Source organism: Sparus aurata, chromosome 15 (genome assembly GCF_900880675.1).
Source record: "Sparus aurata chromosome 15, fSpaAur1.1, whole genome shotgun sequence".
In the NCBI taxonomy this organism is placed as follows: Eukaryota; Metazoa; Chordata; class Actinopteri; order Spariformes; family Sparidae; genus Sparus; species Sparus aurata.
The window spans coordinates 7604994-7858005 of NC_044201.1; the positions used below are offsets into that span (position 1 = coordinate 7604994).

The 253012-nt window shown below is 42.9% G+C and overlaps 4 protein-coding genes and 2 long non-coding RNA genes across 7 annotated transcripts; 2 read left to right on the forward strand and 4 right to left on the reverse strand.

The window, feature by feature from the left end:
- Positions 1-1285: 1285 nt before the first annotated feature.
- Positions 1286-125934, forward strand: LOC115596740 (uncharacterized). 2 transcript variants are annotated; one of them, XR_003986956.1, is made up of 3 exons: positions 1286-1563; positions 1663-1766; positions 125819-125934. It is a non-coding gene; the product is annotated as an uncharacterized LOC115596740 (long non-coding RNA). The 2 variants fall into 2 exon arrangements; XR_003986957.1 differs by lacking the exon at positions 125819-125934 and adding an exon at positions 9151-9280.
- Positions 44859-103330, reverse strand: LOC115596738 (zinc finger matrin-type protein 4). The gene is made up of 7 exons (XM_030442128.1): positions 102593-103330; positions 85354-85470; positions 81695-81787; positions 75010-75187; positions 71679-71936; positions 62618-62714; positions 44859-47440 (listed from the first exon to the last, which is right to left on the reverse strand). The coding sequence occupies exons 2-7, from the start codon at positions 85462-85464 to the stop codon at positions 47419-47421; spliced, it is 759 nt and encodes a 252-aa protein (XP_030297988.1). The 5' UTR covers positions 85465-85470; positions 102593-103330; the 3' UTR covers positions 44859-47418.
- A 12815-nt stretch (positions 125935-138749) lies between the features above and the next one.
- On the reverse strand, positions 138750-152714 carry sfrp5 (secreted frizzled-related protein 5). Its single transcript, XM_030442127.1, has 3 exons — positions 151652-152714; positions 144696-144773; positions 138750-140359 (listed from the first exon to the last, which is right to left on the reverse strand). The coding sequence occupies exons 1-3, from the start codon at positions 152208-152210 to the stop codon at positions 140031-140033; spliced, it is 966 nt and encodes a 321-aa protein (XP_030297987.1). The 5' UTR covers positions 152211-152714; the 3' UTR covers positions 138750-140030.
- Positions 152715-165788: 13074 nt separating this feature from the next.
- On the reverse strand, positions 165789-172333 carry LOC115596739 (uncharacterized). The gene is made up of 3 exons (XR_003986955.1): positions 171976-172333; positions 171750-171863; positions 165789-166034 (listed from the first exon to the last, which is right to left on the reverse strand). It is a non-coding gene; the product is annotated as an uncharacterized LOC115596739 (long non-coding RNA).
- Positions 172334-180173: 7840 nt separating this feature from the next.
- On the forward strand, positions 180174-200017 carry golga7bb (golgin A7 family, member Bb). Its single transcript, XM_030442284.1, has 5 exons — positions 180174-180321; positions 186157-186282; positions 187550-187702; positions 193495-193596; positions 195229-200017. The coding sequence occupies exons 1-5, from the start codon at positions 180310-180312 to the stop codon at positions 195313-195315; spliced, it is 480 nt and encodes a 159-aa protein (XP_030298144.1). The 5' UTR covers positions 180174-180309; the 3' UTR covers positions 195316-200017.
- Positions 200018-208022: 8005 nt separating this feature from the next.
- Positions 208023-238931, reverse strand: crtac1b (cartilage acidic protein 1b). The gene is made up of 15 exons (XM_030441038.1): positions 238756-238931; positions 235454-235644; positions 233237-233433; positions 232705-232841; positions 227021-227177; positions 224792-224926; positions 224554-224696; positions 217508-217644; positions 215189-215271; positions 214828-214928; positions 214558-214726; positions 213478-213623; positions 212626-212686; positions 212378-212521; positions 208023-212093 (listed from the first exon to the last, which is right to left on the reverse strand). Exons 2-15 carry the CDS (start codon positions 235636-235638, stop codon positions 211966-211968), a joined length of 1923 nt encoding a protein of 640 aa, XP_030296898.1. The 5' UTR covers positions 235639-235644; positions 238756-238931; the 3' UTR covers positions 208023-211965.
- Between the last annotated feature and the right edge of the window lie 14081 nt (positions 238932-253012).

The following is a 253012-nucleotide window of genomic DNA, read 5'->3' on the forward strand; positions in this document are numbered from 1 at the left end:
CCGTTGCTCGGCTCTCTCTGGGGACCGCGATGTTAAAATGAGAAAGTGGGAACTAACAGGGAGCCTGCAAATCTGTCTGAAGTTTAATGAATACTAAAATGTGTTTGCGCTGTTCAGGGAGCACAGATAAGAGTTTGGTTTTTAAAATGAGCTGAGGGTGTTTGTTGTTTGTGTATGTTTCTCTTGAAAAATATATTCAAATATTCTATATTTCAATGCACTGACACACCTCCGCCTTTGAAATATGCCGTGGATGTGCTTTACTTTACTTTACGACGGTATTTGATTACTTTTGAGTGCTTCTTCTTGCCTTTTAAAGGGATTAGACTGTCAAAACAGTTTGGCATCAGCTGCAAAGTTCACACTTATTATTCCATTGCCCCATAGATTATAAAAAGAACAAATGATGATTGCATGTTTGAAAACTGTTCTATGCAGAAGTGGTAACCACCGACTTTCTCAATGAAAGGGTCAATATTTAGATGTAATTGAAGTTTTGAAGTTGAGTTATTTTGAAAAGCCAGTTTTAATTGAAGAAAATGTGACTGATGTCTTTAAGCTCTGTCTGAGGCTGATTTGCATGATTTCTCAATTACTTTAAAATCCTGTGCGAGCTCATTGAAGTTAATGTATTGACTGAATGGGGGGCTTTTTTTCAGACCGCATTATGGTACTTCAAACTAATTATCTTTAATTCCCATCATAATGAGCGCATTCAAAATTAAACTGGTGTTACAGCTCCCCCGCCCCCCCCCCCACTGCAGACATTGTCAGTCGTCACAGCAGGAAAAAAGGCCCAGGTGTTACTATAATAACATGAATCCGTTGAAGTGTGAGTAGGAGCCTTGTCAGTGAGGCAGCATGCACAGTACCTGGGCCCTGAAACATCACTTCTGTCACTCGCGACACCTGTGCTTGATAAATACGTGCACGCGATCATAATCGTGACGTGTGCTGTGTAAAAGGTGCTGCGCTATAAATAAAACGAGACTCAGTGCGCCTCCATTGACTGCAATGCATCACATACCTCACAATAACTCCCAAGCTGCTGCACGTTACAGAATGAATGGAGGCAGATAGTAAAGAGCACAGGGTGTGTTCAAATCCCTCTTAACTTGTCATAGGAAGAAAAGCACAGGTGCTGCTGATAGCATGTACAATGGGCACGGGAAGGCATCCAACCAAGAGATTTAGACCGTATCTTAATTATTAATTCAATTATTTACACCTGTGTTTTACTGTGACGCACCAGAGGAGGAATGATTGATATCTGTCTGTGGGCTAACGAAATACAGGTACATGCTAGCTGCAAAATGAACTTGTTTAATGTAATAAAAAAAAAGAAAAGGAAAAAAAGAAGCCAACAAAATGTGGAGTATACCGACGGTAAAAGGTTTTGAAGACAAGTCGAAGAAAGGGAGCTGTAAGGAGCAACTTTAAGAGCAACAGACTCCAGAGCTAACAGGGATGCTAGCGAATGTCACGTTAGCCCTTCTGGTGAGCATGGCTGCCTCGTCACAGACACAACTGACCAAACTGCAACATCCAAACACCTTGTTACAGGTAAGACTGCTGATTCTACTATTGTATGGTAACTTTTTTCCTTTTTCTTTTTTTTTCTTTCCTTTTCGATGACACTGACGCTAACATTATCTTTGCTAGTGATTCCCGCTTGTGCTGACAAAAAACAGGCAGCCATCACCGTGTTTGTTCAGTTTGGACAGAAATAACTGACACAAACTGAACTTGTAAACACCTTGTTCCAGGTAAGACAGCTCTGCTTCTGCTACAGTCTGTTAATGTGTTTTATTCTATGAGTGCTGCAAAAGTTTGTTTGTCAGGTCAGTGCTTTGCTAATTGGCAGTCTGTGTAACATTATGGCTGGTAAGTGTCAGTGTAGTTCAGGTTTGACAGAGGTGAGGGATTTAGAAGGTAAACAGAGCATTTTGTTATCTAACATATTTAAAATGGTTGAATCACAAGGATTTTTTCCTCCATGTTCCCACTGATGACTTCATTTGTCTACTTAAATCTATTCAAGTGTGTCAGTGAAGGCTGGTCTGTAATGTAAAGTGCATTACCACGGCACCATTGGGTGTGTTTCCGCAGCACTCTTCTGGTGTGTGTGTGTTTTTTTCTTGGCAAAAAGCATGAATTTCAATCCAGTCACAATCAGGGGTTGAGTTGTTAACGTGTGTGGGTCCCTCATCCTTTTGTGTACTCATGTCTTATATTCAACTCTGTTAATTAACATAGTGATGATAACAATACCAGCAGCAGGGAGTCTGCAACCTTGACTCTACAAAAAAGCAAAATTATTCAGATATTCCCAATGAATTCTTCCTTTTATGGCTACGAGCATGAAAGTGTGTTACTATGACATATGACACTATGACACAGAGATAACGGAAAAAAATCAGAAACACCTATTTTGTATCAGGTACACTTACAGTTGTATCATTTGTATATTGTAAACATAAATCCATTTTTAAGTATCACAATTGCTGTTAATATTGGTTTATCCTAACACTCCCAAATGAACATTAGAGAAGCTGGAGTTTGTGTGTTTTTTTTGTGTGCATGTGAAGATGTATGCATCTGTAGTTTTTAACTAGCTGCAGATGCCGCTCCAAATGTGAAGGATAACCTTTTCCTGTTGTTTTATGGCTTACTTAGAGGATCGTTTCAAGGGAAGGATGGATATGTATATGTAAGGTGTGTGACTGTATGTATGTATGTATGTATGTATGTATGTATGTATTTATTTATTTATTTATTTGATCTCTGCAGGTTTTATGAAATTAAGTAGGCCTTAATGTTTTTAAAAATGTATAGTACTTAGCAGGTCACGGAAGGTTATTTTATTAAACTGATCATGAACATCTACAGAAAAGCTGTGCACTAGCTTAACATTTAAAGGAATATTCCGGTGTAAATTTAGTTTAATCCATGGTCTAACACAATGGTTCTCAACCGGTGGGGCCTGCCCCCTGGGGGGGGCGCGGACACTCTTCCCGGGAGGCGCGAGTAGGGTACAGGATGGGTGGGAAAAAAAAAAATCTGAAAAAAAAAAAAGAATCACGAAAATTCCCCCCATGTCGAAATGCAAGTGGTTGGACTACACAAACAAATCATCCTTCTGGCGACTTTTTTTGTCAAAAGCGACTACCAACAAATCTAGCGACTTTTACTGCTGTTATTGGAGACTTTTGTGGTGTTTGGAGACTTTGACTTGAAAGCACGTATCACTCTGCAGTTACTGTGCTCAACGAGCAGCAGGTGCTGCCGTGAGTCCCTCCCCCGTCCGAAAGCACTCACAGGCGGTCAGTCTCTCAGTACCTCGCGCAGCAGTCCAGCCTGCAGTCAGAGCAGAGAGGAGACACACACTCCGCGTCCAGGCTGCAAATGAATCGCGGATGCGTATGACCGCCGCCGTTCCCGCCATGGCGTACAGAGAGGGGTGTAAATGTACCATATATTGCCAAATAATAGCCGGGTTTCAATTAACCGCAGGGTCCCCTTTAAACGCAGGGTGCAGGTGTATATTTTGATAAATGCTAAATAAATACCGGGTCTAATTCATTTTTATTTTTTTTTAAATCAAGGAAGAAGACGTGACCACTGACACTGCACGTTTTTCTTCTTCGCCTTTTTCACGTGTTGTGCTTGCTTTCTGTCAGTCAATATCACATTGATGATCGCCATGGCTCCGGTGCAGCAAAAAAATAAAAAGTACGACTCGAAATTCAAACTTTCTGTCGTAAAACATGCAGAGGAAAACTCAGGAGAAGCAGCCGCTAGACGTTTCTCTGTCGACCCCAAGAGAGTGAGAGATGGGCGAAAAAAATCAAACAGAGCTTCAGCGTCTGTCCGAGGAGGACAGCAACAGGGCCAGGCTGCCTGCTGGAGGGAGGAAGAAGGCCAGCGAGGAGCTTGAGATAAACATGCGGGGATGGGTTATCAGCAAACGGGCACGCCATGAGAGAGTGTCCTGCAAAATGATCAGGGCGAAACAACTAACCAACTGCAATGAACCAGCTTTGGGGGGGCCCAGCTTGCAAAAGGTTGAGAACCCCTGGTCTAACACACCGTGAAACTGTGTTTAGACTCCCTCTCGAGAGATCAAGTTTGCAGACCACTAGTTAACGTAGTTTTAGCATCCTCAGAAACGACCGCACGACAACAGTACATTGCAGTAAATGGGTCCAAATATAAAACCGTCATCAAAAAGCCACAAATAATGCTCAGAACAGCACCAACCTTCAGCAACATTAGAAATAGGGTCCCAGCACATATTTCGAGGCATCAAACATTTGATATCATTGCCGGATTTGTCGGAAAAGATATTCCGGTGTAAATTTACGACAACAATATATCAATAATATATATCCGGAATATATGCCATTCTTCCTTCCAGTTGAAATACTGGCTTTACGTGTAAGAGTGCCATTTTTTATTTATTCATTCAGATGCAGCAGTGACAGAATGAATAGGTGTCATTAGTGTTATCTTTTTGTTTATGTACAGTACGGGCCTCAGGCTGCTCCTCCACTTCAGTCAAAACACAAAAACAAAACAAAATCAAAACAGAGCTGCACTGCACGAACCAAACGTTCAAAGCTTTTCAGTCTTTTTCTCAGAAACAAAAACTTTCCCTATCGTGTCATCAGTGACTGCAGCTGATAGTGATAGTCAAGGAGCACACTGAGGTTTAAATCTCTTGGAAATCAGTGTTTCAAATGCCGGAATGGATGAAATATGACAGAATAGTTAGACTTTGCTGGTGGGAATGAATGCTGTATGTAAGGATATCTTGATCTGCTGTGTCATTGTCACACCAGAGGGGATTTTTATTTCTTGTACAGTAGACGACAGAAGATCCATTATGTGCGTTTCCTGTCGGTGGCTTGAGGAGGGCACTGAATAAAACTGTCCTCATGTATATATTGCGGTGGTTCACCTAACTGGCAATGTTCAGTTTCAAAAGAGGCAGTAATGGGAATTTTTTAATATACATTTTAAATTTAAGAGTTGTGTTTATGGCTGGCAGTTTTATTATTCAACCATGACAGCGGTCCTTCTCTCACCTAAGCAAAGTTCGTCCTTCATTAGACATAACCAACTGAAATGTTTGCAGTTAAAGTTTGATGGATTATGATCATGATATCCTGAGGAAAACATGATCCACGCAGAACTGCATTTCTCCCCATTTTGCTACGTTAAGCTAAGGTTGTTGCATACTCTGCATCTCTGTTTTATTCTCATTTTTTTTTGTACTACCCCTGCAATTTCTAGCTGTGTATACTGTAAAGTAGTAAAGCACAAATTCCATAAAAACTATATTTAAAACTATAAACTCCACCCAGTAGAGATCCTGAGAAATCTCCTTCAGTGCTTCCAAGCGGGAGCTAAAAGAGTCCAGGAAATAATTTATTTCTCTGCAAGTGGGTCACTAAGCAGCAGCGGAAGGTGAAATATTGAGATGCATTAAATCATTGGTAGCTTAAAGGTGGGATGTTGTGAGCTTAAAGGAACTGTGTGAGTACATCGGCCTTGCTGTGTGTGTTTGTGTGTGTCTAAGTGTGTGTGTGCATGTGCGTGTGTGTGGGTGTTACATGGTCTTTAATAAGTTAGGGCCACTGGAGCCCAGGGTTTAATTAAGAGTTAGAGACAGATTTAGGCCTCCGCAGCACCATGCTGGTCCTCTCCTTGGACACGCACACGCACACGCACGCATGCAGGCACGCACACACACACGCACGCACACACACACACAAACACACACACTCTGCAGGAATGTCCTTGGATGTTTAATGAATCACACTCTTAATACCTCAGAAATAAGGACCCATTGCAAGAATACAGAGAAAGGAGGTAGATCCTAAAGATCAAAAGATTAGAAGTAAAACAAAAGGACATTGTTTAATGACTTGCAGTAGAGAAATTAGGGATATTGGCAGATGTGAAATCCCATCAGCAATCTCAAACATACAAAGATTTACACAATAGACTGTTCAGTTTATGAAAGCATAGTGAGGAGAGGTGAGCACAGGCTCAGTGAGCGTCTACTAGATTTGGGATAATAAGTTCAGCTGTAACAACGAGTCATATTTGATTTAGTGTCAACTTTTTGAAATATTCATTAATCATTTTGAGTAATTTTTTAAGAATCAAGTGTCTAAATTCTCTGATGTCAGCTCTCAAAAGTGAATACTTTCTGGTTTCTCTACTCCTCTTTGATAGTCAAATGAATATCTTTAGGGCCAAAAGAAGACATTTGAGTATGTCATCTAAGGGCTCTGGAAAATTGATCAACATTTTTTAGCATTTCAAGATGTTTTATGGACTGAACAACTGCTCAATGTCATTAACTGAGAAGATGATAAGAGATGCATTTTTAATGAATAATGAGACAGCCCTTAAAATGATGAAAGTTAAAGTGTTTTTCTGTGTAAATGGAAAAATACCACTCTGTTGCCTCGTTTCAGAAGAAATGTACATTGCTTTTGCACCTCTGTTTTTCTAAAGCAATAAATATGAGGTAAAAAGGTAGAGATCAAAGAACACAGACTAAATTGTGCAGCAGAGGAATAAAGCTGAACTTGCTGAGCTGCTCCTTTAATACTGTGGATTTGAAACCCTTTATTCTTTCATGTAATTGAAATTCAGGTGTTTAGCATATTTTGGGGCTGGTTTTTCAAAAATGTAATCAAACATTCAAAGGCCAAGGCTTTACATTTAAATACTCATTCGTCGTATGATCTGTTTCTTTCTTACCCGTCGTTTCCTCACTCCTGAGCAGGACTGAGTTTGACTAAAGCCGGGAGCTTGATTTCTGTTGCCTCATCCAGAGTGGAAATGTTCAGATTGCATTTAAAGTAGTACAGCAAGTCAGAGCAACTCTTTCTTCCTCTTTCCTCGGTTACACACACACACAGACACCCACACACACACACACACACACACACACACACTCACACTCATCAATGCACAATGAGCTATGTGTTGTCGAAACATCCAGAGAGCTGCAGCAGTTTTGGCTGCATCAGTGACACAGTGCTACATAACCATAACAAATCATTTCTGCACTAAAAGCAAATCTTCACGTCACATCTTTATGGCTTGTGACAGAGACTGTGGCTGAGCGCAGATGTATCTTTAGGGCTTCTAAAGTCGGCGCAGAGATCAATCTTAGCGTCTTCTTCAGGCAAACTGGCGAAAGAGAGAAATATATTTAAAGTGAAAAAGGAATTTAGTACCACTCGACTTTCTGTCTGCAAAAAACAAAACTTAAAGCTGACTGATATTTTGTTGCAAAACAAGAGTCAGCATGTGCAGGTTGTTGTGCCGAACAATTAGTTAAATAGATGTGAGGGTTTGGCTGATTTTCACTGATTCCCTTTTGGACTGTTGGTTTGGCAGAACAATCAATTTGATGACCTTTTTGGGCTGTGAGAAATTGTTACTGGCATTGTGTCAGAATTTTTGTGATAACTGTAATTAAAAAAACAACTGACATGTTAATTAGTACTGGAAATACTGATTAGTCCTGGCCTTAGTCAGTTGTGTCTTATCTGTTCATGTACTGTATAAACTTTTGTTTTGTGTGCTTTTGTCAGCATATTCACATCTGTTTCAGTCGAGAACAAAACAGGGATACACAGCGGGGCCTGAGGACCATTGTGAAGGATTGACTTTGACTCAGACAAGAAGGTCAATCTGGGCTGTGCTGAGTTTTGTGTTGTAAGACTGACAGAGTCTACAGGATATTAAAGCCACAGTCATCCTGACATCAACATGTCCACATACCTAAATGACCAAAATTGTTCCCAAAACAACATACATGACAAGATTTAGGCCAAACAACATTTCTAGGTTGGCTTTAGGAATGGTTTGTGTCTAAATAAGTAAGCAACCTTTGTCGCATTAAAGACATGATGTAGTTTAAGTACGTAATGTCAGTTAAAAGAACGCACAGCAAATTTTGATTTCACTTGGCATCCTAAGAGCAAGTTCTGCCCGTTTTATGTAAACACAAACCCGATCCTTCTCCCTTGTGCAGACTTTGTCGCTCTCATACTACGTTACCCCATATCCTCCTACAGATATTGGTATGTCGTCCCATATCCTCAAATTCCCTCAAATGTAGTTAACAGACACTTGTGACAAAGCTATGTAATTGAGGCAAGACGTTTTTAAACATCAACATTTAAGTGTCTTGTCTAAAATGACACCAATACACTAAAATAGTAAACCTGTTATATCAGTCAGGCTGTACTCTTGAGGTCACCCTGAAACAATAAACATAAATATGGGTTGTACTTAGCCGCCTGCATGAACGACCTCTGCAGCCTTTTGGACGTACAGTTGATGGAAGAACAAAATGTTTCGGGTGGGAACTTTTGGATTAGTTTTAAAGTTGAAACTGTCCTTGAATTTTCATTGAGCATTGTGTTCAGATGAAAGTAGCTAAAAAAAGGGATAGCTCAGTGTCCTTGTGCATGACACAGACAGGGCCTGACCCCAATTGAAGCCAAGTAGACTCCTCTTCGCTGAGGAGATTTTATAATGTGAGTTTTCATCTCAAACTTTCTAACCCTGGTAAGCAGTGGAGGCCTTCATTCAGGGCTACCTAAACTATAAAGTGAGATTAATGCTGTAAAGTTGTTCAATCAGTGGTACAGGAGTGCAAATTTGATTTCTCTGATGAGGCTCCCCTGCCTTCTCTCTCTTACTCCATCCCTCATCCTCATTCCTCATCACATCTATTTACTTCACAGGATGATTTTTTTCCCCCCCAAAACGGGAAGAGCTTCTCGTTAGTATTCAGAGCAGCGGAAGTACAAACGGCACACTTCTGTATGAAATATTCATGACTATACAGAGCTATTTTTGAGTGAGCGAGAGAGAGGGAGTGAGATGAGGATGGAGAACAGTTGTCATTTTGACACAAACTGCCATCCAAATTTCCATGGTGACCGCGCCCTCTTTCAGGGCAGCTGCACTCTTCATGCACCTGTTGGCTCTTTGAACCTGAGGAACAGACAGCGGAAAAATGGCTCATCTCACACCTCCTTCGCTTTCAAACTGTCTGTATTTTGCAATTTCTCTCCTCCTCCTCCCCTGAACACTCTTTGCTTTCTTCCTTAGGCGCCCGTTACTCGAACACTGCTGGTAATGTCTCTGTGGCAGCAAGTTAAAAAGACTTGGCTCTATCCCAACTGACAAACTTTGGGTGAATGAAATGCAAAATAGCTTTGAAGTTGTGGAGCTGCTGCATTACAAGGTGACGCTACATGAAGGACTTTAAGTGCTTTTTGAGTGGTTCTCCTGGTGGATCAGTTGTGTAAGTGTGTGTTTCAGAGACAAAACGAGAAGATGTTTCAAAAACCATGAAGGGAAGATTAATTATCCTCAAGAAGACAGATTTTTTTTCAGGTTCCTGAACATATGGCAATCATATGAAAGTGTGAATAATATTTCTTTTAATTATAGCTTTTTTTTGTACCATAGTCAAGGGCAATTCTTACTGTAAATGCACTTTTTGTGGTCACAGTATTTTTGAAGATTTGTAATGGCAAATCTTTCAGATAGTAGAGGGCGAATCTGTTTTAAATCTGTGTATTTACATGCACTTTCAAAAATCGTATAATATGAATAACACAATGTATCTAATGTTCAAACTGACATGTAAACAGCCAGGGTATATTTTAGTAATTAACAGTTAAATGTCAATAAACAACCAACCATAACTAGATTCAGTCTGTAACTGGATTACTTTTCAGCTGTTTGAATGTTTACGCCTCTGTCTGTGTTATTTTCGTGTTTTATTTTGGAAATCCTGCCTGTGGCTCTTGTCAAACAGGCTGTTTTCATGGAAGACATTTTGACATGCCATGGAAGGAAAAGCACAGATGCAAATAATAAAAATGAATGATGGTTGACTTCCATTTAGCTGCTCAGTTTCACACATATTGTGCATGCTGGCTTGCACTGCCATGATGACTAACTGCGTCACTTGGGATGGGAATGTTTGGGTTTCAGAACAGCTGATCAGAGCTAGATATTCAATCTTTGTTAAGCACATGCTTAGTGAGCAATCATCAATGGAGCTAAGATGCTAAGACTCACCATGGTATTTAGTAAATAAAGAGGAGCCTCCATTTTAATCCAGTGTATTTAGAAATAATTGAAACTAATAAAATTAGATTCATCTTGAATCATCCCACCCTTATCAGTTTATTTATTTATTTAATCATTCAGTCATTATCTGCTCACCCCCCTTCAGATGGAAAGCCAGCTGTTTCATAGTCCATAGAGTTTTATAGCAAAACAATGTTGCAGCACTCTCTAAAAAACTGAAGTAAACAGGGACAAAACAAAACAAAACAAAAAATGGCCCCATACCAAAAGCAAAAATGAGTCCAACATTGTTCTTAGAGTATTTAATTTTATTTGTTGTATTTTTTATTTTTATTTTTTTATCTAAACACACCATAAACATACAAAGGCTTGTAGAGGAAAATACAATACAACAGTCTCATCTCTCAAGAGTGCAATAATAAAACAGGGAACTGCTTTTTAAATCATGGCTCCTTCATTACCCACAATGCAACTTAGTTACTGAGCTACATCTGGAAGCAATTTGATCAGATTATATGCAGCTAAACAGGGAATAAGGGCATAAGGGAACAAGGTAGGGATTTCAAGCACAGCCCAGATCTAATCATCCTAAATGATTGAAATCACCTTGTGTGGGTAACAACTCATGTAAACCTTTTTATAAAGGCTTTAACTGAACATGAACAGTTAAATTATTTGTGTCAGAGTGCAGTTTAATCTATTTTTAATACATTTCAGCTCTGATTATTGGAGCCTTTATTGTTCAGGCACCTACACAGTTTGATTAGAATCTAAATTATCTCAAGAAAAGCATTCACTGTGTGAAAAATAGCTCCACTTGCGCAGTGTTCAATCATGTGATGACACCTGTCTTTTCTGTCAGGATTTCGGTGTTATAAAAACACTTTGAATTTGCCTGCTCTCATGAGTATGAATGTTGATACACAGAGTGTATATGGGTGTGTTGTGTGTTTTTCTTAGATGATTGTGTAGCTTCAGTACTCTTCACAGAGGGTGGATGACTTATTGATTAAAAGGACTCATTTATTCAGATGAGGCATCTGGAGAGGCCCGAGGGCTTGTTTTAGTCATGATATCAACCCCCTCCTCTAAACGCAACCCCCTCTCTGAGAAACACCTCACACACCGTGCTGTAAACCCCGTAGCTCATAATCTGGAAAAAAATCAGAGAAAAGAAGTTTTAGAAAACTTTTCTTTGTCATTTGGTTCTTTGAGATTCTGTATGATATGCCAGCTTGGCAGGCTCTTAACCTTGATTTCAGTCCTCCTTGTAATCAGATCATTCTGCTAATTACCCTAACATGCACAGCGAATATCACTTCTGGGCTTTTACAAATAATAAATTAGTTTTCTTTTCACATCTCTGGTGAGTTGAATTATAAGAATCAAAACAGGATTTACTTTTGTCTATTGACTTTTATTTTATTATGCAACCATCTTTAACAGTTAATGGAAAAAATAAATGTCTACAGCTCAGCCTTTTATCCATGCTATGGCTGCTTGGCTTTCTGACTGTCTGTCATCCTGGGTGTTACCACTACATGCAATGAATGTTAGACTACTTGCCAACGTGATGCCCTTAAATGAGTCTTTTAACAGCAGTTCCTGATGTTTGGAGGCTCAGGGTGTCTCTCGGTGAATCACATTGTATTCCCCATTTTTATTTATTTCTTTCCAAAGATTCTGTAAATTTTTACTCTTCTACATAAATACACTGAATTTTGTGTGGTCTTCAGTCTCTTACCTATGCTAACCTATCCTGTACTCTTCTGATGAGCTTGAAGCATCATGAGGGAGGGAAACTAGCTCTGTCAGTAGTCCCAGTCATTGTTGCTTGTTGTGATGCCTGGCCATGATTCACTCATGACTGATGGACTAAATCTTGTGCTAGGCTGACGCCAATATAACGGAATGACATGCCCAAGCTGGGTGGTGAATGCCTCAGATTTACTGCGCCTTTCTGCCAAAGTGCCAATGTCGCCCTGACTGATCTGCCCCAGATTCTAGGATTTGCCCCATGCTTTCACAGGGTTTTGCTCACACAACCTCCTAAGGTTAGTGATTAAGAGGTGGACTGTTGGAAATAAAGGTGTCAATACTTATTTATGAAGTAAGACCACAGCATTTAGGCCAGTTAAAGTTATGCCACAGGTTAGAGGCTAGTTTTGACGCCTTGATTGAACTCTGCAGCTCCAAGATAAGAATCCATGTTATCTCGTTCTCTGTAGTACAAAGCTTTTAATCTTAGCCTCTCGTCTTTTGTTGTGCTACCCCGTATCTTGGTTGAGTAAGTATGCCGTGGCCTTCAGACACCTCCTGTGTGTGTGATTTCGAGTGGAGGTTCTCACAAGTGCATGTGAAATCTCCTCTTTTGACAGGTGCTTGAATCAGGGATTAGAATAGGGATGAGAGGTGCATTAATCAGAGGATTCATCCTCTGCTGCTTCTCTCATCCCTCTGACTAAATATACTGCACCAAGCTCTGTGTGCCAGAGAGCGATGGAGAGAGGTGGAGAGAGACTGAGATGGTGTAAATGTGCTTTCCGAGCTGTCAAATAGAGGCTTATTACTCAAGGGCTGGACATGCTTTCATAGATCTGTGTGTGTGTGTGTGTGTGTGTGTGTGTGTGTGTGTGTGTGTGTCTGTGTACATGTGTGCGCTAGTGTTTGTGTGGACAGAGGGCTCAGTTGAGAGTTGTTTTATCTTCAAGCGCTGCTCTCTTGGAGCCAGTCTGCAGCTTCTAATACACTAATGTAAGAGGCAGATGGCCCTCTATGTCTCTCTCGCTCTCTCTCTCTCTCTCTTAATGTTTTCATCCATCCCTCCAGCTCCGGTCACCTCTATTTCTTACAACACACCATTCAGTGGGTGTGTGCGCGTGCGTGCAAGGTGCTGAGTTCATCTCACAGTCTAATTGAGATGACATTTCTGCTCTCCAAATTAAATTATTCAGCTCCTCTATTCATTTGTTATCCTGTTCTTTTGTTCCTCGTCCACCGACCAACTCTCTCTTTCTCTGGGCCAAAAACCTGTGCTCGTAAAAGCACTGACCCCAGAAATAGAGAAACCGTAACTTTTGTCTTTATTTGGGGTCTTTGTGAGGTGGCTGAAACTCATTCTGAATGGTGTGACCTTCAGTCAAAGTCAGGCAGTGATGGCATAAGTACAGCTGTGAAGAAACCTCCATTTGTTACTACATGTTGAAAGCATTTGTGAGGCTTTGCTCTCTACAGTGCTATCTGTTGTAAAGGTGCAAAATCAAAGGCATACGAGAACCTTGGGAAGTAAAGTCTATGAGTTTTTGTCCTGCCCTCTAATCAAAGATTCTGTTTGAGTCTCTAATACAGAAGGTTTTCTCACCTCTTATGTAGCACTTGAGCCGTTCAACAGAAAACGATTACATTTTCAAAACTATTATCAAGCTGCAGTTACACTGACCTTGAAGACAAAGTGAAAATGAATTTGTACTGTCTGTTTTTAAAATTGGCTGTAGTGTTGAGGGGAGGCAGTTTTTTTCTCTTCTTCTTTTGTTTGTCTTGGCTCTCCCTATGCGCTCATGCCTTTATTCTCCTTGGCTCGTCTTTGACGCGTGAAGGTGTGGGACCAGAAGCCAGCGTGATTCTCCTGTGTTAAAGGAAACTTCTCAGCTCTGGTTACATCCTGCTTGCATCACATACACACTCGCACACACGCACACACGCACACACACACACACACACACACACACACACACACACACACACACACACACACACACACACTCTTAACTTGCTCACTCTCACATTGTGATCCAAGTCTTTGGCAGAGTGTCAGTGCATACCTTTTTTTCTCAGTTAAGTTTGTGCTCACAAAGATAATGCTTGAAATGCCATCCCTTTATGTTGGCCTGAAAGTTCAACTGATCTGTTTTTTTATTCTATCATCCGGTTATCCTGTTTGGAGCCGTTAATGTTATGCTGCATTTGCGTGCTGGGAAAAAGTTTGACATGAGAGCATTTCTAGTCTGCTGCTACGCGGCGCTTCACTCCAATGTTTTGTCAGAAAGTTAAACAATAATCACATACGAATTGTTATGGCATGCTGTGTTGGAGAACTGTTTAGCGTTGGTGGAGGTTCGCGCTCTACCTCCTGCCTTCTAATTTAGATTTGAATGCGTGGGCAGAGTGTACAACACGTAGGCGTTGATATTTGCATGTGTGAGGAGCACAGAATTGGAAAGAAGAAAGAGGTTGTAACAGTACAGTGCAAAAAGTGGCATATCTTATCTAATTATACGGTTATACTTAATTTGTAGGTAGTGTAGGACAGATTTTGTTTGGTTTTTACATTGTACAATAGGGCCATTGGAATAATAAATGACATTGTATTAATTTTATTTTGTGCGATACATATCGCAATAGGAATGGATACAGGAAATGTAAGATTCTTATATTTTCTGAAATAGAAACAAAATAACAAGATAACTGTCAAACCTCACAAAACAATAAAGCAAATGGCAAGCAGCAATGAAATAAAACTAGCAATGCAACAACTAGACCACAACTCAATTTAACATTATAGTGTGTGTGAAAGAGCTCAACCCACTTGGTAAATGGTAAATTTTGTTTTCCGCACAACCTCAAAAGAGTTCAGTTCGAATCTGTTTCACAAGCACAAGCAGGAAACTCAGAAGTCGGCTCCGGGTTTTAGAAAACAGTTCCGCTAAGTCTGCAACTCCCGCAGAGAAACTCTGACTGTGAAAAACACACGTCCATGACATGAAGTGGGCTGGCACTCAGCCATACCCACTATCGCATAGTTACATTTTACTCTTTGGCGTACTGTGACTTCTTCAAGCAAATCTGACAAGCTGCTGGAACTCTTTTCTGCCCTCTTCACTTCAGGTTCACTTAGAGATTTATAATGACGTTAAATAAACTGCATTACCAGGACACGTTTCTGCTCCTGCCTGCCTGCTCTTTTCTGTCGGTCTGTCTGTCGCTTCGTTTGTGTATACACACTAAAAGTAGAGACAGTGTCCAAGGACACACGCATGCCAACAAAGTGGTACTCAGCAATGGGCATGGCCCTAACAGCAACCACTTTTAATTTTCTCGCTTCAAGCACATCCATCAAATTATTCCACCTCTTGAGACAGACAGAGGAGTGAAGTATTGTGTTTGCACATCACAGATATCATATATTGTAAAGCCCTACTGTACAACAATACCTTGAGGAAGAAAATGCATGTGCAACGTGTTACTCATGTATCTCTGAATTAACCTTCTGGTAACAGTTGATATCAGAAAGGATTTTACAAATAATCATGTTGTTTCTCCAGGAGGTTTAGTGGTTCAGTCTGTTTAAATATTAGGTGAAACAGATGCTGCATTGCTAAATTACTCATATATAGGTCAGGGACACGAGTTAGTGTTTATGTGGAGATGGTGTGTGTGCCTCTCTCTTTCTGTGTGTGTGTGACTGACAGAGTTTTATGGGGTGAATCTCTTGAACGCAGTAAACAAACTTCAGTGCACAGTGAAGGCATGCAGCATCCTAGCTGAGAATCTGTCGGAAGCCTCTGAAATTGGTTTTTGATTATTAAAATGCAAACAATTTCCTCTGATCGAATCAGCGAGGGGACACATGACTGGCGCTGTCTTCTTAGGCAAAAGAACATTATGAACAAACACAGATGGAATTTTTAAAATGTGCAAATAAACAAGTCGAGCTGGTAGTCTAACAGATAACACAAGTTTCTAAATGTTTCAAGATTTTCATGCGTAGACTCGTAAATATTGATTAGTTTCTATGTATTGGAATTTTTTATAAGTTGATGTCAATTTGATGTCACTGCATAATATACTGCATATCAGTTGAGTTTTTAATTCAAGTTCAGGCTTTAAGAGTGGCTTGAGCCCATCTGTAACCACATCTGTAGCTTGACTTATTTATTAATAGTGTATGGCTTTGACATTTCAAGTTCAAGACTCAGATGTGACAGCTAGAGCTCAATGAAAAGCTTTTATTTGAAGTAGAAAAAGTGACATAATGTTACTTTAAAGGTCCAGAATTATGGCTACAGTGTTTGATAGTAATCTAATGAATGTTTTATTAATAGATTAATGGATCTATGAAATGTCAGAAAGTCCCATTGTGATTTTTCACAGACTGTCTTCATCTTTTCATATGTCTTGTTTTCTCTGAGCAACAGTCTTCAGCTCAGAGATATTCAGTTTTATATCATAAAATGAGAAAAAGAGAAAACTTTCCAATTTTTCAAGACTGTTGCTTCTAAATTGACTCGGAATATTATCAGTTATTAAATAAGTTGCAGAATAGTTTTACTAATCAGGTAACTGTTTCAGCTCTACATATTCTAAAACTTTTTCATGTGAACTGGGTCAAATTTAAAGCCTTGAATTAAAATGTGGTATTATAATTCGACTGGTGAGGAGAACTGTAATTTGAAAACCAATAAAGAAAGTAAAACAAATGAAGGTGCATTTTCACCTTCTTCATCTCCTACATGGTGTAGAAAGTAATTACTGAAAATCTTTCCAATATCTATCTGTAACCCAAAAAATCCAATCGTCCTTTTATCTCTCACAGTGTCTGTCGTATGTGCCTCTGTGCTTGGTGCTGAGTGGGTCATTTCAGGGGTCAGCATTTTTTAATTGGATAATCCAGTCACGAGCTAGCTGAGATTAGCAGCTACTCAAACCCAGGGAATTGGTATGATAGTGTTTGACCTGTGTGACCACACTGGGCTAAGCTTCCTCATACAGGAGCACATAGCGCTGCCGCAGGGAAACACAGAAATCTTGAGAAATGATGGCAGAAACTTAAACTTAACAGCCCCCAAACCAAACACGAAGTGCCTATCACAAGGCGACCTTCTTCAAGTGTCAATAGTATGTCATGGCCTTCAAAGTGTCTGACTCCCTGTATTAAACTGTCTTTGCCTTAACACCTGATCCTGTAGTGGAGCCTTCCACAAAAGTTGTTGAATGTGCTCATCATTTCTGCAGCCGTGTGCCTGTGTGCTCAGTTTTTTTCACACCCCCCCAATTGTGAGTGTGCCTCTGAGCCTGGCACCGCATTAAGCCCGAGAATGTGCATGTGTTGGAGCTGTCCTCTTAATCCTTATAGCAAATAAAGGGAGGCTTACTCAGTCTGGTGCGCACACACACTAGAGCAGGCTAGCGAGCACAGATGCACACACTTCACATGCACTGTAACGTGCATGTTTGCTCTCTCTTCCTGTTCATTTCTTTTTCTGCTTTCTCCCATCCATCTGCCCGGTGCTTCATCCTCCCATTATTCCTGTCTAAGATTCTCTCTCTCTCTCTCTCTCTCTCTCTCTCTCTCTCTCTCTCTCTCTCTCTCTCTCTTTCTTCTGCAGCCTATGCTTCATCCTTCTTCCATCCCTCTGTCTCTCTTCCTCCCTGTTCTCTCCTTCTCGCCTTCACCTACAGACTCGTACACAATCCCTGCGGCTCACAGCGTCTCTATCTCTATGCCAAGCCAATCAGGGTTTTTGGAAAATGTCTCAAAAGCACAAGGATTACCCCCACACCAACAACAATTACCCCAACCTTCCTTCGCAGGGCACGACAATCGCTAGTGTCCCATAATGTGACAGTTGCTGAGCTTCTGAGGTGAGATTTACGATTAGCTATGCTGTACTCTGCCTCTCGGGGCAGCACAGCCAACCACTGCTAGTGCTGTGAGTTTTGCTGCGGTCACAATTAAGCTCAGGAAGAGGACTCTTTGGTCGTACTCTCAGTCGGGACATAAACATGCACTCTGTGTCTTTGTATTCTAGTCTTCTCTGAAGTCACTCATCAACCACATTCATTTCCACGACACCCCTCTGGGCTGGGCAGTTATTTATACTTTCAGATCATCTTATTGTGATTGTGTTTGATGGCTGACAGCCGATATGTTCGACCAGTGTGTGGGCTCAGCTGTCTCATTAGCCAGACACAGCTGTGCAGTGCTGTGCTCGTACAGTGTATATATAGGCACAGAGATGGACAAGAAATAACAAGAGCGGTGTGACTGACCACAATGCAGCCTGCAGAAGACAGAGAGGTCTCAGTTGGAGTAAAGTAAACTTTTACAATTACAAAACAACATTTTTTTTAATGTCTTGGGGAGTACCACTGCCTCCAGCGATGTCTCTCAGTGGCTAAGTTGCATTATGGCAATTGTAGGCTCCATGTTTTGAAAAAGTTGAAGGATGCAGGGAATAATGAAAGCGACATAGTTGGTTATGCTTTATCAACTTTGTTTTTAAACTGTGATTATGGGTTCAGCAGTGTTTTAGGAACAGCAGTGGACTGCTTTTCAAACCCTGGAGCCTACGTTACCCTGGTGCTGGGCAGTATACGCGTTTGGTTAGGCCTCCATTGCTGCATTGCTGCAAAAGAATTGCTTTAATGAATAGATTCTTTCTAGTCAGTTTTGAAAGGCTGAGCTCAATGTTTTGTTTTGTTAAATCTATAAACTGTCAATGTGGGTTTCTTCACTAGGTGACACTAATATTTTTCTGAACTTAATCAAGTGTTTTAGTTGTTTAAATCTAACAAATGGTAACCACTGGGCTAAGAGCCTATTTTACTTATTTAAGGAGTCACACTGCATTACACTATCTGCAATGGGTGTATTATATTACCACAAAAAAATATGATTTTTAAACCCTTCTGCTCTGCCTTATTTCCATTTGCTGACTTTGCACTTTTAATGATGACATTGTAAAGACTTGTGCTACCTTGCGTGAAGCCAAAAGGAGAGAGTGATGAGGTGTGCTATGAGTTTGACGTTGCGCTAGTGAGAGCATATGGAACTTGTCATTACCTGCTGAGATACTGAGAAATCCAAATGGTCATTATTTCCGTTTTTTACTAAATGTTTTTCTTCTCCAGGGTATGTTTGAAGGCAAGTAGGAAGGAATCACAGCAACTTCCAATTTTTCATCAACTTTCAATTCCATAATTTTTTTGGTGCCACTAAAAGAATGTTTTTTTGGACAAAGCACTGAAAGATTCTCCTCATTGAGTATGTAATTGTATTGCAGGATAAAAAGGCTTTGAATTAGTTATTTATCATGGGAAAGCAGGCTATATTATATTGCTGGCTATATTGTTGTGTATTCAGAACTTTTGTAAACCAACAATTTATTGTAACATACAAAATATGAAAATAAAATAAAAAAAAAATAGAATACTCTTGTAAAGTGCTGCCTGGTTATAAATTATTCTCAAATAAACAAAAAATATATAAAATAAGCTTTCCAATGAATGAAATATTCTCAAACAAAAAATATATGAAATATTATAAAAATAAATTCCTCACAGCTTGTAAAAGGCTTTTAACAAAAAACTGTTCCACAAGTAAAGTGCAGCACTAACAGTTCCAGCATGTAGCCCTGTTCAGTTTTACTCAACCTTCATATTTTTTGCCAGAAAGATGAACTTGTCCACATTGACTCCACCCATGAGTTATTTGTGAGTACAGGCTTTCATTAGGAAGATATAAGGACGACAATATGCACGTTTGGAAGATTTATTGATAGTCGCGTTTTTTTGGACAGGCATCGACACAGTCACCTACACTTACACTGTGTGCTCTGTCGCGCTCGTCTAACAGTGGTTTGCAGGTCGCAGACCCCGGCGTGTCCGTGTGGAATAGTAGTGTTCAAGCCACGTCAAAATTAACATGACTTGGATCGATGAGCAGGGTGATCGTAATGTTTTTTCCTGGTTAGCGGACATGGCCGAGGAGCCCTCTCAAGACGGGATTCTCAAACCACACTTCCAGCACATCTGGGACCCTCACCAGTTAAAATGAACACCAGTTAAACTGTCACACCCGAAACATGTCTTACTCCGTTGCAATATTTAACGAGGAAGCTGCAGGGATCCCAAGCAGGACACTTTAGCGACAAGGGAGGGTCTTCAAGCTCTGTTTTCTCGCTAGCGTTAGCCATGACGTAAACGGGTTGCACGTGTAGCTGCAGGCGGAAAATGGACATACGCAACTTTCGTTCCGGGAACTCACCCGTGCACAGCCCTGTACCAAACTGAATGTCCTGTACCAAAACGGTTCAGTATAAATACATGTATTGTGACACCCCTAAAAATGACTATCGGTTATTGGAAAGAAAATAGTTATTAAACCTCGGCATTGGCCCAGAATTTCCATATTTGTTCATGCCTAATTATGCTGATTTTAATAACAAAACCACAGGGGTCACGTGTATGCTCCCAGTTTAAAATGTTGTGGCTGTCTACAGTCTTGAGCCCTTATTCAACATTATAAGCCAACCTTAACAGGTGTTGTGTAATGTTACCTCTAAACCACAAACCTTTACTCTGAATCATCAATTATCTAAACCACCAGGACAAGATAACTGTTCTCAGTGTCCTTGAAATGTCAAGACACACAGTGAGCACTCACGCACTCACTCACGCACGCACGCACACAAAAAATAAGAGAGGTGTGCAAGTGACTGTATAATGTGTATGTGGTAAGGTGCCGGTGTTAATGAAGCATAAGGAACTGACATGCTGGAAAGTCCCGTGAAGTCAGTGTTCCTGGGTTGTCCCTCTAATTTAAGTCTGTCAGATTTTTGCATGCATGATTAGGCTGTCAGAAGGTTATCTGTAAAGCCTTTGCCTGCAGGAATGTGCACACAAAGACTGCTACTGTTAGTAAGAAAGAGAGACTATGGGATGAAAATGTGTTTGTGAGGAAAAGGGGACAAAAAGAGAGTTTGGATGCTCTGCCTTTATCTGTAGCATGCTTGTAAATATACTGAAAACAAAACAATAAGTCTCTGTCACTTGAGGAGAAATTCTATATCTGCATTGTGTTTGAAATAGTGTGATTTATCTGTGTGAATGGGTGTGTGAATTCCATCTGAATTAGGGCTGCACGATTCTGGAAAAAATGTGAATCACGATTTTTTTTGCTTAGAATTGAGATCACGATTCTCTGGCACGATTTTTTTCACAAAATGTTTATTGCACTGATGAACTTGAACAAAACAAAAAAAAAACATTGTAGTATGGCAGAGGCATACTACTATGCCTCTGCCAAAGCAATGTTTTTTTTGTTTTGTTAGTTCTATCATTGGATAATAAATGATTTTTACAAAAGTAAAAAAAAATTAGTCTCCAAGATGAGAGGACATCCTCTAATACCTCATGTTGTACAGTGTTTATTGGGGGCCGTAGCTTTGGCTAGGTGATATGTGATGGCTGCTGTGATTGGCTTTCTAAAACGGAGGCATAATATTCTTCCTTTTCCAAAAGCCGCCTCAGAGGTGACGTGACGTGAAGCCCGAAGTTGGGCTGCAAACAGTTGACAACATATTTGTCTTCAAAATAAGAGCTTTACATTACACCCCATTGGAGTTTAGAACTGGGTTCTTAGCGGGGGGCTTTTAATTTGAAAGTAGCGACCGTTCCTAGTTTGTCGCTACAACAACAAGCTAGCAGTCGAGGTGGAAATAAGTGTACCGTCCGAGGCAGCAAATCGGCGGACCAAAACAGACCCCCAATTTGCCGCCCTCTGTCTAAAACCACGGACCTAGCCGTCAATAGGACGGGCAGATTGGCGGCTTGCTGCCTTGTCTAAACGGCCTCTCACTCACTCCTTCCAAACACTCAACTGCAGGCGGGCTTCCGCCACTGAATCCCGTGTTGTAAAGACGCTTTACCACAGGTTGAGGGAGGAGGCAGCGGCCGTGCTGCGTTTGGGGGCGCTTCAAAAAATCCGGGAGGAAAATAGGAGCATTTGTTTGTGATTCGGCTCGAGATATAAAATGCTTCAGAATCGCTATGTGTAGAAATGAGATCACGTGTATGTGTGTATCGAGATCGCGATTTTTTAACGATTTTTTGTGCAGCCCTAATCTGAATGCAGATGTTTTATGTCTTGACAATTGCTGCCACTTACTCAAATGTTGTACAAGTGTGTACCTGCCATCAGCATTTGAGTGTGTGTATGGGTTTGCAGCAAAAAGTGTGTGTTTGCGTGCTATAATACAGTCGGTGTTTGAGTAATGCGACTTGAATGAGTAGAACCTCGAGGACAAAGTTGTATTCGTCACTCATCTTCATCCTCCCTCCTCCCACAGAAGCTCCTCAGTGTTAGGTGGCATGATGTGACATATCCAGCTGTGTTCTCATTTCCCATGTAGATCTGTGCCTTTAAATCCCTGCGCCTTGGTGCTCCAACAGCACTGTTGTGATGAGCTGAATACATACACAGGACCAAGCTCTTCAGTAGATTGCCACTGCTGTATTTACACCTCTGAGACCAGAGTTAATCCTGTTGTTCAGTTCCCAAAGGATTGGGTGAAAAGTTCAAAAGAAATTAAGAATATTAATATTGTCTTTCTCTTATTTCGCTTTGTTGGAACTTCGCTCTGAATGTATGAGAACAAAGAAACAAAAAGATTTATCCCCTGAACTGAAACCACTTTCTGAACTGGAGCCATGGCTACATAAAAAACACCAGTCCGAGGAACGCTAAGGACGCTGTTGAGGGTGAGTTGTTTAGTCCACCCATGTCACGTTTGTTTTCCCCATTGGTATATTTTGTTTGGGTGGATCTGAACATGGCACTTGCACTTCAGACCTAAAAGAATGCACCAAAAGCCATCCTGCTGAGCAGGTATGTCATGCAGTTCAATAGACCAAGCACTGCCAACCTTGAAGGGTTTTGAGAGAGTGATAAACCCAACATCTCCCACAATGTTGAAGTCACCTCCTTACAAGTAGTCAGGAAATGTCTGGAAGTACAGCTGTAGGACTGGAAAACTAGCTTAGTCGTCATTTAAAGGAGAACTTCGGACGATTTAAACATGCAGCTTCATTGCTCAAGCTACCCTTGACTTGCCAGTACCGAAGACGCGAACAAATTTGGTCCAACGATTACAGAGCTCCGTGAATGGAGACTTAGCATTGAACGCTAACAGCATGGGGTCAGAACTTTACACTGTGTTTTAAGCGTCTTAACATGCTCCACATCTCACACCAAAAGGTATGCAACATCAGCAGACACCCTAGCACACAGCACTGTAGCGTGTATGACTCAAACTGAATAAAAAAGTAGTTAAAACAGTGTGTTTGTGCAAGCAGCTACTTACCTGTTTGTTGACATCCGTGTCTTCCGGTAGCTAGACCAAACTAGTCAATCCGTCGAGCGTGCGCTTACTCCCTCACTGGCGGAGACGGAAACGTAATCCAGCATTTTCGTGTCTATGTTCATAATGTACATGTCCATGTTACAGCCTGTCATGAGTCATGAGCCTTACAATAGCCTGTTAAGCCTGTTAAGTTCACACTCGGTGGATATGCTAGTTTGGTCTAGCTACCGGAACACACGGATGTCAACACACAGGTAAGTAGCTCCTTGCACAAACACACTGTTTTAACTACTTTTTTATTCATTTTGAGTCATACACGCTACAGTGCTGTGTGCTAAGGTGTCTGCTGATGTTGCATAACTTTTGGTGTGAGATGTGGAGCATGTTAAGACGCTTAAAACACAGTGTAAAGTTCTGACCCCATGCCGTTAGCGTTCAATGCTAAGTCTCCGTTCACGGAGCTCTGTAATGGTTGGACCAAATTTGTTCACGTCTTCGGTACTGGCAAGTCAAGGGTAGCTTGAGCAATGAAGCTGCATGTTTAAATCGACCGAAGTTCTCCTTTAAGTGAGATGTTATAGAGCAAAGCTACATTCAGTGGGCTTATGTACTTCAGTGGAGTTCTAATTTACACTTGGGGAGTAGATAATAGACATGTGACTACATTTTATTTTTGATTAGAGGTAATATTTATTCTGTTAGCATAACTCCTGTAGATGTATGCAGACAGCATCCGAGCTCTTGGTGGTTTAAATAACTTATTCAAATGAAAGCGAAAGCTCTCTCCTCTGCGTCGCTCCTAATTTTTCTCTTGTTTGTTTTTGTCCTTGTGCTCAGCGACGCTGCTGCCCCCTCTGATTATGTGTAAAAGGACATACATGGCCTGTGAAAGTAAATGCATATTCACTGTAATTAACATCAAGAAGAGGGATGTTGTGTTGCTCCCATTTTTAGCACTAGAGTGAATACTGCACATGCTTTAGTAAGGAGCAGTTTATAAATATAAAAAAATACAAGAAATGGGCTTTTTGTCAAATCGTCCTTAGTGATGCATCTCAGCGTGCTCATTGCTCTGTGCACAGAGGAGCACGACATCAGAGAGGCACAGAAGGAGCAAAGACTGAGGCAGAAATGCAACAGTCTGTTTCTTTGTATCTGAATCCCCTTGACATTTTACATCTACTGACTAAAAGGGCTGGTCAGACTTTGGTCATCTGTCTTGAACACTGAAAGATCAAGAGGCTTTAAAGAGAAGGCAGCTTCACAGTGATTCACTCATCTGTTCTTCTCCAAATGCTCACATCTATTTTGTATCACTAGCTTTGCCAGCTTTAGTTATGAGTAACTGCCTTTCTAAGACATTGTAATCTGCAGCCTGAACTCGGACTCAAAATAAATATCTAAGCAATGTTTGATTGAGCGAGGGTACACATGCATTTGATGAAGATTTCCCCCCTTTCATTTGTCTGGTCGACTCTGGACTTTTCTTGTAAGAATATATTTTTTCAAGCAATTTCTTCTTGATAATAGTATGTGTTATTAAATGATTTATTTTCATACATACAAGAGAAGCATGAACACTGAAACTGCTACCCAAACTTTTTTTTTAACATTTAAACATTTTTATAGAACCAACAAGAAAGAGGTTATATTGCAAATAAGAGCTGCTTAAAATTCTCCATGAATTGATTCTCTGAGGGGTTGTTTAAGATTCAATGAATAGGCTTTTCTTATTACAGACCGTTTCTCAGGAGGAAAATCACAGGTGTAAATAATAACAATGATTTCTGAATTTCATTCAGCTGCTTTAGTTGCAGGGTCCTGATGCTGGAGCAGCTTCTTTCCTCAGGCTGTGAGACTCATCAACACATCATCTGCATTTCAGTCTAGAAAATAGTTTTGTTTTTCTTTCTCTTATATAGCATGAAGGAACGTAAGCTCAGTTTTGTTTGACAACCCTGTTAAATATAAAATGCCAAATAAATTAATCTTTAACCTTGTACACTGTCCCACTGTCATGGCTAACTGAATACAACAGAGACATCGTTAATGTTATCAGTAACATCTTTTCCACTTTGTCGAGTCAAAATTTCTGCTACAAGAAAAGGCCATTTAACATAAATAATCAAATCCTAGAACGCGGAACTTAAATTGGCAATTTTCATTGTGATGGTCCGCTCTTGTATGATAAGTCAATCTGTAAGCACAATCCACTATATACAGTATGTCTGAATATATCAAAACTATCAGAATTATTTCAAAATATGGTTGTGCCTATCTGAAGCCTCATATTTCAGCTATACGTGACAGCAAAACGCAGTGGAGTCTCACACTGAGCTGAAAAGGAGTGCACATAAATTCAGAAAAAAACCCCATAAAATATTTAGTTCCTCTCTTTCAGTTTGAGCAGTCATGCCTAAAATCGGCCAATTCCGGTTCCTGGCCAGTCGATCGGTGCATCTCTAGATAAAATGTATTCAATCATTGAGTCTATAATAGAAATGGATCTCCAGTCAACATTTCTTTTCCCAAGTGACTGCATGCAGACAAAACTGAATAGTGATAGTAAGGTGTATAGAAATCCATTTTAACGCTGATGGTTTCATTATTCTATATCCTTTACACTGTGCAATTAATATTTACTTCATGATAATATGTTGAAGCAGAAAACTTGTCTATTGCCAGTCAACAAATATGAAAAATAATTTGTGTATCCACTCTGTGATTCGGCTTTGATCCAAAATGTAATGTGTTCTTCCTTGGTCCATACTACGCCCTTCCATCAATTTTCATGCACAAAATCATAACCTCCTTGGCAGAGGCATATTGAATTATAAGTTGCATGAATATAAATAAGCAGAGTAATAAATCATGTGCTCAATGGCACATAACTAATAGCTAGTCATTGCTTGCTTATTTAATCCTCACATTTTATGTCTGCTCAAGTAAATTGGGTATCATACCAAATAGAGCCACACATACTTTAGCTTTAGTGCTTGATTTCCCCATTAGTGGATGAGTAACACAAGTAAGATTGTGATTTTCTTCAACGAAGAACAAAAAAGAAGAAAAACCTGTTGATGATAATGTGTTCCACATGAGTTTACAGAAATTAAATGAAATGAGTGTGAGGCAGCAGCGCCAGAATCTCCACAAGGACTTACATATATGCTGGAATTGTAAACACAACACCTGGAAAACCACTGCATGGAGCAGGAGTCAACCTCGAATTTGCTCCACATCTTTGCAGTTTTTCTGTTTCTCTCTCTCTCTGTCTCTCTCTCTCTCTCTCTCTGTCTCTGTTTCTCTCTCTCTCTCTCTCTCTCTCTGTCTCTCTCTCTCTCTCTCTCTCTCTCTCTCTCTCGGCCTGTCAGATTAATCTCGGTCTGTTTAAGCTGTGTAGCATCATTAATGATAGGTGGTACTGTGTGAGATGCTCTGAGATGAATGAGGGTGTTTGGCTTGGCCATTACTCCCTCTGTTAGAGCGAAGCAGCACGAGCACCTCACAGCTCATCTAGATCAGTCTAAATTTGCCTTGGGCTGGCGGGACCAAGGTCACTGAAGCTTTGCCATCACATTCACCTACTGTGAGGTCTACTACATATAAAAGCTAAGGTCATATGTGTTGGAGCGCTGCAGTTTAAATGTGACTTTGTGGGTTGATAAAGGGATCCTTTACTAAGGTGTCAATGACAGAGTACTCTGTTTTTGCATGCATGTGCGATGAGCATGGATTTGTCCATGTATTTAGGAGTTGCTGTATCTGTGTCTCTGATATCTAAGCCTGGTGTCAGTGCCTATTTATTCCTTGTATTGATCTACTCCTTTCTTTTGCACACACGCTCCCACACAACGCACTTCCCTGAGGGGGTTTGTTGCTTCTTCCCTGACCTTCATAGAGCTCCCAAGTCTCTCTTCCCTCCTCTCTCACTCTCACTATATGTGTGCCGGCATTGAGGCAGAGAGAGCAGTTCACTAATAGAAAGTCTATTGACTGGGCCAGTCACTCATTGCTGCTATAATAGCTGCCGGGACCCTCTGGACGCCAGTCGATAAAAACGGCTTGTCTTGGCGAGAGGCCTTTGTCAGCAAGGAAGAAAATTAAATGTTTGATCGACCACTTTTAAGATGCAGTTTGTAGTGCATGTGTGTGCATGAGCATTTATGAGAGCCACGTGTGTCCATGTGTGAGTGTTTAGAAAGATCAGAAAAAGGGAAATGGAAAGAGCAGGTTTGACACTGCAACACAAAATCCTCTTTGATTGTCTGTCTCAGATTTTGCTGCAAGGGTAAGGTGTGCGTGTGTGTGTGTGTGTGTGTGTGTGTGTGTGTTTGTGTGTGTCAAGAATACCAGTGTGACCACTAATTCCCAGGAAGCTTGTTCTTCTGCCTGGACTGCGAACAGCTGGCACTGCTGTCTCACTGTTTGTTCCCACTGATCCACAAACACAAACTCATGCCAAGTCTCCCAAACCAACTTTTGGCAGAGGAAATTGAGTCTTAAAGGAGACAAAGTGACAACAAATTAAACTTTGCATAGTTGAAAATAGACAGCTGAGATAAATGTTTACCTGCCGTGTGCAGGGCTGGATACCGATGGATGACCGAATTGTATGTGTAGCATCGAGTACAGCGTTGCCAACTGTCAGCTACAGAGAGCAGATAGTTCCATATTAAAATCATATTATTCTTGTACATCTACCGCTGTTCAGAAAAATGGGCACCCTGGCACAAACTGGACGGTTCCTAAATTCAGATCACTGTAGTAATATACCATTCAGGTTATTCATAGCACCACTCTCGGAGCACCAGAGTGCACTCTGGACACGCTGTCTGAGGAGACAGAGCAACAGAGTGCCAAGAACAGGCAGTGTATCATGAACAGTTGAAATGGCAGTCCTCGCCTAAATGTAGCACCGGTGGACTGGTGAGTAAATTAACTGAAATAATTAAACACACAGGAGCAGAGATGAGTTAGCTATTTATGTGTGCAATGTCAGCTAACTGCTGGCTAGTATTATTAATAACCAGTATTGTATTTTCACAGACATCGTTACAGCAGTATGTCTCATCATCTCTTACATTGTCATCGTTACTGCCGATAAGCTCTTACAGAAGAGCTGCTACATTTTGTACCGTAAGGACAGGAAAGTTTTTCTTTCCTCCACTTCTCTCACAGTTGACCCTTTTTCCTAATTCATACAGAAAGCTAACGCTCCACTACTTTGAACAGCCACACAATCATTTTAGTGCAGGGCGTCAGACTGGATTTAAAACAAAGGTGTAGGTGCCATATCCAACCTTTGCATCACTTGCTGTGTTGCACTGCCACAGGAAAAAACAGTATTTTTAAGCTTATCTGACAAACAGCTGGACTAAACTTGACATCACTGTCTCTTTTTTCTCCCTCTCTCCACACACACACATGCACACGCGCGCACACACACACACACACACACACACACACACACACACACACACACACACACACACACACACACACACATTGTAATGACTTCTCTTGTATAAAACAGTCTCAAGGCAGCCTTTTGTCCCATAATGCCAACATGCACCTCATTAGAATAGTCCCTAAGGTGGCGCTGAGGGGAGGCGAGCAGGCTGTTTGATTGACAGCACTGGCATTCAGACTTAGGGAGGTGGAGACAGCACAGCAAGGTCACTGTCAGGGAGGAATAAAAATGGAGAGACCTGCTAGTGCTTAGAAAATCTGTGTCACATAGTGAACTGCCTCAGTAATGTCCACATTCAGTCCCACAGCTGGGACCTATCCCACAGGGTGAAGGACCATGGGGAGACAATGGTACGCAGTGTGGATGTCTAGGTGACTTGTGAGCGACTGAAATATGTATCACCCTTTTTCTCTGGGCCACATGATCCTCAGGGGAGGGAGGTGCCTCATTGCAAAGCATGGCAGTATGGATGAGCTAATTCCACTGTCTCGCCACTAACCTCTGACACCTGCATCATGCCATTACTGGGCAGCTAGGGTGACAATCCAACATAAGGCCTTCACATCTGAGACGCCAAATGTTCTGAGTGGCATTAAATTCAAGTGTCAGTGTCTCCGTCAGCGACCTTTAAGAGTGGTCTTTGTCAACACTCGAGCTGCTGTCCTTGTCAGGAGAGTTGATCACAGGAGTGAGATAACTGGGAAGGAGACTTGCTTCTAATTCTGTCCCACATTTGTGCTCGCGGCAGATGTGGAGGGAGAGCGGCTAATATGATTATGGCTCATTTCTGCCAAACTGCTGGTAATGCGGCTCAGGGAGAAGAACCAGTCCAAACGCATAAACACAAACAAACACTTGCACGCACACCCACACCCCATGCACATTTTCACACACACCACACACACACACACACACACACACACACACACACACACACACACACACACACACACACACACACACACAATGCTGGAAGACAGGCAACTGCTGATTGAATTAAGGTAAAATTAACTGGGAACTTTGTGAAAGTTGTGCTGCTTCCCCACAGGCGACAATCCGATTAACTTAATTAACATACCTGGCTAGAGCTTCAATGCTGGAGAGGAAGACACGCTGACAGAGAAATAGACAATGTATGGATGTATGTGGAAGGGGGTAGTGGTGGTGGGCGGGGGGTAAAATTGGGATGAGGCAGTAGCCAGATGGAGAGGTGAGGGAGAGGGGAGGGAGGAGGAGTGAGGGGCTGGTGCTGAGTGATATCTGCAGTGTGCAGGGTGTGAAGCGTGTCATCTGTCATCTAATAGAAAACCTGTGTGTGGCCGCAGCTGAAATACAAAAAACATACTTTCCTTTCCCTTCTCACGCTCGCTCTCTGCTGCTGTTCGCGCCCATGGGGTAACCGGTCCAATCAGTAACAGTTACACCAGCGTCCCCGTCCATCCGGCCTGCCTCGGTGTCTCTCAGCCGCACTGTCACCTGTCACATATGCGGGTGTGATGCAATTTCCCACAACTCTGTGTTCAGAATCTTAAGTAAGCCGTGACTGAGGAGTTGATTGGAGGCTGCGTTAGTGACGGAGTTGTTTGATGCAGATTTCCAGACGGAGCTGCATTTACGGAGCCGGGGTAACGAGCCTCTCATTTTTGCTTTCAGATGAATGCATCTGTTTACTGCTTGTTTGCAAACAGTTTTCTTTAAATGAAACGCTTGATTGGCAAAAGATGCTCGCAATTAGTCGTTTGTGTGCAGGAAAGTGGATGTAATCAGATAAACACACTGTCACTGATGAGCTGTTTTGCCGTTGTTATCCTATAAATGATAGAACGAAATTGCATTAATACTCTATTGTCATACAAGAGAGGTTAAAATCTGTCACACGTGAGAATCAGTTCAACTTTGATGTCACTGCAGCTGTTGTTTAAGGTGAGCGTGACCTTGGTACAGCTTTGTACAGTGAGGTAGCTGTAATGCCTGTGAGCTGACATGTTCAGATTTAGTCTCTGAGGATCTTTTTACCCAGAAAGATGGCACCTGTCATGGAGTGTGGTGTGTGTGTGTGTGTGTGTGTGTGTGTGTGTGGGGCCCTTTATCTGATGACAGCAGGTTTTCATACTGGATAAACTCGTTTTCATTTTGATTAGTACGCAATCACAATCAATCCTTGTTTTGGTGTGTTGACATGCAAGACGTGACGACTTGCATGTGTAAAGTGTCAGCTGCTTCTGCACGGACGTCAAAACAGCCACAGATTTTAGGAATGACATCATTCACCCGAGGGATCTGAGATATATTAGCAGTCTATTCAAACCCGTGCAGTGTTTCTCATCCCACAGCGATCATGATGACAGCCGCCCTCTGGTTTGTGACCTAAAAGATTATACATCTCCGCTCGTGGGGAGCTCAGCCCAGTTAACTCCCCGGCCTTTTACATTTACAGGCACAAAAGATGAGCCTGCTTGCCGTGCAGTCACTTCATACTCTTCCCTCCTCTAATGAAGGCTAAGTGCGTTTTAGTGTTCTAATGGTTCTGCATTACACTCTGTCTCATCCACTGCACTTACACAACATTGGCTGATTAAGGCCAAGACCCCTTGATATTCTGTTTTCAAGAGGAAGGGTTGTGTATCGTTAGAGGGTAAGTAATGTTCATCCATTTCAATGTTTAATTAATCACTTCATGAAATTTTTAAGGCCTTAAACACATGGACCATATATTAAAGGGCTTTACACTGAGTCACTGCAGTGATTTGTTTCATTGAATTTGTGATAGTGTGTTCCATAGAATGATTTGATCGTAGCTCCAGGAGCAGGGGCCATAGGGACAGTAGGGATGCTGCGATAAAAGATTTAATGTGGAACAGGTATGAAACCAGTGTTGTTTTCGTCGAGGATGATAATGACATTATTTCGTTGACGCCCCTTTTTTACATGACGATAACGTGACGGTGACGAGATAAACATGGCTCTTTCATGACTAAAACATGACGACGTGTGTGAGTTTTCGTTGACGAGAATGGACGTAAATGTTAGTGGGTGGTCTGTCAGACGTTTAAAATGCATGACATCTCTGCTTAATGTTCGTGTAGTACCTGGACAGCCGCTGAGACCCGGGAGATGCTAGCGTCTCCTCGGTCTCTGTCTTCGTTGTTCACTGCTGTTGTAGCAGCAAGCTAGTAACGGTCGCTACTTTCAAATTAAAAGCCCCCTGCTACGACCCCAGTTCTAAACTCAAATAGGGTGCAATGTAAAGCTCTTATTTTGAAGACAAATTTGTTGTCACTTTTTAAAAAAACATTTTTATTGAACAATTTAAGTGTACAAAACCACAAGGTATAGAATAACAATCAGCACATATCAGCACATTTCAACTGTTTTTTTCATGAATTGATGCCCTACTTCATCATACAAGTGTCACACATAAGTTGTGAAAATAGCAGATCTCCAAGTTCAACACATTGCAACACATTGTGAGCTTGTAGATCTTTTGATTGACCTAAATTAATTTGATAAAAGACTATACTTCTTTTGTTTAGTTTTTTACTTAAACTGACTAAAACTAGATTAAACCCTGTTTGAGTTTTCGTCGACTAGAACTGGACTAAAACTATCACATATAGAAGTGACTAAAATTTGACTAAAACTAAAAAGCATTTTAGTCCAAAAGACTAGGACTAAGACTAAATCTCAAATGGCTGCCAAAAACAACACTGTATGAAACATGTAGTGATTTTTTATTATCTGGATAGTTCTGAATCAAGATAATCGTGAATACCCATCTGTTACTATGTCTGAAGGCATGGCTTGCACATTGTATCCCCCATAAGATCAAGTAAAATGTGTGTAAATACGGATAACAAACCAAAAACAGCAGGGAGATGATTTATTTATCCTTAATTTGTGGAGGGGGAGCTTATTATAAATCATAAGCTCCCCCTCCACTATCTATCTATCTATCTATCTATCTGTCTATCTGTCTGTCTATCTGTCTCTCTGTCTGTCTTGGGGCTGGGCGATATACCGAATATACTCGATGTATCGCGGCTTGTTCTCTGTGGGATGTAGAAAATTACTATATTGTGAATATTTGAGTATACATTCAATTGTCACGCAGTTGCTTTTGGTCGCGGGCATTCAACTACAGGTTTTTCTCACTCTTTCTCATCTCTCCGCACAGAGAGTTAAAACAAGCGCACCTAAGTTACATACATCACATTCCCTCGTGCGTTCAATGTCATACGCCCGGCAGCATGTAGCAGCAGAGACCTCAGGTAGCGGCAGCAGCAGGTGCTATGAAAAATAGAGGGAGAATTCATACCCAAGAAAAACAACGCAGGATCCACCGTCTGGCGGTGGTTTGGGTACAAGAGGGAGGACGTTGAACAAATAACCGTAATATGTAAAGTATGCCGCAAAAGCGTTGCCACAAAAGGTGGTAGTGCAACAAATTTATATCACCATTTGAGAACCCACCCGCTACAAAACGAAGAGTGCTTGAAACTCTTCACGAGCGCATCTGTGTCCTATCAAAGAAAGTGCCGAAGCAACCAGCACTGACGCAGTTGAGTCTGGCGTCTTCTTTTTCCAGAACAACAAAGTCTGACAAATAGTCAAAAACAGAAGGAGATAACGTCCGCAGTAACCCACCACATAGTGAAAGACACGGCCCCAGTGAGTGTGGTTGAAAAGCCCAGATTCAGAAAGCTCATCAACACACTTGACCCAAGATATAATCTACCTAGTCGCAGATATTTTGCAGAGACAGCTCTACCTGAGTTGTACATTAAAGTGAGAGAAGAGCTGGCCAATCAACTTACCAACCACTTCTCCACAACTTTCATTCAGAAGAAACCAAAACTAAAGCTGTGAACTTTTCATTTTCACCATTTGATTTCCTATTATGCAGCAAATTTTTATTTTACTGTTTTTTTGAATGAGCTGTGTGACATCCTGCACAAAAGTGCATGTATTTCTTTTGAAATATGCTAGTGGCATTATGCACAAAATATGCACTTTTATTTAGTGCTGTTTGAAATGTTATTAGTAACATCATGCACAAAAAGGTACTTTATTTTATTTATTTGTTTAAATATTGTACTGGCATTATGCACAAAATGCGCACTTTAATTTAGTGTGATTTTGATACTTTATATTAGTTACATCATGCATAAAAGGCACTTTATTTGTTTTGAAATCACATGTTTGTGCCACTGCTTAATAACGGTTTAATAAATACAGTTTTGATATATTTGTTTAGTTGTGATTTTACCCTTTTGGCATGAATGTTTAAAATCAGCATATATTAATGCAGTATGAACAATGTTTTAATGTAGACACGTAGAAGCATTATACTGGCATGATTGTACGCATCAAAGTGTTAATTCAAAGCTAAGGGAAAATATCGAGATATATATTGTGTATCGCAACATGGCCTAAAAATATCTGTCTGTCTGTCACATATATGGGGCGCCTATTATAAATCACAAGCTCCCCCTACACAAATAAAGGATGAATAGATATGTTTTTATATATATTATTTGATTGATTTTCACTAAAAAATGCTGTGTCTCCTTTCTGTGATTCATTGAAAATATTTGTTTCTTATATAATATTGTATTTCAGAAGATTAAGGTCCCCAGTTATTGGTTTTGCGCACAGTGAGCTGGAGAAAAGACTGAAAATAAAACTGACTGCCCCCTTTTCTATTCATTCAATCGATAACCAATTTTGAATTTAGAATTGTTTAGAATTGAAAATTGATTCTGAATCAAATCGGACACCTAAGAATCGAAATCAAATCAAATCAAATCAAATCAAATCAAATCATGAGATTACCAAAGATTCACACCCCCATATTTTGTTTGTTTGTTTTTAAGTCACTACTGTCAAAGGGCAGAAAGTTCACTGCACATGCTCAGAATGCTCTTCTTTGGTATTTGATGTATTAGTGATGTAGACTTTTGGCCCTGCATGCCTATGTCAGTTTTTGTTAATTGTTTTTGTGTTTTTGTTCACTGAGATCTATTGCTAAATGAAGTTCGTGTGGAAAGGATTCTTTTTCTTCTTTACAAAAGTGGAGAAAATATCTGCTTAGAAAAAGTTTCCGTGTTAGTGTGTTCAAGCCTTAAACTATTATCCCGTCATGGTCATGTCGGACCTTAAAAACAAACTCATGACACATATAGGCACCAAGCCTCACACAGGTCTCAAGAAACAAATGGCCCCTTTGTGGTGGTAATTCCCCAATGGGAATCTTATACCTGAACCTGGGGGTTCCTCCAGTTTTAGAGCAACACTTTGAATTGGATTGGTTGCAAATCCTATACAGTGAATAATAAAGTCTTCAATACAAGGACACCAGCAGACGTGTTAGCTTGTGTGATGCTCTGCCAGGCCTGGGGTGCATCCAACTTTGCTTTTTCAGGGTGCTTTTCTGCTGTTTGGTCTGAAACACATGCTCAGTTGGTCTGAGGCCAAGGGACTGATTGGCTCAGTTCAGCCATAAAAGCTCAGGATCACTGTCCTGCTTCATTAAAATTGAAATGAATAGAAAATGACAGATTCAATTTGACAGAAAATGTATAAAAATGGCTGCAATTTGTGCACCGTTCACCAAGGTAGGATGTCAGCACCCTTTTTAAGCTGATAGTCAGCGCTTTACCTCAAAGTTTTTCTTTTAATTTAAATCTCATATGCTGGAGGACAAAAGACAAAACAATATAAAATGTGTCACTGTTCTACAATCCACTGACTGCACTGTATTTTACATGTATTCCATTACAATTAAGCCTTCTCTTTCTCTACCAGGCCATCCCCCTTTTCTCTCTTCCTCTCACACACACATAATGCTGATGCATTCAAAAATCTGGTGCCTTGTTCTGTTACTGTGCACACCTTTAATTTGTCTGTGTTAATGATTTTAAGCTAATTTTCTGCTTAGCTGAAACTCTGAATTGAAACTAGAGTTTCTTAGTGTTTCTGCACAGGAATCAGTTTTTGTCTGACTTGTTTGACATTTTACATGATTTGCAGAAAGGTCATCACGCCATGCTGGCACTAATCTAAGGTAGCAGGTGTAGAAATTGCACTTAGTTTATAAAAAATAGACGTAATATATTAAAGATCACCCGTATGTTTTTTTTTAAAGGGATGATTTACAGTTGGAGCTGTATCCCAGTTAAATGGTGAAACCTAATTCTAATTTTTTCTTTAGAATGTAGTGTGATAATACAAAATTAAGTGTACTTAAATATGTCAGTGTGCATATTCACTTTTGACTGACTCTTAACTGTGCAGTTGATTGACACTATTCTCCCATTTTGCAATTAACACTGGAAATGGAGCAGCAGTTTATAGCTTGATTAAGATGAACTGTTGGTGGGAAAGCTTCAGAAAGATCAGAGACCAATTGAAAGGCACATTCTGTGTTTGGATAATGCATTTGCTCAGAGATTTAGGCATTTAGGCATTTGATTGGACCCTTCTATTTGTGTAAATTAGGAAGATACAAATATTTCCTCTAAACTAACTGCTTAAAAATCTGAAAAGATTAGTATGTGGTGTTTACTGAATTGCATAGTCTAGATTTAATGCATAGCCTTGTCAGGAAGATAAAGACAGAAAGTCTAGGTAACGATGTGTAAACTAAGTGGAGCTGAAGAGCGGAGCGTAAACAAGCACCTGTCATTCAAAGCAAAAATGCCCCCACACATAGTTCTTGTAAAGCTTCAGTATCTCCTTGATGGAAAAATAACTTTAGAAACAAAAAGTAAATGTGAATAAATGTTGACTTTCTATCTTATGAGATTTTGCAGTTTACATTCATAGATACATTCAGGCCATTGCACAGTGGTTTCAGCAGTGGTGGTTATTGATTCTTCTTGGTTCACAGAGAGACAAAGCACCTGACTAGCAGCCTGTTAGCGTTGACAACCTAATTTCAGATGCAGACAGGCAGTCTGTGCATGTATGTGTGTGTATGTCTGCATGCTGGTTACAGATTTAGATCCCTGGTTTGGGGTGCGCTCTGCAGGCTGAGAGCAGGATGTTGAGATGACAGAAGTCACAGGGGGGAAACCATCAGATGTAGCTGTCAGCTGACAGACAGACTTATTACACCCCCTGCCCCCCCCCCCCCCCTCCTGAGCGGAGGCCCAGATACATACAGTATTAGGCCAAATGCTGCCTTCACTGGCCCAGTTATTCATAGCCTAGTTTGGAAGAGTGTAGGTATTGTGGGACATCCCTCTAATATTTCAACACGTTAAATCCCTTTTGTCAAGTGTAAGCCAGAACGTGAAAACAACAACATCAAGTACAGGAGCAGCTCTATCAGGTAAATAGGTTTTTGGTGAGCCGTACATTTCAGCATTAGCTTCAAACATTAAGTCGTCTGCAGTTCGCAAAGCGTCTCTGTTTTATTTAAATGAAATGACTTTTCCTTTAAACGAACAAGATTGATTCGTCATGAAAGTCTCCAGATGGTGAAATAGATTTTAGATGGAGCGTGCTTCTTGTAATGAATTTTTTAGGCTGCACGCACATTGCAGATGCTGTTTGCCAAAACACTCTCATATATCTCAACACAAATATACAAATATATGGGCACACACATTTACGTTTATACATAAATATGCAGAAAACACCTGTAAGTGTATACACACACACATGCCCACAGACATCTATCTATCATCTAATCAGACACAAAAAACACAAACACACACACTCCTCTAAATGGTGCAGTCAGGGGCTGAACCAGTGAATATGTCAGATCAGAGTTTTAATTAAAGCTTCTCTGGCCAGCCACGGAGCGGGAACAGCAAAAAGCTTTTTACTGGAGGAGCGTTTGGCACTTGGCAAAGCTTCCTCATTTGAAAAACAGCAAGCGACAGATTTGGATTATAGCAGAAGCCAAAACAATGTCTCTGCTTGACTGGAGCTGCAGCCTTGTTGTCTTTAGCTGAAAACAAGGTTAAAAATACTGGCGTAATCTGTCAGGGTTACTCATGCCATAATTTAATTATTATGTAACTTTGGGCCTTTGTCACAAAGGCATTATGACACACATTTACAACAAGGGCATCTGCATACACATAGTATTTTAGTGTTGGTATTTTAACATTGAACATGTTTGATTTGACCTTGAACACAGCTGCACTGTAAAATTGCTGCATGAAAAACTCTTAGACCTACTGTGATTCTTGAATCTTATTTTCTTAAAAAGTCAAGGTCAATCGTTTGCCTTTGTAGCTCCAACTAGTTTAAGTTTGGGGCAAGTTGGGGGTGGACAGACAATTTTTATTCTTGCTGGCTGCACAGCTCCAAGGACAGCACTGTTGGTCTGTTGGTACGCTTGTATGAAGCATAGCGCAAATTCATGCAGGACACGGAAGTCATAAGCCTCAGCTGTAGTCAGCTGACAGCCAGCTGATCAGATCAGTATCAGTCACTGACCAACCGTATCCACCCTTCCGAATTAGGCAGTCTATTTAAACCCAAGCCGTCATTCACTGATCTCTCCTTCAACACTGCTGCACGCACTTCGCTGCTGCCAGCAAGCTTGCCACCACCAACCCAGCCTCCACCTGCTTAGTCTGAGTCTAAAATGGCTTAAATTTATTTAGTTGCTTCGACCCTGCTCCTGTGGGGGGTATGCGTCGCGCTCCCTTGAGTGACATAGCATGCTGCTTGTCAAATCTGGGGAGCTTTTCGAGCGGAGCCTTCAGCGCCAAGCCTAACTGTATATCATTTGTTGCAATAAATGGTTTAATCAATGACAAGAGTGTTCCGGAATTAATTGGTCTGAACAGCTTTCAGATCATTTGTCGTGAAATTTTAAGTGAAAAAAGCTTTCCCTACATTTTGGAACTCAGCTGATGAGACTTTTCCTACCAAAATAAGCTATTGACAACCCTGCTAACAACTGATGCACAAGCTTTTTACTAGAAGGAGGTCACTATCTGTTGAGCACTGTTAATTTACTGCTAATGCAAACTGAACATTTCCTACTGCTGCAGCTTCACATTAAAAGTATTAACTGGTGAAACATGTGTTTACTTTCATTTTAAAGTAGGCCACTTACAGGAAATGCAATGTGTTCAGTGAGTCATTTTCAGCATTGTAGACTGTTTAGCTTTACTCTGTCTGTGGAAGTAGTTAAAGAGACCTCTAACTTCCTACCTTTTCTCCCTTTCCTCTTAAATTAGGTGCTAAGACTCTGCTAATGCAAGGAGGAGACTCCTTCGGCAGTGTTTAATTGTAGTGTATTGCTTTTTTCCTAAAACAACGGTGGGGACAGTGGAAAAGTAATGTACTGGTATTTGCCAAACCACCCTTGTTACACCTGGAACACTGACTACCACAGCAAGCCTAATCATTTCTTAATTAACGGGAGATTTCAAAGGATGTTGTAAATAAGATCAGACATATTCCTCAACCCAACAACGGCAACAAATATTCAGTTAGATAAGATCTTGTTTGTGATTCATTGCTTTGCATTTTGCTCTCTCCTTACCTGGTCTAGGCTGCCTTGACCTTTAAAAGAACATTCAATGTGTGTCAGGTCAGGTTAGCCTGCAGACCTGCAAAAATAAATCAACCTGGACAGGTCATGTATCTCTGCAGACATGTTAGATAGCTGCTCGCTAACATCCCGCCTCCGCCTTAAGGAATTAGCACCACTTGTACTTGGTGTTGATGCAGCTGCATTCAGGGCTGTGTGCTGCATATGTGTCTGGCTGCGTCACCAACCAGCCTCTGATCCACTGTCTGAAATGGCAGCAGGGGCTGTGGGGCTGAATATTGTTATGGTGACAATGATTTTTGACAGGGAAGCTCTGACAGGCTCGACAATGAACAGCCTGCTGCACGGAGCAGAGCCGCGAAGTGGAAATCTGTTGCTGCTGGGCTGTCTGGGGTCGCATCACCACTCTGACGGTAAAAGGCAGTTAGAGGCATGCAGACACAATATGAGACAGGTGAAGTTAGAGAAGCTTAAACTATAAATCTGCGGTCTCTGATATGTGAAATGGTGTTTTTAAAAAAGGTTAAATGGCACTAATGTTTGCGTATTTATGCAAAGAGACAAACAGAAAAGCTCTCCTGTGCGTGTTGTCTGTCCTTGCTCTTTGTTATTATTGTAAGAGGTTTTTATAAATTATGATCACATATCTCTACACCTACACCATCAATGTAACCTTTTCCATTGGGCAGGCACTGTTATTAGTACAATTAAATCAAAGAGAAGTTCAGAAATTTTCACAGTGAGCATTTTTTCTCCCATGAGAGCCATTCACCAGTTTTCAGAGGTGAGTCAGTGTTTACAATTTTTCCACATTCATGGAGAGACAGTGAGTGCCTCACAGTAATGCAATCGTTACTCCGCTGCCTTCTCTGGAGAAAGATTTTGCTTTGTGCGACCCCTTTGCCTCACATGTCCTCTAAAATGTCAACTGAAGACGAATCTCCGTCTTGACATTTTCAACAAATGCTTCTAATAATGATTCAGCTCTACAGGATTGCACGGAATAAACTGTAACTCCCAATCTACTGGGTACCATTAGTGTGACTCACTGATCTTTCATACGGTATGGAGCGATTACACAATCAATTACCACCGCTAATTCAGTGTAAACTCTGCGGCGAGGCAGAGCAACACTAGCGCTGAAGAAGCGGAGCTATGAGCTGCACCTACAGTAGTGAGATTACCTTTGCAGAAACATCCCAGCACAATGTGGGGTTACAGTGATAGGGTCATGAATATGGATGAGCTAAGATAACATGCCCTACTGTGGGCTAAGTGGAGTGGTGGCTTATTATTCTCACACCCACTGACTTATGGTACATAGAGGTTGGATGGCGCAGTGGAAATGACATAATACCAGCTTTAATGTTTTATTTAGCTCATCTCCTGTTTACTACACTGGCCCATTAAGAGCGCACAGAATCTCCAATTCGCACTGATTTCCTCTCCCTCATGTCATATTCTCTTCCCTCGCTTACTTGCAGATGTTTTTCATGCATTTACTGCACTGTTCTATCGTAACTAACAAGAGATATCTTGCAGCTGAGTGTAACTGCACTCAGGTTGAAAGTTGGAGGGTTATTATGCACATTTATTTCAACAACAGTTTAGGGAAGGCGCGTGTGTGTGTGTGATGGTGCTCTAAGCGTACTCCAAACTTTCTGCTTCTCTCTTTCCACATGGAGCAGGTAGGGCCGCGTTACTGTGGAAACTTTGTAGAGAGAACGAAGCTTTGAAGCTAATTGCTAGATCAGAACAAATGTTCTGTTTTCTACTTTTTCTTTTTATCTTCTGCCAATCTTCCTCTGCTTTCTAATTTAGCACAAGTTCACAGAAGAACACACACACACACACACACACACACACACACACACACACACACACACACACACACTTTAGATCATTCCTCTATGCTTTTCACATTTAATGTGCATCCTGTTTTTCTATATGAATTAATAACGAGCCGTCTCCATGGTGAGAGTCTATACAGTATGTTGTGTGTGTGTGTGTATAAGATACTCTAGTGCTCTCATATGAACAAAAAACATCTCATTATCCTCTGCTAAGGATATATGAGGTGTGAACCTGTGCTGTAGGTTTATAAACATGATCGGGAGTGCCTGCAGTAGTGGCCATAAAGAAGCATCAGTTATGCTTGGTGTGATATACATTAGAGCATGAATGATGCATTAGCATTCTCAGTAATGACCCTGTCCTGCCCATTTTCGCTCAGTGGTCCTTTCTTTCCTGCTTCCTGTTAAAGTGTGTCCTATATGTGCTATGTGTTAAAAGAAAAACAAGGTGACAAGATGGTTGAATGATGTTGCTGGGGGACTTGACCCTGTGCAAGGGTTTATTTTGTAAACCATTAAAGACACCGAAGTTTGTTCAAAAGTAACTTTATGATGTAAATTCTCATTTTGGACTGGTGCACCACCCTTGTTACTGTCAAGCCTGTCCTACTTAGCAACAGTTTTGGGGGGGGGTCTGTATGGAGCCAGAACGGTGACTTTAAAATTTGGCATCCAAAAAAGAAAATTGGCATTGAAAACAAAACCAGTACTGAAAAAGGAAACATTGTCATTGAAACATTTGTATTGAAAACAGTTGTATTGGCATTGAAACAAGTTTTGGCACTGAAAAAACAAACTAATTCAAATAATTCAAATCCGAAAATCTTATCATTTTATTTTATTGGGATTTTTCTTCATGTCACTTTTTTTTCAGTGACAGATTTTTTCACAATGTCAGTTTTTTTTTCAGTGTCACTGATTTTCAGTTTCAACTTTCTGTCACTGTTTTGGTGTCGAGAGGGAGGGGCCTGAGGGGAGGGGCAAGTAGAGCGTGCTTTGCATATCATTTGAAAAAGTAATGGCAGCAGCCTGCGGGAAGGTGGGGCTGGACGGTCCAGCCACAATACATCATTTAGGACCCGTGTGCCGGCCGTCTCTGGGCAACAGAGTCCAAGTACCTTGCGGACTTTTCTTCAAGCTCTCTCCTGATGCCACAGCCACAGTTAGCACAACAGTACAACAGCAGGCTGTTGTCGCTTGTTGTGTTGCTCCGAGCCGGGGCTGCAGCGCCGACAGCAGCGCTCTGGTCTGCTCCCCGAGCTCTGTGCTCAGGGAGCAGACCAGAGCGCTGCTGTCGGCGCTGCAGCTACACAGATACACAGAGACTTGTGCACATCAGGAGAGAGCTTGGAGAAAAGTCTGCGAGGTACTTGGACTCTGTTGCCCAGAGACGGCCGGCACACAGGTCCTAAATGATGTATTGTGGCTGGACCGTCCAGCCCCACCTTCCCGCAGGCTGCTGCCATTACTTTTTCAAATGATATGCAAAGCACGCTCTACTTGCCCCTCCCCTCAGGCCCCTCCCTCTCGACGCCAAAACAGTGACAGAAAGTTGAAACTGAAAATCAGTGACACTGAAAAAAAAAATTGACATTGTAAAAAAATCTGTCACTGACAATGTTTCCTTTTTCAGTACTGGTTTTGTTTTCAATGCCAATTTTTTTTTTGGATGCCAAATTTTAAAGTCACCGTTCTGGCTCCATAGGTCTGTCAGTTGTCAGACTTTAACTTTTTACAGATATTCTGATGCAAACTGTTCCTCAGATTTAGGACTGATTGAAATGCAAAAAAATCCTATTGCGATGATTTGATTATTTATTAAAGAACTGCAGCTTCTTTGATTTGGATATTGCACAATAGGCCATGCTGTGATTTTTATAGTATTTTGATTAATTCTTTTGCCTTATTTAAATTTCAAATGTGCTTGAGGTCATTTGGAATCCGTGTCGCCATTACATAGCAGTGTTTCCCACGGAATAGCCGTGTACCTGTGATGAGGGGCCTAGTATCTGTAAATGACGACCTGAGAATGAGACTCCAAAATCCAGTCCCTTTTTCAGAATCGCCTAAAAAATGTGCCTACATAGTGTTGCTTTAATTATTCACCTTACAGTAAGGTAACACACACCGGCGAGCCTCGCCTTTCTGTTTCTCCCTGTAAGTGTCTGCTGCTCTGTTGACTGTTTTTTGTCAGCAGTATGTTTTATTAAGTCGGCCAAAAAAACACTGCCTGCATTTTATAGTTTTTCACCCCTGAAGCTTATTGTAAATGACGCATCCTATCAGAACCTGTTAATATACCAGGACAGCCCGCCAAAGAGGAATATACGTGTGGGAAACACCTTGTAGTTTGTCCAGAAATGACAAGTAAAATCAGCACTTCTCCGTTATCTATAATTAAATGCAAATAATTAAAGTTTATCACTGGAAACGTGTTGTCTCTCCTTCTTACTTGCAAGAATTTTATTTTTTTAACCTCTTAAGATTCATGTGCTGCCCAGATTAATCACTGTGAAGCAAATTTATCTTGCGATTGATCAATCATTGGCTCCTGCTGAGCTGTTTCAGACAGATCCTGTTGCATCTTCTCAGTATTTTTCATAATGTAATTCCTTTATAAAGACAGCTGTTTGCAAACAGATTAGGCTTATTGTGACTTTTGTAGCTTTTACAGGCTGCAGGAAACCTTAAAAATGGGTAAATAGCCAAATTCATCAAAAATCTCTGACTCCAATTTTCATTCAGATTTGGAAACATTAAAGGAGCTCTGTGGAACCTCTGTTGTGTTGGAAGCTGGTGGTAAGTTAGTGTTAGTGGACTCCATTTCTAAACTAACATTAGCTACTTTGCTCTCTGTTAGCAGAGCTGAGAGAGGCACTCTGGGCACTACAAAAAGAGATTCACTGTCCAGCAGAATTAAACAACTTACTGAGAGAGATGAGGAAGTCTCTTTTTTATGTCGAATGGTTCACTTTTTCATAAAAACATGAAACTTGGTACAGTTTGGCCCTGTATTAGCTGTTCACTTGAACAGTTCATGATGTAGTATATGGTATCATTGTAATCCTTGACCATTAAAACATAGGGGTAGACCTTTTCTGTGTTGTCATGTTTGACCAAGGAGCTATGATGCAAAATACATCATTCAGATATGTCGGAAGGTAAAATGGTCGCCATGGGTGTTGTTGTGATGGCTCCATCTCTTAAAGTGTTCAGGGCCACAAACTGTACAAGAGAACCAATTTTCAAGCTTTTATGAAAAAGTGAAAAAAATATTTGCATATTTTCCAGACTATTTACATGAATCTGCTTACATATGACCGTTAAGAAAGGGATTAATACACGTCAGCTGCTATATATTGTTCCATAGTGTCCTCTTTAATAGTTTACATTTTGTATTGGATCTTATTACCCTTCTGCCTGAATCAGAAGTAGAAATATTCATTTGTATCACTGGATTTCTATATCTCATATTCTGCATTCATATCTCTTGGTCATGTTGTGTATATAACTGCACAGTATATTTGGCTGAGAGGAAAGGAGAGAGCGATAAGAGACATTAAAAATAAAAGGAGATAAATTAATCAAATAAATCCGTTCAAATATTTTTGTGTGGGTGATGGTGTAATCTCGAGGTTGTGCGTGTGTGGCAACATCGTCGCTGCCAGTAAAAGCAAATTTCACACACTGACATGCCATTGCCAACAAACAGAAAAAGAAAGCGGGTCTGGATTTTGCAAGAGAAAATAGATGTAGTTATCATCTTCATTGTATTGATCATCAGGTGTGTTTTACAAATGTGCTCACGGTACACAGCTCAGAGAGTCTCCCACTGCCAGTGCAGTTGACAGCATCACATAGACACCCGGCCGCAAGCATCATATCACAGATATCCTACCCATAGATACATCTCTGTCATATATTATGTAACATCTGCTAAAATATGTGACTCATGGAACAGTCATCCTCTGCACAAAGTGTGATGTCGGCAAACGCAGACACCGCTTCTACTGTGATAACACCAGTGCCGGAGAGAAAGGAGCCAGTGTAAATAGTCATCAGAACAGTCATGATGCACGACAGAAATGCCAAACGACTTCTTGTTGTTGTGTTTTTCTTACGGCACCGTCGACAACAGATGCGTTGGTCACTTTAGACTTCATGTTAAAATCCAACAGTTTGTAGTCCTGCGTCGCCTTTTTGACCGTTTCGTTGATCCACAGCAAAACAGTCACATGAGTTTCCTGGTGGTTGTCCTCATGAAAACGTTGGACTTTGGTCCAACATCACAGACTCCTCAGCTCCGGATGACTTTATTTTCACATGACCCACCAAAAAACAGTTTATATTTATTTCAGTGCCAACATATTTCAATAATATCCTTAAAAACACATTTCCTTTTCACCCTGTAGCTCAGTGCAGATAAACACTATAAATACAAAAACTCTTGTACTTCTTAAAACACAAACTTCACTTATTTACACAAACCACTTTTTTTTTTGCTTCGTTAGACTGTTTCACTTCAAACCCACATTGTCTGCTTGCTAATATTACAGTGTGATTGCATAAAACCATTACTCATCCATATGACTGCAGAAGAAAAACACTTTTAATCAGGTCATCTGTAGTTCGCTCTCCTCACCATGAAATGAACAGAGCACAAAATAATTTTATTAAACGTGTTAACACACAAAGAAACAGAGCTCGAACCAACCAGAACTAACAGAGGATAGCTTAGTGCTGAGTGCTGTGCTTTTCAGTCCTTTCCCCAGCTTACAGAGAAATGCTGCTCACTGCCTGCACAGCAAAGTGGTGCGTGTCTTCTCTTTGCTCATCTTATGATGCTACAATACGTTGTTGAAACTCACTTTACAGACACTCTGAAGACACTACAGATGAGGGGTGTTATACAGCGGTGACTGGTCTAATTTCTAGGTATAAAAAGGTTGTCCCTTTTTGATGAATAAATTAGATGTTGAAAAGAAGCCAGTTCAGTACTAAAAGGTGACCTCTTTCAGGTACAAGCATGTGCCGTAATGCATTACGAAGCTATCACTAGAAAGCAGCGCTATTGCCAAAAAAGGCGCAAGCAATAGGTTTCAAAAAGGCAAGTGAATGCAACGCTTTACATTTTGCATGCATTGACTTACATCCCAGTTGTTTTGTACATTGGCTGCTACATAGACTGGGATGTGTTTTTTTTTACTCTGGTCATAGCAACAGAAAAATAAAAAATTATTATCTACATGTCGCCTGTCTCAACAGAGAAGAGAATTTTTGTCACCTCTGGACTGCAGCTGACATCAGTATTCAGTGCTGTGGGAATGTTTTCAACAGTTAATGATTGACAAAATTGCACAGAACCTCACTTCAGAGCAGGAGTTTAGTTAGTTTTACTGTAAAAGTCTTTGTGCTGCTTTTCTCCACTACCTTCTGTCCCGTAGCCACATCTCAACATTTTGATTATACGGAATATATGAAAAGATGGGTTTTAAAATGACACATCCACCGTTTGAAAATAAGTGACACCAATCCACTACATTTACAGACAACACAGGATTCAAACCAAAAATACCTTTGTTTGTTATGGAAATTCATGCAGTCTGTAATGGCTGAGGTCGTTGGGAGTTTTCTTGTCCTTGGGTTTGAACATCTGGGCCTGAGTAGGTCTCAAGTGGTCGGAAAGTGAGCCATGCATGTGCCACCATAAGCATCAATGTTGAAAACAAACCCCTGTGTTCACACATGGATCACTGTCAGAGCGCTTGGGTACGGCTAGATACAGAGTTATTATTACGTCTGCTCTATGACTATCATTGTAATGGTTATTACCACTCTGGGCAACGCACTGACATCAGTTCAACTTTAGGATTGTGGTTCACACAGGAGTTATATGGCAATATGCAGCCGCAAGTCCTCTGCCGGCTGTTGGTTTGGAGATCTTATCAAACACTTCAGTGCTGAATAAGTCTCAGAGATACATTTTTAGATAAAAGATAAGAGCAAACACTCACAATGACCCACACGTGCATACTGCAGATGCGTACATGGATGCCAGTGACACCCAGACACACGCGTGCACACACATACGCACGCACACACTCGCACACACACACACGCACACACACACACACACACACACACACACACACACACACACAAAGACACACGGACACTGAAGTTACTCTGCACTACTTTCTCATACTCTTAGTGTCTGACACAAGTCCTCTTTTCTGAAGTTGTTTATTCCAATTTCCTCTTCTTTCCAGAGTGGCCTGTCTCCGTGGCTTACTGCTGGTGTTGCTTCAGGCTGAAAACAAAACACAGGAAAGAATTTGTTAGCCTTCTTTGTCTCTGACACAGGCAGATACGACAAGACAGGGCTCTTTAACCACAGGGAACATCAAGCCTACTGGGGAAAGATATTCTGCTTCTGCCATACTCAGTCCCTGGGAAGTAATCCCATTTACCTGTAAATCTGTGTCTCCTGAAATTCTTAATATAGTGTAGATAGCAAAAGAAACAGTCCTCACTGGTGATGTATCAAGACAAATGTGCAGAAATGTAATAATGTATCCCTGCTATGCTTTCAGAGCTCTGCTGCATAGAAAAGGCTTTCCTTATACCGGGAATGGCAGCTCTACTGTATGTGAAGCATTAACCAATAATCCTATTTCACAATCTTCTCATAATTACAGTCGTCTATTATGCCTTCTATCTGGCTGTTCCCCATATTAAAACAAAGGAGAACGATAGGAGCATAAACCCTCATGTTTAAGGTGCAATAATTACTGCGGATTTAGTCTTTATCTGGAGCTGCAGATTGTTTTTCACGATGACAGGCGCTGTGGCTGCATTCTGTAGCTTTATCACCATGAAACAAAGCAACTCTAGAGGCAAACGCGCCAAATTTAATTAAAACAAAGAGATAAGTAAGGTTGGAGCTCATGCAAACCAAGATCCTGCTAATTGAGACAGCATTTTTCAGTGAAATATATTTCATGGTGGCTGCAGGTCCTTAAAGACTTCAGAAATGTCTTAAATTAAAAAAAATATTGTTTAAATAAAGTACAAGGTAATTCACTGGTCATTATGCAACACAGGCTTGCATAACAAAATGAAAGTTCATGAAATTCCTTCATGTTACACAAAACATGGATTAGCAATTTTTTAATCAATATACATAAACATGCATCTTTTGATTTTAGTGTTGGGGTGTATCCCAACAACAGCAACAAGATGGTGATGATAACGTTGTCTGCATCGAGTGCAACAGCTTGATCCGTGATGATGTGGTGGAGACAGACCTCTCCTAAAATCACCTGATTAGAAAGGCTACTATCCCAACTTTCGTCCTTCCTGTGGCGGTCTGGCTGGTCGGGTTTGATGGTCAAAAGATGCTTTGGGCAGTGATTGTCTCAAAATCTTAGACTGCTCTCAATCCAAAACATCCACTTTCTTAACCAGTGCTAATGAAAAGTATTTTTTCTTTCAATAGTAAAGTCGAACAGTAACAGCTAAAAAAACTCAAATGAAGCAACATTTTGAGGAGCAATCGGCCTCTGCATCTTCATGCAGCACGTTGCCTTGAATATCTTCAAAATTATCAAACTGTCTCAAATTATGTTTAGGCATGTGTTAAATATTTTTTATTGAATGCTGTGTGCAGAAAGTGTGGTCTACCATTCACTCCAAGCACTAAATACCTGGAGGCCTACATTTAATTGGCTAAAGCGACAAGAGTTGAATTCGAATGCCTCTGTTATCCTGTCAGTCTTGTAGTTTTTTTAAACTTCTGTTTGCAATTTCTTCCCCTGGTAACCACCGTAGTGTCCGTCTGGATGGCCTGAAAGAGCTAGTTACTGTAACCTCCAATTGCTTTTCTTTCACTTTCTACCTAATTCAAACCTTTTCATGGTGCTTCCATTAATCTCCAGGATTTCAGGGAGAGTTTCATTCATGTAATTGCACCAGTGAGCTTGAACAGGTGATTCACAGCTTGTAGTTCCCCCCATGTTTCCCCATTCAGAATACACAAGGAACGATATTAGCTAAACAATGTACTGGTAACATTACCAGGACAATGATTGTCCACCTGAATTTGGGTAAAGGTCATAAATCATCAGCCCAGTATGCGTGAGGAAGTGGACTACATTTCTAACGATAAGAGACTGTAGGCTGAATTAGACAGGATAACTTGTACCTGTTTATTTAAAATCCCCACATAAACTATAAAACAGAACCATAATAAAAACCTATTTATATCTATCAGTATAGCAATTATCATTCTACTCGCTAGCCACCCTGTTTTTGGAGACCTCCACATGACAGCGGAGTGGGGGCTTGAGGAGTTGGGGGCGGTGCAAAGGCAGTAAAGTCCTCAGTAATTGGAAAGCTGGTCTTTGCAAAGTATGACTGAAATTATAGTATTAAATTCTTATTCAGAGTTCAGTTTCAGTTATTCAATTGCGAAAGTGTCACAACAGAAAGCAATACAATACCTCTTTCTGTCTGCAGCTTTTTGGGTAATTGTTCCTCTTGTCAGTTTGAGGAGCGTTCAAAGTTTTTTTCATGGTGCAGTTATGAAATTTCTGTTGTTCAGAGACAAATACAACTATAGACCCACACAAAGTGAGATTTAGATGTTTGTCCCTGTATGTGGCTGTCGCTCCAAGCCTAAAATGAAAACACGTCCCACCCAAACAGTGCACAAATTCCACCGTTTCCATCACAGCCCATGTTAAAATGCCAATTGGAGCGTTGCCCCACACACACACACTTTCAATGCTGAGATGGAGGGAGAGATGGAGAGAGGGATGCACAGGCACCCTAGCTGTCAGCACCTATCCCGGTAATGGCTGTTAAAACAGTGGCCTCTACACCCTGTCTGCTCTGTCAGGACTCATCTAGTACTTTGGACTCTCCGTGGAGAGGGAGGCCACGACTCTGGCTGCATGTATTGTTCCCTGGGAGGGGACAGGTAGCGACGAGGAGGTAGGGAGAGGGCATCAAGAAGAGAATGGCCAGAGAGAGAACAGCACGGGGCAAAAAGAGGGGCTGAACAGACAAGTATATTCTGGGTTGAGTGGGGAGTTGCATGGCTTATAGACAGAAAGAAGTTGTGTATGACGTAATACATAAACTACTGTTCAAAAGTTTGGTATCACCTGCTGCGTAATATGGCCTGAAAATAATATTGCAATATTTTTAAGCTACATCACGATATATATATCTTGAATTTTTTAAATCTCTTCAAACTATCTTCATAATGGCTACGACTGTGTGATAAAATCAAATATTCTAACATTTTTGACCAAATATATCAATATTCATATTGGAACAATATTGTGATACTGTTGTGATATTGTTGTTGTTGATACTTTCACAAAATATTAACACAATCAGATTTTTTCATAATCAATCCTCAGTAATGTGGATATACGGGTAAAGGTAAATATTTGAAAAAAAAATAGAAAAGACAACATTTATGCATTATGTCTACCATATAACAATATCCAAAATCTTAGAGTTAAAACAGTATAAAAGTAAGAACGCTAATGTGTTATATTAGGGTTAGACTATACTTGTCTTTCTAGTCTTAGCGACCACTCACACTTTCCAACACAAGTCAGCATTCACGCACTGTTGGCATGGTGCCACTTGCTCATCAGAATTATTAACCATTAATATGCACACAGAGCCACCAGGAGCATTTACATATGCTCCCACTTCAGCATTCTGCCCCAAGATTCTTCAGTATGTAGACTGCAGGGCTGGGAATTCAACCACTGACGTTCGAATTGGTGGACGACAGCTCTACCTCCTGAGCCACGCCTGTTAATTCCAGATCACAGCCTTGCATTGCACCTGTTCCTTTTTAAATCTGCAGAGACTTTGATGTTAAACATCATATTTCTTTTTCCCAATGACTTGGGATTTCTTTTACCCTCATTAAACTCAAATTAATATTTGTCTTGTTCTGCCTTTTCAAATTGCTATTTCATCTGCTTTTTGAAGCATTTGGGAGCAATTTTCTCTCCACATTCAAACCATTTGTAAAGAGTGTATAGAGTGGACTTCTGACTGTACTGAATCCAGCTTTTGTGGCAGGATATCACAAACTTTTGAATGGTTGTGTGCAACTGGCACAGAACCAAAGTGCGGCCTTCATGAAGCCAGGGGAATAAATCTGTTGCCTTTAGATTATGCTCTATAGAACGGTACAATGACAAAACACCTCCTCATGAGCTAGAATTAATTTTTTTCTTGACTTTTATTTCAGCGTGATTGAATCTCATTCATCTAAAGTGCATGTTTGACGCTTACACATTTATAATAGTGGGTAATACCAGGACAAGGGCTGGAAAGGGGACAGAGCCAAAGAACGTAGAGGCTGAGACAGGAGGGGGTCAAAAACAGGTCACGATCTGAGCGGAGCAGTTTGTTAATAGACTAATCCAATATTCTCTCCCATGGCCACACATGTTGGATGTGATATATACAAGGATGAGGACGTGTGTGTGTGAGAGAGAGAGAGCAGAGAGAATGAACAGCCTCTGTGTCCGAGGGAAGTGTTTGTGAGGATGCGAAGGTCACCTTGGCACGCTGTGTGTGAGCTTGCGTTTGAGTGTGCCAGGTAAACGCAGTCCGACAGTGGCAGTTGCTAAGGGAGCGGAGCTGTGAGTCATGATTCAGGCATGACTCCCCTCCTTACCGCCTTCACCTTATTAACATGACAGACAGCGATGCTCAGGGCAGGCAGGCTATGTGTGTGTGTGTGTGAATGAGTGTAAACAGTTTGTGTGTTTGCGCAATTTTTGGGGGGCAGAAGGTGTGAGCAGGACAAGTGCAAGTAGTGCCTTTGGGGGAGATGAGGAGAGCCTAAGGCGTTGGCCTGCATGTGTGTGTTCAAGTGTGACAGAGCGGAGCTCACCAGTGTCAGTCCTGAATTAACCTTTGACTTTGCCTCAAGCAGGGAGGGCGCACACACATACTCAAACCATGACACACACACATGCATGCAGCAAGCCTATTAGCAGGTCGATAACTCAACCATTTTGCATTTGGAGTTACTTTACTTACTTACACCAAGCAATGTCATCTCTCGGCCTCTCGGTCTCTGTCTCCCTCTTGAATGTGCATTAGTTTGTTTTGCAGTTTGTGTGTATGTGTCCCCTGTGATACTGATGCTGAATAATTACTAGGGTGAGTAGGCTAAATGGATTGTCCCCGACCTCACCATAATAGCCTTGGGGCATCAGCATCAGCATTAGCATCAACATCACACACACACTCATACACAAGCACTCGCTATGCACATAAACGCACATAAAGGCAGGCCAGAGGTCAGAATTGTGTAACGAAAAAGCACCCAGAAAGCAAAGGCCATACAGTCCAAGTGAGCGATTGTGAACATGATAATATTACACGGGTAGTTAAAGCAATGCAGTGTCATTGGTCAGAGCTACAACCCTGCTGACACGTCTCATCAAGTACACTGGCCTTACTGGTTGCCTTGTTTGCTCTTATGGACTCTAGGGGGCTAATTAGTGCCCATCCTTGTTTTTATTCTGGTGTTTCTATTTGTATTTCTTTAATGCTTCCTTGGACTTCAACTTTGGAGGCCGTATAAACCCATTGTAGCCTTGAGGATGTTCTGGACTGTGATTATGAGGTCTCTTAGCACTTTTTGTGGTTCAGAATACTGGGTGTTGTTAATAGAGCAACACTGTACCAGACAGAGAAAGATCTATATAGTGGAGCCTGACTGATGAATCAGCATGCCAATAAGCAGATCTTATCGGCATAATGTTGGCAGATTTACAGAAAAGCATTTGCGGCACATAGATGTTTTATAGACACAGTGAGGTGTATATTTTGTTTTTATATTATTATGCTGCCTTAATAATTACTGCCACTGTAATTTTTTGATAATGAATATTCTATTGAACCTTTTAACAAGTGTTTAATATAGTATTTGCATATTTATATAACACATAATCAAGGATTAGAAACATGTTAACTCATAGGAGCCTTTTATCGTATCAGTGCTTCTACAGCACAAAAGAAAACATCAAGTTGTTGGTCTGTTGTACTGTTAAAAAAATACCTCATAACCTGCTGCATCCACTAGCACATCTGAATTGTTCTCCTCCAAAGAGAGAACAAAGATACAACTTTTGAAACCTGATTAGAAATTACCTACTGTACTGTGTATTGGTGCAGGCATACAAGAAGCAGTCTTCCATCGTCAAAAAATTTCCCATCAACATATGGGCACAGCTATTGTCTGCTGATTGCAGGGTTCAAAATTAGTGGCGATTTCTGTCAAGTCAATTTTATTTGTGTTGTGTTATTAGTGTGCGTATGTTCTTCTGCACTGTAAGGTGTCCTTAGGTGTCTTGAAAGGCGCCTCCAAATAAAATGTATTATTATTATTATTATTATTAGTAGTAGTAGTATTATTTATTTAGCCCAAAATCACAACCACATTTCCTCAGTCTCTTTGCAATCTGTACATGACTCGATTTGTTTAGGAAAAACTACCAAGGGTAAAAACTCTTTAGCCGGGGAAAAAAAATATTATTTTGTATGTTTTGTATGGGCGCCAACTATATAGTGCTGTCAATGCCTGGCTACTCAATTTAAAACCTACAAAAAATGACACATAATATCAGAAAAGATGCAGTACAACAAATCCGTGTTGAAATTGTCAGTAGGTGAGCTTGCGTGCAGCCAGATTCCTGAGGTGTGTTTGCTCAAGGGAGCTGATAGCAAATAGTGCATATAGCTAATTGATAGTGTTGTGACGTTCACGAACAAACCGATTCTATTGAACGGCTCGTTAACATGAAAGATTGGAACCGAGTCGCAGCTGGGAACTGTTATTTTTTTAATTTTTTTTTTTTAATCTATCTATTTTTTTTTATATCACTGTGTGCTCCTCCTTTGCTCCTCCCCTGAGTGGGACAGAGAAGTTAAATGAGGAGGAGCGCAGCCCAGCTGCACGGTGCTTATTAGATATGCAAATGTAGCATGAGTTGTGCATGCTGCCTTTGCGTAAAAAAACAAAAACAAAAACAAAAAAAACAAAAAACAGAAATACATGACTGCCCTTGCATCGGAGAGCAGCTGCAGCGGTCTTAATTAGGAGGAGGACAGTCACTGTCGTGTGTCATGACGTCGTCGTTTGGACAAATTTAGCCAAAGGAAACGGAGCAGCATTTGGATGCACTTTTCTCTTGTGGAAGACAGTAACGCAAAATGCAATATTTGTCATAAAAATATTTCTTTTAAGTCCGGTTCAACAAATAATTTGCATAGACACTTCAAAACACAACACCTAACAGTAAAAGTGGCAGAGGTGGGAAGAGAGCCAACTGATTCAGGCAATAGTGACAATGAAGTCTCCATTGACACTGAAAATGCTAGTGCTTCCCTTGCCTCCACATCAGGTAGCGCTTTGTTTTTTAATGTTTATTTGTAAGTGTTAAGGTCACGGTGTTGCATGAATAACAAGTCATGGTAGCTTTACACACATACAAACAATTTGTACAAAGGGTAAATCGAAAATAGTGATGTCACTGTCAAAGCAGAGTGATATGGCGCAACCTTGTGTAATATTTACTATGAATCCAGATCAGACTTTAAAATCTAGTCCACACATGTCAAATGAGGTTATAATCAATATTTCGGAATAATTCAAACTCAGATATTGGTGGGTATCTAATTTTGTATTATTTTGTTCCAAATCTCACCCCATCATACCTCCCAGTGATTATTTTCAAGATAATATGAGTTACCACCAGGCTGGCTTCTTAAAACTTAATAAATGTAAAAATCAGTCAAATGGGCCAGTTTTTTGAATGGATCCGGCTCCCCTCAAAGAGCCATAAATCCCATCTCTACTAATTGAGCTAACAGCTAAACACACCTCAGGACTGAAAGGTTCACTTCAGAGGAACATGAAGCATTAACTGTGTACTATGGTTTAATGTGACAACACAACGTTTACAGTAAATAAATGTGTTGAATTATGAGTACAATTTGGAGGTGAAAGTACTTTTAAACTTTTAACTTGATGATAATAACAGATGATAATAACAAAGTAAAGAAACATTTTGACTTTGACAGTTTATCTTCCCTTGGCGTGGTTAAGGTTGTTCTTGGATGGTGGCCTTATGCTCCTTCTTTAAATATCACTTTTTTAGAGTACTGCACTCTGGAACCAACATGGCAATTTAAAGTTAATCTATTTGGTTCAGCTCTGTCTGCTGCCCACTTGTGTCCCTGTCTGCTAGCCAGCAAAGTGCCTTGGCTTAATTGCAACATACTGTAAACTGTGAGAATGTTCTGCCAAGTTTATCTAGTTTTATCTCCGCTGTTATCTTCCTGTACAGGTCCAATTACAGCAGCCAGTCTGGAGCAACTGTGTGGAGTCTGCTGGGTTTCAAATGACCTGCAGCTGACTGTGTATAAAGCAGATGCATGATACAGATAGGGAGAGCTGGCAGATAGATGCATCCAGCTGTTTAAAGAACAGAGAAATCTGTTGTTGTTTTATGATGACACATTCCTAATGCCAAACATCACACACACACACACACACACACACACACACACACACACACACACACACACACACACATACAAACACACAAATATATGTAGAAACGCATACACAGTTTTCATGGATGTTTCTTCGGTGAGAGCTAATCCCCTGCCGTTGTCAGCTGTGCTTTCGTCTCCTCCGAAAGCTCCTTACACAAGCCAAAGCTCATCCTGAAGAACACACACACACACGACCCACAAGAAATACATATACACACTCACTCAAAGTTTCGGTAGAAGATCTCACGTCACTTTGGCAAAGCCCTGTCCACCCTGTAAATAACCCAGAGATATGAACAACAATCTCAATAGCCTCTTATCCATAAGGACTCACACAAGCTGCTACATTAACACATATTTGTGCACACATACACATTCTACACACAAATATATAAAGACCATTTGAGCAGCGCAACAATCCATAATCAGACAGCTTGTTCTTAGAAAAAGTAGAGTTTGTAAAAGGCACACGAACACACACACACACACACACACACACACACACACAGGGTCTGAAATGAGCTTTTTGACTCACCAGCCAAGTGGACTGGTAGATGAAAAAATCCACCAGCCAAGCATATTTTTTACTGGCCAAAATAATAATTGTTTTTGTGTTACATATACATTTATTTCCATACATTTTATTGAGATATTACGTTGACTACAAACTTCGAGAAGAGGCCAGAACATAGTTAAATTGTTAAATTGTATTATTATTTATTTATTATTTCCTCTCCACCTCTGCAATATGATGTATGAACTTTTTGGCCTGCTTTTCATTTTTATGTTGAGCCCACAGTTAGTCCTTTCTTTTCATCCAAACTGCAAAAGTAAAAAAACAAAGTTATTTAATAAAAAATTAACTTACAATCATGTTATTCAATATAGCTGTTACTTCTCAAATTTTCTGTATGGAACATTACTATACACAGCAGAAAATCAGTGAATGTTCTGAGTGAATGATACTTAAGTGGAAAATGTAAACGCTATTGTGGGATTGCATTTTCATTTTAAAACAAACATACATCAAACATGTGCTTCCTAACAGGTTACATATGACAGTGACACTAATTTCAGAGAAGCAAAGTTTTCACTAAGGACTTCTATATCTGGCGGATGCCGGAGCACGACGCAGCAATTCAGCTGAATTTAGCACCACGCAGACAGGAAGTCAAGCACGGAAATAACAAAATAACATCCGGTTGCTTTTCAAAATGAAAGACTCCGTGTTGATACCCGCACACAAATGTAAAAAAAGAGACAAACACAAGCTCTTCTGCTAATCCTTCGATCGGGAACGCTTCCTGCTGTTGTTTTTATAACCCATGTCTTCTTGTGAATTTGGTGCGCCTTACAGGTTGCCTAGTCTTATATCTGTGCTGCAACCAGTGTGTGTGTGTGTGTGTACACTCCCATGTCAGCAGAAAAGCGACACTTTGAACAATATGCTGCACAATACGATGTGACAGGGGCATTATTTGCTATCATGCCCACATACTAGTCTGTTACCAAGGCTAAAATATAACTGCAAGTTGATGCAGGGAAGGGTTTGTGTATGTGAGTGAGAGAGATGTAGCCTGAAGCACTTACTATCACACATTCATACACCCATATTGTGTTTCACCTGAGTGACTTGGTGAAGGCAGAGGAAGTGAGGTCGATGAGGTGGAACCTTCGGTCTTGTTTCCCAGAGGATCGATGGAGCAGTGCAACAGAGCTGGCAAGACTTATTTCCACTACCAGTGTTCACTCTGACTAAACAGAATTCAGCAGGCGTTTGCAATAAGTCTGGGAGGGCTCAGGGCTGTTGCACTGTATAATCGCTTGTGCATTGAGGGCTTTCTTATGGTCTTTTTCCCAATTAATGCACGCTGTCTGCAATCCTGCAGATGCTGCTTATTGGCCCCCTGCGATGTATTTTGGTATTTTTATAAAATTTCCTGAGTATTTTCCTGGCAATGTTGATGAGCCACTCTGTTTGCCAATTAACCTAATTTTGTGCTCATGGAATAATGACGTATGACTAAAGTAGAGTCTGATATGTCATCCTCCAATAATGGAAAAGGTGTACACCTATAGGTTCACACCAATTTGCTCTTTTATTAAAATGGGGTGAACATCTGTTGACAATAACCCTTAGACATTTAAGTAAAGAGCTGTTGACAAAATCTGAGACTTCAGTTCTATGTACTGTATCGTAGGCAGCTGGACTTGTTTCAGTGTCTTGAAGACGTTTCACCTCTCATCCAAGAGGTTTCTTCAGTTATAACTAACTGGATGGGAGCTGCAGGCTTTTAAATTCTGTGTGGGTGTGTCCTTAAAGAGTTGTTAATGCCACGTGTCTTCATTATTGGGGCAACTTTTGGGTTGTTGGTCCAACCGGGCTTCATGTGGGTTGCTAGGGCTAGGTCAGCCCAGGTGTGAATGGTTGTCAAGCTGTCTGGGGAGGGAACTCAGTACTGCATTGTAGGTGGGTGATAAGTAATATTGTTAGTATGTAGTTAGAACTGAAGAAGCCTCTTGGATGAGAGGTGAAACGTCCAGTTGCCTATGCTACATTGCTTAACCTGGCTCACTGAAAACCTCCATCAACATGGAACATCAGTGTTTTGAGTTTAGGGCAGACGCCGAGCATGGACTGTAAAACTCTAACAATCCTGCTCTCCTCTCTCTGACCAAAGAATTTGATAATTATCTGCTACCGACAGAGTCCTCATAAGGTCCTTTACATAACAGTCCATTACCTTACCTAAAGTGAAAAGGTCAATAAACGGTCATCTTACTACAGAATGTCAGTAGAGTATCCTTTCCTTCTGTTGACAGCCCCGTAAACAGTCCTGGGAAAATCCACTGCTCTGAATCCCAGCTCTTCACACTTCTAGACCAAACTTCCTCCACTTCTGACCACTTCCTGTAAGCCTGTCTGATAACTTGGATGAGGTCCATCTTCCCCTTCTATCCAGTGACCTTTTGGTACCAGCCCTGTAAATGCCCCTCTCAGTACCTCCCTCTCAGTGTGTCTCTTACTGCCCTCTGTCCGTTGATGCCCTGTCATCCCACTCTGTCTATCTGAAGCAGTACTGCCCGGCAGCTATCAGCAAGACTACGTTCTTCTCAGTGTACACTCCAGATCTGCGCTTTATATCTCTTGCTCCGACATTTCAGCTCAGTTTAGGGAGATTTTTCCTGCAATTGTGTTTTCTATCCTGCTCTATGCACCTTTCTGTCTCCAGTAAATCCTGTTTCTGTCTTTTTTACTACATTTCTCCATGTCCCTCTGTCTCTCCTGATCAACTTTGTCCTCAGCTTTTTCTCTCTCTTTGCCCTTTTTTTAAAAATGTGTTTTGCCTGTCTTTCAAACATGATTTGTCTTTCTGTCTCACTGCATCTCACTTCCCATCTGTCCCTCGGTGTCTGTGGTGCATACCGTCCCTCCTGTGTCTATCAGTCTTGCTTACACTCTCATAAAGATGACTCTTTCAGTGTGTCTGCCCTCTTTTCCGCTTTATGACAGTAAATCTGACAGACGGAGAGAATTATGAGCTGCCATTTTAAATGATATACAGCCTCTGTGCTGAGACATTACACATCTCAACAATCACACTCTTTAGGGGTTTAGCTGATGTTCCTATCTCTGCCGACTCAGACGGAGGGAAGAGCTGTTTTTAGGCATTCAGTGTCTTGCTTAGTGGCATGTAGTAGTTAATGGCCTTCTTGTCGCACCCAAAAACACAATAAAACGAATGTCCCTCCTACTCAACAACATCTCTTTCCAAATGTAGTCATGCACTCATTTATGGTAATTACCAAACCTTGTCATGAAGTTTTGCTGAGAACTTTATATCAAAGTACACCTGCCAAATGTCTCTCTCTGCTAACAAAGAAAAATTAATCACACCAGCTTCAGTGTAGTACATCGAGTAACCTTTCAATTCTGTTTGAAATTTTTGAATGTCAGTTTTTGGTGCATTGATCTCCATAAACCAAATACCAGTCCTGAGCAGCTATCTCCGCACCTCAGCCAACCTCTCTGAATGGACTGATAGCACGCTGGGGAGGAGAAAAATAAGTTTGCGTTTGGGTTTTGAGTCAAACTTTCCCTGAAATGTCTTCGGCTGCACCCTTTTCAGCACATCTACAATTTTACCTCCGTGCCTCCTCTTCAACTTTGGTGTCACTCAAATATACACAAATCTTGTTTGGTTTTTTTCCTTTATGTTAACTCCTATATCAAGAATTGTCTCTGAACAAACCATGTTAAATAGCACTGTATGTCAAAATGTATCCTGTAGGGACAGTTTACCCTATAATCAAAGATATATTTTATTTTCTCCTACATGTAGTGCTATACACGCATCTTGATTGTGTTGGTTTTGCAGCTCAGCTCAAAGCAATTACAAAAAATTCATTCAAATTCATCAAAAACTGAACAGCAATATCTCCCTAACAGAAATTATGACCTGATTACTCAAGATACTCCATGACCTTGATGTGAGCAATTTCATGTAGGAACCTTCTTTCTATGTAACTCAAGTGTCTATATAGTCAACAGAGCATGCATGATGTTTCCCATAATCATAATAGAAATCATCTTCTCTATTCTGACAAGTGGATATCAGCATTTGGAACTTGGCCACAAGAAAATAATTTCTTTTATTTGCTTTCTGTGTCCTCCTTCTTCCCTCTCTGCCTTTTCTCATGCTTGTTATTGCCGCTGTTTTTCTCACTCCACCCACCACTCTCTGTCTCAGCATTTACTTGTTTGCAGAAGTTTGGTGTATGTAGCCCGGACAAGTTAGGCTCTAGGGTGGATAAATACAGACATTTCAGCAGCGTCTCCACTCTCGGAATAAGAAAGAAGAAACGGCCCCAACAACAAAGTTATATCCTCAAGCAGACTTTTATCTGGCAAACACTCAATTTAGAACACACCGAATTTCCATTATGTTGCTTTAAATTCAAAGAGATGCATAGATGGACACACACACACACACACACACACACACACACACACACACACACACACAGCACACACACACACACACACACACACACACACACACACACACACACACACACAGCACACACACACACACACACAGCACACACACACACACACAGCACACAAGCATCACAGAACAGCCTACGGCAATGCTTTGAGCCATTTCATGACAAATGCATGAAATGTAAGTGTTCCATATCGCGCTCTCTTCCTGCCGGTGGATATAATTTCCCTGACATCGGCTGTGATTACGTTTTCTGAAATCAATGATGAAAATGACCAAACCTCATCGTGCAATTGTCATTCTTCATTATAAATAACCCTGTTTCCATTACGCTGCGCACAGTCTGCTCCACATCTCTTTGCATGGCTTACATGTAAATGATGAATGAATTTCAGCCAGTGAATGTCGACTGTGCCCTTCCCCTCATCAGATATTAAAAAATTTAAAGCCCCATCATCATCAAAACATTTCAAATACAAACAGAAATGTGCTGTAATTTGCAAGAAGGGCTGACTGGAATGACTTTCAGTTTCTCTATTTTTTCCCTCTGCCATCGTCATCGCAAACAATGCATTTCTTTTCTTGGCTGCATCAACACGAAATGTGCCCAAAAAAAACACTACATTTGAATCCATCTGAATCTTCCCAATAACCAACCATGCCGACCATGCCTTTTCTCTTCAGCCCTCAGCAGTTGGTACTGAACTTTTTGCTTGAATCATTACTCAACCTGTTTGTGCAGTTGAACAGGGCACAGTTTTAGCATCCGATACCAGGCACATGCTGATGAAACATACAAGGTCCTGAAAGATTTTCTTCACTTAACAGCCAAAAAACCCCCAAAAGTAATCTACTGAGCAGCTGAGAAAATTTTTTTAAATTCCAGTAGCTACTTGGCCATGACCCTGCATGTGCATGATCCCCGGTGGCAACATCTGCATAGTGTGACATCATATGCACTTCTATGGGGCAGGACAGGAGAAGGATTGTGGAAATGTTAATACATGTTTCAAATGGACACACACGCAGGCGGGAAGCCGGCTGTCCCAGCCTCACGCTGCCTCCCTTATCTCTCTCGCTGTGAGGGCTTTTCTCTTTGTGTCTTCTTCATAGTCTCAGTGCAATGAATTGTAGTGGGGATAAGCTCTCACACATTCAGATGGTTTTTCATTTGTTGCACTCATTTGTATACATGAAAAAAGATTGAACTGGAAAAAGACAACTTTTCAACCTCGCAGTTTCCCTATGGTATAACTTGGCGCCACTATTGCAAACACAGTATTAGCAACATGGCTACCGCTAGCTGCCTGGCTACTGTCCAAATCAGAAAAAAACCCAATCCCAATTTGATGTAGAAACCCTGATCTCAGTGAAATACAAAGGAAGAATAAAACACTTGGTTTTGTTAAGAAGTAGACAGGTTTTGTTACTTACTGACCTAGTAGAATGATTGCCAGTTTTGAACTGTCTGAAGTCCTGCTACTCAGGGAAAACACATATCCAAAGGCAACCAGACCCTTGACAAAACACCGGTACTCTCCACCTGTCTGTTCACTCTTGTGTCCCTCTTCGCTCTCTTCGCCTCCTCCATCAGCAGGGTTCTTTTTCTTTAAAGTGTGCTGTTTCCTCTCTTCTTGTTTTGGTTGCGTAATGTGACTGTCATTTTTGGGAAGGCCGAATAGCTTATTAAAAGCGAGGTTGATAGTGAACCGATATGTGGATGGTGTAATTTGTCTGCAGCCATTATACTGTGCAACCAGTATTTACTTCAGAATGACAAGTACAGGTGGATTTACTGTTTTGGAAGATTATGCACTGTCACCCTTTTTATGGATTTGATTGACTATCAATCTATCCATGTATGTACTCACTTGTTCTGATGCTTGGAGCCCTGGAGGTGTGCATGGTACTGCTCAATGGAGTTGAGGACCACACTGCAGACACTGCAGGAATAACTACTACGCAGCCCTGGAGGGACACAGACACACAAGGAAAGAGGTTACTGTGAGGGCACTTTCCAAAAAATCCTTAAAAGTCGTCGCTGTCATCATCATTAACCGTAGTAGCAGTGAGGCCGACATGAGCAACAATACAAATCTGAACCGACTCTAAATAAAAGCCTTATTTTTATTCTCTGCAGTGCAGGGTAATTTTCCTAATTAGAGTGCATCTGGAAAAAAGATTTGATTAGACTAATCATTAGGCGAAAGCCAGTTACATTTTTAGATCCTTAGATCACTGCCTTCTTCTTCTTTCTCATGCCCGTGTGTGAATGTGTGTGTGAGGACATTTGTGAAACTTGAACTTGAAGACACAGAATGAGAACACTGGGGGTAAGAGGAAAACGGCGCAGAAGGTTGTGTACATGAGCATCACTGTCTATGGCTCTGCACGCGCACACATTTGTATTGTATTGGTGAATGCATGCTTGAGATGGTGGGGCACAGATGTGATCTAATTAGAGGGTTTGCAGGTGGTCGAGATTAACACCCAAAAATAGATGGATGAGGATGGAGATCCTGACAGAGTGGGGTGAAGAGGGTTGGGCGGAGGATTAGGTAGACGGAGCGGGTAAGAAGAGGGGGAAAATAAGATTTGCATCAAGAGATGAAGGAGATGGAGACATGGTAAGGATAATGCGTTGTCACAGAGAAAACATGACGCGTGTTTCCGCGCCCCCCCCCAAAAAAAACCTCCCTCTTCCACATGTGGTGACGACAGAGCGGCAGCACTGATATTGATTTCAAAATCTCCCTTTCACAAGGGCAGAGGAAGATTCTCTCTGATTCGACAAGGATGGGGCAATCAGCAGCATGACATAATTGGCTGGGTGTTCTTTGTCAGAGACGCGATGAAGTGCTATTTTTGTTTCCGCACACTGCAGAGCCGTCACTGCAGAACTTTGCTCAGATCACAGATGAACAACTCTGACGCTTCAAGGTTGTGTGACAGGACAGGCAGCCTGTCCATGTTCAACCCCTCCTCGTCCGCGCCTTTCTTTTCCATGAACATGTTTTGACACTGAATGCATAATTCTGGGAGTGGCGACTGAAATCGGCTGATGTTTGCTTGCGTGTGGGTGCCCTTTTCCCTGCTGTCATTACTGTCCTTGAGATTTATGAGTTGTCTTGTGTATTCCATCACCTTTTGACCCTCTGTGGCGGTAATTGGTGAAGTATGCTGGGAGATGAAGTTGTAATATTGTTAGGGAGTGGTGGGAGGTCATTTATACTGGGCTGGAGCTGCATAATGTGGCATATCTACTCCCTGTTGTCTCCGAGTCGCTCTGTCTGTTTCAGAGGTGATTAAGGACAAGCAGTCATTTACAAGAAAGCCACGACTGAATAAGTTGCCTGGAGTAAGCACAGTCTTGGCTTAAATGTTGATATTTTGCATCTGTTAGGAGCTAATAACGAAGTCTGGTGTGTGTAGGAGAGAAAAAAAAGAGAGATAGTACATCCTCCTCTGCCAAAATGTCATTGCTGTTCTCTCTTAATGAAAAGGCTATTAATTGGAGAGGAGATAATTTGGAAAAGAAAGGAATGATAAGTCTCTCATTCTCCTTCCGTTTCTCTTCCACGTAATTCTATACTGCCGCAAGGATTACACAAAGAGGTCTTTTGTCGTATACACGATTAAGTGTGTTTTATGTGCCTGTCTGTGTATGTGCGCACACACAAAGGCAGCATCCCTGCTTTTAGCCTGATTGATGTCACCTCCCCACCGGCTGACCGAGTAACACTGATGCACAGTACGCTGCAGTTTGCGTCTGTGCCAGAAAATGTGCTTTCGAACACACATTTCATGCACACACGTGCGTACACACACGCGCGCGCACGCACACACACGCACACACACGCACACACACACTCTGTGTTTCGGTTAATAAAGCAGTTCTGGCATAAGACAACACTGTGCCCTAATCCATGTTAATTACATGCAGGGAGAGTGTGTGTGCAAGTGACAGCATGCAGCACAGGGTTGTGAATGTGGGGTTTTTTTTGTGAGCACGAGCAGTATTTGTGAGGGTGCTCTAAGCCTTGTTAATTACACAAGAAGATATGCCAGGAAGAGAGAGAAGTGGGGTGAGATGAGCTCAGGCGGTGGGTGTGGAGCTGTTTGTGGCTGTCGTTTAATGCACAGTCTTCTGGCATCGCTGGCACCCCTGGTATGGAGACGCCTAAATGTGTGTCAAAAATGTAATAAAAGACAAAATGATGTTCTTTTCAAGTGCCTTGTTGCAAGAAATTTAACATCTTCCCGCAGTTTTAGAGTCAGATATATTTTATCTTTGCCTTGGCTCCAATAGCTCCAAAGCTACAATAATGACCCATTTGGAGTGTAATGTTCACGGCTCTTTTCATTAGGACGCTCTGCCAAGCCTCATACCTGTAATTTGTGAGTCTCAGAGGGTTTACAGGGAGTGGTCAGCTCCGACGTTTGTGAAGTCTAGTGTTACATGAGCACTGTTGGTTAAATCGAGGGATGGTTTTCAGCTGCTCAGGGAGGAATTGAGCTGTGTGTACTGAACATCAATGTACATATGGATCGTTTCATGGTAGATTTTCCTCTGTTTTCCACTTCCTTCCTGTGAGATGACTGCAACTGGGAATCTCACTGTAAGGTACTCATCTATAATTTCATTCACCATGGAGCCAGGATAATAGTTTACAGCGCTCTTACTACCCCGGAGCCCTTGTGCTGTGGCACACCATTAGTTTACCATGCGCTTTGCAAGATTAAAAAGGAACTGGATCCAAAAAGAAGCCCACTGAGATGCAATCAAACCAGCAGTCTGCAGCAAAAGGCTTGACAGTTTGTCTCACAGGAATATATCACAAATACCACAGCAGAGAGGGGTTGAGCATTGGGTGAGAATCATTTTGAGTCCGAGTGGAATTTTACCAAGAAACAAACTTTGAAGGACTTATAGGGAGACTAATTAGTTTTGCAGTAGATGTGACAGTAATTGGCGAGACCATCTGTTTTAGACAATGAATTATCATAGACACGAAACAGACTTGATGAACTATTGCTTTTCAAGAAAAAGACCAGATACTTTTGTATTTTTCATCTCAGTTTATTAATTTATATTTGTTTCCAAGTCTCTGATTGATAACACTTAGATTTAGTTCATAAGAATATATTTACATTCAGGATGGGTAATGTTTGAGCCTATTCGATATCTGTGGCAAAATGATACCTGGATTTGATATCAAATCCTGTCAACAAAACTTTTCAACACCTTTGTTTAGAAACTTGCTTTAACATCATGCTTTAAAAGTTTCTCATTCAAATATGCATACTCCTCATTTCATCATTGTTAAAGCAGTAATAATTGTCTTTATTGCTACTTGGGGGGCCACTTATACAAGGTGCAAACATAAAAATATGGCGAAGGACATCAATATGGCGAACACATGTAGCAAACCAGCTGCTACACCCATCACACACACACATGCTAACTGTCCCTTTCATGAATATTTGATAGTCATTAGTATTAAAAGTCAAGTACTCAGTAATTATGGCGGTGTGGTTGTACTTGAGATCGGGCTTCTTTTTGAGACCGATTTTTGGAGATCGAGGTCTTCTCTTGAAATCGACTGGATATTTACCCGGTGTTGTCTCGTTCTCAGGAGATTCTTTTTAATCATTTTTAAGACCAGTCAAGACCACAGCTGCAGGGATATGAATGTACTGAATATTTTTTTAGACATTCTGCACTTAATGAAGGTTTGTACTGGAAAACAAGGGCGGATCGCACAGGTATCCTAATAAGCACGTGTCCGATGGAAAGCAGGGGTGAGACTTGCACTGGTCTTCGTCATGACTTAGTCTCAGTTTAGATGGTCTTGACAACAATACTGTGGGGATTTATAGGATTTGTTGGATTCAGTTTTTAGCTCAGCAACACATCTGTAAAGTTTTCAACTGCATCTTGCACTGTTGTGGAGCTTTCACTTAAACAGAGTCTGCTGACAGACAGACATAGGTGTCTTCAATAGGTGTCTCCAGGACAACCATTTTGCAATGATGAGACACACATACGCATGCACGCATGCACACTTGCTCACAAAACAAATGTACACACACACACACACACACGCACACACACACACACATACACACACACACACACACACACACACACTACGATGGTAATTAGCATTCATTTGGAGATGTGTTTCTGCCCACCTGACAAGTATGTGTTCAACACTCCCAATTACGGAGGGAATATCTGATTCTTTGCTCCACCAGCTAGTGGTTTATTTTGTCTGCCATTTGGTGCTGAGCAGGTGGCATTCAGTGGCTGAAAACAGCTGCCTCCTGCTACTGGAAACAACACTGATGAGAGCAGTGAAACACAAAAGTTAGGCTGTTAAACCGAAACAATGAGCTGAAAGATGCTAAAAATGCTCCGTAGAGCTGAGTGGAGCCAGGAAGCTGTCGATTTTTCACTACGAGTCGCCCCTTTCACATTACACGTAGTCATTGGAACTGGTGTCAAAGGTAAAGGCCAAGTTCATCATCATGTTAGCAATCATACATGGTACAGTGTTTAGTCAAATTTAGTTTCTACACATCCTGAGTATTAGGAGAAGTTGGTAGTCATCATGTACCCAGAGACCAAGGGGTTTATAGTTATTAGTACCAATTCAAATACAATTATTTTGTTTAGTTAGGAAGGAATTTTGTCCTAAATCAGGAAATGAGTTAACAATGTAATTTTCTTGACATTTTATGGTCCTTGTTATAGCTATATTTAAGTCTGTACTCAAGAAGGATTTGTATGTGGGTCTACCCTGCCTGCAATGTATCTTGTTTATGTGTGCATGTATGTCCACTTGCCTGTGCGACTGTATCACAGCGTGCGCTGTCTCATGGGAGGGGAGGTCAGCTCTGTCTCCCAACTCAGGCACAGTCATCAATTACACACAATTTTCTCTGCTTTGGTACCTCACCCTCTCCTGGGGTCCTCACAGACACACACACACACACACACCCACATACACAGACACACTCTACAGTCCTAGACACTTATCTCACTGCCTCTAATTCTCTACAGAGTCTCCGGAGAGAAGACAAAGTGCGCTGGCTCTGTCTTGAGGGGCTTCTACCCCTGTCGTGATTTATGTAAAGACACAGCTGAGTCAGGCGGGCTTCGCCCCTCGCCAGTACCCACCCCCACTGAAACTCTGTCTACCTCCATAATCCTTTTTCCAAGGGTTTTGTCTGGCACCTAGTCGTAGAAAATAACGACAATCTCCCCTGTGCCCTGTCTGCACAATTACACCAGAAAAATTCAAGACAAAGAAATAATGTCGATAAAAATGTCATGGGGATTTTGTGATACGTTTCGGTCTTTGAGAGAAAGGGGGGTGGGAGAGAGGTAGCAAATACAGAATATGCAGTACAGTGAAGTACAAGCAAAGGTCAGTATCATCAATAGGACACAACCAGATAATACAGCAAAGGGAGACTGTCGGGAGAAAGAAGGAATATTGGTGTGTTAATAATTCACCTGTGCCTTGTGGGGAGCTAATGAGGAAGACAGATGAGACATGACAAGAGATCAGAGCCCCTAGTGGTGCACACGCACACATTTACACACTAAACAGACGCAGCAACAACAAACAAGGACACAAGACAGAGTACAGCAGCAGGAAGGTTGTGTGAAAAAGATAAAAAGGATGTAAAAAGAAAACAGTTCCACAAAAGGAGAGGAAGGACAAAAAGGCAGAGATAAATCTGCACTTGGCTGAGACCAAATTTCTCATATAAATGAGCTGCCGCTTCGTTCGACCCTCCCTCTGAGATTACACCAGGCACACCTGTGACTTCACACCTGAAGTGGTGATAAAAGCCAATCAGACGTGAGAAAGTTGCACCGATGGAAATGTGTCGAACTGAAGAGCAAGGCGACCACTAGTGATGGAGACGTATTTTGATGAACAAAGTGTTTCAGACTAAAGGCGCCAGAACAAACACTTGATTGATGGCACATATAATAGATCCCGTCAGGAGCGAGCTCACTTAGAAATCTTAGACCAGTTGCCCTTGAAAGGAAGACGGGTAATAGATTATGCCATGGAGTGTCAATCTCCGCTGAGCGTGACTATCTCTGATGTAAGTAAAGGAAAAACTCGACTTTTAAAAATGTGCATTATATATTTGAATTTTAAATGTGCTCTGTTGTTATATGCTGAGATTTTGAGTCCAAATAACCCAAAAAACAGCTGAGGTTGTGGGATCTGGGTCACAGTGTGTGGATGGAGGACGATATCCAACATGACACCTCTTAAAGCCTCTGAGCCAGTGTAGGCGGCAACATGACTCATGCTTTTAATATGATTGGCTTCTTGAGATGATGGTTTGTGTCATGGCACCTGGAGCACAAAGCAAACGGCACGGCTTCGGCTCACAGAGGATCTGCATGTGTGTGTGGTGGCGTCAAACTTGTGTGTGTGTATGTGTGTGTGTGTGTGCGCTGTAGAGGTGTTGTGTGGCGCTCGTGTGCATGCTGGGCTGCGTGCTGCAGTGGGATGATGTTGGACGATACCACTCATAGGAACCAGAAAAGGAAAAGGCACTTTCTGTGCCAGACACTATTAATAATTTCATTAGAATACCCTTCTGGCAGTAATGTGTGTGTAAGCATGTGAATCAGTGTCCTCTTACTGCTACATTTGTATGTGGAAGTGTTTGCGTGGGAGAAGGGAGGAATAAAAGGAGAGAAACACAGTAATTAATACCCAGGACTCGCTATCGAAACTGTAGTTTGAACTCAGTTTAAACAAATAATAATGTACAGTAGAACCTTTTTCCTAGCTTCCTTATTAATCCTTCAGTCTAAGTGGGACTCATGTTGAAACCATCAGCAGATGTACAGGCGTGTAATGTGTGGTTATTTAGCTGCCTGAGCTCCAGCACTATGTATGTATGCTATATGCAACATGCCAACAGAGGCCCCATGGCTGTTTTTGACAGTTTGACACAGTGCAATGCTAGCTAACAAGTGTGACAGCTATGCCGTTACATGAGGAGGCTGTGAACCCAGACAACCGACATGGGAAGGTCAGACTGCGACGAACAGATGATGAATTAGATGTGTCAAGTTTTCACTTGGGAGAGACAAATATTTACTTGGGATGATGGATGAGCTAACTCGTTATTTTTCTGGCTTCGAGTCCAACCATAGCATTCCAAAGAGAACTCCAGTGATTAATTGTACATATCTATAAAGTTGGGGAATTATTCAAAAAGCAATGGTCAGAGTTGATTCAGCAGAGATATCCAGATTTAGTCCCCGATGTGGGTCAAGGTCCAAACATGTTGCCGTCTGCAGTTATGATATGCAACTTGATAGGTTTTTCTTTTTTCTTTTTTTTGTTGTTGGACCTAAACCACCAGATCCATGTCTGTCAAACTGCAAGCCAGGCATCCAACTGTGATATCCGGATATCCGTGTCACCTCATTCATTTCTCATACTTCCTCCTTCAGAGCCACAAATTAAATTAAAGCTGCTGTAAGCGTTATTGTTTTATTAGAATACGTATTAAATAGCTCTGTATTTAGTTTTTGGTCAGTAACCCATGTCTTTCCTCCCTGCGCTCACGTTGTAAGAGAATAAAGAAACGTTCTGGTATCCCTGCACGCTTTATGCAATCGGGACAAATGATTCCGCAAAGCAGTGGAATGAGAAATGAAAGGGGGCGTAAAAAACTGCCTCTGAAAAAGAGTCATGCATATGTGGTGATGCAGAGAGAGGGGAGTGGATTCCTGACTGCATAACAGACAGGAAGTTCGCTTAAACGCCCAAAATGGTTGCTTTAAACTTGAAACAACCATCGCCAGAGGGTGACCTCTAGGGCTGCTTGATTATGACAAAAATGAAAATTATTTTGGTCAATATTGAGATCCTGATTATTTTCATCACTCACTTGAAAAGAAAAAACTGTTTTTCCTTGAGCTACAAACATAGTTCAACTAAAAATGATTATATGATAAATATAATGACGTGTACAAAGTGGTTTATACTGTCATTTATTTGCTTAAAAAAAATGGGAGAAAGAACTGCTGAAATGCGACTCTCATCCTTTTTGCCCGCTCGTCACCAGTATCATAGCAGCGGGGATAGAAACGCATCAAAATCCAAGCAATGGCTGACTTGGCCAAGTTTTTACATCAATGACTACCTTAACTGCAGTAAGCTCAACTAAACATGCCACAACCTGGCCAAGAGTGAGTTTGGCTTTATAGGGAGGGTCGAAAAAGCACCGCTGTAAAGAAAAGCGGTGTGCTGGATTTATAACAGCACAAGACAAAATGCGGCATAATAATCGTTTTATCTCTTTTGACTTATTTTAATGATCAATGGAAGCCAAAATTGAAAATAAAATGTGATTATTTGCTCAGCCCCGATGCACCCACAGACTTTCAACCATAAAAGTGGTTTAGTGTCTCTTTAATTCAGGAAAGTCTCATTATGGCCCTCCTGCAGAACTATAAAACTTTATAATTCTGCATCTAAATTTTAATTTTAAGAAGGTATTCCAACCATCTGTATCACATTAATTGTATACTGGATGAACACTCTGACTGCAGAGGAGGTTGATCAAAGGAAAGGACACAGAAGACATGTAGTCAGCTGTAGAGGCCATGTTTGTGTCCACATAAATGGTGGATGTGAATCTTTACAGTAACTGGCTGATGTTGCTAATTTTATCTGTGAGTTAGTGGTGTGGCTTACTTCTATATTACATCTGTGAAATGTACACCACAATAAAAGGCATATGGACATTCAGTCCACCGTCACCGCCACAGATCTCGAATGTGATCTCCCCCCTGATCGCCTTTCAACATACAAAGTCGCAACAACCCCAGTACCCGCCTTTTGACACTTGTGTTGGGCTCGGGCCCAAGAGGCTGACCTGTGCTCTCCGTGGCATCCAGACTGCCTGCTAGCTGCTCCAGGAGGCGTGCTCTGGCTGCGTTCCGGCGGTGTTTCTTGCCCTCGTAGTGCTGCTGGGCCATCAGCGGGTTGTTGAACCAGGCTCCGCACAAGCAGCAGTACTTCCCTGCCTCTCTGCCGCCGTTTCCACCGACTACCGCCGTGGGCCAGGGCAAGGCGGGGGGAGGAGGGGGACACGCCGTGGGGTCTGCAGGAACCGGAGTGGAAGGGGAGGAATCTGGGGGGAGAGGTGAACAGATCGGCGCAGAGTGAGTGATTACAGAGGGAGGAAGAGAGTGAGGGAGCGTATTAACGTTCATTCAAATGCAAATTGAGTTTTAAGGCAAAAATGACATGAAATAAAATATTTTCATGGATTACATTAACATTGAAATGTCAGACATACATATTCAGATGCATACACACACAGACGGATGAAACCTCAAATACATCCTTACACACACACGTATGTATTCATTTAAAAGCTCTAGATTTAGATAGTACTGATCGAAAGTGAGAGCAAAGAGTAATAGACTGCTGTAAGCCACATCTGTGCAGCTTAGATGAGGGTCAGGAGGAAGCTGTCAGCGCTCCAGGGACCAGTCTGCAAGTGCTAGAAACTGGTTTTCTACTCACATCTACTGTACTCGCAAAACCTTCCTGCTTTACCTTTTTTTTTTTTACCTACATCCCCTCCTTTCATCTTTCCTCCCCTTTCATCCTTTCCTCTCCTTTCCTCTCCTCTCCTCTCCTCTCCTCTCCTCTCCTCTCCTCTGTGAGCAAAAAAGATTTGGCAGACTTCCAGGTGACCTGCTACTCATGACATGACACCGGTTACCATGGCGATTGCCCATTAATAGCCAACAGGCAGGGACATGTCCACAGGACGCGGTCACGGCTCACGCAGCGAAGACTGAGATTGTGCGTATGTGGCTACATGTGTGTTTGTGTGTGCATGTGGGTGTGGATGGAATGTATAGACCACGCTTTTAAAAACTGTGTGATTGCTGAAGTGTGTGTGTGTTTGTGTTTGTGTGCATGAATGAAGCTCCAGAATAGGATGCTCGGGTGTGTGTAAGGTACAGTATGCGTATCAAAGAAATCCTCTCCGCTCAAACTGTTTATTTGAACACAGGGAGGGGGTGTTAGGTCCACGGCCAGATCGTGTGAGAAAGCTTCAGATGCCAGATGGCATGTCCAAATGTGCCGGCACGCCATCTACAATGTGTCAATGAGATCCACCGACTATGACTACACGGCCTCAATACTGCATGTTTAAACATTTCATATCACGAACAAAAGCCTACTTGCACGTACTTTTCAAGCCAAAATGACTCACATCACCTCCTCTCACTGATAACAAATGAAGTGCAGGCATGAATTGACCATGAGCGTGAGGTGCATTAGTTTGTGTGTGATTTTTTTTCTTTTTTTTTTTCTGTGTTGACTTGACTCTAGCCCCTGCGAGCTGATTGGTTGCTCATACCTTGATGTGTCTTGGGGCTCTGTTCACATAGTTACTGTATCTATGGCCGTGTCTCGGCTCATCTCACCAACCACACCCACTCACATTGCCTTCGCCTGTGTTTGCCTTCGCCTCACTATAATCTCACTTACAACCCTGCATCTCTTCTACAGTCTTTTCATTGCTTTGCCATTAATCTGAAAGACGAGGCCGTCCAATCCCTGGTGTAACACTGGTCTGTGTGTGTCTGCGTGAGGCCGTGCGTGAGTGAAGCTCCTGAGCTCTGACGGCTCTGAGGAAGAGACGGCGCGTGCTGAGCAGCAACAGGGAGAGATCCTCGGATGTGTTTTTTCCTCTCCATCCCTTGTTTTCCCACCCTTTCTTTTCTCATAACTGTGGTCTCTGCACACTGGAGCAGAAGTAAGTGTTTTTCACGGAGTGGGGAGCAGGGAGTGTGTGTGATGGTGTGCGTGCATGAGGAGGAGGAGGAGGAGGTGTGTGCGATAGGGGAGGGAACACAGGTACAGTCTCTGCTCTTTACCTCTCAAGGGCTTCTCCGTCACACATGGCCTTTGCTTTCTCTGTCCTCACTGTGTGGTTTTGTGTGTGTATGTTTGCATGTGCCTGTTTGTGTCTCACACAAATGTTCAAGCATCAGTCATCCCGCCTATGTGCGTTTCTGACGATTGTGTGTCCATTCGTGCGCAGGCCTGTCAGCTCGGATGTGCATCTTCTGTGGAGCGCTCATCTCAGAGTGATCATGAAGGCTACTTTTGACTTTAATCTCTCCTGAAATCTTCTTCTTCTCTCCCAGGTCACTCTTTCCTCTCGTCTCGCTCATGTTCTCTTGTTTCTTTTCCTCCAGGTCCCACTGTCACAAAACCGTGCAAACTCCACGGCAGCGGCTGTACAGAAGTGACACTTCTCCAAAGTAGGCCAAAGTTTGGCGAAAGTCACGCAGGGGCTTGATTATAACACGCCATTTTTTAGCGATTGTGTGTTTATGGCTCTCTGAATTTTCACTCTGAATCCAATTTGAATCACATTATGTAAAGCTTCCCTGGAGACTGCTCACCAGCGCTGACACTTAAAAAAATAAATAAAAAATTATTGCTCATCTTAAACAATCATGAGCACAAACAAAAATCAATTTGAGGATGTTTTGACTTGTTCAGAGGTTTTTTTTTATTAATCATAAGACCTAAATAAATGAAAGGCTGTCTTCACTTTCAAAGTTTTACTCCTTTGGCCTCTGGCATGTTAGCTTTATCAGACACTTCTTCCTCCCTTTTCATAACCAGGGTAGAGTTTTTGACTGAGGTGTTGCTAAAGCCGTACAAATCCACTTCAGATTCAAAATACATGCTTTGAACTAAAAATAGTTCAGTGATACATGTCGCTGAAAATTGAATGTCTGTGTGACTCGTGGGAGCAGGGGTGAGACGGCGGTTTAAAGACGAAGGTAATAACTCTTAGTCGTGGTGAGGACAGGCTCTGTGTGCAAACACCAAGACTGGAATCCAATACAGGTATTGATCAGCCAGGGCTGACAGGGTTGATCATTAGAGTACTGGTTTATAGTCAGAACACTGACAGATTGGACTTGTCAAGCTTTCACTTTCAAGTCTGGCCCGAAGACACACAGACAAGAACCAGCGAGCTCAAAGAATCACTTTAATACTCTATTCTCTTTGTCTCCAAACTTACACTCGGCCACTGCTGTGATCATTGTCAAAGTATCTCAGTTCAAGTGCTGTAGGAGACAAGCATCCAACAGTGCATGGTTGGATGTGTGGGTTTGATCACGTTGCTAGAATCAAGCCCAGAGATAGAAGGTTTGAGATACCTGTGTTTGTAGGGCTGCTCATGGCTGCGGGTAGGTTGGTCGGCTCCCCCAGCACGAGGCGGACTCTCTTGGCGTGGGTTTTGCCCTGGTAGTGGGACTGGGCCACGATGGCAGAGGTGAAGAACATGTTACACAAGGTACAGCACTTGTTCCTGTCCACCTCTGTCTCTGCACAGTCCTACAGGAGGAGGGGAGAGGCAGGAGAGGGTAAGGGAGGTGAAGAAGCAAACAGGGTGGTGGAGGTGACGACAGGGATGATGTGAAAAGAGAGGTGGGAAGAGGTGAAGGTGAGAAGAGAGACGCAGGAGGAGATGAGAAATGTAGAGGTACACTTTGCACTGACCTCCCTAAGCTTTGTGTTTTTCCCACTCTCTCTCTCTCTCTCTCTCGCGCTCTCTGTATCACACACACAAAAACACACGCACACACACACACAAGCAAAGAGAAGGCTGATCAAATATTCATCTGTCTCTCTGGGCTGAAACTGTGGCTTGGCCCCTTCACCGCTGCTGGTTCATTACTAATGATGAGGGGGAGTTGCTCCCCACGGGAGAGAGGGAACACAAACAAAAAGACCGACCGCCTGATTGACACAAATGAACAACCACACACGCACCACACATGCAAATACACAAGAACACACACATACACAAGGAGAATTCAAGCCGTATTTGCTAATACTCCATAGCTGTTTTCTGCAATTCTGAACTTAGCAAAACTGAAATACACTGTAGGTTGCGTGTCAGGAAAAGGATACCAATCCAAAAATACTCAGAAATCATCCAAAATAGCAGTAATGATTTCAGTGATCCTGGCATTTGCTTCTCTTTAGCAACGAGCGCCACATTTTTCTAGCAGACTTTAGAAATTGGAATATTTTCATTCATTTCGATCGTTTTCCATCCATTACATATGACGGCCAGTTGGCCGCGCAGCCCTGCTCCACATGCACCACGTTGTTTTGCACATAACAAGCTTCTCCAAGGCGTTTTTGAAGCAAGTCTCTGTGTGGTCGGGGTCTTAATGTGCACAAAATGTTCTGAACAATCTGAGAAGTACTCTAAAAACTCTCTAATGATAAAACTCTTTTGACGACAACAACTGTGGGTAAAAACATACAAAAATGAGCCTTTAATTGTCCACACGTTTTAGTGTCTTTGGTCTGAGATTTTATAGTTCTACTGAAGGGATATCAAACTGCTGCTGCGTACAATGATATGCTTCGTGCTTTTCAAACAGTTTTTGCAGGAAAGCCCTGTCCTGTTTCAACATGACAGCCCCCCCATGCGCAGAGCGAGGTTTAGAAACACATGCTTTTCTGAGTTTGGTGAGCCTGTATGAAGACCTGACCTCAACCCCATCCAACACCTTTGGGATGAATTAGGACAGACTGTGAGCCAGACCATATCATCCAGCATCCTTGCCTGACCTGACTAATGCTCCGGAGGCTGAATAAGAGCAGCCAGGTTTGAGGACGGCCTTGCCAAAAGTGTGGAGGCAGTTATAGCAGCATAATAATGTTTGTAGTTTCGGAATGAGGTATGACTTCTTAAAATATATGGAATAAAACAGGGAGAGGATAAAAAAGCAAACAACAGATGAAACACGGTTGTCTTCTGAGAGGAATTATTTCACTCTTTTCAGTGCAACATTTTCATTCTGCACGTTCCCAGCTGTTTCCCGAGTCTCTTTCTTCTGCTGGCTGCGCACACTGAACCTCCACCTTCTCACTGTCAGTTCATCCACACTCCTCTTCTCTCTGTCTCTGCGTCTTCTCCTTCTTTTCTGTTTGTTTGCACACCTCTCCCATCTGTCCCTCCCTTTCATTTTTCTCCCTTCTTCCTTTTCACACCAGCGCGCTCTCAGGTCCTGGTGTCAAGTCGAGTCGGAGGAGAAGAAACCTCCGTCTCTGCGAGGGAGAGGACAATAATAGAAAAGCGTCTGCGACACCATATCTGTGTGTGTGGGTGTGCGCTGCGCGTCTCTGTGGATGCATGTGTGTGTATGTGTGTGTGTCTTGTGTCAGCCCTGGTTAGCATCACAGACAGCGGATGTGAGAGTTAAGGACACCTTTACCTTCCAGGCTTAGCTTTGTCTCTCAGCTGTCCCATCCCTCTCTCTTCCTCCCTTCGTCTTCTCTCCCTTCTTTCTCCATCCCTCTATTCCTCTCTTGCTTTTTTGTCTTTTTGCCTTGCCCTCGGTCTCAGCCCTTTTCTCTCTCGCTCTCTCTCTCTCCCCTCCATCCCTCCCTCCCTCCCTCTGGGCACCAGTCTCAGTGACTCTGTGTGTTGTGGGATGAAATATTTATCTATATTGGCAGGCCTTCGCCACCCCCCTCTCCTCCTCCCCCGCTACGCCTAGCCTCCTCTCCTTCCCAGTGTCTGTCCCTGCTGTGATCATGTTAAAGGCTTTCTCTGAACTGTCCCATACACCCCCCCCCATCCCCCCATCCCCCTCCATCTCCACCAGTAACTCACTTCCTTCTCCTTCTCAGTTGGTACAGATTAATTAAATGTGCTTTGTAGGCGCATTTAGCAAGTGTGCGCATGTTTGTGTGTTTGTATGTAAAAAGAAGTTGGTCTAGATTTACCCCATGATCTTTATTCATGATTGTATCATGGGAGACACATCGCCCGTGAGGACGAGTCTCATTCCCTCTAACTCCATCCATCCCTCTCACCTACTCTTCCATCGCTCCCTCATTACCATCTCTCCTCATTCTGATCCTCCCTCATGTGTACTTTCTGCTCCTCCTCTCCTACTATTGTTCTTCCCCTTCACATCCCCCCCTTCGCCTACGTTGTCTACATCCTCCCTCCCCATGGGCAGAGCTGCTGAGATCCGGCCCTGCCCAAATCTCGTTGCACCAGGACGAGGAAAACGAACCGCGGCGAGCCAGTGCCCCGCGACTGCGTGGTTTTAGACTCGGGACGAAGAGGCTGAGCTGACTCTCTGTGGCAGCCTGCAGTAGCAGTGGTCTCACCTGTCACAACACACTGAAGAGTAAAAGAAGCAGTCGACCGAGCGTCGACTGAAACACAAAGAAGAACGTACTTGAAAGGAGGAAGGCAACGCAAATCCTGTCGCTCAGTGACAGATGTTACACCAGGGATTCAGTGAGAGTGCGGGGAAAGTTTTAAACAATTTCAAGTGTGTGTGGGTGACTGACATGTGAATAATTGTCAGCTCATTACAGCTGCCACTCCACTGAACCACTTTAAACAATAAACAGCGTCTCCGGCTCACTGTTTCCCTCCTTCGCCTGTCTCCGCTGAAAGTCATCAACCTTTTTGTTTCGTCGCGTTTGATTTCTCGATTCCTGCCGTCGCTCATCTCAGTATTCCTCCCTGTGTTTTGTCGCTCACCGTCTCTACCTGTCGCACCTCGCGCATCTGTTGAGAGCTGATTTGCATGCGACCCAATTGTTGTTCCTGTTTGTGTGCGTGCCAAAAATCTGCATGTGGGCCTTACAGTGACGTCTGTATTGCAGAATATTTTGTGTTTGGGTGGCTTCATCCTTGCTCATGCACCTAACAATAGACTCCTAATTAGCTGTGTTAATCTTCTTCTCCTTCTGTTTTGCTTTCTCTCTGCTCCTCCTTGCTTTTTTCTCCTACTGCTCTGTGTCGAGGCGCTGTGGGAAACATTGCTAAATATACACATGGAGCAGCGCAGGGAAACAGACGCTCTCATTTGGAGTTTGAAGAAGCGCTGAAAGTGTAAATTGAAAGGAGCGACGGTGCAAATATAGCATTAGAGGAGAATGAAAGGCGAGAGGGGGAAAAAAGGCATTTTGTTATCTCTTGCCCTTTTGCACGAGAAGAAAACTGCTCAGACGGAGAAAAAGAGCACGGTGGAGAATAAAGGATAAAGTCCCCCCCTCCCCTTTCATCTGGGAGCACCTTTACGACCTACTTTCTCCATGTTTGTTCTATGGTAACACTCTCACCTTCACACAAACACACAAACCTCGAGGCATGGCATTTTACACCGGGTAGAGGCTGGCATTTGATTCACTCCTTGAAAATCCTGCTCTGCTGCTCCCATTGGACTGCACCGTGTCAATCGTTGCGAGAACAGAGGGGCAAAACACCGAGATGAAATGCAGAGTAAAGATGTGCAAAACTTCCCCGGGGAGAAAAAGAGAAAAAAGAAAAAAAACAACAAAAAAAAACAGAAGATGAAAGATGTGAAAGAAGAAAACTTTATCCCAAATTGAATGGTGAGAATTTCATCTCTGGAGATCAGCTTCGTCTTACATCACTTCTCCAGCGTTGTCAGATAATCAATGTCATATCTCTGCGTGAAAGGTTATGAACAAAGTGCTAGCCGTGGTGCTCACAGTACGGTACAGCAGATGAGCTGAGTGTGTGTGTGTGTCCGTGCATGTGCATATAGCCTTTTGGTGTGTATTCAGTGTCCCATATGAGGTGAGAGCCAGGAGGGGCTGAGTCATGTCTTATTCACTTAGGGAGACAGATGGAGACGCAGGTGTGTATATCTCTACAGTATGTGTGAGTGCGTTTGTCAGCCCGCGTGCCCTCGACATGCCTCCAGTATTTCATGAGCGTCTGCAGCATGGTGCACGTTTATCACCCTTCTCCATCTGATTGTACGGATTCGTGTTGAGAAACATATTCAGCATTTCAAGAGTCTTAAAGTACGCGACGGTTCACACGCACGTCGCAGTTTGGCGTAGTTCTGTGGTGGCAATTGCTATTTATAGTCCAGTCTGATGCTTCAAAGGCCTGCTGCTAACCATTATTTTCATTGTCCATTAATATTTGAATTACCTTCTCAACTGATCCATTAGTCTTTTGGTCTATAACATGTTAGAAAATGGTAAAAAAATATGTCAATTAGTGTCTCCAAAGCCCAAGATGAAGCCCTCAAATGTCTTGCTTTGTGCACGACTCAAAGATATTCAGTTTACTGTCATAGAGGGGTAAAGAAACCAGACAATCGTTTTTTCCTTTTGCTTCGCTTCTCCATCTCCAGCTGTCCTTTTTTGTTCCTCGAACCATTACATCAGTCACATTTGATGTGTTTAACCATATATAAATGCTTCCTAGGAGAGGCTGGTAACATGTGCACTGTTATTCCCATTCTAAGCAATTATCGTGTCTCGCTCCTCTCCGGCTGACGGCTTTTCACTCTGCCTTCGAGTGTGGCTGTGAGGAACAGCTATAAACACCATCTACAAACTCTTTTCAAGCATCACATGGGCCTGTATAATAATAAGTCGGCATTGATGTCATTTTTGCTATTGATCTTCTTGAATGGATCTCAAACTTTTGACTTATGAAATAGATATGTGAAGAGACTTTGGATGCACATAGATAAAGGTAATAGTGTGAGAACGGCGACACACTACATGTTATGGTGAGGGGACAAACCCATCCAGGAATACATTGAGGTTCTGCTTAGTAAAAGAGACAAGGTGTCACCTTTCCAACAAAGAACACTAATATATCAACACGCATGGTTTAAGGAAGATGTGACTCCTACCCCACGTGGTAGTTCTGGCTGCTTATATTTAAAATGTGTTAATCCAGATCCGTCTCCATGCTTTTGCCCTGCTGGGTTTATGGATTTGATCTTAAATCTGCTTCCTTTGAAGATGTTTGCTTGCAGCCACAAGCATTATTTTTCAGGGTTTTCAAACTTTGCATTGCTCATTCGTGAAGTGCAACCTGAGATCAGTTGCTGGGGATAAACATTTCGGCTCCCTCTTCTTTTTGTTGTGAATGTCCTGTCGGTGGAGGACAGAGGGTCATCGCTGCACAGAGCTAATTGGCCCAGCACCACGTCCCAGGGACTTGGCTGTTGCCGCTGCACCTCCTCCCACTTCTTCTCTGCCCTTTCTCTCTCTGGCACAGCTAGATTTGTCAGTTAGTTTGATAAGCTTTATTTTTCCACCAGCTGTGTCCTCGGAGTGTGTAGCTCATGTATACTGCGTGTGTATGTGCATTCTTCGCCATGTGGGATTTATAGGCTTGCCGGATAAATGGGGCACACAATGTACTATAGTGCTATATCCCTCCACACAATAGTCTATTTCGTTCACGTTTCTTTTTCACAGACACACACACACGCAAAATGACGCAAACCCACACAAAACCCACAAACGCAAAGTGAAATTTTAATCGACGGCAAAATAGAAGTTTGCTTCGGATGGATGCAAATGCAGCCTCAGCGTTTGCTACAATTGCAGAACAGGGCCTTAGAAATAAACAGACACAATGGCTCACCTACGGCACAGAAACACACACACACACATACAGACACACAAACACTGGTAATGCACTGACCTCCCTAGGCATGGCCTGCAATAGTCAGATATAGAGCTGCTTTGGTGGCATTTGCCTTCGACTAAATCTTACCAGAAGCACCACAGCGAAAGCACAACCTCTCCTGGGAGAATTATAGCGCAACAACTGCACACAACAGATCAGATGTTCCCATGAGCACTCGGCTGCTGTGGAAAAGCCTGAGTGTGGACAGGCCTAGTGAAGGATTAGACTGAGGCCAGTCACTAGTGTCTGTCATGAAAGCACGCTTCAGTTTGTGATTACACTAAAAAAAGCAGTCAGTCTGTTGATAAATGAAGTTAGAATGAAGTTACAAACATTCATTGTATGTTCAGCAACACAGACACAGAAACACACACACGATGAGAGCATACTGGGTTATCTGGCCTCAGTCTCTTGGAAGGTGGTCCGCCGTCTTCAGGGTGAAGCATGTAGAACAGACGTACCTTGTTGGCATGTTTCTTACTCTGAGAGAGAGAGGGAGGGAAAAAAAAGAGAAGGTGAGAGTGTCAGCCAGTGAACTGAGTTTTATTTTATCAAGTCAGCCAAGAGGAGAAAAATCAATGTATGTCACTCCACCTTGGCAACTCCCTCCGAGCTCTTATCTCTGTTTCGGCTGAGGATGCTAGCAGACATTTCGCCCCGCGGCTAGTAGACTAATGGCCCCGACCGGCCTCCGCTTTTTGGGAGGCCAGTGTGGGGTTGTCGGACAGGGGAAGGAGGTCGGGATTAACGGTCTCTTCACTTCACATGTACACTGTGGGACTGTCAGATGCTAAAGCGAGTTGTTAATTTAAGCCTGAAATTGAGATGGGCTGATGAGAAGTTGCTATATTTAATAGAAAACTATTTATAGAAGAACCTGAAGAAGAAGAAGAAGAATTGAGCTTCAGATCAATGTTTTTGATCACAGGGGTAAGAGAACTATTTAAAGAACACGTTTTTCCTTATACTTGGATGAATGAACTTTAATCAGCTACCCAATGAGTATTTTCAATTTCAGACACGCTCTCCCTCAACCTTACTTCATATATCATGAAAAAACAGATAATAGATTAGAATGAGTCTGCCTAATATCCAGAGTTTTTAGTAAAAAGATGTGCATAACTGTTCTGTTCAAGTTTTTTTGGACTGCTTACTTATTTCCCGTTGCTGCATTGTTGTTGCCCCACCTGACAAAGCTATAATAAACAGAACTATACAGTAGTGTTTATGTGAGAGGACAGCGAGCTGTCCTTGAAGCTGCTAACTGTCGCTTTAATGCAGAACAATGAAAATCACTGGACACACTGCAGGGGAAAAGATTAGTGCAAGTGTGTGTGTGTGTGTCAAGACAACTCTGCGTGTTTGTGTACAAGGTTGACGCAGCCATCACGCTCCATACATAGCATTTTATTGGCATGCTCTGACCTTCACTCCTGTCTACAATACAACATCTATTATTATCTATAAATTCCACCCCGGGTGCAGTTTTTCCAAGGAAGTGTTGACAGTCTGTGTCTTTACTGCCACACGTGCAATCAAATACACATCACTGCACGACAGAGGGAGGAGACAAGTCCTGATTGTGTGTGTGAAAAGCATCAAGGGAGGAAAATATTGATTTTGATGGGCATTTAAAGTAATTTCCGTATGCGAGCACTTGCATTAAATCCTATGAACACGGCTACTCATGAGCATCCCTGGCTGATTTATGAGAGATAGAGGTGATTTAAAAGTGCCTTCAGTTTTATCCAGAGCTGCAGTCCCCTGAGGCTGATCACTTCACTGTTGAATCCAGATGATTTGTGCATTTAAGTTTTGTAGATGGAAATGTAACTTTGGGTCTACATCAACAGCACAAAAAAAGAAAGCGACCGAAGACTCTGACAAGACACTGTACTTGCTGCTCCAGTGCTTAGATTGGATCCTCTGCCCCCGGGACAAGAGAGCCCCCCCCATCCCTCTACCTCACTTGCCTCCTCACTTGTCAGACTACTTTACTACTTTAATGCATTTTGTCAGTGTGTGTGTGTGTGTGTGTGTGTGTGTGTGTGTGTGTGTGTTGAGTGTATGCTTGTGTTTATAGGTGTATAAATGGTCATGCAGTAGATGGCTCAGGGATATGGGCTAAAAGCAGGACCTTGTGTCACCATGGTTACCCTGCACTGACCCTCACCCTCCTCTAATGGACTGTGCATGTCTCTCCGTCTCTTCAGTCTCTGTTTTCTTTTTTTCCCAGTGACAGATCAAGTTGGAGGAGACAGACAGGGCAAAGGACAACTATTAAAGATGTCTGCCACATCATCCCAGTGTGTTTGTGTGCACGTTCAGAACCTATCTCACTTACACATGGTCAGATTCACATCCTTACGCCAAGCCACAACACGACTTTGTAGAGCATGGACAAAAAGACAGAAATCATGTAGGATAGTCATAGTCAGCTAGACTCTACATGTCTGTCATCAGGTAAACAGGTAAGCTGCAAGCTATATATATGAGCATCTCTGCACTTCCGGTTCACTTGTCTCAAATTCAGTGTCTTTTTTATTGGATGGGATTTCAGTTAGACGTCTGATCCAAAACACAAGCTTAAGAGATTTCCATGTTTTGTTTTCAGCATAAAATACGTCAGTAAATACCCCACATTTGAATTATAAAGCGCTTATGTGTCTTTATAAGCAGCAGTTGCTAACAACAGGCTAAATGACACTACAGAGGTTGTCGGGGACACTAACAGTCATCACAGCCACACTCATCTACTCTGTAGACCGTCTTTACAGTCACAAACTATTCAAAGTCAAACCTTAAAACCTGTAGACTGATCAGTTTAGATATAGTATAGCATAGCAACATGCTTAGATGTGGTGACGAAGCAGTTTGTTTATAGCCTAACGTTAGCTTTTTACTTCAAAAACTCATAAAAGTGTTGTTCTTCTTGCTGAACAAAACATGTTCACAGAGCTTATTTTGTGAAATAACCCAAAATCTAATTGCAAAATCGCATTTACTTGAGGGAACCATTGCTGCACTGATGCTAACTTCTGGTTTAGCCCACAAGCTCTATTCTTGTGATGTTTTCGGCAGTAATCACAAGCTTCAGGTAAATGACTTCCACCTTCTGTGCTGGCTTAAGATTAGATTGCAACCATATTTGTGATGGCTGACAACAGTAGCATAGGTATACATTAAATAGCATTAAATTGCATCTGGGTTCTCCAATGGCTACCAAAAAATGACAATTTTTCTTCTCTTTTTTCACCTTAATTGCACTTCTTTCTTCAGCTTCTCATTGTTATTTCCGTGTCTTCTTTAAAACAACATCAATTAACGCACAAATGAACTGTGCTACAGGTAGAGCTGCCCTACGTTGCCTCCTCTCCTTTTTGAATCTAACAAGTCCAAACTTTTTCCTGTCTTGTCTCCATGATCCACTGACCTCTACAGATACCTTTTTTTTGTCAGGGGGGACACTGAGGACAAACAGTGAATCATATTTGACAGAAACAAACATCGCTGAATTGTGCAGACAGACTTGGGTCGAGAGACAGAAAAAGATTGCGTTCACATGCGTGCGGACACAAACACACTGTCGTTGTCCCTGTTAATTCTCTCCAGATAAGGGCCTTGTCCTCATTAGTCTGCTTGTTAATCCCAATTGTGTCTTGTAATCAAGGACGACCTCAATGCGGTACATGCATATGTGCCCGTGCGCACACATACACACACGTGCACACACACACACTAGTTAAATAATGCACCAGGGTGATTATTTAATGGCCTTTCATTGAATTACTCTCAGGGAGTCTGCTGAGAGGTAGACAAGATTAAACACAAAGTGTGCGTGTGTGTTTGTTTGTGTAACCAGCATTACCATGCTGCATTAAGTCCATGTATAATGGATGAGCAGTGTCTTGAACGGCACAAGCACAAATTGGTACAAATAAGGCTGATGCAAAGTGTGCAGTGCAGGAATCTGTCTGTCAACCAGAGATCGTACAATTCTGAGTTATTTTCCGTGCGAATGTTCCTGTGTGAGCAAAGACGGACTCACCTCATAGTGAGCGGTGCGCTGGGACTCGGAGATGAGTTGAGCATTGCAGATGTTACAATAGCTCTCTGTGAACAAGCCTCCATCCACGACGCCCGCAGACTTCATCTTCATCTGAGACTACACAAAAACACACCCCCAAAAACATATGCAGACATGAATATGATTAAATGCAGGACGGAATAAAATGTCAATGAGCCTCATAGTGTGTGTGTGTTAGGGGTTCATGAGCATGCATGTATCTCATCTCAATTTAGAAACAGTTTTCCCTCCGAGTGACAGATTTATTTTGACAGTTCAGCCCCAAATATGTTGATCCTCTGTGTCAGAACATACTCTCATGGATGAGTTTTGGCTCCAATCTTGGAAACAGTGGCCTGAGGCTCTGGCTTGAGTTTCTGTATCTGACTTAGCAATAAACTGTTAAATATATATTTCTTAAATTTTCATTTACAAAAACTTTAGATGCAGATAGAAAAGCAAAGATTACTATTGTTGGTCAAGGCGGTCCTAAGGTTTAACTTATATAATGCAGAGTTTGAGTTGATTTATAGAAATGCATCACATTTTTATCAGCGTATCATTTTAATATGTACATTCATAATCTGTAACACAACTAGTAACACCAGCAAACAGAGAACATTTAGTTGAGTAAAAATTACAATTTTATACCGTGGTGGTGGAGCATGATGGTAGAAACCCTGTTCCTTTGCCTTCAGCCATATAAATTAAACAAAGGAACATTGTTAAAAAGTTTATGAACATTCAAGAAACTTTGGTTTTTAGTTTTCTGGCCAACCATATTAATCAGCTGCTTCCATTTAGAACCAGTTGCAAATAGTCCGATCCTTAGTTTATCAGCTTCTTTAATCAATGTTGTCATGATTTTCTTACAGTTTTGCATTGCAGTGACATCAAACTCATGCTTCTCTCTTGGAACAAGAAGGAGTCATGGCGGAGAGGAAGAAATGGTCTATAGAATAGTTTCATTCCACGAGGAAAAATGACAACAGTGCTAGTTGTGATGTGTGTAAAATGATAATTTCACATCATCAAGAATTGGCTGTAACGTCATTCTATGAAGAGCGGTCTTAAATTCTGTGAATGGCACGTCTTCGACACGCTATGCACGAGTGCCACTGCTTCAACTGAGCTGCCTGCCTGTGAATGAGCAGCCCTGCAGGCAGGCTTTACTGTTGTTTTCTTTGACGAGGAAAACCTACATAAAAACGAATGCTGTACCAATATTTCCTCATTTCAGATGGTGTCACATTGTTGCAAAAGCTAGCTCAACTAAAATCATCCCGGAATTAAAAAACAAATCAATAAAGAATCGGAGGGATCAGCAGGATCGATCATGGCCTTGGTATCAATAAATGTCATCAGGTCTCATCGTTATGAATCAACTGGACAAAAGACAGGTGTTTTGATTGCCTTTTTGTGTGATAAACATTTGGAACTCTTCTACTACATACTGTTTGTATACTGGCTTCAGTTTAAGCTCTACTCTGCGCCTCTACTTATAACTTTCCAAAAAATGTATTAACATTTCATATATAAGCTAAGAAACATTGGATCAAAGACACCTTTCCAATCCTTCGCAGAAACTTCCAAGAATTTCTAAACACTAGCAGAAAGTGCAACTTTGGTGAGGGTTACAGTCTCTGAGGTAAACTGCTAAAGGTCTCCAGCAAGATTCCCTGGTGAGAAACAGTGTCTTAAAACCTTGTCAGTGTTGGTATAGCCCAACCAGTAAAAACCACAGAGAGCTGAGCACCCCACCGGGAGCCGCGGCTCTGGTTTCTTAACAACCTGGCAGCAGTGTTTTCTCTTGCCTTTATACTGAGTAATAGAAAATGGTTTAATGATGTGCTCTGGGGTCTTGTGTTCAATTTTCTATTCTCTTCATTATGTGTGCCCCGTAGGCATCGCTCTGACAGGGCTGGGGTGAGTAACGGGTCTGCAGGGAACGGTATAGGAACATCAACCATTAAACGGGATGAGCTCCTCGCCTCACGGAAGCAACAGGACAGGGTGATTGTAGGGCCAAAGTGTTACATAGTGCAAGACACACAGATGCCGCGGTGGTCAGCTCCAGCAACTTTACATGGTCATCCCGAGTATTGCAACATCAGCAGGGAAATGTAGTGACAGTTCATATGGAGTCTGCAATTAGCTTTAGCCAATGCTCAACATGCTCACACATGCGAGTGCACACACACTTAACCACACTACTGGTAATTACCCGTCTGTTCTCCTTGGACATGCTGTACCGACGGCTCCTCCATTATCTAATTGAGTTACAGGACGCCCCCTATACATTATAACCAAATAGCACTGCAGATGCATCTCACATAAAATGCAGTTGAACCTGTCTGTGAGGTACAATATTCATTCTGAAATGTGACTGGTGACAGGCTGGAAACTTGTTTAGTCCCAAGGCATGGACGCATTATTACCTCCACTATGTGAGGTGTCCTGTGAGACACGAAGGAACAGATATATTTTGCAAACTGACACATTAGATTTGCTGCAGAATTTGTTTCCTCCAGGACTTTTACTGTGGCAAGAGAAAGACCTTGCGCTGTCTGTCTGGACGTCAGCCAGGCAGAAACGAGTCTATCTTTTAATCTTGCGGCTAATTAAAAGCGATTGTGACTGCAGAAATAGCCCTATCTGCCTAATATCTCTATTACCTCTGATTATTACATGCAAGATGGGAGATGTAGGCTAATTAATAGAGGCAATCTGTTGGTGAGATTAATGGAATGGCAGGCCCGTCGAAGCGAAAAGATGGGAATGCAGATAGTGGGAAAAAAATAATGAAAGCGAGAAGGAGAGAGGAAAAAAGAGTCGGCGGGGAGGTTTATTATTGGAGCATGTGATATCTTCATGTTACATGGGTTTAGAGATCTTAATGGAAAAGAGGTTTCATTCCTACTGTATCGGACCAAAGCAGTTGGCTCTTATGTTTTATGAAAATCTAGCTGATTGTAACTTAAACATCAGTTTCGAAACAAGCATGAGCCACAGATCATCATGTGTTCTCTTTAGTATCAGACAGTTCAGCTTCAGATCATCTTTCCATCCCGTCTTGGTTTACAGTATAGTTTGCAACTTATTTTTCACTCGGATGCATTCAGAGGTCATTGGAAACTATGTTATTGACGCTGACGGCCGTGTGTAACAAGTAAAGAGAGTTTATATATAGATGATACGTGCTAGAGGAGCATGGTGTCAGACGAGCAGTCGGAAATTTCAACGCCCAGAGATATCTATTTTCTCAATCAGCGTCTCAGTTTGAGTGATGGGTTCCACGCGGAGCAAAAGTTTCCGCCAAAGTTGGAACAGTTCAGTAAGTCAAAATGTCGCGAATAAAGTCGAAGTGTCGAGAACAAACTTGACATTTCGAGATTACAGTCGACCTTTTTTTAGACGGCATCAAACAGAATGCCTCGGGTAGATGAACTGGTGGAACTGTCGTCAGAATCGGATTTCTGTTTTGGCTCATAAACCCAGCGCAGTTATCAGAATTAGGACTTTGAAGAGATTGTCACACTACACACACAAAGTTACACTCCAAGAATATGGTAATGGCAGAGACCTTAAGAAACCTTATTATACACATTTCTACTTTTTCTTGCAGTGCATAATTGGAACAAAAACCAAAAACTTCCTCCTCTCTGCTTTTGTCTCACCCCTGGCCCTAATGCTCTTTTGTAAGTAAGAGTATTATGTCGAAGAGTTTGCCATTTATAGCAAAGCCAATACAGCTGGATTTGCATGAACGGTTCTGCTCCTCGAGGAAACTTTTTTGGGGATCTCAGGCAATGGATGTCTGAAATTTAGAAACACATTGGCTTTTTCATTGCAGATGGTATTCCTTGTAATTGTCGAAATTATTTCATCTTTGTTTTCGAATTAATTTACTTTAAAATCTTAGCTTTAACTGAAAAGCTCTTCATAACCCTCATTCATTCCCCTCTACATAACTTCACGCATTGTCAGAGTAACAGAGACTGGGAGTTGGCCATTCCAGTGGAGGGTAAACAATATGCAGTAATGGATTATGACGTATTTAATTTGGCTTTACAAAACAAAAGAAAACAATTGTATTGTTTTTACACGGAGTAAAGTTATAAAAATGTGATGTTGCGTATGTGGGCGATACAGCTTTCACGAATAACACTTTGGGGGCTTTGAAGCTTCAGTGAGAATCCCATGAATATTCGAGGCTTTGACGGCGAACGAGGAAGCGAGTGTCGAGTCTTTTTTGGTGCAGCCTCTGCCACTGGAGTTTGAGCCCCAGGGAGACGAGCTGGTGTCACTGGTATCAACTAAAAGGGATACATTTAAGTGAATACACAAAGTTTAACTATGGTTTATACGTTTCACTGCAACATGCCATATTCTTTCAACCCAATGCCTCCAAATTCCTGTCTGAGTACAATATTATTAGATGGGGGGGCTATGGTGCTTGTGATCCCATGAGTACTTAACATTTGCCTTTGTTAGACCGCTTTACTAATCATTGAAAATGAATGCTTAATCCAAGCTTTGCATTTGGTCACTCTAAAACCCCTTTCACACAGGACAGATAGAATAACCCCTAACACCGAGTGTTTTTTTTTCTGTCACTGTGTTTATTGGCTCCAGTCCTGAGCAGCAGGGATAAAAACATGACACCTGGCTGAACGTGCTAATTTTTGTTCCCTTTTTCAGTTTGCGAAGTTGGCGCCTACATCCACCCGCCTCAGTTCCATAAGCATCGGAAAAATCACTCAGTTTCAAGGAGAGACTCTGTAAAGCATAAAACATGTTGATGGTCTCCACGCTGCTATTTTTACTGTTCTCTGTTTTTTCAGACGTGTTTGTGACGTCAGAACATGACACATGAGAGAAAAGAAAGGCAACTCACTCATCTACTGGCAATGGCAAAGGAGTCAGTAGCTGAGAGATTAGAAAACATGCATATATATGATAATTTGTTGTAAAAATTATATAGCTGTCTGTCTAATTCCATTAAGTAAAGAGCTCTGAGGCTGGAGATTGCAACCATAAATAGCAGAGCAGAGCATATTGTCCATTCACTGTAGAAAAATCTGAGTTGCAGCAATGGTTCTGGGATTCTGCTGGGAGAACTTGGCCCCCTTCATAAAAAAATATGTGAGTACTAAATACCACATCCAACACAAGAATTACAGCACATAAGGAGGTTGGATCAGGGGAGGGAGCTGCTGCAGGAAGTGATGTTGGTGGGTCAGGTTAAAATTGCCGTGCTGCCTACCCTCATGAAAATCAGTGCGTGTTGTTAGGCACACAGCTGTGCAGCAGCCAGTCAGTCAGTCAACCAATCAATCAATCAATTAATCCATCTTGTGCAAAGAAAAGGGTTGTTTTACATATCTCCGTGTGAAAAATCAGGATTTTGCAGCATTTGATTCACAGTTTCATGACAGTTGATGGGTTGTCTGCTTATGTTGCCAGGCTGTTGTCAATCAAATGAAGCTAACCCCACACAAGCCTGGTGATGCAGATTAGCATAGTGTTTAAACACCAGTGCTAATAAATGCCAGTTCGACAGATAATAATTAAGGATGTTTTAAAAAACTTAAGTTTGATGTTTCCTCATCTAGTTGTGAGTATCTAATGTTCAGAGAGAAACACCTCAAGACTCAATGAAAGTACATATGATAAAGAGGTGACTGTATATAAAAACATGGAGTAGACGGAACGTCTAAAGTTTTGTGAAATGATGAACATTATGCCAAAACAGTAGCTCATATTAAAAATGAAAAATTGCCCTGAACTCAATTAGAAACAGAAATTGCAGAAATAAGTCTTAGCGAGAGCATGAAAGCCCGAGGCTCTGAAGACAGAATGAACCTTAAGGGTATTCCCTTTTAAGACCACATCAAGTATTTAACATCAGTGTGAACTCTGAGCCCTCCCTCAAATCTCAGCCTCTGGCCCACCATTCATTAAAAAGCTGGCACTGAATTGGACACGGCTTTTTGTTCTTTTCTAATAAATGCAACCACTTAGACTGTTTTCAGTCGCCTGGGCTTAGAATATTAATTAGTTTGTAATATCACTTGCTAATATATAGTGTTGTACTACGCAAGGGCCCTATTGTACAGACAGAGATATGGTGTGATGTTTTACCCCGATGGAGAGCTTCAGAGACGGCGCTCCTATTACAATTCACACGTTTTCATTTCTCTTACGGCCCTGAAAACCCACCTTTGTTCAGCAAGACACACACACTGAAGACGGACTGCTGAAAGACAGACAAATGTGCCGCATTGAATAAATTACGAGAGAGGGTGAGTGATAAAGAGACAGAGAGAGAGAGAGAGAGAGAGAACAGCAGGTGGTTGGGGCAGCAGGGCTTCTTTTAACTCCCCCCCCCTTCCCTTCCTTCCTACTCAATCTTTCCGTTTTTTCTCCTTGAGGAGGGTGACTGCTGTGAACCGGACTGTCTGTTCTCCTCTTCGTCTTCCTCCTCTCACATTTCATATAGTTCTTATCTCATTCGAAAGAAAGTGGCGCTCTGATTCGGCCGTCAAATTATGCATACAGACGGTGAAATATCGACATCAGCCTGGGAGCCAATGACCTGTCTAATGAGTCCCTAGTGGGAATAACAAGTGAAAGGGTTCCAGGGTTAATACTATGGAACCCTATATTGTAAAGGCACTCTTCCGTGTCACTTTGATGTTCCACATTACAATTCTTTTCCTGTTTCACTCTTGGTAATGTAATCTTTCTGAACACTGTCTTCCCTCTGCCCCCCCCCCGCCCCCCCCCCCCCCTGAACCAGCTCCAAGATTAACAACCCTCCCCTTTGTACAGTAGCAATCAAAGGTACTAGACTGAGGGAAATGAAGTCTTTAAAAGGAGCCGGAGCTCAAGTCTGATCTGAATCCACATTCATTATGTTTGCACTGGAGGAGCTTGCTTTGTACTCTCCTTGCTCAATACTGAAAACTGCAAACATACACAAACTCAAACACAGCCGGGGTACAAACACAGAGGTCTCGCTGTGGGATGTAAAACTAAGAGCTGAAACCTAATGACCCTAAAAAGAGTGACAAACATATGTGATTGGGGTGCTTGTGTGTACATCGTGCAGTGTACCGTCTCTGGGAGGTTAGTTTTCGACCGAAGGAAAGGACTTCAAGAGAAAAAGACCACCCAAGAATTAGATTTCCGTCATTGTCTACTCTCCTGCGAGCTGATGGAAAGGTGGGTGAAGTTTCATCATCCACAAAACTTTTCTGGAGCTTCACAGCAAAACAGAGTCGCAGCATTTTCCTAAACAAGTGGATGGGAGCTTGTGGCTCGGCTTGTCATCGGAACAATTCCTCATCTACTTCACTTGTTTAGGAAAACGCTTTTTTGCTGTGAAGCTCAAAAAGTAAATTTTCTGTGGACCACAAAACTCCCCCATATAAGGGGGAGACAATGACTAAACTTTTTTATTCTAGGATACTTACTTTAAAGTAAGAATGTCTTAAATTCGGATCATAATAAACTTAATCTGCGTCTTTTTAGGAGGGCGTATAATGTCGGACAAAGGCTCTGTCACAATTTGACATTTTAACCTATTTTATCCTGTTTTAAGCAGTCATTTTATGAATCACTTTTTTGCCATTTTTACCAACATTTACCAACATTTTAATCAGGTAAAGGTTTTGCTAATTGGACGTCTGGATTTTAACTTTACAACCTCACTGCAAACTCTCAAGTGCTGCTTGATTTGCTTATTTTGTTTAAAGCCTGAAGGCTAACGACTAGATTCCACCAGATATATGTGTCCGGTCCGGCTTCACTATGTCACGGACCCGCCACGGCAGCGGAGCTGATAGGCTTCCCCCTAGTATATGTGTTTACTTCCACTGGCTCCGCTGCGTTGTGTATCTGCTCCGGGAATCTGGTCCCTGCCAGAGCAGATACGCATGACTTCTATTTCTGCTGGATGATGGAGCATGACACAGCAACCAAAATAACAACATATCATCTGGTTAATTTTCGGAATAAAACACTCTGTGTTGACGCTAGCACAAAAATCACAAAAAAGAGACAAATACAAACTCTTCTACTAATCGTTGTTGTTTTTATAACACATACCTATAACTTTGGTAGTGCGTGAACTCCGCGGTCTCACAACTCCAGCTGTCCGGCCAGGTGACAGATGAGGGAAAAAAAGCGTACTGCAGCCGGAATGCAATGAACATGCATCCAGTGGAATCTTAGAGTAAGCTAGCCAGCAGCTTTTACTAAGGATTTTAAGCAATCACAATTGTGCATTGTTCTGCTTGCCCTCTACTGAATTGCGTCAATGGATTCAAGGATGCCATGCACTTTTTGTGACCCTGTCCTGAACTCTCGTGACTGCTTGTGTTCTGGCCGGACATCCCCACCTACATTGCTTTTGTAGCAGTACGATTACATTTATTGTGCATCCTTGTGCTAAAATTGTCTGTTAAGCTTCATTTAACTGATATTTACAAATCGGCCTTTTCACCCCTGATGAGTTTGCACCGATGGTTTATTTCAACTTAGTCACCAACAGGGTAAAGTCTCCTGGGAGGAGAGGGCCCTGCATACAAATACACACTTAATGCCAAGGTCAGGTCACCCATTACTCTCCCTGAGTCAGTGTGTGTGTCTGTGACTCTTCCTCTCCCTTTGCTCACTGCTTGTTGTGCCCCAAATTCCATTTTTGACCTAATTTTCCTGTCTGAGTTATGTGCAAGTCGTCTTGATATTTACAGAGTGAAAGACTACACACACACACACACACACACACACACACACACTATGCTTTTCCATCTCTGTGTCTCTGGCTTTTCTCCATCTCTTCTACCTCCTTTCTCTCCCAGTGGTGAAAATATGGCCTTGAGGGCAGGGATTACTCATGAGGGATGGTGTAGACTTATCTACTCTTGTGAGAGAGGAGCAGATAAGCTACTGTATTATGCACCTTCACACTGGAATAAATTGCAAAGCAACTCGAAGTTAGAGATACTCATTCCTCTTCAGAATACTTGCTGATATGTCTTTTTATATCTAGCTTATACTTTGGAAGAGTGTAAATGCTCACTCTTGGCTCTCCCTTGCAAAAGAGATTATGATCTTAATGAGAATTGCTGAATAAATGCATTTTAACAACATAAAGAAAAATGAAGTTTTTAAAATTCATGCACTGTAAACCTTTTTGGTACAGTCGTAATGATGATAGTCTGAAATGATGTTGACTGGATGCATGGTTAGATTTTTCTTTTCAGACGTGTTGGCGCTCTATCGATGGCAGTGTTGGTGGATCAGTCGGTCAGCCACTTTGGTAAAGACTGAAATATCTCAGCTGCTATCGCATGAATCAAAAGAATGTTTTAAACATTCATGTCTCCCTCAGGATGAACAGTTTTAACTCAGTTAAATTCAATTTATGGCTCCAAGATGAAGTATTTTACTGACTTATGTGATCTCCCGAAATTTCCTTCAGAGCCACCATGAGGTGTAAATGTATTTACCAATTTAGTCCAAAGCACCACATCACCTGAATACATAGTCATCAGCTTGGCTGTGGTCTTATCTTACTTCTGCACAAACATCGCTCATGGGTGATTTGATTGATTGATCATGATAAGATACAGAATCTAAGCAGTTAACCATCTCAGCTTAACAAATTTAGGGAAACCTAGAAAACCACCTTTTTTTGTTGTTGTGGTGAAATAGCACAGCGAAATGAAAAGTTTCACTTCTTGGATCTTTGAGTTTCTCCAGTTTAAAAGGGATAGATGAGATTGAACCGGAGGTCCCCACCAGCACTCTCTCTACACTTTATAACCTCTCTGCCTTCATCAGACCTTTTTATTCATGAGGGTGCTGTGGTACTTTTATCTCTGAAAATCTCTCTCTCTCTGGACCATTACTTGTTAATGGTATTAATAGCAGATCTTCCCCTTTAGGCCACAATATGGATTCATTAGAGGGTGAATGAAGACTATTATCCAGGGCAGAGTTAGGTTTTCCCAGTTTAACCGAGCACATCTCCCTGTGTCTGAGTGTATGTGTGCGTGTGTGTGTGTGTGTGTGTGTGTGTGTGTGTGTGTGCTTGTGTGTTCAGTAGACTCTTAGGCAAACTGAGTTAATGGGGGGAAACCAACGGCGACCTGTTTAAATGGGGATCGTTATGTTACTGTAACATATGGGGAATGCAATGCTTGATGGCAACAAAACTGTTGGAGTCTATCTGTTCCATTAGCAACTAATTGCACCCTTTTTATACATCGGCACATTTTGTCCAAATGTTCTTTTTCGCTTTCGTATAACTTTTCCCAGTTTTCATCTCCATGTTATCCACTTCAAAGCTATAGAGCAATTATAGATGTCTGGATTTTTTTTCGCACTAAACACCAAAATTCAATACAAAGTGCATTAGATCTGAGACTTTAGTGATGTCACAGTGTCGTTTGACTATCCAACAAAACCAAGAAAGTGGTATGATCAATAAAAAGAGGGCCTTCAAACATGGCATTGCACTCAGCACGAAAGCACATGCTTTTAGGATTTAGGCTGTTGGGAGCCCATGGGAGGCACTGAGTGCACCTAACAATGAAATTCAATATTTTCATGAATGTATTTTCCTAAACCTTGACAGAGAGTAATTTACAAGCTAACAAAAATTTCACACATAGGAAACATTACGCCGAATTTTTCGAAGTCGGATATGCATTACACCAGTTGGCAGATTAGAGCTACATGGGAAAAGGGAGCAAACAGATTTCCCGTGAGGCAGCATGCACCTCAACATAAAAGAAACGAATTACCTCAGAGACCGAGCTGGAGTGAGACATACAAGTACTACATCCAGAAGATGTTGGGAAGGAAAACAAGAAGCGTAAGAGAAACCAGCCATAAAATTGCAATAAGCGTAACAACTGAAGTGACACTAGCCAAATAATGCTTCGTAATGACTTTCCTCCTCCATATCGCTCCATCCTCTCTCACTTGCCTTCTCTTTGTCCTCATTATTGAACTGACGAGACTGCAAACAGCTAATTAGCAATATGACAGTTTCCCTCTTGCTAATTAGTAAAATAAGCTCCCTGTACTGTGAAACAAAAGGCTCGGGCAATGCTCCGGTAAATCTGGTGGTTTGACTGAAAAGCATGTGCGTAAATATTTTCATTGTCGTGCAGCTGAGCGATGATGATGTATTTTGGTCCTGAGGGGACGTGTACACAAATATCCTTGTGGGATCAGCTGTCAATCACAGGGTGTGTGTTTTTGTGTGTTGGTGTTAGTAGATGCACGTTGTCATGCCTGCAGGGATCCCCACAATAAGCCAGAGGTGAAAAAAAGGTCATTAATGCACCTTTTGTAAGAGGTGTGTGTCTCTGCATGTGTGTCAGTTCTAAAGTGTCTTTCACAGTGTTTATATGAATGCTCACAAATACATCCTTGATTTCTGTTGTATGCATTTCCTGCTGCATAACCTACTGTCCAACTGTGCTGGAATAATTACACAGGTCAGTGATGGGGTTTAATAAGGCAATCACAACAGTTTTAACAATTTTGGTTATTCACATGCTGGGCCGACCATGGAATCCTTGGGATTGATTTATTTATTTTTTTGGTTCAGTTTGCTGGTAGCTCTTTTCTCTAAGAGAGTGTAATACATTCAAAGGATTGATTTTACCTTTGGGTTCAACTGTTAAGAGTTCGAGTGGCCCTTCTAAAGAGCTAAAAGAACAAGGACGCAGTCAATGGCATTGATCATGGTGCTCAACAATCAAATTATCAAACAAAGTAAGAAATAAAGTGAAAGGTTGAAAATAACCTGAAACCAAAAAGGAGACTGAAACTTTTAGCCACTTTGCGATTAAGCTCATGCTGTAAATTAAATAAGATCAAATGAGAACGTCTGGAAATAAACTCATAGCAAAAACCTCAGAATCAAAGAAATGCCACTTTAATACAATTCCTTTAATTTAACCGCACACCATCCTACAAACTACTAAGGGTGGGAATCACAGTTACTCAAGATATGATATGATAGTATAGTATCAGGGATTATTTGATAATTTATATATTGCAAAACAATCATCAAATCATGGATTACAGTATCAGTCACTGTGTTTCCGACAGGTTGTTAATCAACTTATGGCTGTGATGGCATGACCTCTGTCTGAGTTGCTCTGTTTTGGCCCAAATGCCTAGTCTGCTCTGATCGGTCAGCTCCCACATGCCTGATCCCCCACAGCTCACCGTGTCTCCGGTCAGCTCTGTCGTGTTTTCTTTTTCCAGTCAGCTTCACTTCTACCGTGAATACAGAAGTAAACTATGCAAATGTGTGACATGGTAATGAAGTGTGATGTCAAAAAGTCACAGAATTACAAGCGAGACTACTGACGATGCATTTAAGGTATTTCAGGAGCCGTGTTTTCTGTAGGACAGCGGGGCTCTTGCTGGCGTGGACTTTTGGACCTTTTACATTCACAAGCGCCGATATGACACACTGAAGGAAAGGAAAAAAACGATAGTAGCATACTAGGTCCCATTAGCATTTTGCATACTTCACACGGTCCATTCAGACTACAATGAGCCCACGTAGATAAAGCCTATGTGTGGGGAACACTGGGCATAATTTTGACATTTAACAGGACTGTTTTTTGAAAGTTACTTAATGTATGAGTTGACGTTGTTGCCTAAGTAAAGCTTATGTGTGGAAACACATGAACAACACAAAATAACCCTAAAAAGGAATACAGGATTTATGTCTTTATTCACTGCATTGTGGTGTCAATTCCAGGAACTGAAATAACACAATGTATAAAAAAATGCACAGAGTTTTAGCTTAGTGCCTCTTTATCACGCACACTTTGCGCAACTCATCCATGGCCACGTGTGCCATCATTCCAATGTATATCAGCGATAAACTGGCAAAAGGCTGAACTACCAGAAAAATTCTGGAGTTAAAAGAATACAACTCTGTGTAAATTAAGTTTACAGGAGTCATGAAACAGTGACTGTATAGTCAGGGGAATCTGTTTAGATCACCTCCATGTTTCAATAAAAATATCAATATTTGGCGCCAGTGTATCGACAATATCGAGAAAAGGGAGTAGAACGATATATTGCCCCATCAATACTTGGTCCCTCCCCTAATAATTAGTTGGGTCAATGTCACGGTCAAGTAAGGTAACTCCAAGCGCGTTTAAGGACCGTTGTGGTTACTGTCATGCTGAGCTCACTATGTGATCCACAGGATCAATTCAATTTAACTTTTTTTTTTCAGTTCAGTTTCCTGGTAGCTCTGTTCTTTAAGAGAGTGTTTATATTGAGAGGATTGATTTTGGCTCGTGGCCTCAACTGTTAGAGCTGTCTTGGCCCTCAAGTGTGCGATGGAGAACAGTGCTTCCAGCAAACTGGAGCTTAAAAGAACAAGGAAACAATCAATGGCATTGATCGTAGCAATCAGTAGTCAAATGATCAAACAAAAGAATTAAAGTGCATGTTGAAAATAACCCTGAAACAGAAAAGGAGACTTTCTTTAAGGATTAAGCTCACAGTAAATCAAATAAGATCAAATAAGAGCACAATCAGCTAAAGAGAGTTAACAGAACAATACCAATCCGCCTGTTTCAGTCAAAGAAACTCTGCCTCCCTTGCCATTTGATTTACTGAATATGATTTGTTTTCCAATCATGAGTATGAGTTTGTTATGGGATTAGAACTGTGAAGTCATGGCGTTTGTTATGCGAGTTATATAGCCTCCACATGCATACACCAACCCCATCAACAAACGTGGCAATCGAGCATACAAACCCCATACTGTGCTGTGTCCATGTGCTGTGAAAATTATGACCAAACGCACAGGCACACAGAGGAATATGCTATTGATATATATACGCCTGCATGCTGTGACAGTGCATCACACACTCATACACACACGGAAATAGGGCATGACCTTGCAGCACCTCGCCCATATAAATAGGAATCTACCATCGGGCGCTTCTTCACCTTCTTCATCTGTTCCTTGCATCTGTGGACGTTTTTATGAAGTTTAGAGGCAGTGAATAACTTATTAAGGCAAAACTGAAAGATGTGGGAGAATGAATTCTGGATCTGATAAGCATATTTAACCCACCCTCATTCACTAATGCACCCACAGAATCACCCTCTCCTTCCCTCATTCCCCTCCCCATCTGGCAGCGGGCCAGTTTCCGAACATGGTGATGGAGCAAAAGAAAATTGATTTCTAAAGAGCTCTGTCTGCTATTCCCGGATATGAAATATGCAACCAGTTATTAGCCTAACACTGATATTAACATAACACGACAACCGTGTCAAGATATATATTAAAGATGTCTCTCAGGCTCACGCCGAGAGAGACTTGAAATAGACTAAAAAGTGATAAACCGCCACTTGTTCAAAGCATGCCGAATCATTATCAATACAGCACAATTGTGATGATATCTGCTTTGTTTGAGAGGAGAAAAAGAAAGACAAAAAGCTTTTTGGAGGAGGCTGGCACTGCGCGGAAGCGTCTATGAGACGGACAGACTCAATATCTCGATCGTGTAGACAGGCACAGCGGGCGGCTCAACATCAGTTATCATGCAGCTATTAATGAATCTACACTAAGAAAGGTCAAACGGCCGACACACTGATGTGCAGGGACACACACACGCACACACACGCACACACATTAACAGAGAGAAGCAGATGAACCCATGCAAAGCCTCGCTTGCACACAGTCTGCACAAAGGTCACAGTGTACGGCGTGTGAGAAAGAGATATTTGAAGAGGATATGCTGCCTGTTGCTAAGGAGCACTCCTGGAAGAAAACATACACACACACACCTACACATGATGCTCTATCAATCTTAAAGAAACTAGAGCAACGCGCACACACACACTCACGCGCGCGCACACACACGCTCGTTCAATCAATCCCTGTCCTATTGCAGAAAAGAAGAAGCTACTTTTCAAGAGCATCACTGCCTCATTTATCGCTGTGTGTGTGTGTGTGTGTGTGTGTCAGCGTTTGCGTCTCAGTGAGTGTGTTTAAGTGTTTATGTGCTTTATTTGTATGTATAGAGGGAAGCAGGCACTTTTCAAGAACAACATCGCTCCTTTGCTTATTCCTCAAGGACCGGGGTAAATTATGCCAGTCGGTTAATCAGATTCTCCCCCAGATGCAGTTCAGCACATCATGAGAGACAGACGGAGGGAGAGAGAAACAGACTCCTGTACGGCCAGAGCTGCACTGTGTATGTTCAACATTATAAACATACTAATGAACTTGCTTTGCTTTTGAGTTACATACAGTATTGTAGTGTAGGGAATGACCATAAATATAAGCGTTTACAGACATACTGTATCCATATATAAGATGACGTTCACTGTGTAATCACATATTCTACAAAAACCTGAAGGGGACAGCAGTGTGAAACATACAGCAATATGATATGCAGTTATGACTACTTGGAATATGGTGTGGAGCTAGAACGATCAGTAGATCGTCAGGATTTTGATAATCAATTGGGTGTAAAATCCATTTTCAAGGCGAAATGCTCAAAGTTTGCTTGCTTCAGCCTCCTTAACGTGATGTCCTGCTTCTCACTGTCTGAAATATATTAATATTAACATTAGTTTTTTTTTGATAAGGCTGCAATCAAGGATTATTTCAATTATCAATCCATGTGCTGATTTCCTTTCTTGATTAATCAAATCCATATAGATAATATATATATATGATAAGATATATATGATCACACACATCAAAGGAAAGAAGAAAATCCAAATATTGATAAATAATTAGTCTGTTGAGTAATCGACCAAACTGACTAATCAATCTGACTGTAGATTAGAACTGCAACAAGCGTTTTCGAGCTCTTGCCGACATTTTTAAAATTTCAACCATTTTAGAGACCAAATGATTCGTCCGTTATTTGGCAGATTCAGAGAAATGAAAATACTCATCTGTTGCAGCTCTGATATTGCTCTGAGACTTTGCAGCCCTGCCTGCTGCAGTGACCTGAAGTAAAGCAGAAGTCAGCGCGTGCTGATCAATAACTCTATGTAGACAGAGCGCGAAGCCTCAGCTCAGCTCAGACGGTTGGGCTACATGTGGAAAAATAAAAGCAGAGCACTGAGAGCAAAGACTGCTGTTTGGGGTAAATACAGGATGGCTGCATGGGATGAATACATTGAACTGCTCTACTTCATGACACTTGACTGCAGTGTGTGTGAAAGAGTGATATTTTCCTGTGCTCTGTGTCTAAGTCCTGCTGACAGGCAGGCGAGTGCTGTGTAAAGGCCATAAGCTGGGATCATGCTGCCTCAGACGCCCGGTGAGGCTGACTGGACATTCTTCCCCAAGTGACAAATACTCGCAGTCAGAGGGCTCTCAGGGAGATGGACAGTAGCCAGCCAAACTCCATGCATCAAGTATCAGAGCTAATCCCCATTGTATCTGACATGGGTCTCATTTTCATTTTTCACAGAAAGTCATTACTGAAGGTGTGGGGCACAGCGTGTTGGGAAAAGTTTAGAAATCATCGCTGCCTCTGGTTCAGACTACACCAACTCTGTCTCTCATTTAGAGCTGGCCAGCAGAAGCCCACTGAGGAAATTACATTTGACTTCACTTGAAATGACAGGTTAATTATCTGAATAAAAAAATGAATCTGCAGTGATAACCTATTAATCATTTGAATAATTTATTAAGCAGAAAAACCAATCGTTCTCTGCGTTCACCCTTTTCCACTGTAAGGATGAGCCGCAGTGTAAACTGAGCATGTGTGCACTGCCTTTAGGACAGAAAGGCATATTTTGGGACCTCATCTTGAACTCTGACATTTTCCCTCCAATATTTTCAGACAGTTTCTTGAAAACAAACAAACAAACAAACAAAAAAACTAAAAATGACAATACAAGCATTATAGGAAGACTCTGACACCGTGCAGCAGTACATTATGATATCAACACCCTGCCTCTATTTGTCCACAGATAACACATAACACAAAGTTAGCAGGCGTTGCTTCAAACTCCACTGACACTCTCCCAGCAGGGATCCCACAGAGAAAATGAGTGATTTAAGGGTGCCAAAAACTTTCAGGGTGCTGCTCGAGGAATGATCCAGACTTCAAATTGAATCCATCAGTACCGATCAATAATTAATCTGTTGAACAAACTCGACGGTCAGGGTTTCCCCATCACTCACCTTGCGCAGAGGCAGTGACTCCTCTCCACGAAACCGACAACCATCCGCCAACTGCCTGTTTTTAATCCCTCAGCGCACCTGTGCAGTAAAGAATCCCTCCAAAACGTAGCCGGAGCGTCAGCAGGTGGCAGTTGCGCTCTCGAGTAAAGATATTTTGTTTATTTTCTTTGTTTGAAATCGCACCGCCTCCCCTCCAAAATAAAATGTAAAAAATTAAATTAAAAAAAAAAAAAAAAGAATTCCCTCACGCTGCTCTCCGTCGTGATGCGCGCGTCCTCTGGCAACTCCTCTCCGGTCCGTAGTATCGCGGAGGGAAGAGGAAGAAGAAAAAACGCAGCTCTGTTGATATCATCCACTCACCACTCCGACCGAAAGGGAGACGAAAACAAAAACAAAGTCAGCTATTCCGGGAGGGGAAGAGGAGAGGAGGAAGAAGAAAAAGTGCGAGCAGCCTTCGCCGGGATGAATGGGAGGCGGAGAGCGCGCTCGGCTCGCACCGTGTGTGCCAGCGTGTGATAGTGGTGAGCACTGAACGCTGCTGGGTTCGCAGAGTGAGTGAGTGGGAGCACTGGTCGAGTGAGTAGGTTTTCCTCACGGTGCACCCACATCGGTATCATCTTACATAAAGACGAACAGAGGCAGCGAGCGCGCCCAAATTCATTCAAATTCCAAAACAGCGCTGATGGAGTGTTTACAGAGGGGAAGCCTGCACAGGTGCTCCTTCAGCACCATGCCGCACTCTGAGACATTTCATCATCTCCTGTAACTTTGTTATATCCGTGCATTATGGCTTGGCGGCGTGGTCTCAAAATAATATCGTAACAATATTTACATTACATTACATTACATCAATACTTCAGGCTACATTTCGATTCATGATACATCTCGATATTTCGAAATCTCCTCAAATACGCTTCGTAAATGCTCGGAACCTGTTACAAAATCAAATTTTTAACCAAATACTTCAATACCAATATTGAAACAATGTTGTAATGATGATTATTTGTACTGCCACACTGAGGTTTTGATAGATAACAATAATAATAATGATAATTATGATAGTAATTATCGTCATCAACGCCATCATCATCATCATCATCAAATGGGTAAAGGCAAGTACTGGAATAAGTAGAGCAGTCTGGTTACTGTAATGCAGCCTTTAAGGGAGAAATATCATGCTAATTTTCAGCTTCATCATTTTATTTTGGGTTTCTACTAGAAAATGTTTTTATGCTTTAATGCGAAAAAAGTTTTCTTATTCAGGATCACCGTATTCCCCATCAGTCTGACACGCTCTGTTTTACTTACTGTCTCTTTAAGCTGCCAAAAACCCAGCCTGATCTGATTGGTCAGCTCACACACGCCTGAGCCAACACCGCTAACACCACCAGAGCAGTTGTGCTAAATCACTTCTTATACATTCCAAAACTAAATCAGGAAACCTGACATGGTGACGTAGTGTGATGTCAGGAAGTTAAAGGTGAGACTGCTGACGAGGCGTTTCAGGAGCAGCGTTGTCTGCGGGAGAGAGGAGCTCCTGTTCGTGCCGACTTTGTCCTTTTTCATTTTCAAAACCTTTCACATGCACGAGAACCTCTATAAAACACCGAAGGGAAGGGCAAAACCATAAGAATCATAACAGGGTGCCCAGCCCTGCTGTGCATTCTCACTCTGTTGACCCGAAGTAATGTGTTTGTGGTAAAGAAAAAAAGAATACCGACCAAGTTGTATTTTATGCTTTTTCAGCCACTGGGTCGGGAGCACTCGCTGAGAGAGAGAGGGGGTGGCAGGAGGATTAATTAGATGGGAGTAAAGAAGAAAATATGTTTCTGCTGCCCCAGTCTGTTTTCCCCCAAATCTTTTTTGCTTGTTACACACTGAGTTTGACCTTCTCGAACGTCAAGATTTTATTCAGACTAGCAAGGGGAAAATCACTGTTTGGTCGCTGTGCTCACAGCCCACTGACGTAGGTATAGTGCCTTGAAAACACAAGTACAGAGCCACTCTGGTAGCCTATCCTCGTTGAATGAGCTCATTCCTCACGGTGCTTCTTGTCCATGGGGTGTTGTGAGCTTCCGCACCATTTTTCCCAGCGTGCATTTGACTGAAAACATTGAAGTGTCTTGGACGGGTTTAATTTACCTTTAACATTTCGATCAACAGTGCAATTAATCTTGACGACTTAAGTGTTTGGAGTGGCTCGGGAGACGGTGCCTCAAGATGGTTGTAAGTGGCAAAGTGTTAATAGCTTTGTCTGTTCAGGTAGAAAAGCGATGGATACAGTAAGTGCAGTCCGTGTACTTTTTGACATTTGCGCCAGAAATGTGTCAACCATTTTCGTAATCGATTAAACACCTCGCCTTTCACTTTAACCAAGCGAGTGTGACAACTGGTCTCCTTTGTCAATTCTAAGTAAGAAGACATAAGAGATGTCTGCATATTGAATGGGACATTTTGGATTTTGACTTTAAGTCAGACAAGACGTCATATTTGGCTAAGGGAACTTTTGATTGCCATTTGTCACTATTTACTGTGTTTTTATAGACTCACCAATGAATTAATCAAATCTAACAAAGCTCTACTTTATTGTACCCGACCAAAGCTGTGAATATTGACACAGTTGTTCATTTTTTCAAATGGCTCCAATTTCTCCTCTTCACACTGCATCCTTCGTGATTTTACACTGAGGACCTGACCGATCAAGAGAAAAGCTACAATAAGAGGGTGATTGTGTTGTCGTGCTGTAGGTCTAATTTAAAAACTCAGACACTCTTGTCAAAGCTGACGGATTCTACTAATCATTATCTGAACAAAATCCAATTGCTTCACATGAACCCAAAATTCAGGAGGAGTGTTTCTAAGGAATTGGAATAAACAAACTATTGGCTTTGAGTCCCGGTCCGACCGAGACAAACATGACGCAGCCGTGAATCAGAGTCCGACTCACAGAAACCCCACGTTTGCTGCCAGAATGCTTCACACAGCCAACAATAACCACCCTTGATCTATCAAATACGACATTAATTCACTGTGGTCCGCAAACACTTCCCAAAGCAATCATATGCACCAAATTTAGAGCTTAGCTGAAAAGAATGACATTGCTATGCCCCCCCCCCCCACTTCTTTTTTTCCTTCATAATTTTCTGTTCGATTATCCCAAGTCTTTTTGAAATGCCACATTTTCTCGCTAGTGTATGGATGTGCATTCATTCCAGCAGAATGGGCGCCTATTACACGCTTTCAGAGGCTGTGACAGCAGCCTTCAGTGAGGAAGCCAAACACTTCACAGCTCAGACAATGTACCCAGGCAGACGCACACACACACACACATGCGCACACAAGCGTGCGCTCGCAGAACGGTATACACACGAACCCACTGACACAATGCACATCGACGAGATGAAAGGGCCAATTTATCAAACCACCAGCCGAGGCAGGCCTGAGGACGTATAGTGCCAGCACTGGTCTGCAGAAAGAGGGCAGGATGTGCCTCTGAGTGTGTGTGTGTGTGTGTGTGTGTGTGTGTGTGTTTGGAACTTTGTGTGACTTTTCTTTATGTTTTTTCTGCCTTGACAGTAAAGTCGTTACTCCCACAATAACATGCACTCCTGCCTTCGGGTAATTTTTCCGAGTAAAATGCATCACCTTTTAACACTGATGCCGGCTGACGTGGCTGCACGACAGGAGAATTACAGTCCTTGTGATTGTCAGGTGCTTTAGTGTAAAGAGGAAAAAGTGTGTGTGTGTGTGTGTGTGTGTGTGTGTGTGTGTGTGTTAGTTTGTTGAAGATAGGCATGGAGAGTGAGAAAAGAGAGGGAGGGAGAGTTGGCGCCGGGGTCTGTCCCGCGTTATTTCTCATTAAACTGCAAGATCAATGTTCGTTCTCTGAGCTTTACAGCATTTACAAGCCCGAACTAATCCACTATTAGAGTGCTGCATGACAGAGCTGCGGAGAGGGCGCAGAGCGCTGCTTGGAAAGAGAAGAAGAACAGCAACAGAATGCTTCTCGCGTCTGTAAACAGTCTTTGTGTACATGCGACAGGGTCTGCACGTCACGCGGTTGCGGATGCACATTTCCCTGCACGGCATCGATCCATTGTCGGATGTTGTTCAGTCTTGACACTGTTCATCTTTCTGAGAAGAGAGGCAGACGCAAGGAGAAAATGAATGATCGAGCAACTGATGTTCGACAAGGACAGATGCGTTGTGTGCTCAAATATTATATAAAAGCCAATGGTGAAAAAACTGGAGGATTGATGGAGGCTCCTTCGGTGTGACATTTCATTCTCTTCAGACATTTCATCCACTGACATAAACCACTGATTGTTTTGACAATCATCAATCAACTCTTGAATGAATTATTGTGACCAGATTCTCCGTGTGGGAGAATCGCTGTGTCTTGAGGAGCTTCTCATCCGTCTCAAATCATATGTTTACTCTTTTCTAAATGGATGGTTTTGGTGTAACGCGGCGGTGTAAATGTTTCAGACGTACACATGCTGACAAGGAGAAAATTCTTGAGGATGCACTGAATTATTAATAAAACACACAACACGCTGCAACGCCTCTGAATATCAGCATAAAAATATAAGCTTTGGGCAAATACAGACTTGGAGTATTACTAAAAATGAAGTTTATTATCTCATTACAATTAACGCTGGCCTTCGAACACTCGAACAGCACTGACAGACCCTGGTCTACGCTACAAATGAAACCTGCGGTGGGAAAGTAAAGATATACTACAAGGGCACAGAGAAATCAGCTGAGATTAAATTGATACACCGGATTTTATTTCCACTCATCCGCTAACTCCCCTAGCTGAGGGAGTGTTTATATTTAGAAGTGAATATGTGTTTATGTGTGAGGGAGAACATTTCAAACGTTAGTCCCCAGATTTTGTGATGTCGGCTTCAGTGCGGTGCATCTGTTGGGTTTTGGCTGCTGGGATACTGGCCCGGTCTGCTTGATACGGCTCCAAGGTCCGGGGGCAGCCTGCCGGCACTGCCAGTTGGTGGTCAGCCCAAGCGGGGCTGGGTTGCCCATTATAGTTGGGGAAAAAAAAAAAAAAAGATGATGAAGTGAGGACAGCTCCAAGAATCATGGTCCCAGAAGTATTTACAAAGCTGATATGTATCTGTTTGTCCACCATGGGTCGGGGACACAGAAATAGACACAGCACTGGGACATGAACAGATTCTTAATGTGTGAAAAGCATGAGTTAGGAGAACACAAGGATACGGACAAATATGAGTCCATGCACTTTCCAATAAAGTGTTTATTGGTAACAGGTGAGGGGGGGATCCGGAGATGGAGATTTGGTTTCAAGACCATCAGCAACTTACACACTCGACCGTCAGATCACTTACAAATGGCCATATATAGAGGGCAGCTGACACTGAGAGCGTACAGAAGCAGCTAAATCAAAATTAACGTGATCTTGTCACCGCCCCGAACGGCAGGCGCGGAATAAAGAGCGAGGACAGATGCGTAATTGATATCTACAGCTTCGGCTGCGGCACTAATTCACTGACAGATTACTGTCTTCTTCCTTTTATTACCCTCGACTTATTAAGGCAACTCAAACAGAAATACCTGCTCTTAGTTTTGCTGCATAGAAAGCTCCAAATGTGTGCACCTCGTGCCTTGCATAAGAAAGATTATGGAGCCGTTTTATATCCATGAAGAGCTCCTCTTAAACCTCATTGTTAATTCTGCTTGTATATATTATATTAAGTTGATTTGTTTCTCAAATAATTAGCTTTAAGTCTTTAACTCTTTAATCATAATCTTATTATTACGACACATCAAGAAATACAGGATCAAAGTGAAACTGTGCCCTCAAACAGCTGCTGCCAACATGATTTGTGGAGAACTCCCAGAAAGATTTATGTCAGCCCCGCCGCTCAAACATGATACTTGTCATCAGATGTCTGGAGCTGTATTTTTACACTAACAACACCTGCAGGAATGGAATATGCATGAGCGTCTGTCATGTGGAAGATGTGTGAGAAACAAATTATTTAGAGGGCTGTTGAGAATACTTTATTCTCCTCGTACCAAAACTTGATTATCATTCAAACTTCCAGTAACACGAGGCGCATCTCGTGTACTGATCGCGCTTGCGTTCCTCCCCAAAGCAGTGTCCAGATACAGCTACTGAAACGCTGTACTTTCCTCATTAGCGTGTAATTAATAGGATGCGGCTTTTGGTGAGCGGTGACATTTGTTGACCTCTAAACATTTGCTGCGCTTCATATACCGTCCTCCTTTCCCTTCACACTCTGGTCTGCAGTTGGTAGCTGTCGCCATCTGGAGGAGAAATGAACACAGTGCAATTTCCATCAGTATAGTTCATACCACAGTAAATGTATTAAGATAAGATTCGACGTTCTTCTATTGATCACCCTTGGGAGAAATTTGCAGGTAACACAGCAGGGAAATAAGTAGCACCACAAGACTAAGTCTCAAAAATAGAGACAATAAAAAAAGAGATATTGGAAGAATGAAATAACAATTTGAATAGAAAATATAATAAAAACTATTACAATAAAGATAAACATACTATATACAGTAACTGTCCTTGTATTAGCTTCAAGAAAGCTTTTTCTGCTTGCAATCCCTTATTAAAGGGTAGATATTTATACATCAATGTGTGTGTAAAATACATGCATGACTTTAGACGGAAAAGGCACAAAATGAAGTTGAGTGGTTCCTTGGTTGCCACTCGGCCCCCGAGACGTGACAATATTCGGTTTCAATGGCCTCACTGATATATCAGAGGTAGATTGGTGTGTATATATGAAATATGAAAACTCAGTTTAGTATGGATCATGCGGGATAATGCAGACAAACATGCTTGGGTTGATTTATAATTTTGCAATTCACAGTAAGTTTACTGTTTCAGGGCACTGGTGTCCTTTCAGACAATAGAATAACGATAAAAGTAAAAGTTATTATTAAACCATGGCAAATATATCGCCATTGGAAGTTTTTCCATCAACCTAAAATAGGTATCAGCAATGGTCTAAGGAGTCAAGCATCGATCGGGTTCTAGTCTTTTCCTCTCCGTAATCTTATTATTCACCTTGCGACCCCTGAAATGTATCCCGCGACGACCTCTTGAAGGTCCTGACCCCCAGGTGTTGTGCTTTAGAGTCAAAATGGCCCGAGGTTAGAAGCAGATTTGGATTCGTGTCTCACAGAAACAAAATGTAATATATTGCCAAGATGGAGTCTGACAGCATTTTAATGCGATTTCATTAATCTCATTATCATCAGGATAATCCAAACATACTGCACATCTCTCAGAACTTATTCTGCCAGGTTTGGTATCACAGTATATGCAAGACATTAATGAGCTCCTTATCTCTTCAACCCTTCTCTGTTGTTGGCATTTTCTTAACATTGAGATCAACTTTGCTTTCTTAATCTTCCTGCCTCCACAGAGGTGCCAGCCAGTGTTGTCAGCGTAGCTAGCTGCAGGCGACGCCTGACCTCTCAGCCCGCTGCTCTGCTACTTTGGATGCCCTCTCTCCTTCTCAGCAGTTTTAAGGGTATTTATAGTCAGAATTTCATGGTTTTCTGGTGTTTGCATGGTGGATTAAGAAGCACAGCCTGATTTAAATTTGTGATTATGCCAGGCTGCAAAGAAACACCCACATTCAAGTGTGTCCGTTCAAGACGAGATGCACGTATGTTGAAATATTTAAGCAGATAAACATAGGCATTTAAGTGTGATAGTTTGGTTCCATTTAAGTGTAATGTTTTATAAATTATCGTTTTGTATTATTTTACCACAGTGGTGGAAGGAATGCTCAGACCTTTTACTTAAATGGACCCTCTCCTTGTATGGAGGACTGTCTCGCCAGCTGTAGGGTGCATGAGAAGACACAAGATGGCACCAGAGCGCTGCAGTTTCACCTGTGGGATGAGCAAAGACCAACGCGAGAGTCAAGTCGAAACCTCTGAGATGTTTTACGACACACAATCAGCTGAGTGCTTCCATTTAAACCAACATTAATTAAATTTATGGCGTATTGAGTTTACACAGTGGAATTGAGTTTTCTTTGCTGAAATCATTTTGAGTTGATTTACTCCATCTTTTCCACTCGGTTGCCCATAATTAGATCCAAATGACTCAGCCCTCATTACAGATGTCTCCCTGGAATTTAAACACTTGTGTCGACCCGCTGTGCATCTGCCTGTGCTCTTAAGTTTGTGTGTGTGTGTGTGTGTGTGTGTGTGTGTGTTCCCCTGGAGGAATTCAATTATGCTACAGTTCATACGTGCATTTACATTCTTCTTCTCTGGTTCTGGTTGTGTGTTTCTCAGCCATGTATGGTACGTTTCTCCCTCGCCAGGAGTCTGTGTGAGCGCCTCCCTCGCTCTTACTGGGAGGTGGGCTCATCCTGATCCCCCTAAAACCCCACTTTCTACCTCATCAGATCCCGGCCTTCCACTTCTCCTATCACTCCCAAGTTTTTGCCTTTGTTCCAGAGGATCTTATCGAGATCTCTTTGGTTTATTTAAGCAGGAATACTGTAACGAGGTTACACATTTTCCCATAAGCATCAGATCATAAAGATGTCAACATGTACGTGTGCACACACATTTAAATTCACGTGTTTGTACAATATATACATTGGCACGCGGTTGACTTTTACTTTACACATTCATTTCGCCACAATCATTCCCAAACGTCTTTAACTGTAAGCTCTACCTAGACTCTGTGAATTTCCATTGTGTATCCATGCCGCTCCGAACAATGACATGATCCTCAAATGGCTTTATTTTAAATCCCCTGAAATCCGTAACAACCACCGGCATAAAAGTAAAGCAGGGTAGCCCATTCCAACGAGACATTATTCTCTTTCCTCTAAACAAAAGGGACTCGGCTTTCCAGCTAACGAGACTGAACTCACGGTCCTGTGGTTGGACCAGAACAAAAACATTTGCAGGGGCCGCAAGCTGCAGGGTCTCTGTGTAGTCGTGTGTGTGACCATGACTGTCCGAATGACATGTGTGTATATGTGTGTGTGTGTGTGTGTGTGTGTGTTGAGGTTTTGACCTGTGCTCAATATTTCCCCTCCAGCAGATGATGAGATTACAGGAGTGGTTTTAGGGTCTACCTGCGGCCCACAGCAGGGCTCCCAGGGACTGAGTGTGTATGTGTACATTGTGTGAGTGTATTTGGGGGGGAAACTTGTGTAATCTCAATCAAAACATTACAGTGGAAAAAGTCACTAGATTCATGTAACGAAGCCAGCCATCAGCTCACTTGCACTCACAACCAACAACAGCATGCTGACAAATACAACTGCCAGCAGCAACATGTAGGCAACGAGCACCAAAGAGAATATACATGTATGAAATATACTTTTCTACAATCCCCTGTGAGGGCTTTCTTCCTGTTTCTATCATGCGCCAAATTCACGTGTTCATCACAGCCCAACAGTCTAAAGTATCGCAGTTGCGTTGATAAGCCATAAGTCCACATGAGTCCACAAGATGCTGATGCTTCCTTTCACATCTGGTGTAGATTGAAAGTTGGCCACATTGTGACCAAACAAATGGAAGGGGGGAAATATGTTGTTTTGTGAAAGGATTCAAGAGAAACAGTCAAAACCATAAGTCGCTGATGCTATTTTTACAAATGAAATGTGCACATGTATCTGTGTTTGTGGCATGGTTACAGAATTTGATTTTGGATTTATGCTTAGTGGCTAGTTTGGCACCTACAAAGGGATTTAGCATAACTGCTATGTTGTTGTTAACAGTGCTGGGTCAGGCATGTGTGAGCTGACCAATCAGAGGAGACTAGGTATTCGGAAGGGGCGGCCTTGGTAACCCAAGATAAAATTATGAACCTGAAAATGGGCATAATAACTGAAGCTTACTAATTGTTGACTTTATTCCTTCGTGTATTTTCCATCTTGACTCTGTTGATGGTGTCAAAACAGTTTGTGCTAGTGGCTGCTAATCAGTCTCCAGGCTCCATTATTAATCAGTCAAAACGTTTGGAGGGAAATTGCACATGTTTCTCAAATTTTTCTGCCAATTTGTTTGCATGTCAGCTCAAAGATCTGCTGATGGACCACAATTGCAATATGCTTCCTTTTGGGTGGTGTCACGAGAGGTCAACTTTCTTAGGAAAAGAAGCAAAAATTTGTTCTTGGCGAAATGGAATTTGATACACTATGTGGAAATGTGTCAGACACACCAGCCAGCTGAAATGAACGCTGAATTTAAGTTGCTAAATGAACCACTGTAATGAAACCAAAATGTGTTCCATGAAGGCAAATTTTAAGTTTATTTTAATTACAAACATTCAATCTTTCATTCTCCATCACTCCTCAAATAGTCATATTGTAAATGTGACAATACTCCACCCGGCCCTGCACGTTGGGACCTGCGCTGCATTCCTCTTACCGTGTTCCTGTAGGTCAGCCAAATGGCCAATTTGGCTGACCAAACTGAAAATTTAATATTACACCGCAAGTGTTTAAACAGACAGTCTGAGAGAAATGGAAGTGGTGGCTCGTTAAAGACAAACAGAATTACCTGTGAGGGCTATGCTAACCTCACTGTGTGTGTACTCTGTCTCCTGAGTGTGTACCCGTCCACTTGTGTGAGTGTGACGACCGTTATTCCACTAATTCAATATCCATCATTTCCTACGGTTTTCTCCTACATTCTGGTGTGTTTTGCCAAGATATGATCGACAGCTGCTGAGCCAAACCGGTTCTCTCTGATGTGCGTTTGTGTGTTTGGCCCTCGCTCAATAGGTCTGCAGTCAGTGATTTATGTCTCTCACATCGACGCACAGTTGGGCATCTTTGGGGAAAATGGCAGACGACGCAGAGATCAGCGTTGGGATTTGTGTGTGTGTGTGTGTGTTACAGTACGCTTCAATGATGTCTCTCAGGTGAGTGTGTATCCAGGGTGTCGAGGGGAAAAGCCTGCCTTCCTGCTACTCTACTTTTCATCCATCATAGCTGCTGATAACGAGCTGTTTGCTTAATTGCACCTGGAGATCCATCATGCAGAAGACCGCTGACGGCACCGTCACATGAGCTCTTGTGAGCCGTGAGTCCCCTTGTTTCACATCTGCCACCCTGAAGCTATCCTTAGTGTATTTAATGTACAGCAGAAGGCCTTGTTTGCCTGTCCACCCTGACTGTGGGACTACTGTGTAGCACTTCTGTAGAGAAGTTAACTACATAAACAAGGGTATTTTCAAATTATGCCTATTATGCTTTGTTTCCCTGTATCGTGTGTGTGTGTGTGTGTGTGTGTTCCCATGACTGGGTAGATGAGCACATCATATTCTGTGTGTGTCTCCATGTGGGTATACTGTATATATAAGCAGAGTGCAACGTGTGTGTTCTGGCCTGCTTAATGAAAATGTGTTCCTTACTGACGTGGCATTTGGAACAAGTAACGTGTTTAGTGAGACAGAGACGTGTGTCATCAGCCGGGGACAGGGTGGGGAGGAGATTTATGGGGTGCTGAGACTGACTCATGTCGCTAATGCTTATGTAGGCTTGGAGATAAAGAATAATCATAAACACTTATAGCCAACAACTTCCCAACAGACGTCGGAACAGCACACAGCCAAGACATACATACTGTGCGCGAATCTTACGGCGTTCACACACTCACAAATGACCACACACACACACGGATCGGACGGGTTTTCCCGAATGCCTATAGGACTCAGCCTTGCCATTCTCCTGTCCGCACAGCACTGACACATTCTAAATGAACAGACAGGGAGAGGGAGGGTTGAAATGTATTTTATATGCAATGATTTATTATCTGCAGATGGACTATTAAATTGTTACCACCCTGACCAGAACAGTTAGGACGCAGATTGAATCCTCACTCTGTGCCGCGTCCCGCACTGCCCGCAGGCTTTCCAGAGCCCAGGTGCTCCCGCTATCCTGCCGCAGCGTGTGTTGACCATGACGGCTGCACTCTGGCTCGCCTCAGGCCTGCGCGTCTTGGTTGGGTCCAGATGTGGTCTTTGGACCCTGGATGATTGGTAATGGAGGGCCAACTGGACTCGGCTAACGTCTTCCCAGGGACCCCCACTGGGCCAGAAGTGATGGCTAGGCAGGGTCACAGGATTCAGATAGAGCAGGGTGTCATTGCTGTTTGATGATGCAATGGGTAGTTCCGCCTTGCAAGTGAATTGGTCCGATGGGTGTCCCAACCATGCTTTATGTGTCTGTAAAGTGCACTGAGGTGTGTTTTATGGTTTGTTTTCAAGCTGCCTACAGTAGTGGTAACCAAGGAACTATTGAACTTCATTTAAAGCCTTTGCTTTTTTCTTGTCATTTGTGTGTCTGACATGGAAAGAAAACTCTACAGGGAGCTCACATGTTCCTACGAAAGCTAATAAAGCTACTAAATCTCTTAAAGGTGCTCTTTATCATCATTCCTGTACTTTGATGAAGCTGACATTTTTAAATTATGTGATATTCAGTATAAAGACGGCTGGCAGAAGAACTGGAAGTTTGGAAAATTGAGGAGATTAAGAGGGCTAAAATAAAACATTTGAAAATGAGGGCAAGTCGAATCAAAGATTACTTCAGCTGAAACCTTAGTATTTGGAGTAAAGCTCTCATGCTGCAACATCACAAATTAGCTAAATCCTCAAAAGAGCAGGCATTTTTATTTCATCTGCAGAGTTCCATTAATCACTGGTTGTGTATATGCAGTAACAAAGCCCAGAGTGCACGTACGGTACAGTACACTGAGGTGATGTATGAACTACACACTCGATGTACAGTACCATACTATACTCACGCATGCACACATAAATATAAGTGCACGTGCATGCACATATATAGGCATAGAGCAGTGCCAACTAAAACAGGGCTACATCAAGAAACCTCAGTAAGATTTACTGCTCGACTATATGTGATATGCAACCAGTGGGAGTGAGGGGTAGCAGGAGGGTCGGCAGGTTACAGTGTGTTCTCCACGTCTGAGACTGAAAAATGGAACCCACAGTGGACTTTAGACAAGTAGGGACTACATTTTCACTTAGTCCTACATTCCTCTATTCATGTCTCTCATCAGCGTCTAATTGGCATTTAGCTGCTTCAATGGTGCTCTGTGTGTGTGTTTGAGAGAGAGAAAGAAAGAGTGTGTATGTGTGTGTGTGTGTGTGTGTGATCATTCTTTGTGAGGACAAGTTTAGACCTTGTGCGTAGGTCCTTTTTGGAAAGTGTGGAGATTTTGGCCCTGCCTAACTAGATTTATTGCACGGCTTTGTTGAAGATATACTTAACATTTCCACATTGAAATGTCTAAAAACAACTACACCCATGTCACATAGTTTGGTGAGTTGACTTGTGTACCTACATTATTCCAAATGTTCACAATAATATTATTACCACTAAATACAATTACAGTACGTTACCTCGTCCGTCAACACGTCTGAGTCACGTCAGATATATTTTCAACAGCAGTGGCAGTTGTTTAACAGTGAAGACGACTCCAATGGTCCCATGCTACTAAACTACATCATCAAAATGTGTCACTCGTTGAGAAGAATCCAGCTGCAGCCTTAAAAGACATAAAAAACCATGCCCACTACAATACACGCCCATTTCTTAAATGAGTCTTGGCATGTTGGGAAGGCGGCTTGCAGAGTGCAAAGTAAAGACATTTGTGTGAAAGTAAAAGTTGTCAGTAAAAACATGCCAGAATAACTACTTAAGTACAGTGATGAAATATATTGAACTTTGTAACTTCACCTCCACCTCTGATACTGACTAGGGCTTTTATTGTGAAAGGTACAAAAACAGTAATAGTTGCTTTGGATTTTGCTGCAGTTGTGAGCAGAATGTTTGCCGTGTTTGCCATCTTTGTTCAGACTACCGAATATTGTGTTATTGTCATCACCTTCAGTAAAGGTAACTTAGAACTCTTGGTTGAAAATTATGAAAATTCTTCTTCTGTGACCAATTCAGCAAACAGACCCTGCACAAACCACTTGAAAGCGAAACTTCCTTCCTTGATTGAGAGGCCCCTAGTGGCAGAAATGACAAACTGTTCACCTAAAAGTGTCCGTTCTGGGCTACTGTACTGCAACATAACCAACTCTGTCGAAGAACCTGAAAAAACCCAACGATTCTTAGCAGCAGGATATACACGTTAATGAAAACATAACTGTAAAACATAGCTGTGAATATTATATTCCATGTCTGCCTCCAAATCCCCCTATATCCTACACACTGGACCTTTAGTAAGGGACCTCACAAGTATAGAAGTGTGTGTTTGTGTAACATAAATCTATGTGCCCACTGCTGCACTACTTTACCCTCATGATAATTTCCCGACAAATGTTTTCAGAGTCATCTGGAATTTCAGTACCGGCGCCTGCTCAGAACTAGCAGTGTGTTTGTGTGTGCATGCGTGTGTGTGTGTGTGTGTGTGTGTATTTGTTTAGATGCACTATAATGAGCAATTACCTGATGCTGACTCATAACCTGTTTTTGGGCAACTGGACGCTCCAAGCTCTTTGTATTTTAAGCATTCAGAGGAAATTATAAGGCAAATAGGGAACCAGACTAAACACGATTTACCTTTGTGTGTCAGACTAAACAAGTGAAAGAGTCAGAGACAGTAGACGTTGTTTATTTTCACATCTACAACCTGCCACTCTGTCAACAAACATGAGGAAATATGCAATTAGAATAATGAGCATGTGTGGTCCGGCTACAGCGCTGAGTTGTGAGCATCTGCAGAACACTGACAACACCTAACAGGCAAAATGTATGTGTGCATGTGCTTTAGTTAATGTATACCTCTGAGCCTGTGTGTGCGTGTGTGTGTGTGTGGTGTGGCAGGGCTGACTCAAGTGGAGACGTCAGCATGTGTTTGCACAGACCATAATGATTCTGCCAGGCAGCTCTCCCATCACGGCGGTACAGTGGCAAAGACACACACACACACGTACACGTACACACACATAACGCCCCCCCCCCCCCCCCCCCCCCCCCCCCCACCTACCATACATTCAACACTCCCTTCCTCTAAGGACATTATTTCCCCTCTCTCTTATTTACTCAGGCCAGTGGCACTGCCATGGCAACCAGCAGTGTTTTGGAGAGTGCTTGTTTAGGGAATGTGTGTCGGGGGACAGATGAGCGAACACATGGGACCCTCTCGGCTTCTGCAAGCACCTGAGAGGGGAGGAAGTGAAATGAGGGAGGATGAGGAGGGGGTCTGAGGGGGGAACCACAGGGCAGCAAGTCGACAAACAGAGGAGCAGCGGTTTCTCACAGCACCTGACCCTTAATGTACACCTGAGGTGCCCGTGATGTACGGCATGCACAGGTCACCAGCCTGTTTTAGCTTTGCATCATGTCTTATATGCTCCTGTACTCTGTGTCATGCAGCAGCTGCACTGGCTTGCTTCTTATTTAAGTATTCCAAAGCACTTTAGCCTACAGCTGGGTTGAATTATTTTAATAACAATAGTCTGTTTTTGTGAATAATCACCAAATCTGCTCTGTGCCCTCCGAGAGAGTAGAAGAGGAGAGCAAACATTTTAAAATTCAAAACATTTCCTGTCGAGAGAGAGCAACTGCACAGAGTTGCAGAACACCAGCACACTGTTGCATGGAATGGCTGCAGTGAAAAGTAGGATTTCGAGGATGCCCACGTCTGTATGTGAGCTGGTGAGTCATTCACTGAATACCTGACTGTGTCTTTGCAGTCAGAGCAGAAGCTGTTAGTTCCCTGTCAGAGCTTAAAGGATAAGTTCATCCAAAATTGAAAATGCAGTCACTGTTTCTCTCCTCCCTTGCCAATGGAAAGTTGGGTAAAGTTTCATAGTCCACAAAGCATTTCTGGAGCTTCACAGTATAACAGCGTTGCAGCCTTCTCCCTAACAACTGAAGGAGCTGGGGACTTGTTTAAAAACATAAAACAAATGGAACAAAATGGTTTCATACAGCTTGTCTATGGTAATACAAGTCTCTGGAAGCCCCCAGATACCATACTGATTTTAAAAGACGTGATTTACATGCTATGGAAAGCTGAGATCTACACTGTAGCTGCTAAGATAAAAGCATAAGCATGCGTCCCCTTTGGAGTTTGCAAGCTTGACCACACATCAAGGGAGTAAATGATGTCCTTTCAAATGAGTTTGGGATCTCAGGGCTGTATGGAGCCATTCATTGTACCCCTCTTCTTCAGTTTAGTAGGAGAATGCTGCAACACTGTTTTTCTGTAAAGCACCAGAAATGTTTTGCGAACTACAAAACTTCATCTGACTTTCCGTCAGCATGAGGGTGAGTAGATGGCCCAATGATAGCCTTTGGGCTGCTGCTTTAGACTGGAGTAAGATTTACTCAGCTCCCATCTTCCATCTCACAAAACTCAAATCTCTCATGATATCAGGCTGATTGTGATTCCTCAGACAGAATCTTTAGCTAACACAGTCTTTCCCCTAAATGGCATCTAAGCAGTCAAATAACCTAATTCCAATGCAAAATGACAGAAATACTTTTGTTTTGATTGAAACTGTCATGTGCATTACAACAGTACTAACACCATGCAGAAACTTGATTGTGTTTGTCTGTTTTCTGCACACAAATGGAAACACATGAAACCATACACTGTAAAATTCAGTTGAAATGACTAAGACCAGAAGAGGGCAGTCATGTGCAGTATAAATAAACACTGGCTGGCACCCATGTATCTCTTCAGATAAAGTTTTTATATTTAGTGTCTTATTTAGTCTAATGTGCATGTGTGTGTGTGAACGGGTACTTGTACATTATGTCTGTTGTGGGAAGACTGTGTCGGGGGTTTTCCCCCCATCCCACGAAGAATCCAAGGAACGCGTTCGGCCCGATGAGTGAACTAATCCAGAGGTGTAAATGAGATACTTAGCAGACACACAGGGGCTCTGTTGCCTTCAAAACAATTACAGACGACAGATCGAACTGATTTTGCTCATCGTTGTTCATCCGCCGAGAACACGACGACAGAGTCCTCATTAGACCGGCGGTAGTTAGCGTTCTGCAGATAGAGGTGCAGTTAGCGCGAGCGGCGAGCTGACGCTGGCTATTACTCAACTTCAAAGGGAGCGGCTCCTTCGTGTGGTTGGAGTGATAAAACTGCCCTTCAATGTAAGAATGTTAATGATCAGGGCTGCACTGCTTTTGATGGAAGAATATATATAGAGCCAAGTGAGAGCGTGTGAAAGAGCCCAAGTGGGTGTATGGCTGCCTATGGTATTTCACAATAAAGGCCCCATAAAACAGTACTTGAACATAGTACTTAACGGAGTAATACATGACAGAATCGCAGAGATAAATGGCACTGTTTGAGCTTAATGAAGTATCAGTGGAGACAGTCCAGTGCGGCCCCTCTGGGCGTCGGGGGGGTTTCTGCAGGTTTGGAGTGTGCGACCGCAGACGCAGATGAATAGAGGCCGTGTGAAAGTGAGGCCTGCTAAGCTGTGTAAGGGGCTAATTCACAGAGCAACTCTGGGGAAATTATGAATCAGATTGTTTTCGACACGACTTGTAGAATATGGGCTCAGAAAGAGAGAGAGAGAGAGAGCGCGCGAGAGAGAGTTGTAGAGAGAGAGAGAGAGAGAGAGAGGGGCATGGAAAGAATCACAGAGGATTTATGATGTCTGAGCCCTCCTGTGAGAGGGCCTTTCCTCTGACAGGCAAGGAAATACTTCTCCAATCTGTCTCCCTACTGACACCAGTGTGTAACAGACACAAACATGCCCCCCCCCTTAACACACCCGTGCCCCTTCACTTTCCCTGCGTCGCTCTTCATCTGCCCTGTCTTTAAATCTGTTGGTAATGATGCAGCTCATTGGAAGTGGTGAGAGCAGGGGGAAAGAAAGAGAGAGAGAGAGAGAGAGAGAGAGAAGAAAAATGAAGAGAAAAAGAGGAATACGTCCAGTCCCCGGAGCCTTCAGGGATTCCCGGGCTGTGGAAAAATTGTGCGCTCGTCGTCTTTTCATCCTCCTCCAGAGAGCACAGTTTTCCAGGAAGCGCAGGGGTTAAGCACACACAGTTTGGCGCTGACCTCTCACCTCTGATTAGCCTAGCGTAGCTGCTAAGTGGTTCTCTGCGACTCCTCCACTCAGCCTGCCAGCTTCTCGGGCCATTTTCACACAGTAGCAGCAGCAGGCATGATGTATTTCATATGTCACGTGGCCCCGGCTATTGTGGTTAATGAATAAGCAGGCCGGCATGAGCGGCAGTTCAGTCAGTGGAGCTCGGTTTCATTCAGGGCGCAAATATGCACGTGCACGACGTAGCTGAGGCATGCTAACTAGCAACAGGCTTGGGCTCTGTTGCTGTACATGAATGCCTGCAGGCAGCGAGACCGACTTGTTTGCGGCTTTGCGTTGTGTGATTTTAAAGCTCCGCTGCTGCTGGGAGCATAACCACTGGCTTTGCTCTTGTTTTTTCCTCCTCTCCCACAGCTGACCCATTTATGACCCGTTTCTTCTCGTCATGCCTGATATTAGAAAAGTTTAATCATTGCTGGGAGACATACAAAGAGGATTAACATTCCTGGGTCTCCTACACTCAGACGTTGCCCTTCTCCCTCCCGTTTCTCCTCTGTTTGGTCTCTCGCCCCCACCTCTCCTTCGTCCTCCACAACTTTTTGCCCACTTTCATTCCTTTGCCTGTTATTTCAGTCTATTGCTCCTTTCGTAATTCTGCTAATAGTCCCGATAGCAGTCAAGCATCTCGCTGACTGCAGTTCTTTCACCTCATCTGATCTATCCTGCTGTAAATCTCAAAGCACTGGCGTAATACTGCAGCCGGAAATACTTCATTATATTTAGAATGACAGCATCAAGCATTTTATGCGGCTCTTGTATTGCTCTTCCTCTTCCTTTGTTTGTTTGCATCTATGCAGGATATGACCAAATTGTTTGTGTTTGCTCTGGACAGTTAAGCTGCAATTACAGCACTTCACAACGGAGGCTCCGTGAGCACTTTTTGAGCCTGAAGGCTGAAGACTCGGTGTGTGGTGTGTGTGGGCTCCCTGGTGCTGTGTCCTCTGTAATACATACAGGATGTGTCTGCTGTCTGTGTATACTGTATCAACAGAGCATCTGTACGCTGTCACCTACTGCACACAGGGATCTCTGTATGGACAGTAATAGCCGGGCTGTATTTCTCTTAGTAATGAGTTTGAGGAGAGATTAGTGTGGTTGGAGTGTACAGCTCTGTGTCTCTGCCACACATACACACAGAAAAAACACACATTGCAGAAGTTATTTTGTTATTTTATAACATCTGATAAGATCTGGCAGATCCAGGTCTTATCAGGTGTAGCTGAGTAAAAAGATGACCACCATGCCTCTCACACACTTTTTGAGCAATGCACCGACTCCCTTCTAACACCCTCTCCAACTATTCATCAGTGGAATGAGTGGATAAATACCTATCAAGATAGGAGAGGATTGAATGTTTCACATGTTATGATTTCGCGGTCCAGCAGCACCAGGTGCACATTTGACCCTCGAATGTAAAGACGGATCAACTGTCAAATCTTATTTTACAGCGTGCCCCCGTAATAACAGTTTAAAACCAATATGTAGGCTCAGCGGGCTGATTGTGAGGTGAGATGGTAACACTGATATTCACACTGGAAGTCCACTGTCTGAAAAAGAAGTACCAAATTGTTAGTGTGTTTAAGCATTCCACATGTGTGGGCTTAAACCAGATAGCTTTCTGCCTCAGCCGAAGAACAGGTCTAGTATTTCCAGAGTTTGTTTGATGTATGATGCTATCTACTGGATGTATAGCACCACCTCAGCGCCGTCTCCAGATTGATGAGTAGTCCGCCCGAGGCTATACAGTAGAGACTCGGCTTGGCCTTTGAAGTTCTTTGTTGATGAAGTCAGCCACCATCAGTCACAGCCTTGTTACAGCTGTCCCACATCATCCTTCAAGAGTTTAAGTATTTTCTGGCTTTAGCTGTAGATCCAACTAATTTGGGTCCTCAAATAAATATTTTTATAAGCCAGACTGGTAACACCAAGCGCTACACAGGTAGCCAAAAATACAAAGTAGAACAAATATTAAGCTTTATTACTGTGTTGGGCCTCTCCCGAGCCATCAGAACAGCTTGAACTCTGGCATCTTATTCCGCAAACTGCTGGAAGGACATGACAGCGGTTGTCCATTAGAGATTACATTATTGGGGATTTAATTGCTGTTGGTAGATGGTGGAAAGAACTGCCTCAGGCGCCAATCCAAAATGTCACATTTAATTAGTGTTAAGAGGTGACTGACGGGGCCGTGGCATGTGGTTCACATCATTTCCAGGCTCATCAAAATCTTTTAGTGACCACCAGGGCCCAGTGGATACAGCCAGCGTCGTCCTGCAGAGAACCACTCCCGTCACGGGACGAACAGGGTCACCCAGATTAGCTTTGCATTTATTGATATTTCCCATGACCCTGTAGCAAGTCAGTCGGTGTAAAACATGTCAGAAAAATTCACCCTTCACCAGAAGAGAACTGCTGTTGAAGCCCCTGAAGATTTGGTTGTAAATGTGAAGTATTTAACGGTTACTTAAAAGGGAAAGGGATAAAAAACAAATTGTGACTTATAAATATCACAATGAAACTTTATTTCACAGTTGATCACTTCCAGAAGACAATTCTTTTGTATTTTTTTTTATACTAAATGTTTTAATATGTGTATCATTAAATACATGCAAAATTGCCAATATTTCCAGATTTCAACTTGCGATGAACATTGGAGAAATCCAGTTTCAAAATAATTGTTTCATTTGGCTGACATATCAGAGTTGAATGTTTTTACAGAGGGCAGTTTGAATATCTCTTTTTATCTTCCACAAATCAGAAAATTGTCAACTGCCAAAGAAAAAAAAAACTACCAATCAGGCTTTAAATGATATATATATATATAACCCTAACCCACAAACCCCAGCGATGAAAACCTTCAGAATATAGATAGGAATGAAAGTGGAATATTTGGTGGATGATGTTGCTATTGAAGTGGAGATTTCTGACTCTCATTTTGAGAAAATGTCCTTTAAAGATGTACATTGTAAACAAAAAACAAGACACTATGGGTGAATACTGTAGGGTTAAAATAGATATTGATCACTTGCATTACAAGTTTTGTGAACTTTTATGTTTAAATGTGCAAATAAGGCATAATCTAATTAAATATGTGTTAATTTGCATACAGAATCAGAATTCCTTTATTATCCCGCAAACGGGGACAGTTCTTTGCCACAGCAGCCAAAGGACAATGATGTTGCAAAAAACAATAATAATAGTAAATATAAACAATATAATAAAAAGGAAATAAATAGAATAGACATAGACAATATTTGTTATCCAGAATAGAAATCTATACTTATTTCACTTAAAAGGGAATTTTGGACATTTAGAATAAAAGCAGAAAATATCATGAAATCTTCATGAAAAACAAAACTAAGTCTGTAGTATGTGACCTTAAATATTCATGACTAAATAAAACACAAAGTTTAGTAAACACATCCTTTGGTTTCATTCAATAGGTCATGGGATCCTATCAAGGCTATCAGGAGGCTGATGTAGAAAAGAGGTTTTCAGGGTCTTCAGGTTTTATTTCAGCTAGCCAGCTTCATTGTCGGTCTGCTGGCCAAGCAAGTGTTAATAGTGAAATAGCTGTGTCATTAGCATTATCTTTTATGTGCTGTGGTCCACCCTGCCACAATCTGACCCCTCTCTCCGCCTCGGCGTCACAGCAGCTTTCATCAGTCACAGCGCTGTTCTTCTCGGCCTATCATCAGCTGTCATTAGTGCTCTGAGAGGCCCCTGCTCTTACTCACACACACATACACACACACACACACACACACACACACACACACACAGGTGACACAGCACAGGCTATTCTTCAAGGTTAGGCCCAAATGCCTCACCACAGGGGTCTCTGATAATATTTTAGCCACAAATTTGAGAGAATGAGAAGCATTTTATCTTTCACTCACAGGAAAGTTTACTGCAATGTGACGATGTGACACTCGCTTTGTGTTCGTCTTTTGACCTTTGTCGAGGGGAAACAACCTTTACCCAGGAACTTCAGCACACTCCCTAATTGATTGCTATTTGTCATTGACCATGACCGGTCGTAACACACACAAACACGCAGACACATACACGTGCACAAACCCTCTTTCTGATACGATATCTCCTCCAAAGGCATCGCTTGTCGACAGGTAGCCAATAAAGCCATCATTTTCTGGAGAGAGAGGATGAAATATTGCAACCATTCTGTCTCCGTCTCACTGAATACACACATCCGTCTCCCCTGTAGTTACTTTGACAAAGACATGACCCAGTTTTTCACCCTTGAGGCCCGCAAAAGGCCTCTATCATTACTGCTTCTTTCATGGTACATGCATATCTCCTCCACCCTGTCGGCATACACTGCAGGAATACGTTTCCTTTTCAAAAAACTCTTATACAAGTATTTTTAATTCTTGGAAAATGTTAGTTGGGAGCTCTCTTTAAACATTGGGCTTGCCTAATAAAACATGAGTGGTTGCATGTGCTGCCCACTGATTAAATACATCAGACATTTACATGCCGCGGTATAGAAGAGTTGCTTGGTTGGAGTAGGCTGCTGCTGCTCCTCTGGCTGTAGATTTCTTTGCAGTTTTAACATTTTGCATTTTAAAAATTAAAACCATTAAGAGAAGCACCTCAAGGAAAAGTACATTTTGCTGCTACAAACTGAATCAGTCAGCTCAGGCCTCTCCTGGGGCGCCGTCTCCGGCTGATCTGACTCTCAGAGCCCCTGTTGTTGATGTGAAAATGTGTTGGTGTTTGCTTTGGCGTGGAGGAAAACCTGTAAAAGTTTATTCTTAGCCTTTGAAAAATTAAACCAGGCAGCCGCCAAGCTCCTGGCTGTGAACTGAGTGACTGTATCGTGTTGGTGCCCGGTAAACAGAGATAAAACATGCACACACATCAGTGACAAACCTGCGCCTTCCGAGTGTGACCATGAGGTTAATTGCAGGCGTGCAAAAGTGCATGCATGTGTTTGTGCTGCAGGTATGTACATGTATGAGTGCAAACTCCCTGTCTATATCTGTCCATGTGTGGATGAGCCAGTGCAGCACAGTTTGAGCGTTGTTTGATGAGTTTGGCATAGGAAGCCGTTGATTTGTTGACTTGTCCCTCTACATCAACAGGGCTGCCAGCAGTAGGTCTGCCGTCAGTGAATCGGCATAGAGAGGAGGAGAGAAGGTGAGAGGTGTCAGGGCTGCACTGGACTACAGAACTGTACTGGATCCTTTTCTCAGCTGAGGATACACACACTTCTGTCAACACACTGCACCAGATTTATTGTCACATATCAGATGACTTAAAGTGGCTTGTTTTATGTGATTAAAATGTCATAACTTTATTTTTGGTCAGTTAACCACTAGTTTCAGTGCAATGAAAGCTTCATTACTCTGGATTCATTCAAAGGATTGAGTCTCATCTTAGATTCCGCTCTTTCCAATCACTAATGGTTATCCATGACACTTTCCATGTGTATGTGTTCTGCATAAGATATAGACGGAGCTTCCTCTTTGCTATTCCAATGCAGAAGTGACTTAAAACTGTGTTCTTTCTCGTGGCCAGCAGGGGGCGACTCCACTGGTTTCAAGTAGTAGTCTGATTGTATATAAGCTTATGAGAAAATTACTTCAACTTCTCACTTGATTTACTACCACAGTAAAATATTTCCTCATGAATGCCAGTTTAAAGTCTTCCTCAGTAGTGCATGATGTTGATGATTTTGTATATTAAGATCCCATTTAGCATAAAATTAACAGCTGATAAATTATTGTATGCCCTGGGGCGTGACTGCCTTGTCATTGACCAGTTGGCTCAAAAGAACCAAGATGGTGATGGCTGTCATGTCGAGCTCAGATGAATGGGAGTAAAAGTAGAGAGATACTAAAATAACAAATGCTGTGCACCATTATGCCATTTTGTACAATTTAATCCTATTCTATCCATTGTTCTTTGTGTGTTGCGTCACTTTTGAACAATTTTCGAATTTGAATACTTGGTGCAGTAAGTGCCAGAATTCTTATTATGAATTCATATTATGAATTTTTCCAAATGCAGAAGAGTTTGGGAGACATGATTTCATCTCATTGTAACCGCAAAATGTTACTCACGGGAAACTTGCATTATGAATAGGACAAAAACACATGAAAGAGGCTCCTCATGTCAGTGACATTTTCGAGGAGTCGGGCCACAGCGTCTGAATATTTGGACGGTGAGTGTTAGCGCGGATCAAAACCTGACGCCACCGTGCCTTCCAGGCAAAGGGTTGGTCCTCTGAGTAGCGCCAATGACACATCCAAAAAGGACAGCTCATCCAAGGCACGGGGTGGTGAGTAAACAGACTTACTGGTCAGTGCCTGGTGGCCAGAATGATGAATGAATGGATGGGGGCTTTTTCGATGAATGTCATGTTTGGGAGGGGGATACAGTTCCAGGAAAAGGGTCTAAGGGACAATACAGGACAAGAAGGGATGAGGTGGCGGGACGGTCGTGTGTGTTCTGCAGTCGGAACAGATTACAGTCCACTTTTACTTGCAGCTCACATTCACAGCTCAGGAATCTCCCTTTTGTTTCTCCCTGCCATTATGAATCAAAGTGCGCCACTTGAAACATGGTGCCGTTCAGCTGTAGATTTCCACTCTGCAACTGCTGAGCAAGCTGCCCGTGCCTCGCATTGTAAGGTATCGCTGCGTGTGTCTCCCGATGTGTGTATGCTTGTGTGTTCCGTCGGCCAGTGACGGCCCTGTCTTTATAAGCTGGTGTTGACAGGCAGAGACAGAGGTTGTGCAGAGTGTGATGAAGGAGCCAGGGGAGCGCTCTCAGATAGCTGAAGGTCAAAACTACCAAGGGTTTCATCATCACTCACAACGACAGCATTGACCAGAAGATGACAGTGCTGCCATGTCATGTGCACGCTGAAACAGGTAAACACAACAGCAAAACCGAGGCTTTGTATGAATCACTTTATTATTTATTCTACCGTACAAAGAAATAAGCAGATTATCAAATAAGTAAAATCACCAAAAAATGTAATACGACATTCACAATTTACGATTTGATTGGTTTAGAATCCCCTAAAATAAAAAAAATCATGTTTTTGTCACCTGATATGAGACCGATATGCTGGACTGAGTCCTCTTTCATGGAGTCCTCCAGGATGCGCCGCCATGTCTCTACAGTAGCCTAGCATGGACAAACCAAACACTGGCTCTGTGGATGGCTTTTTGTGTTTTTCATGGCCACTGTGATGAGATTCTATCGGTTGCAATCTGCCACTGATATATGCTCACAAAATCCTACACATCGGTCCTGTAACTACAGTAGTACATGTTCTCTCAAAGAACTTAAGCAAAAAAATTGTATTTTTTGTTAAGCCTGTAGGCAATGCTCATGTAAGCAGGCGAGCCACTTCAGATTGGAATGCTTAGTTATTGCACTTAATCTGGATTTGTGCATTTTTCATGACTTTTCAGTCAAGGGCTCAGGAGAGCCTCTTTACAATTACAACAAAGTGTTGTGAAGTGGGAGCAATGGTTGCTTTACGTGCATGTGCATTATGCAAGTGAGAGGATTATACGGTAGTCTGTTTGTTCTTCTAAAAATGATCCCTTGATCATGTTGATCATATGATCCCTTGGGTTAATGTCACCTTTTAAGCCCTTTTGAGAACCACAAACATAGGCTACATGGTGGTCCATCTGAATGGAAGGCTGCTTCTCTTGTGACTGAAACAAAGCAACATGTACCTGCGCAGTGATGACATATGACAGAAGAGTTAATACGTACAATTTGTATGTAGTCTCATTATACTGATACGTGGCACTCTCACACACACACACCACTTATTCTAATGTTATCCACTCTGAATGCAGGAAGTTATTTGCGTGTCATTTAAGACCGCTTTTCTGTTTCACTGTATCTCTACGTGATAAATAAACCTGCTTCTCTTTTGCAAACCCCCTGCGGTCATAGCACATGCAGTGCAGGTACCGGGGGTTTGTTTGAATCCATCCTATTGTGCGGCATGGTGTAATTAAAAAGCATCGTAATGCTGTTTGCATAGCTGCACCCGAGCCATCTCGGTGACTGTGACTTCACTGAGTCTAAACAGATACCTCATCCCTCTGAGGAGGTGGAGCGGAGAGGTGCAGACACTGTGAAAGGAGAGGGAGCGAAAATCTGTACCATGCAGCATAATCAAATATGTATTAACAAGGAGAAAAAGGAGACACGGTCATCAAGAAAAGATACATCTATATACAGTACCCGGCCTCCAGGGCTTCAGCTTTTCATTGTATATGAGCTACAAAATCCTTGCTGCCCATTAACTTCATCCTGACCCACCTGAAGACACAACGGCACGATATTATGCCGGGAAACCCAGCAACATGGTTCTTGTTAAGGTTCTGCATGGTGATTTAAGTTAGATTGCAATATGTTTAAGCACACGAGAAGCCATTTCCTCATCCTGGTACGCAGTCCAAACGAACTCTGTCACCATGTGCCGACTTCAATGCTTTATCGTATCATTTAAGTTATTCGAGCAATCCACAGAGCAATGACTTCATCATCATATGATTGATGTAAGTGCTTTCAGCTGCACTTGCCTTTACGGTGTCGCCACATGAAATTTGGACAGGCTGAGGGTCTGGTCCACCATATTAGTTTTGTGTGTTGTGTTTTTTTTTACCACGTGCGAGCAGAGTTTTTAAGTTGTTAACACACAAAAAATAACTGATTTTTACACAATTTCTTCAGCTCGGCTGTGATGAAGACACAACACACAGGTGAACATGCTAATTTTTTCCCCTTTTTCGGATGCGATGCAGTGATGCACTTGGAAGTTAAGGATGCTGGCTTCTTAATACTTTTCCATCCAGCTTGAACATCACTCAGTCAGTGGTGAGTTTGAAATTAACCACCGTAACAGTGTCAGTGTCAGCGCCTGACGGAAGTGAGCTGTCTCCCTCCTCAGCTCGTCCAATCATCATCTCTGGCAAAAACGGTGTGTCTCATCCAGAATGTGATTATTTAACACAGATTTAAAGCAAGTTTAACATCTTCTGGCTGTTGTTTTGTTGAGTTGTACGATCAGCTGCTTTCTTCTGTTCCCTGTTGTTTCCGGTGTGCTCGTAATGACGAATGCGACGGAGTCAATCACCTACTTTTATCTGGTTTCTCTGCGATTGAGAGACCCAGATACATGAAACAGTGTGGCGTAAGAATGATATAAGTGTGGACTGAATGATGTTTGGAGAAGACATGTCATTTCCGTCTCTCTTAAAGCCTTAATGAAGCCCGGCTCTCTCAAACAGATGCAGATACAGACACAGTGATCAATTAACAGATTGTAGATAATAAGTAAGATGAGACAAAAAGATAGTGTCACATAGAGGAAATAAATAAAGATCTGGCCAGCATGGAGTAAAATGAGGATGGATGTTTCCGATGAACCAGCTGACCTTGTGCTTGTCTTGGCCAGAGATCAGTATGCAGAACATGTGAGGAACGCTCCATCTATGGCAGAGAGAGAGCAGGGTTCATTCCCTCAGTTCAGTACATGTTCAAGAGGATCATAACTTTCCAAAATCATGTAAGCTGAGTGGAGAACAAAAAAGAGCAGCTTAAATCAAGTACATCTGGCTCCGTCCTGCCAGACGGTCACAAGAGCTCAGTGGTGGAATACAGAGCTGTCTCTTCCCCTGTGTCCCGTGCTGCTTGAATCTGTATACCCATCTGCTTACTCCCTGTCCTTCTGTCTGTGTCTACAAAGGTTTAGGAATGCAAATGACTATTGTCATTATCAATCTGTTGATTATATTTTCTAACAATTTTATTCTAAGGTCTATCGGACTATTCCCCCTTAGGGAACAAGGGCAACGCTGTTATTTCTTAAAATTTTCCTGTTTATATTTTGAACATTTTGAACAAAAATTCTGGCCGTATCTTCCATATTGCCCCTTAGATAATTATTTAACCTTCCAGCTATTATTTAAGAATAAGAAGACCTTTTCTCTTTTAATAAGTATTTATTTTCCTTTGTCTGGTTTATTTATTGGGGTCTTGGACTTTAAAAAGTAATTTGAAGGTGTCACCTTGGCCTCACCTGGAGAGGCTGACCTATCATGACATCTATATGAGCTGACCTGACACTCTTACTTTAACTTAAACACCTGATTTTCATTGCATCTCTCAGATGTATCTGTGGTCGGACAGTTAATGTGTTGACATCCCAGGGGTACTCGCCGCCCTCCGACCACACAACTCTCACGTCCCACACTCTAAAACAACACAACTCTTCTGATGAAACATTTTCCATTGAAACACGCCTTCTCCTCTCATGCTTTCTCCTCTTGCCCAAGTGCTCTGCTATGCCAAACATGTGCTGCTCTTTTGAAATGTTGGATCATTAATGTCCATAAACACTTCAAACGCTGAAGAGCGATTGCTCTGAAGCATGCGTGGTGGGGCTACATTTGGTGGGGTTATTGTTTTAGGCAGCGGGGTAAAGTACAGACCGTTTTTTGGGCGAGCAATCTGCTCGTGGAAAGGAATCAGATGATTAGGCCTGTGCAGTTTGTATTCATACCAAGGACAAATACCAGTGGGGAACATTCAAGGACTTTGGTTAAAGCAGATGAGTGGGTATTTACTGCGGGACACTTTATCGTAAAAATTCTCGCTCACATTTTTCGGCCTCGCTGCGTCATTTGAGCAGTCAAAGCTCTAAACACATTTTGGCGAAATCCTGCGTAATCACACGAGATATGGAGCAGTGCTCGCGCCAAACCATTAATATCTAATTTTCCATGTTTTGTCATCTTGAAAGACAGAAACAATCGCATCATTTCAGCTTCTGTGCCAAACGAGCATGTTCTTTTTCAACTGGTTGCTGACTGATTTTTGTGGTTGTATCCAATATCTTCAGTCCAGTACATGGAGGTACATGACAGATGTGTGTTTTGTTTGCTCAGTGGCCTGTGTGATGATTTCCCAGGATTTATTGTAAGCAAAGCCTGGCAGAGGAGATGCAGTGAGGTGCGGCAAAGGGTCAGGAATAATGACACAATGAGCAAAGTTATTGTCTGAGAGTGAGTAAAGCATGAGCTACAGCTTGTCATTCGGGCAAGGAGGAGTAAATAAAAAGATGAGAAGAGTGAGAGGTCTGTGGGACTGAGGCTAAATAGGGGAGGAGAACTGAAAAGCAGAACAGAAGGTGAAAAACAGGATCAAGTAGAGCTTTAAGACTGACACAGTAATGCCCAACAAGGTCTATTAAGATGAAAACTCTAAGTAAATATAGCTTTTCTGTCAAAGTGGTGTTTAGTGGTGAAACAATAAGTGGCTCAGTCGACAAGTTGCTCAACAGAGTGATTTATCAATTAAGAATGTCGATACTTGCTGGTTCCAGTGTCCTGGCGAAAACTGATTTTTATTTAACGTTTCAACATTATTGGAAACTTTTGGGATTCATCCCTCTGAAGATCACAACTCACACAGTATATATAACAATGGCCTTGTCAGTTTGAGACACGTTAATGCAGAGGTCTTGCATATAACATTCAGTGGGGGAAAAAAGAGTGTTGGCATGTGTGTTCCATGTAGGTCGCACAGTATACCTCACCATGTAGCGTGTCACTATATGACGTCAGCTTCATGGCTAACACTGGTAGCAGTAAATCACTATGTTTCATAGTCTCAGACTTGTTTCACACATTGTAATGGCATCCGAATGCTGATGTTTCACCAAGTTCTGCATTCAGAAGCACAAATAATTAGTTGTTCATTAATCCTTCAGTTCAAGTTTTGGGGAACAGCTATTGGCTGTGCCAAAAAAGGCCAGAGGTCAACAAATCTGAACCTTTGGTTCACCCCTGCTCCACTGAGCACACTGCAGACATCTGCATTAAGCTGCCGCTACACAACCTGTTTTTCCACCACAATGTGAAAACACCCAGGTTTCTTGATTCTCTATGTTTGCAACTAAAAAGCCTTTTAGTACACAATAATTACGAGACAAACCTAGAACAAATTGTATTCCTTCCACACTTCATTTATTATCTTTTTCAAAGTGATTCCCTTTATCAGCTCATCCCTGTCGGTCCTCTTTGAGCTAAATCATCATTCATTTTTGCCAGCAAAACATTTCGATTTTGGGAAGTCTTGGACAACAAAACACACCACACAAGCCTCTCCACAGTTGGCCTGACAGGATCCAACACATTTATGCCAATTGTTCCAAAGTTGTTAAATCTTTTGTTTTCAACCATTTGTCACTGCCGAATATTTATGCATATACTATTGGTCTAGATCTTGCATCTAATATGCGCTTAACCAATAGATTAATCTCCATAATAATCCAAGTAAAAGCCGTCTAAGACCACGATGTTGGATCTGTGTATCTTTGAAGAACCCATTGTGCTCAGTTCTCCAGGGCAGATGGAGGACACTTGATGGGAGAACTAGGACTATTTTCCCCTAACAATAGCAGAATGCCACTCCCTGAGCCACACTGATTGTCCCGGCCTGTATGAAAAGAGACTGACAAGTAGGAGATTATGTCAATTAGCGGCCACTGTCCCAACTGATGAGACCGCCTCGTCTCTCAGGGTCTGATGGGGTCACATTTCACAACCTTACTGCCAAAACATGAAGGCTGCTAACCCCCAGCCACACTGGAGGGCTCCTACTCTGTCCACATTTTAATCAGCCTGTATGCCCACACACACACACACATCAACACACTTTTCGCCTCTCCCTGACCTTCCGCTCATCCCTGCCCGACCTTGACCCCTGCTGTTGTGCGTGTGACAGAAAGAGAGAGAGGGAGGTCAACAGGTCTCCCGGGAAACGGATTTATTTATTGGCTGATGCTTGTCTTTCCAAACGGGCGTAAATCTCCGCGCCAGCCAAGTGTTTGTTCATGCACGTGGGTGTGCGTGCTTGTGTGTGTGAATGAGGAGTAGGAACTTGTTGTTTCCACTCCTGTGTTTGCGCTAATATTTGTTTTGTCTGTGCTTCTGCATCCTGGCACACTTCTCTGTAAATACATGTGGATGCGTGTCTGGCCGCACCGAAAGTATGAATATATCGTCTTTGATGTCTGTGTATTCGAGGGTGTGTGTGTGTGTGTGTGGGTGTGTGTGTGTGTGTGTGTGCTTTCCGTGCAGCTGTAAATCTCCAGACTGACATGTTGATTCAGTAGGGAAACAGCAGGTTTGGGACACACTGATGGCCTTCACAGATGGCTTCAGGACCCTGCCCATGGGAGGCCTTCTACTCCACCTATTAATTTATTCATTTTCCACTGCAGAGGAGACACTGAGGCCAATGTGATTGTTTCCGAGAGCAAAAGTCCCTTGAGAGCAGCTTGGGTGTTTTCTTATCCAGTCCCTTCTCCCCCCGTCATTCTTTCCCTTAGCCTCTTCTGTCCCCCTGCCCTCTTCTCACCAGGTTGGTGTTGCTGTGTGTGTGTGTGTGTGTGTGTGTGTGTGTGTGCGCGCACTCTGTGGATCTAACCTTATCACCCCGGTGCAACAGGCCAGCTGACAGGCTTTGAATGTCATTGTCGCAGTGTCATTGTATCACCGAGCCAGTGTGGGACGGGGATCAGCACCGAGAAGAGGAAAAAGGACATCATTTGTCCGTCACTTTACTTGTCTCACACTTAGCCACTTCATGTGTCTCTCGGTGAATAGCAGAGCTGTCAGATTCATAAAAAGTCGAGAGGCGTTGGAGAGAGATTCATTGCTCTGAGTTAGCGGAAGCAGTGGAATTTGTGTTCACTCCATTTTAGCCAAATGTTGAAAAGGTGTACATTAATCTGCTCAACAAGAACTCCCAAAATTACACACCTACTTTAACAACAACTACTCAGATCTGCAAGATAGATGTAATCAGATGGGGCATCAGGAGTGTTTACAAAGATGCATATACAGTATGGGGCTACCTTAAAAAAGGTGTAATGATGATTATAAGAATAAGAAGCAGTAGAAACATCCATCCATTAATTAGCTTTAATGGCATATCCTTTGGGGGAGTCACAGGGGGCTGGAGCCGGGGTTCATCATGATCAGGTTAGGGGTTCATCGCAGGGCTAAGGAGCCATACCCACTGGCATTCACACCTAGGCAAAGTCACCACCAATTGAGCTAACCTGGACTGTGGGAGCCGATGCACTAGGAGGAAACCCATGTAGACAGAGTGAGAACATGCAAGCTCCACACAGAAAGGTTAAAACCCTGAAGCATCGCTGATGTTTGAACGACCACAGGTACAGTAAGTCTGACAGTGATATTACAGGACTGAGAAACGACTACAGAAGAAAAGGTAAACATAGGTGACTCATCCATGATTCAGACGTAGTGTCCATTTATTATGACTTCATATGACAAATCCGTGAAACCACTGTTGGTGCTGTGATTGCTGTTTCTGTTTCCTGTTTGCCAAATTAACAGTGTTCGAATGATGCTGTTTTATTAATATTATAGTAATGCTGTTTCCACAATAGCCCATCGGGATCAACTGACCAATCATGGAACTGATTCCAATTAAAAGGGTTGCTGCCAGGTGGTAAAAACTCCCACATAGACATATTGCACAATACACAACGGATATGAAATCATTAAAGGTGCAAAATGGCACACTGGTGTAAACGTGATGGTTTCACAGGGAACGGCAAATCATCTCATTGACTCTGAACAGCAGTGATTTCATATTCTGCGTGCACGGTGAAACGGTTGGGACATTACTGAAACAATCCCGCTTTATCATTCATATTCATCATGACAGAGAAGATTACTCAGCTAGCTGAATCTGGCTTATTAACCCGAGCGTGTATGCATGTAAGCGAGAGCGGCTCTCTCACTGTGTTGTGTGTGTGTGTGCCACATGAAGAACGTTTCTCTGACTTCATTATAGGGAGAAAATGACTCCCTGGCCCGCTCTGGGCCTTTTAAAAGGGAGTCTACACGGCACACTTACGCACATCAACAAACACACTCGTGAAAACACACACGTACACAACAAAACGCAACATCTTTAATGCATTTCACCGAGCAAGGCAGGCCAGGGCTCGGAGCCAGCGCTGTCCTTTTTTCCCCATGTGCCGCTGTTTCCACCCTCGCTCACTCTCTTCCTCTAAATAAATGCACAACTCAGCCTGTCCTCCCTTCCTGCAGACAGGTGGTCTCGAGGTTCAGACCAGAAGGATGTCTGGCTTACCATCTAATGCTGTTTTAATGGTGCCTTGTGTGGTGGGTAGAGAGAGGCAACTAATAGAAATTCTTCGGGACTCTGCTGAGCGTTATATAATGGGCTCTTTCTGTTGGGGTGGACTAGTCAAATCTGATTAACGTGGGTATGAGCATGTGTGTGCGTTCATGTCTGCACTCATGTTTTAGTTAAAAGATTACAAACTGGAACTGGATGTTGAGATTTTTCCAGGTTGTCCTGACAAAGTAACATTATCCAGAAAGTAGTAAAGATCTTTTGAATTTGCCTTGTTTTTATAACTAAACTGGTAACAATTTCAGCTTTTTTATTTGTTTAAGAAAAATGTGATTTGTTGCCAGTGCACAATACCTTGTCCAAAGACAATGAAGTTTGCAGTCAGCAGTAAATGTCGGCTTCGGTTGTTAGTTGCCCAGAATCAAAGAGCGAGGGCTTCCTTCCAGGCTTTTACAATTCTTCTGTAATGCCCTCTCCACCCATCCTGAAAGCTGGAGCGCCTGCAAATCTAATATTGAATATTGGATCAGGGGATATTTGCTGTTCTTTCATTGTCCATAACTTATAAAAAAAACAAATAAAACCCCCATTGATAAAGAGATCAATGGGAGCATTTTACAGCCACTGGTTTCAGTGTCAGTACGCGTAAAAGAAAATACGCCATAAAATCTGATTTACGGGACGAGCATTCTGTCTTCATTAGCTCTTGTCCCAAATGAACTTCATCACACAGGGAAAATATCTTCTCATAAATTGAAAAAAAGTGGTTACAAGTGGATCACACCCATGAACTCTCTGGGTTTAATCAAAAGAAATTGTGGAAAATTGCCAACGTAAGTAGAGCAAGTGGGTGGGTGAGGGAGGGAAAGTATGTCAATGAAAAAGCAAATTACGACAGCATCTCCTGGAACGTATGGTGTGATGATAATATGTGAGCTGTTAAGATGAAATGTTAATGCGTTTGTGTGTTTGTGTGTGTCTGTGTGTGTGTGTGACAGCCAAATAGACAGCCACTATTCAACTGTGAAAAAGGTGAATCTTATCAGCGCTCTACAATAAAAACAAACAATGCGCCCCTTTCTTCTACAGTGTGTTTGTGTGTGTGTGTGTGTGTGTGTGTGTGTGTGTGTGTGTGTGTGTGTGTGTGTGTGCGCGTGTGTGTGTGTGTGTGACCAAGTCCTTTCTGCACTACATTTCTGTAACCAATCAGTCTTAGCGCACGTATGTTCTGATTGGACTGATGTTGATGTTTGATTCGAGGTCTCGTTGGACGAAAGTGAGACAATGGAAGATTGTCGTCATATTCTTCCCTGCATGTGTGTCTTTTGAGTGTATTCGAGTGTGTTTCTTTGTGTGTCACTGGTCCCTCATCAGGCCCTTATTAACTACGTACACTAAGCGACCTTTGAGGAGGTGCTGATGGTTGTCTTTGGGCCACGGCCAGGTTTCTCCTCCATCTCCTTTTTCACCTTCCCTCTTTTCACATCCCCCCCCCCTTCCCAGTTCACTGATTGACCACATCTTGTTTAATGAAAGCTGCTCATCATGACTTGTAATCAGCCGCCTGAGATCCGATTCAGCTCTAAAGGAAGGGCTCGACACTTTCCGACAAAGCCTCCTCCACCTGCATGGAATTTGAATTTCTACTCCAGCGTTGACGGTATTTGATCACTCACAGAGAATTTGCTGATTTTGAAGTCTCTGATAAAAGCAGGACCTGTCCAACACTCCTTTAGCCATTAACCTTGTCCCCTCTCGTTTCTGTCATTCCACAGTCTCGAGGCAGAGTGTGCACTATCTCCACAATCAGCAGGAAATAGGTCATCAGTCTACTGGCGTTCACGCTTCGAACGGTGTCCAAAAGTCTCCACATTTCGGGAAATAAGGGTGGAAGACCGTAAACATCACACAGTGTCACAGTCGATCCATCTCGCATTCTGGAGAACAAAGACGCCAAATTCTTTAAACTGCACTGAATTAGTTATGTGTGCGTCTGGAGTCATTAAGCTCTGGATGGTTTTGATAAAGTTGGTCGGGTACATTGCAGCCTGCTGTCTGTCCGCGTCACCCCTTTACTCTGTAACACTAAATACTCACTGGTGGTTTTGAAGCCCAGGCTTTGTGTGGAGCTTAAGGCCCACCATGGATCTGCAAGGTTTTGGCATCGCACAAAGCGTAATTCAGGCTTCACATCTTTTTTCCCTTTGAACGGAGAGTTGAAGGTGCAAGCGAGGCCATGTGCACTCTCTACTCTTACAGTCCTTTATGTCATGTTTTTGAGAGAACTGCTACTTAGATCAGGGACCTGCAAGTTTAATTTTCCACTCTCAAAGGAAATTAGTAATTGAAAGTTGCATTATGATTTGATTAGATCAATATAAATGTGCTTTTTAAATATTTTTATTATATATTTGGAATAAAAAATTGGAGTTTCCACGTGAAAAGATGAAAGGTAGTGTCGCCCTGGACAGGTCGTCACTTCATCACAGGGCTGACATGTAGAGAAAAAAACACCTATTCACATTCACGGGCATCTTTAGCATAACATTTAAAACAACATTATGCAGAAATTTGCATTTGCAAAAAACAGCAGCTCCTGTGATTTGGATATAGCAGATGTGATATCAGTAACATTTTGATTTCATGTGTTCAGCTATCACTAACTTTCTTTCCGCTTTGTGTGTAATTATGCACTTGTGTGTTTTCTCAACCAAGCAAACATTTTGCCCAGTCGATGAAGTCAGAAAAGTGGTGTGCAGTTTGTGGTTTAATCACAATGATAAAGAAACACATTTTGATATATGTACACATTTTAAAGAAATATCCTTTATAAAAATTTCAAATATATTTTATTCATTTACTTTTTTTTTTTGTAAAACAAAGATGTATTTCAGTAACAGAACTACTTACAGATTAACTGATTAGAAAATATTGTCAAAGTTAAATTTTGCATCTTTTATTGCTACGGCGACGGTGAGTTCAGGTGCTATGTCTGTATGTATGATTTCTGCTCTCATACATTATACGTTTAACTGAAGCAAATCCAAAAAATTAAGTACAAAAAAGAGAAACATTCGAAGAGTGATAGTGAAAAAACAGCGAGCACCAGAGACTTATCAACCCAACACTGTTGGTTCTGTCCAGAGTCTCTTTCTCTCTCTCTCTTTCTCCTCCATTCTCCACTCGTTTTCAGGAAGATGTCTTCTCTGCCTTAACCTCCTTCTGTCTCCAATTGAAAAAGCAAAAGATATTCAAGTTTCCCTCTTTCAGGCCACAAAAACGGTGCTGTATAAAGTCAGTGGAAGCATCATCCAGTTCCGTCAGTCTGTCTCGTTCCATCGGTCTTCTTTTCCCGGCAGGGATAAAAGGAAAAAGCCCTGTTTTCTAACCATCTAGTTTTCATCTGAATTACCTACTTTTTACATTATTAAAACATACAGTTAAGTGGATCATCTACATTTCTTTGCTTTGATGTTGTTCCCGGGAGCTCTGTGCCAGTGTGTGAACTGGCCCATTGCACAGCCCACACATGTAGCCAATCACTTCTCTGAAACGAGCCCTGCCTTCCCACTCGGCTCCCCTTCCATTCTGTCTGTCTGTAATCAATGCATTATCAAATATCTCTTCCCTCCAATTGTTGCCTCAAATCTTTAGGTTCCCATTTCTCAATGCTACTGTCTAATTGATAAAGTTGCTGTAAGATATCATACAAGTGATTGGTCTTACTATATCAGAGGAAGAAAAGTAGAATTGTTCAAGAAGATTCTGTCAGATTGCAGCAGGGAAAAATCGGATTGTATGGTTTTGTTTGGGAAGTTAAATGAAATCACCCTAATTGTTATAAAGTCTGTGGTTTCTGTCGGGCTTCTATTATCCGGAGATGGCTGCAGGTCTCCCCGCCTCCACCATTAATGTGTCTGATTCTTCTAAGCCGATCAGGACGATCCCCTTGAGTACCTGATTCATGTTTAAAGCTGAGGAAATAAAAGCTGGACCAGGACTGTGTGGTGGGCCTGTAACAGATTTGGCAGGGATCTGGGGTTCAGGGACACATTATTGAAACATGAATAAGGCGGAACAGGGTGGAACGTGGGGAGCGATCGAAGTACAGCATCACTGGAAGACGGTGTGGTAGGTGGGACACTGATGGGACTTCATGTACTTGATGGCGAACTTGAGCTCCTTGCTCTTCTTGTCCCACTTGTGAATGGACATGAGCAGCAGTTGCTGGTCCACCTTGCGGCCCATGATGAGGAAGCTGGAGCCCAGGCTGTCCAGCTGGGAGCAGGGGCAGTTGGCGCCATTCTTGATGTACAGGGTCAGTTTCTTCAGGTCCTTCTTCCTCAGCACACCCTGCTTCAACACTTTCTTCTTCTTTTGGGCTGCAATCAGCTTCCGGTCACCCTTCTCCTTCTTTACCTCCTTGATTTTCATCTTGAGGGCTGAGGGAGAAGAGAGGGAGAGACATTTTAACTCAGTACAACTTTTAGAAACAGATTTACACCCAGAGGCTGTTTATGTGTCACTTCCCTTGTTCGCTCCTACTTCGAGCACTTCTGCCATTTCTGCTTTACACCTCTCTTGAGTGTCATCAGTTAACCTCTCCTGCAGCGTATAAAAACTGCATCCTGTGTCTATGTTTGTGTAACTGACTGGGGGGAAAACCCATAAATGAAAAGGAGGACATGTTTGTGGAGCTACAACCAAAGTGAAGCAAGTTCAAGTGAAGTCTTCCAAATTGCAAGTCAAGATGCACGTTTTCAAGATAATTACACTCACAACTGGGTTAAACTGGGACCAGGTCCTTTCAGAGCAAAAAGCTCTGGTGCTGTCGTACGTTTTACTATTGCTACCGGATTTCTATAGGTCAAATCCCCACACACTCTCATACCTAAATGACTGTTTGTTCCCAAGGACTCCCTAAAAGGACACAGCCGACCAGATAAGATCATGGAACCAAGAGTGCCAGCGATAAGTGACCGGACCTTCGTCACAGCGTGTGAAATAGTCACATTTTGCTAGGTGTAGGTTACGTAAGCGATGTAAGCTTACTACCTTATGTCAGGTTAAATAAGTCAACGCTGACTGTTGGTTTGACCCAGGAAGCAAACGGCCTCATGAACAGAAGTCTGTGTGTGTTTGACCCTTTCATCCACCCCAATCTGCTCCATATACAGACTCAGTCATTCTTTAGACTGCATCACCTGACTTCCTCCTTTGCCCCTGTCATAATATCTACAGCCGTTAGACGCTGCTTGGATAGTTAACCTTTACATTCGTTTTTCTGCTGCGGACAAGCTGTCAAATCTTGGAACCGATGTTTTTGCTGGAAGTCTCACAGTGTCAAAATCAAGTCTCAAGTCTTAATTTTTTGGATGTCAATCTGATTCGAGTCAAAGCCTTAAATGCCTGCTGTGGTTGTAACATCAGTAATATTTTTTCACGGGAACACAATCACTTAGTAGTCAGATCCAATCAGTGTCTAAAAATATGTTCCTGTATTTTTAGAAAAAGAAAAATCCAGAACAAATAACCATTTTCAGTATATGTGGAGTTTAGTTACAGTGAACTTTGGTTTATCGTCCTAATGAAGTACTGACTTGTATCTCCCATCGCGCTCCGTGTTTATAAGATCATATTTTAACATGTGAGAGATTAAAATTGAACTGCCAAGCATTTGAAAGAGGAATTCTCTGGGTGAACATTTTGACAGGTGAAATTAATCATGGGCCGGGCAAAGGCGCGGGGTCGGTATGAAGCATCGCTATGTGCCCGGGCCCGCTGGAAGATCGCCATTTCGCTTCTCGCCTGCTTGTCTACGGTTGCATAAACATCCCTCGGTACACTCTGATACGTATGCAGCACATGCGAAGTGATAGCATGTTCAGGAAGGAATGTGTGTGCTGAGCTGCCCGTAATCTGCATCCTGTTTCACGTGCGGCTCCTTTCGCGGAGGACGTTTTGTTTTTATGCGCCGCGTTTGCCTACGTGCCTGAGCGTGTGAGCGTGTTTGTGAATGAGTGCATTCATGTGTATGTGTGCGCCCAGTAAAGATAGAAAGGATAAAATTATTTCCCTCTCTGCGTCACTCATATTCAGTGTGCAGCGGGGCCCGCGGTGCGGCCTGGCCTGTATCCTTGTGACAAGCTGCGCCCACGTCTTTATACAAACTCGCTTTCTCTAAAGCGAGCAGAGGAAGCGTGGAGGTGTAGAAGACAGATGGAAACACAAGGAGAGAGAACTGTGCCGTCATTTTTGAGAACAAACAGGTTGTCTTACAGCGAGCGACCTCCCGACCAACCCGGTGTCGGCTTCGCGACCGTAACCTGCCCGACTCGCGCCCCTCCCCCCTTTCTTTTCTGCTCGTGTCATGTTTTTTGCGCCACGGTTCCTCGAGGAATGTGGCGAGACCAGACATCAAAAGTAGGGCTGTAATAAAACACGAAGCGCAACATGCTCTGAGGGCGAACGCCGTCCGAAGATGAATAGGCCAGAGCGCTCACGAGGCGTGCGATCAAGCTGTAATCAGCTATCCTCCTATAGAATAACACCGCGGAGTCATTCTTGCCTTGATCTCCAAATGCATGCGTCATGGTTATCTCCGCTTCTCTGCTCATCCTCATGTCTCATCCAGTCGTTTACATTAATAACCACTAAAATCTGCTTTCATATGTAATCATGTTTCACTCTAATGAACAGAAAGAGTCTTTCTGATCCCCAAAACACCCTCATGTTGGAAGATAGTGATGTGTAATCCTGGCATTAATCACACGAATAATAAATATCTGTGATTTGGTAATGTCGTGATTAATTACGGGGATGAGCCTACGTTTTGGCTGCAGCTCAGAGTGTGAGTAACATGCACAAAGACGTATTTTAATGTTGTTGTTGGACGTGATGCCTTGGATGTTTATTAATTTATGATTTATAAAGGGTCATGTTCTGTGTATTCGGGACATTTTTTATCATGTGGGCAAGGGCCAGAAGTCGTATTTCGAAACTTTGTCTCTTTCAAACTGCAGACATCTCCTCTGAGGGACAACTGTGGTGGAGAAATGTAGTTTTCGGAACCCGTCTGGCCACATTTCATTTTCAATTACACTTTTCTCACTAATCGGTTCAAGAAACATAGTCCTTGTTCTTTACGAGTCTCCAAGGGTTATGAGCTCTTTGTCACCATTTCTAGTTCAGTACTCAGAATCTCATGACCAGAGAGAATAGACAGCAGTATATCATTAGCTCTAAAGACCGGGCCAATCATCCATGCAAGCAGAAACTCAGCTGCTGTGGAGCACGATGGGCCAAAAGCCTCGATGAGCAGAAATAATGGAATAATTAAGTTTTGGCTCGGTGCACGGGTCATTACTGTGGTGGAACTGAAATACTTGGAAGCAGAAAGTTGAGAAAGTAGTGTTGAATGGACTTTTGGGAGGGAGAGTCGTTCGATTAATTTATCAGTGTACGAGAAGAAAGTGGACACACTGGCAGAGGGAGTAGTGCAGAATGAATGTGTTCTGCTTGTTCATGTCTGAGCTCATTTCGACCGTTTCCTTACTTACAAACATGTGGCTTAACGGAAGAGGAAGATCAGAACAGAAAACAATAAATATTAAATTATCTTCATGTCTGCCGACAAAAATAAAAGTAAAAAACAAATAAAGTCCATAATAAGTGAAATGTATTTAAAAGTTAGCTGGTGGTAGTGTTGTACAGTATTTAAATAAAGAACTGTGTGCATAATAATTGAATGTTGATGGGATGTTTTCATTGAGTGTGTCTGCATGTGTAAGAGAGATATTTTGCAGTAGTTCTGCTTTTATTTTTGCTATCTTACATGATGTAAGAGTCTGTAGAATACTGATGGTAGACATGCAACGTAAATGTCCACTTTTAGTGCAAGTTTGTAAGCTTTCATTTTTGATCTGTTTTTTTATATTAGTATTTAATGCAAGAAGTGTTACAGTTTGTGCTGAGGTTTTATCATTCTGTTTTTATGCACATTTTCAATTTGCACCCAATCCCCCCCCGATTGTGATGGCGAAACCATGAAGAAATCTTGGTATACAACGTGCAACTGAAACGGAATTAACGTATAAATAAAGGCGTCCATAACTCATATACATCCGCACAACATGTTACTGAACGTCAACTGAAGCGTCTTTCCTGAGAGATGAAAAATAAGCGGCAGGATTCAAAGTCTTATCGCTCCGCGCAGATCTGATGTCACCTTCCTCACATTAATACATGAAACAGATCAGAGGTCAGATTTCCAGATTGTATTTTCTACATTGCTTTTCATCGTTTGAGGTTCAGCCGGCACCTTACTCGTTACATGATCTCTTTGTGCCCTCTTCCTCTGCAGTAGTACAATGGTTTTCTGTCTGGAGAATTGGCGGCACCATTTGCTTATCTCGATGAGCCAACTCCTAATAATTGTGGATGGAAACAAGCATTCACTTGCATTTTTCTTTCGCCAATTTACTTGAAATTTAGTTAAAAAATTGCAAAAAACCTTTGGAAGGAAACCTGGCTTATGAATGGCGTGCACAGCACAGTCCTACATTGTTGCTGGCTTTGTGAGTCACCTACAAGCTCACGTAATCACGTTTAGCAGGCTGCAGATTCTGCACAAGAGGGTTCTATCACTTCCAGACTGGCTTCACACGTGCTAGCCTGTGCTGCAGATGTTGAGCAGTTGATGTCGCCACCCACAGGCAAGGAAGGTATACCTGTCGTGTTTATATGCAGGTTTCACTCTTTTAAATTTCTGGTACTTACCGAAGTCACTGGCGCAGTAATGTTCCATGATGTTGTCTGCTTTCAGCTCATTGTCACACGGAGGGCACACCTTGGACACTGAGAGGACAGAAACATAATTCATCATTAGTAATATTATATTAAAGCCAGATTAGCGAATAGCTAACGGCAGAGTTGAGGTCATTGTTGGTCAAGTGCAGTCAGTAAAACCAAGGCTGTGTCAGTATGAAATCATTAAGGCCCGAGCACTTTGGAGGCACTTATTTGCGGCCCCCCTCCTCTTGTCAGAGGCTATTTGCTGCAGTGCGAATATACAGTCCAGCAGGCTGACTGATGTTTGCCCTGCAATTACACTGGACAAAATGTTTTTATTCTGACCCTTGTATATTTTGGTGGTGCGGGCGTGGTCTTGGCTGTGCAGAAAGGTAAACTCTGCTGCAGCAGGGGCAGCTCAACATGGCGAAAAGTGATTCAGTGCACACACACGGCCAGCAGCACTTTAGGCCACACAGCAACCACACATTGTGAAACAGCGAAGGGGAGACCGAAGCAGCAAGCTCAGTTTATTTTTAAGTCAGAATTTATGGTCATGTCTGCCTTTCTCAAGAGCATGTTTAACTTTGATTTGGGTCTGTTGATTGTTTTCGTGCACCTACGCAGTGGAGATGCAGCCTGAGAGAGAAGTCGAGGCCTTACACGAGGACTTTTTTTTTATATATATTCCTGCAAAATCCTTGCATGTTGCATGTATAAAGCTTAAAACTGACAAAAAATGCTTGGATGTGATGCATTTTTTAAAAAAACATTTTGACCGGATCAAATATTTCCTCTCACTTCAGTCACCCAAGCCACTTACAAAAACTTGCTTTCAAAGCGCTCAGTCTGTTCTTTCTCAGACGCACAAACATGCTTCATAATCCCTTTCAATTTTCTCCAAAGGCTCTTCAATATATAACTTTATTATGACAATCACTGCATAAACTCCATGTAATCCCGGAGGGGCTGGTTCGAGCTCCACACATTTAATATCAGGCCACTCATCCACATAACAGAGCCTTGTGCCGATGGAGAGACCGGGGTATACTATTAGAAAAGGGTCAGGGAGAGAAGGATCTCCCCTGAACCACATATGTTTACACCTAGAGGGCAGAGATATATCATCAGAGAAGGACAACGGAGCTGACTTTCTGCAGCCTTTTTGAGGACGCCGGCTTCTGTGGGAGCTACATTTTTTTTACGTAACATCCAAAATATGTTCCGACCTCTACCCCCCCAAAACGCTTGCTGTCCCCTTTTCTTGTGTGTCACACATTTGCAAACGCGCGGTCACGCAAACGCACACAGGATTATCCTCGCACGGTCCAGCCCAGGCCCCTGGGTTAGGAGTCAGGGTTCAAAGGTTATCACCCCAACCCCAACCTCAGCGTCTGGCTAGATAATGAGAGGGGTCAAAGTTTAGCATGCTTCGCTGCTCGGGTCGTGGGGAGGTGAACCCCCTTAACCACAACTGAGCGTGTGTGTGTGCACTCGTATGTGTGTTTCGGAGGGAGCTGAACCATGTTCTTGTGGAGCGACTGCCAGTTTTTCCTCCTCTGAGGGTTCCCATGCTTTCGCAGGCGAGAGACCTGCGAGGCCTACAGGGGTCAGGCCTCTAATTGTCTGGTGCTGACATGAGGACTGAGACAAGAGCGCGGAAACGCACGCGCGCACACACACACGTAGACACACACAGATCAAGAGTTGCCAAAACTCTGGATTTGTCTGTTTTGAATGATTCCCTTGAAGCTGTTACGTCTTATTCGGGCTCCACGGTAATTCACTCTGGTTTTCACAGGGGTGGTATGTTGGCAGGAGGCCCAGTTGCGTGGATGCCAGAGCATGTGTCAGGAGAAAGCAGCCCCTCCGCGAAACTTAGTTGAGCTTGGACCGAGAAACCGCCATTTGGACGCTGCCGAGAAATCAATTAAGCGACGGCTGCCCTCATCACGGTCTGGTCTCTGTCTGGGGAATCTCGGTCATGTTCCGATGGGAATCACTGCTGCATGACTCCGTGTGTTTTTATTTTTCTGGGTTTTTTTTTTCTTTCCTGGACACATTACTACTCAGCAAATATTTTGACATTAGGTCATTAATGTATTTTGCCATCATCTCAAAGCAGTTTAGGAATTTTCTATTACCGCGGCATGTGATTAAAGCGTGAGACTTATGTTCTCGCTCTGGTTGACTTTGGACTTGACTCCGTCTTGTGCGCTGCTTTTCGTCTTTAGCACGCTGGTTTATCGCAGAAAGTATAACACTCCCGACAAGTGTGGACTTTTTTTTTAATATTGTCTCTCAGAGCTGCGGATGAAGAGGGTGGGAGTCGAGGACTGAGGATAAGAGGAAAAGGGACGATGGGAGCGGGGTGAGCAGGGAGGTGGTCTGCTGGAAAGCCCTGCTGTTAATCTTCAAACGGCAAGCCAGAGTGGAAACGACGTACGGCAAGAGTCCAGTAATTTAACTGCACAACTTCACTTAGTCATAGCTCTGCGGTTCATATCACTTTCTCCAATTTCGGTCGCTCTCACATACTGTATCTTCTGTCTCTCACCGGCTTTTTCTCCTCTCTTTTCACATAAACGGATTTTCCATCTCAGTATTCTAACAAATTAGAGAGATCGATGGAACAAGCTATCCTCAGTAATAGAACAGCTTCTTAAACGTGCTTGTTTTTATTGTTGTTGATGAATAAAAATAACACAATGTTGGACTAGAAGGTCCCAAAGAAGTGTCAATGTGCACCGATGAGATATGATGTCCGCCGTGACCTCCAGAAACATGACAGCACGGTGATATCATCATTGCGATTTTTCTTGTAATCAGTTGGTGCTGAGGGAAATTGCTCCATGCATAATTTTACGGTTTCAACAACGTAAATTACAGCCATCCCTAAAAGAGCAGAAACGCCTTGTTTGCCCAACCACAAATTATTCCTAAAAGACTCCATTTGTCACGACATGACATTCAAGAATCTCTCTCAGTCACTTCAAACAGTCTGTTGAAAACACAAACAATGTAAATCACTTTTTTTTATGTTTGCAACATTTCAGAAATCTGGGTACAGAATAGACTTTAGAGTTCGACGAAATCTGACAAAAGTGACACGCTGCTGCTCACTCTCTCTCACGCGGCTTCACACAAAAGATCCAACGATGTCGTCATGCGATCCCGCGATGTGTCTCGTCCCCCCGCGGCATCACGGCGACTTTCATGGGAAGAGCGTCCCGTTTAAAGTATGCAGCGGGTCACCGTCCCACGCCTCATTTGGGCCCTTCAAGTTCCGAGCAGCAACACTTATGACATAAAACGGTACTGTGCCGGAGATGAAATGCAGCGTGTGATTTATGTCGGAGGGCCTAACATCTGTTTTAATGCGGCATGCAGACAGACAGAGGTGGACTTAAATGCAGCCCGCAGGCAGCCCCCGGGGCCCCTAAAACACAGCACGCTCCTCGCATCTGTAGGAATCCTATACAGAAGAGAAAATACATTCTCAAAAGGCCGAGGCAGTCTTCCATGCACAGAGCATTGGATCACATTTTCCCCTTTCATATAGCAGCCAGGGCCACATGAGTAGCGCCCATTGTGCTGCCGGGGACCTGACAGCGCTGCCTGTCTCCTTTAGCGCGGTTGTAACTTACACTAGCCGCATCAATGAGTACGGCGAGGACAGACAATATCTTTCACACCATGCAATTTCAACGACTTTCGCCGGACAACGTGCATATTGTCTTCGAGAACATGCAAGTTTGAAAGTTATGGAGTTTACCCCTACACTTAAGCAGAGAGCGCAGAATCCAATCCACGCCCCTCATGCGCGTTGATTTGCCGATGCTGACAGTGGCCTCATTAACAGAAGGAGGTGGAGGTGATGGGTGGCATTAACTGTGCTCTGCCTGACAGCCTGAGCTCAGCTGTGCTTTTTCTTTTTTTGTTTTTTTTCCCCTGCTCCTTGTCTTCCCTGGTATAAAATCTACAGACTTGTATTTCACATAATCACACCCCATGGGCCCCTCTTACACACACACACACACACACACACACACACATACCCACAGGCACAAATGCCAAAAACTATCCATACACACACACACACACACACACACACAGGCACAACCTGAACTCAGGTGGTGTTGGTGTTGGTCTCAGTTTTGGCGATGACAGAGAGGTGGAAAGTGAATCTAACTCTGTAATGTTAGTTTCCACAGGAGCCCTCGAACCGTGCTATATCATGTAATTGCAGAATAGCTCAGATAGCATCGGGGCCTCCCGGACAGGGAGAGCAGCAGGTAGCGCCGCACTTAATTCCTGCGATTGATCCAACTTTTTCAACTTCACCTGGATTACCACCTGAGTCCTCACATGATCCTGTGTGAAGAGGATCCTTCATGTGCTTGGACGCAAAGGATTCCCAGGAAACTCACTTCTAACAGTTCTTAGCTGAAATTCTTTCCTTTTTATTTTTGCTGGCTGTGTTTGTCTGTCTCTCTCTCTATGTGTGTGTGTGTGTGTGTGTGTGTGTGTGTGTGTGTGTGTGTGTGTGTGTTAGAGCCAAATGCTTGTCCTCAGGATGGCCTCATCGGCACATCTGAGAATCTCTGGTTCTTAACAAAATGTCAGTGACTGAGCCTCCAGGCTACAAGTGATACGGGTTCACTCTCGGTTTTGAAAACACACACACACACACACACACGCGCATCCACACGCACACACAAGAACACACCCGAATTACATTTTCAAACTTTTGAATTTTTGATTCATTCTTTAAACATTTAACACATCTCGGCTGCTACTCGCTCTGCATAAGACCGCATTAGATCAGCGATCCCCTCCACATTTGTACACTGATCTCACACCACTTTCTGTAATCTAGCTGCCTCTGATCATTGTTTGATTAGATAAGATCGACAAGCAGCTGGCCGTTTTAGGGGGTGACAGATGAAGTTGAAGCTGCCTCCTTCGCAGGCAGCATGTAGAAAAAACCAATGAGTTGTGGCTCTGTAAAGCCAAAATGTCACATAGTTGATATCAGTCCTACAAAAACAGAGCCGCCATTTTTCCTAATGGAATAAGTCGGTTCCGCATGAATTCACCAGAGGATCCTCTTGTGATTTTTATTTTCCCACTTTTATCTGTTGGTGGTTAGATGTCAGCACGCTGTGTGCATTTACTGATAAAAAGCAAAGATATGTCGCACAACTTGGAATCATTTTTAGCGTCTTAACAGCTTGAGTCAACGAAATCCCATTCACTAGATATTATATAATATACATATACACACACATACAAGTCAAATATTAACATGCAGGAACACTTCACTCTTTGCAGATAAGAAAGGGCAATAAACGGTTAAAGGCTAGAAGTGGAATAATGAGAATAATAAAGCGTTTTCTCAGGGCCTTTATTGAAAGCAGACACTTTTTTATGCTGCAGGAAGCAGCTTCTCTCTCATTCTATGCACCGTCTGCCTCTCTTTGCTCTCCCGCTTCCCTCTCCATTCACTCCCCTCCATTCGGCTCTCTCAGGGACAATCGGACTTTAGCCATTCCTATTCTCCTCCTGCGTCTCTTGTCCTGTCATGTCGACTAATTAGCGGGGAGCTCGGTAATTGGCCTCCTTGCTAATTGGCCTGCTGGCTGCCAGACCCAACAAAAGCGTAGCAGGCCGGGACACAGTGGGGACTGTCCCCCCTTCCACTGTCTAAAGACTCTCATCAACTCCGTCTCTCCCCCTCTCAGGGCTGACTGCTTTTGTGCAAGAGGCTGCTTAAGTAGTCACACACACACACACACACACACACACCCACACACACACACACCTATTCCTCTCCATTTAGTTCCCACTCACTCTCTCACAGCTCACTATTGGCCCATTTGTCTGTTGTCTCGCTCACATTAAACTTTTTTTTTTTTTCTTTTGTGAATCAAATCTCTCAGAAACCCCACTGTAGTGATTTTCCTTCTTTTTCCCCCCCATCTTGAGTTCATTTTCTTCATTTACACTCGCTGGCCAACTTGTGAGCTGCATGCATGACAGCTTTGAAATCCACTCAGTTGTGAGATTGATTGATTGTCTGCTGATGGATGTCTGCTGATAAAGGTGTGTGTGTGTGTGTGTGTGTCTGTATGCATGCGTGTGCGCGTGTGTCGCCTTTTCAGGTAAGACGTGTTTAACATAACAGTCCATTAATCTTAACTCGGGGAGCGATCTGGCCTCCGGAGTCTCCCAGTCTCCTGTCTGTCTCTCTCAGCCTGTCTCTGTCCCTCCCTGAGGCGTATGCAGATGGCAGGGAGCCGTCCTCAACCGTCCACTTACTGGAGAACTTTCCCCCTTAGCCTCTTCCTGCTCTTGTCTCCCTCGCTGACCTCCTCTGGATAATCTCTCAATTAAACTTTCGTCTGTCATTATCGGAGTGCGAGGGAACCTTTTGAGGCTGACAGGCTCTCACTCTGCAGGCTCTTGAACGCTCATTTGTCTTAGTAAATGTTGCTGGATAAGGTCCTTATATTTCACTCATTTTTTTTCATCCTTTCAGATTTTTTTTCTTTTTCTTTTTGTATTCGTGTCCACACAACACATTTCACAGTGTAGCAGTGATGTCATCTTTTTGTCTGACAATTATTTCGTTTTTTAACCTTGATAACCAAAAAAAGTTACAGCACGCTTTTTATGCTGGACAATGTAGATTTTTATTTTTTGTCAACTCAACTTGATTTAGGTTACCTTGCTTGCCACATGACATTTTGACTTTTGAAAAGAACACTGACACTAGAGGTTCTGCAAAATTTTCATGCCAACATATGAAAAAAACACATTTTTACCTATTGCAAAAAACGTAATTAAGTAGCCACACTCAAAATGAAGTTAAGTTACCTATATGTGTGCATTGATGCTTGAATGAGTTGATGTGTTGAAGTGAGTGCACACAGCTGCCCTACCTGGTGGCTGGGTCGCGTGGTTCCCAGTGAACTGCATGGGGATGCAGAGGTCGTTATCAATTGGAAACTTATCGCAGGTCAGCATCTCCGGCCAAGGGAAGCCATAGGTCTCCATCACCGGAGCACAGCTGTCCCTCACAGCCTCACACAGCGAGCGGCAGGGATAGATGGGCCGGTCCAGGCACACCGGTGCAAACAGCGAGCACAGGAAGACCTGGGTATCAGCGTGGCACCGTTTGGCCAGGAGGGGCACCCAGCTGCCCGCCTGCTGCTTCACCTCTGGCATGGTCTCGTGGTCCAGGAGGTTGGGCAGCCTCATCTTCTTGTAGCCCACATTGTGGCACAGGCGCAGGTCAGCTGGTATGTCCACACACTGGGGCTGCTTGGTGTAGAAGCGGCCATTGTGGAAGTTGTCCGACTGCCAGCTGTAGTAGTCGTACTCATCTGCGGCCGAGACGGTGAAGAGGAGGAGGAGGAGGGAGAAGAGCGACAGGCCCAGTGCCAAGCTGAAGGAGCCCTGGGTTAATGCCCACCTGGGGCTCTTTTGTCCGTGTGCCATGCCTCTCTGAGCCCGAACCAACAATTCAAAAAGGTTGTATCCAAAGTCTCCAAAGTAACTCAGTGAGGACAAAATGCCGAGAGAAGAGAGGAACAAGTGGGGCAGGCGTACAAGCTGTAATCCCTTTCTGTGTCCTGAGTATGGACGCGGTGGATTGGAAACAAAAGTGTTTAATTCCCTTCTTCCCTGGAGAGTCAGCCCTCTAAGCCTCCCTGAAACACCTCCCTGTGTGTGTGTGTGTGTGAGTGTGTGTGTGTGTGTGTGTGCGCGCCTCAGGTAGTGGTGTGGGTAGGCAGCAGTCAAGGAAAGGTGAGCACACAAGCAGGACTGCTTACTTTTCTAACTTTCCCTGTTCACAGTTTCTCACTCTCCTTCCCTCTCCCGCTCTCAGCACTGTCTCCAGCCCTCCCCTGCTCTCTGTCTATCAAGTCTGTAGCTGTAATGAGGAGTACCTTAGGTTTTAAGAGGCAGTGGTGGCTGCTCTCTGTGGCTGCCTGCCCTCCTAGCAGGCTCCCAGACCACTCACCTCCCTACTGGCCTCCCCTGCTCTCACTCACAGGAGCCTCGGCCAATCACAAACTGGGGGAGGCTCCCGCTGGCCACCGGGACACTCCTTCTACCCTTTATCCTCTATAAACCCCTCCTCTGAAACAAGTTAACATAAGAGAGAGAGAGAGAGGACAAACTATGGCAAGTCTCTCCAGCTGTATTTTTATGTTCATCTCTTGAGTATGCATGGTAAAAAAAAAAAAAAAGAACACCCCAAAACACACCGAGAAAGACGCTGGGTTTGTTACACACTGTTAGACATCTCGTCAGAGTCTGAACAAGCTCCCCTGCACATTACTCCATACATAACAAATGATGCCTGCCTGCCTTTCAAGCCTGCTCACTTCATTAGCTCAAAACAGCCTGCTTCTGCTGGCAACAACAGTGAGAAAAAAATCTACTCACACACACACAAACACACACACACACAAGCACAAATGTAAATGAAGTTCCTGGAGAAACGAGTGAATGAAGTGGGTGAGAAAGAGCTGCAGAGTGTGGGCTGTGCAGCTCACAGGTGGCTAGGTGGATTGCCCGCTCGATGGGAGTTATGCTAATGTGTATGTTGGTTGTGAATAGAGGCACGCTGCCCCTCTGTCTCTTTCTATCAGTGCCACTGACACAGTGAGGGCCTTCGCCTTGGCAGAAGGGTCACATTGGGATTCAAAGGGCTGCAGCATTGTGAGCAGGATGTGGGATCGGTGGCTCACACGGAGCGCGATCTCGCATCTCGCATTTGATCTACGTCACGCATTAATGCTTGTGCTCGTGTGAAAGGGCCGTAAATGCAGGTTCATACAAACGGCTGCAGAGCGGCTCTGCCCGCAGGAATTGTCAGGACACAATCTGCGGCCGGATGCACTGAAGATGAAGTAGAAAGACATGTGATTTTGGATTATTATTATTGTCTCTATGTGGCAGTACAAACAAGGAGACTATGAGAGAGAGAGAGAGTGTGTGCGTGTGTGTGTGTGTGCGCGTGTGTTTTGCGAACAGTTGGAGGTGTATTTGGATGAGAATCGGGGACGGTATTGTTCTTCGCCTGTAGCGTAGAAGATAAAATTCCAGAAACAGCAGACGGTCCATAAAATCTAATTCAATAAGATGAAATCAAATAGATAAAAATGCGGTCCGGTATCAGGAGACCAGAACACGGTCCACATTATCCAAGCACATATAAGTTTATAGTATCTTGACCACACTTTCACTTATTTCCAAAGCCAGAGGATTATGAATAAGATTGCCGCATCGCCTAACCACCATTTTTCACTTGAATATGGAGTTGAACGTGATTCAGCCTTATCTTCCCCAGCTACAGCTCATATCCCTGTTGACTTATTGGTGCGCGCAGACGCTGCCGAGTGATTTTTCTGGGAATGGAAACGCCGCCAGCAGAACAAACATGCTCAATCTTCTCCTGGAGAAGTACCTGCGATGTGGAAAGATGAGATGGCAGTGAGCTGAAGTCAGCCCTGAAATGTCGTCATCACATCATTTGGTGGATGTGAAGTGCTGTCTTGGTTTGAAAAGTTTATAGCCAAGGCTAATTGAGCACGTTTCCTCACCTCTTCCCTTCCATCACTCTGCTCCTGCTTTCGCTCGCCAAAGTGTTTTGTTATTGGCAGATAGAAACATGCTCCGCTAACCTTTGCACCACTGCTAATCAATACTGCGCACAGCTAATAATCTGTGGACCTTACTCTTTCATGAAGGGCTGGTGAGATTGTCCTGTGCACACCTCACTATCTCTGTGACGTGTCTCGTATACACGGTGACCTATTTTAAGACCGCTAGCGTTTCCTCTTGATACAGGCACAGTGTACTGCCTTCAAGTCGCTAACAAAAGTGTCTTTCATGGTAATCAATCAACAATGGTTGTCTCCTCTTGTTCTCCTTCCCCTAACTGGCCCCTGTGGCCACCGGCCAATCAATTCCACTCTTCAGTTTCCAGCCCTGTGATTGGACGAGGGCTGTAAGATTAGGTCCAGCCTGTATTGTTGGGCCTAAAGGTTTAGCATGGTTTGAAAAGAGTGTCTCAGCAATTGTATGTGTGAGTGTGTGCGCGTTTGGAAATGGTGGTGGTGGGTATGGGTGGTTGTGTGTGCGTGCGTGCGTGTGTGCGTGTGTGTGTGTGTGTGTGTGTGTGAATACGTGTGTGCATTTGCGTCAGGGAGTTTCTAAAAGGGAAAGGCTGGGGTGGGCGAGGTGGCCAGCCGCCCAGTTATGCCCTCCATGCAGAGTTTGAATTCCAAACCACACAAGAAGATGGAGGAGACGATGTGAAAGAAGACAGACACGTCCACACCCTGAACCTGAAGACAAACTGCCGAAATCTGTCTTCTTTGTCCGCCGCTCACAAATCTGCTACTTCAATTTGACTCAAGCCAGAGTAAATAAAAGTTTATAGCTCACTAAAATGCATATTAGATACAGTATATCAAAGTTCATTTTTTTTAAAGGAACCTGTCTTTTTCAGAGAGCAGACATCCGTGCAAAGTTACGTAACCACATTGTTCAACTAGAACATGCATCCGTCATGGAGGAGGATGTACAGGGCTTTTATCCGTGCAGTAACAGTTTTTCTCCACGAGTAAACCGCCCCCCACCTCCTCACCACACACACCTCCCAGCCTCGCGGCGCAACAATAGGGATAAGCTTGCAGAACTGTCAAAACACGGGTGAAACACACGGACCAGTGTCTCCCACCGAAAGTTTTGTTCACTCTTTCTCTCTTCATCCGTCTCGCGCACACGCTGCGACTGTAACTGCAAACTGTGGGGAGGCACAACCACTGAAGAAGCCACCGCAATAACACCACAAGAGGAATTACTCAGACTTTAATTAGTCGGATCATTTTTTTAAGCTGCAGTTTTATAGTGAGTAAAGTGCAGAAAGTAAGACTATGTTTGCTTGTCTTCGTGTTACGTATTAATACAAGGACTGAAAACCACTTAATGTAGCTTCCACTGTTTGGTTTATTCCCTTTAAAGCAATAATCTTCTTAATGGAAAGTGCTTTGATCCCTCAAACTGAGCTGTACACTCTTTAAAGATCTACAAACTGAAATCCAGCATGAGCAATTAATTCTTGTCGGGTCATCTGCTCCCTTATCCTGCCTGTTAGCTGTGTCAGTCAGTCTGCAGACATACAAACAAGCAAAATAAATCAGCAGGGAGCCTTCGTCTTCCAAGAGAATGTCCCAGAAAAAAAAAAACAAAAAAAAAAACTGGCAGCTTGAGTGACATCAGGAAATATCAGGCTTGTGCGGTATGAATGATTTCTACGTCGGTCCGGGCCAGGAGTGACTCCGTCAGATGGGACTGTTACACATAGTTGCTGAAATGTGATGAAATTATGTCGGAAGACTTTAGCACCACACAGTCACATAGTGCTACACCCGCAGATGTCTGTCACGCCTGGCAGCGGTGAGGAGATATGCTGACAAGTGTTTGCTCTGCCTGTCTTTGGCCCTCTTGTGCACAGACTCACTATCCGCTCGGGTATTTTTTTTCTTTTTCACTGTTTGTTTGTGTTCCGTCTTCAGTCCCGTTTCGCGTTCCAGTGTCGGATGCGTCTCCTTTAGACGTCAGGGCCAACACGCGGGGTCAGAAGGTACATTCAGTCACACCAACAGACAATGTCACGATCCACCCTCTGCTGGCCCGCCGCACACACACGCGCACACACACACACTCACACACACCTCCCTTCAGTGTCAACTTAAACCCCTCACAACTGGCTCCAGCTTCCCCCCAATCGTGTCGAGCCTTTGTAAAGGCGCTTTCACCAGATCACCGTCATGGAACCCAATGTAATGAGACAGAGAGGAGAAAGGATACCCAAACTGGGGCGGAGGACATTTTTTGAGAGTGTGTGCATTTGTGTGTGTGTTTGTGTGTGTGTGTGGCCAACATCTAGCTCAAGTAAATTAAAAAAACCTTTGAGTGATGGGAGAACTTGACTGAATCTTGCAACACAAATATACATATAAACACAAGCAGCAGCAGCGGCAGCAGCCGACCTCCGACAGGCTGTTATTGTAATTCAGCAAGAAATGATGACTCTTGTCAGCATTTCGGGTAAAACTTCCTACCACGGTGCTAGAATTCACACAATCAGTGCTTGTGTGTACGCGCGAGCATGCTTGCATATCCACTTCAATATCAGTAACATGGAAAAAATGTGTTTCCTCCTACAGGGATACGTGTAGGTGTCAGCTCCAATCTCGTCAGTCAGCTCATTTTTAAGCAGCGTACGTCGAAAGTTTGATCCCCGGATCTCGATTTTTAACCGCGTGTGAGGACAGATGCACCTATGCACTGTTTAGAATTACGTAACTGGTTCAGCTTAAAATAACAGTTTCAAAATCATTTTTGATGGTACACTGACTCATAATAAGGAGAATGGTGCCTCTGTCAATCCCTCTCTGTGCTCCGAATCTGGGTTCTTGCTCTGTCTAACTTGGGTGAGCAGGGTAAATCTCCCACAACACAGTTAAACAGCACCGCAGTGTACACCACCAACCATGTTGTTTAAACTGAATCATTTTTTACAGTGGAAATGTTTTTTTCTGGTTTTCCTTCACAAGTCCTCGGGCTGCTCTGCCTCAACTCTCTGGTATTGCCAAAGTTTCCTAATGGACAGCTGAAGCAACTGATAACTGCTGGTAAATGTAGCTGGCATTAGCTAGTTAGCCCAATTAGCTTTTACAAAAATGGGCAAAATAAGAGAGACGCTGAGCTGGCATTCTTACTGTTAGACTAGTAAATAATACCTTGCTGTCTTGCTATGACTTGTGCTTGATGTTAAGCTGTGCTAGCAAAGTTGTTGCTAGTTTTTGATGAAAAAAAAAAAAAGTAATCTAATCACAGCAAGCGCATGTGTGAAGCTGTCCATATTTACTGTGCCACACCGGTGTGTCAGTGAATTGTAATCCAAAACTGTAGGGGTGCCGAACGTCAAAATAAAACACTTTAACTGCGCGGTCGGCTCGTGTGAACAGGAAATGAGATGGGAGCGGAAAAAAGATGAGAGGGTGGAAAATGTTGAAAAGTCGTTGAGAACAATGGCATCGCCAGTTCCCTGACGAAGCACAGTCGCCGAACATTTAATCGACTTTATTCATCGAAAAAAGGAAGCCCTCATTGACTGATCTCACTGACTTCATTACAAGCTGGACCGAGTTGAGAAGGTACCTTCCCCCGGTGACGACTTCACCGCTCGATCTGTGTATTTTTAAGAAAATGGGATGGGACCACTTCAAAGTAGGGTTTTTTTGTTAGTTTTTCAGAAATCGACAGAGGCTCAGCAGAGTGCCAGGCGGTGAACTCCATCTCAGTACTTCCCTGTACTGAGCTTGGGTTTTCTTCTTTGCAGGGGAATTACAGTTTGAGCGCTCAAACAAACCACCGGGTCCAGCTGAGTAAAGCTACATTCACATAATCGGATATGTAAAACAAATAAATGTGGGGCAATTTGAAAAGGTGATTTATTTAGATAAAGGAGTCCTTTCGAAGCTCACCATGTTCCTCTTTGACCCCGGCCGTTTTCACTCACAACCTTAATGTGAGCTACTGTACAGCACAGTGTTTTAGCACAGCTCTCATAGCGAGTCTTTGGTGTTGTTCCAAGTGTTACTGTTCGTAATGTGAACCCAAAGTGTGAGCGAGTTGTGTGTTTAGACCTGCAGGATCCGCTGTGATTTATGAGCTGGAGACTCCATTTGGTAAACACTTTCCTGTCACTTGATCCGTTCGCCGCTATCTATCGATCCATCGGCCCGTCTTTTAACACGTAATCCCAAATATGTCAGGGAGGACAGTGAGAACCCATTTCTCCTCTCCACGCTATCTCTGCATCTTTTTGTTTATGTGTGTGTGATATATGTGTGTGTGTGTGTGTCCACTTGCCCTCTCCGCTCGTCTCCGTAATGGCCGGGGTCATCAGTTAAGGATTCGAGCCTCACCTCTGTTGAGAAATAGACAGATAGGAGTTTCAACAAACAGGGAAGGATTTTCCCGTATCTTAGTGAAAGATCGCATGATAACATTTTTTGGCTGATGGGAGAGAAGGTCTTGGCATTTATGTCGGCCTTCAGCGGTCATTATTTTAAAACTTGTGGTTCCCACTCGCAGAAAGCTCCACGCTCTCTCACAGTTTTGTCAAATAGATTAATAGTCTGCGTCTCATCCGCCAGACTGCAGTGCCAAAGCGTGAAGGTCCTCTTTCCTGAACGAGCTACAATTCAGAGATGCAATCTAAGTACATGTGATACAACAAAAGCTGATGGTTGTAATGAGTTGCGTGTGGTGTAAAGTTGGCTCAGATAGGGCTCATGCGTCACTTAAATGAGTACTTGTAATGGACGCCCGTGACAACATCATGTTGGAAAATTGTCTGACACATTATCCAGGCCAGTGACATTGTGTAACTGCATATTCCAGCCTTCCTCCTGCACTGCTTTATGAGTAGGTGAGTATTTGAATCATCAAGTCTGTGGCAGAGCCGGCCGTACAAGGTTATTTTTCACAACCATCCACATTCATCAAGGAAGGAAGGAGGGTTTTTTCGACACAAAGTTAAAAACAAGAGAGTAAGGACTCTTTTTATGGTGCCATCTCAATAAAAAGGCTGGAAGTTCTCCAGCAATCAATTTTATGGACACGGTGACAGCAGTCAGGGTCATTCTGGTTCAAGATGGAACAGAAATGAAGCACAATTAGAGGGAAAAATACGAACCATGTCTCCAACTGATTTCATCCTTCCAGCCTGACAAAACAGCCACTTAATTCATTCATTGTCACTTTAACATTTTCGTACCAACCGTTTATTATTATGGGCCCACTTATTCATTTTTTTTTATTTCATGTATTTTAACCAATGGTGGAGGAAGTTCCAGAATGTATGTATGTCTGTCTGTCTTCATCGTGTCCCCTTTGTTTTATTTCAGATTTGAACCACCTTGTGTCTTACAGAGAGCACAGTTAAGACTTCTACTTTTATTTTCGCTTTTATCAGCAGTCTATAAACCATTGATAAACATCACTCCATTAAATTCATTTGGCAGACACAACAATACGTGGACTCAAATCGTCATAAGCTTTATCGTAACAGGCAAGGTCACTGAGAGATAATAAGAGATAATGCATAATAATAACAATGCATGCGTGTTTATTCAAGATACAAGTTTTCAACACATGACATCGTTATGATGTAATGAGTTTTGTTTGCAGTTAGCACCTGCATCAGGTCTGACAAATTGTTACAGACCTGGGATTTGTATGTACGACAGTGGTGTTGCACTCAGAACCTGTGGGGGGCGTCGAATCGCACAAAATGTCAATTTCTACATAATGTTGCATTTAAACAATATGACTAATTTGCAATACATATAAAGCAATAGAGGCAACATCATTTCATTTCATTGGTTAAAAGGGATCAGCTTCTAGTTTTAAAAGTTTCTGCAAGTTGTTCCTTTTGTATTGTGCATAGTATTTTCGGGCAAAAACAGAATGCAGTGGCGTTCTCTTCTGGCTGTTAAAGGCTGCCACCACAATTCCTCAGATACTAAACATTGGTTCAGTCCATCACTCTGCGGGTAATACACTGGTTATCAGAAGTTTTTAATTTTTTCTCATTACAGAAATCTAGTAAAAAATAACGTGCACGTTATTTGTCCATGGACTGGTATTCGACCATTACCGATGTTCTTCCATAGCAACTGCTGTATATTTTAGCTGTCCTCGAGCAGAGCACATAATCGCAGCTGTTAGTGGCCGGCAGCAGCAGAGCACTGGGAGGTACAAGTAAATTGTGCATAACTCAAAGAATGTGACACATTGCATAAGAGCAGAACGAACCCTGCCCAGATAAATGAAGGTAAGAACAAACTAGCTAATTGTTAAGCACAATGGCGCTTTTCACCGAGACAGCGGGCAGACATGCTACTGTACTGTGTTAAATGGAAGAACAGCAGTCTCACATTGGCAGCAGGGCGACTGTTCCAAACCACTTCATCTGTCCTCTTCCAGTCTGGTTACCATACACCTTTGCTAGTTTTGGACAACACGGTCTTTGGAATAGGAAAAGCATAATTCTCTCCTTTTCTCTCTCACTTGCTCGCTGTGATTCTGTGCGTCTCTCCCTCATGCACATTACCCCACACATACCAATTTGCACAGATGAAAAATGTCAAGGGCAGACCACCTGGCTATTCCATGCCTGGTCAGAGGAAAATCTTCCCGTCTTCATCAATGAGGCGCAGTGTGCTGAGCGTGTTCTGTCCCACTCACATATCACGGCCATTAGACAGGCATGTGTTGGGCAGGCTCCAGGGCAGTGCCTGCTGCTCTGCTCACTGAAGTCCCATTCAAGGTAATCCACACCAACGCAACCAATTTCACAGGTGCAAAAATGTGTAACAAGGAGAACTTGAAACATTATTGCACTACTCACATGATCCTTGGGTGAATTCAGCGGTGTCGACAGGTCTGTTTTTCACACCCAAAAGCTGTTGTGTTGAGTTTGAATATACGGTAAAGTACAGCTTAAACGTCTCTACTGAATGACCTGACACACAGCCTCTTAAAGGTACAATGCTTTATCACAGGAAAAGCTATTTGTTGTATTTTCCTCCAAGTAACATTTCATGAATCTAATTTCGCCATTTGTGTGGAAGTTTAGAATGAAAATAAACTTTAATTTTGTACATTTAGTTTTGCTTGTTTTACAGAAACTGAAACTTTTCCTCAACCATACCCAATTGCCATTAAAAAAATCTTTTATATTTGCTTTAATGTAAATATTTTGGTGACAGTGTGATAGGGATTATTCGTAGCAATGGACCTACAGAGATTCATCACCTGAATATTCAGTTGTATTGGAGCTTTGCTGTGAGCTTCAGTTCATTGTTTAGCTGCCCAGCCCCAACTTAATGTTTTGATTGATGATCACTGCTGTCAGCGCTGTTTACAGATGAAGCACGCAGCTCTACACTACTGTTCAGCACCAAACAGCAGAGAGACACCGTTAGCAGCTAGCGGCTGATGACAGTGGAGTATTGAACAGCTGAAGAGTTGAATATTTCCCTTACAGGTTGATTCAGACCAAAAACAGAGCAAAAAGAGAGTGAATATTGGATTCATATTTGTCAGGTGACCAGAAACACAACTCAACTCTTTGCTCACAATTTCCTTATCACCTTAAAGGTGATGATATGTCACTGTTGTGCTCACAACTTGTCTCTGCTGCCCCCATGTGGGCAATAAAAAACAGTTACGGCTGGGACACATTGGGTGCACTGGTTCGATTCCCCTGGTCCCCTGTCCTTTGGCAAGATACTAAACCCCAAACTGCTCCTGATGTGCTGGTCAGCACCTTGTGTGGCAGCCACCGCCATCAGTGTATGAATGTATGTATGAAGAACTGTAAGTCGCTTTGAATAAAAGTCTCTCATCAATGCACTAAATATAAATGTAAAATTAAAATATACTGCCCTTTACTTGTTGTGTTTATTCTATCATGTCTGCTACATACTTTACAGATACAGACATGAAAATTGTAGTAAAACGCTGGTGTGATCTCAATACGATGATCAACAGATCGTTTTCAGGTCTTTTTTGTGCAGAAAACTGCGAGCATAACACGGAAAAAAAGTAGGCGAGTCTCAGAACCTCTCATAGACGTGCTGCTATGGCCTCGCCTGAGACACATGCGAGCTGCTCTAACATGTTGACATGGCCGCCGAAATGAAGAGCAAGACATTTCACCTCCTGCTCACGCAGGATGTGTTGATTTAAACCTTCACTCTGGTTTGGTTTGTTGTCGTCAAAATTAACTAAATTAGCCACACACACACACACACAAATAACCTTCCTGTTTGTGATATTTGTGCGTCATTACATTTGTGCTTGAGGAACTTAGGCCCCATCCAGACGACAACGCCGTTTTGCGAAAACGCACATGTATTGCATCGTTTTGGCCGACCGTCCATACGGATCCTAAAAAAACGCAGCGCCTGAAAACGCACTTTTTTGAAAACGGGTCTCAGGGTGGAGAAATCCGAAAACGCAGCCCTCCCGTTTTCATGTGGACGGCGAATCCGCATACTTTCCAAAACGATGACGCCATCGCCCCACCCCGCGACGTCCCATAACAACAACAACAATGGCGGCCTGCATGCTCGTGTTCGTGCTGCAGAAGATATTGAGCCTTTCTTGCAACTTACATGCCTTGTAGTTGAGTGTGAGCCGTAGCAGCAGTTCGACCTCATTACCGGTCCACACAAACGATTCTGGTTTCCTTGTACTCGCCATTTTAATCTTCTTCTTGCTGTGTTCGGTTTCTCCGTCTACTGTCTGTTTGTTTACAGCGCGCAAGCTTGATGCGCATGCTCCATGTCTTCTTCTCCGTTTTTGGTGAATGTCAAGCGCCACCTATTGGCCTGGAATATGAACTACAGCGTTTTCGGTCGTTTTCAGTCGTTTTCAGTGAAGACGTGTGGACGCAAATATTCTTAAAACGATGACGACGAAGAGGGAGAAAAAAAAGATCGTTTTCACCCGTGTGGACGGCCCCTTAATCTGCATAGGATCTGTCTTTAAAAACTACAGTAATTAGCATTTTACTATAAAGTTAATTTCAGTACATTTCTTCTTGACCCAGCTGAGGAATTATTGCCTAATAAAACTTTCTGGAAACGCTTGCATCCAAATATTGACATATTTGATATTGTTGGTAGCAATGACTTTACACTGTATTGTCTCATGTGTTTCATTCTGTCAGGGTATGATTTCCTTATTTGTGGGCACACATATAAACAGACACGCTACCATTTTCCTCTCGCCCCTACTCATTTTGAGCTCTGCTGTGGGTGACCCGAGTAAGCGGGGGACACAAAGCCTGACCACCTAGAATGTAAAGAAAGCAATTTCGCTTGGCAGAAAAGTGTGACGTGACCTAAATGACGCACACTGTACGATGTCCTGTCCCGGGGCCTATACAGTCATGACAGTCACCACGGTGCCTCTTCAAGGTGTGTGGACGCGGGGCGAGAGCTGCAGGCTCTGATGAGTTTGGTTGTAAACAGACCTGTGTCAGTGAGGTGAGAAAACAACCTGAGCAGCTGTGGGTTCCCTATACAGCAGAAAGAGCCTCTCCGAAGCGCCAAAGATCATACAGTATACGCTGTTTTTGGATGGAATTACAATATGGATCTATTGTGGCACTGTTGGCATTTCCCAGACAAAAGTTTAAGAGTTTCTCCCTCTCTTTTTCTCTCTGTCTCTCTGTGCCGTGTCATTTTAGATTAGCAAGCTAAACTCGGTGCTTACTGTAATTAATCTAAATCCATCCAGATGGGGAACGGTTTCAGTTTCATCTACTACAGCGAAAAGCTATTAGAGGCTGTATCCTTTGGGTCTTTTCTCTCATTCTCCTCTTTCTCTTTGGTGACAGTACAAGTGTCCTTCTCGTGACGGCAGGCTCTGAGTCACGAGGCAGCTGTTCCCCTCCCTCCATATATTCAGGTCCGCACTGGGTGCCGCTGACAGATGCTCGTTCTGTCCCTCTGTGTCTCTTCACCTTCAGCCCAGACTCCATCCTCCTGTGATTGTCTCTGTCCTCATGTTCATCTCCACAAGTCACTGTGCTGATTATTGCTGCAGTCTGGTTACACTTTGTGCCGTTTGAGAGTCATAATTCCCCCCCCCCCCCCCCCGCCAAAAAAAAAAAAACGACTCTTCCCTTCCTGAACCTGACAGCTGTCATCCTGTATGTATGGTTTTGTTATAGCACTAATTGTTTCCCTTGGTTACAGTGTATTAAACATGCGTTGCTGTGGAGCTTTGGACAAACAATAACCACTTTGTCCTGTCTTTACACGATTGCATATGTCCAGGCACAAATACACCCGTTAATAAATTAAGGGTACAATTTCCCTGCCTGGAGAAACTACAGAAATAAATCCGGTTTTAGTTCTTTTCCCGTCTTGCGTTGCCTCAAAGAGATTATTTGATTCTGACTGAAATGTCTGGAAAACTTCATCGATCAGATCGATCATCGCTGCTGGAAACCAAACGCTCCCCTCCATAAAAACTCCTGAGTTCACTGCAGACCTTTTAAAAGTGGAATCTTGGCGCAATACGAACCCCTGCACAGCTACAGAACCACATTCAATAACCTCTTTTCATATTCCTCAAGATCCCAGACTAATTTATTAAGATCTCAGTCTCAGCATTTGGCTCCCACAGTCGAACCATCCTGCAGTTTCTGTGCATTACCCTGCCACTCTTGTCCGTAAAATGCAAACCAGCTTTTCTAACATGTGGACACTGACGCAGCTCTGCCAAAACATTATTGCACAAATCTGTCTCCTCCTCATGGAGTTCTCTTTCCTTCCCCGCTCTCGCCCTCTCTCTCCCGCTGTGGTCTCACCTCTCTTTTCCCTTCCTCTACTCCCCAAAAATGTCAAAGAGAATTCTGCTCATGGCTGACGAGTGCACTACTTTGTCTCCATCACTATTTGGAGGTGATGGGACATTTGGAGGACAGTCAGAGCTCATGTTCCTTTGAGTCAGAGAACAGGAGAAGGTGTAATTTCCCGAGTCTGAGACCCAGGTGGGCTCTAAAAATAATTCAGGCTCACGCTTACAGTTTGGAAAATGACTGCTTGATAAAAGGTACCCGAGCCAAGAAATCCTGTGATCTGGTCCGGGGCCACCCGGTGTAGCTCGGTGGGTAGACGCTGGCAGAGGATGGCCAGGTGTAGGTGTCATCATAATCAAGCTATTAAAGGAAAAAAGGTAAAAATGGCATACTTACTGTGACCACAAAGACCAAGACTCAACAATATTTCAGAAATAAAAACAAAATTTCATTTATTGTTAAATGTTGTCTTTTATGAAATGTTGTGTTTGAGAAAAGTTGTGTTTTCTGTCATGTTGTCGTATTTTGACCTTCAGGGCCCTACGTACATACTAACAGTCAACGGGGAACACAATAGAAACCCTCACAGAAGCCAGTGACAATGTTACAGTGATTACTTTTCGTATCTTTTTATGTGTTTTCGACAAATGGAAGAAAAAAAAAAAAACATGTCCATGCCAGCATCAAGAACTTCAACGTGCATCACAGCATCGTGTCGGGGAAAAAGTGGGTGAGAGCCTCAGCCGAGTCCATCGAGGTGTCGTGTTTCCATCACTACCAGTTGGAGCTGAAGCCGATAAATCCCTGACTACTGCAGAGTCGTTTGACCCAGGAATGAATGCCGATTCGCACTGAAAGACAAAAGCCAGATGTTCCTGGTTGTTTTTCTGTCCAGTAGGAGAAGGGGGCATACGAGTATAAAAATACATTTGTCGGACGATTCGGCAATCCGAAGGAGTGGGAAGTGACAGGAGAAGACGCGATATAGTGTAATTAGACATGAAGAGGCTGGGGAATCGGTGGTCGCGCTGGCACACACCCACACTCTGCCGTAATTAGCAGCATTTCTGCGTTTGGCCGTCCGCTGTCAGGGCCGGGCCAGCACTTAGCACGGGGCAGGAAGGCTGTCTGAGTGTGGAGAGCACAAAGCACTTCAAAGCAACAGAAGACTGGCAAAGACAGCGAGATGGCTGGGGAGATGGAGAGAGAGAGAGAGGAGGGCATGAAGAGAAACAAGGGAGAAGAAGAATATCCCTCTAAATCACACTCCGGGGAGAGAGGAGAAGAGACAGTCAGAACATGCTGAAGTTATTATCCTCTTTCTGTCACTGTTCTGGTCTCTCTGTCCGTTTCCCCGCATCATGTGTCGCTACGCTTGTGAGAATTGATGTTCGTATGATTAGGAGAGGAGCTCTGGGAAATGATTCTCGCGTCTTAAGAGATTTTTAATGATAAATAACGACTGAAATGACTGCAGATGTCCGTCTCTGCTGTCTCTCTCACACTTTTCAGCTCCTCCGATTTAAGCTCGAATAAAGCAGCCAGCAGTTCTGGGAAGGAGCAGGCATGGTTCTGTGCGGCCGCTTCCAAGTACCTGTGATAAAACAAACCTTGTGTGTGTGTGTGTGTGTGTGTGTGTAACGAAGCCTCGCTCTCACCTCCTGACAGAGAGAGCAGCCCGTGTTTATTATTTGAAATTTTAAAAAAAACCCGCAAGCTGTTGTTGTGCTCGTCATCTTGGGTTTCTTCCGGTCTTCTCGGATGAGTTGCGGATGAGTCTTTATCTGTTGTTTTCTTCATCCACCATGCTGGCGTGCAACAGAACCGAACTCCCAGGTCTACCCTCCCAGCCCCCTTTTCAGAAGAAGCTTGATAACACAAATGTGCTGAATTCCCAAACAAAGTATTCAGTATCCTTGGCTCACATGCTCGGAACCGAGGCACGATTTCCCTCTAACTGTTCGAAATGTATGTTTTGATCATATCATTAAAACATTAATTGTGGCGCTGAAACAGGAGATGGTGGTTTATTGAAAACAGGCGAAAAACAATCCTGTTGGAAATATTGGGTTCCTTCTGCGTTGTTTTTTTTTTCTTCTCCCAGATGATAGAATAATACGAGCCCTTCTGTTCTTTCCGTTATAAGTCTCAAGTTCTGTTCTTTTCATGTCGCTCATTTCCCAAACACTGATGCATGGAAGTAAAGAGTCACAGATGTTGTGTATCAGATAATCAATCACTGATTATGTTTCTCTTTATCTGAACTATTGATGCAACAAACACCCAAACCACGGCTTTACATATTGGTGTTACTCAAAGGAAAATGGATAAACCTGCTTCCATTGCAATGTTAGCCTTAGTCTTTTTTTTTTCAACTTTTCAACTTTTCATCGATTTCCCTTGAGTCTGTGGATGTCCACAAGAGGGCAGAGTGGAGACGGTTGATCTTTGGCCCCTGACCGACCTTTATTGCTTCAAGGACCATAAATATGAGCCACCGCTCTTTCAAAAATGCTAAATATGCTCCATACCTTTGTGATAACGAAAGTGATTTATTTCACCCTGTCAGAATTCAGAACTACTAAAAGTTCCCAAAAGTCCAGAGTCATGATGTCATGTTAAAATATTTAGTAAAAGTGAAAGTCACATATATAAATAGTACTTGAGTACAGGGCTCAAAGTAATTGAAGTATCAAAAGTAGGAATAAAAGTAAAACTGACTGTACATTGTTTAGCAGACTTCCCACACAGAAGAATGACACGGACCAATTTGAAAACAGAAAATCTTTCACTGTACACTGTTGTGTCAAAGTCTCTTTCTCAGTCAAATAATGTTGCTGTTCCTCTTTGATGTGTGACTCCTACCATGCCACCTACTGACCCTGACCTCCACCACTGGGTGCAGATTAAGGGTGGCATGGAAACAGACAACATGGGATAGAGAGCAGGCAGATAAATACGTGTGTCCTATCAGTTCTGATTACTTTTTAAATTTAGATATAAAATCATAAATAAATTATGGTAATTTCTTAAAAGCTTATTTACTGAACGTTAAATGCTTTTCACTTATATATTATGTGACCTCTCGTGGCCCACCTGCAGTGCCTTCACTCCCACCAGAGGGCTGCGACCAACAATGCTGTATACCACGGGTCAACCAGTTACTCATCTGGCTGATTACAGATCCAATATTCAGCATTATCCTCATTACCGAAATAGGTGGTGTTGATGTTTTTATCTGACTGCTGATAAAATTAATTAATTTCAAATTGTTGAACATTTTGAACTGTAAACATGTTGAAAGCACACAATAAAGGTAAATACGTTTACCACAAATCTGGATGATAGTAGGAGTTATTCTCGTCAACCTGCCAGGCTAAAATGTATTGCAATGCAATTGCTTATACTTTGGTTTGACAAAAAGTACAATATTTACCTCTAAGATGTAGTGGAAGGTAAGTATAAAGTAACAGGAAATGGAAATATTCAAGTAAATTACAAGTAACAATGACGCCTCGATCTTTATCACACATGTTTTTGTTATTTTTAATTAGAGAACACCCTGCATCAGTGATAGCACCGCTAAATCATACCTGCTATAAATGATGAGGAAGTGAGTGCTGCTGACGGAGAGTTGGATGACAGGCTGTTTCATCGGCCCTCAGGACTCCGCCATCTGCTCAGCCATCTGAAGGCAGGAAACTGGCGTGCTTCATCTCACCTTCTACTATAGACTCCAGCAGCCCGCTCTGTACTTCAGCCACAGCACGAACTGAGCTTCCCGACAGCCTGAAATTCATGCACTCACTGTGGGCTACAACAAGGCACACTTGGCGTACTGCCCGAACCCTCACTTTCATTTATAATTACAGTCATTTTCATATGGTGAGGGTGATGTTACTGTCAGTTTCTATGCAGGAGACATGCAATAGTCTATTTCTCAGGAATCTGATTGCTTGCAATTATGTGGCTCATTTTGTGAGAGTTAAGGACCACTACCATGACAAAAAATGTCTTCTGGTCCACCAGCTGCACACCTGGTGTTTTTTGTTGCACGGACTATCTCTCAGCCCCTCATTGGAACAGACCAGGATCCTTCCACCCTGGAAACAAACTGCAGTCGCACAACTGGCAGCCTGCTTCGCTGGATGTTTGATGAAATAAGTGCATTTTAATCTGCGCTGAGACTTGGCTGCGAAAAGCTGATCTACAGCCAAACAGCACATCAGAACTTTGTGGGGGGACATGTTTTTTTTCTTCTTCTGTCTTTTTCTTTTCTTTCCCTGCCTGACAGGCTCATTTTTCTTCTCTCAGTGGGACGGGTGCTGGTGGTGGTATCATTACACTCCACTACATTACAGAGCACTCTATCATGGGGCTCAGTCCAACAGCTTTCACGCTCGTTGCTGTCAGTATCACTGACGGGGCTTTACTGCGCAAAGTCCTGAAAGCTCATAAATTCTGTATGTTTAACAAGTCAACCTTTTGTGTCTGGTGTCTCGCTGTGTGCTGTGGGTATGCTGCCAATATTTTCAGAGCACCATACCAGCACAGGAGCGCTGTGTACACAAAAAGTGTAAAAGCCTCGACTGTCATCGACTGAGTGAGAACTCTTTTATTTCGGGTTTTTGTGTCCTCCGCTCACCCCAGCGTTCACTCAAGACAGAGTGGACACGGGAGTCTCAATACTCTTAAAATCACCTATTATGTAAGGAGAACAGAGAGTCTTCTCTCTCTTTCTCCCTCTCCCTCTCCCTCTCTCCCCCATCTCTCCTTCCAGGCAGTGAAGACTAATGCAGCGTCATCTGCCTCCTGGCAGGACGCTCTCTCTTCATTACTGGAGTGAGGGCCTCTTTTTCCTGTCGTGTTTTCACTTCACTGTGAGCGGAGCTGCATGTGTGTCTGCATAATTTACCCACTTCCTGTCATCATAATCAATAGTGCAGAGTGTAACCAGCAGGCGGTAAATCATAGATGTAGAAAGATGATTAGAAATCTGCTTTTAATCTGTAAAGTTAATAGAAATAGATGTGCAAACAAATCATAATTGATAAAGCAACAATATTTTGTGTCGCTGTGTTTCACAAATCATTCTCCACAATCAATCCGATTTCTTTTGTCCCTCAAACCCACTATTTTAAATCTCAGCTCTCCGATCCAGAACAAACGGCACAGAAATTCAAAACAACCCAACAAGAATCATTTGAACGCAGCAGCTTCCTGAGATTGCACGGCTTTGCAAATAAGAAGCAGATTTAGCCCGACACCGTCCCTATAAAAGGCAAGAAAGCAAATGTAGCTGGAGCCTCAATTAGAACTTGCAGGCTCGAGGATCGCCCTGCCAAAGCATGAAATCACATCACTGCATTACAGCCATTAATGTGGCTTCATGTGAGCCCGTGGCTGCTGTTTAATAATCATGCATGGGAGCTTTGATGTTCGGCTCTGAGGGGACGTTGGTGTTTCGATCAAACAGGAGCAAGGACAGAGCCGGCACAGAGCTGCAATTTCAGTTCTTATGGCTCAAATCAAACACTGCTAGAAATCGTGTGCAGACTGAAATGCTGTATGAGTAACACCGCGCTGAATGTTTCTCTGAAAACGTAACTCATTGATTATTCATAGATGTATTTCCACTGCAATGGGTGCTATTTTCAAAAGGAAAAACCCCCTCATGCCTCGGTAATGACTTTTATTTTTGGGAGTTTTTTTTTTTTACAAGACACAGTAGCAGGCGCTAAGGTGAGCGAAACCATGGCAATAAACCAGGCGTATACGTATGTAAGCGTGCTGTGAGTTCCACTAGCTCAGGGGGAAGATATGTGTGTCTCCGTGCAGCAGCAGACTGGGATGTTTTCTCTGCTATAAAAGCCTTTCCACATGTGTCCATCTCAGACCTGCAGGAGCTGTCGGCCGCTTTGCAGAGCTGCTTTCTGAGCAGAGTCGCAAGAGAAAATTTTAAAAATCGCATCGTCCCTGCCGACCCAGAATCGTGGCTGTTCGTGACGAAATTTAAGCAACAGGATGCGTGTACACGGGCATGAATTACCATATGTTTGTGATGCAGGGCAAGTTTAAAGGGGAACGTGTGTGTCCATGAACATAAATCGCACATTTCATCTGTGTTTCATGAACAGATTTTTATCAACATATAACAGAAATCACAATCCGTCCTCAGCCTTTAAGGGGCTATGTGAACTTTTGTGTTGTGCTGGGCCTGTCTTTACTTTATGTTAGTGGGCTCCATTTCTAAATTATCGTTAGCTACTGTTGCTCTCTGTTAGCGTGGCAGAGTGAGGCACAGAGACGAGACACTCGAGACACTCGTGCGTAAAATATTGTCTGTCACGGATAATCCAGCAGCATTAAACAACTTCAACAAACTCTCCACAGGCTTGTGTATGCAACCAAGAGCCAGGGAAAGTCTCATGTTTCACTTCATGTTACAATTCTCTCACATATGACCAATAACAAGGTGATTCATAAATATAAATTACAATTGTTTTTAACTCTTTAACCAAAGTGACTGCTTCATGAACTGAAAAATATCTTTTCACAGCCCTTACCACAATGCTGCCGTTGCTCAAACATCTTCTACCTTTTCTATGGTTGTCTCCCTTGAGCTATTGGCCACACTGCCCCCTGCAATTTCCAGTGTTGGTGCTCCATGTTGGCTGAATCTGTAAACGCCCAGAAAACCACAGATAGCATGAATACTGAGTACGGACAGGGGGCTCCTTTCATATCCATATTTGTGTCTAACATTAAGCATGAACGAGCCTTAAACCGTACCAAACACTGGATGTGGACTCTGGTGTGACAGTCTTGCAGCTTGTACACCCTCCTGCCCCCCGCACGGTGCGTTCGTGAAAAGAAAGTCGTGCTGAAAGTTACATAAACAATTCGAAGTCAGGTCCACACACATGAATCCTGTAGATGATGTTTTTTGCGACAGCTTCGCAAACTGCCTTGATGTTTCGACGTCTCTGCAGCCACGGCGAGTTCATCATTTAACTGGAGCCTAAAGCGGGAAAAGGAGCCCTGTGGATCTGGGCTCCCTCTGTACTGTGAGCTTGTTTACAAATCTAGCTTCATGATTTTACAAAGCTCCAGATTAAAGCTGGATAAACACTGAATAACGATGAGCCAAGACTTGAATGTCGACATTGTGTGTGTTCAGTGGGGAGGGAACGGCTACTCTCTTTTGTGTGTCTCTTTAAACAAAGCTGAATGTGTCTTTATATGGCAGTGCAGCGGCGTGCATGTGAACCATCCAGGCAGGAATCTGTTGGCTCATCTCATTTCTCTCATCCCCCTTTCCCTCTGGCAGTGGGCATGCTGAAGGTCCACAGTTGTCACCACAGCACACAGTTGAGAATATTATTATTCAGTAAGACAGTGAGAAGCCTGCGATGGGGCTGCAAGAATGAAAAAACAAAAACGGGTGGCACTTTATAGTGGGAACAAGATGAAGTGTTGGTGTCAATCTTGATCAAAAATATAGAGTCGTAACCATCGCTTCTCATTTGTCATAATAAAGCCAGAATGCCAAGCTTGTAAATCATGCCTTCAGGCTGCAGTGACCAACATATTTCTGTGCTTATAACTGGGGTCACTTCATGAAAAAAGCATTCATTTTCACGCCTAATGAACTTTATTTATTCCTACAAAATCTGCATAACGCCAGTCCCTCCTGCAGCACAAACTCCCTCAAGCTAGCAGCGGGGAATCTTATTTTCCCCGCGTTATTATCGTCCTCGCTGCTAAATTAACAATATTGTCTCTCACAGGGGATTTCATGCGGGCAAATCGCATCCTCTCCGTCTTTCTATATTCTGTTTTTATCTCTCTTTCTCCCCCTCCCCCTCTCTTTTTTTTTCCTCCTCTCTTCCTTTGCAACCCCTGCCTGTGATAGCTCAGAGGAGCTAAATCCTGCTGATGTCTCTCCCTTGATCTGAAATTTATTAGAGGGAAGATCTGCCTCGCCTCCGGCACGTCGCTCTGCCATTCCAGCTGTCCCATTCAATTGCATTATACTTAGCCTGGCTTGGAATGAATGCATATTTCTATACAGCTGGATTAATATACAGCTCAGTTGGTTTTGTCCCTTTCATGACTGCGAGTGCCCTTTTTTGTTTCACTTTTCTGCAGCCGCTGGAGAGCAGCCACGCCATCATATGTGGATTATTACGAGGCGGAAATTATTTATTACCTCTGATTGTGTTTTGGCCCGTGTAAGACATAATAAGGAACAGTCAGAGAACTCTTTGGTTTATCTGGAAGCCAACTCTTCCCTGTTATTCCTCAACAAACTCAATTGCTCATTGTTCCTGCTTTTATGTAACTCTTAAACGCAGGTGTTCTTCCGCTCTGCAGGTGTCCTATATCTCTTTCTCTTTTGAAAATCCTATAATTAGTTTCTGTCATTCTTAACATTTATCCGTCTTTTTCACCCACTCCTGTCTTTTTCGAGGCTTCAAATGTGGCGCTTCAGTCGGTATGGGCAGATTAGTTTGCACCAAACGCCTTCCTTCCATTTCTCCTCCGAGTTTTGTTCCGGCGGTGACGTGTGAAGCGAAATAATCAATTCGCTTTGTGTGTTGTGCAAACCGAGTATCCCCGCTGGTACGCAACAGTTAACTGGATAACATTGATATCATATACGGTAACATCCGCTGGCTCAAACCATGAAAAGTCTTCACCTCAGATTTGGATTGCCATCAAGAGCAACTGATCAGCATTCCTGCAGGTCCAGGCCAACTGTCGACAGGCCTCACAGATGCACAAACAGACGCCAAATAATCCAGTCTGCGCTCACGGAAGATGGAGGATGTGTGTGCAGACACTTCCAGACGCAGACCCACCAAAAAAGATGACATGCAGAGTTTTATTTAGCTCGACTTCTGACTCCAAAATGTTGGAAGGCATTTGAGGAGATGTTTATTTGCTTTTAAAGATTCCAAGTTAATATATTTTATTTTGGTTTGAGAGTTTCTCATTTCCTGTCATGTTGGAAGAGAACAAGATCTCTTTCAATGTGCTCCTCTGACAGAATCCGCGTAGTTGTGTGTGTGAGAGATTCGCGACTTGTGGTTAAGTCAATAGGAGGAAGGGTGTTTGCGATGGCACGATGCCCGGACGACTTTGGAGATAGAAAACACAGCATGCATGAACACAAATCTCATGCATCACTCTCGTCTACAGGTAGCATGTGCTCGCTAAAGTAGACGCCGATGGCACTGTATGACACATACAAGCTGTACTACATAAACAAATATGCTCCAGTGCTCACATCTCGCCAGCAGAGGATAATTTTACTGTCTGCTCTAGGAATGTATATCTCCAGGGAAACACAATCTGCTCTTTTCAGCTCCGATTTGATTGCCGAGAAGACGGACAGGTCAGCATACCAGGATGGCACAGTCACACATATGAAGACTCCTCAAGACAAGCAGACAAACGGATTTGTTTTACTGCGGTGAATGTGAGATTACAGCGCATTCATTTCTGGTTATCTCATCAGAAAATGTAACCCTCTTGCACGCATGTGAACAAACAGACACACACAGCGTACGGACAATGTACATACCTTAAGTGCGTCGTCGTTCAAACCAGCGGTCTCTCCTCTGTGCTTTGTAACAGGTTGAATACGTCTGGGATCAGATGTTTGGCATGGTCACAGACAAACTGATGCTGACAATAAAAAGGAATGCAATAGTCTCATCATGTCCATGAGCTCATGTGGATTTAGTTCACAAAGTTTCCTGCACAAAATGATGCAAACGAAAGTCTTGGAGAAATATATATATATTAAAAAGGAAATCTAGCAAAATGTCTTGGTTTAGTGGTTTTCTTGTTTGTGAAAGGGCTGCACTCTATGATAAAAAAAATAATAATCATGTAGTGATTAGTTTGACAGATAATACAACTGCGAAAAGATTCACAATTAGTGGCAATGATCCAGTCTGCACAACACATCCTCATACCAAAATGATTGGTAGTCACTCCAAAAATGACTGGACCAGTGTGGTACAAGCAACATGTGTTGTACAATCCCTGTTTGTTTAAGTTTAGGCACTAAAACTACTCAATTAGGTTTAGAAAAACATTGTTGTTTGGGTAAAAAAATATATATTCTACTTGTAACTTCAGGTAAAAACATCCTTACATTAAACACATGATGTCAATTAATTACACTCGTGAATTAAATTAGCTCAGCATCCTGAATGAAAGTGTTCATGTTTAACCAAACTGTCCATCTCTGACCTCCTAAACCTCCCTGTGTGGACTTTATACTACTTCTCCTTACTTCCTCCTTTGCAGCCTTAATAATGACTCCAGCCACTTGAGGTCATCGCCGAACAAGAAACGTCAATGTCTGTCGCATTATGCTTCTTTCACAGCCATTTTTGATCATATTATTAAATTAAATGAATTGTGCAGTTTAGTTTGTGAGTATCTGTCTTTAATCAAAAGCTGTCAACCTTATCAGCACACCGTAGAAGTTATCATCTTTATTTTTGACCATACTCAGAACTGATCAGATGAACTCTCTTCCACAGCACAGGTGGGACCTGACCAGTCAAAAACCACATGAACGAAGAAACACTGACAAAGTGTTTAATGCTACCTTAACACTGCATGTCTGAGCACATAAAGAGCAGAGAACCCACAGTAATAATCACTGTTTTCTTTTGCCCTTTTTTCACTCCTCATTGCAGGGTCAGTATCCCCATCTTCAACATTTCACAGCACAAGCTTCAAATAGAAACTGGCAGTTTTGGAGTGAGGCGAAAACCAAGAATGTTTTGCAGAAATAAATATTTCATGAAGTTTGAAACGTGAAAAAGGCAATATTTGTGTGCGGTGTGTGTCTCTGTGTCGGTGTGTGTGTGTGTGTGTGTGTGTGTGTGTGTGTGTGTGGCTGTACAGTGCTATGGGTCATTATGATAATTTAAGGCTGCGGCAAAGTTATTATTTTCTGCTGAAGTGCAGATTCAGACACTGGAAGAGCGGGATGAGATGTAATATGAAGGCTTCTTCTTTCATTACATTCTCAATATGAATAGGAATGCACATGTTCAGCCATGACGGACGCTTGAATGTGACAACCCAGTAATTTTCTTCAGTTTGCGAACATCCGCTGGTAACCCAAAAGACAATCAAGCCGAAGCCAAGACCCAAAATCTTTCCTATTTCAGTTGACACACTGTATAACCAAGTGTACATTTCTGTGACAGCCTTGTGAATAATGACAACCCTTCACAGCCACACTGTGTGCTACAACCTTTTGTCATGCTACTGTCTCAACGGCTTTTGGATGGATTATATAAAATGTGGTCCATGAGCAAAAGTAAAACAAAAGTAAAAGTTGTGCTAAGTTTTACAAACATTGCTGGACTGCCTCTCTGCTCTCCCAAGGAAACCGATTTAGCTTTTACAGGAACAACATGGGTTTTGGGGGCTTTTTGTGTAGGTCAGCTATCTGCACAGAACCTGGGTATCCAGATATCAGGGTAACAGATAATTATCCATGCCAGGACATCCTCATTGGTGCTCCATTCATTGTTTCCAGTCCGATGAGCAACTTAAGACACAAGAATGGTGTTGGAGTTGAAAGACGGCTAATCTCTATGAACAGGTATCTGCATTTGACTGTGTGTACATTTTTGAAAACTAATTGAAAAAAAAAAAGCTAAATCGTCAGAAGAAGAAGCTGGTGGGTGCAGCGTTTTCACAATGTTAACTGTAGGTCATTATATGTGAATTGTTTGTCAGCAAATTGTATTTTCAAAATTTAACTAGATGTTGCAAATATATTCTCATATACTTTACCTCAGAGCCACTCAACTGGAAAATAGACGCTAGAGGGGGAGGCAGAGCGTCATCACCAAGCTGACCAATTTGTCATGTTGAGAGTGACATCATGTCAAACGGGTCAATAAAACTCAGATTACAAATGGACGACAAGCGGAAACCAGAACACTTTGAAACCAAATCCTGTCCCTTGCCCACAGATTCTGCAATTGTATCTGTTTATAGATAAACATGTTCCTGGTAAGTAACTCCTGCGTCCATGTGAATTATTGGTCTTTCTGTCAGGAGCAAATGTGGACGTGGGATGAAATCAAATGACTTGGTCATCGTTTTGGAAAGATCATAGTCGTGGTCAACAGAGGCCATTGTTAAATGTTGGTCAGAGGCAGGATTCCTGTTGTCACATTTCAAAGTCACACTTTGACCCATCCATCCCTACAAGCTTTAGCAGTTTGATATCAAGCTACTGTACATCGTCTTCTAACCTTCACTGAGTAGTTTTCATACGTAACCGAACCAAGCTTTAACTAAGTGCTCAGAGATCAGAAAATGCTCATAATCTAATTTTGGGGCAGTCATTTGTAACATTGTTGCAAGCCTCGACCAAAGATATGATGAATACATTCATACTGATCTCTTTTAGAAGGAAAGGAAGAAATGTTTGTTCTTAATGGTTTTCTTCTGAGGACTTGTTCTTGCTCCACTGGAGGTCAGAATCTAACCCGACTGTTTTTAGTGTTGCTTGTGTGTGTTGAGCATCACAACCTCGTGATTTTTAGTCTCATTAAATTAGGACCACCTAATGCACATGATGCACATAAACACTGATTATGAGCGGCACCCACTGAATAAGTTCCTCAGGCTTAGGTTTATCTGTTGTGGTGAGTGTGTAATATATGTGCGTGTATGTGCTACTTACAGCCTTGAGGAGAAAATACACACAGAACGCGCAGATTCACATGCATAGGAGAGCACGTGAATGTGAATATAAATACACACCCCACAGGAATCTGTGCCAGTGTGTGATTAGATACGCATCTTTTCAAGCAATCTGGGGCAAGCAGCAGGATCCCGGCAAATAATATTAGTTCTGCATAATTCTCATTTTGTTAGAGCTCCTCCGTCGTATTCTTGGATTCCGTTTCCATTCATAAGCGTTGGATGCTGCGTCGTCTTTGTGGACGCATTTGTGTCTGTTTACGAGCCTCCGTGTGCACTCGAGAGCCTCTGCCAGGTATGTGTGATCCAAGCGTACCTCGGGAAGCGTCGTAGTGATGGAGAAAGGGACTAATTTCAGCGTATGTCATGACTCATGATGTCAAGATAAGAGCTTCACCCAGAAATAGACCCATCAAAGTGATTTCACTCCCCATCTTTCTTCTCTGTCCTTTTTATCTAATCAAAACCAGTTTCCTGTCCTTGGGAGCGACACGAGCACCAAAACGCAGGCTTTTATCTGGCTCCCGCATTTTGAGTCAACCTTGTAAAAAATTCAAACCAAGTGAGACCTTGATCTGTTTGCGAGCGAGAAGACTTTCCTGTTCTTGAAAGGGGGGAAAAAAGTGGCAATATAGGACATCCAAGTGGGCCGTGATAAATGTTTAATATGAGCACTTCTAATGGTGCATTAAACATATGGGCAACGGGATGAGTCACCACAGCGTGAGCACTCTGCACCAGAACCAACCTGCTTAAAACGGATAGCAGTGTTGGCTATGTGAACTCCTGCTGGATGACTATTCAGCGCCACCTGAATATGAAAACAAGCTTCAGTTATAATAAGCTGGAGCCTCGCTGAATGGTGGCAGAAACCAGTGATTCATGCTGAACAAAACATTCACTGTAGGCCAAAGTCTGTCACTCACTGGTGACTGAATAATGATCTCATATTTTTATCTCTTGGGTATCAGAATAGCACTTCCGTATTCTTAAAGTGCTGATAGCAATATAGAGTTTTGATTTGATTCTTGTCTTATATAAAGTTATTAACCCTCTGCTACCCACATGAGGACATTTCTGCTTTTGATACCTTTGTTTTGCCTATAAAATTACAATTTTTAACAGAATCATCAAGTTTAAATCAGTGTTGAAAAGTGGTGTGGACATAAGAAAAATGCTATGCCCAATGGAGGAGACATTAGCAACTACTTAAGCAAGCTACACTGTTAAGTCCTGTGTAGGCTGTCGCATATCTTATGATGTACCGTCAAATTCAGCAAATTAAACACAATAATGTTAATATGTTTGCAAACTGTGACTTTACTGTGTAAGCTGGTCACACAGTGTTTTTAGGCTGTTGCTTAGCCTTAGTTTACAGTTGATTGCATGTAGCCAACTACTTATGTTCTGGCTTGGAATTTCAGTCAATTTCACACCCGAAATCAGCTGCAAATGAAGGCGCCATTGGAGAGGAAAATGTACTTAGTTTTTCAAAAGCTTTTTTTTTTTTTTAACACATTATGCTCTTTAAAAATGACTGGGGTGAAACTGGACATTTCAGAAAGTGGCTCAGAATCGGTACAACCTCAGCTGATTTAATATGTCACCCAATAAATACTTCTGTACACTATGATAGAGGGTATCAGCCCATAAAGCAAAAACAAACACAAACTAAAGCTTGGATTTGAAGTTATTCCATAAAAAAAAAGCACTGCCAACCATTTTATCAAATGGAAATTTCACACACTTGTTTGGATTGTGATAGCAGGGATTCACAGCTTTTACGGTAGCTCCCACTGTTTTTGAATTATTGTCCTCTACTTTAATTAAGATAAAACCATTTTCCTCAGGGAGCTCAACAATCATAACTGCAGGGTTGCGTGTGTGTGTGTGTGTGTGTGCGCTCAGAACACTATTATTCCTGTGCCTGCAGAAAGCTGCTGATCTAACTTCTGGCACTGGTCTCTCTCCTCTTCCAGTGAAGACATGTGAGTTGTTGCTGTGCTCGTGTGAATCTAAGGCACTGTATTTGAATTACTGATAATCAATCAAAATGATTAACCTAAAGCAGAAACCCCGCCGGCAATAAAGCGAGGACACTTCACAGTCTGACCTTGAGAAAACTGCATCTGAGAGCAAACGGTGTGTGTTCACGCCTCAACATAAATCCTCGTGTAATTATCACGCCGCCTCCCTCCCTCCCGCATCCCGCGATACCTCTCGCGCGCCGGTCGCGCACCGGCACGTGCACGCGCGCTCGTGCCTCTGATCCTTCCTGCCAGGCTGTGTGTAGTCGCGTTGTCCCGCACAGCACGAGCACACGGCTGTCTTTTTCAGCACGGGACGCATCCCGCACCCTCTCACTGCAACATGGCGACAGAGGTAAGAAACCGCAGCCGCTTTCTTTCTTTTACTGTTTCACACAGACAATGTTCCCGCGCCTCAGTGTGTTTGTGTGTTTCTGTTTGTGTTTTTTTTAAAGAAAGGTGCAGTCTTGTAAACTGAACGTCTTGCTTGTTGATTTCTGTTGCTCGGCGGCTGATTAAGTCGAGTCATGTACCGTTATCTCCACGGAGGAGAGTGTTTTCTGTCACTCTCATCACTGTGTGTGAGCTCTCCTCAGACTGGTATCCTCAGGTACAGCAGAGACAGAGAGAGCTGGACACTTCTCCTTCTAGCATGCATGTTGTGGAAGAGAAGCCAGTGTCATTCAGGTGGAGGCTCAAAGCTTGGGCGACTGATGAGAGTGGTGCTGGTGCTGGTGGTGGTGGTGGTGATGATGGTGATGGAGCAGTCAGCACCATGGACAGGGACAGTCTCCCTCTCTGTCTCTCTCCCTCTGTCATACTTTCAGATTAGCCTGACAAGGCTCCGTCCTTGCATTTAAATCCACACTCAGCTCTCTGGAGTCTCTCCATGCCTCCAATAAATACACTCAACATGATTGGCAACTCTTCACAGGGCTGAGCAGCAGACGCAGAGAGTCCATGACATGATGTGGTGCTGTTCACACTCTGTCACCCGGTACAACTAGTTACTCCAGGCGGCATCAACAGTATCCCTGCATGTATTTTTAGCCTCTGTAATGCCTGGTAGCTCTCAGGCCGGCAGCACGTTGCCCCCCCCCCCCCCCCCCCCGTGTCCTTGGTGATGTCACTTCAGTGCTGAAGACATAGCATGCCTTAGTTATCATTATAATGATCTCACTGGAGGAGGAAGTTCTGGGCAGCTTACGGTCATGCATGCAATATGCGCCTCTGTGAGTGTGTGTTCATGTGTATTTTCTTCCCAGCGTCCAATTTATGAGTGGAGTTGTAATTCAGGCACAGTGGTGCTGCAGGTAAAGGTGCAGTGGACAGGAAGCCAGGCAGGATGCATGATTAGTTTTTTCCTGAGCCTGCAAGACGTTGGCAGAGTGGCCCTGATTTCCTCTGGTGGTCTGCCAGCATCCCTGTCCAAGCCCCATCAATTACACGCACACACATGCATGCACGCACACAAGCATGCAGTGTGTGCAACCAGGACAGATTTTATGTCCAAGGTCCATCAATTATCCATGGCATATTTAATGCGAACAGGCTGCAGCAGTTTGTAAGCATCATTGGTGTGGAGTTTGAGATGAGCAGCACAGTTTAGTTCCCTGCCTCTCTCTGTCTTCCTCTTTCCCTGTCTCATTTCATATAACAAGTCATTCTGTGACATTTACTGTATGCCAAGTCAGCAAATTACCACGTTAAGTGACTTGAGTAACAATCAGCTCATACTGCAGACTCTTTGTGCTGCATGGACGCTCTCTGGATCCATTAAGTCAACCGCCGCCGGATCCTCCTCGTAGGCTTGCCCTGGCTTGAGTTTTACGCTGTTGACAAATGATGTGTTGAAGGACAGTGATCATTTCAGGGGCTGGCAAAGGTTGAGCTCTCTGCTGCAACAACACTGTACCTTTATCCAAAAGAAGATTTCCTCTTCCAGCTTTGGTCTCACAGTCCCTGATCTTCCACCACGATGTCATGGAGATTTGACTGTTTTGTCAGCGCTGTCTCAACTCGATGATGATTTATAGACCTCTGACTCGCACAGCTTGGCGGTAAACATGAAAAATGCTGCTCCCAATGGCAGAAAACCAGTTATAATAAGAAGAGATGAAAACAGAGAGCTGACAGGAAGAAAAATGCTGTGAGACTCAAACGTCCAACTCTGAATGCATTTACTGTGCGTGCTGTAATTGTGTGTGTGTGTGTGTGCCCTTTGCGATGTCTGCCCACTGGCAGCACTCACCCGTGCTGTCGCTATGTGTTCCTTGAGTCGGAGTGACTTAACCTCAGAAACATGTCGTGGCAATGAGAGCCACATGGACCAACAGTTCCAAGCTGGAGCACATAAAGAGGGGAAGGGTATCAGAGTAGGAATAATGGGAAATGACAAAGAAGATGCGCTGATACAGGGGATGTGTCGTCTGTAACTTCAGTTAAAGTTAGCATAGAGCGGTTTGGTATTTTACCTTCTTTTTTTGTCTGTTCAGCTGGTGGCTACTTCCTTTCATAAAACACGACATGCTAAATCGTTTTAACGAGCTGTAAACTGGTTGTTATGTCATATTAATTAGTAAAACACAAAATGTGGTTACAGTTGAATGTCTGTGTCTTTGCCCTCCTCCTTCTGTTAACTTATCTTCCCTGTTTATTTCACCTCTGCACTTAATCAACATGCAATGCAAGTGAATTAAACTGAAAAGTAATAGTGTGTGGGCGGACGGAGAGGTCAGACACTGCAGCACGACGCAGGGCTTCTTAATAGAGTCCTGTGTGATCCGTATGACACTTTAACATTACTGTCTGCCTGTGTTCTATATTTAGACACAGCAATAGACTGGATTTGAACCTCGGTCTCCCACGCAGAAAAGTAAACATCAGCGCTGTGCCAACAGAAAACATTTATCTTAAAGGCTTAAATGGACACAGACAAGGCCACTCCGCCACTAACATCAACACCATGTGACTGGAGATATATTTTATCAAGTCCTCTAATATCAAAGTCGAGTAGCTGTTAGAGGACATTGGCAGCTGTGAGTAACTTGTAGGGGGGGGGGGGGGGGGAGGCAGTCTGGTTATTTTGGGTGAGGCTGGAGAGGAGGGATGCTGAAGAGTGAACGATCGATATTTAGCTGCAGAAACCACACTACATATTTACATATAACACATTACGTATGGCTATAAATGGAATTCTAAAACCATCCCTGGTTGATGTAGTGTGTGTGTGTGACAGAGTTTAGTTCAATTGTGTCGGTATAAGAGCGTCTTCACACTGTGTGTGGGCTGAAGTTGGGCTGAAGTCAGCTGACAGACTGTCTGAGACAAGATCTCTGGTAGTCAAACCTAAAACGGAAGTCCAAGATGGCACTGTGAGACATCGAAATCGCAATAGACCGAAATGTACAATTTTGACAATCAAATTCAGTATCGACAAAAACAAACAAATGACTAATAACAAGGTTACCAGACCAGTATCTGAAATGTCTAAGAGATCCTTTATTGATGAGAGGAAGGTTAACTTGTTTAGTAAAAACTGAGCTGAACTAAAATGATAATGTTGCCAAAGATTCTTTACTTGAGAAGATGGTTTACTCTGGAAAGGTGTGAGACAGCAAGGTTTGTCACAAACTGAATCTCTATTTTTATTTATTTATTTATTTTGTGCTGTTTATTTTTTGATCGGATCGGAATTCTTTATTGATATCTCAATGTTATTTGAACATGTCTAACAGGACAAAATCAAGCTGTTGTAAAGTACCCCTCATTTTTTAAAGAAGAATGTGAAAATGAATATGACAGGGCATAAAAGTCTAAGTCTAACCATAGCATAGCTGTCAGTATTGAAAATATTTTTTAAATCAAATCTTAACCTCAAAATCGAATGTGTCTTTGTAGAATCATGACACCCCTAATGTCCACCATGTTCAGTCTGGAGCTGACCAAAGACAGAAAATTTAGGACCAAATTCCAAAAATGAAACAACTGCTACACGACCCACGTCCACAAACAAGTAATGATGCAGACTGCACTAGCAACATTTTGTAAGCAACATTTTTGAGTAATGTTTATGAATACGATCTCACACACAAACCAAAACGTTTGAGGCGAAATGAAAAAAATGTTTGTAGAGTGGCTGACATGAGGAAGACCTCTGCTGTATTTTCAAAACATAACACTGGTGCTGGTGGTTGAAGCAAGCTGATGCTGTGCCTCATGTATGATTCAGCACACAGTCGTCCTACACCGGACATCTCTCAGATCAATATTGCACAGCCGACACCGATATCCACACAGATTTGTTATTGTGACATGCTTTACACATGCACGATCATTACTAAGTCTAAGTGACACATGTAGCCTTCTCTCTTCTTTATAAACGTGGCATCACAATACGTCAACGCTCCAGTGTTTTTAGATCCCTGCTGTCAGATGTATCAGTTTTGACCTTTATTCATGGCATCCCCGTTTAGTTTTAAACTCTGGAATTCAGCTTTCCAAATTCATTCAAATCAGGGGAGTTGTGGGAGAGACATCCTCTGAGAATTGGTGTGTAGCGTTTGATCGGCAGCCTCACAGACACATGTCTTCGGCCTGCTTTGCTGCGCTGTGAGTAACACGTAGCACGGAGTTGAAGACGGAGGTCAGTAGGTCAAAGACAGGCACGCACCGCGATGTCCCACTGGCCTGAATGCAGTGCGTGTGACTCAGTTCACTCAGGAGCCTCTGGACCGGACTCCTGTCAGCTAAAATATCTACATCCTTTTTTCTTCCTTTCTCTTCTTTCTTTCATTGTTTTCCTCTCTTTCTCTCCCCTCACTTTAGTTTTTCTACCATTATATCTTGCCTCTTCCTTTCCTTACATCTTAACTTATCAGTCTCATCCATTCCCCCGTTTCCTTCCTTGGTTACTTCTATGTTTCGTCCTTCCTCCAAAGTTTTTAGTCTCCTTTTCTTTCCATCCTATTTTTCTTATTTCCCTGCTTCCTTCCAGCTACCTCTTTTCTTGGACACACAAGTACTTTCTACTGCTGATATCTGGTTGAGTGATGCATGCAGGACCTCAACTATGAGCACTTCTTTGGCCACACACATACAGTCCCATATCCACACATGCATTCTGACAGTCACGAGCAGAGGACCTGTACAATCTTAATGAACCTGACTCCCGGCCAACTGATCCTAACTTGGATAAATGATGCTCAATCGTGTGCTGATAATTGCTTCTATTAATAGAGTGACTTGTTGTTCATCATGATGGCCTGAAGATAGCAGGGGGAGGAGGAGGAGGAGGGGGACAGAGTGAGAGAGACGAAGGAGGCAACAAGAGGGATATTAAAAGCTCTGGCAGACCGAAAGATCTAGTGGCTGCGAGATGATTTTGGCTTTTAGCTGACAAAAATAGCAGCTTGGGTGCTATTCCTGGTTGCGAGTTATATACCCCATATAGAGATGAAAGTCTGGCACTGTTCTATATCTGCTTTCATGGAGGCGCTTATACAGTACATGCAGGTAATCTCGTAAACACAGGCTGTGCTTGCTTTCAGTGACAACAACACTGCAGCAGCTAGCCTGATGTTGGCTGTAAGAATGTAATTTAGTAAATGCCGTCATTTGAGGCTCTAAAATGAATACAAACCTTGTGCCGCTCTCTGTTTCTCGCTCTATCTTCTAACCTGCTTTGTTCATCCCTCTCCCTCCCTCCACACTCCCACTGTATCTCTAATTACCATCCTCTTAAGGGGAGTAATTTAGATCAGCAGGAGACAAGTTACGCTGGCCCATTTGGTTGCTGCTGTATGCCTCTCAGGGGAATGGCTGTTTGGGTGTAAAACACACCATTCAGCACCAAAGTGCTGTAAAGTGGATGTCTTTCAAAGCGTTATCACTGCAAGTGGGCAGATTGATGCTTCAGAGCGAGTGTTAAATAAGCTTGCACTGATTTCGGCGTTGTGACATGGTATCGCTCCCTCACTACATGTATGTAGCCCTGTTGCGCCTGCGTTAATGGAAAAAAATTACGTCTCAGAATGGGCAAAACTGACTCACATGAGATCTCAGAGGTTAAATTGCCTCGGACTCCCCGCCAATCGAGGAAAAAAATAGAGATCTGCTCCTCTTGTTCCTACATGAATGTATTTTGTTTCACAAATTTAACTTGGCCGCTTTTCCCATCTTGTGTTCTTAGTTTCATAACCTTCAGGAGCTGAGGCACAGCGCATCGTTGGTAACGAAGGTGTTTATACAGAGAGACTACAGCGAAGGAACCGTCTGCCGCTTCCTGACCAAGTTCCCCTCAGAGCTCGACAACAGGGTGAGCACAGGCACAAACACACACTTTTTGTGGTATGTTGTAAAAAAAAAAATAAAAAATATCTCACTGAAAGATTACTATCTAGATGAGTGTGTCTTATATTAGGTGTAATGTGATATTTTGAGTAGAACTTCAATCAAGAAATACACTTGGTAAGATTAAGTTAAGTTTTTTGCAGTGTAAAAAAATATTTTAAAATCTGCAATTTTAGCTTAAAAGTACAATGACATAGCAAGATTCACAGATTTCATTCCATCCACCTATGGATATTTAAGGGATATTCCGGAGTAAGTTTAATCCATGGTCTAACACAAGACACCGAGTAAGATCCCCCCCCCCAGAGAGATCAAGTTTTCCGACCGCTAGCTTATGTAGCTTTGGCAACCTCAGAAAAGACTGCACGATAACAATACACTGCAGTCTATGCCTCCACCAAGAAATGGCCATCAAAAGGCCACTCATAGCCACAAGTAATGCTCAGACCAGCACCAAACTTCAGCAAGTTGCTGCAGGCGCTTGCTCGTTGTGGGGAAGCCCTGACGAGTCGATTACCGAGTGCAGTTAGAAATGCTCAATTCCGTTCTTTTCCCTTTCAGCTCTCGATAATAACTATTATAAACTGGTAGGCAATACACGTATGAACTTTGATTGCATTTCCATGGAGTAATAATCATACATTTTCATCCTTGAGCTGCGGAACTCTACTGCACTCGGTAATCGACTCGTTGGGGCTTCCCCACAACGAGCACGCTGCTGCAGGAGAGTGGTGAGTTGTGTGAAATCCGGCAAAGCTAGAAGAAACCTTAAGAAACTGTTTATATAAGTTACTAATTAGCTCTTTTTACCTTTGGCTCCTGTGAATGCTGTTATGTAAGGTTGTTATTGTAGATTTGTCCACCAATTAGCATCAGAATCAGACAGTCCAGGCTCACAGAGCAAAGAAACACAGAGGCAGGCAGTGTAATGGTACCATTTAAAAACAGAAATATCATTTGTATCACTTTACTGTCCCTGCTGTCTGTCAGACACTCAAACCTCTACCAATTGGCGCCACACTGCTGAGTAATCTTTATCCTGTAAGTGATGTGTGTGAGTGTTCCTAAATTGTTTGACAAATTCCGAGTGTTTTATGTTTAGCAGAATGCATCTGGTATGTTTGGCAGGCCGTTTGATGGCAGCTTGCGCTCACAGTTAACACTTTTCCCTCTTGCAGTCCTTATGGTGTGTGCTTGCCTCCGTATCTCCACCTGTTTGTGTCTGTAAGCAGATCGAACGAACGTTGCTCGAGGAGACAGTGAAGACGCTCAACTCTTACTATGTGGAGGCTGAAAAAATCGGAGGTCAGTCGTACCTGGAAGGATGTCTGGCCTGTGCGACAGCTTACATCATCTTCCTCTGCATGGAGACACGCTATGAGAAGGTAATTCATTGATGGCCATATAACATACCTGCGGACCAGAATTAAATCACTTTGGGACATACTTATTTGCTTTCTTGGTAAGAGCTAGCACGTCTCACTCTGAAGTTCAAAACTATTCCTGTCTAAATACAAACACAGGCCAAAAGGTCTTGTCATGGAAGACATTTTGAAAGAAAAGTAGAGGTGTAAATAATAAAATCACTGATTTGGCTCAGCGTGTTGCTGCTAGCTAGAGTCTGGTGTTGTGCTCCCTGGCTGACACTATAGCAAATGTCATGGCACACTGGGACACTTGAATAGAGTAGAGCCACCATTAATGTTAGCGACACTTGTGCATTTCCAACTCTGACAGGTCAAATGGTCTCCTGGTAGAATGTGTCTGGTGCCCTCTGGCTCCAGATGCACACACACACACACACACACACACACACACACACACACACACACACACATACATGCACACACACACACACACACACACACACACACACACACACACACACACATACATACACAGGAGGGGTATGGACCTTTTCATCCTCGTAAAGAAAGCATACTTCCCAAAATGTTTGATTATTCCTCAAAGCCTCCATAGTTTGGATAACTTTAATAATTCCCCAGAGAACACCAGGCTCGACTTTTTATAGAGCTTGTTTTGGTATGGAGACTCAGTGTTCTGCTCTTTCTACAGCTAAAATAAACCTGACGTAGACAGAGACTGCAGCCTCATAGCGCATTCTGCAGCCCAGAAATGATATTTTATTGAACACAGAGCAAACCTGATGGAGCCTTACAGGGAAAAAACACTGTCTTAGTGGACAGTAAATAAAGAAAACAATAAAAAAAAAATCAATCCATTCTGTTCTAACCTGTGTTTGCTGTTGAGGAGGCTATGGAGTCTATGCAAGCGTCTTCCACCCAACTGCTACAACCCAGATTCCGAAAAAAAGTTGCGATGTAGAATGCCGTATGCGATCCTAAATACCTCACAGCAGTCTGAAGCTCCGTCAGTTGCTCGGGGAGCCGCGGGCCCTCACCCTCCGCCGTACCTCTGCACGTCGACATCTCCACCTTCTTATTGCACACGTGTTCGCTCCGCTCCTGCATTCCTGCAGCAGTTCCAGGGAGACAGTATTTCAGTCTGTTTTCATTCTTTTTCAAACAGTGTCCCAACTTTTTTTGGGAATGAGCTGCACATATAGACACAAACAATCGCACCCACAGGCGATTTACCAATCTTGCATGGGGAAAACAGGAGCAGCTTGAAGTAAGGTACACAGGCCTGAGATAACACACAGTCTTCTCACTGAGAGGAACCAGCAGCCAGAAGGTTCAAACCAGGACTCTCTTGGAATGATTTAATATTAAAACATGTTAATATTAAAACATATTAAAGCAGATCTGGATCCTGATAGTGCACAGTAGAATAGTAATATCATTGTTAGAATGTTTAATCTCAACTAATATTCATTCACAGCTGGTTATTATAACCTCCAGTGCTCATCCACAAAGCTTATTTACTGCCATATTTGTCCATTTTTATGGAAGCCAGCTCTCGCTCACACACAAAAGCATTCAATTTCGTGTTCTACTGCACTATTGCTCTTTGTGGTCAGAACTCGAGGGCAGCAGAGCCAAAAAACAGGAGATACGATCTGATTCTCTTTTGTGCGATGTTTCCCTTCAGCTGTACGTCCGTCATTAAAAGTCGCTCTGAAGCCCACACCTGTGTGCCGGTGGGCAACGCACGGCACGCCAACTGTTACACGGCATTTACCTTTAGAGCTTCACGAGCTGAAACAAGATCACATACGCGGACTTATTCACAGTGAGTTTGAGTGTGACTGCGTGGGTACCTGCCGGCGCTTTGGTCCCAGCATGCCTCACTGTTCTGATCTCTGTCACCCACAAACTTTCATCTACCTCGTCTTGTTGCGTTTTGTCAACATTTTTTTATCAAAGCAGTGCACAGGAACTGGGAGCTTGACCAAGAAGCACAAAGGGACTTATCGCCGCATTGAAGCCATGCAGAACTGTCCTGGTCCGAGGCTCCTTTCATCTCCCTCTCAGCTGGGTGCCGCTCCATTGAGACGCTCAGATCATATCAGCCCCACAGGAGAGTTGTTTATTTACTTGTTTAACTTCATCATCTCGGCTGAATGGCGTTATGACTGACGATGATCAAATATACCCACCCAGGTCGACGCTGCGTGTCCGAGTGTGTGCGCTGATAAGGGGGCCACACACACCAGCGGGCACGGATCAGTGTTCAGACTCATTGGAGCACCCAGAGCTCCTTGAAGCTTGTATCTCACCCTATCAAAGGACACTGATTACTCCCAGCATGTCAGAACAGATACATGTGCATACAAGCATTCATAAAGCTCCCCTCACGCATAGTGTGTGCCCTCTGTCTCCTACTTTTCTTCTCCCATTATTCACAAGAATTTGGCTGCACACATGGGACCCACCGAGACACATGTATACACACATCGCTGGTGACATAAACAACTTTCATTCGAGCCGCGAAGTACACACTCGAAACCCGCACGTGAAACGTACTGTGACACCTTCGCTTCTTAGGCGATATGCACACACTCTTACAAAGCCTTTCCCCCGAAGGGCCATCGTCACACACATGCCAGTACAACAGAGGCACAGCTTGTATACTTGACTGTCATATTGTTACGCTGAAGAGGATTGAGCTGCCCTGAGAGCTCGCTCGCAGTGAAGGATTGGCCTTTTCCCTGCACCACAATAAACCTATTAGTCAGGGCTCTGCTCTGTGCGTCTCTGCTTCCTCTCAGCGATATTTGACTCTCTTTGATGGAGTTTTGAACAAAAGACACAGTTTGTATTGTGCTAAAAAAAAAATGTGTGGATACACTGTCATTGTTCCAAGCCAAATACCGATTGTTTTCTGCTTAGGTATACTTGACATAGATCTGACTGATTTAAAGCAGCCCAATGGAGCAAACCACTTCCTTTTGATAGCTTCTTAAATGGCTTTCCACTGAGGAATTGCATGACTTGTTTGCTTGTAACACTATCCAGACATTACATTGCAAAAGTCTCCTCTTTTTCTTCCAGTGGGAGACTAAGTATTCTTCTGTGGTTTAGTCTTCACTAGCAGGGGTCACCATATTAGCAGCTGTGCCTGCAGCTGTAAGAGGCCTTTGACATCCCCGAGGAGCGCTGCTCAGTGTGTTGCTCGGTCTCTATTGTTTTAATCTCTCAAGGCTGAGAGTGCTGCATTGACCTTTAGTTAACTTGCAAAAGAGAATGTGAGTCTGTCATGTTGAATAAATCAGTTACACAAAAGTTGCATCCAAATACAGCTTACATCAAAGGGTAACCCATTATATTAGTTTAACCGCACTTACTTTTTTACTTAACACTTACTTCTCAATTTCATTGATAACAAGATTGCTTACAAAGAAGCCTGACGAGGTAAGGAGCACAAGTGGTCAGACAATCATAAAAGTTTTTAACCTGTAGGTTAGCCATATCTTCATGTTCAGTTTAACCTCCTATAATGTTGTTGATGATAGGACTCAACCTTTGCTTATTTACAACTTGATCTTCTCGATCAATCATATTTCTTGCCCAATTGGACTTCATTTTGGCAATGTGTCTGTGCTTAAGCTACAAATGTGACCAAAGGATCAAATAAGACTAAAGTTGTAATAAGCTCGTGTTTAGTTGCCAGTTGTTTTGATAATTGATGAATTGTTTCAGTCATTTTTTAAGTAAAAATGTCAAACATTTGCTGCTACCAGGTTCTTAGATTTAAGGATTTGCTGCTTTTATTTGTTACTGATTGCTTTTAAATGAAGAGTCGTTGGGTTTTAGACTGTTGGTTGGACAAAAGAAGCAACTTGAAGACTTCCCATTGGGATTTGGGAAATCCCAAAATAGGCCGGGGGGTGCCGAAAGTTTTTCCTAAAACCGAAACTAAATGGTGGGCCACAGTCTACAAGCAAACATCTATTGGATTGTATTGTTAAGATGCAAAATGGGACAAAGACCCTAAATTCTCAACTGACTAACTTCGAGCAAGTGTAACTCCATCCTCCGAAATAAAAATAATAAATAATTACCTAACAAAAACAGCAAAGGCAGGAATATTCAAGTTTTGGGATTCATGTTTATGTTGTTCTTGCTAGAAACATCTGGCGAGCCAAACCAACCTTATGGTGGGCAAACAGTGGCCATTGGTCTGACACTGCCCAATTTAGGCATTCCTGTTAAATAGCAAACAATAGATTGATTAAAATAAATTATTCAGCAGATGAATTGATAATGTACATACAGCAGTGTTGTTGTCAAGACCGCCTAAGATCAAGTCATGACCAGGACCAGAGAGTATAGAGACCAAGATAAGACCACTTTGAGGGGTTGGGACCAATTCAAGACAAAGACCAGCGCAGTCCAACACTGCATGACACACTTGTAATCAAATGTGGACGCTGCAAACTATGGGCATACCTAAAATTGACCTGAAATATCCACCTTCATATTGAAACACCCAAACTAAATGTCACCTCATTCACCTCTTTAATAGCCACATATACACCATATCTGCATATGTATGTGTACCATTTAAAAAAGGCTTGATAAAAGACTGATGTCAAGTACTACAACACTACTAGAACGTTTAATGTAGAACATGTAATGCTGTTGTGTGATATGAATGTGTGATGATTTTGCATAGGCACTCAGATGAACTAAAGATAGCACATCCTTTTTGTGTACATGAGGCCCAGTGGAGTGTGTTGGTGTAGCTGATTGACATGGTTAGACAGAGATCATTGGAGGCATGGCACATCAGCATTGTTAGTGTCCACAGAGGCATAGCTGAGGCTGAATAAGCTGCTCTAATGATGCCACTTTAGCTAATGTCACTGCATATAGCATCCCTGGCTATCAGTCAGCAGTCATTTGGTTGCTATCACCAGCAACCTGGGAAAACATCACAGTGCTTAGCTTTTCTTAAACACTCTTCTGGTCTCCAGGGCGAACTGGGTGTGCAGGAGAATGTACACAGGCATGCTTGTTTGCGTTTGTGTGCCAAGGCACGGTCTGAACTTAGTGCTCAGCTTCACACCACTGCTGCTCTGTGGTTTTTCGCACACTTGATGCAATGCGCACTTGCAAAACCGAGAAGAAGTTCAGCGCCAACGCTGTCTAAATAAACTGTCCACCTCACATTGTAGAGTGTCTCCAAATTGCCCAGACAGTTAACCAAGGCATGACATTTAGCCTGAGAGAGCCATCTTTGGGATTCCGAAAGCAAAGCTTCCAAATGGAAAACTTCAAAAAGAGAAAAGCTCAGGCTCGTCAATTTTAGTAATTCAATTGCTTGAACCACGGTTGGAACTATGTATAAAAATAACTGCTGTACTTAGAGCATAATGGAATTACTTTGAGTTTAGATTATAATGTTCAGGAAAAATAAAGACGGCCAATGACTCGAGAGACTCAGTATCATATGCTGCATGCCAACTACGTGCAGAAGGAGAAGGCAAGCTCATTTCTTCCATTTTTAATTTCTTCCATTCAAGACAACACAGGAGGAGCTTAAAGTCGCTGTAGCCCTGCTTGTGGTCAGCCTCTCGTAGGTACATGGTTATCACATGTGACACATAGTGCCAAAGTAATTCGCAGGAGATGTCTGTTAGATTATTCTCTTCAAGACCATGTGTTCTGCTGGTTCTAATGAAGTCTGGATTATCTTTAAATGTCCATCTTTTGTTTTCTACCCGTCTCCCCCCTCCTGTTTTATATTCCAGGTGCTAAAGAAGATATCGGGCTACATCCGGGAGCAGAATGAAAAGATCTACGCTCCGAGAGGTCTGCTGCTCACTGACCCCATAGAGAGAGGGATGAGGGTTGTATCCTTTGCTCATCTGCTGCTGTTCTCTCCAGAATAAAGTACGAGAAAGGCCCAGTCATGGCAGGCGGATATATAGAAGATGATGGAAGGTGACAGTCGTTTAGTGGTTGGAGAAACCAGGCTTTAAGGCTTTAAGAATCACTGGAACTGCTAGAAACATCTGGGTTGAATATATGGATAAAATGCCTCCTCTTCCTCATATATTACCATCAAGCTGTCCTTGAACAAGGCACTTGAACTCCAGCTGCCGCAGAGGAGCTGCTCAATGGCCAACTATCGTTCCCAGGAGTAACTCTGAAGCAGGGCAGGGCTGAAAAAAGCATGCATGCTCTGTCAAATGTCCTTTGGAAACAAAAGGTGAACAGAACAGGCGGACGTGATGAATCAGCACCCTAGGGTTTCTGTGCTCAGGCCTGTTTTATCATTCCAGAATAAGATGCTCTATCACAATCTTTTCAGATGTCTCATCACGTGACTCATGTTGTTTTATAGTTGAGTTGCTACATTATAAGCCGTGTCTGTCTTTGTTAGTGGCACTGATCCCAGCGCAGTTCTTCGAGCAGTACAAAGGCGGAAGAGGGGAGAGAGAATGGGTCCAGCAGACCATCACACCAGCCTGGCCCAGACTCACAGAACAGGCTCCATGTCACAGAGCCAACCTGTTCCCAACACTTAGTAGTCAATACACGCCTTTACAATACGGTCTGTGTTTGCGAAGGCTAGTGAGAGGCCTCATTCTCGCACAGAACAGCATAACGTGTCTTACTTGTGCCAGTTCGATTGTGCCTATGCCAAGCAGCTGGGTCACACACTGTCACCACAAGAAGCCTTAAACAAAGAGAGAATACGAGGAAGGAAGAAGGGAAACCCGACAGGAAGGAGGGAGAGGGAGAGTAGGAAAGGGATGAAATGAAGAGGTAAATAAGTGATGAAAACAAGATGGGATAAAGTATCAAGCCACCTGTCCGAAGGCACCAGAATACATGGCATGATATCTACTCTGTTTAAAAATGTTCATGGGAGGACCCCCAAACCTCTGTTAAAATTGTTTCAACCACATTTTATAGGCTTCCTAAGGCCTTGTTGGAACCCAGACCTGTAGGGCCAACAGTCCATCTTGGCCTTGCGCAGACAAAACGACTTTTACATTGATTTGCCCGGCCCTGACTATATTTTGATATGAGAGTTAAAAACCCTTTTTAGCAGGCAAAACCACACATCTAGTTTGAGTGATACTGAGACACATACTGACCTTGTCGTGATTTGTTCCAGATGCTACATGTTTCTTTTTCAAACATGTTTGATTTTATTGTTGCCAAAACCAAGATACAATGGTACCTTGGAGACACATCTGAGAATGGGAGAAGGCAGTATCCAATAAGAAATCAACTAGATACCCGGGGGGGGGAAAGAGAAAAATCGAAACATCTCATGAATACACTTCATCAAAGATCAGTTGTTTGGTTGCGCACCCACACATGGACATAACAGCACTTAGGGATGAAAAATGTTGTGTGAATAACAAAAAAAACAAAGATTTTGAAAGTCTTTTAGCCACCAACACTTTCTCAACCCTGTATTTTGATATTCTCTTCATCGTAGCGATCCTTGACCTTCTTCGTGTCCTCAGCTAGAAGTCAGCGTGTTTGAAGACCGGGGCTCGGGCAGCTCCAGTCCCAGCAGCAGCACGTCGTCGGCAGGCAGCAGCGCTCGGTGACTGGAGGGGCAGCGCCAGGCTTACGGGTACCACCACAGGGGCAGCGGGACGCTTACCAACATCCGCATGCTGAAACATGAGAGCACCAGGTTCTAAGACAAGTGCTGAGAAAAAAAGGCGAGGAGGTGATCCACAGCATTCACACTCTCCTCTGCTGGGGCCTTCGACGTACCACCTCAAGAACAGGAACTGGCTCACACAAACACACTGGATACGCAACAGAATAAACACAAGTGCAACAGAACCCACACGAGTACAAGCCAACATTCTGGGTGTCTGCGAGGGAATATCCTTCACTCTCCAACAGCTGTCCGAACCAAAATAATCATCATTTCTTTTGTTCTGATTACCCCCCTCTCACTTTCCCTCATTCCATCACATCTGTTTCCATGAGTCACACCATGATTCAGCATGCTTTCCCTTGATTGAACGGGACGTCAGTGCTTGATTGTTCTCAGTTAGGGTCACTGTCACGATGTCTATCGGCAGCATAGCCGGTGCAGCGGCACTGAACTCTGGAAGGAGGAAAACTACCCGCCTCCTGGGAGACCCAATGTTCTCCGTTCTCGCTGAGTGATTGCATTCATGTCAGGTTGGTCGGGGTCAAGCCGCTTTGAATGCTGGCAAATTGGGCCCCGCTGCGGGATCGGTTGGTTCTATGCTCTGTTCACATGCATTTGGCTTCAGTATCAAACAGCTAACAGAGAGCACCTTGGCTTATTTATCCTCCTCATTCAGAGCAGTGGATGCTGGTGATCCACATCACAGCTGTAGGTCACCACACTCCTACGCACACACACACTTGCATAGAACCGTGCCCAAGTACTCATACAGACACATACTAGCGAGAGACATGCGTACATGCACAAATTTGTGGCTCTCGGTTGTGAATTCCTGCACACAGACACACACACATACTCTGCCGGTTGCGGAGTCGAATCTAGCCAGACAGTATTCTCTGTGGTCTCAGCTCATTGCAAGCAAACCCAGGCCCTGGTCTTGCGCACGTGTATCTGATGCGTTGTGGGCGCGCATGTGCCTGTGCCATTAGTCCCAGCCTCAACTAGTGTGAGATGAAAGCTCAGTCGATCATTAAGGAGATGTCAGAGAACAAAGATCGGCGCCCTAAATGAGAACCGAACACACTCTGACATGTTTGGCTCTGAGGAGACTGAGAGAGGGTGGGTTGTTATCTCCGCTGCTGTTTGATCTGATGTTGGTGCATGGAAGCTAATGAAAAAGTGCGTGTAGGAGAATCAGCACACACAGGGTTCATTACCTGAGCTTCTTTTAGTCTGTCGGCAGCGTATTTTTCTATCTATATCTAGGCTATAATGATTAAATAGAATGTGTTGCATTTGTCTTGCACACAACAGTAATGTAAGAAATGCTGAGATGTGTTGATGCAGATGCAGATTTAACATTTCGATCATCATGCATCACTTTAGATGTCATTTTGTCAGTGAACCACAGCTGTAGCTCCCTCTAGGGTCACGCCGGGGAAGTTCTGAACTTCTGAAAGAAAAGGTCGCCAGAATCATTCAACCTTGTGCCCCGTAATGGAACAAAATATTCATCTGACAGTACCTTTCTAATATCGTCAGTGCTCACAAGACAGCACAGCCTGAGGATCATTAATTCCATCTCCCTATTTTTAGGAAAATAGTTAATCCGGTCTGACTAACATGCGTGAGTGTGTGGGCAGGCTGACGAGACAAAATACGGATCATTATGTAGCAAAAAAGTTGATGCCAGTAGACAGCACGCCCACACAATGCCTAACAAAAGACAAGACCTCCTGAAAACAACCTAAGCCCCATTTCACTGTCTGTATATTTTATTTCGGTTGCCACAGTTTCTGTCTCCTGTTTCTTTACCATTTTTAGCTCTGTTTTTGTTACACTCAATCCTTAACATGATCAGTTACCTGTGGGAGTGTAGCCCTCGACCCTTCTTTAGCCCAGTTGTTAGCTACAGTATGAGCAAAAACCCTCAGCCTGAGCCCTGCCTTGCAACCAGCCCCGTCTACTTTCACCAGAGCAGCAGTGTCAAGTTGAAGTTAAACTACTCACAGGAAAGTCATTGTAGATTCAAAGACTTTTTGATTCACCCCAGTGGATAGTTTAATCAAAACTCGACATTTTACTACCTGGATGAGTGAGACGAAACCCACTAAGACATTTCACCACAGCAGTTGAGTTCAGTCGTGCTTGTGTTCAGCCTCCTGTGCTTTTTCGATGCCTTCATGTTTCATCCCAGTGGAATGGATACCCAACCTGGGGCTGATGGACTGATCAATTTACAAATGACTCAACACTGCCAATAAGCGAATAAAGGAGCTCATTGGACAATGTATAAAGAAAAAAAAAAAACAATGAGTGTGTCTGAACTGTGCAGCTAAAGAGCTGTACCGTACACGCTCGTCTGGGTTTGTGAAGTGTAAAGAAGTCGATCGAAATGCCATAATGCTATTTAATTCCAAAACATCTTTGGTGCCCAGTATTAGTCCCTAAATACATTTTTGATGTTTTAAAATCCTCTCTAATTTGGGCATCAAGCGACAGAGCAGCTATAAAGCATATCGTCTGTACAGCTGTCAGCTGCTTTGTAGTATCTTCTGGAAAATGAAGATAATTTTTTTGTTTTTGTCTGAGAAGTGTTGATGATGTAGCTTATGATGTTGTTATCCACAATGTCAGTTATTGTAGTGGAGGTAATTATAGGGGTGATGATGATGATGATGATGATGATTATGACGATGATCCTCAGGGGAAAGTGTAAAATGTGCCAAATGCAAAGTAAAGGATAGGTTCAGGTCTAAACATGCTGGCAGCTTTAAGCATTGCAATGATGCTGTGTTGGTTGGTCCACTTCTTTCCAAACTGAAATATCTCAATAACTATTGGATGGATTGACGTGAAACTTGGGTCAGAAATCCAAGGTATTCAATGAAAAATAGTCATTCCTTCCCTCCTCCTTTTTAAATCTGCATTGATTTATTAGAGAAAATGTTGGCGTATGCGAAGACAAGCTGCTTCAAAAACTCAGGGTTGTGTCTTGAGAGGGAAACTTGGATAAATAATTCCTTGCACTCTAAAAAAGCAAGTGGTGTGCATGTTGCCTTTGACTCAGATATCCATGGTGCCAACAGACTTTTCCTGATCCCCTGACTTTTCCTGTGTGCCACCATGAGGTTAACTTAGTTAGTTAGTTAGTTAATTAGTTAGTTAGTCATCAACTGAACATTGTAATTTGGTTTGTGACTAGATAATGACATTCCGACGAGCCTCAGCTGTACTTTGGGTTAACTGTTAATTAGTCGATGTTAACATGCCAACATGCTAAACTAAGATGTCAAACATTTTACCAGCTAGAATAGCATTTTTCCATTGTGAACATGTTGGCCTGTTAACATTAGCATTGGGCATTTAACAGTGTCTAAGTACAGCCTAGCATGACTGTAGACTATTAGGTCCTGTGTGTAGCATGTAGTGGCATCTAGCGAAGGACGTTCAACCAACTGAATACCCCTCGTCTCATTCTTTCCTACAGAGACCGCTGAAAACATGAAGCGCTCTAACACTCTCGATAGCCAGTGTTTGGTTTGTCCATTCTGGGCCACTGTAGAAACAGGACGGACTCTCTGTGATGGGATCTGCGTCCTCTGTAGTTTAAAAGGACTCATTCTAAGGTAATGAAAACACAAAAATTAGAAAAAAATGAACATGGTATTAGGAATATTACATTCCATTTCTGCCAGTACATCCTCCTTAATCCTCTACACTGGACCTTTAAGTATGTCTTAAAACATCAAACACCTGCAATACGTCGTTTAAACCGTTAGAGCAGCAACCAATCCCCCTTTGAGTTAGTCTTTAATGGACGTATGGGCATGTAAGTAGTGTTTTAAAAAATACTAAATCAAATCTGAACCTATCCTTTAAGAATGAGGTGAAAAAGAAGCACTGTGTAGCTTCTTCCTGTAACCACTTCTTTGATTAATGAGGACGACCGAGGGAGAGAAGATTGTGATATGGTAGTAATGTATTCTCGTAACAAGATGTGCTCCAAGATATCAGTGCATTGTCACTGAGCAGATTAAATGTTTGGTCCTTGAACCTCTATCATGCTGAATATCGAGATAACCTCTGTGCCAAAACGTGGAGGAGCAGCAGAGATTTAAAACTTGTGGACCAAGTGATGATGTATAGTCCTTTTTCAGTATGTAAATTCCCACATGTCATATATTTAACCTGTACTGTATTTACGATGTGCAGCAAGAGCACTAAGTCCAGATACTGTATGTTTGTTATGCTGTTATAAGTGAGAGGTTGCCCATAGTGCAATATGATGTCTTCCTGATGTAGAAGATGCCGTGTAGAGTCTGAGTTCTGAGCCGTTCTGCCTCGGGGAGACTAAAACTGCATTGATGTTTAATGCTGCATGATGTGTGTGTAAACAAAGCGAGTACCAGATGACAAGAGCCGAAATCCCCGATCAACAAAGTCCCTCGGTTGAGCTGCTGTGAGAGAGGAATTTCTATCTTATCTCGGTGTTATCTGTGTGTTTACATCGGATTATTTACATATTTATTGAAATGGATTCATGTATATTTTTTCTCAAAGCTGATTATTATTCAATGCCGGGGGAGAAGAGTCTCAACTGTCTCCAAGAGATGAATAAAAGTGTCTGATGAAGTTGATTATTGTGTCTGCAGGCTGCTGTTTGTATCCAGTGAGGTTCAAATCATGTTGTTGTTTAGAAACCCGACCCATGCAGCTCCGGGTTCATGTGAGGATCGATCTCTCCCTCATACACATTTCTCAGGATGTCTACAGTAGAAATACCACAATGACTCAAGAGTATGTTTTATCTCCAGGTTGTCAGGATAAACTCTTGGGCCATGAGCCTCAGCTGCCTCACGCTTTTGGTTGTTTCGTTCTGCACATAAATGTGTCACTTTTGGTTCGGTATTTCATTATATATAGGACGCAAAGTCGTTTAATTTTGATATTAGTTTGAAAACCTTAAGCAAGTGAAGAAAGTCTGCCTCTGGGATAAAATAACGAGGTATTTAGGCCACTTGAGAGCAGCAGAACAAGCTTTAAACACAACACAACAACACTCAGTTCACTCTTTTTAATGTAGGGCATTCAGCAGATGCTTTTGTCCAAAGCAACTTATTGTAATTCATACATTCATAGCGATGGCTGCCATGCAAGGTGCCGAACAACACATCAGGAGCAGTTTGGCGCTCATTGTCTTGTCCATGGACATATGGACCGGGGGAATTGACCCAGTGACCTTCCTATAACAAGACATTGGCTCAACCCCTGAGCAACAGCCGCCCTTTTAGTTGATGTGGTGAATATGTCAGCAAATTTGGAGTCGCGTTTCTTTTAACGATATTATATGTAACATTTCCACATCGGAATGAATGAATGAAATTAAAAACGTCTTCAGCTGTGTTTCCAAGGATGTTTAAACACAGAGAAATATCAGTTGATCACCTGTGGCTATAACTGCCAAGGAAACATCTGATGATACGTCATAAAGTGAGGAAGAGAGCTGGCCAATGTGGCTAAATGTAACGTGAATAAACCTTACTTCGTCTGTGAACAGTTCTGGCTGGGTCATGTCAGCAGTGGTGACTGTCTAACAAATCAAGACACCAACTCCCATGATCCCATGCTACTCGGTGACACCATCAAACCACGTCTTTTGTTTTCCCAGAGCAGCAGAAATCAATGGCTTATATAGGTCCTCGCAGATTAGACATGGTGACAATGAACATGGCACAATAGATGTGGCTTCAAGGAGAACTTCGGCTGTTTTTAACTCATATCCCTGTTGATCAAGGTTACAGAGTGCTGTCAGTAGGAAAAACAACGTGAATTTTTTGCACAATATTGACCAGATACCAGGACGGCTGCTAAAGCGAACCTATGGGGGCAGACATCCTTAAGTTTCACTTTCGGTTATGTCTGCCCCCATAGGTTCGCTTTAGCTGCCATTCTGGTACTCGGTAAATATTGTGCCAAATGTTCTTGTTATTTTTCCTAATGACAGCACTCGGTAACCTCATTCAACAGGGATATGGGTTAAAAACGGCCGAAGTTCTCCTTTAAGTCTGCTAGCGCTCAGTCTGAATGTCAAATGAGTGGACATTTGGATTTAGCCCCGGACTCAGCCACTGTGTTCAGCTGACATGTAACCTGCTGCACATGTTCAAGTTTAGATGCACTTCAGATTTGCCTCAAATTGTTGAGTTAAAAACACAAAGAAATGGCTCCATTTGTGTAAACATTTTGACATTCTCTGACCAATCTATTTTGCGAAGGCTAAGTGACTTAATTGTCCATAGCTAATCAACCCTTCCTCATCACAGAAACTGTTTTGTTTGTTTCGGAAAGGGGTCAGTGTGATGTCTGCAAAAATGTTTAATGAACCCACATGAGAGCGTAAAATGAGCACAAAGAGAATTTCTCCTCGTGACTGATGGTTCTGACATTTTAGGGAACTAAAGGTCAGAATAATTGGCACTCACCAAGTTATCTTTTATGTTTGGTGCTTGGTGGACCACTGAAAAGATTCTACAGAGTTTTGAGTCATAAAGTTTATCCTGTCTTATGTTATAACCATTAAGAATTTGCGTTTGAAATGTCTTTTTTAATAAAGTAGAGTGGAGCGCACACAGCACAACTGTTTCATGACTTAATAGGTAAGCTATGACAAAAATGGGTGAAGCTCTCCCTCTCAGAGCCGCTCTAACATGTATTTTTGTTTTAGCAACGAATCAAATGACTACTGTTTATAAGGTACAACACATGCTAAACGTCTGGATGGATCGATTTTGCCACATACCGTTCCCACATGACTTCCTACAGAGAATCTTCGTTGTTTGCTCGTGGTGTGATTCGGTTTAGGCACTAATGAGCTGCTTTGACAGTCAAACTATCGATGGCCTGGAACAGTGATGATATTAAAGGTTTCACTCTCATCAACCTTGTTTTCAGCAGCAGCAGCAGCAGCGGTCAGTCTGTCATGGTTATGGCTCCCCCGAAGACATTTTGACACCATTACAAGTATGCTGAATCAGCAATTAGTGGCTTCTGTTTATGGTGTGCTAACTGATCACGTTGATACCAAGGATACTTAAAACATAATGATTCCCAGGGAACATTTTTCCAGCCACATTATTGGATATTCACTTGAAGAGTGTGTTTCCCACTGAACTTAGCATGTCAGTGTGGTTTCAGATTTGACTGGGTTATGACTCAGAGAAACAGTAGGATTTCTACCCTGTTGCGGCCCATGACTCACGCCTCTCCCTCTGTTCCCCTTTCCTTCAAGCGTCCCGGACCTCCTGGGGAGATTAGAAGGTGAACATGGTGGAGCATTTAGCAGATTAAAGAGCCAGATATTTCCCTCAGAAGTTCGTTGCCATTAGGCTAATATTAGTTACCCATTTTTGCTGACACTGTAGCCTCATCACCTGCTTGTTGTACTGCCATCAAGTGGCCAACAAATCATTTCACATAGGCCTATTAAGGAGTTCTGGACCCACTTGTTTCACTGATCCTTTTTTTTGCAGCGGTGGCTAATTTTTGTGTGTGTATGTGTGAGCATGTGTGTACAAGAGGTGTACAGTAGATCCATCATAGCCTGCTCATAAGGCTAAAAAATGAGTGATAACGTCCTGGCAGATATTGAGGCTTAGTGAAGATCACAGGGGTAAAGACAGAGGAGGAGCAGTGAGGGCGAGCTGATATTTACTCAAAGACAGCAGAGGAGTGAAGAAACATCTCAACACCTGTGTGGAAAGGTCAAGCCTACGCTAACAGGCCACTCTCTCACCCCTACACAGACCTTCTTTGTTCCTTAAAATCTTTTTTTTTTCCCTCTTAGCTTCTGCTACAGTTTGTTGCTGCAATTGTTTTGACTTTCCAAGTTTTTAATATTCTCCATTCTCTGGCCGCATGGCGCTTTCTCTGTCTGTTCGACTTCCTGCACGCCTTTCCTGCTCTTTCATTTCTTCTTCTCTAAACAGGAAAAAATTGGCCCGCTATACCTTTTCCACAGTTTCTTTTCTGCCTGAGTCACAGAGGGCCAGAGGGGATAAAAGTCACTTTCTGCTATTGATCGGTTAAAATGTTTATTCCGACAAACGACCAAAAAAATCAGTACCCTACCGCAGCCTCGTGTTCCCGACATTTTTTGACTGGCAGCGGTGCCTGGCAAACACCGAGCAGTCATCTTAGTGAAGTTTACTGTTGTGTGATTGCATGTGACGCATCGAACCTGTGGTCCCTCCGGAGAAGCCCTTGGCGTCAGAGCGAAATCAGGCCTGTAGTGACATAAGACGAAGGTGTTTGCTCCTGTATCCTGCTCCTAACTGCTCATCTGTGACCGGAATTACCCACAAATACACATTTATTTTCCGTTCCCTGGACAAAAAAACCATCGACACAACCGGAATCCAGTCAAACAAAATAATTTGTGAGCTCTGGCGGTCTAACACAGAGTCTCCCGAGGCATCCAAACTCTGAGCGCAGAGCTGTGCTCACTCAAGCCCACCAAACATTTATCAACATCTGCCCAAATTCAGGATCATGGTGAGTTATGATTGTGCAGTAAACCAACGATTGCGCATTGTTGCAACAAACAAGGGAGATTCAGCGCTACTGCTCTCAGACATCATGTACACAGAACCCCACCCACACACAGACCCTTCTGGCTCTCTGGTTGAACGTGGAGGTTGTATCTGATGTTTAACATTTGTTTTTGAAATTCTGCCGTGAAACCCACAGAGCTGAGAGGCTCTTTGAAGAGCTCAAACACGGTGGAAACTGCAGGATTTGCCTCTCCCTGTTTTGGCCACACTTGGTTTATTGTGCTTAGCTTTAGTTTTGGAGACCCTCCCTTAGCTAAATCGATTTTTTTTCTCTTCCCCCCGCTATACTGCTGCCCTGCCTGTTGGCTTTGGCATCAACATCCGCTCAGTTTACTTGACCTCCGTGTGATTGACAGCCCTTGTGTTGTGTTTGCCTCTGGACCGCCCCCAAGTGCAGCCCAGAATGCTTGCATAAAAACACAATGTTAAGAGTCTGAGGGTGGAGACGTGTGGTTCTGGTTAAAAATGTCACTTCTGATCACTTCGGGTAATTGTGAGACAGGGGTTATTGTGTGTCGTTCTCCTTGGATCTCTGGCTGAAGGCGAATAAATGGTGCTGTGTCAGTCTTTAACTGTTGAACAGAAACAGGGATGAAACAGGGATTAAGGCTGCGGAGGAGAAGCGCCGAAATGTCGTCTCCGTTTTTATACACCCAACAACACACTCAAGACCAAAGACAGGGATAAACAACAAAAGATGCACCAAGTAGAGAGCACATCTACTGGACAATCCCCACTGAGACTACATGTGGGACAGTGTCTATGACAGTGTTAGTACATGCTTGTGTATGGTACATGTAAATGCACAAGTTTACATGTTGAATAGACTACTGCACCTTTGACTGCAGGAAGTAGTCACATTACAGTCAGTACAGTGTAACAAGAAATCCAGGAAAGAAATATGTTTGTTCACTTCCTCCAATACAACTGTATCTCTGATCAGGGCAAGCACGTTTGTGGTGAGAATGAATTGAATTAGTGAAATAATTGGCTCGGCGGCTGACAAAAGTCTGGTTATTTGGATCCTTTTTTGGGTATACAGGGTATACAGGGTTACAGTAATATATAACTTTTAGCAGGAACGGAGCAATATAACGTGTTACAAACAATATTTCACAAATGTATTTCTACAGTTGTTAAACGTAACACACTACAATCCACGTTACCGACCGCAGTGAAGCATTTCTTGCTGTTTTTTTAAGAATTCATCCACACCAACATGACCATATTAATATAGGCTCTGTGTGTGTTTAATATAACCAAGCCTATAAGTTCTGTGTGATTGAAATGAGCTGTATTTCATAGGCTTCATGATGCAGCCTTGATCTCCGAGCGCACTTTTACATTCTTGAATCACACATGAACATGCATTCCTTGTTCTGTTGACTAAAATAAAAAGAGATTTTTGTCTTGTCGTTTCATTATTGGCTACGTTATTGTGTTTCATATATCTGAGCCTACAATTAAACATATTTTTTCCAATCTCATAATATCCACTGTGATCCTTTGTCGGCTCATCACTGTGTCGAGGGACATTCATTCCGTTAAAAAAGATCCAGCCTATTCAATCGTTCTTGTTATTAGGGCTTTTTTATTTAAGTGACTAAAACATACGTATGGGAAGTGTTTTAAAAAAACAGATCTGCAATCAGATTTTTAACACAGGCAGCACAGATATTGATTGCCTTTGTGGTTAGGTCTGCTGCCTCATGTCCAGACTGATCCCCGGAGACTGACCCCTCCGAGAGCACAGATGAGTCAAGACTCATCTGTGCAGGGTTTTCATGGTGATGTCTTTGTAAATCGGGTCGATGGCAGAATTCTTATCTTTATTCTAACAGAGGAAATAATCTGTAACAGTAACACAGTCAGTTATAACGTGGTACTTTAGTTCATTTCTGAGATCTGGAAACAGCATCTCTGAATGGAGGCCAAACAGGAGAAGAAGCACAAGGACTCAGGTGACCACACAGGATTAAAACAATCACTTTGAATAACACAATTTATTTGGAAGAGAAGTTGATGGCAAATTGTAAAGTTAATAATTAGAAAATGACTTCTTGATTTGGCAATAGTGACTGTACTTGCCAAATTTCCTGCATTCTGTTTTTCTGTGCAATGAGGGACTGTTCCAACATTTTAAACAGTCAAGATAACCTGTTGTCAACTTTAGGACCTCTCTGACTCGTGTTTCTTGCCCCTTCAGACTTTGTTGCTGCACTGCCCCCAGGTCAGAAATGGTAGTCAACACTACTTTCCTTTAACCGCATGCTGTCTAACCATTTTGTACTGAGAACAGTTCCGGCCTCTTGTCGAAGGACCGTGAATTTTAATAATGTGTTATCACTTATTTAATTATCGTTGACGTGTTCAGATAATGGCTCGAAATTAGCCGTAATTACAATAACCTGCAGCCCACTTAACAGCCAGCTGTTGTGTGTCATGCCATTCTTGCTCAAGTGGTTGTTCAAGTAGCTTAATCTGTAATGTCACTGACTCGTTTTAATGTTCAGGCACGGTGAAATTAGTCAAATAAATTTAAATCAATTGACACGAGGTGTGCTCCAGCAATTATAGACATGAATGACGAAGCGTTCATTTTTTACCTCAGGTTGCACCTGGGATTAGTCCTGCACTGCCTGGCCCAAAAACACAGGAGATGAGATGTCTGTACGGAGCGTCACTCTGCTCATGAAGCTGACAAACATGCACTGTTGTTCAGGGACAAGCGCGCTTTCAGCAACTGAAGAAAAAACTGGCCTCAGTGCCACAAATGGCCGCCACAGTGTATACATCCACATCTACAGATCTTTTTCTTCTCCCCTCCTTCCGCCTCTTTTTTTCTGGTCATTTCCGAGAAGTACAAACATTTCCTTAACATGTCCTTCTGTATCTGATCTCAAGTCAGTCTCTGTGGCCGCTTCATGGCGTGTGTACTTTGTGCAAATGCTGTTCGAGGGATATTTTATGATTAGCGGTCTGAAGCACACACACACACATAAAAAGGCATTTGGATTGTTTTTCCACATGGAGCACATGCCCACACGCAAACAGGGTGCACACACACAAACACAAACACACAGACACACAGGACCAAACTCTGCTAAAACACACACACACACACACTGAGCAATGTGTTCCAGGTTTTATTTTTCACAGGGACATCTCCACTTGCAGTTCATTTCATCAGAGAGAAACACAGCTGGAGCTTCTGGGACGCAAAACAATGCCTTGACCATGCCAGACACACACGCACACACACGCACACACACACACACACACCATGTTTCCTGCAGGTCGTTGGACATCATTCATTGACACTGTTCAGCTACATTACACGGTTTAATTTCTTTTAAAGAGGTCATATTATGCTTTTTGGGGTTTCATCTTTCCTTTATTGTGTTGTGTAGCATTTTCATGATGTGAAAGGTCTGCAAAGTGAAAAAGTCCACGCCAAAGGGAGTTACTCTCTCCCACAGAACACACTGCTCCTGCGCTGCCTGAAACGCCTGGTTTGGAGTCGAGCCTTTACTTCCAAACTTGTGTATGTCACTACGTAACAGGCGTATATTTATATACATATTATTAAATATATACGGCAGCCATACTATTAGTTCACACTATCTTGCTTGGCATGGCCCGCCCTACTCTGATTGGCTACATCCTGCCGTTAAGTAATGCAACTCTCAAAGATCGAAGATTGAACAGAGGCCAGATGTCTCACTCTGTGGGTGAAACGGAGCATTCAAGCCACAGTGTGAAAATGGGTGCTGCAGCAATGCACCATATGAGAAAAATAATGTGTTTTTGAAAAATTAAAGTATGTAAGCACATTTTACTTGGACCCCAAAATAAAACTATGGACCTGAAATGTTCCATAATATGACCTCTTTAAAGCTTACCTTTTCCTCAGCGGAGTCTTTCCTGTTGTTCTTATTACTGATAACATGAAATGTCTCTATCTTTCTGTCCTAACAATCTGTAAATCTACTTCCATGTGTGTCCAAAGTGCTTGAGTAAAGTAATCCATCACTGTCAGTACTGTATTTTTCATTTATTTCTTCCAGCAACACCTCACACCTGGAATAAACTCCAGTTTGACTGGGCACAGACAGGCTCCATATCTTAAATGAGTCTTGTATAACTGTGAGAACTGTGATTTTCCTGTTCGATTCTGTTCATAGTATGATCAGTTGCACATTGCATGTACACATCGCTAACAATCTTCTGTGGTATCCTTTCTCTCTTTACAAACGTCAGAATCAGCTGAAATGCCACAACACATTTCAACACATTTATAGGAAAAGATGCAAACTGGATTCACACGACCATGTCTGACAACAAATGACTACATCGTTATTAGGACTGTGTAGGAGAATGTGAAGGGTTAAAACAACGGAGTGTCCTCTTAAAGCGTGCATTTTTTTTTTGATAAACAACTTGTGGAACTTATTGTTCATGCAAACTATGAGCTTACACATCAGATACAGTTTCGAGGCTGACCCGAGAGTGTGAGCCAAACTACAAAACGTTTCCCCTCCGTCCTCGTGATAACACTTCCACAGCAACCTCAGTTGAACCTCATTAACATTTCTGTTTTCTGAGCGAACATATTCAAAGACTTGACTCGAGCGCTTTCGCTGAACCCTCGGTAACTCTCACTCTCCACAGATTCTTTGGCTTTCGCAGAGAGCATGACAACATCGTCAGTGCGGATCCAACAGAGATCCGCCGTGAGTGATTTTAATTGCTTTAACACATCCATCATCGTTTGCTTATTAGTTCTTCATGCTCCGATGCCTCTTAGTTTTTCATTAAAAATGTCTCAGAGAGAAGTGAGTGCAGTGTCTAAATCTCAGCTGAAATGTTTGATATTTACAGGTGGCATCTGTGGTCTGGGTCCAACTCATTAGCGGGCTCAGGGACTGATGTCAAGGGCCGCGAGTTTGGTGGAATGTGTGAGGTTTTCGGCTAAAAAATGTCCAAAAGTTTATATAACACTTGCCTCAGCCAGTGGATAGGGAGAAGTCTATGAATCAGGCACAGAATCACAAACACACACACACACACACACATGCTCTCACTACTCTGGAGGACTGCGCAGGCCAACAGTTGATGATGAATCGATCCCCTGCTATGACAGTGATTGTGGTCTAAAACTGGATGAGTTGGGAGTTGCACTGCGTAGTTTCTGCACTGCGACTGCTGAGAGGAGAACTGATGCTCCCCTTCACAGCAATGTGGAAGCTGTCAACATCTTGTGGGGGGGGCGATGTTCTCATCTTTTCTGCCAAGAAGTGCATTCACTTCCTAAAAAGTGTCAAGAGACATGTGGCGAAGGAGTGTTAAATAAATATACTGAGGGTTCAAAGTAAGAAGAATCACTTCAGACACATGATGAGGAAAGTGGGGGTTTTGTTTTAGTTTATTTCAGAGAATCACAGCCTCCAGATATCAACGCCTTCTCACTTCTGTCGTTGTGTCTTGTGTATTTATGCCTTTAAATGGTTGAAGTTGGGTCAAGTTATAATGATTAAATACTGTGATGTAATATTTATTTAATCTTCACATTCATAACTCTGGTGATATTCTAGATTTTTCATACTGTCAGCAAATCCCTTAAAAATACCAAAATCCATGATGAACTGACCCTACTAACAAGCATCGCCTGTGTTTCCAGACCTGCTGTATGCTTGCTTTTCTCTGTGCCATGGAGCTCCATTGTGCCTCAAACATTATCACACAAATAAATGAGCCACACTGTTGCACTGAGTGACATGTTACTCAGCATTGGCAGGGACAGAAGCTTTCATTTTGAATCAATGTGTCACTGGCGAGTTCATTTGCCACCTATTACTGACGCTCTGTGTGGAGAAACAGCTCCTGATGTCACTTCTCTCTCCGCTGGCATCATACATGCTATCTGCAAAACACAGAATGTGTTGGCATGGAAAAAATTTACATCTTGTGTGCAGCACAGGCAATAGAGCAAAGGGAGTTAGGTAAGACTAAATTTTAGACTGTGCTTGTGTACGGACTGACAGCCCTGATAACTCACAGTGATCGGCTCTTGCTTCCTCTGTGTCTGACAGTTTATATTTCAAGTATCAAATCTGCACATGACTTAAAGCTCCGAGACGGCTCCATCTCAGCCACAAAACGCTAGCATTGCAGACCAAAGTTAGTCATCTTGGAGACAAATTTCACACCTCGTTGCAGCAACACATAGCATACCCAACAAACATGCATCATTTACCCCTGTTCGAGACCCTTTTTCTAAAAACTACAGTTTCAACATACAGTCAGAATCCCACAGGCAGGGTAGGGAGGGGACAAATTATTAAGAGACTTGCTTATGCTTTACTGACTTGTTGACAACAACCAAAATATAGAATATCACCAGGATTGTCCTTTATACTGTAGTTTTACATTATGTTGCGCACTGTGCTTGAACGTTGAACAAAAATATTTTAAACAGGTTACTTTACTGCACTATATCGAGCGGAACATCACCAGCGCTACATTAAATGGACTGGTGAGTTTCCTTTTAGGTGTTTTTTCCAGAACAATCATTCAGTCCAGAATGCATCATGGTCCATAACATCCAGATCATTTTCCTTTTGTCTTCATGTTCTTGTCAACTGCCCATTATTCTAATCTTAAATGGGAAAATAAGCAATTACTAAACTGCCATTTGGCATTTTTTTTTTTTTTTTTGCTGTAAATGTGATTGCACAATGTAAATAGCTCTGGAATAATGATACGAGCATTTAGATTGGCTCTCCTTTAAACCTCCATTTCGCTGTGCAGTTTTCTCGGCTGGAAATCTCCCGGGAGAATGAAGACTGACTGGTTATCGAGTCAGTCTGGCAGCCTGGACACCTCTTCTAATTGGTTCACGTCTCTGTTACATAGATATTTTGTCCTGTGCTGTTGGTAGCTGCTTCCCCGTGGCAAACGAAAAGCAACCTGGTCGTCTTTGTGACAGCGGCACAGGCAGTGACGCCACTTGGAATCGCTGATGGAGGATTGACTGTTCCCGCTTTCCTCTTTTATGAGAACAATTAAAAAAATAATAATTTCAGCAGTGAATATTGAAGGCTGGAGCTCGTTTGAAAAGCAAAGCAACTCTAAGTTTTAATTTAAGTGGCTGATCATTAAAAAAATTGCTGAGTCGATTATGATTCAAGTACACCTTCGGGCTACTGTACTCAATCAAGTTCAATTTACTCCTGCCGACTCTTGTGCTCACACACACGCGCACGCACACACGCATACATTTATGTTCTCCACTGTGCTCTTGTGTTATTCATAGGTAACAAAATGTAAGCTACCATCCGAGACAGATGGTCTGGCATATGTTTCTCTACCCAGCTGTCTCTTCGGACACACACACACACACACACACACACACACACACACACACGCAGAAAAACCTAAAGCTTGGAGACCTGGTGCTCCTCAGCATCCCAGTAAGCCGATAATAAGACTGAGAGTGACATTGTAAGGATTAATATAGTGGCACTGTGGAGATACAGATGGGGCCTCAGCGTGTCTCTAATGAATGTGGTGTGTGGACTCAGTAGATCTGTCTGCTGTACAGTGTGCGCAGTGCTTTATGTGCTGCAGCTCGACTTATTGACTTGGCTTCGGTTCAGGTCCCACTAAGATAAGTGCCAGGTGATGACGTGAGGGCTCTGCGGGTGTGACACAGTTACTTCTGAACCCCGTAGCTCCCAGCGAGCATGCTCCCTGTGTGCTTCTTAACAGTCCAGAGGGGGCCCGGAGCCAAGAGGTGACACATACCAGCGGAGAGCGGCGGGCAGGGCTGTGAATAACTGTTGGAAAAAAGATAGCAGAGATCCACAGAGGAGAAGGAGGAAGAGATGTTTCAGTGAAAAGTTTGCTTTGAGAGTTTTCTGTACATCCCCATTAAGCAGTTGGAGAGAGTTGCGAAGGGGAAAAGACAGCGACAGCTACAGTAGTCCAGTCTGGAGGTGGGAGGAGACGAGTGGTAGCACAGAGACGGAGAGCAGCCAGAAAGAAATGCCCGACCACCTGCGCTCCCCAGAAGACCGTGTACCCCCAAAGTAAGCGACCTGGGCTGCAGAGAGAGAGAGGCGAAACAGAGGGCAGGGGAAAAAGTTAGCCAACATCTGCGTCTTTATGGCTGCAAGAGAGCTCATTCACATGGGGGAGTAAGTCATGCAAGACAGCGGGGTGCAGAGAGGGGACACGGTCAGAGGAATGTTAGCACCTCTAAGCCTTTACTCCAAACCAGAGTAATTAAGGCAGCTTAAGGCATCTCGTTCTCTGGCAGTGCTTCCTTTGTTCTCCCGATCTTAGTAATCCAGCTAAGTCTACCCTGACTCTGCCAGGACCACTCACCCACACAGGCCGAGCCATCATCGTTGGGCTCAAAGCCCTGGTTGCATCTCCTCTTGGCGCGGCACTTATAGCTGCCGTAGGTGTTGGTGCAGATAGGGCGGTCAGAGGGGCACACAGAGGGGAACTGGGTACACTCATCTTCATCTGAGGGAGGAGGATGGTAAGGCAAGGGAAGGAAACACACTTTTTGTCTTGATTTTGGGAAAAAAAAAAAAAAAGGACACAACTGACGGATGTTTGCAGCTTACCTGTGCAACGGCCGTTCTCGTTCAGGGCAAACCCATGACCACACTGTAAGACACGGTCAGTCTGATTAGAGACAAGAATGGGTTTGAATGAGAGGTGACAAATGAAGTAAAAGCTGATAAATGAGTGAGAAACACAACTAATGTAGACGCTTTCACTCTGACTGAGCCATTTTGTTGCCATGCCTCGTATCCACTTGCGACCTTGGAGAGAATGCTAATTGCTCATCAACACTGGGTCATTCCGAGTGATTCCCTTTATGCCATAATGAACCATTTGGAATAATGCTGTTCAGTTCTCCCTCAGACCTGGATCGACCATGCCAGTGATGGCTGAAGCTGTTCCGGAGGCTTGTAGAGGCCAAACGCCTCACTGAGACACTTTATGGTGGCTGTAGCCATGTACTAAGAATAGATTTTATTTAATTGTGATGATGTAAGGTTGTATTTGTGGACATTTTCATTAAATCCCAGTCAGAATTTGTGAGATCTGAGCCCTGAACCCAGTATTCTTCCCACTTTTTTCATGCATTGTCCCATGCCAAAACACAAAAAAAAGTTTGCTGTGTTTGTAGTTTGACTTCACACACATTCAAATAGGAATGTGCAATAGTATAAGCACAAAATGTGTTTAATTAAGGTCTAAAAATGATTAAGCCTGAATTTAGCGGGACCGGTGAGCGGTCCTGTTTCACATGTGTTCATTTTAGCCCCTTCACCTCAGAGCACACCCAGGACAGTTAAATGATACTGATATTGAAATCAAGGACATTCTTCTCATAGTGGCCATGCCTATTCGACAAAGCATAACAACATTTTAGATGTTGGCAGTTGAGGATTACTGTGAAGCTGTACCTCTATCTCCACAGTAGGAGTGACCTCCTCCTCCTCTCTTGGATAGTGGATCTCCAGCACTGTGTTGACGTCTGAGGGTTCCAGGGGTCGAGCCACTGAGCGGCCGTCTGGCCAGTACACCTCCACATTCGTGGCAACATCCTTACCTGGTCGGACATACAGCACAGTCACAGCGCACACGAAACTCAGAGGAACATGCATACATCATTTTGTGATTTTTTCGGGAGATGCCGCAGTCTCACGAGGCCTTTCTCTTCCTCTCTTTCAGACAGGGAGTGGCACCGCCTTCACTTCTCTCTCCATTAACCATTTTTATCAGGCAGAGAGAAAGCCCCTCTCCAGAGGGCCTCTGCAGCACTTAATTAAAGTGGCATTTCTAATGTAAACAGATCTTGAGTTACCTTGCCAGGCAGTGATCTGCTCAGCAGGTGTGCTGCCCTGAGAGCCAAAGAATATTTCACCTGCTCTGAACTGCACGGCGCCCTCTTGTTTAGTGGTGGGGGGGGTGTATCACATGTCTGCCAGTCTGCTCTGAGGCCACGATGGAGTGGAAGATTAGCTCTTGGAGTGTGTGATGAGTAATAAGGCAGTAAATTCAAGGGCCTCCAGAGATGATCTGTGCTTGGAGCCGTTCCCAGGTAGCCGGGCTGGATGACCAGCAGCTGACAGTCCCATGGGGCCAGAAGGAGCTGGTTCCAGTCTGTCTTCCAGCGGCAACACCTGTCCCCCCATCTCTCTCTGTTCTCCCATTGGTGTCCAATCAGGCTGGAGGTATTAAACAATGCTTTCCGCATGGGGCTGTCATTATCCTTCACACTGCTACTCGCTGTAGAGCTGATTCTGTCACCCATTTCTCTCTGTCTGTCTATCCCTTACCCATCTGTCCCAAGCAGTGGTGCTAAAAATGGGAAGTCAACTAAGCAATTAATCAATCAACAGAGACTAAATCAACAACAAGAAGTCTTTATCCAAAGAAAAAAGTCAAAAAATCTATATAATCTTTAGTAAAAGCTCTAACAGAGAGCCAGTTAGCACTAACAGGTGGAATACCAGTATTAGTGTAATTGTTGAAAACCTTACCGAGGCCAAAGTGGGCGACGGGCTCCATCTCACACAGGTACCCGGAGCCACCATCGATGATCCGTGTGTGTGGGCCACTCTTTTTGGTGTACACCACCACTTTAGCTCCCCGGGCAAAAGCACCGAATTTTGTGCGGGGAATCACTCGCAGCCAGGAGTTGGTGGTTCCCTGAGACACAGACAGAATCAGAAAAGGGAAGGGACGGTTTGGCTCAAGATAACACTGTCAAAGTGATGCCGTCGCCTTTCAGACGCCTTCCAAACACTCACCTGGATGACTTTGTAGACGGAGAGCGGCTGTGCTGCACTTTCCCCGTGAGACACCAGCAGCTCCAGACGCCCGTCACCATCAAAGTCTGTGGCTACAGCACCTGGAGAGCCATTACACTGATGATGCAACTAAACACTTCAGGAAAACAGCCTGCATAACATCCTAATGCCGGGAAACATGGACATAATGTTGCAGCAGTCACAGAACTAACTATGTGGAACAAGTCTTTATTTCTTCTATAAAGCACATGAAGGAAGACATCTCCAGTGGAGCACTGGTGCCACCTAATGGTAAGACATTGGAATAGCAGATACTTGTCACTTGACGCTGAGGTGATAGGTGAAAGGTGAAAGCACTCACCAGTTCCACGTCCTTCAGGCTCTGACGCCTCCCCAACGTTCAGCTCTTCTATCTGGGGGTCTCCATGTTCTCTCCTGCTCACCCTGTCACATCAGCATCGCAGCAGTTACCCATGGAATCAAATAAAACATCAGTACTATGGCCACATTTTATATAGAAGAAACAAACTTGTACTTGTACATCCATTTTTGTCTCATATTCTTTCTTACTCTTACCTATTCAATTCTGTGTACTGATTTGTATTTGGCCATTAAAAGTGCTCTACAGATTGAGATTTTACATACAGATATATGATGAACGCCATCCAAATAATTTTCATAGATGAGCTACACAGTATTTGTCAACAACTCGCAAAGTATGATACAGTGTAGTTGCAACTTTACAATAAACAATTGCTTAATGGATTGTTAATAAAGCATTTTATTGGTCGTTTAAAGTGAAATAGCTATTAACCAAAGATGAGTTAACTAGAAATGTAGACTTCATTAATTAAGTTTATTTTAAGTGTTACCCAGCTATAATCAGCTAATGAAATATGATAGTGACATAAACTGAACTACATAACAGTAGCCTTAAAATCAGTTTTTCTCAACCAGCTACACATTGAAATATTACTTACTTGTTAATGTTATCAACAATGCAATACTCCAGTAATGTAATATACTGTATAATAATATACAATCTAAGAGGGGATACTATACCTACTATATATACATTTTGCTGACAATAACTGTATACTTTTATTTGTGTGGAATCATAAAGAGAGGCTGCAGGACTTTTGCAGTGGGATGTCGCTGCTTTAAATAAGGATCTTCATACTTCTTCTCCTTTAAGACTCAAATGTCATCTCACATGACATTCAGCATTTGTAAATAGTAAGCAGGGCTGCAGGACAGTGGAAACAAACTGACATGACATTGTGATATTGTGGTTTTCTGTGATAAATAAAGCAAATGAAAAACACATTCATTTTATCAAAGAACCAAAGTAGGCCCTGCTTCTTTTGGGTAAATTAATCAAGGACGACTGTGATTGGTGGTCGCTGTGTATGCAGCGCCCGCATGTCTGTCTCTCTCACACTGACTCAGTAGACAAACCTCTCCTGTAGATTAATCATAGCAATGACAAACTTGTGAGTTCTGCTTTTGTAGCAAGCAGCGAAAAACTTGATGTGACATGTTTGAGCTCATTTGCCTTACTTGACACTGTACGTCCTGCAGTTTGACTACTGCACATGCACACAATGCAATGTCAATGCTGAAATTATATATGGTGCAGTCCTTATAGTAACTTGATCTTCATTTTTTTTTTTATGCTACTTACAACCTTAGTAACATTTCATAATTAATTACCCTTAATGATTTGTTATATTCTCTTACTGATTTTCATCATAATTTCCTTGGTTTTAAATGATTTTCATCTTTCTGTGAATATTTGTTTTAAAGTATGACTTGTGAATTATTTGGCCTGATTTGAGAAATCATGCACATAACTACCTGCAATGCACCTTTAATGACAAAGCATTTCCATATCCAAGTTTCTTCAAGTTATAATTTCATTTCCCAGTGCACTAATGTGCTGATCCTGGCTGGTAAAGCCCTCAGCTCAGCTAAATATTGATTAGCAGAATTTAATTAATTAGCTCGGGCACAATAGTATGAGCTTGTTTTTTTTTTCAGTGGCAGAGAGCAGAGTTAAATTAGCTGATTCATCTTCATACAAGACAATGGCAGAGCCGCGGGCTGTGGAGCAGTGACCCTCTCAGACCTTCAGCGTGTCCAGAAAGACAAATTCTCCTCCAGCGACCTGGCAGGACTATTCTGATCCAGGAAATCTCTGGGGCTTACTCTGATTATTGATATTCAGTATGAATTGACCCACTAGCTCATGGCCACATTCATCATGTCTTCTGCATCCTGTTACGAAAAACATGCCAGATCAGATCCTTTATTCAGACAGCGTGGGTTTATTCTACTATTAAGTCCTAACAATTGATATGTATCATATATTGCATTTGAGAGCTCAGCTCATTAATATTATCTAGAGAGGAAGCCAAACCATGAGCCAAAAAGAGACCTAAAACTGTCTTAATGAAAGACTCATTCATGTGTGGAGGAGGAGGCGGGATGCCAGACTAGATAAGTATCCTTGGCTGGGAATTTTAAATTCTTCTCAGCTTCCTCCAAGCCCGGTTTTAGAATATTAAATCAAGACACAAGAGTAGTTCATTAAGCTCATCATCAAACTGCTCTGCTCTTTTAAAACTCACTACCATGCTTGCGTGCATATGTATGAGTGTGTCTGTTATTGCATGTGTACCTAAAGAGCCTGTTGGCAGATGGACCCCTGTAGGCGATGTTATTGAAGAAGACCTCCAGCTCGTTGTCATTGTCAAAGTCTGCAGCGATGACGGTGCGAACCGGGGACGGCATGGAAAACTTCTGGGACGCTATGTCCTGAGAAGAAAGCAAACACATGGAACATCAGTCACACACACCCGCAAATGTATGCATGAGCTAAGAATCCGAACACAGGCAGGCGTTTTTTTTTTCCTCCCGTGGGGTGAAAAATGCCTTTTCGGCAGTTAAAAGCTAAACAAAAAAAAAAGCAGCAGCAATCACAGAACACAAAATTCTAAAAATAGACTTGGCCTGTACTGCAGATGTATTGATACACAAAATATATCTTTGCCATGCTCATCTTCTATTCGTATACATTACACTTTAACGTCTTGGTTGTCTTTCATATATTTCATATAAGTCTGTTTTCTTCTATTTTCTTTTTTGGGTTTTTTATTTCAAAGAACTTTGAACTGGTTATGAAACAGACTCAATTGAATCGTGATGCCTCTGTATGACCAACATACACAAACAAGACAATGGGCGAAGATTTGCTTGATTCTATAATGTTATTCCATATTCTTGCCACTGGGTTGGATTCTGAAAATCAAAATAATTTTTCCTGGTGGAGTGCTGGGGATGAATTTCAGCGAGAGGCTGCATAAAGTTACAGCTCAGCTGAAGCGGATGCCAATAATGTTTACAACCCGTTTGGCGAATGTAGTTTGGTATAAAGAAAATACACCCACCCACTCTGGGTCACTTGATTGTGCAATTTATACTTTATATAGTATCTATGTTTACACTTTTGTTTATGTAAATGCTTGCTGCTGTTTTTTTTATCCTGTATGATGCTAAACCAACTGCAATGAAATTTTGTTCCAATCTGCACTGTAAGGTGTAAATTTGAAATGACAAATAAAGAAAGTTGAAGTCTACAACAATCCATACTAGTTTGTTGTTGTCTCAGTAGCTAGCTAGCAAATGTTCAATGTTATTGCTGATTTGTGCATGACAGTCTCGCATGTTGTTGATCTGGACACGTAGATTTTCTCCCGTTTGACTTTTGACTTGGTAATGCTCCTTGAATATCAGCGCAGTCTGGCAGGGTAGAAGCATGTGTTCGCTAATTCAGCCTTTAAAGCAGCTTTTCAATCTCCTTTGAGATGGCAAAAGTAACACAGAAGTCAACACAGTTGAAGACTGCACATTCGCAATGTCTGGTAATGTCTGTTTAGATAAACGCCATGCAAACGGCTGATTGTTTTTGATGGTCTTGAAGGGTCTCGTTCAAAATGGGAGATTTCTACCACTTCTTCATGTAAATGTTCTCAAAACTGGAAAAGTAGAGTAAGGTGTAGAAATGACCTTAAATACCAACATTTTGCATGAGAATCTGTTGTTACTACGGCTTACATCCTATATGTGTTCAGTCTGACAGCATAACGTTCCAACCGACCGGTGGTGCGAGCTGAGCCAATCGCTCGAAAGTCTGTTCCATAACACGAAGGTCACAAGTTCAACCTCCACAACAGACAGCATGTCCATCAATAATCCAGTCCTTGAGTGAGACACTGATCTGTCATCTCACAATCACCCCTGCTACCAGTTTCATCGAAAGCCGAAAGACAAGAACAAAGGCCCGTTTTACATCCTCTGGCACCTGAAAAGTAGACTGCAGCTCTCCTGCTCGGAAAAAAAAAAAGTCCCCTCAGCAGAGGAGTTTTTGCACGAGAAAGTAACGGATATCTCCTCGCTTCAGTGACACGGTGATAAGTCGGGGAAGAGTTATAGAGCGGCCCTTCACTCCCTCCAGTATTTACTCCCTGTTTTAATTATAAGGCTCATAAAGCCGGTGGGGGGAGGGCGAACAGTGACCTTCTGCTTCTCAGGTGAAGGAGAGGGGATGGCCAACTGAGGCCGTGAGGGGAGGGAGGGACAGTTCTTAATTTACTATATTACTAGGTGGATGAATAGATGTGCCTTCAGGAAAAAAGAAAGGGACTCCCACCAAAACAAATATGGAGCATAGAAGCATGAGATTTACAGAAGCAGAGGGGAGAAAGTTCGTTTTAAAAGTGCTCTACAATTTGATGTTATGAAACTTAAAATGGAAGGTAATTATTCACAACTTTTGTAAGTGTGTTATGACAAGGAATTCACTATTTTATATATTAATTTTTTTTACATAGTATTCCAAATGTGTTGATTTTTAATTGTGCACTGTGTACTATTTTACTGCACTGTTTTATGACAAGAACTTGTGTACTGTATACTAATTTAGTGTAAGAATTGCTCTGATTTCAGAACATCATTAAGAGAAACTTCTAGTTAAGTTTTCCTTCTCTTGAAATGCATTTTTAATATGTGTGGGTGTGCTTTTGTGTAGAAGTGTTGAACCTTTTGTAAGGAAAAAACCTGGGCAATAGATTTTAATTAAAGCACAAACAGGCCTAATCGGCACTTTCCACTGCCCAGGCAAGCTGCTGTTTCAGCCCAATTTAATTAGCGGTTTACTGGAGTGATACAACGGCTTCATTATGCATGCCAAAGGTCAACACGGCGAGTAGGAGTGTCAGCTTGTGTGGAGGGAAGGGGTCTTGAATGTGTTGTGGGCTCGTGATTTAACAATCTTGGTTTTAAAAAAAAAAAACCATCGGCCAGCTAATTCAATTTGTCTTCCGTGCGTGTTCGTGCGCGCTCGCGTGTGTGTCGCACTGATGGAACTGTCTCCGGGGCTAAGCATCACACATTAACCCCTTATTTGACCCCTATAAACATGTCTCCTGTGACGTTTATCTCTTTGGTAAAAGATGCAGCCGCAGGTGCTGACAGATAGATCACCGAGCACGAAACCTCCGCAGATTTACAAGCGCCAGAGCTCGCCTCCGTCCCTGCCGCTCTTTACTGTAATACACATACACATGTACGCCGCTTGCCTCGCGTCGGCAGTCTTTAGAGTCGTTGATTCAGTAAATCACTGCGTGTCCATCTTTAAGTCCCACTCAATCTCAAAGTGTTCCCCCGCCGACGAGTGCTAATTCACTAGCTGTCCGTTAGCATAGATAACTGTGAGTCACAGAGTGAATAGGGGAGATTTGCTGTTTGACTGTTGCTTGTTCATTAGTCACTGATTCAGAGGAGAGAAAAAGTAGAGAGAGCCACAGTCTCACTCGAAAACTCACCTACATCATCAGCCGTACCTGATCTGCTGACGAGGGAGACTGTAGAATCTGGTCCCAACCAATATTCAGGGCTGCTACTTCAGATACGGGAATGCTTATTCAGTATGTTTTGTAATTTGGGTCAACAAAAACTTTGATCAATAAATTAAAGCCTCAGTGTGCTTCAAACGAAGTCCTTGTTAGACTAATTGCGCACGGTATGAAACATTCATGGTGGTGGAACATGGGAGGGCTTAATCTGACTGCACCAGATGGTTCCTGTTCACCCCATGAAAAAAAATCATCGTACAGCCACAGTGGCCTTTGTGCCCCTGGCCCTGTCCAAGTTCCATGTAAAAAGCACCAGTGAAGCGTAGTGGGCTTGCCTTGAATTGCAGCCACCAAGTGCACAGTAGTCTTCTGTTCCAGAATAGAACTTAAAGGAGAACTTCGGTCGATTTAAACATGCAGCTTCATTGCTCAAGCTACCCTTGACTTGCCAGTACCGAAGACGCAAACAAATTTGGTCCAGCCATTACAGAGCTCCGTGAACGGAGATGTAGCATTGAACGCTAACAGCATGGGGTCAGAACTTTACACTGTGTTTTAAGCGTCTTAACATGCTCCACATCTCACACCAAAAGTTATGCAACATCAGTAGACACCTTAGCACACAGCACTGTAGCGTGTATGACTCAAAATGAATAAAAAAAGTAGTTAAAATAGTGTGTTTGTGCAAGGAGCTACTTACCTGTTTGTTGACATCCGTGTGTTCCAGTAGCTAGACCAAACTAGCATATCCATCGAGTGTGGACTTAACAGGCTTAACAGGCTATTGTAAGGCTCATGGCTCATGACAGGCTGTAACATGGACATGTACATTATGAACATAAACACGAAAATGCTGGATTACGTTTCCATCTCTGCCAGTGAGGGAGTAAGTGCACGCTCGACGGATTGACTAGTTTGGTCTAGCTACCGGAAGACACGGATGTCAACAAACAGGTAAGTAGCTCCTTGCACAAACACACTGTTTTAACTACTTTTTTATTCATTTTGAGTCATACACGCTACAGTGCTGTTTGCTAAGGTGTCTGCTGATGTTGCATAACTTTTGGTGTGAGATGTGGAGCATGTTAAGACGCTTAAAACACAGTGTAAAGTTCTGACCCCATGCTGTTAGCGTTCAATGCTACATCTCCGTTCACGGAGCTCTGTAATGGCTGGACCAAATGTTTTCGCGTCTTCTGTACTGGCAAGTCAAGGGTAGCTTGAGCAATGAAGCTGCATGTTTAAATCGACCGAAGTTCTCCTTTAAGTGAGTCCGTGGTTTGCGTAGGTAAAGTCTAATCATCACATCGATGATCTCACGTGAAAGCCTCTCAAACAGCAGCAGCATCTTAAAACGCAAGAACGACACTCACAGCACAGGTAAACAAGGGAGCTAAGCCGGTTTTGATATGGTACATAACATTAACTGACTTATGTGGTAGGATTTAGTTTGGTAAAGTTGGAAATATATTCACAGATTCGAACTTCCCGGATCAATAACTCATGAGTGAAACATTGTTAAAACACAAACAACAACTCTTTCCTACCGTAGTAAGGTAGACAATGAGCTACAACCGTATTTTCATCAAAACAAGTGCTCCTCCGGGCTGGACAAATAACATTGTTATCTGTCTGTGAGACGAGGGCGCAGGGACCGACTACAGAGTGCAATACTGAAAAGACTAAGAGATACTACAAAAAATATTCAATAACTTCACTATTATTCAGTGTAGTGTCCTCAAAATCACTCCACACATTAATGGTCTCCTGCTGTTATTCTACAACTGTTTGGAAAAAATGTGCTTTGCCATAATTTAGGGGAATTTCTACTGGGAGAAATATTCAATAACTTCACTAATATTCAGTGTAGTGTCACCAAAATCACCTAACCCTAACCCTGCTTTAAAAAAAAACCTGTTTTCTAATGTAACATTAACTTGATATTGGTATTAGAAAATGTTTTAATACATAATCCATCCTTATTATAAATTAGGATGTTATGGTATAAATCAGAAAGGTAAAACCAACCAGAATTGTGCGTGCAAGCCTGGCAGGTGGTGGGCATGCCAGAGTGGCACTGTGGCAGACAGGATCAGAGGAGGAGAGGCAGCATGGACGGAGCTCCGGAATTCATCAAATTTGGATTCAAAGATTATTTAATCGACAAAAAGAGAACAGCAGCATGCACAGTATGCAGCTCTAAAATAAGTGACACCACCACAACCACATCAAATTTCATCCGTCATTTCAGGACCCAAAAAGAGAGGTAGGTGACTGTGTGTCTTTAGCTAACTTTAGCTAATGCTACGACATATTAGGTGCTATTTAACTACGTTAGGCATGGCTTCAAAGTGATAGTGCATTGTCAGAACACATGTTGTTAATGTAAATGACGGGAGTGGGGCTAAATGTGGGCACGTTACTAACATTACGTTAGCTAAGCTAACAGAGTTTAGCTGTGTGCTCCAGGCTAAACGCAGGGTTTTCCCTGGCTATCTAAGGCAAAGGCGGGCTGCCTGGGTGATTTTGGCCGCCGTCTTGGTTAAAGTGTGTGTGTATTTCAGATATAGTGTCTTCAGTGCCCACAAAGCCATAATTTTAAATGTAGGCGCGCATAACCCAACCCAACACAACGCCGTATCGGCACACATTCGGTGCGACACACTTGTTTTTTCGTGCACGTCTGCGACGGGGTTAATGGTTTTGATGTCGAAAAGAAAATTCAACCTTTTCATGACCACTATGTCTACTTACTGATTTAAATGAGGAAACTGGTAGAGCAGAATTTTGTGTGACATAACTTCTTTTGACTTGCTTGACCTTAGCAATGACTTGACTTGGCTTGATTTTCATCACAGTAACTTGGGACTTGCTTGAGACTTGAAGGTTAAGACTCGAGACTTGCTCATGACTTGCACGTATGTGACTTACTCTCCCACCTCTGGAAAGTGCAGTGATGGGATGTAACTGAAGAGCTTTACTGTAGTAAGTACTGAAGGACATTTTTAAGATACTCTACTTTATTTTCTTTTCATTCCACCTTCACCTTCTAATCCACTAGTATTCAGGGGGAAATATTTAATTTTTGCTTTCATTACATTTATCTGACAGCTTTAGATAATGTATTGGTTATTTTTATACCTGGAGATAGCGTGGGAGATGAGATATAAAATAGACTTTTTCATATTTCCAAAAGTCTATTTTTTTCCTGCAATAATTTACAGTAGTAATACTTTGTGGTAATTTATTTATTTATTTATCTCTGTTTGGCACCTATATTTATTACTATACTATAATAAGGTGATGATGTCTTGTAATCCAATATAGGATGAGCCAGATATTAGACACAGAAATAAAAGTAAACTAATGGTGCAATCACTCTTGGCCCAGTTGCTCCATACCGTGCCAAAGCACAATTGTCCCACCTTCCCAGTCCCCCCGCGGGCCTACACTCTGTGGTTCCAGCCCCAGTCGGGCCTGAGCACGGTAACCTCTTGTACATACATGTCCATTTTGCCCACCTTGCTTATGCTTGTGCTCGTGATCAAGCGTGAGTAACCATACCTTGCCGAGCCACTCCTCTTACAACCGTGCCAGGGAGTAGAAAGTGAGCCATGTTCGAGCACAGTACGGTGGTCTCACGCAGGTCAAACAAACTGGATTTTGGGGGTTAAACGTGTTTAAGATGGGCACTATCAGTCGAAGCTTAATGATACTTTCCATCCGACACTGATAAAATAAGTCTTTATATAAGTATCAGCATTTGTTTGCATAAGATACCAGGGTAACCAAGAAACACCCTCAGACCCACCTTGAACTTCTGTTTGCGGTTATTCATCTGCATGTACAGGCGATGCGGTCCATTCCAGTTCCCGTAGACGATGTCTGTCTTGCCGTCACGGTTGAAGTCTGCCAGAGCGACCCCTCTGCCGTGCTGCATGGGGTCCTCCACACCTATAGGGATATGGTAATACACTCTGTTGTACACCAGATTCACATGAACTGATCCACAAGGCAATGATGTGTTAGACTGTGCACGTTGCTCTCACCAGCCTGCTGCGCCACATCAGTAAAAGTTCCGTCTCCGTTGTTCCTGAACAGGAAGTTGGGTCCGTACTCGTTGTCGCAAAAGACGTCGGACATGCTCTGACTGACAATGGGCCCCACCACGACACCTCGCCCTCCTGCACAAATGGAGAAACAGAGACAGAGACTTAGCCAGTAAAAAAAGAGATTGAACAGAGAATATGAGGGCAGAGGAAGCAGGATCGGTGGAACAACAGAGGGAGAGAAATCAGCTTCATAACAAAAGTGAACGACGAGAGATCATTACTGTTTTTCCAGGCCATTTCCCCCTGAGCAGAGCAGGTCTTTCTGCTGACACAGACACTGACTCTGATGGGCGACACACACACACACACACACACACACACACACACACACACACACACACAACGGCACAAGCACAGACAAACACAGAAAGACAAAGACGCGACACACGCTGGGAATCTTTTGCATTAACCAAAAACTAACAGTGATTTTCTCCTCACGAACAGATCTTGGTGACTGTTCAACACTCTCTCAATATCACCGCAGGATGTTCCAGTGACATTCGATAAAGTGAAGTGTCTCGCTAAAGTGTCTCATCTGAGACCAGCGGAGTCTAATTATGGAGTTGAAAGGGCTTTGATTGCCCTTCCACTGCGCAGAGTCAGTGCTGTGAGTCAGGACTCGCTGCTGATTTACTGGCCCGCTCCATCAGCCCAGACAAATATCACTCGCCCCCTATGGCCATAAACCACTAATGTCTCTCCGGAGATATGTAACCATTAGATATACAACTTCACCGACTGTCCCTCTGCTCTGATTAACGGCAGTTTGATGACAAAGCCATCCACCGTACATCATTCACAGTCAATCTGGTCCAGCCCACTCTGCCCCTCCGATGGCTTGGATGACATCCTGCATGCAAAAGGATCGGCGCGTGATGAAGATTGATTTTGTTACGCTCAAACACAAAGTCGTGTCCCGTTTCCTAAAACTTCCTCGGACATGAGCGTCAAGGACTTTTCGGCGGTTACAATAAAGTATCATCAAGGCAGGAGTTTTTTTTTTTTACCCATGATGATCTCTATCATCAAAGAAACAAATCACGATGAAATCGTTCATTTTGGCATTTATTGTCCTCCTCTCCCGCGGCGTAGCAGGTATCCATCACAGGGTTAAGTGAAGTGTTGATCCAAGCGAGGGGAAGTGAGCTGAGGTGAGGCGATAAATTCCAGCGCTATTTTTGATATAAATAATCTCAAGGTCATCCATTCAGTTTCTGCAACTTTAATCAGAGTAATTCCTTTGCTCGGTTCTGTTCGGATATTTATTGTCCCAGCAGAGGAAGAGCTATTGCGGCAAGCAAGGCGGAAAAAAAATCAATAAAAACACATTCAAAGTTGAGAGGAATAGGAGGCATAAAAATGGTAAACACAACGCACACATAAAAATGCAACAAAGAAGCACTACTGCTGGCAACTGAAAGTCTGTAAAGTAAGAATGTGACTTTGAACCTCTTACACCACATTTTCAGAAACATGTATCTTCCTTTAAAAGAAGATTTTAGGTCATACATTGCTTAGAAGGGTTCTTGGGTGATTTATCAACCAAAGTGTACGACCAGGAATCACCTGTGATTTTACCGGCCACTCTGACAATGTTGCCTTGCACACTTAAACAGCCAGCTAGTAGGAGGGTCAAGGGTAAGCCATCTCCTTTCTTGCAACTAAAGCAGCACTGACTCTGACTCACGTAGCTGCGTCCATGTTCTTACAGTACATACACAGCTTCAGAAGTCTTGTAGAACCACAGCAGGCCGTGACAGATGTCATCTCTGGGCCGTTGAGCTGCCCTGATGTATGCGTGTGTCGCCCTTCGCGTCCTCTGACTTTGGCTGTAGTAAACAGCTGACAGGGCCAAAAGAGCCCACAAACACTTCTTGCCTCTCTCTCCAGTCATCTCTTTCTTCTCCCATGCTTACGCCCGTCATGTTCTCCTTCTTTCTCTCACTTTTTTTTTTTTTCTCTGGCACTCCTCCAACTCTCCCTGACGAGCCTCCCCATCAAGATCGCGCTCCGGACCAACGTCCTATATTTCAGACTCTCTGGGTACAAGCACAACAAGCACATGCTCCTCTGCAGACGTCTGTATAAATCAGGCTGAAGGTCCAGTGGTGCTGGAGGTTCTTGCGCTGAGGGTGTACGTCACACACGTCATCTCTATATACCTACCAGTGAACTTGTTGACTCCGGCCTGCTCTGCCACATTGGAGAGGGCAATGACGCCCTGTGAAAGGTCACTCGCTGCCTCATCCATTTCAATGAGAGCATGAGGACCCACGTTGCCACTGGCATAGTTAGCTATGTAGATAGCATAACGTCCTGTGCCCTGGGGAAAAAAAAACACAAATAAGGTTAACATTTATTAACAGAGACATATAATGCTAGTTTTCAGGTTTATAATGTAGTTTTTGGTTACTTCTCGAATAGGATGATAGGATAATGTGCTTTAATGCTCAAAAAACACATCAGTTTTCTCAAACTGTATGTTATGTTATTAAGACAAAATTCATGTTAAGTTCTCGCTCTTGTTATTTCCTTTTTATTGGGATATATTGGTTTCAGGAAATAGGTGTGTACCAAAAGTACATAAAAACAGGAAATAGACGTCTTCCTGTAATCAAATCGTAATAGTTGGATTCTGTATGAAGATGTACACTCATATTAAGTTTCAGGGGTTTTTGCAATCAAACTCCTTGAATCACACAAGCTTTTTCCTGAAGAATACTCTTTCTACAGTAAGTCCCCTTCCGCCTGAAACACTCCATTAGCTCCTGTCTCTTACACAAACATTGTTGATGCTCTGGAAAACCAGTCTTTGCTGTTTGATGTAAAATGCATCACTACCAAAGTCAGCATACTGACCACAGTCCATATTTAAACATTCAAAGCTCAAATCACAGAGAGATTCATCTGGCAGCGACGGGTTTAATCAGCATTGTGTGGCCTCGTTTGGCAAGGGTTTGAATGTAATGGCTGTTCATTCATATGTTTAAGCCCCTAACTGCAGTTTTAATGTACTGTGGTTATATCTTTAATATAATTAGAAAGCAGAATGGGCCTGTGTAGCTTCATAAATCATTTGATGATTCAGCAGAACTCTCAAACAGTTAGTTCACCCATTTTACAGAACAGATATAAAATAATTGGTGTTCACAGTATTTATGAATAGTGTTTATACTTAAAAGTTAACAGCAGCCTTTCTTCTTTTAAACGGACTTTAAACATGAATCTCCGCTGTTAGAGGGGCTCTACTTGCAGAGTGTTTTGTTCAGAGGAATCGCAGCGACTAGAGTGTCTTGGGTGAAATCAGTCACATCAGATTCTGCTCTGATCTGGAGCTGTTTACCGACAGCAGGAGAGCTCAGAGATTACTGTCTAAAATTTTGGGATGAAAAAATTGATTTATCTTCACTCCTGTCTATCGACCTGGCCTGCCTGAAGCAGCGATCCACAGAGCTGACCTCTTTTATCTGTGTTTCTGTCGTCTTACTGTTATAAATGTTGACTGCTGACTGGAGCTGGATGGGAAACGTGCTTTATTTCATGGATACATTACAGAGGAGAGGGGTGAAGAAGAGGAACGAACCGGAGTGTCTGGTGCTGAATAGCGAGAGTTTACCTGAATATAAACTCAGACACTCTCCTTGTGTGCCGTTGCTGGCTATCGTTAACTCAGACCTAATGTAGTAAAGTGACCTGGCTGTTTGCAGTGGATAAACGCTGCATGAGTAAGGCAAATACACATATTTGCTCCTGCAGTCAAACTCACCTGGTTGGTGGTGAATACAGCATTGAACAACCATGGTTGATGAAAATGTGTCTGAAGTAACCCAGGCTAAATATTCACATACAATGTTTTGAAATTGTATTCATGTAAAGCTTTGTCTCGCTTGCTTCCCTATCCCAGAAGTAGCAACGACGACCTGATGAAATACACAGTTGGTCTGAGTCATGCTATGCGGGGGTTCAGGTGAAGTCCGAACAAATGAGTGTTGAGTCTTTTACGGAAGGTGGCGAGTGATTCTGCTGTCCTGACATTGGTCGGAACTTCGTTCCACCACTGAGGTGCTAGAGCAGGGAAGAGTCGCGACTTCGCTGAGCGAGCTTTGTTTCCGCTCAGCAATGCGGGAACCAGCCGGCCAGCTGATATAGTGGAGCAAAGTGCTCACGCTGGGGCGTGTGATCTGACCAGTGTTTGTCAGTAGACAGACACAGTTCCGTTGAAGGCCTTGAAGGAATCAGATGCGGGACGCAACAGGAAGCCAGTGGAGGTCACTGAGCAGAGGCGTCACATGGGAGAATTTGGGTAGATTGAAAACGAGGCGCGTTGCAGCATTTTGGACATGCTGCACCGGTTTAGTCACAGGGGCTGGGAGTCTAGCCAAGAGCCAGTTGCAGTAGTCCAGGCAAAAGATGACCAGCACTTGTACCAGGAGTAGCGTTTCATCCTTTGTGAGGAAAGGCTAAATTCTGCAGATGTTGTAGGGTGCAAGACAGTCCGTCATCGAGGATTACGGCCAGGTTCCTCGCAGTTGACGAAGGCGATACTAGCCCAATTCACACTGGCTTTTGGGTGCGGCTTTAGTACACCAATTCCCCGCCTCCGTCTCAGTGTGAATCTCTCAGAGGCGGCGAGGGGTGAAATTTCACTCCGGCCCTGATACGCCTCTGGAGGTAGTATCAGGGCTGTATTATTGGAAAACCAAACCAGCCGGCTTCGCGTATTGGGGGCGTGTCGATCGGACCTTCATTAACTACACGTGTCCTTCACTCAACTTAATACAGAGAAATTTGTCACAAAGCAACATTACATGACCAAACAAAAGTAACGTAGTGACTGTATCTGTTTGGCTACTTATACGAGGAAAAAAAATACCGCAGATATACGTGGAGAAGCATCTGTCCTTCCGCCCGTCCTACCGACTCTTCCTCTGCCCGAAAAAGAGCGTCTGTCACCGGCAAAAAAACTGTAATTCACTGAGTGTTTGTGATGAAAAAAAAATCACAGCGACGGTCAGCCCTCCGGACCAAGACTTCAGTGAACTTACCCCCAGAAAACAGCCTTCGTCCCGCGTAGTAATTGACAGGGAGGACACGGGGGAACACCTTGATAAAACACCGTCACGCCTCTTTAGGAGCCGCAGTACCGGTTCTGTGTGAATTCATGGCGGTTCGTCTATAAGGCGGAGCTGCTTTGCTCTGTGTGAATCACCATTGGCGGAGAATTGGCGAACCGCGGCTGCGGCTTTTATGCGTCTTCTCCTGTGAGAATGGGGCTACTGTGACATCCTCTGGATAATGTAAGTACACAACTCAACAAAATATATTATAATGAAATGGTAATTTTTAGACATTTTGATACAGGATTCCTATCTTAAGGGGAACTCTGGAAGGACACATTGCTGCTGATTTTTTTTTTAAATCGTTAATTGTTGTTATCAGCACCAACCAAATTAAATTCACTTCCTATGCATTTGAGTGGATCAGACCTTTCTTTAAATGGTTAACAAACCTTTTAAATAATAGGGCTTTTTAGAATGTTTTTTATATGTTATTAAATATTTCATATTATTCTAAATAACCACTGGTATAGAGTGTTTGGATAGTAACCCATGTCTCTCCTCCACCCTGTCATGCAGTTAAAGAGAAAATGCATCTTGTGGTATCCCCGCCCTCTTTGTCCAATCAGGACCAGTCCATAAAGAGGCAGGACAGAGAGCCGGATCCTCCTTATTTCTGGTATTTCTGGCGATTACTGCTGCGCATTCTTGTGGTGATGTAGAGAAGATGGCGGGGGATCGCTAACTAACGTTGTGTCTGTCTACTGTTCGACGTTGAGCAGGTAGGATACTGTGAGTTTTCAGGGATTTTTAGCAGAAAAGAAAGAAAGAAAGAAACCATATGTGAGTCTTATGTTGTGGCTGGACTAAACAATCAGCTGTAACTCGCTATAAAGCTCAATAAAGGGGAAGAGGAGCTGCAGATTCAGGTGAAATTTGATGCATCGTTGTTCTCCCAGTTTCTTTTACAGAATTACATACGCTATTTGTCACCTATTCATTCTTTTTTAAATGCACAGTCTCACCTTCTCCCGATCAAATCTTTACTCTCCCCCTTTATCTCCTTTTACCTTGTTTCCTACCCTTTACCCCCTCTCCCTCAGCCTCTCCCCTGACTCTTTCCTCTGCCTCCCTTTGGAGATTAATTTCACACTCCATTATCAGTCAGAGTCCCTGCAGACACAAACTCACAGACGGAACCACACTAATAGACTACACACTCGGTTCCAATGAGCTTTCCCACCAGGCCTAACATATTTCAATCAATACAAACACATGCACACATGCAAAAACACGCACACAGAACCGCTAACGCCATTCCGCCACCGTCGTGTTAACTTTACTGTATTTTCACGAGACAAGAAAAGCAAATGAGACTCGTTGATGTAAATGTCATGAGGCGTCACATGGCCTGCTGAGGCGGGAGGAGGAGTGGGTCGCACTCGCACGCACACACACTCAGACACACTCAGGCTCGCCGAGAATGAACTACAGTGAAAGACCTGAAGGCCACTGGCAGTTACTTAACAAACTTAAAAGTCAACGATTTTTCAATAAGTCCTCACCCAAGGCTAATTTCTGTCACCGGGATTGGCCTCGTGAATAGTGTGACATGCATGCCTGCGTGTTGGTGACGGCGTGGCCTTTACACCAGTCTCCACAGCTATCACGGAGGAGCCTAATCTAATTTGAAATGTATATTGTGCTTTTTTTTATCAACCCGCATTTCAATTATTCTGGCTTTTGAAATCCACTTATTCCCCGGGAAGCTCCATCCTGACTTGAAAAGTGAAGCGATCCATCAGCTCAACGTGAGACCCCTCAATGTGTCACCTTCATCAGTTTGGGAAGAGACTAATGATGAGACGTCACTTTCAAGGAGACTGGGAGGGATGAAGCTCTCGGATGACTAATTATCCCTCTTTTCCTCTGAGTGATAACACTTTATTTATGAGCGGACGGGACCGGACGTGTTAGCCTCCTAGCATGCTTTGATTTTGGCCCGCTTAACCTTCTTTCATTGCTCCAATCTGTTCTAATAAAACTTGCTCAGCGGTGGGAAAGTGTGATTTCTTTTTTTTTTTTTCACCGTCAGTCTGCTGGAACTAGCACGGAAGAGCACGCATGGGGGTTTTGGCTCCCTCTGAAAAGCATTATGCCATTAAAAAAGCAGATATCTCTCCAATCAGTTTGGCAGCTGCACAACCTATCAGTGCTCAGTGAGATGGGACTGTGGTTAAAAAAAATCTATTGTAATCCCTACTGTCCTCTCTCCCTACTATTACTTTCTTTACCCCGTCCCCTGATTGGAAGTGAGAACTCTGCGCGTGTCTGCGAGATAAGAGACAAAGAAGGAATGTGAGCGTGTCAGTCAGAGACAGGAAAAAAAAAAGGGAAGTAAAGGAGGCGGAGAGAAAGTAAGAAAACAATGGGAAAGGGACTGAGGGAGAGAGGGAGAAGACTCTACGGGCAGAAAGCAGTAGTGTGCAGTCATCACTCCTCCCCTCGTACGATGTTCTATAAAACAAACGAGCCCTGGCTTCTGTAATTACACTGGTGCGATGGACAGAAGAGAGAAAATGGCACACCATTCCCCCAAATGAACTGTCATAGCACATGCTGAGAAGGGCGGCGTAGGCAGGGCATGAGTTATCACTGGTAAACAAACAGAAGCACCCATGCATGCACGCAAAAGACACTCAGGGGAGTTTGTGTGTGTGTGTGTGTGTGTGTGTGTGTGTGCGTGGTGCATATCTGCATACTCCACTCTGTGTGTGTGTGTGTGTGTAGTACCTTTCTGTCCACACAGGCCACTGAGCGCCCAGCCATACGGTTGGCAACATCTCTGTGTTCGTTAATGTCATCGTTCAGCAGATCTTCAAAGCGTCCATTACGGAACTTAAACAGCTTGTCAGAATACGTTGCCCGACCTTGATGTGGAGAGAGACGCAGAGTTCAGCAGAGGCAAAGAACTGTGCCGAGAAGTAAAGAGGCGTTATGCAATACAAGAACCGTGGGTGATTGGAAACAGGAGAGCAAGGGGCTGCCGCGGCTGCATGTGACCTCTCTCATTTTTTATAAAGATGATGGAGGGGAGGTGTTGCCGTCCGGGCAGCGCGCGCTCTGCGGCTCTCAGGTTGATTAATAGCAGCACAAAGCTTATCTGTTATCTGACGAGGACTCAGATGAGATAAGCTTAATATCTGCTTACTGATACTCCTGCTTTGCCTCTGTACAGCAAAGAGGTACAACCCCTGTGTGAGTGCAGTGTTTTTTGGGTTTTTTTTTTTTAATGAAAGCATTGCTGTGACAGACTGTACTGTACCAGAGAAGGCGTTATTGGTGTTGAGGACATAAATCTCCTCCCGACCGTCCCCGTCGATGTCGCACGCCGTCACCCCGATGGCATTGCCGTGTCGGTCTCTCAGGGCGTAGAAAGGGGAGCTGCGGTTGTCAACGGCGATGTTGACAAGCCTTTTCTTCTCCTTGTCGTACTTCAGCACCAGGTTCGGGCCGTTGTAGCTGTCAACGGGCACCGGAGAGGGAAAGCTGTTACACCTTCATTTCATCAGACTGACAGCAGGAATTTGGAAGAAGTGCAGTTCTTTGTTCAACAATTCATGAGTGGTAACTTTCTAGTGCAGCCTACAAATTCCCCAAACAATGTTTATGTTGCTTCATTTGTAGATAAAGTTGCTCTAGAATCTGGTGTGCAGAATATTGGAAAAGTGGGTTTTTATGAAGCCCCTGAGAACTGTGTATGAAAGTGTCAAAGCTTAAAGGGGAACACCTGTTTGTTGTCTGTATGTACTACTGCATACGGTATGTCACCGAAAGTGAAAGTTCAAAATATCGCCTGCAGTGATGTCACTTAAGGGAGCCAAGAAATATGTTGGAGCAGCAGACGACAAGTTTAAAAAAAAAAGTAAAATGTGGAGAAAGAAAGAGTTGAGCTTACCAGACCCTTGTTGCCTGCTCTTAATATCTATTTTCTCGACTACAACAGCTGCTCCTAGCATAACCACCCCGTAAATTAAAAAATACAAATGCTCAGCAGTCAACTTGCATTGTAGGAAATGTAGGCAGCAGGATCTGAGACCACATCTCTGGTTTTGCAGGATCTCAAAGAAAATGTCAAACCTTCCGACAATATTACAGTAGTTCAAGGTAGAAAACCTGACAAAAAAAATGCGATACAAGGTGAGCTGTGGTTCTCCACCAAGTCCACAATGTGTTCTTCTTTACTTGTTTGTCATTTCTTCCTTTACATGACGTAAGTATCAATAAAAACTAAGTCAGTACTTTTTAAGCTAATGTTAGAATCATATTTATAAACATTTGCGACTAAATATGCAACAATCAAAAATTAATAACTAAAAATATGACACTCTGCTATTCTACTACATCAGGACTGTGTGGGTGTGGTTCGATCATGTTTTTGGATTTGACGGTGGTTTGGCCTCAAACATAACCACCAGTCATCAGATTTGGATCCAAATGTGGCTCAAGTCCTGATTGAGATCATCTTATAAATGAGCCAGAAGCCCGGTGAGAAGAGCACGGACAATGATTGCAAAATCAAAAGCAAAAACAAAACCCTTGCAATTAAAATGTTTTGTTCATGGAGGAGCACAGCATTTAGGAAATCAAGTTTTCAGGGACTTGAAAATCAGCAGGGGTTTTTATAATTGGTGTCACTGGACTGCAAAGTCTACGCTTTCCTCAGGATGTCAATTAAATTAGTCATCCTCTTACTGCACCAGGGAAGGGTGAGGCAACAGCCTGTAGTCAAAATCAAATTTTGGTTAAATATTAAAGTTCCAATTGCCTCTTTGTAATTGTGCACATTTGGATGTATGTTATAAACGCTTTGACATATTTTTGACATCAGTAGTCTGTTAGGGACAATGAAAGTGACACAGAAACGAGGCCACGAGGACGAAAACCTGATCTATCAACGCTTCAAACACTCCGATCTGTTCTGACCGTCATCGTGGCCGTGCAGTAAACCACATCAGTGCAATATAAAACACTATAAAAAACCAAATGACATCCTCTGTAAGGTTTTGTGATGCCCTCCTGTCCGCGATACCTGCTGAATAGGATGTCTTGGCTAAATGACATTTATTAAGCAGGGTCATTTTGGTCCATCTATATTCTGTTAAGCGATGGGAAATTCATTACTGCCTCACTGGATATAGGCAGGCTTGCCAAACTGTTCCCATCACGGGCGCTCTATCCAATCACATCCATATTCATCAGCTGAGTGAGCCTCATGGCACCCTTACTCATCTCTCGTCTTGGACTCTTTTGCCTTTGTCTTCAACCTTTAGCTTGGAAAATGAGAGTGCACTTCCATTTTAGCCTCCACTTTAGAGTTTGATATTACTCAACGGTTAATTAATTGCTCTAATTGTGTGTAATGAAAAAAAATTAGAGTGCTTGTGACGCTCTGTAAAGCGCAAGGGGACATAAGAGATTTAGGGTTCACAAAGCTTGAGTTAAGGTAACTTTAAGAGCCTGCTTCCCCTCTTTTTCTCACCCGGCTACAAACATCTCCAGGTCTCCGTCCCCGTCCACATCAGTGACGGCCACGCCGTAGTTGAGCTGGGTGGGGTTGTTGTCGTAGTCGGGAGGAAGGACGGTCTTGGTTACAGCCGAGAACATGGGCTCCGATCGCTGAGCCGAGGAGACGGCGGGCAGGAACAAAGCCAGCCACAACAACATCCTCACCTAAAGGGAGAAACACACAGTGTGAGGAAGGCTGCCGTCACGCTGTTCGTCTCTGTGCAGCTTCAAAGGCCTCTCGCACTTTCTTCTTTTTGAAAGGAGTCTCCAGAAGATTTCGTGTGCTGAGCAAAAGCGCAGCAAGTCAAAAGAAATTCACATGCAACACTCTTCGACCGGACCGCGACACAGATTGGTGCTGGCAGCCGACTCGAAGGGGAATCAAATAAAATCTGTAAGTCATACACTTGGAAACTGCAACACATGCCCTTGTTGCTAACACTCCCAATCCATCGCGCGGCAAACATCAGCAGATCGTTGGCAGAGCTTTCTGCTATACTCAGACATAAAGATGAAGATATACCACCGCAATCAGCAGCGTTCTGCGGGGTTAGATCTGAACAACCCATCACAGGCCGACAGGCTGAGGAAATAAAGGACAGAAAATCCATACGTGGAGCCAGGGCATTAGCCAGAGGCCAAGTGAGCACAGAGGAAACCAATATGACCCGATATAACAGACATGTGCTGCAGTTTCCTCAGAGACGGGGACCAACTCTAAATTAGGGAAGATCTTTTGAGGGGCTGCGTGACGTGCACGTGTCCTTCTAGTGTCAGTAGATTAAAGGTGAACATGAAAGAATCCATACAATCAACTTATAGTGTGGGCAGGTGGAGGTGCTGTTACTGAAAAGATAGAAGAGAAACACGCCTGAGAGGAGAAGGAAAAGAGGAAGGTCACCTCCTTACGGCAACAGTAAAGGGCTCACCCTCAACACCACTGCAGAACTTAACACACACATAACACACAAGAGCGGGATGGCGTTTACAAGCTGACAACTTGATTTGCTCTAGCCGTGGATTTATGAACGCAGCCTCCGTCATCATTGCACCTGTTCTGCCACCGAGCCGTTTCCCACACCCTGCTGCAGATTCTCCCTTTTCTGCTGAGAGTGTCCAGGTGATGTATGGCTCTTTAACATCTCCCACAACAATTCAATTTGAGATAAAAAAAAAAAAAAAAAAGAACAAAAAGAAACGTACTGCTGTTTGAGTAATACTCTCAAAAGCACAGCGGCAGGGAGAGGATGCACCTCGGCTGACACCTGCAGAAATATGGCCCGGGCTAATGCTAGCTCTCCTGGCAGGCGGCGCGGCGATAACGGCTGGCCAGCAGCGGCGTAGACTGTGGCTGTTAGCAAGAGGGGTTAATTAACAACACTGGGGGCTCAAGATGAGGCGTTTTCTCCCCATTAGCGCGGGATGTAATGACAAATGAGCTCAGCTGTTCCAGACAACACAAGGCAGCTCATATACTGAGCGTTAGATAGGGGCAGTGGGCAATAAATAAAAGAGAGGACGATAAGAAAACTTGAAAGTAAAAGTGTTGGAAAAGGGTACAGGAATATCTTAAATGTGAGGAATCCTTTTAAAGTAGACAATTAGAGACGAGGGATATACTTCTAGTTGATTCAGCTGCTTTAGATTGGCAGCTGAACTTCAATAACCACACAAATAACATGATATAAGACAGGGCTTCTTCCTGTCGTACTGCAGCAGGACAGCGGGCTAATGTCAGCTCATCACCAGCCTGAAAACCCAGAAAAAGTATTCCTGATAATTCAGCGATAACAGCATAAAGAAGGATGTGGAAAAAAGGACAGATGAGTGCTTGAAACCATTGGGGACCATTCTGATAAAATGGTGGAGCACTACATTATCCAGTCAAGGACGCACAGTTCACTGCGGTAAAGACTCCCCACTTGAGTTGCCAAGTAAAGTTCCAATGTGACTTCTTCTACAAGCAACGACTCACAAAACACACATCGGGGGACGTGTGCAGGGTCAACAACACGCCGCTCTCCTACAAGAACACAAAACATCCAAATGAAGTCATTTGTAATAAAACAGTCAAAGACCATGAAATGGCTTGGAAGGAGAAAAAAAACAAAAAACAAAACAGCAGAGAAATGTTTTTTTTTTTTTTTTTTCTCGATGTGGTTATTTATGTTGGCATTAAGAGGCCATTACCACAGCGTGCAACATCAGCATGTGCCTCGTGGAGCGTTCAAGCCCGGCTCTGATCCTGATAACACTGCGACAAAGAGCACCAGCAACATCTTCAGTTTCAAACGCACGCTTCCAGAAGCTCTTCTGTGTGAAGGACACCCTCACTGCAGAACACACACACACACACACACACACACACATACACACACACACAAAGCTGTACCAGGGCCAGTGAATTACACTCAACAATCACTCTGAACAATCAACAATTGCCATTAATGTTAAGCTCCAGTTCATCCATCATTAAACACTGGGGGAGCATGAGACAATAAAACACCTTCAGTCCAGCAGAAACACAACTCACTACAACGCCTCATCTGCTTCACAGCAACACACCAGTGTGGAACATGTTTTATGTCATGAGCCAAACATCATGGGGAGAACAATTATGAGAAAGTGTAATTTGTAGAAAGTTACTCACTTGAACTTGAACACCCAACTGATGCAGGATATTAACCAACAAAAAATATGAGAATGTCTTATAATAATAATAATAATAATAATAATAATAATAGCATCTCTCCATATTTTTACATTAAAAGATACAATTAAATAAAAATGCACATCTTCAAATGAGTATAACAAGTAGCCACAAAAGCAAAAGCAACTAATTAAAAAATCTGAAACTGTTGGTAAATGACAAGATAGAAAGTGCAAACATGACAAAAATCGTTTTGAATAAGGGATCTTTGCTGCAACAAAGAGTCGAAGTAATAATGAAGACGCCTGTTTTCCTGCTCATCGGCAGTTTTGTCTCTTTTAATTATGGAATCCACTTTGTGTGAAGCAGCTTTAAATCCTTTGCACTGACTGCAGGTGATGATAAATCACTATGCCGAGCTACCTGACTGGAAACTGACCAGCACGCGTCCCACTCATTGGACTTATGATTTGCTCTGACAGGAAAGTTGCGTTCAAAGCCGCGCGGAGATCAACTTTCTACCGGCTCTGTCTGCAGCATATCCCAGCGGAGCGCTCCGTTACGGTCATCCTGGACCCGGAGGAGGCTCCAGCAGCGGGAGAACTCACAGCCGGGTCGGTACTCACAGATGCAGAGAAGCTCGGAAACTCCCGACAAAAATCCTCCAGCGACTGACAGCGGGCAGGAAGAAGGAGAGAGAGAGAGAGGGAAAGGTAAAGGGAAAAAAAAAAAAAAGATGAGACAGACAGTCAGCTAATTGTGCCGTGGATACCAGCGGTTATCTCAAGGGTTTTTCCCACTTATCCCCTTTACACAACTTCAAAAAGATTTGCTTTATGAAATCACTTGTGTGATATTTGAGCCAATCGTCGGACGGCTCGCGAGGTGTTCAAACGCGCAACCAATAGGAGAGCTGGGAAGCAGCGGGTGGGCGTGTCCCCAGGTGTCCATCATGAGACGGCAGCGGGGCGCAGCTGGGATGAGGATGCGGGGGGATGCGGAGCCTCCTCGGTCCAGTTGGGATGCTCTGACTCCTGCCCCGTCCGTGTTTTGTTTACTCTTTTTTCTTCTTCCTCTTTTCTTTCTTTTTTTTCTTACATAAATAAGGAGTAATGGATGGCTTAAATAAAATCCAGCTGAGCAACAGATGACAGATATTTAAGAAATGATGGATTTAAACCATTTTTGAGGTACATCTTTTGGTAGTGGCCAAATTAGCTTGATTCTATTTACAAACAGCTATATTTTGGAGAAATATATATATATATCTATATACATAGATAGATATATATATAGATAGATATATATATATATGTGTTATATTTCATTTTCATAGAAATATGTTAAATCCAACTATTACATGAGACATGAATATACATAAAAACAGTTACATAAACTTTTATCTATCTGACATCCAGCTGGCTTTATGCATAACTTTTAAGTTATTATGAATGAACATAACTCGGCTAGTTATCTATTAAAGGTCTCTATTAAAAGTTTGAACATAAATCAAAATTCCATCACATCTGCTCACTCACATGCAGATGGAAAGTCAGGTGAAGTTTCATAGTCCACAACACAATTCTGGGGCTAAACAGCGTTGCACCTTTCTCCTAAACAACTGAAATAGCTGGGGACTACTTTTGAAACGTTAAAAAAAACAGAGCATGGCTCCATACAGCTTGTCCAGGATTATCTAAGTTTCTGAAAGCCTGGAGATCCCAAATTGGCCAAAGCACTTTTTTAAGCTAAAGTCTTCACTGTGGTTGCTAAGCTAAAAACTTTAGCATACAACCCATCTCAAGCCAAGCCCCCAGGAAGAGCGCTAGGCTTTCAAGCCAATTTTCGAAGTATCCAAACCGTGTAATGACATCATCACGTGATGTACTGCAGCCCAAAAGGACCTTTTACCACGAGCTTACACTGTTAAAAGAAGTGCCTGTAAAAAAGTGGATACATTTTTTTGAGCGTTACAACCCCCTGCTAAATGACTTGTTCACTGTCATAATTTGAGCCATTCGGTCCAATAAAATTTGGAAAGTCCAGAAGAGCTGCACAATTAAATTCTTTTATCCCCATTCAAGTTGGCCAGGTGCTTAACCGGAAGTTAGCTGGCTTGGCACCTACTTGCACCTACATACCTGGGAAGTCGAGCCTTTTGTCTTCAAAACACCACTGAGCAGATTTCATGGGAATGAATGAGGATCCGCCTTGAAGTCTGTGTCTAGATTTATAACGTCCATGGTCTCAAGCAGTTGCATGAGCTTGACCGTGCATCAAGAGTGAAAATATTGTCATTTCAAATCAATTGGGCATCTCGGGGGTTGTAGAGACTTGGATTGAACAAGATGAGCTCTGTAAAGCCATTTCACTTTTTTATGTTTTTTACATTTTAAAATAAATCTCCATCTACTTCAGCTGTTAAAGAGAACGCTACAATTGCTGCCATTCTGTGCAGAATGCTGTTGTCTTTTTTTCTTTTCTAAATGTGTTTTTGCTTGTTTTTTTATCTTTTTATAGAGATGTTTATCACAGCCGGAAGCACTGATACATATTGGGGCTGGCAGAAATGATATTTTGTGTCATTTTGTGTACTCAGGGGAAACGACAATGAAGTGAATCTGAGGGGCCGTCCACACGGACGAAAACAATCTTTTTCATCTCCGTCTTCCTCGGCATCGTTTCAAGAATATTTGCGTCCACACGGATCCACTGAAAACGACCGAAAACGCTGTAGTTCATATTCCAGGCCTATAGGTGACGCTTGACATTCACCAAAAATTGAGAAGAAGAGACGGAGCATGCGCATAAAGCTTGCATGCTGTAAACAAACAGACAGTAGATGGAGAAACCGAACACAACAAGAAGAAGATGAAAATGGCTAGTACAAGGAAACCAGAATCGTTCGCGTGGACCGTTAATGACGTAGAACTGCTGCTGCGACTCACACTCAAGGCGAGTAAGTTGCAAGAAAGGCTCAATATCTTCTGCGGCACGATCACGAGCATGTAGTCTGCCATTGTTGTTGTTGTTGCTATGAGACGTCATTGGGTTCAGAGGTCGGAGGCAAGAGGTCAAGGGGTGTGGCGATGGCGTCATCGTTTTGGAAAGTATGCGGATTCCACACCAAAACGGGAGGGCTGCGTTTTCGGATTTTTCCACCCTGGGACACGTTTTCAAAAAAGTGCATTTTCAGGCGCTGCGTTTTCAGGATCAGTGTGGACGGTCGACCAAAACGATGAAATACATGCTAATTTCACAAAAGAGCGTGCTCGTCTGGACGGCCCCTGAATCTGAACGTCATTCGACTTCACATCAGCATGAGGGTGAGCAGATAACGACTGAATTCTATCCTTTCTTATCCTTTAAGTGTGAACTAATCACACACAAATCAGTATTACGATTATTATTACAAGTATATGATATGCAGCCTTATCATAGGTGTGGTTCTATGGGTTCATTATAACCTGCGGTCAAAACTCACAGAGGTTTCCTGGGGTAAAATGTTGACGCATGTGCAGTTGCTGTGGTCTCAGCCTGGTTTCAGGCAGCATGAAAATATTTGTCTACCAGTGTTGTTTATAGGCTAAGCTCAATAATACTCTGTGCACTCATATCTGCTGAACTCTGGCCCCACCCTACACACACAGCAGCTTGTTAACAAAGCATTAAAACGAGCAATGTTTTCAATAACAATGATTCATTCAGGCAAACATTTTCATTATCATCTCCCACAAGTCAAACCTTCAGTCCTATATATGTGAATTTCTTGAGTATATGGACAAAAGGAAACCTACCGAATGGTCCTTTAAGGGTTTGACTTTGACGTATCAATAACCTGACCGAACAAAAGAAGGTAATTAAAGTAATTAAATGCGCACTTCACTTACAAATGAAGCTGTGGGTTCTTAAAATGCCTTCTCGACGTTATCTAAGGAGAACCAGAGAGCTGCTTCAGCGCTCTTTGAGGAATAAAAGGTACAAAACAACAGCATCACATTAGCATGAAGCGGCGCTACAATGATCCTCAGAAATGATGAATAATTCTCTCTCTCAGAGTGATGAACAAAAAGTTAGTGTTCTGTCTCATAACAATCACAAGCGTGTGTGTGTGTGTGTGTGTGTGTGTGTGTGAGAAAGAGAGAGAGGCGCGCGCGCGCATGTGTGTGTGAGTTTGCAGGTTTACTGCTGCCAGATGTATAATTCTTATGTCATGCTCTACTGACTCCAGCCTCCCAGAGACCCCCAATGAAATGAGTTGTGTGTGCGTGTGTGTGTGTGTGTGTGTGTGTGTGTGTGGCTGCGCACAGCCTGGTGAAATGAGATGTTCACATCCCAAGGACGTCTCCCACCATAATTTAAACTCACTGGTGCTGGAAGACTTCAAACTGAAAGTGCTGAAGTCATAAACCAGTGCACTTCTGTCTTTACTGTTATTGTCTGTGATCTGCTGGTGTAAATCTGCAGGCAGGTGGCTGTGACTCAAACAATGCAAATACCGCGACAGAAACCTGAAGCTTTTCCATGCTTTGATTACTGCATATTGGCTCCAGGCTATAAAATCAAGTTAAAGACCCAAAGTCAACACTGCTTTTTACTTATTGTGATTGCTCTGGTGTTGCGGTTTATCTGCCCCATTTGATTTACAGGTTGCAGAGTTCTCTGACACGGTCGCAAAATGTGAAGGGGTTTTAGAAGAAGGAAGAGGAAAATCTTCCAGCCTTGACGTACCGCCGCGTCGCATGATACCTTCAGCTATTTATCCCTGATCTACAGTCTCTCGCAGCGGAGACCAGAGTGTTTTTATTTACGAGGGGACAAAGAGACATCTATCAGCACTCAGCTGAAGCCAGTGACAGTGTATAGTGTGACTTTGAGGCGGAAAGTGAATTGTATTCCCTCCCCTGGGGCACACTGGGACAAATCCCAGACGAGATGTTGTGGTTTGCGTTCGTCTCCATCGCCTACCCGCGCTCATCCACCGCTTCTCACCACCTAAGTTCACTTTGCCAAGGTCGTGCCCCCCCCCCCCTCCTTCCTCCTTAGACGCAATGATCTTAAAATAGAGCTCCTTTAAGTGAAGATGAGGAGTGTAGAAAGCTCAGGGGAAGAGCAGGGAAGGGAGGGGCTTTTACTACAGCATGACAAAATGTCCCCGTTCCTCTTTAAGGGCTGTTGAAAGATGTATAGTGCTACAGCATCATGATGAATCCCCTCCGCGGTGGATAGGAGAACACTTCTCATATCATTAAGCTTTAGTAATGGTCCCAATGCTGCGTCCCCTCTGGCAGGGTTGCCTGACGTTCACTCCTCTGGCTAACAGGCCTGCTGGCTACCTACAGTTTCCCACTGCTTTACTGCTCTGCTGCTGCTGCTGCTGCTGCTGCTGCTGAGGAAGGGTGGGCATCATGGAGCAGCGTTTAGCGAGGCTGCTCCAGAAAGTATTCTCATCAATTCAGTATCATACTTTAAGCTTTTATTGCCCACAAAAAAATGCAGTTTTTCAGTTTTTGTTATTTTGAACATCTGTACCGTCAAAAGCGCACAAAACTGAAACAAATGTTGACGTTTATGATGAGCGGCTCGAGCACTTGGTTGACAGAACAAAAAAAATGTGTGCGGATATGATCCTTTGTAGATACACTAGTTAATAATGTATGAGAAGAGTCTTCAAGCGATTGAGCGCTGCGCTTCCAGACACAACACAGACGGAGTCGAACTCCCTTTGACCCATTTTAGTCTTTAATCTTTATCATACCAAGGGGGAATTTTAAGTCACAGCCTGCACATGTTTGTGACAACACATGCACGCATTATGTAGTGAACATATGCTCATATATATTCATTTACTTGCACATACATATTCCAGCCTATATCCCTACATATACAGTACATTGTTAACTAACAGGAGGTTTTCACGGTACATCCTCACAGAGAAACTACTGTAGTCATGCTTTTGCAATGCAAGATGGGAAATGTTTTGGGAATATTACGGTACGAAATTGAATTGAATTTATGTGGCAGTCTGAAGCGGTCGTAAAAAAAAAAAAAAAGGAAAAGTAAGTCCACATTACGAGAAAATATTGTAATTAGGCCACAACACCATACAGCAATGAAGCAATACAATATTGTAGTTATGATCATTTGTGAATAATTTACTGTAAGGTAATAGCACTGTTTTCACTGTGTTATACAAACAGCTATACCTAGAGAGTTATCTTAGGGCTCTTTGTATGAAGCTCATACAAAATCAGGCTCTCGCTCACTTTTGAGTCCTGTATCAGTGTGAAATGTTGACATTGTGTATTCCTCTCCCCAGCTATTCAAGGCTGGCAGATTGAAAAATATATTGGAGGAAAATAGATTGTGTGAGCTGTCTGCTGCAGCAGAAGTGGAAAGTAAGCCCCATTTTCTGTCTCATATTCAAGTCTGCCATGTCCCAAAATGTGCAGTTTTCTGTGTCTGGTTTGTTATAATTGTATTACATTGCTTTTTCTTTTTTTTTCAGAATATACTTTTTTTTGTTTTGTTTTGTTTTGCAGTTTGCTGAACAATTTCTCACTTGTTTGTGTTTTATTCCCTGTGTCATTTCATGCTCAGAATACACATTAGAACATATTTGATTTTCTGTGTGGATGAGCTCCAGCTCTGATCTTTGAACCTGTGCACCGAGCCCTCTCTACTGTATTTAAGCCCTCCAGGGTGTGAGTGCAGCGTGTGTTGCTGCATGCGTTGCTGTGACTGCACACATATGTCTTTCCCCAGCTTGCACACACACACACACACACACACACACACACACACACACACACACACACACACACACACACACACACTCATACTCACATGGGATATAGGTTTAGCCAACAGGGTCCTTCATAGATCAGCCTCCCCTGACAGCTCTCTTAAATGTCCTTGGCAGCCCCCCAACCCCCTGCTCTCGTTCCCTCTCTGTTCCTGCACCTTTTTCTCTCTGGCCGAGTCCCTGATGGATGCTGCCATATTTCTCTGCCTCTCTCTCGTCCCTGGAATGCTCCCATAACCACTGGGCCCTGTAATGCATGACACAATCTGTATATTTCCCATTAAGTGTCACTTTGTGAATGAACCTGTTTCTCTGCACACAGAGCGACATGCAGAGGACAGAGGCTGGAGGCTGACCAGCTCCTTTGAATTCCAGATGAATGTCTCTTGGACCCCTGAGTCAAACATTCTTACAGCTTTGTACTGTTTGAGTTTATTTGATTTTGCTAATTATTTCCATGATCTGCTTCTGTAGCCCCAGCTTTGCCGAGTGTCAGTTTCCCCTTAACTCATCTCCTGAACTTGGACGTCCTCACAAGACTGTGAAGAATTACACTTGGAAAGCAGTGTTTGTTTTCTCTTCACCCTCCACAGTCCCCAACTAATACTTGTTTTTTTTTTGTTTTTTTTTACATCATGAGCTTTTGTACACACTCTCCGCGTTGCTATCAATCACATTTTTAATTTAATGTATGAATATGTGATTTATGTTGCTCGGGCAGAAGATATAAATCTATTTTGCGGAGGGAGAGGGAGGAGGGGGGATAACAGCGCTGATGTTCCCTTATTGATTGGCTGGCTTAATAGTGTTTGTTCTTTATAGCTGATCTCAGGAAATAAAGAAAATAAATAGTTGAGAATGAGTTCAGCCACTGCGATGCTCACGAGGATGTGAGAGAGAGACGGGGCGAGGAGGAGAGAAGAGACAGCAATAGAGACAGAATGATACAGCGGTTGATTACCATATGCATGTTGTCACATCTGATTCTTAATTTGGTCCAAGCACACGGACGACTTACTTGATCTAATAAACTTCCATCTTTTGTGCCCTTTGACTTTAACGTCGAAATCGGGTCACCAGTCACATGATGTTTTCATCATGTTTGAATGAAGCTGGTGGCTGCATCGAGCTATAATGCACTTTGCTTCCAGTTATCGCTGTACTTCATGTGTTCAACGCGTCTCGCCACAATGTCACAAGTGACAGAACGCCACGTTTCTCTGTAAACCCAGGAGCCACATGGTGAGCCGTCAGTCTTGAGTCACATCTTTTCTGCTAATGCAGAGTGTCAGGCCATTATTTGCTCTGAGACTGCTTTACAATTCTCAGAGGATTTGTCAAATTGATTTGAAAACCAAACTGTGGTTATTGCCCAGCATCAGGCTCCTCGGTGTGATGAATGAAATTTGTCTTGACATGTCAAGTTAGGGGGAAAGGAAAGAAATGGCTGCAGGTGAAGTGCTTGACCATGTTATATAAATGCATTAAAGTCATAACAGTGCTTGAGTTTAAGCTCAGATTCCATCAGAAGAACAACCTTAGTCGTAACCTGTGAAAGAAAACACTAAAAGACCTCAGATCAGTGAGCGTCTTCCAACACGGTCCACGCCGAGAGGAGGAGAGGAGTGCATAAATCCAGCCCATTAGCCCTGAGGTCTCCTGATGACAGTTCCCGCCCCATGGCTGATGTAAACCAAACTTCCTGTTCGGAGATGAAGAAGCCTGTCAAGCGGCTGCAGCCACCTCGACCCCTCGTCACCCTCCCTCTGAGATGCTCCGGCATTAATATCAAAATCGATTCTAAATGAGGGACAAGGGAAACAAGTGAGAAACAAAAGGATGCGTCCATCTCCGGTGGAGGGATGTGCAGAGGCGAAGACGCCGGAAGGTAGGCTGGTTTTAGAGCACTCCACAAGGTCTCTCATAAGCATGGAAACATTTCACCTGACATCCCCGTCTTCTCTCTCCAGCCCCATGTCAGGTGCTGGGGATAAATAACAACTGCTGGTATGAACAGTGACAGTACTAAAACAAAGATGGCTGCAGGTTTGACATTATGCTTGTGTATAAAACTGACGATAATATAAGATCACAGCAGGGATGGAATGTAACAAAGTACATTTACCCAAGTATTGTGCAATTTTGATACTTTACTTGAGACATTGTCCCTGTTACTCCACTATATTAACGTGACAACTTTAGGTACTTACTTTGCAGCTATTGCTGTGTCAGTGCCAAAGTAGAGCACTTTTAAATCAATTTATTTTGTCGCCAAGAGTAAAACAAGTTACTCTGATTTTGATACCAAGAAAATTGTGGACTGTTGAATTTGATTATCAGCTGGGACAACACAACATGATGCATTACAATGCAATGTGATGAAGTCCAAAACAATAAGAAGACGATACAATACGATGCGATGTGATGCGATACAATGCGATTCTATGCGATGCGATGCGATATGATACGATACGATACGATGCGATACAATGCGATACAATGCGATACGATGCGATACGATACGATACGATGCAAAACGAAACAAAAGAATGCGATACAATACGATATAACACAATACTACTTTGTTGTCTGTTTACAATGAAAGTCATTTTGTATATTCTGGCAGTTCTGCTCATGAGGGTTATACATATTCATAAAGGCATATCAAACAATCACAACCGTGAAACAAATAATGATATTCTCACATCCATAGCTTATTTAGCACCATACTGACTTTGATTTAGCAACAGGATATACCAAAAATCAGGTGAGAAAGAAAGAAAACCCCAATCTCTTTGCTATGACAAAGGCTGATTAAAACATCCACTTGTATTAATAAGTAGGAAAATGTTGTTACTTTCTGATCTGGAAGAAAGAATGCTGGTTTCGAACAATCTCAAGTCAAGAGATCAGCTGGAGAGCAGATTTGGAAACAGTGAAAGTCAGATTTATAGGGAACCAATCTCTGCACAGTTGATGTCATTTTTCTACAGCCATTACACTGTGCAAGCTGCACTTCAGAAAGATAAGAGAAAGCACCAAAAAAAAGTATATCTATTGCCAGATATCAGCTTAGCAAGTGTAAAATTAAACATGATATCTTCACTTTTACTCAAGACTGACTTTTGGCTACTTTTTACAACACAACTCCAGAGAATTGACATATTTACAGTAACTTTTCCCTTTCCAGTTTTGTCTCCATGGTTCTACTCGCATCTTTCTACTGTGTTTTTCACCAGCGGAGGTCTTGCTTGTCGACCAGACTTCCCCTGTCTGCAAGTTTCTCAAAATGACCTTACGAACAGAGTAATGTTTTCATCTTATCATGCCTAATAGTGTATCGATCTCAGCCTGGAAGAAATGACTACATCATCTCCTTGGCTGGCTCGTGTCATCATTAACAACCTGGACTTAGATTATAGACAAATGCTAAACAGCTACATGGATCCGTTCCTACCAATCAGATCTGTGGTCACATAAGGTCAGATTAACCAAATATGACAACTCTGCTGTGTTGTGGAATTAAAACGGTTGTCTGAGGGCTTCGTTAAACAAAGTTTTAACATCTCTGCCATGTGTTCTGTGGTCTGCAGCTGTAAAACTCTGCACTGACTGCCAGCCTCAGTCAAGCGCTCTCCGTCCTCCTGTGTTTCTGCTGCTGTCTCCTCAGCGGGATAATCAGCCGCTCTCCTGCAAGGTAATTCCTGCTCAGGAGTGCATGTGGCCGACACTGCGGAAATTCATTTTTTGGTTTAATTTCAGGCCTATTGATCGTGGAGCGCTTTACGGCTGCATGACATCCATAATCACAACAATGGTGTGACAGCGGAGATAAATAATGTGGCACGGGCTCGGAGAGAAGGAGGGATGTAGGGATGAAAGGGACGCAGAATTGAAAAAAAAGGAAGAGCCAGGTTCCATCTCTTACTGCATTCTGTATTAATTACCCAACCCCACCCTATTACATCCTCCCAGCCCCGACCCCGTCACCTGATTGATCTCCCCTCAGAGGCCATAAATTAGTTTTCTTCCCAAACTTATCTGAAATCTGTTTGTTTAAGCATCCATTAAAGGATAGGAGCCAGTGCACTACAGTAATTACCAACGCCACTGTAATATCTATAATTATTATGATTAGTGGAGCAGAATTAAGTCACTGCTAAAGAAACCACAAGGGGCCAAAGCCACAGCATGATTACGAGGCTTTGCATATACTAATGCTGTCGTCGAGCGCAAAGCCGTAGCGATGTTGCTGAAATGTTGATTCAGGCAACAGTGGATGCATACTGAGAGGCAATCAAACCAAACATTTAAATTGTAAACTTAGGAGCATGAAATGGATTTATCCTGGTGGAGCATGTTGACCGATATACAACATGCCACTGTTTTAAAATTAGATACGTTCACATTATTTCACACTTATTTAGATATTTGCAGAAATACGCACACATTCCCGGCACGCTGTTGAGTCATTTTCTCCTCAGTAAGCATAAACGCCTATTTCAGAAACAGCGAGGGCCAGTGCGGTCAGTGTTTGTGTGGGCAGAAAGTTTAAGAGAGTCCAGAGAGCTGGTTTGAGCCGGCAGCAGAGGCCACAGCAGGTCTTTTACCTCAACTAGGTGTGTACACATAACTGTGTTTGTGTGCAACCTCGCCACAGCTTTGCTCAATTTCACCTGCCCTCAGCTAAAGGAGAGCTTTAAAGCTACATTATATATAAATATATATATATATATCATATAATGAGGTGTGATAAATTGAAGTTCAAAATGTGACCTTTCATAGTGTACATGCCGTTAAATGATAATGGTGTCTAGTAAACAGTGACGCAGCAGTGCATAAAGCATGCCTCTCCTTGTTGTTGGAGTCTGAGGGGGGCTGACAACTCTTGCTCATAAAATGTCTCAAGTCAGAAAAAGGCGATAAGGATGCAGGGTTAATGCGGCTTGGCACGCAGTTTTATTTGTGCGGAGGCGGAGAAGTCCCCCCTTCCAGAGAGGAGTTGAGCCGAGTGGATACTGTTGCAGGACGAGGAGCAGCGGTGCGATGGGGGGGGGGGTTTTGCTCAGTGGAGGACAGCACAAGTGAGCGGGAGAGAGAGGAGCTGACCAGTTATATCACGACCAGCTGGGAAGGGTCACACAGGATTGGATCGATTGTTTGACTTCCAATTTAAAACAATTCATCATTTGCCGTAATTTCATTGCTTTACAAAATCAATTGACGTGAAAGGCGACGATGTTAGTGAATTTTAAGTTTCATGGTTGAAAAGTTCTACCTGGTGTGAAACAAAACTGTGGAAGGCAGTTTGCACATTGTAAATATTGTATATGTAACACACTCCACCAATTTTGCACATACGTAAAAGTTTACAAATCATTGCTACACCGTGTATTTCAGCTAAATTGCCTCGCTGTGGGTCCCCATGTCAAATTGTCGCTCCCACAGCAACAGAGCCTGGACTCCATCAGCATTCGTAGAAATCTCTCCTGCAGCTCCATTCTGGTTGTTGTCGGTCACAGTACAATGAGCTACTAACCTAAAATGTGTTTGCAGTCGCAGAATATAGTTGTGGTGGTACAACGCTGCTGAAAATGAAAGGTTACTTGACCAATCAGTGTCATCGGTGCTGCGATCGAAACCAAAACCCAGAAACTCCCTGGATCTTTGGAAAGTACCACTGCCCGAGCAGGGACTTTTTGAGGGGTTGGAACATCGTCCAGGGACTGAATGGTTCCTGTGGCGTGAATGCAGGTAAAGGGGTGAGCCGCAGGATTTCTCCGCAGCTATGCTTGCATACCAAATCAGACAAGGCTTGGTGACAAAAAACTTGGTGTTCGGGATGAGCACCCCGAGGAGTGAGTTGTACTACAAGGCTCCACACCGCTGATCAACTATAGCCATTTGTATGTGAGTCAACATCCCGTGTGCTGTCTTCTTTAGGGAGGGCCAGTGACCCTATCATGGACAGGACCTGTTAAGCGAAGCAGCCTCTTCCTTATCTGCATGCCCTTGGAGTACGCGCCCATTGATATGCCACCTTGACTCTATCTTCATGCCAAGATGCTTCCAATTATGCGAGCCGCTGGAGTGAGGCAGAGCGTGGGTTTGTGTGCGATGAAAACTGGTCGACAGGTAATGTGATCCCTCCGCTTTTCCCCCCACAGGGTTTCTGCTCATCGAGGGGGGGGGGCGGGTTTGATTAAAAGAACAGCCATTTCTAACACTCCCCAGTTCACCACAGTTTCATGACCTCATAAGGAAGGCTATGTAGTAAACTGTTTAAACACCGGCGCGTGAGCCTGCATCTATTACATCCAGCAGTTCCATGCGTCATATGTGAGGATTTTTTTGCTGTGACATCAGTTCCAGTGCTATCAATCTTTCCTTAGGTGCCTCTTTTTAAGCAGCCTGATGTCAGCAGACAGCCGGGGTGGAGGTGACGGCTCAGTCGGGGCAGCCCCGTGACTGACAGCAGATGAAGTGACAAGCACGGCGTTGGAGAGCCACCGGGAAAGTGGGAGATGGATGGAGAGGAGGTGGAGGCTGACTGTTTCTAGCCCGTGGGAGCTCCTTCACCTAGCAGGATGGTTGTGTCAGACGTTACTCTCTCATTTTATGTCTTTACGGCAGGCTCCCAGAAATGTCTCTCTGTTTAGGACCTTGGACGGCGTGTCCGAGAAAAAGGGCAGTGCACCCGGTGACTTCAGTCTGATCTCGTCTGGTCACTTTCTTTTTTCTCATTCGCATTCCATTTATTTGGTTTCGCTCACTTCCAGGAGAGGGCAGCACTTCTTTACCAAATGTTATTCTAACCCCTGCCACACACAGTATCCCCGCGCTTTACGCTCTGCCGTGTAATTTATTGAGGAGAAGCATGCAGACAGAGGTCATCATCTAGACCTTTCCAGCTCATTCCCTACATGCTTCTCGTCCCTTTAATCTCGACTTCCACTATTTGGAGAAGGAAGCTTTTCAGACTAAAACACAGCTTGTGTTATACTCTGTGATTTATGAGGGATGCACAATACAATTTAGAGCAGACTTCATTCACTTCCTCTTGTATCTCCTCTCTGTCTTCCTTTCCTCCCCTTTCTCTCTCAGCTCGCCTCACTCTTTCGTTTTCCCCCCCCTCTCTCCCTCTTTTCTGCCTCTGCTCCACCCTATAATCACGCCGGTTCATGGCTCTCATTTGGAGTGGTATATATAGCAGTAATTGTCAGGGTGCAGTACGGGGACTGGGCAGAGCATGTGTACTCTCTCACAGGGCTGCTTTGCAATAAATCTAGTAGCGTAGTGAGAGGATCGGGGTGGGGAGAGGTGGTGGATGGGTGGGTGGGGGGGGGGGGTATGTGTACGTGCACGAAAGCACTTGCGCGCACATAAAGACACATTCAGTTATAAACAATGCTTAAACAATACTCAGGCACATAGAGAAGGAGATAAAATTGTCCAAGCGCCTAAGAAACGTCATTGTGCTAATTTGGTAAGCACTCTTATATCGCGCTGCCTATTCATTTTATACTCTCAATGGGCCAGACGTGGAAATTGAAAGCGTCTCATAATGTGTTTTTCACTCAACGGGATGGGACAATTATGCAAATGCATTCATTACTCAGGAAAGCACCGTCCTTATCTGCAAATATTTACAATCCCAGGTGACGAGTGAGGGCCAGTGCGTCCAGGCCGTCCACGAGCTCGTGGAAACACACTCATGTTCTGTGAAAAATACATAATAATGAAAACAGGTGAGTCAATTACGAGCAGAGGCAAGCCGTAACGAGCCTTCTCATCAGCTCTTCTGATTACACAGCCCATCCCACCTGAACGTGATAGAAAGCAGGTCATCACCAGGGTGAAACCAGACGCTTTTATCAGAGCTGCCACGTCAAGACATTCCTGTCCGGTAATCTGAAGTCCGATCACTTAAACCCTTTCGTCATGTCTGTCTGCCGCGTAAACCATGGAACACTGCTCCCAAAAAGACGAAAAAAACCTGTAATGCAGCCTAGTTGTTTGTGTGTTTGTGTCGCGGGGTGGGGGTGAGGGGTTCCAAGTAGCTTGTATGGACAGGTCTG

Bases quoted from the DNA above. Each gene is read 5' to 3' on its own strand.
- golga7bb (XM_030442284.1), top strand. The intron at 186,283-187,549 runs GTGAGCACAGGC...GTCTGTAAGCAG, and splicing joins CCTCAGAGCTCGACAACAGG to ATCGAACGAACGTTGCTCGA. The intron at 193,597-195,228 runs GTATCCTTTGCT...TCGTGTCCTCAG, and splicing joins TAGAGAGAGGGATGAGGGTT to CTAGAAGTCAGCGTGTTTGA.
- crtac1b (XM_030441038.1), bottom strand. From the start codon at position 235,638: ATGTTGTTGTGGCTGGCTTTGTTCCTGCCCGCCGTCTCCTCGGCTCAG. The intron at 214,929-215,188 runs GTGAGTGCTTTC...ATGGCTCTCCAG, and splicing joins GCCTGAAGGACGTGGAACTG to GTGCTGTAGCCACAGACTTT. The intron at 212,522-212,625 runs GTAAGCTGCAAA...CTCCTCCCTCAG, and splicing joins CGAGAACGGCCGTTGCACAG to ATGAAGATGAGTGTACCCAG.
- sfrp5 (XM_030442127.1), bottom strand. From the start codon at position 152,210: ATGGCACACGGACAAAAGAGCCCCAGGTGGGCATTAACCCAGGGCTCC. The intron at 144,774-151,651 runs GTAGGGCAGCTG...CTGTCCTCTCAG, and splicing joins CCACGCGACCCAGCCACCAG to TGTCCAAGGTGTGCCCTCCG. The intron at 140,360-144,695 runs GTAAGTACCAGA...CTTCTCCCTCAG, and splicing joins TTACTGCGCCAGTGACTTCG to CCCTCAAGATGAAAATCAAG.
- LOC115596738 (XM_030442128.1), bottom strand. From the start codon at position 85,464: ATGAAGATGAAGTCTGCGGGCGTCGTGGATGGAGGCTTGTTCACAGAG. The intron at 75,188-81,694 runs GTATGCTCTCAT...CTCCTCCTGTAG, and splicing joins GACTGAGGCCAGATAACCCA to GACTGTGCAGAGACAGAGGT. The intron at 71,937-75,009 runs GTATCTCAAACC...CTCTCCCCCCAG, and splicing joins GAGCAGCCCTACAAACACAG to ATTCCTCCCCTTCCACTCCG.